The sequence below is a fragment of the Amblyomma mixtum genome, chromosome 10 (assembly GCF_055824585.1).
Source record: "Amblyomma mixtum isolate Tamu chromosome 10, ASM5582458v1, whole genome shotgun sequence".
NCBI lineage: Eukaryota > Metazoa > Arthropoda > Arachnida > Ixodida > Ixodidae > Amblyomma > Amblyomma mixtum.
In genome coordinates this window covers 69849512-70137869 of record NC_143021.1, presented here as the reverse complement: position 1 = coordinate 70137869, position 288358 = coordinate 69849512, and the positions used below count along the sequence as shown (strand labels likewise).

The window sequence follows — 288358 nt, the reverse complement described above, 5'->3', positions numbered from 1 at the left end:
GTAATATGCTTCGCATAAAAAGAAGCGTTCGCTGTGGTATGGGCATTAGATCAGGTGAGCACATGGGTACTGGGAGCGGAAGTGTATGTGAGGACGGATCACAACCCTCTACAGTATGTGGCCACTGCGGCATCGAGCAGTGCACGGCTCACGAGGTGGGCGTTGTCGCTACAGAAATACAACATCACGGTCCAGCATATAAAGGGGGGCCACAACGTGCTTGCGGACGCGCTTTCCCGCATTCAAACCTAACATGAGAAAAAAAGAAAGGAACCCCTGAGCACAGAGCATGAGAGCAGCGATGTTCGAGGCTCGCCTTGGTGGACTGTTGTGGTTGCTTTCCTTTTTATTTGTATGGTGTTTGTATAATTTACCTTCACTTGAAACATATAATCCTGTGGCTTATGGTGTGGTGTGTACAAGTGTACCTTGCTTTCATGTACTTGCATGCCTGTATTCTTTTTCGGAGTGTATCTAAGGGTGTGTCTCGACGGGAAGATTTAGTGCTTTCTCGCACTAGAGAGAGAGGCGGCGGCTTCAGGCAGCCTAAAGGAGAAGCATGCTTTGTTCGGAACTGGCGAAAAAAAAATAGGTCGGGGAAAGAATTGAGAACAAGGGGGGAGATGTCACGCCGCAGCTAGCGTGCGTCGTGGTAAAGTGTGAGGAGTGTCGCCGAAAGGGAGCAGGGGGATGCGCAGACAAAAGGAGAAGGACTGAAAACGGCGTAGCGTGCGAGGGTCGCGCTTCTCGGCCCCAGCGAGTGGGGAATGGTTTCTTCTAGGAAGTCGGTCCGAAACCCGAGACGACGACAGGACGGCTGGGGTGGACTGGCGCTGTTCTTGGTTTCGTTCTTGCTAGCTGGCCAGAGCGGCTAACAGTGGAGCGTGTGTTTTAAATTGTGTTTGTTACTTCTTGTTTTTATAGCTTCTAGTTAGCCATGGCTGCTTACAGCGGGGCGTGTGTTTTATATTGTTTACTTGTCTTTTGCCTTGTGACCTCTTACTTCTAAACGACGGCGGGAAAGTTGTCTATTGGCTAAAAAGTAAGTTTTGGCGGGAGGATTGTTTATTGGCGGAGGATGGAGTTTTTGGCGGGAATGTGACGAGATGGGTGCGCGCGAAGGAGAGCGCCGAGGTGGGGTGTGTGGCAGCCGGACAGATCGGTCGTGTGTGGCCGGTGGTGGTCCCGGGGCCGAGAGCGTAGAGTTTGAGACGCGAGTTAGTTGAGCGGCGGCCGGACGGGTTGGCGTGTGGTGGCCAGCGGTGGTCCGGAGTCGTGGAAGTTTTTAAAGTGGAGAGGCCGAAATCATTCGGCATATGTAAATAAGTTGTGTATACATTTGTAATAAATAATTTCTTGAAGAAAGCCTTCCAAGTGTCTCACCATCCGAAGACCTGTCTAAACCCAACAGTCGCGAAGTACGTCCCCCGGGTCACTCACGAGACCCGCCCTCTACCGCTCCACATCAACATCGAAGGAGAGCAACATCAACGAGAGAGAGAGGGAGAAAGTTCGTGACTCCAGGACTTTGTGACCACTCCATTATACTAAGCACATTTTCATTCAAAGTCCCAAGCCTGAAGAAAACAAAAAAAAAACACTTACATTATACGACAAAGGTAACTACGCTGCCATGAACACATAACTAGCCGATTTTGGGGCGTGGTTCGTCCATGACTTTTCAAGCCGGTCAGTAGAAACTAACTGGTCTCTTTTCATACACAAAATGCATCAACTAATAGATAAGCACATCCCTACTATCACGATCACAGAAAAATCATCGTCACCGTGGTTTAACAACGATCTGAAGCGCCTTAATAACAAGAAAAAAAGGCTTTTCCGTACAGCCAGACGTGTGAACACTGACTGCTCATGGAAAAAGTACCATTGTGCTGAAAAAAACATTCCAATCTCTGGTAAACCGAACTAAACGGTCATTTTTTTTCATCAGTATTACCTTCTATGCTTCGCGACTAATTCTAACAAGTTTTGGAAATCCATTAATCCCTCACACAACGTACCTATTACTTTACATGATGAGGACCATAATCTCATTCCGGAACATGATGTCTGTCGCGTTCTAAGTTCTTTTTTCTGTTCAGTTTTTACTAACGAACCGGACGGCGAATTACCGCACTTCCCTGTCTTCGATCATCCAGCTATGCCAGACATTTTGTTCGATAGCAATGGTATTAGGAAACTAATTGAATCATTGAAAGTGTCATCGTCATCTGGCATTGATGGCTTGAACTCTAAAGTGCTAAAAAATACTAAACACGTGGTTAGTATCATTTTGTGCCATCTTTTTCAACAGTCATTATCATCAGGCGTGCTTCCGCAAGACTGGAAAATCGGTAAGATCGTTCCAGTCCCCAAGAAAGGTTCATCGTTTTCTTCTAAAAACTACCGCCCTATTTCTCTTACGAGCATCTGTTCAAAACTAATGGAACATGTTATTTATTCTCACGTCGTTAAATTTTTAGTTTCGGTCAAGTTTTTTCATACTAACAAACACGGCTTCCTAAAAGGACTTTACTGTGACACCCAACTAGCCCTTTTTATTAATGATCTTAGTTCTCATCTTGACTTAAACATTCACGTTGACACGCTCTTCCGTGACTTTGAAAAAGCTCTCGATAAGGTACCCCACAAAAGATTACTACTAAAACTTTGACGTCTTAACCTTAGCCACTTGGTGTTAAAATGGCTACACAATTTTTTGACCAACAGAGAGCAATTTGTCTACGCTAACAAATCATCGTCACCTCTTTCCCCCGTTACTTCAGGTGTACCACAAGACACAGTGCTTGGACCCTTGCTTTTTCTAATCTACATTAACGATCTTCCCTCTAACGTCAACTCGAACATCCGATTATTTGCCGACGATTGTGTAATCTACCGCCCTATTACCAGTAGAACTGACTCTGACATCCTCCAAACTGATCTAATCCAAATCGAAACTTGGTGCAAGCATTGGCTAATGTCCCTTAATATTACTAAATCATGTATGATTTCTTTTCATCGCAGGTAATCCCATATTCCCTCAAAATATGTTCTTTTCGGTTCTGAAGTATCATCTGTTCTTTCCTGTAAGTATCTTGGCATCACCTTAACTCATACCCTAACATGGTCTTCGCATTTGACGAACATCGCTAACGACGCTAACCGCACCCTTGGCTTCCTACGACGAAATCTTCGTTTTGCTACCCCTTCTATCAAATTATTAGCTTATGAAACATTCGTCCGACCTAAACTATAGAATTCGCATCAGCAGTATGGGATCCTCATCAATCTAACCTTTCTATAATCCTTGAAAAAGTTCAAAACCGCGCTATCCGTTTTATTTATTGTGACTACTCTTACTATACTAGCGTGTCCTCTTTAAAATCCAGAGCATCCTTGCCTAACCTTGAAACTAGAAGAAAAATATCTCGACTATGCCTATTCCCCAAGTTCTATCATTCACCTTTAGATCATCTATCATATCAACAGCTCATCGTCCTTCTAGCCGCAACAACCACATCAAGACCGTATACCCACCCGCTGCAAGAACTACATCTCATTTCCGTTCTTTTTTTGTCATATCATCTCGGGACTGTAACGATCTGCCGCCGGAAGCCTACTCATCGTCAACTGCATCGACTTCAAGAAAAAGATTGAGGCCATCCTTATGTAATCAGTAATCTTTATGTATCCTGTAATCTCTATGTACTCTGTAATCTCTATATAATCTGCATGTAATCCGCCCATCCCTCATGTAATGCCCCACAACCGGGGCCTTTGAGGTAATAAATAAAATAAATAAATAAACAACATGAGAGATACACATTACAATCGCATTAAAGTAAAGAAAAAGAAACAACACTTTGACAGCAGATTTACACTGTAATACATACAAAAATTAATGAGAGAAGCCAACAGCCACAGAAACCAAGGGGCACAGGGGATTTTTAATTTATTTATTTTAATTTGTGCTGTTGTTCGATTTAGAATATTACTGAATATGTTATTGCTTAAACCTAATTGATTAGAAAAGCAGAAAAAAATACAAAAATTAAGACATTCAGCACTATGGCACGAAATATAAGAACAACCCATAAGGTAAAATAGAGAATACAAGTTACAATAGTACAGATAGATTAGCTGTTTGCATTTACATGTGCATAAAATGGGTCCTCGGCTCCTTGGGCCTAAAATCGGCTGTGTGCTTATATTAGCATAGGTCCTTCAAATCCTGCAGAAGGCTTGAATTTGGAACTGCTAATATCAAAGAAGATTTAGAAGAACTTCAGTTTGAGGTAGATGGTGCATAGTACTTGAGAAAACAAACAATAGCGCCTGCAATGACAAACACAGAAGAAGAACGATGCAAGACAAGCGCCATTACCCGCTAGAATTGTTCTTGTAAGCATGCGCAAGTGATTACAATGAGTACAAAGTTGTTTTTCGCATGAAATAAAATCAGTTGAAAGTAAGCGCTTTGTATGTCTTTCCTTTTCTGTCGCCCTTGTCTTTTTGAGCGCTTTCACTGTCAAGAAGCTATCCTGCGCTCTACAGTATGGAACTTTGTGGCTGTCAAAAATGAACCTTTACTTCAGTGCAATATGAGTCTTTAGGCTGCCTATATACAAAGCCTTATTCACAGAAAGAAAAAAAATATTAGTGAATGAATATTTTTGCGTGCGAAGCTTATTCTGTATTCGTTTATTTATTTACGTTACCCCTCAGGGCCAGTGGCATTACAGAGGGGGAATGGTAAATATACAAAAACTGAGAGAAAGATACATTGCAGAAGAACTTGCTTTGGGGCTAGTTGGTTCATGATTGAAGTTCAGAATGGCGCAAAAGACACACACACAGGAAAAATAGGGGATGGGGATATGCGCTCTTTGTGTCATCCCCTATTTTTCCTGTGTGTGTGTCTTTTGCGCCATTCTGAACTTCAGAAAGATACAGTTGATTACATGAATGTTAAACAGCGCCTGAATATACAATGTTAGCTAGTGCTACGCGGAACTGCTCATAATTTTTAGTGCCAGCAACTTCTGCGGGAAGGTGGTTCCGGTCGCATGAGGTTCGCGGCAGGAATGACGGCGAGAAGCATCTCGTGTTGCACGACACAATTCCGACTCTGTGATCATGATCAATGCGGCGGGATACAGAAATTGGCTGGGGGATGAGGTGATCACGAAGAGCGGGGTGATGGTACAGCTTGTGGAACAGGGTGATACGAAAAGCTTTTCTACGCGATGTCAGTGATGGGAGGCTGTCACAACTATCGCCCGTCAACCGGCTGCCTGCGCAAACCGTTGAGGCACAGGAGCCGCTTTACGCTTCCCTGTGGCCTAAAAGCGAGCGTTGTACAACATTTATTTGTTGAGGTCGGTCAGCCCGCGCGTGGTGCACGTGTGTCGGTGCGTCGGTCATCCAAAAGGAACACAAGGGGTTGAGCGGTTAAAACAAGCATTTATTTAAAGGCAGGGAAAAACACATAAAAGGTAAAAACGAACAGAGGAGTAGCAGAAACAACTACACGAAACGCGACAAGCAGGATAGACAATACGAAAACAACAAATCCAACTACAGAGAACAAGAAGGCGCACAGAACATTGAAGGAAGGAATGTACAAAACGTTACAGGTAGGAAAAAGGAGAAAGTGCGGCGGACAATTGACATACGGGGGCCACGGCGATGACACCGGTTCGGGTGGTTGTCGATGCGGCGATGGCTCGAAGGCGGCGGGCCTTGCCAGTCTTCTAGGTGGTGTTGGCAAGGCCCGCCCATTAAGGCTCCCTAGCACATTAAGGACATTAAAAAAGCGCATTAAGGCTCCCTACTGCTCAGCGTTTTTTCCGAGAAAGGCACCACAAAACGCCCCATCGTTCCCTTCGCTGGATATCGACAGCAGCGAGTGGAAGAATTTAACTCTTTCCCGAGGTGCTGCTGCAAGAATGCATAGACTTCTCTCGCGGGCAGTGACAAGTTCCCCTTGTCGACCTCGATAAACGACCAGTCTTCTATAGCAATACCGTAATTCATTAGAAAAGCTTCCCTGGACACCGGGAATCCACGACCTCGCGTGCGCCGTACGCAGCCCTGCCTCCGCTTCCCAGAATCTTCCATTCTTCTCACTCTTCCAACTGCAAGGCGCTCAAAACTTGTGGCTTTTCCCCAACATTAGTACTCGCTAGAATTGAAATATGCGTTTCGAGTCCCAACTAGCTTTTGTTTACTTTTTTCTTAGCGTTTGTTCTATCCTCCCGTCCTTGTACATTCCCTCCTGGATGGTCTAGACACAAAGCACTTTCTGCTGTGCATGCAGGACGCCCAGGGCACCAAGGCCATATTCGCACTTCCACATATGATACATGCTTTGCCCAGCTTAGAGCCCTGGGTGTTTGGTTCTGAGTAACACCATATGGGGCGTAATGCATTCCCATCAGGCAGAATTAAAATATGAGAAAATTCATCGCAAGATATATTTCCTTGTATTCTCCAAGTAAGTTTATTTATTTATTTACAGAAGACTGCTGGCTTTATTGCAAAGCCTTAAGCAGGAGTGGGTGTAAAATACACTTTGACAAAAAGAAAAACCTCCTTGAGGCACACGCAACTCAGCACACAATACCGAAAAAAATGAACGACGAAAAGAAACAACATTACACAATATTAGACGAATCTCGCGTCAAAATGAGCACTGCTATACTATACTTCTATACTAACACCTCTCTTCTGAAGTTGCCAAAAGATAAATCAACTCAGTGTGTAAAAATGGCGAATCCAAAAATACACTACTTAATTCACAGGAAGCTTAATTGGCACAAGTGCATGGCCAATTAGGGAAAAAAACAAGGGCAAAGGACGGAGACGCAGAACAGGAACACAGGACGACGCTGAGTTGTGTTCCTGCATTCTGTGTTTCCTGTTCTGTGTCCCCGTCCTTTGCGTTGGTTTTCTTTCTACAATCGTGCACCAATTAACTCGCCTCTCGACTCTACTGGACCAATTAAGGCATCAAGCTTCACAGTGCATTAGTGTTATATCTTACGCTACATATTTTCGAATTCTTTTTGCTGCAGAACAGGTGTGAGAGGTCAGCATATACGTCTTTCATTTACTTAGGAACAAAGCAGCGCCGTTAAGAAAGTTACTCCCTCTTGCCAGTGAAAATTAAAAAAATTCGGTGTTTTTTCAGCACCAGTATAAAATCCTTACATGCTGACGGCATGTTAACATTTTTGTTAATGCACCCTAATAATTATCTCATGAAGCCCTAGCTCTTGTGGCCCAGGACGAAGAGTATGATGATTTGTGGCAATATTTGAACTGCATTTATGAACCAAGTTCTTATTGCTCTAACGTTCTCCTAAGCAAATAAAACTGAAAATTATGATAATTTTGATAATGCCCTTATGGAGCTAACACCATCAGGAAGTGGTAAATCAGGAAGTGGCGCTTTGCTCAGGAAAGTGCTTTGCTGAAACGAATTGATGTGAAGAACAAAATGTTTTCTCGTTTCCCAACAACAAGAAACCAGGACGATTTAATTGAGTTCAAGAAGTTCCGAAACAGGCTAAATACAGACTTAAAAAAGGCCAAGTCTTTATTTTATACAAACAAGTTTTCGGCAGTCTCGCACAACCCTAAGTTGATTTGGCAAGGAATCAATGCAATCATAGGAAATAAAAAAAAAGATCTTCCTTGTGAACTACTCATTAATGGAGTAATTACACGGGGATTTCACTTGCCAATAAACTTAACGATCATTTCATAGTGGCTGGAGCTCATCACGGTGCTGTTCATTCGTATGCAACTAGAACGGTAGACTCATACATGCTATGGGGGTTATTCTTGTGATAACGCTCAAAGGGCTAGAAGCAGTTGTCGCTCTCTAGCACCAGCGTGCCAGCCCTAGCAGTCAAAGCTGTGACCCCCAACCCGCGGTGCGGTAGGTCGCAACCACGGCGGGTTCGGGCCAGAGGGGACAAACACGAGTATGCTACTCGGAGGAGCGTTTATTGCTCCCGAGCAATACAGTGCAGCAGCAACAATACAACCGCCGTAACGAGCGAGGATGTTCCGCTCGCGTACGGGGGTGGAAAACACAAAGGGCAGAACGCACGCAAAAATGTGGGGGAAGTAGGTTCCGCTCACCTCGCGTGGTTCCTCGCTCGCGGCCCGCGGCGGTCAAGTCACACACGGTGGCCGGGCGATAAGGACAGCGGTCTCCGTGGCAGATCTCCGATCCGTGCGTGTGCACGGCTCCCGCCAGAAGACGAGCGAGCCTCGGGAGAAACGCGCCTTCTTCCCGGGCTGTGGAGAGGAGGTCTCTCCGTTGTGAAAGGAGAAAGAGGGAAAGTCCCCGCTGCGGCGTCGCGGCGGGGCGAGAAAGGAAGCGGGGGCGGCGTGAGTGCCCACCCTCGCAACCTCCCGAACGGCGCGCGCATAGCATCGCGTGATAATTACGCGCGGCCGTTGCTATGGGGCAGGGGATTCATGTGTATCCCCACATCCCCCCCTCCTTAAAACTGCCCTACGGCCGAGAAGTGGCCGCGTTCACAAAAAGGGTATACCGAGTGGGGCCGGCGAAACGCCGTTTAACTTTAACAAAAAACCAGTTAACAAAAGTCGGCTCACAGCCACTGGCGCCGTCGTCGAAGGCCATGGTCACTGGCGCCGAGAGGGGCTCCCTAGTCCGCCATCAAATCTCCGAAATCCATTAAAGGGTCTGCCGACGACGCCGTCGGTGCCGAAGAAGGTGTCCAGGCCGGCGCAGTCGGGGACAGTTGGGACGGGCTTGGCCCCGAAGACGAGGGCTGAATGGGAACGCCGCAGCCGGTAGCCTCCTCCGTAACCCCGCCGCCGTCCAAATTAACGAGCAGCGACGCCGACGGCTCCGGACCGGCGCGCGCCACGGTCAGCAGCCACTGTGCATAGGCCGGGTCCTGGCCGACTCGCCGGATTACTTCCTTCACGGCCGCAGTCAATTGGGGCGCCGGTGCTGTTACCTGCGCAGCGGATTCCCTCTGGTGCCGGTCGATACGACCTCTGTGCAGCTTGGACTTGGAATGGGAGTCCGCCAGCAGCAGACCACCGCATACGCAAAACACGGAGCCGGGCGCCGGAGGCAGTGAGGCACCGTTGGCGCGAAGGTCCTCGTCATCCACGGTGCGTCCCTGAAAACGGGCCAGCAGACGATCAGTTTTCTTTCCCCTGTGGGTCCGCTCCTGCCGCTTCCATGGTGCCGCAGAAAAGTATGAAACCGGCGCCTCAGTGCCGCTGTGGTACGTCCACCGAACGCTTCTCCGGCGACACCTCCGCCGTGCTCGGTTGTGCCCGTAGATGTAGTGGCCCCGGGGCTTGAAATAATTGCCGTGGTCCGCTGGTATTAGGACTCGGACGCCGTGGGTGCGGCCGCCTCTTCTGGCCGGCGGAAAAGGTTCTCTGAGTCTGCATGACCTTTTTCCTTTCGATGATGCGGAACCAGGGAAATTGACTGCGAATAGTTCGGTGTTCCGATCCCGAGTGCAGATCCCCCAGGCTTGCAGGCCGCGCCCTTTCCCCTTGTCGGACCCGTACTCTCTTTCTTCTGACACTTGATTTACTAGAGCAGACTGTCGCGATGGCCCACTGGACCCTCTCACTTGGTCGAACCGCCTGCGGTAGGCTCACCTCCTTTCCATCCCTGCGACCTTCGGCCCAGAACTCCGGCGCAACAGAGGCCATGTTCCGCTGCCGCCTCCCCCTGTCCCCGGGACCCGCGATGGCCCGCGCAGCGGGGTGTCGGAGCGCTCTTGCGGGTGAAGCCGTAGCCGGGGAGTCCGGGGCTCTCAGGCGGCCTCTCCGCCGCCGTTTTCGCTGTGTTAGACAAAGGCGCCGGTTTCCCCGAATTCCCGCTCGCTCGTCCCGCGGCCGACCGGAAGCTGTTCTTCTTCTGCGCAACTTGGTGGCGACAGCGGGCTCTCGGCTCCGGAATGCGGCCGCCTTCCAAACGGCCTGGCTCTCGGTGTTAGAAGCAGCAACGGTCGTTGCGGCGTCCGCTGGCTCTCCTCCGGGCACGCTGTGAAGGCTGGCCTGCGGCTGCAAAGCTGTCTTTTCTCTTTAGTTACTTTTAGCGATTTACACACATTTTTTTTTTCTTTCAGTTAGTCTAACCCCGCTCGGTCTTTTCCGAAGAGAAAGCGTGTGCTTGCTCCGGAAGCCACGGTGCGAAATATGGAAGGGGTGTTCCGTCCATATTAAGCAGGAGAAATTACTCCCTGCGCGTTGGTCAGAGTTGTTTCTGCCGTGAGCGCAAGTTGTAACGAGGCGCCGGGCTCTGTTGTCGAGCCTTGCGTCTCGGTGCGGCTGCCTGCTGGCGGGGGAGGGTGTTCTCCACAGGCCACTCGTTCCCTCTGTCAAAGTAGGGTTTGAGATCGCAGACATGCACTGGCCCGCCGGTCGGTCTTAGCGTCAAGTCCGCCAGCCTGTAGACGAGAGAGGAAAGTTTCTCCCGAACTACATATTGTAGCGTGCAACGCCAAAAAGAACACCCGCGCAGAGACGAAAAACCTGCGGCGGACCCCTAGTGGTTCGAGCGCGCGCGAGAGAGCCAACTAACTTCTTCCTCTTCTAGCGCATGCGCTACTTCTGTCTCTTCTTCGAATGCATGTATCACTGCCCCCCTCTTCTGCAGCATCGACACGATGCGGCTGGGAGTGAAAAGTCAGCGAAAGGGTAGAACACAGCTCCCACGAAACACAAAAAGCGCTAATAGACGTCTAAAAAATGTCTCGGAAAAAAAAGCTTGACATCTAGAAGAAGTTTCACCTAAGCAGTTTTTTAGACTTAGACGTTTACTAGCCTTCTATTAGCTCTGCTAACGCTACGCTTGTATACGGCTAGAAAACTTCTGAGGTAGAACTTTTCTAGAATTTTTTTAGACGTTTCTTTTTTTTTTTCCGAAATGGGTGCCTGTATTATTTTACGCATTTCAAGACTCATTTTAGTGCTGCCTTTAAACCCTCTAAAGCTTTAAAAATGTTATAGTTCATTTTTCTGGTATACACCACTAAAAAATGAACTCAAAACTGATTTGCAATGACCCGAACAATGAGCCCACATTACAAGGGATGTATGGCTGTAGTAATGAGCCATAAATGCATGTGCTAGCACACTTTTCAGTCACTGTGTTACTCTTTATTGAATCCAGTGCATATACACCCACACACAAAAAAGAAAAGGATCAGGAAATTAATGTTAGAAGCCACGGAGGAGGTAGCTTCACTGGTTTGGCTGACTTTACAACGGTAAGCACTTGGATGGCGGGAAAGTGTCGAGCAGCAACCAATTGTTAAATCAAAAATTCATTCGACCCCGGGCCTTGTTCACAACGGATGCGTTGATGAGCAAGTTGCTGTGATGTGGATGGCACTGAAGAGCTCGCTAGGTGTTCCAAAAATCACTTTTCTTGCAAGGAGGATGCCAACTAGACGGTAACAAGGGGAAGTCAAATCCAGCTCTGTTCAGCAGCCTGCAGAAGGGAAAAATATTAGAGTAACCAAAAGCACAGTCAGTCAGGTGCATGTAGAATGGCCAATGAGGAGTCGGAAGCAAATAAGACCAGGAAATGGCAAGGAGTGACAGCACAGACAATAAAATAAGCTAATTAAAAACATAGATGCATATGGTGTCACTGCAAGTGGCATTTCAGCAGAGTGCTACGGCTCACCATAAACTCAAGAAGTCAATCACTGTGGAGGCCTTTAACAGAAGCAAAATCCAAACAGCGTGCATGGACACTGAAAGCCAAGCAGTCAATAGCAAGTGCACTGCCTTACTGTGATGCACACTGTACTCATAGAACCTCCTAAGCTGCATCTTGCAAACAGGCTTTCTCTTACCTGCAAGATGTGGCTGAATCAAAAGTGGTTGATGTTTTACATCCTGCACCGTCGCATGAAAACATAGCAGAGATGCTGCTGTCCTGGTAATGCCTGCATCACTTCAGTATACACCATAGATGTGTTAAATATTGGACCTTAACTTGACAGCCACACAGGGCACATCTGAAAGATAAGACAAATAAAAGTGCGTGTGTATAAGGTTCCTAACACTGCATTGCCAAAGAAGCCCTTTCTAATCTGTACGATGAAGCTCAAACAGTGGGCAAGAGATTACTTACACCACTGCAAGAAGCATTAGTCCAGATTCCCACCTCAGAACTGAAACAATCTCCAGGCCAAGTCATCTGAACAACCAAGTACAAGGTGCTGCTATTAATTTGCGTGAAACTAGACCAGGTCCTTGCTCCTCCGGCCAACAGTTGGAGTTCTAAAGGACAAACAAATAATGGGGCTTGTGGAATGAACATTAGCAAAGAGCCTAGACCTATATAAGAAATCATGAAGTGAAAGAAAAGGTGTCAGCTGCAAAGCGTGCTTATCAAAACTTGAGTTGAGCAGGCAAGGAGGTCCTCTGAAAACCGCTGTTGAACAGCCTGTACCCAAAACGAAATGCACACACTGAAGCAGGGACAACGCCAGCTGTGCACAGTGCAACGGTTTTCCAAAAAATAAAAGCTGCCATGCCTGCAAAGAGCCGTAGTACTTCACTGCACTGTCACACAGCCTGCACACATGCAGAGCAGCACCACTGAGTAAACTACCTTTGTGCCGGGGCTCTCAATCGCAATGAAATAAAAGCTTGACGCAGTTAAGATAACCAAAGCCTTTTTAACGCGAGTTTCACTGACGGCAATCACAGCAAGGAGAATTGGAGCACACAGGTGGCCAGATGAGAGTCCTTGGCAAGAATAAAACCCTGCCAGAATGCAATAGAGCACAGACTTTAATCAATGTGTAGGAAAAAAATCGCGCCTTATCAACGTACGCTTAAACAAAGCTGGTTGGTTTGAAGCTTTGTCAAGTTCACCTTGTCATCGCCTTGGTAAAGAAAGCAACTCGCATGCGATAGCAGCCTAGCTGTATCCACTTAACAAGAGCTCAAATAGGTTTGTGGTTTTGTGGGGTTTAACGTCCCAAAGCGACTAAGGCTATGAGAGACGCCGTAGTGAAGGGCTCCGGAAATTTCGACCACCTGGGGTTCTTTAACGTGCACTGACATCGCACAGTACACGGGCCTCTAGAATTTCTCCTCCAAAGAAATTCTAGCCGCCGCGGCCGGGATCGAACCCGCGTCTTTTGGGTCAGCAGCCGAGCACCATAGCCACTGAGCCACCGCGGCGGCAGAGCTCAAATACATGCAAATGCCCTGTTTTAAAACATTCAACGCTGCACTTTGGTATGTAAAACACTGGCTGATACTGTTTTGTGATTTGTAAACCAAAGGTTCAATCAGGCGCGTTAGTGGCAAAGCCGACACTTTCACCACAGAAGAGAAATGGAAGGTTACTTACTTTTGCAGAAAACGAGGCTCACACCTCAGTGCAACACTGGTAGTAAACGATACCGCAGAAAAAAGGGAAAATGCGAACTGCAGCGGCGTGAAGTGCCAACCAGCGCGGAAAAAAGTGCGCACCGAAACGTACTACAACGTGCGCAGCACCCGCTTCTCGCGCGTAGCTATCGCTAGCCTCTGCAACGCCAAATGACCAAATGAAGTACTAAATTTCTAAACGTAAAAAATAAACAAATCATTAAAGGACCAAAAAGCAAATTGAATCTAATACTTTCATGTAAAACTAAGCACTTGCAGCTTCCACTAAGATTTTTTTCTGCTTTAAACGGTTAAAACCACTTTGGCAAACTATCCTGCATCGCCACCGTGCGGAGCGACACCAAGCAGCAAGCTGCGGCGTGACTACAGTGTAGCGTGACTCAAGAAAGATTGCCTCCAAGATACGCCGCCACGAAAAGATAGCGCGCGGGTGATCTGCGCGATAAACCGCGCGAGCGAGCTCGGCGAAGGCAGCGTGCGCTGCGCTGCGCCTGTCAATCCTCATGCTGCCGCCAGCTAGCCGAGGCGTAACAGAGGCGTTCGCAACATGAAACAAATTTTTTCACTCGCGTAACTACCGTCGGCTTTCAGGGCCATTATATGTTACCTAAATCCAGCCTTACGAGTGGCGGGTTAGCTGCACTCGATGTGGAACGTGATTCGGGCTCCGTAGGATAAAACGCGCTTTCTGTGTTCGAATACAAAGAGCGGTCTTTGCACCGGCGCGCCTGCTCTTCGAAACGTCAAGCAGGAGAGCCATCTAATTTATGTGCCGTGATTTACAGCATGTTTAATCCACGGTGGCAACTCTGCTGATTACTGGCGCATCTCCTTGACGTGGTCTCAAGTTCCACGTGTTAGAAACAATTAAGTCTAGAAAACATCTGACTACAGAAGTTTCACAGAAGTTTCACAGCAAACGTCTGACTGCAGATGTTTAAGAGACGTCGCAGAGGAAACTTCTCCTTGTCGACATCTATGAGACGTTTGAACACAGCGCAAGACGTTTGTAGTCATTTGAAGCTGTTCCGAGACGTTCGTAAGACGTTTTGTGTTTCGTGGGCTGCAGTGGACCGCAGTTCAGTCAGGTAGCCGGTCGTGGTAAGGCTTCATGCGAACAACGTGTACGACTTCAGTTCGGTGCGACCGGCGCGATGAACAAGCTGTCGGGGCGGGAGCAACTGCATAAGTCACATCACTGATGCGGCGCACTACTTCGTAAGGGCCGAAGTATCGGCGCAGCAGCTTTTCAGAGAGCCCGCGGCGACGAACAGGTATCCAAATCCACACAAGGTCGCCGGGAGCATAACTGGCGAAACGGCGTCCACAGTTGTACTTAGTGGCGTCAGCCTCCTGTTGACGGTGGATGCGCAGGCGGGCCAGTTGACGCGCTTCCTCAGCACGCTGAACGAAGGTATCTACGTCGATGTCAGCGTCAGAGTCGCAGTAAGGGTCGACGGGCAACATAGCATCCAACGGAGTGGTCACCTGGCGACCGAAGACAAGCTGAAAGGGGGTCAGTCGGGTTGTTTCCTGCAGGGCGGTGTTGTACGCAAACGTTACGTACGGCAGAATGGCGTCCCAAGTTCGATGCTCGACGTCAACGTACATTGATAGCATGTCGGCTAGTGTGCGGTTGAGTCGCTCTACCAACCCGTTTGTCTGCGGGTGATACGCCGTAGCACGTCGGTGGCTCGTGTGCGTCAGAGTCATCACGGACTGGGTTAAGCGGGCCGTGAAAGCAGTTCCCCGGTCAGTAACAACAACGGCGGGTGCTCCATGACGCAAGACAATGTTGTGGACGAAGAACTGCGCCACTTCAGCAGCAGTGCCTTTGGCAAGAGACGTGGTCTCAGCGTACCGTGTGAGGTAGTCAGTCGCAACGACTATCCAACGCTTTCCAGACGAAGACTTCGGAAATGGGCCAAGGAGGTCCATGCCCACTTGATGGAAAGGGGTCTTCGGTGGATCGACGGGGTGAAGAAATCCGGCCGGTTTCAATGGAGGAGTCTTCCGACGTTGGCATTCAAGGCATGTTTTGACGTAGGCCCGCACCGATGGGAGTAACCTGGGCCAATAATACTTTTGTCTAATCCGCGCGAGTGTACGGCTGACTCCAAGGTGGCCGGCGGATGGTGCATCATGTGTGGGATATACAGATATCCCTCGCCTGCCCGCGCCGAGTCACGAGACGAGAGCGCCCGCCGCAGGGAATGGGGAGAGGAGGGCACCCGGCAACTCTCCTCACTCTCAGCTCGGACGTGACGTCACGCCTACGCTCTGGCGTCTTAGGAACGGGTGAACGACCCCTCTTGGTTGCAACCGGTTGCTCAAGGGGGTGCAATGTCGTAGGGGTTTTAAGGAGAGCTCACGCGGGAACAAAGGCTGTCTAGTCTCTCCTCTCGCCGTGGTGACTGCCCGATTGCCCCGCCGACCCCGTCTCCTGCCCGCGCCTCCCTGGATTATTCAACGCCGGTCGACGACGACCTGGTAAGCTGCTGAACCATCTATTATCGGATAGAACATTCTTCCGCAGTGTGTTTTGCCTTGCGCTAGGTTAATAAACGGTTTCCTAGCGTACTCTGTTCGTTGCCTACTTCGTCCGAACCCGCCGTGGCTGTGACTTTGCGCCACGGGTTGGGGACACGAGAACGCCCGCGCATAGCTGGCACGGAAGCGCGCCTTCCCGGCCGGCTGCTCGCGGGTGACCCCATACATGACAGGCACTCAAGATCTCAGACCGCAGCTGTGATGGTACGACGAGTAGGAACACTTCTTCGCTGTTGGCAAAGTTGCGCTTGTAGAGAACACCAGACCGTAAAGTGAAGGTGTGAAGCCCTCGAAGAAAAACACGCGGAATGGGAGCTTCACTGCCTTCGAGGTAATCGATGAGCGGCGCCAACTCCGTGTCCGCCCTCTGAAGCTGCGCCATTTGGGTGGTACTAACAGAGCCCAGGAAAGGAAAATCATCGGTGGTTTCTTCGGTATTGATTGGGATAGGCGCGCGCGACAGACAATCCGCATCCTGATGCTTGCGGCCAGACTTGTAAACTACTGTTGAGTCGTATTCTTGCAAGCGTAAGCTCCATCTAGCCAAGCGTCCTGAGGGGTCTTTGAGGCTCGCCAGCCAGCATAAGGAGTGGTGGTCGCTTACCACACGGAAGGGTCGTCCGTAGAGGTACGGTCGGAACTTGCAGATGGCCCATATCACTGCAAGACATTCTTTCTCCGTCGTAGAATAATTGGTCTCGGAGCGCGTAAGTGTCCGACTAGCATAACTGATGACCCGTTCTGCACCGTTTTGCCACTGGATCAGTACTGCACCAAGGCCAACATTGCTGGCGTCAGTGTGGATGTCCGTGGCAGCATGCTCGTCGAAATGGCCGAGTATCGGAGTGCTTTGCAGACGGCTGCGAAGCTCGACAAATGCAGCCTCTTCGTCGGTCCCCCAGAGGAAGGGCGTGTCGTCACGGGTCAGTGCGTTCAGCGGTTCCGCGATTTTCGAGAAATCTTGAATAAAGCGCCTATAATAGGAGCACAGGCCTAAAAACCGGCGAACGGCCTTCTTGTCAGTTGGGCGTGGAAAACCTGAGACGGCAGCAGTCTTGTCAGGGTCCGGGCGAACACCTTGTGCGCTGACAACGTGACCAAGAAAGCGAAGTTCCTCAAAGCCAAAATGGCATTTCTCGGCTTTGATGGTGAGTTGCGCGGATTGGAGCGCTTGTAGCACAATGCGCAACCGCTCCAAGTGTTGGTCAAAGGTGGGCGAAAATATAACGACATCGTCCAGGTACACCAGGCAGGACTGCCATTTCAAGCCGGAGAGGACAGTGTCCATCATGCGTTGGAAAGTAACCGGTGCTGAGCACAGACCAAATGGGAGCACTTTAAACTCATAGAGGCCGTCAGGCGCCACGAAAGCCGTCTTCTCCCGGTCTCTCTCGTCCACTTCGATTTGCCAGTACCCGCTTTTAAGATCCAATGACGAGAAGTATCTGGCGTTCCGCAATCGGTCGAGCGCGTCATCTATCCTGGGCAGCGGGTAAACGTCCTTTTTGGTCACGCTGTTAAGTTTCCTGTAGTCCACGCAGAAACGCAGAGTATTGTCCTTCTTTTTGACAAGAGCCACAGGCGATGCCCACGGACTGGTGGACGGCTGAATGACATCGTCTGCAAGCATCTCGGCAACCTGATTCTGAATGGCTTCTCTCTCCACCGGGGAAACACGATATGGGCGCTGGCAGACGGGTCGCGTAGTCTCGTCAGTGATGATACGATGCTTGGCGAGTGGAGTTCGGCCGACCTTCGAGCACGTAGCGAAACAGTCCGCAAATTCTGCCAAGAGGGCCGACAGAAGATCCCTCTGAACCGACGGCAAGGCAGGATTTATTCTGACTGACTGAAGAACGTGATGTGGGCCAGCATACTCCGGAGAGGGTCCTCCCACGGTGCACAAACCTGGAACCTCAGCAACGTCGTGGAGGAAGGCAATAGCCATGCCTTTGGCCAGGTGCTGATATTCGTTGGCAAAGTTAGTCAGGAGGACGTGGGTGCGGCCGTCACGTAGTTGGACGAGACCTCTTGCAACGGCAAGTCCCCGCTTAAGCAGCAGTGGACTATGGCTGTCCGCTAGGCCCTCGTAGTCATGAAAGAGGTCGTTCCGCACGAGCACCAGAACACTGCACCGCGGCGGCACCGTGACGTCGTTCTCGACAATGCGCAGAGCGTTGCTGCAGGGATCGCGGGAGTCAAAGCGCGCCACGGCCTGTTTGGTCGAGAACGTGACACGTGCCTCCTGAAAGTCAATCACAGCGCCGTTCGACTGCAGGAAGTCGATCCCCAGAATCAAGTCTCTGGAACACTCGGGGAGTACGACAAATTCACCAACGTACGTAAAACCACTAATCCCAACTCTAGCCGTGCACTTGCCCACAGGGGAAATTAGGTGGCCACCAGCGGTGCGAATGGGGGTCCCCGTCCACGGTGTCAGAACCTTCTTAAGTTCTCCAGCGAAGGCACGGCTCATAACAGAGTAATCAGCACCGGTATCGAGCAGCGCGGTAATGTCAGTGCCATCAACTGTCACACGCAAATCGGATGCAGCGTATCTGATACTGTCGCTGCCTCTCTCTGTCCGGGTATCGTCGGCTCGAGGGTTCCGCGATGGAGGATCTTGACACGTCCCGACGTCAGCGGCCTTGCCTCCAGAGGTCGCTGGTGTTAGTTTTCCCGACGCGGACTCGGCGAGCGACGGCCAGCAGAGCTACTCTGGCGGCCAGGGCTGGAAGAGCGATAACGGAGAGGCGAAGGGGAACGGGACTCGCGCCTTCCAGAGTAGGCAGGGTTCTGGCGTGCCCAGAGATGCTGCGCAATCTCATGCGGTCGTTCGCCGTTCTGAGGGCAGGGTGCGTCGGGATGGAAACCGCGAAGGCCCACTTGGCGGTACGGACAGGCGCGGTAGAGGTGACCAGGCTCCCCACAGTGGTAGCAGAGAGGCCTGCGGTCCGGTGTACGCCACAAATCCGACTTGCGAGGGCGTGGCCCAGCTGTAGCAGATGCGGTTGCAGAATACGTGGCGATGTTACTCACGGAGGTCGACGGGGTCACACCGTAGCCAGGCACGCTTGCGTGACATGTGCCGATGTTGCTCACGCCAGGCGTTGGGGTAATGGGACCGTAGCCTGTCGTACGACGTACAACAGATGCGTACGTGGGTCGGTCATCGAACCGGGATGGCGCTTCAGGGACAGGAGGTGCCTGCGCAGCCTGTCGCACCTCGTCCCTGACAACTTCGGACAGCGCTGCCAGCGGCGCAGGTGCAACCTGAGGCAGATGGATCCGTTGCAGTTCCTCCCGGACAACGGAGCGAATTAGTTCACGCAAGGTGTCTGCACTGCCGCCGAGACACGACGAAAAGCCTTCGGGCACCATGCAGTTGATGTCCCGGTTGTACTGGCGGGCCCGTTGTTGCAGCGTCGTCTCCATCGTGGTCGCCTCGGTTAGAAATTCCGCCACCGTGCGGGGTGGGCTGCGCACGAGGCCCGCGAACAGCTCCTGCTTAACCCCACGCATGAGATGGCGCAGCTTCTTCTCCTCTGTCATGTTGGGGTCGGCGCGCTTGAAAAGACGGGTCATGTCTTCGGTGTACATGCGCACGCTTTCGTTCGTGCGCTGATTTCGGGAGTGCAGCGCAGCTTCGGCCTTCTCCCGGCGGTCAGCGTTGGGGAACGTAGCCAGGAGACTCCGGCAAAACGTCTCCCAGGTGGGAAGTGTAGCCTCGTGGTTTTCAAACCACGTCCGAGCAGACTCTTCCAGGGCAAAGTAGACGTTATTCAGCTTGCGCTCGTCGCACCAGCCGTTGTAGCGTGCGACCCGCTCGAACGTCTCCAGCCAGTCCTCAGCGTCTTCGAACACGTCACCGTGAAAAGATGGCGGTGTTCGCGGTGGGTGGCAAAGGATCGGCGCCAGAGGCCTGGTGTCAGCGGCCATGGCAGTTGGACTCGACGGTAGAGGCTGGATCGGCGGCTGGGTCCTGGTGTCAGTGGCCATGTCAGTTGGACTCGGCGGTCGAGGCTGCGTCGTCCTTGTTGGCGGGGGAAGGGGCCAAAATTCAGGCGACTCTCCGCGGAGACGGCGGCTGGGTCGCTGGTGAACCGGTGTGAGGTCCGTAGTGACGCTGTACGGAGTTTGCAGGTCGGGAAGCGTACCCAGCACTGCTCCACCAAACTGTAGCGTGCAACGCCAAAAAGAACACCCGCGCAGAGACGAAAAAACCTGCGGCGGACCCCTAGTGGTTCGAGCGCGCGCGAGAGAGCCAACTAACTTCTTCCTCTTCTAGCGCATGCGCTACTTCTGTCTCTTCTTCGAATGCATGTATCAATATGGTCCCGTCCATTTCGGCGCCAGAGAAGCAGAAAACCGCTTACTGGCATCGCTCAGAACGTGACTGCGCCTCAACACCAGGTCACCTGGTTTGTAGTGAACTTCCCGGTGAGAGCGGTCATACTGCGCTTTCTGCTGGGCCCGAGCAGTGCTCAGATTCCGGCGTGCTTTGTCCAAAGCCTCCGTCATCCTCGCGAGCAGCCCGGTCGCATAGTCGGCGCGTGCCGACCAAGCAATCGGGTTGTCGCTGCGAACCTGTAGAGTAAGTTCTAACGGGTTCGGCAGCTCCCTGCCAAGGTTGAGAGCGGCAGGTGTGTACCCAGTCGAGCGGTTCACGGTCGACCTGAGAGCAAACCCAATCTCGGGGAGACAGGTGTCCCAGTCGATGTGCGTCTCCGCAAATGCAACGAGCATGTGCTTGATGTTGCGGTTCACGCGTTCCGTGGGATTCGCCTGGGCGTGGTACGTGGTTGTTCTCCTGTGCTTAATGCCAAGGGCCGCACAGGAGTCCACGAAAAGTTTGGCAGTGAAGTACGATGCATTGTCCGTTATCAACTGCCCGGGGTAGCCGAATCGTGTGAACACCTCGATCAGCTTCCCCATGATTACGCGTGCCGTCAGCTTTCGAAGTGGGAACAGTTCCACCCATTTGCTGAAATGGTCTGTGACAACGAGCAGATATTGGTTTCCACTCGGAGTCCTGGGGTAAGGTCCCATGACGTCACAAGCCGCAATTTGCCAAGGACCCTGGCTATTGATCGGCTGCATGAGCCCAGGTGGGCGTCCACCACGTGGCTTGACCCTTTGGCACACGTCGCACGAGCGGGCGTAGCGTATCGCATCCCGCTTCATGCCAGGCCAGGTAGCGAGGCGGCACAACTTGAGGTAAGTCTTAGGGCCACTCGCATGCCCAGCGATGCACGTGTCATGAAAGTAGCGTAAAAGTGCTCCTCTCAACGTGCGTGGAATCACCACCTTGAAGGACTCGTGTGTATCCTTCTCGGAGGGGATATATCTCAGCAGGATGCCATCGGAGTCGAGCAGATAGGAATCCATCGCGCTCACAGCATTACCAGCTGTGTTCGAGCGCCCCGCACGGACAACAATACCAGTTGCCTCCATGTGCGCCGCGGCCGCGCCGCCCGGCTCCCTGAGCCCGTCGAACACTTTTCGACAAAATGGATCCTCCCGCTGTGCCTCCAACAGCTCCCTTCTGCTGAAAACGCTCACCACTGAACTGATGCCTTCAAAGTGGTTTACGCTTTCGCCCTGGGAAGGCGGGGTGTCCCTTCCCTCGGGGCGTTGTGTGAGCTGCGCGGCAGTCGCGCTGCTCTGGCTGTCGGGCGCGGCGGAATGGGCAGTGTTGTTACTTCCCAAGCCGTCAACGGGCGCGCGCGAAAGTGCGTCCGCCACCACGTTGTTCTTGCCTCTCCTGTAGCGCACGGTAAAGTCGTAACGCTGGAGGAGCAGCGCCCATCGCGCTAGGCGTCCGGACGGCTCGCCTAGGCGTCTCAGCCAAGTGAGTGCCATGTGATCAGTCTCAATCACGAAAGCGACTCCATCGACATAGTAGTCGAACTTCCGCAGAGCGAAGATAATCGCGAGACATTCTTTTTCTGTCACGGAATAGTTTCTCTCTGCGGGAGTTAATGAGCGGCTGGCGAACGCCACCGGTCTCAGGCTACCTCCGTGCTCTTGAAGCAGGACTGCTCCTAAGCCCAGGTCACAAGCGTCCGTGTGGATCACAAATTCCCTGTTCAGGTCAGGCAGCCTTAGCTCTGTGGTTTCCGCGAGCGCGCAAGTGAGATGGCGTAGTGCCGCCTCTTGCTCGGGTCCCCAATGCCACTTCACACCTTTCCTTAACAGCGCTGTTAAGGGGGCTTGCAGAGCTGCGCAATCTGGGATAAACTGTCGATAAAAGTTCATCAGCCCCAGAAAGCGTCTTAGTCCGCCTATGTCTGCCGGCGACGGGAACTGCAAAATAGCCCGCAGCTTGTCTTCGCACGGCAGAAGGCGTCCTTTGTCTAGCGTAAACCCCAACAGTGTTATTCGGGTCTCCGCTATCTGGGTCTTGTTCGGGTTCAGAGTGATTCCCGCAGACCTCAGCCTTTCCAGTACATCCCTGAGATGGCGTAAGTGCTCATCAAAGGTTTCCGAATACACGACAATGTCATCCAGGTAAGCAAGAGCGTGGTGCCACCTTGCATCGCCTAGGACACGGTCCATCAGACGCTGGTACGTCGCGGGCGCGCCGACCAGGCCGAACGGCATTCGGGTAAACTGGAAAAGTCCCCTGTGACAAGTGAAGGCAGTTTTCTCTCGATCATTGGGGTTCATCTCCACCTGAAAGTATCCTCTGCTAGCATCGAGCGTAGTGAAGTACTTCGCTCCACCAACATTGGACACTATCGAGGGAATGCTCGGAAGTGGGTATGCGTCCTTCCGTGTCACCTCGTTCAGGCGTCGATAGTCCACACAAAGGCGGGTTGTTCCATCCTTTTTGGGCACCAGCACCACTGGAAACCCCCAGGGGCTGTTTGATCGTTCCACAACGCCTGTATCGAGAAGCTCGTCCAGTGCGTTATCGAGCGCTTTCCTCTTAGCCAAGCTGACTGGCCGAGGATTGCACTTCCATGGAACAGCGTCGCCTGTCTCAATTTTGTGCCTAACCAGCGTAGTGCAGCCAGGCCGCTCCGTGAATACGGCGTCGTACTCGTTTAGGAGCAGAGACAAACGCGCTTTTTCCTCCCCCGACAAGCTGTCTGAGTTGTCCAGCAGCGGGTGGGGAGGCCTGCATGCCGCCGCGGCACAGAGTGCAACCGCAGGGGGGACAGGGGGTCGCGCGGGAGGGGAGAGGTTCCCTTCCGCGCTTTTCCTCTCGACGCGGTCGACAGGCTGGTTGTTCAGCCGGGCCGAAGGCGTTTCGAGGCTCTTTTTCGGGCGATCGTTGCGTACGTCTGCGCGCGAAGCATCGGAAAGCGAATGTGCTTTCGACGCTTTTTGGGGTTGAACGAAAGGTTTCAGGGTGCCACATGCTCGCTCCCTATATCCTCCGTTGCAGACGTCAATAACAATGCCCGTCTTGGCGAGGAAGTCTCTACCAAGAATAATTGGAACCGATAGGCCGGGGAGGTGAGCGAAGCGCTGGCGCCTCACTCTTTTCTCCCACCGCACCACAAGCCGCGCGGCACCGCTCGCGTGCGCAGTGCCGCTGGCTAATCGGAACGTGAGGTTGCTCGCTCGCAGTCGGAGTCCGTTCCGACGGAGATGCTCACATACCTCGTCGCCAAACAGGGATGCGCTCGCTCCTGTGTCTAGCAATGCCATGAACTTACGTTGTGCCACTGTAAGCTCAATAAGCGGTACTGGCGTGTCGCTGGGTGGTTCCAAACGACAAGCCAGCGGGGCTAGGAGTTCGTGTGACTCACTGAGCACCGCTGTTGACGCCGCCGCCGGTTGCGAAGCGTTGCTCACCGGCGGCTGCGTTCGTTTCCCGAAAGCGCGTGCTCTCGGTTCACGGGGCGACTGCACTCCCGGGCGTAGTGCCCTCGTTGGTTGCACCGGTAGCAGAGGGTATTCGGCCGTTGCCGGGCGGGGCAGTTGTCGCCTCGCGCCGGCTGACCGTTCCTCCCTGCCGGGCGAACCGTCGCAGATGCCCTTTGGTCTAGCGTCCTCGGGTCGGTATGTCGGTCCCGATTCTGCATACCTTGGCCACGCGCAGCGTGTGCTGACCGCATAGCATACGTGTACGGGTCGAGAGCTCGGTCTGACAGTTCCCAACCGTTTCTCAGTTGCCCGTCACTGAATGCAACCAATTCGGCTCCCCGGGAACGGTTTCGAAAAGTGTCTCCGTTCCAGGCGCATCGCGGCTCAAGTGCCTGCGACGCTGGCGGGGGTGGCCGATACGCGCGGGAGGCGAGTATGTCCGCCTGTATGCGCTTGGCTGCCGAGGCGAGTTCGTCCAAGTCCCTGAACGGTACGCCTCGTAGGTAGGCTGCGAAGGTAGGGTGCGCTTGTCGCGTGACACGCTCTACCTTCTCGCCGTTCGAAGCTGAGGGGTCTGCAAAACGATAGAGTTCGTCCATCGCCCTCACGTACTCAAGCAACGATTCGTCCGGATGCTGAGTACGCAGCTCCAACTCGCGCCGCAGACGACGGTCGTAATCTGCGGGCAAGAACTCCTCGCGAAACCTCGCTCGGAACTCCTCCATCGTGCGAGACCGATAGCCAGTAAGGCGGAACCAGCGGGCAGCCTGATCAGTCAGTGAGATTGGCACGACACGCGCCAGAATCTCGCCATCGGAAAGCCCTGTCGCCTGCTGGTAGGTCAGCATGCGCTCAAGGTACTCGTTGGCACTGACAAGATCATGGTAGCCACCGTAGCTGGGAAGGTCCACCCTTAGCCTCGGACTCGCCGCTGGAGCGGGTGTTTGCAGGTTGTTCTGCACGATACCCGTGAGGCTCTCTATGAGGCGCAAGGCATTGCGCAACACAGCCTCTTGGGCCTGGCCAGGTAGTTCTGGCTGAGCGGCCCCGTGGGATGAGCAAGATTGCACATGTCGCGCCATGCTCTCCCTACTTGGCGGCATAGCGCTTGGCGAGAAGTGCCTAGCGTCGCCGCTCGTCTGAGCCGGTGTGTCGTGTGAAGCACCGCTCGGCTCAAACGATATAAGATCACAGGGGTTAGCGTCAGCCTCTGGGAACACACCTGCAGTAGTTGTTACTGCCGTGTCAAGATGTTGCTGCTGAGAAGCCGTATTGGACAACCACAGCAGGGACTGGATGTCAATCCCGCTCGCCGCCATGGCTAGTCTGTGTGTCGGCAGTCGCTCACACAGACACTCGGTTTGTCACACCTCTGGCCCCACGTTGGGCGCCAAGAATATGGGGGTTATTCTTGTGATAACGCTCAAAGGGCTAGAAGCAGTTGTCGCTCTCTAGCACCAGCGTGCCAGCCCTAGCAGTCAGAGCTGTGACCCCCAACCCGCGGTGCGGTAGGTCGCAACCACGGCGGGTTCGGGCCAGAGGGGACAAACACGAGTATGCTACTCGGAGGAGCGTTTATTGCTCCCGAGCAATACAGTGCAGCAGCAACAATACAACCGCCGTAACGAGCGAGGATGTTCCGCTCGCGTACGGGGGTGGAAAACACAAAGGGCAGAACGCACGCAAAAATGTGGGGGAAGTAGGTTCCGCTCACCTCGCGTGGTTCCTCGCTCGCGGCCCGCGGCGGTCAAGTCACACACGGTGGCCGGGCGATAAGGACAGCGGTCTCCGTGGCAGATCTCCGATCCGTGCGTGTGCACGGCTCCCGCCAGAAGACGAGCGAGCCTCGGGAGAAACGCGCCTTCTTCCCGGGCTGTGGAGAGGAGGTCTCTCCGTTGTGAAAGGAGAAAGAGGGAAAGTCCCCGCTGCGGCGTCGCGGCGGGGCGAGAAAGGAAGCGGGGGCGGCGTGAGTGCCCACCCTCGCAACCTCCCGAACGGCGCGCGCATAGCATCACGTGATAATTACGCGCGGCCGTTGCTATGGGGCAGGGGATTCATGTGTATCCCCACAATGCTTTCCAGATGTAATGATTCCATATTTTTGTCGCCTACTTCAATAGATGAAGTCGAATCCATCATAAACGATCTTAGGAACACTTGTTCACCTGGCGATGACGAAATAGCCGTTTTTCCGATCAAATGTGTCGTTAGTAGTATCGCTGGCCCTCTCGCACATATCTGTAATAGAATGACGCTCACAGGAATTTTTCCTGACAAACTAAAAGTTGCGCGTGTTACAGTGCTCTTCAAAGGGGGAAAGAAAAATGACCCGAATAATTACCGCCCCAGTTCAGTGCTGCCACTGTTTTCGAAAGTAGCTGAGCGTATACTTTTTAAGCGAGTAAATAGCTTCCTTCAAGCAAAAAATTTGATTTGCGAACAGCAGCAGTTTAGCAAGGTAAATCGACCCCAACTTCGCTATTAGACATAAAAAAATTGTTTAATTCAGAATTTTGAAAATAAGCATTACACTGTTGGAATATTTCTAGATTTTTGCAAGGCTTTTGATTCGGTTAAGCATTCAATATTACTTAAAAATTAGAGATATTCGGAATTAGTGGAATTGGCAATACACTATTTGAGAGTTATTTAAATGCACGGAGACAATACACAAAAATACATGATACAAAATATGAATTTGGTTTAGTAAGCTATGGCGTCCCCCAAAGTTCTATTCTTGGACCCCTTTTGTTCATTATATACATCAATGACATTGTTAACATTCCTCTAACTACTAATGTTGTGCTGTATGCCGATGACACAAATGTGTTTTTTTCAGGCACTAATCTACAAACACTTGAACAGCAATCGAATGTCTGGCTAAAAGAGTTAATCATGTGGCTCTCTGTTAATCAACTTGAATTGAATGTTAGCAAAACGAAATTTATGCTTTTCTACGTAAAAAATAAGCCAGTAGATCACCACATCTCACTTCAGTTCAATAACTTAAGAACTGAAGAAGTGCACAGCGTTCGGTTTCTTGGTGTGTATTTCAGCAGTGATCTTGGGTGGACAGATCACGTGGATAGCGTCAGACTGAAAATGGCCCGATCGTTATGTGTGATTTATCGAATTAGACACCTTCTGCTGCAACAGGTTAAAAACAATTATATTTTGCCCTGGTTCATTGCCACCTAGTATATTGAAATCTAGTATGGGGTACCTGCAGTAAAACTGATTCACATAAATTATTTTCTCTCCAAAAAAGAGCCTTACGAGCCTTACGTCCAAATACAACTAATGCAACAAATCTCTTCAAAACTTTTCATGCACGCAGTTTCCTTAACTCCTACAACTTTAGTTTAGCGATTCATATTTTTCATAAAATTAAAGAGGATTTCACTTCTTTCCGAAATATGTATCTTTCTAGAAACATTAAATACGAACTGCGCACGGTTTCTCTATCTACCATAAGATCCAGAGCAAATTACGGAACGCAAAGTGTAAATAATCAAATTGCAGCTTTATGTACTGCGCGCCCATCTTTAGTGGAAATAGCTCAGGAAGCTACGAGTTTAACAGTACCTTTTGCTGGGCTAGTTGGTGTGACATTGTGTTCAGGAAAGAAAAAACAGCGCTAAATTCTACACAAACCACACAGAAAGACGGACAGGACGGGCGCTGACGTCTTCACTTAAGCAAACCAAGTTTAACCAATCATGCAACAATCGCACCTGCCTCCATATTTCCGCCCTTAAAACTTTGCTGACTCGCCTTGCGTCTCCTAAAGAAGGTTTCACAAATCCAAAAAGGGCACTCACTTCCGCTGGTACAAGTCCTTTCTTGAGACTAAATGCGATGAATCTTGCTCTGCAGGTGGGAAAGGCGATGGCGCTCACGATCTTCAAAGGGTCGGGCTTAACAGATGGTGCACAAAAGAACCTGCAGAGCAAGATTCATCGCATTTAGTCTCAAGAAAGGACTTGTACCAGCGGAAGTGAGTGCACTTTTTGGATTTGTGAAACCTTCATTAGGACACGCAAGACGAGTGAGCAAAGTTTTAAGGGCGGAAATATGGAGGCAAGTGCATGATTGGTTAAACCTGGTTTGCTTAAGTGAAGACGTCAGCGCCCGTCCTGTCCATCTTTCTGTGTGTATTGTGTAGAATTTAGCGCTGTTTTTTCTTTCCTGAACACAAAGCTACGAGTTCTATTGCTTTTAAAAGAAAATAAAGTTGCTTTTTCCTATTTTGTAATTTTGTGTTTACTTGAGTTGGTTGGCACTGTTTTTTGCTGTTTTTTTGTTGTTTTTATCAGTGTTGTGGATTTCTCTCTTTCTTGCATATTTGTACTCCATTATCTGTTGTCAATTTTGCAAAAGATTTTCAATTTGCTAGTATTAGTTGTGTTGTGCTTTTCTGGTTAGTTAGTGCGGGCGTAACGGTGTCATGTTTTGTTTTTTAAGATATCATGAGTGTCTTCCTTTGTTTCTCTTCGAGATTAGGCATGTTACCTTAAAGTATGCTGTTCCTTTCTGGTAAAGTTGTTTTTTACGTTGTTTTTTTTTGCATGGGTGATTTGCCGTCTTGTCACATCTGTCCTGATGTGTTTGCCGTGGTGTTGGCCTCGTCAGGAAGCATGCTTTGTCTGCCTCCTTTTGCCTCTCCCGGGAGCATATTGTAAATATGGCCGAATAAACATTTCATTTCATTTCAAACAAAAAGTAAATTCTTTGATAATAGCCTGCACGATGCAATTGGACTGTTCATTTATTTCATGCTGTCCATTTTCTCAGCTGCAGTCTCTTCTTTGATAGGCATATTTCTGGCTCATTACATTCTTTGCTTCGGTTCACAATTCTTCTTTTCGCTACATTTCATCCACTTTCCTGCCATGATCTCAATTCAAAAGTAATTTGTGTTTTGACATTTTGCTTTGTCCGGGCTCCTGCATTGTCCTAGTATATACGAATGATGTGGAGACCTGTTTCAAGCTGTTATACTATATTTCAGTCTAACCTCCTCGATCACGATCACCTAAGCCTTGCCCTAGCTGTTGCCATACTTTTTTATGGAAACACTTAAAAAGAAAGCACCATGATCTACTTCAGTATTGTTTTATTTGCCGATTAAAATTTTTCGAACTCCCCTTTAATGTCCGCGTTCTCGTCTCAAAGTCGCGAATTTTTAGATGTGCGCTCAGTATTCTCGTTAGTGTATTTGTGCCCAATACGCTAGATTTAATCATGACAAATCGATCTGACATGGTCTGACCTATTACATACCTGCCAGGCATCAGCGACCACTTGCTAATCCACTTTGACATTAATCTAGCCGCTCCGAACACTAACAAAAAGAAAAAATAATACGAGACTACAACAGAGCAAATTTTCAGGCGATAAATAATGAACTATTTTCTTTTATGGATGCTTTCCCATAGCTTTGATGTCCGCAGCGTTCAAACCAACTGGAGCATGTTGACAGCTATAGTCACCCAACTCCCAGAACAATACACTCCTCAACGCACTGTTGCCACCCACTCAATAGCTCCCTGGTATAACAATCCCATTAAACGTTTATCTAACAAAAAGAAAGCCTCTACCGCATCGCAAAGTTCTCGCTAACTATTGAGCGATGGACTTCGTATTCAGCGGCTTCCAACATGTATGTTCAGGCGCTCAAAAGCGCTAAAGCACTTCCACTCACATGTAACCACCAATGTGAAAAATTCTGGCGTGTCATTAATCCTTCCACCGACGATAGCTTCACCTTATATGACCCATTAGGCGACCCCATTCCTTACGACATTTGCACCACGATTCTTAGCAGCGCATTCACTGACAACTTTAGAGCCACTTCACCTCACTCACTCACCACTTCAACTGTGTTTTCATGCCACCTATAACTGTTGCTACTGCTGGTGTCAATAAGCTTATTGATGGACTCACTGTTCATTCCGCTCCGGGTTATAACTGCGTTAACCCAGAGTTCTTAAAAAGCACTGCAGCTTATTCGCCAATTATATTAACCAAACTTCTCCAGCAATCACCTGACCAGTCAACAGTGCAAGATCGGAAATGTGGTTACAGTCTTTCAATCGGCAGCAAAGCATCCCCTAGTAATTATCGTCCCATATCCCTTGCCAGTACGTGCACCAAAATGCTCAAACATAATATTCACCCACCTTGTTAACTTCCTTTAATTGAATTCCTTTTTTACGTCAGCGCAACATGGTTTCGAAAACCTTACTCTTGCGAAACACAGTTAATATCATTTACACATGCATTGCATCGTATTCTAGACCTATCATCACTGGCTGACTGCATATTTCTAGATTTTTCGAAGGTTTTCGAGAATGTATGTCACAAACTTTTGCCTTACAAACTCTAACACCTGAATATTGACTGTAACTTTTGAAATGGATCGAATGTCTACTTAATCGCTCACAATTTGTTTTTGCTATGATACCAGTTTTACAGAGGTGTCTTCTGGAGTTCCACAAGGTTCAGTTCTTGGACCCATACTATTTCTAATTTACATCAATGATTCTCCCTCTCTTGTGGATTCTCATAATCGCGTATTTGCTGATGTTTGCGTCAATTTCAGAGAAATAATCAACGCTAACAACATTATTAAACCTGGAAAGCGCATAAAAACAACGGACAACAGAAAGAGACAGACACACGAGCGCTTACTTCCAACTGATTTTTATTTTCATGCGAGAGCAGAATATATGTACACTTCAGATCACCTGCGCATGCGAAGAAAACACATACAAGATAAAATATTATCTGGCTGCACATGCAAAAGAAGAAAGATATGCAATCTCTTTCTCAGACAGCAAAATCGACGCACCACTTACACATTCATCGCCAGATCGTGCTATCTCACTTGCCTCAACAATTTCACGCGTTGTTTTACACTTGCTTTTATACAGAACTTTACATTGATGAAAAAGAGGACGACAATTCTTGCTTTTGCACTTGAGGCAATGAATGCTCAAATGCCCACCTTTTCTGTTTTCGACAACGTAATTGTGTTCACCTAATCTCTCATTCAGGCATCTACCAGTTTGGCCTATGTAATATTTACCGCAAGTCAAAGGCAACTTGTACACAACCCCTTCTGTGCATTTTACAAATGGTTTTTGGTGCTTGATCATGCAACCTGACTTCAGCCTGTTTATTGACGTGCTCTGTTTGCTTAGCGCACTCAGCTTACTTGGGGCAGAGAACAACACATTTACATTCACTCGGTTACCAATTTTTCTTAGGTTGTGTGACAACCTGTGCTTATAGGGTATGACTGCAAACTTTCTTTTATCTTTTGTCTTATCCGGCTCTTGCTTTGAGTTAGCATTCCTTTTGTTTGTTTTTACAAGTCATTCTGCAACAGACACCAGCATGTGCAATGGGTAGCCAGCATCTTGCAACTTTCTTGACTGTAAAAAGATGCTTTCTTCAACAGAATGTGGGCATGACTTTTTCAAACAGTTTATGAAACCTAAACGAGCTATGTTACGTTTAATGAGTTTAGAATGCGCAAAAGGAATGCTAACTCAAAGCAAGAGCCGGATAAGACAAAAGATAAAAGAAAGTTTGCAGTCATACCCTATAAGCACAGGTTGTCACACAACCTAAGAAAAATTGGTAACCGAGTGAATGTAAATGTGTTGTTCTCTGCCCCAAGTAAGCTGAGTGCGCTAAGCAAACAGAGCACGTCAATAAACAGGCTGAAGTCAGGTTGCATGATCAAGCACCAAAAACCATTTGTAAAATGCACAGAAGGGGTTGTGTACAAGTTGCCTTTGACTTGCGGTAAATATTACATAGGCCAAACTGGTAGATGCCTGAATGAGAGATTAGGTGAACACAATTACGTTGTCGAAAACAGAAAAGGTGGGCATTTGAGCATTCATTGCCTCAAGTGCAAAAGCAAGAATTGTCGTCCTCTCTTTCATCAATGTAAAGTTCTGTATAAAAGCAAGTGTAAAACAACGCGTGAAATTGTTGAGGCAAGTGAGATAGCACGATCTGGCGATGAATGTGTAAGTGGTGCGTCGATTTTGCTGTCTGAGAAAGAGATTGCATATCTTTCTTCTTTTGCATGTGCAGCCAGATAATATTTTATCTTGTATGTGTTTTCTTCGCATGCGCAGGTGATCTGAAGTGTACATATATTCTGCTCTCGCATGAAAATAAAAATCAGTTGGAAGTAAGCGCTCGTGTGTCTGTCTCTTTCTGTTGTCCGTTGTTTTTATGCGCTTTCCAGGTTTAACATGTCTAACCAACTCGCCCAAACGCAGCCATTATTGAGCTAACAACATTACATTACTTCAGTCTGACCTCAACACAATAGGGGAACTGGTGCAAAGAATTGTGAATGCAGCTATACAGGGTCTGTTCTGGAAGTAGTAGGACTGGTTTTTTCCTGGGCGAACGGGCGGACAAGAGGCGGTCTGCGCGTGCAGGATCGCTGAAGGGGGATATTGGGAAGTAATGTAGAAGAACTTCTTGCTGGGCGAGTTGGTGCAACTTGCGCTCTTTCTGTCTTCTGCCTCTTCCTGTGTATGTTTATTCGTGTGCGCAATGCCATCCCAAGAAAGATATTGGGAATGCTGGGGAAAATCGGCAGTCGGCTCTCGGCCGTTGAAGAGAGCAGATCGCTTGTACTGTGAACCCCTGTCGAAACATCTCGTCACGCAAAGTCATAGATCGTTTACTGGATCAGCGATACGCGACCAAATTTTATGTAAATCTTGATAAAACGGGCAAAGAGACTCACGACATGATTAAGGAGGCCTACGGTGACGCTGCCATGGGTTGATCAGGGTTTTTTTCAGTGGTACAAGCTGTTCCGAGAAGGTCAGGAAAGAGTGGAAGACGACGACCGCTCCGGACGCTCTTCGACCAGCAAGACCAACGAAAGTGTGTAGCGAGTGAAACATTTACTGAACAGTGACCGTAGGATGAGTATCAGAATGATTGCTGATGTCTTGAGCATTCCTCAAACCCAAGTTTTTGAGATCGTGACAGAAAACTTAGCCATGAGGAAAGTGTGCGCGAAGTTGGTGCCAGGAGTGTTGTCAGAAGAGCAAAAGGCCAACCGGAAAGCGATCTGCCAGGATCTTCTTCATCATGTGAATGAGGACCCCGATTTTTTGCCCAGCACAAGGCGGCAACGCTGCCTCAGGCCCCCCACAGCCGCGACTTGGTCCCGCCAGACTTTTTTCTATTCCCGAGAGTGAAATCGACGCTCAAGGATGGGTAGAGGCGGTTCAATAGGCCGTGACGAGGGAGCTAAATAGCATTCCGGTCCAGGCGTTCCTGGAGGCGTACGAAAACTGGAAAATTCATTGGCAGTAGCGTGTAGGTGCGGAAGGGTGCTACTTTGAAAAATTCTAATCGTCTGTATTACTCTCTTGGATAAATTTAAAAAAAAATGAGTCCTACTACTTTCAGAACAGACCCTGTATATGAGCAAATGCAAAGACATGTGTGTATCTAGAAAAATTTCCGTCCCACCTCACTACATCGATAACATTTCGTTGGAATCAGCCTCGTCATATAAATGCATCGGCGTCCACATTACTTATTATCTTAACTGGTCTCTTCATACCGAGAATATAACTGAAAATGCTAATCGCATGCTTTGCTACTTACGTCGCAACCTTTTTAACGTTCCTTCTAATCTGAAAGTATTGCTTTATCAAACACTAATACGATAAAAACTCGAGTATGCAACACCTGTATGGCACCCTGCTCATGACAACTTCATTAATGATCTTGAGCTGGTGCAAAACAACTCTGTGCGTTTGATCCTTGTTAACTACAACCGCACAGCGAGTATAACTACTATGAAGTCTAATATCTGCCTCCCATCACTTACATCGCGTACAAAAGTGTTTCGTATCACCCTCTTCCACAAGCTGTACCATCATCCCGCTCTCCGCGATCACCTCATCCTCCAGCCAATTTCTGTACCCCGCCGCATTGATCATGATCACAAAGTCGGAAGTGTGTCATGCTACATGAAATGCTTCTCGCAGTCATTCCTGCCGCGAACCTCATGCGACCGGAACCACCTTCCCGCAGAAGCTGACGGCACTGAAAATTATGAGCAGTTCCGCGTAGCACTAGCTAACATTGTATATCCGGGCGCTGTTTAACATTCATGTAATCAACTGTATATTTCTCTCAGTTTTTGTATATTTACCATTCCCCCTCTGTAACGCCACTGGCCGTGAGGGGTAACGTAAATAAATAAATAAATGAATAGAGAATAATATGCAAGCTTCGCACACAAAAATATTCATTCACTAATATTTTTTTCTTTCTGTGAATAAGGCTGTTAAGCTAGAGGCCTACGGCGCCAGTAGCTGAATTCCCCCTGCCGTGTCCGTCGGAAGTCTGGAGGGGTTAGGAATGGTGACAGCGGGTCGCGCGCTTCGGACGCTGTCCAAGGCCGAGAGAAACGGGGACCAAGGGGCTGATGACCGTTTCCCTTTGAATCAAGGGGTGGGGGTCAGTGGGCTCGGCGACTTCTGAAACGAACAAGCGGTGGACTTTACTGGCGCCTCGTGAGAGTGCATATTCCCGGAAAAGTGCCGAGTCGGGCTCTGGCGAGCACTGGGCCCCGCCCACTTGTATGTACAGTGTCATTGCAGCAGTATTGGTTCAAAAGTGGGCGAAAGCAGATTTAATAAAGCTCCGGCCAATTATCAAAGGTATTAAAACCCGCTGCAAACAAAGAGCGGGGGCAGCGCGCCGAGTCCCAGTCTCGGCCGCTTTTAAGCAGCCTTTTCTTTTAATCGCCTTTTTCTCCCACTACTTGAACTTTCGGTCTCGTCTTGAATAAACTAGTTTTGCTACTCAAGAAGTTTGGATTTGCTGCCCCAACCGGCAACGTGTCGCCGGACGAAGGCGCGAAGAACTGCTCACCACGTACGACGAACCGGCCATTCCGACGACGATCCGGAGGAGAAACGTAACTGGTGCCGCGACGAGGATGACCAGTGCTTAACTAAGGCTTTGTAGGCTCATACTGCACTCAAGTGAAGGTTCATTTTTCACAGTCACAAAGTTCCATACCGTATAAGCGCAGGATCCTGCATCGTTCTTCTGCTGTGTTTGTCACTGTAGGCGCTATTGTTTGCTTTCCCAAGTACTATGCACCATCTACCTCAAACTGAAGTTCTTCTACATTTTCCTTGATTTTAGCAGTTCCGAATTCAAGCCTTCAGCAGGATTTGAAGGACCTGTGAAGCACACAGGCGATTTTAGGCCCAAGGAGCTGAGGCTATTTTATGCAAACAGCTAATATATCTGTACTACTGTAACTTGCATTCTCTATTTTACCTTATGTGTTGTCCTTATACTTCGTGCCATATAGTGCTCAATATCTTAATTTGTGTATGTATTATAGTGTAAATTGATACTGTGTATCTGCTGTCAAAGTGTTGTTTCTTTTTCTTTACTGTAATGCGATTGTAATGCGTATCTCTTACGTTGTTTGGTGTACTTTCCATGTTCTTTCTAAGTAGCAACTTGTTCTTCTTACGTTCACTACTGTCATCTAATGGTCCCCTGGGTCTTGTCAAGCTATGTGCACAGCTTTAAGCCCAGGGTGACCAGCCAGATTTTTCTGGTAAATAAAGTGCATTGACTGATTTATTAATTCACTGATATGCAACTTACAAATGATTGGAAATGAGGGGAACACTGAGGTGGCCCCGATAAGGGCCTTTAGTAAGGACGACATCCGTTTTGTGCCTCTTCACTAAGCAGCGACGACACAGCGTGTGCAGTCCCCTTGGTTCTGCCCGAGCTGTCGAAGCAATCCTTGGACGCGACCACGACATCTCATGGTTTTATATATAAAAAAAAAACAAGGGAATAAAGTCGTGCTGTATGCAGTGCGATCGCCTCGTGGTTTCATTCACGGCGAACAATCATCCGGCAAGTCCGGCTCTTTGGACGGATTCAGGAAACGATTGAAAAGAACGAAAGTAAGTAGCGAACAAAGGTGCACTACACAGGTTATAACACAAAGAAACAAAGCTAGGCGCTGCACTCGGTTAACCCATTCAACGAGGCGTAGCATGAGCTTTAAAGCCGATTTCGATAAAGCGCGAGCAGTCGCTAAAGAAACAAAGGTACACTGCACTAGGTGAATGCTGCAGCTAGGCCAAGCGCAAGTCATAACTCCTCTAAAGCCGCACTGCACTAGGTCAACCCTGCAACGAGGCCTAGCGCGGGTTCTGATGTCTGGCGCCGATTTCGACAAAGAGAAGGAACACGGCCGCGAGACGTGATGCCCGCAATCTGCCAGGAAGCAATGAGGTGGCCCTGAAAAGGGCTGTTTGGAGGAGCTCTAAAACGTCAACCTACAGCGGCGTAGCGGCGCGGCCCAGCAGTGGTCCGTCTTTTGTCCTTCTGCTCCACGCCGACGACACCGGTGCACGACGTAGACCTCTCCTAGTCTTGCCCGCGAAGCCGAAGCGATCCCTAGTCCGTGGATTTTGACGAGGGCCGCGACGCTAATCTTAGACACCTGATCGATGCCCCGATCTCTCGCTACGCGGTAGCGGTCCGCGGCGAACAATGACAACCTCGGCTTCCGAGAAGCATCCAGGAAACGATGCTGCAAAAAAAAAAGTTTCGTTACAAGCGCCGCAATTCGGTGAGTCCTCAATGCGCGAGAAAACTTGCGAGAATAATGCAGTTGAGCACTTACCTCGGGGTTGAGAATGCGCAAGCCCGACAAGCGCGTCAACGTGGCTGTCAGACGGCGGTTTTCAAAGCGCGCCTTATGCGGATCCTTGTAGTGCCGCGGCAAAACTTTAAATACGAGCACAACACTAGTCACGTGCTCGTGCAGCAGCAGAACGAGGTCCTGTAGAGCCGCAAGCAAAAACTGCAGAAAAATTTCAGCTGGCTGTCGCCGACGAGCGCATCCGGCACGAACGCCATAGCTGTACACGCCTCGAAACTGGCGCGCCGAGGTTCACGAAACGAATGCCCGGTCACCACGCACGCGCGGCGCGGCGGGCGCACCTAGCGATTCCCCAGGTGCTCTAGGGACCGTTAACACGTTTAAACGTAGGGACCGTTAACAAGGGACCGGCCTAGAGAGGCGTGGTGACGCCACGTCCGGTTGAGAATGAGGGCGAAGCCAAAAAACGTCACGGAGGAGCGCATCCCATCGACCAATCAGCGTTTCTAGCCTACCTACTCGCAAACGCTTCCGAGAAAGGCGTGGTGACGCCACGTCCGGTTGAGAACGACGGCGAAGCCAAAAAACGTCACGGAGGAGCGCATCCCATCGACCAATCAGCGTTTCTAGCCTACCTACTCGCAAACGCTTCCGAGAAAGGCGTGGTGACGCCACGTCCGGTTGAGAACGACGGCGAAGTCAAAAAACGTCACGGAGAAGCGCATCCCATCGACCAATCAGCGTTTCCAGCCTACCTACCCGCCAAGCTACCCGCAAACGCTTCTCTTACCACTCTGGTGGCACACGCGTGGAACGATTTCTTGCGGAAATTGAATATGCACATTGCAGTTTTGCAGATTGTTTCCCACTGAGCTGCTTTCATGACCGTTTCTTTCTAAAAGGAACAAGAGATGATACTTTATTATATTTTATTACTTTAACACCAAAACCTGCAAAATTACTGCATTGCAAAATTAGAAGTTCCTTTGACCTGTCTCATAACCTGTCTGCTTGCCCCGTGTCAAATCGACAAAAACAGTGTCGTATTAACAAAGTAGCAATTTTGTTTGTGATACTTTAGCAATATCGAACTAGTATAGGTGGTGTCCAATCTTTCGGCGAGATGCGCATCTACCTTGAGATGCGTGTGTACGGCGCTCTGCTTGAACTGCAGATTTCCCAAGCTTAAATTCGCTCTTAATAAGTTAATACGCGCGAATGAAGTCGTAAAAAAGGTCAGCATGCTCTACGTGCATTATTATGCCCACGCTCGACGTTTCGTATTGGAATTAAGGGCGGAAAAGCGTTGTAAATGCGAACGTTTCGGCATGCGTCGTCTGTTCGCGCTGAAGTTTAGGACGCTTCATTCACTCGCTGAAAAGTCCGCTTCTTGTTACCGGTTATCAAATGGCTGCTACATAGTTCTCTAATATATATTAGAGTACATATTTCCTAGAGGTTTCGCGCTTCCAGGCGCCGAATATATGGACTACCAGCAACCGTAGCCTAGCATTACGCACGAGCGCACTGGTGCGCACATTGTATAGCAGGGTGCTACGACGGCAAAGAGCTTGAACCGTGCAAATCCGCGGAGGACTTTCAGTACTTTTTCTATACACGCCGCGGTGGCCTAGCGGTTAGGGCGCTCGGCTACTAAGTCGGAGGACCATATATCCGGGACGCGACGGCCGGGTTTCCGATGGAGGCGAAGCGCGAAAGGCGCCCGTGCGCTGCGCGATGTCAGCGCACGTTAAAGAACTCCCGACCCTCTACTACGGCGTCCCTGATTGCCCACGTGTCGCTCCTCCTCACGAAAGTCTGTGAACTTATCAATGTTTTACAACCTTAGCAAGGGGCACAATCTGTTTTATTGTCGGTTCCTGTACTTGTCAGCTTAATTGCTTTCGTTGGATATTTGCTGTGCTTTATGGAATAATTACTGCAGAAGCTGGCATTCTTAACACCTCTGTCATGTGATTTAATTTTAGTTGAGCTGTAATGCAAAAATGCAACTGTATTACAAATGTATTGAATTTTCAGCACTGCTGTAGTCTTTCTGCATGTACGAATTATGCCCAGACAAGCATGCACCAAGACTTTGTGGCTGAAAACCTCCACTTATGTGCGCCAAGAGCCCAGATGGGAAGTTATTCCAGCAGTGAGAGGCGTCCACTTACTGCAGCTTTGGTGGATGCACAAGAACTTTTCTCACAAACAAAATTAACTATGCATATGCACTGCAACTGCACTGCAATGCATTTCACACCCTGCATGGTAGTGTGGGACATTACAAGCCATTTACATTTAACTTGCACCTCTGAATGTTAAGAATTTTTGTACTCGATTTCCCGATGCTGGTTGCTGCCATTAGGTAGATGAAAAAAATGTACTGTAATGTGGGGACTCGCACAGGTAGTGTGGACGGCCACAGTCCTTGTCCCAGCAGTGCTTCTCAGCAGGCCGGCGTTCGCAAGCGCGCACCCGAGCTTCGTCAGCTTCGTCTTCTATCTTCTTCGTCTCCTTCGTCGGCGCTAGCCGCTGGGGCAGCAAACCCCAACTCTCGTACTTACAATACCCCCGGGATGAAAAGGCGCCATCCTGGCGGCCTAAGGGCACGAGACGAGAGCTGGGTCGTAGTAAGGCTTCAGGCGGTCTAAGTGCACAATTTCACGGCCGCGGCGGCGATGGTCAGACGAAGGCGAGATGGGCTCCACGAGATAGTTAACCGGCGATGTCTGCTGAACAACGCGATAGGGGCCCTGGTATTTGCTCAGCAGTTTTGTAGACTGTCCTGGGTTGGAGGAGGGTACCCAAAGCCAAACCAAGGATTCAGGAAGATAGGGCGGCGGCAGACCGGAAGAAGCGGCGCGGGTGCTTTTCTGACGGTGCTGGTCGTGTGAAGTAAAAGAACGGGCGAGTTGGCGGCATTCTTCGGCATGCGCAGCGGCCTGAGAAACGGTTGTAAATTCGGACGAATCGGGGCGGTAAGGAAGTACGGTGTCCATGATGGAGGAAGGCTCGCGTCCGTACAGAAGAAAATACGGGGAAAAACCAGTAGTGGCTTGCGTTGCAGAGTTGTAGGCGTATGTAACGAAAGGTAGAATGCGGTCCCAGTCTGAGTGATCGGCAGAAATGTACTTGGCCATCATGTCGCCGAGGGTCCGGTTAAAGCGCTCGGTCATGCCGTTCGTCTGCGGATGGTACGAAGACGTCGTGCGGTGAACGATATGACACTCCCGAAGGAGGGCTTCCACGACGCCGGACAAGAAGACGCGACCCCGGTCGCTGAGCAATTCCTGAGGCGCACCGTGACGAAGAATGATGTGCTGAAGTATGAAACCGGCTACGTCAGAGGCAGTCGCAGCTGGCAACGGGGCAGTTTCGGCATAGCGCGTGAGATGATCAATGGCGACGATGATCCAGCGGTGCCCGGCGGCAGTGATGGGAAGAGGGCCATAGAGGTCAATTCCAACACGGTCGAATGGCCGGGCGGGACACGGTAAAGGTTGCAGAGGAGCAGGTGAGTGCGGTGGCGGGTTCTTGCGACGCTGGCATTCCAGGCAAGAGCGTACGTATTGGCGGACAAAACGGTACATGCCCCGCCAATAATACCGAAGGCGCAGGCGGGTAAAAGTTTTCAGCAGACCGGCATGAGCGCATTGCGGGTCGTCATGATAACTGGCACAAATGGCGGAGCGGAGATGCCTTGGAATCACGAGCAGCCATTTGCGACCATCGGGGAGGTAGTTCCGACGGTACAGCAGCTGGTCACGCACGACAAAGTGATGAGCCTGACGACGGAGTGCTCTAGAAGGGAGGTGCGCTGAGCGGTTGGCTAAGACATCCAGAAGAGAAGTAATGCAAGGATCCTTGCGCTGCTCAGAAGCCATATCAACGTTGTCAAGAGAAGGTGCGAGGCCGGAAATAGATGGCGGGTCAGGATCAGAGGTCAGAGGGGAGCGCGAGAGAGCGTCGGCATCGGAGTGTTTGCGACCGGAACGATAAATGACCCGAATGTCGTAATCTTGTAAACGCAGAGCCCAACGAGCGAGGCGGCCAGATGGATCTTTGAGTGAAGACAGCCAGCAAAGGGCGTGATGATCGGTAATAACATCGAACGGGCGCCCATATAGGTAAGGACGAAATTTTGTGATCGCCCAAATAATCGCCAAACATTCTTTCTCTGTGACAGAATAATTAGTCTCTGCTTTTGTGAGTGTACGGCTGGCGTAAGCAACGACGTACTCATTGAAACCAGGTTTTCGCTGGGCTAGAACGGCACCGAGACCAATGCCGCTGGCGTCCGTGTGGAGTTCTGTAGGCGCGGAAGGGTCGAAATGGCGCAAGATCGGAGGAGAAGTGAGAAGCTGGCGCAGCGTTGCAAAAGCTTCGTCGCATGCAGGGGACCAAGCCGACAAGTCGTGGCTACCAGCGAGAAGTTGCGTCAGCGGGGCGATAACGGCAGCAAAATTCTTGATGAACCGGCGAAAGTAGGAGCAAAGTCCAACAAAGCTTCTCAGTTCTTTCATGGACGCGGGCTTCGGGAAATCAGCAACTGCGCGGAGCTTGGCAGGGTCCGGGAGTACACCATCCTTGGAGACGACGTGGCCTAGAATAGTCAGCTGACGGGCGCCAAAACGACACTTTTTCAAGTTTAGCTGCAGGCCAGCGTCACTGAGACAGCGAAGAACACTCTCGAGGCGAAGAAGATGAGACGCAAAATTCTGAGAGAAGATGACAACGTCGTCCAAGTAGCAGAGGCATGTCTGCCATTTAAGGCCACGGAGGATGTTGTCCATCATACGCTCAAAAGTGGCAGGCGCGTTGCACAGACCGAAGGGCATCACATTAAATTCATACAGCCCATCAGGCGTGATGAAAGCTGTTTTCGGGCGATCGACGTCGGCCATCGGCACCTGCCAGTACCCAGAGCGCAGATCCAACGAAGAAAAGTATTCCGCTCCCTGCAGGCAATCCAGCGCGTCATCTATACGAGGCAGGGGGTAGACGTCCTTCCGAGTAATTTTGTTTAGCCGGCGGTAGTCGACGCAGAATCTAATGGAGCCGTCCTTTTTCTTGACGAGCACGACCGGAGAAGCCCACGCGCTGTGAGAGGGCTGGATCACGCCGCGATGTAGCATGTCGTTCACCTGGTCATCAATGATGCGGCGCTCGGCGGAGGAGACGCGGTAGGGGCGTTGGCGCAAGGGTCCATGGGTGCCAGTGTCGATATGGTGGCGAACCGCTGTTGCACGACCCAACGGTGCTTGAGGAGAGTCGAAGGATGCGCGGAAGCGCTGCAGCAAAGCGATGAGCTGGGCGCGTTGGTGAGATGGTAGAGCGGCATCGACAGAATGGGAAAACATATCCGTGGAGGACGGGTCGACGACGTCGGTGGGAGGAGTGAGGGCGTTGATGTCATGGGCGTCTGGGTCATCAAGGACAGGAGAAGCGTCGTCGAGATCGATCACATCAACCGTGCCAAGCGATTCTCCCCGAAGTAAAGTGGTGGAGAATGGCAACGGGTTTGCGACGTACTATCGCGCTCAATATGAGTTGCAACGCGCGGTCATCGACCAGGGCTCGCTCCGTGGTGTGCCTCCTCCAAACAGTCGCTCGGAATGCTGGGAGAAACTGCTGTTCTAGGAAACAACAGCACCCCCACTCAGGAAAAAGTTTCTCCCGGAATTCCGAGCGACTGTTTGGAGGAGGCACACCACGGAACGATCCCGGGTCGATGACCGCGCGTTGCAACTCATATTGAGCGCGATAGTACAGGGCGGCACAACCACCAGAAAGAGTGAGCACGGCATGAGGGAGCATGACAGATTTTCGGTGCGCACAAAGAGGAGAGGGTGAATAAAGGACAGTAGCGTCAGAGAGGGTAGCACAGGTCAGCGGCACGAAAACAGAAGAGAAAGCTGGTACGTCGACGTCGTCAGCGGCGAGAATAGGCGCGGCGGTAACAGGGGAGACGTCGACAAGAGCATCACACAGCGGCGACAAATCAATTTCAGCACGTGCACAGTCGATGATGGCGTGATGCGCGGACAGAAAGTCCCACCCGAGGATGATGTCATGCGAGGAGCGGGCGAGAACGAAGAACTCAATGGTGTATGAGAGGCCTTGGATGACGAGGCGGGCAGTGCACGCTGCGAGGGGGCGAATGGGGTCGGCACTGGCGGTGCGAAGCGAAAGGTCAGAAAGCGGCGTCATCACTTTTTTTAGTTTGCGGCACAAGTTGCGACTAATGATGGGCACGGCAGCACCAGTGTCAATAAGCGCGTCAACAGTAACACCTTCAACGATCACTTCAATAACATTCATGGGAGCGGTGATAGGGCTTGAGACAGTCGTTGACGGCGCAGTTCTTGCCTCCGGAACTGCGGCGCCTAGTTTTCCGTTTGGAGGGGTGGTGACCGGCGGCGCATCGGAGAGAGCGAACGGCGTCGAGGAGACGGCGACCGATGGCTTCGGGTGTAGGAGTCGGAGCGAGACGGAGAGGGATTCTGAGGAGGTAGAGGAGAAGTGACAGGGACGGAAGGCAACGGAACGTCGTACGTCGGTGGGCGCCCGTAGTCGTAAGGACGGGATCCGCGCGTGCGGCACCAGCGGGCCACATGACCAGCGAGACCGCAGGCATAGCAAATCGGGCGGTTATCTGGGGTGCGCCACGGATTCACAGGGCGGGGACCGGTGCGAGGCAGAGGATGGTGAGTTAGTGGCAGCGCAGGGGCGAGCTGCTGCTGAGGGTATACGTTGACAGGTGGCGCATAAGTAGGCATAACCGGCTGAGGTCGTGGCCGGGCGACTGCTTCAGCATATGTAAGCGGTGCAGTGACCAGAGGGGGTGGATTGGCAGGCGGCAGGACCTCAGCTACCTGCTCCTGGATGACACGCTGAATAGAAGGCGACAGCGATGGCGTTGGAGCGGGTTGGCAGGTAACCAGCGATAATTGACGAGCCACCTCCTCCCGCACAAACTGCTTGATGTGCTGAAGAAGTGACGGCTGATCGTGGGCAGGACTGCCTGCTGCCAAGCTCGAAATGCTGTCGTCCGAGCAAGTGGTACGGCGGGTGACATGTCGCTGTTTGCGGAGCTCGTCGTAGCTCTGACACAAAGACACCACGTCGGAGACGGTTTGGGGATCTTTAGACAACAACATTTGAAACGCATCGTCCTCAATCCCTTTCAGAATGTGTCGGATTTTGTCCGCCTCGCTCATAGATGGATTTAGCCGCTTACACAAATCAACGACGTCCTCCATATAGCTCGTGAAGTTCTCGCCGTTCTGCTGGGCACGACTGCGCAACCGTTGTTCAGCACGAAGTTTTCGGACAGCGGGGCGGCCGAACACGTCAGTCAGGCTGGTTTTTAGAGCCGCCCAGGTAGTAAAATCCGCTTCGTGGTTGCGGAACCACAAATTGGCGACATCGGTCAAGTAGAAGATGACATTCGTGAGCTTAACGACGTCATCCCATTTGTTGTAAGCACTCACGCGTTCGTAAGAGGCCAGCCAATCTTCTACATCGGTGTCGTCAGTACCGCTGAAGATCGCAGGGTCGCGCTGACGGACGGCACCGGAACAGATGACAGCGGTGGAGACAGGTTGGGCCGAAGTTTCAGATGTCGTGGTAGAGCTTGGTAGCCTGGGCATCGTGGCGTAGCTCCAGGAGAAGAGCAAGCAGCACCTCCACCAAGTGTAATGTGGGGACTCGCACAGGTAGTGTGGACGGCCACAGTCCTTGTCCCAGCAGTGCTTCTCAGCAGGCCGGCGTTCGCAAGCGCGCACCCGAGCTTCGTCAGCTTCGTCTTCTATCTTCTTCGTCTCCTTCGTCGGCGCTAGCCGCTGGGGCAGCAAACCCCAACTCTCGTGCTTACAGTACAAAAATAAATGCTTTGTTTTGTGTCATCTCTTGAACATTCACTAGCTTCAAGGATGCAAAATCAATGTTGCTTCCCACCAAGGCAGAGGAGAGCCTGTAGTCATTTTGCTGTAGTGTTAGCGGGCGCCATTTTGACGTGTTTTCTATTTGTTTCTGCGAGGACCGTCCGTCCCTTTTCTTTTTTTTTACGAGCGACGTGGTGCGTGTCTTACACCCCCGTGCGAGAGTCGGTGGGCGGCAGCTGCGGCGGTGCGCGCTGTGCCCCGAAGCAGCGTTCCCGTTTCGGAGGGGCGGTCGAGGCTCGGACGCTGGACCGCTCCCACTCCCCGGCGTTTCTTGGAAGAGAGGCTCTCGCACGTGTTCATCTTTTCTCTGTGTGTTTAAGTGTTTTCTGAGCGTATTTGTGTGTTTGTAACTGTGAGAGTGTCAACTTTGATACAGAGCAGATGCCCTTTGTGGGGCCCAGAAAGAGAGCGGGAAACGAGCGAGACGAGTTTTGTTCTTAGTGTGTGTCCGAGCGTGTGCGCGTGCGGTTCGTTGAGCGGAACGTTGTTCTTAGTGTGTGTATAAGTAGGCTTTGTACATTGTGTATATATTAAACTTGCATATTCTTAAGTGTAATTTATAGTCCATCTTTCTATCTACATATATAAATATTCCTTCATTGTATATTAGTTAGCCGAATAAGCTAACATACTTCAGAAGTGGGATTCTTCAACCTGCGCGGCATTATCCCCCTGCACGGCATTCTTCAACCTGCGCGGCATTATCCACCTGCACGACATTCTTCCACCTTCACGGGATCTTCAACCTTCAAGCCAACCTATGCAAGCGTGAAGAACGACGAGATCGACTACCCCCAAACTCGACGAGCGACGATGCTCCACGGAACAGCGGGACGTGAGTGTGCGAACTAAGCGAATTACCCCGAGCGGACTGATCACGTTCGTCGCCGAAATTGAACGATTTTAACTAGTGAACGAAATTTCTGTTTCAAGAATAACTGTGCAGACATTCCAATGTGTACCTAATTTTGTCGAACTGCCCAGTGTTTAAGTTGACGAGATACAATTGTGCGTAATCTTGCTTGTTACTTTGTGTTTCGCCTGTTTATGTTCGTTGTTGTTTTAAGATTAATTCTACTCGAGCTAGTGCCAATCGCCTCATTTTGTTGTGTGCTTAACGTGTGTTTTGAGAGTTTTCTGTTGTTTGAATCAGAGTGTGACGTATGTAAATTGCTGATTGTTGAACTGTAGTTAAAAGGAGAGGCATGGCTGAAGGAGAGAGTGCGCCTTCTATGGCAGATTTGTTAAAGATGGTGAATGAGAAGAATGACATTATCAATGAGCTTCTGCAGAAATTAAGCATACCACCTCAACCAACCGTCTCGACATTCCAGATAATGCCCGACATGAGCAAATCAATCAAAGACTTCTCCGCAGACAGAGACTCAGAATCTGCCAGCGATTGGCTCGAAATTCTAAATGGGACGGCGACTCTACACAACTGGCCTCCAGAATTTAAGCTCGAAACAGCTAAATCACATCTGTTTGGACCGGCATTAGACTGGTACCGAAGCCGTCGAGCGCGCATCAAGTCATGGAGGGAGTTCGAAGACCTATTCCGCCGGACCTTCATAAGCCAGTCGAGCGCGGCAGATCGATACCAGCGAATGAAGGAACGCGTGCAACAAAGAAATGAGAGCACGAGCGCGTATTTTCACGCTAAAGTACGTTTGTGCGCCGAGGCCCACCTGGACTTCAGTGAAACGCGTGAGCAGGTGTTGATTGGCCTGAGGTCGAGTCAGCTGTGCTCCATGCTCATGGGGCGCACACACGACGATGAGGACGACCTCATTCATGACATCCAAGATTATGAGAGAGTGGAAAAACAGAGACAGGAGCGACGCGTACATGAGATGGGGTTTGAGACGGGCGGCACACATCCCAAGCGTGTTGCAAGGCAAGGATACCCCGAAGTTCCAAAAGGGCCTACGATGAGGGACACGAGACCGCCCCTCCGAAATGACAAGGGAGAGCCCAAGTGTTACAACTGCAGCCGTTTTGGGCACATTTCCAGGGATTGTCCTGAGCCGAAGCGTGAGGTAACATGCTTACGCTGTGGGCAGACCGGGCACACCCAGAGGCACTGCGGGCAACAGATTACCGTAGTTGAGGAGCCCAGTACTGCACGGCGAGGGCTCCTGCTAAAACATGTGACCGTCAATGGGAAGGTGAAATTAATTGGGATGGTGGACACCGGCAGTTCAAGCTGCATAATGCGTGCTTCCGCTGCTGCCCGCTGTGGCGTCGAACTCAGGGCCGAGAAAAAACCGCTTTACGGGTTTGGAAACACAAACACCCCGGCTGCACGCACCATTGGGGCCTGCTGCCCCTGTTCTTGTCGTCGCGGACGAGGCGCTATCCATTGATGTGATTATAGGAAGGACCTTCACAGAACTTCCGCATATCACGTATGGGAGCGCGGATGGCTGCTTTCGTTTTTGGCACAGGAATCAATGCCCATTCACCCACCTCGAGCCAGCTCCAGCAGAGCGGCTGCGGCTCGTGACTTCGGAAGACGCCCAGCTTGAGGGTGAATCCGTCAACTGGGTTACCCTCACTTCACACAGCGACCTAACGGGACCAGTTGTTGTAAGTCGTTTGGGGCAGGACGTGCTTGTCGATATGGTAGGCGGTGAAGTCACGCTGCCACTTTGTCCGATCGATAGCGGAAGAACGGTTATCAAAAAAGGACACCTTTTTGGGCGCGCGGTGCCGGTTGACATAGCCGAAGCGGATCGAGGGTCCCCGAGCGATGTGGAATTAGAGGAAGGTAAGGAAAAGAGCGAGGAAGTGCGTTTGGTTTTAGAGAGACGACCAATTCTTGAGCACGAGGTTGACGTCGGAGAAAGCGTCACCGCCGAGCAGAAAGCAGAGCTGGTGAAGCTGCTCAACGACTATCGAGACTGTTTTGCGATGAGCCTCGAGGAGCTGGGATGCACAGACGTGCTCGAGATGGACATCCAGGAGGTCCCGGGAAGTTCGCCGGTGGCAGTGCGTCCCTACAAGACGAACTTGGAAGAGAGAGACACAATCAGAAAAATCGTCCAGGAATGGAAGCAGCAAGGCATAGTGAGTGAGACCCATTCTCCGTACGCGAGTCCGGCGATTCTGGTCAAGAAAAAGAACGGAGAAAAACGGCTCGTGGTCGACTACCGCAGGCTAAACGCACAGACGGTTAAGGAGAAATATCCCTTGCCAAGTATAGACGACCAGCTCGAGAGACTGTCGGGAGCCAAACTGTACGCCGTGTTGGACCTCGCACATGGCTATTTGCAAGTGCCACTGTCCGAGAGCGCAAAGGCGAAGACTGCCTTCATAACTCCTGACGAAACAGGGCAGTTTGAGCGCATGATATTCGGGCTCACCAACGCTCCGGCGGTTTTCCAGCGCCTCATGAACAGAGTTTTGGGCACACTCAAGGGAAACGTAGCAATGTGCTACCTCGACGACGTTCTGATTCCCGCCGAGAACTGGGAAGACCTGATCATCAGATTGAGGAGGGTGCTAGAGGCTCTTAGAGGCGCAAACCTGACCCTGCGTCTATCGAAGTGCGCATTTGGAAGGGAAAGCGTCGATTTCTTGGGATTTCGCCTGAAGGGAGGAGAAGTTCACCCCGGAGAAAACAAGGTGCGAGCGATTTCAGAGTTTCCCGTTCCGACAAATGTTCATGAAGTGAGAAGCTTCTTAGGGCTGACGGGCTTCTTTAGAAGATTTATTCACAGGTATGCGCTCATCGCTGAGCCCTTGACACGGCTAACAAAAAAGCACACAGAATTCGACTGGGGAGAAGAGCAAGATGAGTGTTTCTCAATGCTGAAGAGTTTACTTACAACTGACCCAGTTCTTGCCCTGTACGACCCGAATGCAGAAACAGAGCTTCACACGGATGCCAGCTCAAAGGGACTCGCAGCCATGCTTTTGCAGCGAAGGGAAGGTGAGGATAAATGGCGGCTTGTGTATTGCGTGAGTAAGAAGACGACCGAGGCTGAAAGCAATTACCACTCATCAAAACTGGAGCTGATGGTCATTGTGTGGGCTGTCGACAGACTGCGGTCCCTTCTATTGGGAATACATTTCACCGTCGTGACAGACTGCCAGGCTCTCGTGTACCTGAACGCGCAACGCACGCAGAAGCCACAAATAGCCCGCTGGTACGAACTAATTCAGGAATTTGATTTCTCTGTGAAACACCGACCGGGAACGCAGATGACGCATGTGGATTCCCTCAGCCGAAACCCTCTGGAACCTGCCGAAGACACCTTGGGTGCAATAATGGATGACAAGCTGGAGGTGTTTGCGGTTGGGACATTCGACGACCAGATACTGACTATCCAGAGAGGTGACAAGGAGCTGAGAGAAATAATCAAGATTTTAGAGAAACCGAAACAGGAACGCACGAAGGAAGAAACTACAAGGGTTGACGGCTACGCACTCGACAACGCTAAACTTGTGAGAATCGACCGTGGAAGCCTAGTTGGCAGGTTCGTCGTGCCAAAGTCGATGAGGAAGGCAGTCGTTGTGAGGTGCCACGACCTGCAGGGACATTTTTCAACTGACAGAACGGTTGCAAAAATCAAGGGAAAATTTTGGTTCCCTAGGATGCACCGATATGTGCGAAGGCATATCGCTCAGTGTTTTGAATGCATTTACAACAAAGTGCCAGGAGGAAAGAGACCAGGACTTCTTCACCCCATCCCGCCCGGAAGGCGGCCGTTCGAGGTCTTGCATATGGACCATATGGGGCCTTTCGTGAGGAGTAAGAGGAAAAATCAATTTTTGTTGGTTGTCGTCGACAACCTGACCAAGTTTGTGAAGATATTCGCCACACGAGACACGTCTGTGAAATATGTTCTTCGCGCTTTCGAAGAACTAATATATGAGAGAGGACTACCGGCGACGGTGATAACAGACCGTGGGAGTTGCTTCACATCAAAGGAGTTTGAGAAGTTTTGCAACGAGAGGACAATAAAACACGTTCTGAACTCCACTCGCCATCCCCAGGCAAACGGACAAGTGGAAAGGGTTAACCGCACTGTGTTGCCGGTCATCACAACATTGATTAGAGATGCTGACCATCGTGACTGGGATGAACGGATAACGCAAGCAGAGAGCTTCATGAACAATGCTGTAAACAAATCCACGAACAAAACGCCGTTCGAGCTACTGCATGGCTACAGGCCAGACTTCTACGCTGCAGCCTTGCAACAGTTAAACGCAACCACAGATCCGCGTGAAGACCCAAACGAACTTCGGGCTAACGCTAGAGCTCGGATTTTGAACGAGCAGCAGCAGAGCAAGCAAGCTTACGACCGCCGACACTTCCCCGCAAAGCTCTATGAAGTGGGAGAGGTGGTTTTTATGAAAAGAGCGCCTCAGCAAACAGGAAAACCGACGAAAACACAAGTGAGATACCGAGGACCGCTTGTTATAACTGAAGTCCTGCCGTCGGACACCTATCGAATTGCTGACTTGGAAAGACGAGGCAAGAAACAATTTGCGACGACTGCGCACGTGTCGCAGCTGAAGGGATGGCCGATGACAGACAGCGGCACCAGAGATGACGACGACAGTACTTCGGACGAGGAAGATGAAGATAACGCGTGCGATGACGCGGGAGAGACCTGCTTGAGTGCTCGACCGCAGAGAACGCGACGACCTCCGGAAAGGTTTCAGCCGAAGTAAGGAACTACAAAAAAAAACAAAAAAAAACTGCCTGAACGAGGCAGGCAGTCGCATTTAACCAGTGTTTCTCCTTATTCATCGTCTTTTTGTGCATCTAAATGAGTGTTGCTTTATACCGTGTCAGCAAAAAAGTGTTTGATGTATGTCCATATACGTGCACTGCAGTTTATGAAAATTGTACCCCCCTGTGCTTGTTTGAGTGCTTTTGAATTTCTTCTTCTTCTTTTGCGTGTGCTTCCGTTTAACGAGGGCGTCAAACAAGTCAGGATGCCCGAGTGTTAGCGGGCGCCATTTTGACGTGTTTTCTATTTGTTTCTGCGAGGACCGTCCGTCCCTTTTCTTTTTTTTACGAGCGACGTGGTGCGTGTCTTACACCCCCGTGCGAGAGTCGGTGGGCGGCAGCTGCGGCGGTGCGCGCTGTGCCCCGAAGCAGCGTTCCCGTTTCGGAGGGGCGGTCGAGGCTCGGACGCTGGACCGCTCCCACTCCCCGGCGTTTCTTGGAAGAGAGGCTCTCGCACGTGTTCATCTTTTCTCTGTGTGTTTAAGTGTTTTCTGAGCGTATTTGTGTGTTTGTAACTGTGAGAGTGTCAACTTTGATACAGAGCAGATGCCCTTTGTGGGGCCCAGAAAGAGAGCGGGAAACGAGCGAGACGAGTTTTGTTCTTAGTGTGTGTCCGAGCGTGTGCGCGTGCGGTTCGTTGAGCGGAACGTTGTTCTTAGTGTGTGTATAAGTAGGCTTTGTACATTGTAGTAGTAGTAGTAGTAGTAGGTTTATTTGGCCATATTATATACAATATGCCCTCGAGGTGAGGCTAAAGGAGGTAGACCAAGCATGCCTCCTGACAAGGCCTACACCCCGATCACACATCATGGAAACGGGGGCCGAATGGACAAAAGATAAAAAAACAATGAGCAAACATGATCACAATAGAAAATAGTTAATGATAGACAATAATAAATATCAATTAACAATAAACAAAACATTTCATAATATGCACATTAGAAAAAAAAAAGCAGAACACAAACACACACTAAAAAAAAACAACTAAGTATACAGAATTATCTGAAATTTAAACGGGGGGGGGGGGGGGGAAAGAATCGTCAGTTTTTTCTTGAATACAGACACACTATAACTTTCTAAAGCAATCTGAATAAGAGACTGGTAGGTATTACACAATGTTATAATTTGATAATCGGTTGTTTGTTTACCATAATTTGTTCTGGGTCTTGCAGTAGATAGGGCAACGGAACGTAGACCATACGCAACGTTTCTTGAATTATAAGTGTTAGAAAAAGAGCTAAAGTCATGCTTGACTTTATAAAAAATATGAAGAGCCAAACTAAAATTGTATGAATGAAAGAAATTGCGAACATGAAATGTTTCGAAAAGATTTGTTTCAACAGATGAACTTGAACTTAATAAACGTAGAGCTCTTTTCTGGAGAGAAAGCAATTTGTATGAATCAGTTTTGTTGCATGTACCCCACACTAGGTTGCAATACACCAGGTGAGAATGAACAAGGGCAAAATATAGCTGTTTTTTAACTTGTAGTGGGAGGAGATGTCTAACACGATAAATAACATAAATAGATCTGGCCATTTTTAGTCTAATGTAGTTTATATGATCAGTCCAACCCAAATCGCTACGAAAAAACACACCAAGGAACCGGCAACTATGAACTTGCTCGATGTTAAAGTCATTAAAAAATAGTTTGATGTGATGATCTAATGGTTTGTTTTTTGGATAGAAGAGCATAAACTTTGTTTTGTTTACGGTTAATTGAAGTTGATTAACATAGAGCCAAACCGCTAACTCCTCAAGCCAGGCATTACATTGGTGTTCAATTACTTGGAGACTGGAGCCGGAAAAAAAGACATTAGTATCGTGGGCATACATCATGATATTAGGAGTTAATGGAATGTTTACAATGTCATTAATATAGAGAATAAATAAAAGTGGTCCCAAAATTGAACCCTGAGGGACACCGAATTTTATCATACCAAAACTGGATTTTACATCATGAATCTGAGTGTACTGTATCCGCGCAGTTAGATAACTTTCCAAAAGTGAATTTGCCACTCCACGGATCCCGTAAGTCTTTAATTTATAGAGCAGTATTGTATGTTGCACAGAATCGAAAGCTTTGCGCAGATCAAGAAAAATTCCAACTGAAAAAAGCTTAGTTTCTAAATTGTTAATTATAGAGTTCTTAATATCTAACAGAGCAGATTCTGTTGATTTACCGGCCTGAAAGCCATACTGTTGGGGGCAGATAAGATGTTTAGCTTGTAAGAAATTGTTTAGTCGCCTATAGAGTACACGCTCAGCTAACTTCGAAAACAAAGGCAATACCGAAATAGGACGGTAATTATTTGGGTCATTTTTGTTGCCTCCTTTGAATAAAACGGTAACTCGTGCGACTTTTAATTTGCTAGGGAATACACCAGAAAGTAGCATTCTGTTACAAATATGCGTAAGAGGGCCAGCAATAATATTTACAGCACATTTGATAGGAAAAGCAGCAACTTCGTCATCTCCAGGTGAGCAGGTGTTCCTAAAAGAATTAATGATAGAAATAACTTCATCCTCTGAAGTAGGGGACAAAAATATAGATTCAGTACTGCAAGAGGGTAAGTATGAGTCTACAGTCCGAGTTGAATGACAGCTAGCAGAGGGTCGGTATGCTCCGGCAGCTAAAAAGTGTTCATTCAGCATATTGGCAAGTGAAACTCCAGCATAATTCACCCCATTGACTTTCAGCTCAGAGGGAAGACAATTCTTCCTGTTCCCTATAATAACGTTAATACCTTGCCAAAGTAATTTAGGATTGTGTAAGATTGACGAAAACTTATTAATATAGAAAAAAGATTTAGCTTTCTTTAGATCTGAGTTTAATTTATTTCGAAACTTCTTAAACTTAACTAAATCATCCGGGCATCGCGTTTCCAAAAAACGAGAGAACATTTTGTTCTTTTCTTTAATTTGTTTCAAAAGTGCTCCTGTCATCCATTCTTTTCTAGCCTTTCTATGTTTCTTTATAGTTTGAGTTGGGAACGCAGCGTAATAGCATTCAAGCAGCTTCTGAATAAATATATCATAAGCACGGGACGAGTCATTTTCACCATATACATCTACCCAATTAATTGTAAACAACAAGTGACAAAATCTGGAGATGCTCTTTTCATCATTAACTCTACGAGCGTGAACGGGTTTGTTCAATTTGGTCGTATCAGGAAAAAGTGAAAAGAAAGGCAAGTGATCACTAATCCCAGAAGAAAAAACACCGGATACGCAACTCTGAGGTGGGAAATTAGTGAAGCACAAATCAATTAATGTTTCAGAGTGCAAGGATATGCGAGTAGGCAATTCAATAGTATTGTCACAACCATTAGACAGCATTATTTCATTTAAATTAATCTTCAGAGCGTTATCCTCCAAAAAGTTGATATTGAAGTCACCTAGCACAATGATACGCCAGTTGTTTTGGTTTGCAAACTTCAGAAAACAATCAATGAAGCGAAAAAAATTGTCAGAATTTCCTTGTGTATATATTAAACTTGCATATCCTTAAGTGTAATTTATAGTCCATCTTTCTATCTACATATATAAATATTCCTTCATTGTATATTAGTTAGCCGAATAAGCTAACAGTAGCCACGAATTTTCTCCTCTCTGCTCTGTCGTTGTTGATGTTGTTCTCCTTGATGTTGATGCGGAGTCGTAGAGGGCGGGTCTCGTGAGGGACCCTGGGGACGTACTTCGCTACGGGTGAGATCAGACAGGCGTGCAGGTCTTCTGATGGTGAGGCACTTGGAAGGCTTCCATCAAGAAATTATTTAATACAAATATATACAAAACTGATTTACATATGCCGAAAAGATAACGGCCTCTCCGCTTCAACTAAAAGTACAAACTCAAACTTCCACGACTCCGGACCACCGCTGGCCACCACACGGCCAACCCGTCCGGCCGCCGCTCAACCAACTCGCGTCTCCAACTCTACGCTCTTGGCCCCGGGACCACCACCGGCCACACACGACCGATCTGTCCGGCTGCCACACATCCAACCTCCGGCGCTCTCCTTCGCGCGCACCCATCTCGTCACATTCCCGCCAAAAACTCCATCCTCTGCCAATAAACAATCCTCCCGCCAAAACTTACTTTTTAGCCAATAGACGACTTTCCCGCCGTCGTTTAGAAGTAAGAGGTCACAAGGCAAAAGACAAATAAACAATATAAAACACACACCTCGCTGTAAGCAGCCATGGCTAACTAGAAGCTATTACAACAAAAGGAAACAAACACAATTCAAAACACGCGCTCCACTGTTAGCCGCTCTGGCCAGCTAGCAAGAACGAAACCAAGAACAACGCCAGTCCCCCCCCCCCCCCCCCCCCCCCAGCCGTCCTGCCGTCGTCTCGGGTTTCGGACCGACTTCCTAGAAGACACCATTCCCCACTCGCTTGGGCCGAGAAGCGCGACCCTCGCACGCTACGCCGTTTCAAGTCCTTCTCCTTTTGTCTGCGCATTCCCTTGCTCCCTTTCGGCGACACTCCTCACACTTCACCACGACGCACGCTAGCTGCGGCGTGACAGCTGTCGTGTACTTCGTGCTCTGAGCCTAGTTGAAGGAGAACCACCAGCCTGTGTACAGCCAGATGTCGCCAATGATTGGCACCTCAGCTGTTGATGCCAAGCTATGTGTAGAAATGTGGAGATGTATAACTTACACACTGTATTAAAAGTGTTCAAGGTAAGGTAGGTAAGTAACAACACTAGCAGCTAGGCAAAAGATGAGCTTGCCTTCTGTTTTTCCTAATAAAAACCTAAAGCCAAAGCAAGGCATCAAAGCCTGCTACAGAGCTTCACTACAGGCACCACAACAGGCACTACAGCGCTTGTCTCTTCTCCTTTCTTTGTTTATGTTTGCATGCTTTGGTGCTGCTCCTTTTCTTAGATTCAAAATGCACCAACTAGCCCCAAAAGAAGTTTTATTGAACGTAAACAAAATCAGGCACAAAGACAAAACAGTAAGCAACGGGAGCCGAAAGCAGAACAAGCTCTTGACGTGGGCAGCTTTACTTTTGAACTGCAAGAGGAGCAAGTTTCTCAGCTATTAACGAGAAACTCTTCTTGTCCTGTAGGTATAACATCGTATCTTTGTCTTGCAAAACCTTTTGCAGCGCATTTTCTACAACATGTAATAAATGAGTTTAATACAGGAGATCTTTGTGACAAATAGTAAATTATAATAAATAGTATGGTCGAGCGTAAAATATAATATCATGCTTCAGCTTTTACAGCACACACAGAAGCTTGATACGAGTTGTTTTCAGAATCTTCTACAAGTTCCTGTTACAAAATCTTGTGCAATTTTGAACAAAAGGCATTTTCATTCAGTTTTAGCTTTGGCGTTAACAATGCGGCGCAGCTTGCACATTGATAAACCATCCCTAAGACACTAGTGATACCAAAAAGTCTGGAATGACTCAACACAATGCGTTCCTTGGCTTTTTAATAAAAAAACGTAATTTTATACCATGATTATTACTCTTGATCGTTATGGACTCAATGACCACTAGACCAGCCTCTGCCTTCCTTGTAGCATCTTGCACTTCTTGAAATCACCAATGTACCTCTCAATTAGTCAATCATTAAGTGCAATATTACTACATGCAAGCATGCAATGCATCACATATGCAAGCTATAGACATAGACATTTATTTACTTCATATGCATGTTCAGCACATAAACAGTGCGAATGACACTTTGCTGCACAGTGAAAGTTCAGTATTAGAGCATTTGTCTCAATTGTCAGTTCTACTAAGTTCTGTACAATGAAAGGTGAAAAACAGCTAGGCTATGTTGGCTGCCATTTTTTTTTTTTAAATTGTGTTATCCTGAAGTGACGCTTTTCCCAGCTTACTGACTCAGAGTATGAAAAGAAAGGCGGTTCACTTTCTAATGAGGTCACCCTGTCTGTCAGCCTCCCTTTCCGCACACAGGAAACGAAGAAACATTACTGCAACATGCGGGTGCACACAAACAGGGAACTTATGTGTAACAGGTTGCTTAATTATAATTTTCCACACTTGCTGCGTGCTCATGTCGACTAGTGCTCTGGTGAAAACGTGTTTCAGTTTGAGCATGAAATTAACGAAAATGGCCTCATAGAACTCTTAAAAGTGCTCGTAAACATGCCTTAAAGGGGCTGCGAAACACTGCCTGGGGGAATACCGGCTATACTTCAGGTGGGTTCTTTATGTCACACAGATGCTGACTTAAAAAGAATTACAGGAATCGATGCACAGGAACGGGAGTTATTCAGTGAAGAAATTTCAAAATACAAGCAAACAAAACGCTGCCCTCAACTCGATTTTGGCGGGGCTTCCCACTCCTATTTCGCTCTCCCAATGACGGCACGTGGCGCAACCAATCAAAACAGCCAGCCAGAGCACGTCGCGGAAGTTTGTACTCCATGGTTGCCTGCTCTCTGTGAGACTGGCAGCGTTGTTTCCATGCCAGAGCGCCCCTGGTGGTGTATTTTTATTTTACTTGCCTTGCAGGGCTTTTATCTAAGACAAACAAATTGTCTTTGTTGATATAATATAAAGCGCAGACAGGTGACAAAATGTTTCTCTATTTATTCACACAATTTGCAGTATATTTACTGTTTGTCCGGTCATCAAGCTCGCGCAAGGTGATGTCATATCCGCTGCTAAAAACCCGCCACTGTGTGGCGACACCATCAGAGCCATGAAGTTGTTTTTGGGGGGACATTAAAATATTAAAAAACGGAATATACGCGGTGTTACCGACGCTAATAGCACGATTATAACTCACTGTATGCAATCAACAGGCAAAACAGTTAACTAAGATTGTGTTTCTGGGCCCCTTTAAAGGGGCTGCGAAACACTGCCTGGGGGAATACCGGCTATACTTCAGGTGGGTTCTTTATGTCACACAGATGCTGACTTAAAAAGAATTACAGGAATCGATGCACAGGAACGGGAGTTATTCAGTGAAGAAATTTCAAAATACAAGCAAACAAAACGCTGCCCTCAACTCGATTTTGGCGGGGCTTCCCACTCCTATTTCGCTCTCCCAATGACGGCACCTGGCGCAACCAATCAAAACAGCCAGCCAGAGCACGTCGCGGAAGTTTGCACTCCATGGTTGCCTGCTCTCTGTGAGACTGGCAGCGTTGTTTCCATGCCAGAGCGCTCCTGGTGGTGTATTTTTATTTTACTTGCTTTGCAGGGCTTTTATCTAAAACAAACAAATTGTTTTTGTTGATCAAATATAAAACGCAGACAGGTGACAAAATGTGTCTCTATTTATTCACACAATTTGCAGTATATTTACTGTTTGTCCGGTCATCAAGCTCGCGCAAGGTGATGTCATATCCGCTGCTAAAAACCCGCCACTGTGTGGCGACACCATCAGAGCCATGAAGCTGTTTTTGGGAGGACATTAAAATATTAAAAAACGGAATGTACGCGGTATTACCGACGCTAATAGCACCATTATAACTCACTGTATGCAATCAACAGGCAAAACAGTTAACTAAGATTGTGTTTCTGGGCCCCTTTAACACTGCGACCAGAGCAGTGCCAGCGAACGAGAGGCCGCCGTACGTGGCCGCGGTCAGCTGACGGCAGTGACCACACACGCCTTAAGTATTAGCTATGGATTCGAGCTACCCGCATTCAGCGCAAATGTCTAAGGAATAATCGTCCTGTCCTTTAACATCTTAAGTTGTCACGCTGTACTTGGGGGCAACGCCAGCCGGACAGGTATGCATGCCGACTGTACTGGCCGCGAATAGGCAGTGTTTCAGTCGTGGCAGAGCAGTTGAGCCGAAATTCTGAGCTCCCAAGGCGGTCGGAAGCGTTCTAGAATTATGCAACGCCAGCCGGACACGGCCGTGAGTCGGGCGCGCCCATTACGTAGTCTACAACACGGTATATGAGGAGGAAGTGGGAGGTGGACGCCGCGCGGACGCACGCAGTCTGGCAACATTGGTACTGAACTGGCGGCCATCTTTAAGTTACGCTAGCCGGATCCATGCCCTGCCGCCGTCATGTGAGAACGGTTGTGGCACACAGCCGAAGTTGGGTACTCCTCAAGGAGATAAACAACCTACTCAACCGAATTCTTCAACTTCCACAACGCTCTCAAACTCTGCCGCCAACAAAATGCTCGAAGCATAGCATAGAGTTGACCGTCCGTCGCAGGCAGTCCGCCAGCGGATCGCAACGGCGGACTGTTTTTGCCGTTCCCTATACTTGATGGCACTCGGAACATGTTGCATCCCGTTGCAATGAAGTTTCTGCAGGTTGAGGCAGCGCACATCCTTTTTCCAGACCGAAACCGCACGTCTGCAAGCAATGACCACACAAACCAAACGACAGAAAAGACCCGGAAGTTCACGTGACAAAGCTGCAACGTTTCTAGATAAAGATAGTTGGGAAACTTCGCCGGCGAGCCATGGAGCAGAGCGGCCCCACGCGATCGCCGTCTAGGCGGTGGCGCTGCGGTCGCTTTAGGATGAGCGCGTCGTCTGCTACTCCCAGTTCAACGTTTTTAGATAATATAATCAACATAAACTACGAGGAGGCAATCGGTACGTCATATTTCTCTAAACCGCGGAAAGAAGGGCTTCCAATTTTTTCCGATATTTACAGCCAAAAGCTCAACCTCGAGCATCCTTACCTCACGTACCCCAGACGTAGAGCGCAATGGGCGCAATGCAATGAGCCAATGGGCGCCGCGGCGGTGAAGAGAAATCGTGGCCTCTGAGATTAAGCGCAATGTTAAAGTACCGATGCCTGAGGTGGTCACGGAGGCCATAGAAAACAAACGCGGTACTCCCACCACCCAAGAGATGGCGCTCGCATCTCTTTGAGATGAAATCGGCGACAGAAAGGGGCCGCATACCCGGACAGAGTTTTCCAACTGTCTTTATCTAGAAACGTTGCAAAGCTGCGCCGTGACGCAATGTCCGCAGAAAAAAATTACGTTGTTTTTGTGAGAAGCTGCGGCGGGTTTTTGTCACATGCTGGATAGATGATAATGGCTTTACCCTTTGTATCGGGCGGCAGCTTGCGCTACCTAGCCTGCCACATAGTGCCATAGTTGTCATACTTCGCACGTTGCGGGTGGCCATCGGGCGGCATCGTACGGCCTTGCATCAGCAAGGCTGGGAGCGAAGTTTTGGACGAGCATTTTTGCTAGGCACGAGCATTGTGCGTATTCAGGTGGTAGCCAGCGAGCGCTTATCTCGTCTTTCACAAGCTGACGTGTTCGTTAAAACCGTAGCGCAGTCGGCTAAAGGCGAACCATGCCGCAAGACGTGAACTCTGCTGACGACGGCGTCGGTCAGGCCGGCGAACCGGGGCAGAAAAGCGCCGTCCAGCTAAAGAAAGAGGCCAAGAAGAAGGAGAAGTTGGAGAAGTTCAAGCAAAAGCAGGAGAAGCTGCAGACCGCACAGCAGCCGAACACCGACGTGAGTGGGTTCCCATATGCGAGCTGGTTTCATTCATTCTCTCGCCGCGTGGCGACCTTAAAATCAAGGCTGCTCCCACTTCTTCCTTCGTTTGCGATCTGTTAATATTGGTGTGTCAACTGAACGACTTGTGTGTACTATATGGGTAAGGCAGCTTACACGTTAAAGAACCCCCAGGTGGTAAATTTCCTTCACACGGCGCCCCTCATAGCCTGAGTCGTTTTGGGACGTTAAGCTCCCATAAACCATTGACCAACATTTTGAATTGTCTTGCTGAGTCACCACTTGGTCACCCGAATACAGCAGACATAACCACACGTATGTTTGTATGATGTCATTTTTGCAAAGATACAGCAAAATTCTCTGTCTCGGATACGGCAGCGGTTTTCATTTCGGCTCCCGCGTGGCTGTACGCTCACGACCGGCCTACGAAATGGGTCACCAAGACCCGCCGCGTTCGGCTCTTATTATGTACCTCTGCTGTTTGCGTGCGAACGCACATAGCGTTTCACATGTGTTCTTTCTCGTGGCAGAAAAAGCCCAAGGAGAAGAAAGAAAAAGAAGTGATCACCTATGATAAGCCAACTGCACCAGGGGAAAAGAAAGGCAAGTAGGACACGAAGGAACGTGTGTATCACTGTTTGGGGGGATGCCAGCCAGGCACCCCGAAGGAGTGAGATGCATGTTGCTTGGATGGCCTTTGATATTCCCAGACGCTGTATCTGGTTCTGCAGTGTGTTAGTTGCATTCCTGTGGTGAGCAGTGTGGTGCATAAGTTGTGCGCCTGGGAGCACAAGTACTGCACTGCCAAACAGATGCGCCAAACCTCGGCTCTGTTGACAGCGGGAAAGTGGTGTAATTGTGCAGTTTACATGCCACATGTTACTAGGGCTAAAACACCCACAAAGGGCAGCGCGCAGGAACGCACAGGACAGGCGCTGGACTTCAACCGCCGTTCATTGCCCACGTATAAAATCACTAGGCGCATCTGCGCATGCTTGAGACTTATCTCTGATTAACACGATCGCAGGTTATCGCCCAAACACAGAGTACAATAAAGAAACGTAAATTTACAATAGGTGCGTGCTTTTTGCCAGGCATGCAATTTCTTTACTCATGAGGGCCATTGAAGGGGTGCTCACGCAGTTCTCTTTATGGACGCAAAAAGCCTCACATATTTCCCAATCGACCTGCTTGTCCAGCCGCTTCAGTGTTGCGGGGGTGCACTGCTCCTCCTCCTCTATTTCGCCATGTTTCTTTACACTAGCGGCCGCCAAGTGGCCCATCAGAGCTGTCGGTCAGTGCTTGCGCAATCTTTCATTCAGGAGGCACTGTCAGGCCCGTTGCTGAACACTCAAGTTCACCTTGTGTTGGCATGATTCCTGAAGGGCGCCTCTTAAGCAGTTCAAAAGCTATCCCTCTCTTCACAGTCTTTGAATGGGCCGAATAATAGCTTAGGGTTGGCCTTTTTTGACCGAGGACAATATGTCCACAAGACCGAATGATCATTAAAGCTGATGTTTAGATCAAGGTGCTGCAGGCAACCCTCATTGTCCTCGGTCAAAAAAGGCCAACCCTAAGCTATTATTCGGCCCATTCAAAGACTGTGAAGAGAGGGATAGCTTTTGAACTGCTTAAGAGGCGCCCTTCAGGAATCATGCCAACACAAGGTGAACTTGAGTGTTCAGCAACGGGCCTGACAGTGCCTCCTGAATGAAAGATTGCGCAAGCACTGACCGACAGCTCTGATGGGCCACTTGGCGGCCGCTAGTGTAAAGAAACATGGCGAAATAGAGGAGGAGGAGCAGTGCACCCCCGCAACACTGAAGCGGCTGGACAAGCAGGTCGATTGGGAAATATGTGAGGCTTTTTGCGTCCATAAAGAGAACTGCGTGAGCACCCCTTCAATGGCCCTCATGAGTAAAGAAATTGCATGCCTGGCAAAAAGCACGCACCTATTGTAAATTTACGTTTCTTTATTGTACTCTGTGTTTGGGCGATAACCTGCGATCGTGTTAATCAGAGATAAGTCTCAAGCATGCGCAGATGCGCCTAGTGATTTTATACGTGGGCAATGAACGGCGGTTGAAGTCCAGCGCCTGTCCTGTGCGTTCCTGCTCGCTGCCCTTTGTGGGTGTTTTAGCCCTAGTAACATGTGGCAGCCTGTGAACCAACTGGCCAGACTTTTGTGTCCAACTGTGCACAGGAAAGAGAGGTCATCCATCATTGCAAGGGTGAGATGTCCATCAGGAGTAGAAATGAGGATTGTGGCAGTTTTTTTGCCTTCCTGTTAAAGGGATACTGAAGCAAAATCTTAAAATTGTACAAAAACGCTCAAAATAGATTCTCAGAATGTGATTACACCGAAATCTAGCCGTCACTGTGCATATTTTTCAGCAGATGGTTTTATTTTCAATGTTTCATGAGTGCGCGCCAAGCCCTCCAGGCCAGCGCGAGGTAAAGAGCGTGGAAGTCATGGCACCCTCCCGCGGCGACAGATATGGCGGCACCCTTCAATGCATGGCGCCTCGCTTCGGACTGGTTTTTGTTATTGTTACTGCCTTTTTCAGCACATTCAATGGCCATAAATGGGCCACCGGTCTTTCGCTTCGTCTCATATCGGATCTAAGGAAACGTACGAGTAATAAATTTGCTTTATTTTTTTATTTAGAGTGACGATTCTGCCCCCTTTAGGTTAAGAGGTGCGTCGGTTTGTTGACAACAATGGTTCCCTTCTTAACCACCAGATGGCACCACTAGTCTGAACATGTCGCGCCTCTGTTTTAAAAGTGAGAATGTTAGAAATGGCGTAAGGTCTGGAAAAAATAGCTGCATTTAGCGTGTGTAAACGTGCATACGGTTATGGTATGTAGACAGCATCGATTAACCTCTTGCCACATCTGTGTACGCAGATGGTGATGAGCAGCCGAAGCAGAACTAAAAACTGGAAAACCCGCCAGCAATTCTGCTCCTGCGGGAACGGTGATGTCTAGTCGTAGCTTCCAGGGGCAACGATACGGCACTAAATCGTGGAAAAAAACATGTTAGCCACCTTTTTCGCTAAAATGCATGTCGCGTTTATCAGTTTCAGCAGTCAAGCTCTTGTTTACATGTGAAAGAGCAGCTCCAAAAGTTTGGTTCAGTATCCCTTTAATGGATGACGTTTTGCTTATTGGGTTGCAAAAGTTCACACTTTTGTCATTGCAGTAGGAAGGAGGGATTTTCTGACTGGAAAATTAAATCTTAGGTTCCAGGTTTACTTAGGAAAATTGCTTGCCCGTCTCCGTTTCATAAAATTTTCTTTTTTTCCCAAATGTCTTCTCAATTTGGCCAGTGGTGTAAGGTCACCAATCCCTGTTGCTGTACCAGTGTTGTGCTCAGCTCATTCATTTACCATCTTTCAAGTCAGCACTTACTGACTACCTTTTGTAATAGCACAGTCTTGTTAACCAATCTGCACTCTGTGTGCGTTTTTCTCCCTGCTTTGTACCCACCCCCCTCTGCCCTGAGGGATTAACAAGATCTCTGATGTTATGCCCTGCACAGACACGTCGGGTCCCATGCCAGATGCGTACAGCCCCCGGTATGTGGAGGCGGCCTGGTACGCCTGGTGGGAGAAAAGCCACTTCTTCAAGCCTGAGTACGGGGTGAGCCTTCTGTTTCTTCACCACATGTTGAGGCCAAGTGCACCTGGCTCTTGGCGCAGATTGGCTGAAAACACAATTCTGGGCTGCCCAGTCCACTCCCTGGTGCTGCCATTGGTGGCTCATAATGCCTTGCCTCCTGACCCACTCCGCCCGTTTCCGATCTCTTAACCTATCATTTTTCTTTCCACAGCTCGCTGCGTTGTCCTTAACCCCTTTCCTCTCGAGGGATATGGGTGTAAACCACCATTCATGATCTGAGAGAACTATATGCGCTCCACCCCATTCTTATTCTTCTACTTATTTCCCTCTCCAGATCTGCGGTCACTACCTGCCCTAAGTAGAGATGTCCTCTTCCAGCACCTCGCATACAATTGTAAACTACTGTTGCCTTCAGAGTCTGTTGAACATTACTTTAGTTTTCTGCATGTTAATTTTTAGATCCACCGTTCTGCTCTGCATTGATCATGTTTTGCAGTTCTTGTCCTGAGTGGCTTAGCAAGGCAATGTCATCAGCGAATCGCAAATTACTCAGCTATTCTCCATTAACTCTTATCCCCAACTCTTCCCATTCCAGTCCCCGGAATACCTTCTGTAAGCATGCGGTGAATAGCATTGGGGAGATTGTGTGTCCCTGCCTGACACCTTTCCGTATTGGAATTTTATTGCTGCCTTTATAGAGGACTATGGTAGCTGTGCAGTCATTGTAAATATGTTCCAATATTTTCACATAACACTTTTGTACACCCTGATTCCGCAATGCCTCCGTGACTGCTGAGGTTTCTACTGAGTCGAATGCTTTCTCGTAATCAATGAACACTAATATAAGGGTCTGTTATATTCTGCACATTTCTCGATCACCTGATTGATAGTGTGAATATGGTCTGTTGTCGAGTATCCTTTACGAAAGCCTGCCTGATCATTTGGTTGACTGAAGTCCAAGGTTGTCCTGACTCTATTAGTGATTACCTTAGTGAATACCTTGTAGGCAACGGACAGCAAGCTGATTGGTCTGTAATTCTTCAAGTCCCTGACGTCTCCTTTCTTATGAATTCAGATAATGTTAGCGTTCTTCCAAGCCTCGAGGTCACAAGGCAGTGCGTATGCAGGGGTGGCTAGTTTTTGTAGCACAATCTCCCCTCCGTCCTTCAACACATCTGCTGTTGCCTGATCCTCACCAGCTGCTTTCCCCTAAGGCTTTCATTACTGGCAGGATGTCCCATTGCTGTCTCATTATCGTCCTGATTGCACTGGTACACACTTGTGTAGAACTTAACTATCTTATCCACATTGCCCTGTTTGCCTAGCTATCTGGCTTGAGTGTATTGTGCAGGCCCTTTGGAAAATCTGAGGTGTTGCCCGGCTTCACAGTGCCCCTCAGTGTTCGTGCCGCACAGCAGGAATACACGTCGTGACCCGGGACGCAGGGAGCGTGCTAATCCCCTGAGAGAGCTTGCCAGTATCCTAACCATCCTGCCTGCTACTTCTATTGTGCACTCCGTAATGGTATCTGTGAGGTTATCGTTCAAACATTAACTCAGTTAAAGCCGAATATCTGTTCTGCAGCGAGATTCTGAATTCTTCTACTTTCCCTCTTGCTGCTAGCTCCTTAATGGGATTCTGCTTCACTAGTTTCTTTCGTTCCCTCTTCAAGTGTAAGGTAATTCAAGACGTTACACTATTCTGTGGTTGCTACAAGGGACCTTTCCGAGGACCTCCACATGCCCTACAATGCCAGGGTGAGTGCACAATGTGCAGTCCACTTCCTGTTCTTTCATTTGCAGGAGAAGGTATTCATGGTCTGTAAATTATTTCTGTCTGTGCACTCTACTAATCAGTTCCCCCCTGCTGTTCCTGGTGCCATAGTTGCCTACTGCCTGGTCTCCGGCCTGCTTCTTTCGTACTTTGGCATTGAAGTCGCCCATCAGTACAGTCTCAGGGGTGGAAGTGCTGCGCCATTTGCGCCATGCTGTGCCAATTTGATCTCCTGCGCCTAAATGGCAATTTACGCCCATTGCAGGTATACAGAGCCAAATTTAGCCGAGTGTTATTGTCGGCTGGGCGACACTGGGCGCTCACTATGAAATGGACGCAACCGCATTGGCATCGACAGTTGGGTTCCCTCTTGGAGGAAGGATAGAAAAATTAGCGAAGACACTATGGAAATTCCAAAGTGTGCTTGGCGAAAGCCTTGTGGCTTTCCTGCCACAACCGCCGCTTTCCCGAACAGCTTGGCGCGTGGCGAGCTTCCCGCATGTGCGGTTTTTATTTTCTTTGGTGGCTGCGGTCTCTATTTTGAATGCAGTGTTTTTGAGCGAGCTCTTTGGCACCCGTTTTGCGGTGTCGCTGTTGTCTGTTCGGTGTTCATTGGCGTTGACATTTTACAGTCTGATCATTTTAAGGAAAGGAAGCATTGCAGTGTTTCAGAGGGAGCTCTTTGGCGCCTGTTTTGTGGTTGTTGGTGTTCATTGGTGTTGGCGTAAGGAAAGGAAGCGCTCATAACTGCCTTCAGTGGATGCCCACTTTTGGGTGGTTGTGGCTGCAGGGGCCGTTGCCTAGCAGCAGGGAGGAGGGGCTGGAAATTCTGTTTGAGGAAAGGAAATTGCGAGCGGAGGAGAGATTCCACACACTGTGAGCAGATGCTGGGACCATGAAGGGGACAGCTAGCACCGGATGGGGATCGGATAGGCCCGGCTGACTGGCGGCAGACCGAACGGTTCGGGTGTTGAGGAGTCCTGGAAAGCCAGCTCGAGTGGGACGGGTAAACAGCACGCAAATATAATTTTATTTACCGGAGCTAATTTAACAAACAAATTACGAGCTTCTTACACATGGAGCTGCCAGGGGCTTACTACCCATTGTGCGAGATACCGTTGTGCTCGTACCTCGCACGCAGTGGACGTTGCTTTGGCTTGGCCTGGCCAGTTACGGGGTTACATCTTCACAGCGGCGTCCCCTCGCTACTCACGCCTTTCACAGCAACGCATTCGCGCCGATTTTCTACAGCCTGCCTTGAGTGCACCCGCGTGCATTTTTTTTTTTTTTCATATACGCTTGGGTAATAAATTCTTGGTGCACATTTACGCGAGGGCGCAAATTATGTGAGTGCCTTCTTGTTGGTTTGGCTGCGGCAATTTTCCCAATTTTCCCAATCCACCAGTTGGCGGGTATTCTTTTTTTTTTTTTTTCCGGTCCTGACATAGTACATTTGAGATTTTGCTGCACTCTTTTGACGGTTTTGACGAACTGTCGCCATGATGTTGTTCTCTTGTTTTTTTTTTTTCTGAACTGAAATTGATGACAGCTAATTTACTGCAAGTACTCCTTGTAGTAGCTGCCACATGTCTATTTTTTTATGAACTCTAGCAAATATCTTTATAACGATTGCAGTCCTTGTAAAGAATTCTGGCCTGTAGGATTTATGATCAATATTTGTGCAGTTTTTGGGTGAGTTGCAAACAAAATTGCTCTCAGTCGCATTTAAATGTCGCCAGTCTGCTCCTAAAGTGCTCCGAAATAGCCTAGAAATTGCTCCAAAGCTGCTCCAAAATGGGCCTTTTGCTGCTCCAAAGCTGCTCCAAAATAAGACTTTTGCTGCTCCCGTGCCTGCTCCAAAAAGGTGGAGCCTGCTTCCACCCCTGTACAGTAGCAGTGTATACTGTGTTTCTGCTTTGCTCATTTGCCGGTTCCATGTCTTCATAGAAGCTTTTGATGATTTGGTTGGTCATCATGGCTGGATGTAGGCGCTCAAGCATGTACCACATTCAGTTTGTACCTCTTATTGAACCCAATTACGATAACTGCCACCCTCTTGTTATTGTCGAATTCCTCTATGTTGCCAGCGCTGTGTCGCGATTGATCAGGAACTAATGAGGGTGGTGGCTATTTTGTGTCACACTGGCTGCTTTATGACCCTGTCTGGCGATGAAAATTTTCTATTGGCTACTTGCTGGCTACTTTGAAGTTCTATTTTGGCGCCATTATTTTCAACCCCTTATGATGACTTGAGCTCGTCTTGAGCAATTGCCACTTTTTTACTAATGACAATCTGAGGTAGTGTTCTGCAATGTTCCAAGTCAAATACTAGTGCGTTTCTATTTAGAACATAGATGGCAACACAGATTCCATTTTTTGCACTTGTATTGAATGAGAGTTTGCACAACAGATGGCAGAAGGCGTGCCTTGCGCTTTCAAACAAACATCCATTCTGGTATGGGAGGTCAGTCTCCGTCAGATGATAGTGCAAGTGATGAGGATGTCGTGTTTTATTCTGCTAGTGAAGAAGATGGTGATGAGTCCCAGTGGAAGAAAGCAGGGATGGCCAGCTCCCGCGAATGGTGCAACCACTTTGATGATCCTGCTGTTACTGTAGGGGAGACAAACCGGTGTTCTCAAAATGGTCTCATGAAAAGGACTCTTAGCCTCAAGTTGCTGCAGGGCAGAAACCAAATGGTACTGGCTGAGACCCATCATGTTGCCCTTACGTGGAAGGACAACCTGTGTTTGGCCATACACAAAGGCTGTGTGTACACAGGGGTGCCATTTCCCCTGACAAAATGGGCAGCCAAACAGGCGACAAGTGCACAGGTGCTGCTGTCAGCACTGAATGAGGCGGCACCTCACCTGGAGAGTGAAGGACCAGCTGCACATTCTGCCGCAAGGAGGTCTGGCCCAGGTGGGGTCTCATCCCAGGTATGGGATAAGGGGGCGAGGAATGACCAGTAAAACGTTTGTGCAAATATTTTTTTGTTTTAAGCATGCTACTGAAGCATTTCACGTCATAAAAAAAGTGGCAATTTTAGAATGTAATTTTTTGTTTTGTTTAATGAGCCCTTAACTCTCGCTACCGTGGAAAAAATGGACGACTTGGAGTGTACTGAAAGAAAAAAAATTTTTTTCACAAGAAACAACACACCCAGCGCATATTGCAATGCATGAAATTGTAGCTTAATAGTTACACTTCTGAATGAAACAAGCAGCAGAGTCATGAGTGCAAAAGTACATGAACACACATTTGTGAAATATGCCAAAAACACAAAAAAAGTATACGGCAAAAACAAGAATTACCAGCTGCACTGAGCCAGAACTTGATTAGAGGAAAACTGGAATATACAAACGGTTTCACATCTTTATAGCTGTCATTATTCCAAGTTTCAGCTATGAGAAAAAAAATCAGGGGGCACTTTGTTGACCTAAAGTGCGGTGAGGCGAAAGCCTTAAGCGTGGTGTTGCTGCTTGTGTCACTGATGTGTGGTTAAGGTGTTAAGCTTCGCCTCTAAGAGCGGAATGTGACAGCGTCTTGCAACGCTGCCAGGGAGTCCATTGAACGCCATCGCCCATTCGGTTCTACGCCTCGCTCGTCGGTAAATTGGTTTTTGAGGAAAGGAAATGTATCTGTCTCGCATATCTCGGTGGACACCTGAACCTCTTCGTAACGGGAAGGGAAGAAGATGGGAATGAATGTAGACACCGTATTCACAAGACGCGCCTTTGTTCATTCCAAACCATTGAGCTGGCATGGCGGAGTGGTAGCGTGCTCGTCTCGCACTCCGGAGACCGGGGTTCGATTCCCGAGCTCGGCCAATTTCCTACTCGGTTTTATTTATTTATCTGGTCTGACTAGAAAGGTTAATTAGGCTAATTGGTTAAGTAAGCAATTGACTAAACTCAGCCCCACTTACTTGGAGCATCACTATACGATCCCTTTAATCAATTGAATGGTTACTAGCCAAAGTACAATTGGCCCCGTTTGAAATTCGCGCACTGTGACGTCACGACCATTTCGACCAATTGAAAAGCGTGACATTTCTGTCGACAACCCCTGCTTACAACGATGAGGCATTAAAGGCTTAAAAAAATTACTGCACTTTCCATGGCCGGTCAAGTCAGGGGTCATGACTGTGGTGCCACTGTGAAGAGCAACCAGGGGTGAAGATGTGAAGCAGAGGTAGACTGACAGGTGCTTCACATAATGTTTGATCTTTGGTTGGTTGGTTTATGGGGTTTAACGTCCCAAAGCGACTGAGGCTATGAGAGACGCCGTAGTGGAGGGCTCCGGAAATTTCGACCACCTGGGGTTCTTTAACGTGCACTGACATCGCACAGTACACGGGCCTCGAATTTCTCCTCCAAAGAAATTCAACCGCCGCGGCCGGGATCGAACCCGCGTCTTTCGGGCCAGCAGCCGAGCACCATAGCCACTGAGCCACCGCGGCGGCATTGTTTGATCTTTGTTCCTCCCTTGTTCTCTGATAGCCGAGCTTGCAGTTTCTTCTTTTTTCCATTTTTTTTGGTTGGTGTTGAATGGATTCTATGGGAGGATCGGGGGCGTGGACTTCTTTTACCTCATCATGCCAGAAGGTTTCTTGAATGAGCTGCTCCCTGAAAGCCCGCCGATAAAATTTGGCATTTTAGGCAAGCTCTAGAACATCAGGATGGATGAAGTTTTATTGATGTGGTTCAAAAGCCAGGACACTTTCCGAGCCTTGCCAGTACAGTCGCCGACCAATTTTTCGCACTCAGTGGGACCTGGAAAATGGTCCAAATAATCGAACAGTCCGAAAAATCCGTGAACTTAAAAAAATAAACTTTTCTGCGAAAAACCAGCTTTCAAAATCGCGAAAACCGCCGCTCCCCATGTTCCGCCTGCAAGCGATAATATTACTCTGAGTCATAGCCGTGCTTTCCTCATGCCTGCATGCTGTCACATCGTGGTACCAGACAGTGCGACGTGGTCGCGGTCATGCCGCGAATGAATGCACTCGCTGCGCGAAGCAAGAACAGTCGGTTTGCATGGGGCAGTGACGTTTGCGGAGACCGAGAGGTAGCCCACGGGAAGACGCGAGCACCTCTGAATGCAGTCCCCCCTCCCCCTGTCTACCGCGTTTGCTGCCCCACACCGCGGGGTGTGTCGTCCAAGCCACGGCGGACGCTGCAGCTGTCCCGTTCTCAATGCGATCGCAGGCCCTTCGTAGGCCATCTCGATGGCAATGGAAAGCATCTCATTATCTCGAATGGCAACGATGGAGAACAAATAGCCAAGCCTATCCAAGCCCGTCCGATTGCGCCCGCCGAGCTCATTCCGTTTAAATCCAAGATGGCGCCTTTCACGGTGGTGGAAAACGGGTTGGTAGTGACAGTGATGCCCGCTCGCGTCTACATTAGGCCGAAATAACAACAAACTTTCGGTTGAAAAACGATCACCACAGTAATGTTGGTTTTAGTCCGAAAATCCAAACTTTCAGACTCTGCAAGTCCAAAATATCGGTCATGAAAATGTACACATTCCTATGAGGTGCGCGACGGTTCCTCAGCGAAGTCCGAAATATCGGTTGGCTACTGTAGATCCTCTGGGTCCGCGACATGCAAAAAGAAACAAAGCAAAAAACCAATTTCAGGAAATGATGGCAGAATAGACTATTCCTGTACTTCAATAGAGATGGTCAACAATTGCAATGAACTTGAGCATCTGCAAGGGATTCACCTCCTCCCATGAGCTGCCATTCATGATCCGAGAGAACCAGCTGTGCACAATTTCTAGTTCAATAATGCAGTTTGAAAACGGATGTCATCCTAGGTGTAATTGAAGGCTTCCACTTGGAAAGCTGCCATTTTGAGTTCAGTGTTCATGGTGAACATTTAATAATTAGTTTATTTATTTGCAGCCTGCCTATGGCTTGAAGGCCCTAGTCCAGAATTTTTATGCTATTATTTATTGTTCTTTATTAACAACTGTATTCACATTGTCAGTTCTGTTGTATTCGGTTACAAATTTGGCACAAAGATTAAATGGCATGGCTAGTTTTGGCTTCCTTTAGAACACCCCTGCTCCTCCTCCGAGTGGTAGCTCCACAGTGTTTGTTGAGATGTGCATAGTCCAAGCTGTGCAGCAAATTGAGATTACCCAAGGCATTCCGTCACTCGTCACCCCAGCGCAAGAATTTTTGAGCTAGCATCAATAGGAGCGGAGTTATAGACGATTGAAAATCACGCTCCTCCTCTCCCCCCTCAACGGGGCAGCAACAAGAAAAAAAATAGTCTGGGCCCTGCCCTGGTTGTCTACCAGCAGCAGCGTCTCTCCGGTCTTTCTTCGCCTTCCTGGATTATCGCGGGTGGCGCCCGAGGGGGCAGAGGTAAACTGAAACCATATGTGCTCATGCTTGCCCCAGGCGCAGCGGCACGAGCAGATGTGCCCGTGGCTGCCGTGGCTCCAGCAAATGACAGCGTGTGGTGGCCTGCCGACGTCTGTTTTCCCGATTTTAGTTTCAAAACTACAAAGATGCTACAAAGACACCAATCGGAATTAAAAAAAATGTGATATTTAAAAATTCATAATAAATTTGCCAGCTCTGTTCTGGAGATTGCTACTTGGCGTGAATGCTTCTTAGCATCATTTCTAAGCACTGAAAACATTTACAAGCGACTTTTAATTCATTGCACAGTCCCTTTAAAGGGAGCTTTTTTTATTATTTATTTATTTACAGAATACCTGCGTCGCCTCGAAGGCATTATCGCAGGGGAGGCAGTTTCAAAACAACGTATTCATTTTCACACAAAAAGCAACAAGAACATTAAGCGAAGTTAACATCAAAGTAAAAACAAAACAATAAGTGAACATTATTAAAGGTAACAGAAATCTTGAACAATAGTAGGAAAGGATTAGATTGTCAGGAATACAGTCGACAGTAAAAATCGCGATTATCAAAGACTGAAACACACTCTTCCGGCAGCAAGTTCCAGTCTTTCACAGTTTGTGGAAAGAATGATTTAGAAAAACTGTTTGTGTTAGTATTGTATTTGCGCACCTTCTTGGAGTGGTCGTGCCGAGTCGAGACGTAAGTTGGTTCCAAAAGGTAGTTACAGCTATCAATCCCTGTTTGATTGTAGAAGATGCGGTGCAAGAATTTAAGTCTCAAATTTTTTCTTCTGATGTTTAACGGTTCCCAGCCCAGCAGTGATTTTATCTCAGTGATACTCTGGAAGGGATTATAATTATTGGATACGAAGCGTGCAGCCTGATTTTGGAGTTTTTCTATTGCTTCAATCAAGTATGCCTGATATGGGTCCCAAATAATGGAGGCGTAATCGAGGATAGATCTGACGTGCAAGAAATAAAGTGTTTCTTTAACATCTTTTGATGCTGATTTGAAATTTCTATGAATTTGATGTGATTGGGGCCAAAGTGTCAGTTCTGTGTTGGAGCTAAACTGCTGCTCTGTCCAGTGCCTGGGATTCCCTGGCACCAGCAGCAGTTTTTCCGATGCGCCGTGCTCAAGAGTTTCCCCCGTGGGAGTGCAGCTTCCTGGTGATGTCTGAGTCCCTCTCCCCCCCTCTGCAGGGAAGGGATCCCCTGGCGGAGAACCCCAGGGGGCGCTTTGTGATGGTCATCCCGCCGCCCAATGTCACTGGCAGCCTGCACCTGGGGCATGCCCTCACCTCAGCTGTGGAAGATGCCATCACCCGCTGGTGAGTGCGCCTCCACTCCACACGCTGGAAGCTCGTTTGTTGGGTCAAGGGGCTCAACAGGCGATTATCCAGACATTCGTTTGTTTGTGCACAGGCATACATCAGAGGGGTGCAGATTTTTCTCCCAGATTCGAGGGCTAATTTTCAGGGTGCGCACCATCACGCAATGTGCAGAAAAAAAAAAAATAACTAAAACACACCAATCGGGGAATGAGTGGCATTTACTCTACATTCAGTCGTCCCGACTCTGAGCTGGTGCCGTGCTGCGGTGCATGCTCATCCCACAAGAAGCCGCACAGCCTTGTTCTGCACTTCCATCGCACAGCAGAGCAGCTCTCCTTCTTCCAGTCCGGGACACTCGCACGGCTTGCCTTGGAAAGCGCTCTTTTTGCAGCCTGTGTCCCTCAGTGCATCCTTTTGGTTGCCTCACTGTGCTAAAACTGTGAAGCTCGGTGGCAGCACATGAAAGCCACAACTACAGTGAACTAACATGCCACCACAACTCACAAAAGTCTGGAGCTGGTGATACCGATGTCGATATGGATAGCGGGAGCTCGTGGGGGAGGAAAAAGTTGACAGTGATGATGAGCCTTGGGCGCCATCCGTGGGCAGCACCGGGAAGCTCCTGTGTGGCCTCCGCGATCGGGCGCACCGTTGCTGACAGCAGAAGCCCTGCCTGGGTAGTTGTGCGGTTGTGATGTCTCCAGCTGAAGTGGATGCCTCTGCTCCCCACAGGCACCGGATGAAGGGGCGCACAACACTGTGGAACCCTGGCTGCGATCACGCCGGCATTGCAACCCAGGTGGTGGTGGAAAAAAAGCTGTGGCGTGAAACGTCCCAGACTCGTCATGACATTGGCCGGGAAGCATTTGTGCAACAGGTCTGGAAGTGGAAGGAGGAGTATGTTGTTTTTATTCTATGCATTTGGAGCATGGCTGATGCTGTACCAGAGTGATTGTGCTTCAAAGCTGGTTTTGTGTGTGACTTGAGGTCAGCCAGCTCCCTCCCTACCGCTCGTGCAGCAGGTGGATGCTTGTACAAACACTGGTGTTGCAGACCATGGGGAAGTCTTTTTTAGAAGGGAACACAAGAGGCAGTAGAGGGCACCAACTAGCCTAGCAAAAAGTTCTACTGGAAGGGAGGCTTTGCATGTTAGCATGTTCATAAGAGAGCAAACTAATGCTTTACGACTTTTCACGTGACAGCATCAAGGAGCTCATGTCGCGGCAAAGCCGGTGTCGGCATTGTTGGTTGTTTGTTGTTGTAACATGAAACACGAGATAAAAAAGTCTTGTGGAGATACAGGGAGAATCAGGGTCTTTCAGATTGCGAGCACGCTCAGACAAAGGCTCGCTGATTTGAACTGAAGGAAAAGTGGGCCTAATGAATGTGTTGTGGTCTTTTACTTTGTGAACTGTCTGTGTGGACGGATGCGTACATGAGTAATTATGCGTATGCGAATTTTGAAAATGAACCCAATAACAATCATGTTCTACTCTGTAAAGCATTTTATTTATTTATTTTTACAAAATACCCCTAAAGGCCCTCAAGAGGGTATTACATAGGGGGGGCGGGGCACAGGCAATAGATCAAAATAAAACAAAACCACACATGTAAAACAACAAAAGCACAAATAAAACACTTAGCATGACATAAATAAGCAAAAGAATCGAAAGTGCGGCAGCGTGGCAAACAGTGCAAATTACTACAGTATTAAAATTATACAAACAACACTAATGCAAGAATCATTTTAATAACATACCATGCAAAAAAAGGAAACCATGAACAAATAAAATGACAATGTACGCAAGGAGTTAAGCAGTAGGTATTGAAGATATAAGATTAAAATATTTATCAGGATCAGTGGTGGTAGCGATATGTGAAGGCAGGGTGTTCCAGTCAGATACTGTGCATAGTAAGAATAAATGCGCATAGTTGAATGTTCTGTACGTGAAATGCCTAAATTTAAAGGGATGATCGCGGCGGTCAAAAGTCAGAGGCAAAGAAAAAAGTTGCTATGAAGTGAGCGATGATGATACAGTTTATGAAAAAGTGATAGTCGTGCAACTTTGCAGCGGAGACATAAATTGTTGAGACCTGCGTGTTTCTTCAAGGCTGTGATGCTGGTATTGACATGAATAATCAGAATAAATAAAACGAACTGTGCGGTTCTGCAATGATTCAGTGTTATTTATTAGGTAAGATTGGTACGGGTCCCAAATAGCCGAGGCATAGTATTCAATTGTAGGTCGAATTAGAGTGGTATAGGCATGGGCACGGAGGTGAGGAGGAGCATGCTTTAGGTTATGTTTTAAGGGACTTAATGATGTCAATTGGCTGCCATGAGCTGTGGCAAAGCAGTGCCACCTATGTTGTGGAGATGAAAGTAAATGCGACGAACAGCTTGCGCTGAGGCACGACAGGTGGCATTATGACTGTGTTCGGTTTGTGGAGTTGTGCGTTCCACAGCCACTGGGGCCATGAGGGATGCCGTAGTGAAGCACTCTGGTAATTTCGGCCACCTGGGGTTCTTCGACATGCACTGACAGGGGTTGTGGATTTGAATTTGGAGGACCGGCAGACTGAAGTCGTCAACTGGTCTGAATGCGGAGCCCAGTGATAGCACACCTCTGTGGGCTTCAGACGGGGGCCACGTTCTGAGCCAGCCATGGCGATGTCAGAGAACCCTTGCTGTGGTGCACGTGTGCTGCTGGGGTCAACCTCCATTGCGGCCCCTCTTTCACTACAAGCTACCTCCTCGCCTTTCCACAAAGGCCAATTCAGGGAGCAGTGTCGCTGCGGCCTGTTCGTGATAGAGATGTGTCCAACGGGCTAGGCCGAACGGACTCCCTGGCAACATGCTCCCACTCTTACACGTGAAGCTTAAGTGTCCTCCGGTTTTTTTTTGGTTGTTCAAGAATTCTTTCATACTGGAGACTAGCACTGAGTGGAACCACCTTCCACCCCACTTATCTCCAAGCATATCATTGAACAAGCGTCTGCATCATGATTTTTGCCTGTACTTTTGTATTTTTTTTTTCACCCTCTATAACGCCCTGCAGGTATTGTAATAAATATTGTTTGCAGTCAGAGAAAGGAAATGCAGCCCCTCTTTTAGCTGACAGTTGCACTGCATTGTTTTTTCAGAAAAGGGGATAGAATCTACCAGCAGCTGCGCATGATGGGGTGTTCTGTGGACTTTGACCGTGCCACCTTTACCATGGAGCCTGTAAGTGGCAACCGTTGCAGTCAATCTGTGCTGTGCAACATCTTAATTACTGAATGGTCCCCCAAAAAGTTCCGGAATGCATCGTAGTAAAATACTGGACGATGGTTTTGAGATGTGGTGAAACAGTATTTTGCATGTCAAGAAGGACTCCTCACCACATGTGATGATAAAATGTGACAAAGTACCAGCCCAGCTGTCTGTTGTTCTTCCATTTTTTTGTGTTGGCAAAATCCATGAAAGGTGTGTGAGTGTCGAAATTTTCCAATATGAATGTGATATGGGGAAAAAATACCTTTGAACATTGAATCCAAGATGAAACATGTGTTCAGAATGAAAAAACTGAGAAAGATGTTTGTATGTACTTTGCACAGTAATGCAACCCAGACTAAGCAACACTGTGCTGCACTAAGGAGCGCTGTGTGCTGGTTCTCCTGTGCCCAGAAAATGAGCAAGGCGGTGACGGAGGCCTTTGTGCGGCTGCACGACCAGGGGCTCATCTATCGCTGCAACCGGCTCATCAACTGGTCCTGCACCCTGCGGTCGGCCATCTCCGACATTGAGGTCTCTGGACATTTTCTTGTGCTGGAGGGGCCATTTCTCTTTCTCTTGGAGGAATGTTGTCTTGTTTGTGTAAGGCATGTACTACCACGTGCTATCCTCCCACAACCACTGAACAATTTGTAATAGAGTTTCTTTCTCATGCTGTTTCGGTTTCAACAGCTAAACGAGGACAGTGATGTCAGAGTGTGCTTATGGGTCACGTGAGGCATGAAAAAAACTGCAGTACAATCGCTGCTTCCACGTTAGTTGCCAATCCAGTTATTGAGGAAGGCTGTAGTGAATTAAAACGATGGAGCAGCGATTATGTCGACGTTTTTCCATGCCTCACACGACCTATAAGCACACTTTGATGTCACAGCCGTTGGACGGCTGTTGAAACCAAACCTGAAACAGCATGACAGAAAAATTGGATTATAAATTATTTAGCGGTCGTAGGCAAATACCTCGTGGTGATTCATGCATAGTAGTGTCTTCCGCTTGTGCATGGAAAAAATATCAGTCTGCTGAAAAAACATTCCAATCTTTAGCGAGCCAAACCAAAAGTTTTTCATCAGTATTACCATTCATGCTATGCACCAATCCTTACAAATTTTGGAAAACTGTTAACCCTACATGCCACAGGCCTCTTAACATTACACATTCTCATTCTGGAATATGTCTGTCGCATTCTTTACTAAAGAACCTGACGGCGAATTACCACACTTTGATCACCCAGGCATTCCTAATGGAATTATGAAACTAAGGGATAGTGTCTTCATCTGGTGTTGATGGTCCTGCAAAATACTAAGAACATTGTTAGTGTGTGCTGCCTATTTCAACGGTCATCAGGTGTGCTCCCACAAGACTGGGAATCGGGAAGATCGTCCCATTTGCCAAAACAGGTTCATCTTTTTCATGTAAAAACTACCATCCTATTTTCCTTGTAAGCATCTGTTCAAAACTAATGGAACATGTTATTTATTCTCACATCATCAGATTTCTAGTCTCGGTCAACTTTTTTCACCCTAACCAACATGGTTTCTTAAAGGGGCCCAGAAACACAATCTTAGTCAACTGTTTTGCCTGTTGATTGCATACAGTGAGTTATAATGGTGCTATTAGCGTCGGTAATACCGTGTATATTCCGTTTTTTAATATTTTAATGTCCTCCCAAAAACAACATGGCTCTGATGCTGTCGCCACACAGTGGCGGGTTTTTAGCAGCGGATATGACATCACCTGGCGCGAGCTTGGTGATCGGACAAACAGTAAATATACTGCAAATTGTGTGAATAAATAGAGACACACTTTGTCACCTGTCTGCGTTTTATATTAGATCAACAAAAACAACTTGTTTGTCTTAGATAAAAGCCCTGCAAAGCAAGTAAAATAAAAATACACCACCAGGGGCGCTCTGGCATGGAAACGATGCTGCCAGTCTCAGCAAGAACGAGTTACAGAGAGCAGGCAACCATGGAGTACAAACTTCCGCGACGTGCTCTGGCTGGCTGTTTTGATTGGTTGCGCCAGGTGCCGTCATTGGGAGCGCGAAATAGGAGTGGGAAGCCCCGCCAAAATCGAGTTGAGGGCAGCATTTTGTTTGCTTGTATTTTGAAATTTCTCCACTGAATAACTCCCATACCTGTGCATCTATTCCTGTAATTCTTTTTAAGTCAGCATCTGTGTGACATAAAGAACCCACCTGAAGTATAGCCGGTATCCCCCCAAGCAGTGTTTCGCAGCCCCTTTAAGGGGGTACACTGGTCTTAGACCTGTTTTCCTTATTTTTAGTCCAATCCTAATGAAGCTGCACCACCTTGCTCAGTTTTTTATATTGATTTCAGCAATGAAATTACCTTTCTCATAAATAAGTCGGTTCCCAAGATAATTAATTTTAATTAGTCATTCATTAGTACTGACATTGGTGAAAACAGCGCGAAAGAAGAAGCCCGAAGGCGAAACGAGGAAGTGACAGGAAAGAGCGCTGACTGACAACTGAATTTATTGAGCGAAACTCGCGCAATATATAGGAAGGCAGTGGCAAAGATAGTCAGATGCAGTCAACGTCACATGGTGCAGAGCCATAAAAGCGATAAAAACAAAACGGGGTGATAAAGCTAACAGTGAACTGAATATCAAAAGGGATGGTAACAAAATGAAAACTACACTCAATGACTATACACAGTTAATGTCACATGGTGTAAAGAGCCATAAAAGCGATAAAAACATAACAGGGTGAAAAGGCTAAAAGTCAGCAGAATCTCAAGGGGATGGTAACAAAAAAAAAAAAAAAAATCATGATGACTTAAACAGTTAATGTCACAAGGTGTAAAGAGCCTTAAAAACCGAAAAACATCCATAGCAGGTAACAAGGGTAAAACCGATAAAAACTGACGAAATGGAATTGTGGAAAGAATAAAAACTAACTGAATGTAACAACGTATGGCTAAAAACATGCACAGACCTTAACAATAAAACGATGAAGCAGTGACACTCAACGCTTGAAACACGCGTGTCAACAATAAAAATTTAGCAATGTTGTTCCAAAAAGGCTAGTTCACTCCCGTACAATGATTTTGATGCGTCACTGACACATTCCAAGCCCTTCCTTTTATAAAGAAAGCCTCCTTCAACTCCCGGGCTACGCTGTCTCTACTCCTATCAAGAACAACAGTTCCGCGTAATCGAGGCATGCATTTACAATCTTTGCAATGAAGCGCTAGATTAGAGCCAGTGCCTTTTTCAAGTGAGTGCTCATGTTCCCTTAAACGTTCGTTCAGGCACCTTCCGGTTTGTCCAATATAAACTTTGTCGCATGTAAGCGGAATCTGGTAAATCACCCCTTCCCTACACCTGACGAACATGCTGGCATGCTTTACGCCACAGGTTTGCTGTCTTGGCTTTTCGTTATTTATCCTGTGACACAACGTAGCTAGTTTGCAAGGGGCAGAAAAGACTACGGGAATCTCATATTTATTTGCAACCTTTTTCAAATTATGTGCTACCCGGTGGGAATACGGGATAACGGCTGGCCTCACCCTCCTATTGCTTTCCTGAGTAACGTTTTTCTTCTTGCCTTCAACTTTCTGAAGCAGAGCTTCAGTCACTGCCGAGATCACAGTCTGGGGAAAACCTGCCTGTATTAACCGTGCGGTCTGCAGTTGGAAGCTCTCTTGCATGCAATGCTCGCATGATTTTGTTAGTGCAGATCCTAATCCTGATGTGGCTATGGCTCTTTTAACTGTTTTTGAGTGAGCTGACTCGTAGGACAACAGCTCTTTTTGACTTCGAGGCTTGTACATCCAACAGAATCTATCTCGTTCCAAGGAGAGTTCCAAGTCCAAAAACTGTAACTTGTTGTTTTGTGGAAATTCACAAGTGAATTCCAAACCATGGCTCAGTTCATTAAACGCATCTAGAATTTCATTTACAGTGGCTCTGTAAGCTGGTGCATCTTGCTTGGTTAACACAACTAAAGAATCGTCGACATACCTGAAAACCTTTAATACTTTGCTCTTGTCGAACCTATCGTCCAGATTTTTGTCAACTGCTGCGAGAAAAATATTACTCAACACTGGCGCTACACAGGACCCTATACAAATTCCTTTGTTCTGTATGTACACCTGATTGTCAAACTCGACCACAGTAGCACTAAGGTAGAATTCCAACAAAGAAAGAAAACTCTCCATTGAAATACCCGCTGAATTTTGAAACAACACACCTTTCTTTTCAATGCAAGACTGAACAGCAGAGAACAACTCTTTGTGTGGAATGGAATAGAAAAGGTCCTTGGCATCCACCGAAAACACACTTCCAATGAGGATTGAAAGAAAGCAATAATTTCCGCCGAGTTCTTCGTACAGAAGGGATCATCAACGACAAGCGAGTTTAAATGCCTTAACAGGTATTGGCTAATAACCCTTTGGTAAGTGTAGCGCTCACTAACAATACACCGGAACGGAACCTCCTCTTTGTGAGTCTTTGCAGTAAAAAACATGCTAAGAGTCTTTTCTTTGCACTTACTTATAGAATTTGCCAACTGCTCCAGTTCCAAGTTCTTGCAGAGGGCGACAGCTCGCGATTTCACTTTACTTGGCTTGAGGCTCGTCTGAGTGAAGTTCTTTTCCACCGCACAGCGGGTCTTTTCTCCGTAGATTCCGGGCGGCACCACGACAAACCCTCCTTCCTTGTCTGATTGCAGTAACCGGAGATGTCTATGTTTTGTTACCATCCCCTTGAGATTCTGCTGACTTTTAGCCTTTTCACCCTGTTATGTTTTTATCACTTTTTTGGCTCTTTACACCATGTGACATTAACTGTGTATAGTCATTGAGTGTAGTTTTCATTTTGTTACCATCGCTTTTGATATTCAGTTCACTGTTAGCTTTTTCACCTTCTTTTGTTTTTATCGCTTTTATGGCTCTTTGCACCATGTGACGTTGACTGCATCTGACTATCTTTGGCACTGCCTTCCTATATATTGCGCGAGTTTCGCTCAATAAATTCAGTTGTCAGTCAGCGCTCTTTCCTGTCACTTCCTCGTTTCGCCTTCGGGCTTCTTCTTTCGCGCTGTTTTCACCAATGTCAGAATGGACCAACTAGACCAGCAAAAAGTTCTGCTACATTCATTAGTACCTATGTGCAAAAAAAAAACTGCTCAATAAAAAATCATTTTCAATCCATGGCTATATAGTATGGTGAGTAACGAGTGCAATAATCAAAACCACTTTTCTATTTTACCCTCATTAGTACTTTTACAGCACTTGGAATATCAATGTTCAAGGTGTGAATGTAATGCATCGATAAACTTTGCGAAATTATAAATTTTTGAAGTGTGACTGAACAAATCTGCTTTGATTATTGCACTCACACTGTGCCTTCAGCTTCCCTGAGCGAACAGTATGACATCTCTGTCTGTCCTCGATGTTGGGATACCGACATACTAAGACAGCGAGAGGTCCAAAATTTCCATGCCATTAAATTGTCTGCTCCTGCATAAATTCAGCCCACACGATCTGAATTTAATATTATGGTCAAAATGTTGATTTCTTGAAGGAAAAAGCTGGTACATTTGGAAGATAACTGTGAATTGCACAAATATCACTTTTTGAAGATCGATTTTTTGGTCATTTTTCGGTCTCAAAGACCAGTGTCCCCCCTTAAAAGGACTTCTCTGTGATTCCCAACTAGCTGTTTTTATCAGTGACCTTAGTTCGCATCTTGACTTGAACATTCCTGTTGACATGCTCTTCCTTGACTTTGAAAAAGCTTTGTGTAAAGTACCGTACAAAAGGTTACTGGGAAAAATCTCGAGTTTAAACATTAGTCATTTGGCTATGAAGTGGCCTCAGAATTTTTTAACTAATAGAGAGCAATTCGTCTGCCAATTGTCGTCACCTCGTTCTCCGGCTACTTCAGGTGTCCCTCAAGGCACAGTGCTCGGATCCTTGCTTTTTCTCATTTACATTAACGGTCTTCCTTCTAACGTTGCCTCTGGCATCTGACTATTCGCCGACGATTGCGTAATTTATCGCCCGACTTCTACAAGGACTGATGCCGTCACCGTTGAACAAGGTCCAACTTGAAGCGAAGCTTGGTGCAAACATTGATTGATGTCCCTTTGTGTTGCTAAAACATGTGTGATTTCTTTTCACCGCAGGCAACCCCATATTCCCTCTGTTCAGTTCTGAAGTGTGTTACCTGCAAGCATTGAGGCATTGCTTATACCCCAACATGGTCTCTGCATACCACGAACATTGCTAATGATGCTAACCGCATCCTTGGCTTTCTACGATGCAATCTTCGTTTTGCTACTCCTTCCATCAAATTATTAGTGTACCAAACTTTTGTCCGCCCTAAATTTGAATTCGTTTCAGCAGTATGGGACCCTCATCAAACCTCTCCTTAACGCTTGAAAAAAATACAAAGTCACGCTTCATTTATTGTGATTACTCACATGTTACTAGTGTGTCCTTAGACAGGACACACTAAAGCCTCTTTGTCTAATGTTAAAACGGGAAGAAAAATATCTCGATTGTGCCTCAAAGTTTTGCCATTCATCTCAGGAAGCATGCATCATATCGGCAGCAGCCAACCCAGACAGATCGAGGTGCAGTCTGTCAGGCCCCTGGGGGGCCCCATGCCCGGGGTCCTTGAGGTGATAAATTATACTCCTCGAGCAGACATGCTTGTGGCACAACCATTTTTGGATGAAGCTTGACAGTGCTGTCTGGAAGAAAGTGGGCGTTGTTCCCCTGTCACAGGTGGACAAGAGGGAGCTCCCTGGCCGCACGCTGCTCCCAGTGCCCGGGTATGCAGACAAGGTGGAGTTTGGTGTGCTCATCTCGTTCGCCTACCAGGTGGAAGGCTCAGGTCAGTTCACTCTTGCTTTGCGCACTCTTGCTCGCAGTGCTGCAAAAGGATGCATTGCATTGGGGGCACAGCACTTTTGCATGCCACGGTGTGTAAGGGATCAGTAGTGTACGCGGGGTCATCGGAACGCGGCTGGGGCGCTCAAAGCAAAGCGTCTTTCTGGGAACGCGGCCGCTCGCGAATGCGCCGTGAAATACGGGTGTCCCCCCGCCCCGCGGTACCGATTCGCGTACGTGCTGGCACGAACGTGTATTTGTGTTTGTTTTTACTTTTATTTTGCAATGGAAAGGGCGTTTTGCCCTACGGAAGCTGGAGGGCTGGCCATGCTCTCGGTAAACCAATCATGTCAGCAGTGTAACATGATTGGAAGCTACCAAATGTGGGCCGGGCCTCTAGGGCTTTAAAACCGGGTCCCGGAGCCAGAAGCGGGGTTCTGCGCTAAGGTGAGATGCTACGCATCTTTGGCTACGCCGAGTAGGGGCCTCCCCTAGTATTAGCCAGTTCCACCTTTTGGTTGTTTGTCTTTTTGCCTTTGTATCTAACTTGTATATTCTGTAAATATTTGTACGATAAGAACGGTAATCGAGGTCCCATGACCATTTTTTGTTTTCAATGAAATTTTTATATAGGATGGGCAAATGTGTCCACACAAAGGAATGAACCTTAGTTTTGCAAGAAGCTTCGTAGTTTGCTCGGAAAAAAATCGCACGTCACAAGAGGTGGAGAATGTCGTTTTTGACACTTTGCAAAGTTGCAAGTTTGAAGCCTCATTCCATGCACAAAAAATTTTTTCCGCGCATCAGCATTTTTTCAGAACTTTTTTACAACTTGTACAATCCGAGAAAATAAAAATTGTTTTCTTGCTCTTTAAACTTTCCGAGTAAAAAAATTGCAAACTTCGCTTCTGGAGCTATGCGGTGCAAAAAAGGCACTTTTCAGGGCAACCTTAGGGCAAGATGCCTAAAGATCTTCCTACTGAATATTTTTCGCAGTATTTTTCAGCTGTTTTTACTCGCCTCAGGCAAGTTCTGTTGCTCTAGACTTGAGAGATAGCTTTCAGTACGGTCTCAAAATTGGCCGAAGTTCAAAAACGCCAAAAAAGCGACAACTTTGACTTGGGTTTAAAAAAAAACATCATCATCGAATTTTGTTAAAATTTGCCTGAATAATCCTCAATACATGATAATGTTAAGTCACTCGAAAAGTGTTGCATTATATTGTTTTAAAATACAAAAATAAACACAAAACTGAGTTCATGTTTTTGTTATGTAGAATTGCTTATTACTGCCTCTTGGAAATAGTAGCTGTCAGAAATTTGATTTAGCACTCATTGAACGTGGTTACATTTTATTTACCCCAATATCCGAACCATTCTCAATGCTTATAGAGCTTCTATTCGCTTGTTAGCGGCGCTCTTAATGCGTGAAAATGGGAATAAATTCGCTACTTTGCCTGATGTCATAAGAATTGGCTCGTGGCGGTCAAACGTTGTTTGTATTCTCTAATTTATTCGTCGTACGGTCTGTTATATATAATCGATTCATTAAAGATATTAGATCATTTCTCGGTTCTTAGAAAAAATTTTGTGTATAAAAGTTAATATTAATGCGTTTCTGAAGTCGGCGTTTTCGAGCCTGCGTCTATTTACCTGTGTGTTCAATGGTTCTACAAGGCACTGTCAGGAGACAAAACGTCGTCTCCTGAGGGGAACGATTTATCTGCAAGGTTTTTAATCATGGGGAGTTTTCATCGGGAGGCAATTTAAAAATGGAATGCCGCTTCATGTGCACATTGCAATTCAGAAAATCGTAACAAGAAACAAACGGCGGCAGTTGATTTCGGTTTTGCGCACAGTATAATGTCCAGCACGAAGCGCTAACCAGATCACAGTCTCTTCCATTCAGAAGCAGCGGTGGAGGCCACGTAGGATGCACTGCCTTCAGTGGAGTCAATGTACTTCCACAGGTGGAGCGTCTGAACTCCAGGCACCTTCTTTGCCAGTTTCCATTGTTCCTTCTTCACTTCGCGAAATTCTGCAAGCTCGCTCGGTGGCAGCTCCAGAGTGGTGATGTTCTTTAGTGTTTCTTGAATTGCGTCTACGAAGCCTCCGGCTCTGTGTATGGCCTCACTTACAGGCTTCTGCAAGTTGTGTTGTGATGCTCGATGGTGTGATGCTGCGTCACGTTTCCTCAGGAATTGTGCCACTATCCACATGATGGCATTTTCACTTTGGAAAGTTTTTAAATCAGCAGCGAGGATGAGGTGTTGATTGCTACATGGGAATACAGTGAGCTAGTTAAAGAAACTCTGACCGCTTCATCGTTTGTGAGAGAATTTCTAAGAGCGACCATGAAATGTATCCCCTACAACTACATTATATCTGTGCAAGCAAGAGCAATACATGAAAAAACACACGGCTGCAAGAGAGGTGCAATTGTTTTACATTTTGATTTCGCCAAAAAAGAACAGTTGTGCTTCCAGACTCAGTACAAGCATACCATTGGCAGAAAAAGCAGGTAACTGTGTTTACCTGCGTTGTCATGTCAAGAAAATCGACTCGTACCTACGCCGTTAATTTCAACGATATGTCTCATGATTCCGCTCATGCATGCTTGGCTCTGTCGAAAATCAAAGCACATCTCGAAGAAAACGCGCCAATCTACACCAAGATAATATATTTGAGCGACGGGGCTCCCGCTGACTTCAGGAATAAATACCTGTTTCATGAGCTGCAGCGCAGTGAATGTCAGCGGACGATATTGATGTTTTCGGCCTCTGCACACTGCAAAAATGCTTGCAACGGCGTTGGTGGGCTGGTGAAACATTGAGCATCACAACACAACTTGCGGAAGCCTGCAAGTGAGGCCATACACAGAGCCGGAGGCTTCGTAGACGCAATTCAAGAAACACTAAAGAACATCACCATTCTGGAGCTGCCACCGAGGGAGCTTGCAGAATTTTGCGAAGTGAAGAAGGAACAATGGAAACTGGCAAAGAAGGTGCCTGGAGTTGAGATGCTCCACCTGTGGAAGTACAGAGGGCAAAACACATGCCTAGAACAACCAAACTGTGCGTTCCGCCGCTCCAAAAGCCGCTGCGACTAGGAAGGCAAAAATTGACAATTGAATTCTATGAGTTTAACTGCACATGTTTACATCCAGACTATTTTTAACCAAATCTTATCACTAGTTATCGCGTGATCAGCCTGAAACAGGCTCAGAACGTGTTCTAGACATGTATTTTGCCCTATGTACGTTCACTCAACTGAAGGCAGTGCATCCTACGTGGCCTCCACCACTGCTTCTGAATGAAAGAGACTGTGATCTGGTTAGCGCTTCGTGCTGGACATTATACTGTGCGCAAAACCGAAATCAACTGCCGCCGTTTGTTTCTTGTTACGATTTTCTGAATTGCAATGTGCACATGAAGCGGCATTCCATTTTTAAATTGCCTCCCGATGAAAACTCCCCATGATTAAAAACCTTGCAGATAAATCGTTCCCCTCAGGAGACGACGTTTTGTCTCCTGACAGTGCCTTGTAGAACCATTGAACACACAGGTAAATAGACGCAGGCTCGAAAACGCCGACTTCAGAAACGCATTAATATTAACTTTTATACACAAAAATTTTTCTAAGAACCGAGAAATGACCTAATATCTTTAATGAATCGATTATATATAACAACAGACCGTACGACGAATAAATTAGAGAATACAAACAACGTTTGACCACCACGAGCCAATTCTTATGACATCAGGCAAAGTAGCGAATTTATTCCCATCTTTCACGCATTAAGAGCGCCGCTAACAAGCGAATAGAAGCTCTACAAGCATTGAGAATGGTTCGGATATTGGGGTAAATAAAATGTAACCACGTTCAATGAGTGCTAAATCAAATTTCTGACAGCTACTATTTCCAAGAGGCAGTAATAAGCAATTCTACATAACAAAAACATGAACTCAGTTTCGTGTTTATTTTTGTATTTTAGAACTATATAATGCAACACTATTCTAGTGGCTTAAAATTATCATGCATTGAGGATTATTCAGGCAAATTTTAACAAAATTCGATGATGATGTTTTTTTTTAAGCCCAAGTCAAAGTTGTCGCTTTTTTGGCGTTTTTGAACTTCGGCCAATTTTGAGACCGTACTGAAAGCTATCTGTCAAGTCTAGAGCAACAGAACTTGCCTGAGGCGAGTAAAAACAGCTGAAAAATACTGCGAAAAATATTCAGTAGGACGATCTTTAGGCATCTTGCCCTAAGGCTGCCCTGAAAAGTGCGTTTTTTGCACCGCATAGCTCCAGAAGCGAAGTTTGCAATTTTTTTACTCGGAAGGTTGAAAAAGCAAGAACACAATTTTTATTTTCTCGCATTGTACAAGTTGTAAAAAAGTTCTGAAAAAATGCTGATGCGCGGGAAAAATTTTTTGTGCATGGAATGAGGCTTCAAACTTGCAACTTTGCAAAGTGTCAAAAACGACATTCTCCACCTCTTGTGACGTGCGATTTTTTTCCGAGCAAACTACGAAGCTTCTTGCAAAACTAAGGTTCATTCCTTTGTGTGGACACATTTGCCCATCATATATAAAAATTTCATTGAAAACAAAAAATGGTCATGGGACCTCGATTACCGTTCTTATCTGAACACGCCCATATAAATCTTCAGTTATTCCTTTTTTTATCCCTGCGTGTCAACACATCTTGAGACCGTCTCTGACGGGGCACCCCTGGTGCGAAGATCCAGCTTCAGTCTTCAAGTTAGATACACCGTCTCTGGCGGGGCACCCCTGGTGCGAGGAAGAAAGATAGAGAACCTGTGAAACTTTACTCGGTGTGTACAGTGCCTGACCCAAAAGACAGGGGTTCAGTCACATTTCGATGGGGGTGAAATGTTCTCATGCACACACACGCTTTGGGGCTCTGTCCTTGCCATGACCGATGTTGAGTGTTTTGAAATAAAAATTATTTCTTCGCACTGTGCATTGCAATACATCAAACTGTAGCTTGTTGATTATGCTTCAGAATGAAAAAAAAAAAAAACCTCCAAAGTTGGCTAAGGGGGTCAAGAGGGTCTTGGAAGTAAATTTTTATTAATGAAGTCACAGTTATGAAATCTTCCGGGAGCATGTATCTGCATGCTGATTTCAAATATGTAATTTAATTTTATGTACAGCAAGTCCTTGTGAACTTATGCAATATGTTGGGTAACTTCTTGAAAGAAATTCTGCTGCAGGGAACTTGTTAGATTGCATGCCATTCGTTTCTCTTGACATCAAGCTATGCAGTAAGATAAAATTGTCATCGTGCCTGTTATAGAAGGTGAGTTATAGGATATTGAAATCATCACTTCATAAACAGGAATACAAATTTTTCTTCCCGTTTGTGAAGTGGCAAATTGAAAACCCTGTAACTCTACTTCCATGATAGGCAGAATAATAATTGTGCCCTTACTGCATAGTTTGATGTCAAGACACGCGAATGGCATGTGTTCTAGCAAGTTTCCTGCAGCAAAATTTATTGAAAGCTCTCAGCAAAAAGTTACATAACATATAAGTGTACAAGGACTTGTTTTGCTTAAAATTAAATTACGTATTTTTTTTTTTTAAGATCAGCTTCCCCCCAAATATGCTGGTGGCATAAAGAAAAAGTACAAGAAAAACATAAATAAGCCGCTGCGGTGAGCTAGAAGTTGATTACAAAAAAAATGTAATATATAAAACATTCACATGTTCTTAGCTGCCATTGTGATTTTCAGCTGTGGTACCTAATATACACTGCACTTTCTGTGGCCTTTCAAAGTGGGCCACTAGGGAAAGAAGTCACGTGAAGTGGTGGCAAATATTATCACACTTGTCTGAGTTCTGTTCTTGTTTTTTTTTTGTAGCAGAGCTTGCTGGCAGTGCCAACTTTTTTCATTTCTTTTTTTTTTCGGTTGGTAGTGTGGCCCTGCTTGACGTTATCCTAATCAGAAATGTGCATTTGGCGGATTGAGCACCAGATGAAACCACCACTCCTGTGTGATGGTCAGGGCTGTGCAGTCCAGCTGCTGCTCCAAGAAAGAGGAGCATGCAGTCAGTTTCATTTTTCACATGCATTGGGAAATGAAATTAAAGAGCAGACTCTCATTAATTCCAACTTCAGTGGAATGAGCACTGCACCTTCATGTGGCCCAAGACATCTGTGCATTTTGGAACTAGTATTTCACAATGAATGCTCTGGCACAACATAAAATATGGGTGGAAGGCACTGATGTCTTTACTCAACCAGCAGTCTCTGGCTGGTCGTTGGAAAGAAATGCCAGCACTGGTTTCCCAGTTGACTAAAGCCACATTATTTGGGACCATGCAAAGAATTAAAAGCCGCTTGTAAATGCTCAGAAGCATTGACACCAAGTCTTCGGAACTGAGCCGGCAATTTATTATGAATTTTTAAAAATCGTGTTTTTTAAAATTCGCGGGCCGTTTGGTGTCTTCGTAGGGAGCCATTTTGGAACCAAAATCGGGAAAACAGACGTCACTAGTCCCATGACGTCGGCAGGCCACCACACGCTGTCATTCGCTCGAGCCGCGGCAGGTACGACGTCACGGGCACACTTCCGGTAGCGGTGAAAATTGTCTGCTCGAGCCGCCGCGCGACCCCCTCGGGCAAGTGCGAGCCAGCTAGGCATTGCCTTCGCACATATGTTTTCAATTTACCTCTGCCGCCTCTTTCTGTCGCGAGTTCGGGAGCCAAGAAAGCGCAGAGACCGGAGAGACGCTGCCGACGCACGCTGCTCCTCGGGAGGGGGACAACCGGAAGTCGTAAACCGAACGTCAGCGAATGACGTATTCATGGGCGGCGCCCATTCGCGGAGCTGTTTTCTTTATTTTTTTATGGTGCCCCGTGCGTACGAGTTGAGGGGGAGAGGAGGAGCGTGTTTTTTAATCGTCTATAACTTCGTTGTTATTGATGCTAGCTCAGAAATTCTTGCGCTGGGGTGACGAGTGATGAATTGCCTATCTTTACGTAATCTCGATAAATTTATTTCGTAGTCCCTTAAGGCACTAGAAAAAAGGTCTGAGTTATGTCAAGTTCTAATTGTGAAATGGCTACAAAACCTCACAGAAAACAGTTTTGCACCACAGCAAATTTAACTATCTAAAAAATAAGCAATGGTTGTCTGCTTGTTACTGGAAACTGCACAGAAGTGACGATTTTTCGCAATTCTGTCGTGGTGCACAATGTCAGAAATATTAAAGCAGGGGTGCTCCAAATCAGCAACCTGTCCGCTCCTAATATAATGTCAATTGGGCCAAACCACCATCCAAGTGGCACTTTGCCAGGTGCCCTTTTGTCCCATGTTCAGCACTAGTCGTCAGTGGAGAAGAGCACAAGAATTCAGGAATAGCACGTTTTCTTTGTTTGGTTGCTGCATTGCTCACGCAGTTCCCAGTGCTGCCAGGGGGATTTCATGCACAACCTGCCAGACCTTTCCCTTGCCCCTGAATGCTGTTGCTTCTCTGCCACCACGACTGGGAAACCTGATTGTTGAGCCTGTCAGGTGGACACATGACCTTTGCAAAGCTTCTTTCCGACACATGTCAGTGGCGCTTTGCCGTCTCAGAATGGCTTCGTGGGCATCCAACACGTGTGGTCTGGTGTTAATGACTAAAAACTGCAATCTGTTATGCAGTCAGACCCACCCCGAGTCTCTTGCACGGAGTGTGTTAAACTGGGTTGCTCTTTAAGAAAAATCAAATAGTCATCCACTTGCCTAAAAACGACTGTTGTCTAAACCACACACCAGATCACGATCAGTGCTGGCAAGAAAATGTCAGCCAGAACAGGTACTACACAAGACACATGCCCTGACATTGAACATGAGCCTGGTTGTCAAAGTTACAAAGGTTGACTCGAGGTAACTTTCATGGAGCATCATGAAATTGTCCAGGGTGTTCTGATAATCAACAGCACTGTTGTTTTCGATGCAAGGCCCCGAAATAGGGAATCATGCGGTGTAGAAAAGAATATGCTTTCTATGTTAAACGAGACGGCCTAACGCAGAGCTGAGGAACACTGTAGGAATGAGACCACATCACCTGAGTTCTTTGCTACAGATGGGTCCTGTATAGCCAAAGTGGAGAAAAGTGCGAATTTCCTCTTGCTACGTATCCCTTTTGTTCACAGTGCGGTGAATTTCTCATCAGGTAACAGCAACACGTGCACATTGGTGTGATTCAGTTGCATAATACCACCTGAGTGAGCACCACTTGAGCAAACTCTTGCAAAATATTCCATCACTTGTGTCCAGTGCAGACGACTCTCAGTGGAACTCTGAGTTGAGCAAACGTCTCACACGAGTGCATCATGTTCATTTGGGAAAGGGACCAGCTGTGCCTGAGGCCTGAGCACTGGAAGAGAATTCACCGTTGGTCGTGACGTCACAGTGCGCAAATTTCAAACGGGGCCCATTGTACTTTGGCTATGGTATAGTGATGCCCCAAGTAAGTGGGACTGAGTTCAGTTAATTACGAAATTAACCAATCAGCCTAATTAACTTTTGCAGTCAGACCAGATAAATAAAACCGAGCAGGAAATTGCTCGAGTTCGGAATCAAACCCCAGTTTCCGGAGTGGGAGTCGAGCACGCTAACCACTCCGCCATGCCAGCAGGATGGTTTGGAATGAACAAAGGCGCGTCTAGTGAATACGGTGTCTTCGTTCACTCCCATCTTCCTCCCTTCCCTGTCGGCAAAATTAAAAAAAAAAACATTAAAAATTTGAAAAGAAAAATAAGAAAGAATGAAAAGAGAAAGAAGAAAAAATAAGAAATGAGAAAGCAGAAAAATATTTTAAAAAAAGCAAACAATGCAAACCAGTGCATAAAGAAAGGCTTTCTTCGCCTTGCAGCACTTCAGAGAGCCAAAGTGCCCCCTGAATTTTTTTACTTGTTTAGTTTGCGCACCCCTAATTTGTTACTCGGGTTTATTTGCCGCCAACTGCTGGCTTTGCGACTGTAACGTTGTGCATTGATTGCTCTGAGCTGCGGACGCTCTTACAGGGGGGAAGTGCACATGTGGGGTCTTACATTTGCAGTTGTAATTTTTTGGGGGGGGGGTTCAGCGAGGGTGGTCGTCATACCGTATATAATGCGTATTATGACCTCTGTAGAGTTTTTTTAGGACGTGTTTAGCATAATTTGTGCACTCTCTTTTTGAAGCCTTAATTTTAAGAAAAAAAGTGCCAATTACGCGAGTAAATGTGGTACTTGAGGAGTTGCAGTATTGGAAAAGCATAAAGAGGCAGTTTTGAATACCAAGGCTGAGCTCAAAGATACTGCATTTTGTAAGTGCGTTTACTTTGGTCAGTTCAAATAGGCCACCACATACTCATTTCAGCCGAGTGAGGTTTCAGTTTAGCAAACGTTTGCTTTAGATTCCTTGAAGTTCGTGCAAGCATCCCAATTCTTATCGCATCTCAACCACATACTCTCTTAATGACATAACAGTTGAGACAACTTCCACTTACAAGTATCTAGGAGTTTACCTTCAATCAGACTTAACCTGGAACTATCATATTAACTTCATTCTAGCAGCTGCTAACCATTCTCTTGGCCTTTTAAAACGTAACCTTCGACATGCTCCTGCGCACGTGCGTAAACTTGCTTATATTACACTAATTCGACCTAAAATTGAGTACGCTTCCGCCATATGGGACCCAGATCAAGCCTACATCAAAGATAACATAGAATTCCTGCAAAACCGTGCTGCTCGTTTCATTTATTCCGACTACTCACGTTTTACTAGCGTCACGGCGTTAAAAGCTCGTGCTGGTCTTGACAGCCTTTCCCATCGTCGTAAACTCTCCCGATTAACTCTCTTTCACAAAATTTACCATCATCCTTTGCTTCACGACGATTTCTTTCACTTACCCACAGCAGTGTTTCCACGCCGTGACCATCCTTTCAAGATCAAACGCATCACATGTCACACTTCAAGTTTTGCCAAATCATTCATACCCAAAACCGTTATTGATTGGAACCGTCTGCCTTACACAATCGCAACTGAAACTAACGCGACATCATTTCATGAACTTTTAAAAAATCAAAGCGATGTGTAGTTTTCTTCTAGTTCTGTTCTGTTCACCGTAATGTGTTTGAGTTTCGCTTTTCGCTATGTTTATTTCGATATTATTTTTGTTTTTTTGCGTCTTGTTGTTCCGCCACATTTCGATTGTTGCTGACTACCATGCAGTTATTGCTCTTTTCTTGCTTCTTTGTTTGCCTGTTACTCATGTTAAATGTTCCTTCTATGTATACAATTTGTAATTTTTACCACCCGCTACGTAATACCCTCGTGAAGAGGCCCTTTAGGGGTATCTTGAAATAAATAAATAAGTGGTATTTTGCTGTGTTCTCTAATCAGTTGCCATTTGGTGCAATTTGCAAATTTGATAAGGAGTTCTTGCGATCATGGTGGCAGCATCTTGTAATTTGGCTGGGTACAAATATTGACACCCAGCTAGTAGGGTCATGGGAATTTCGAATGTTTTGAATATCGAAGCGAATAATGTCTTCAAAGCAAGTAGCAGTATTTAGCGAATATTTTCCCAGTTGGAGAATCCAGGAAAATGCTGGCAGAAGTGAGCGTGCGCTCTCACTTCCTCAGTGTCTGGACACACATGATGGGGGGTACAAAGCTTAGATGCAAAGTCATGGCAGGAAGAGCGATGCATTCGCCGCTCGAGACTAAGATGACGATAAGAACTACCAACTTGGAAGCCTTAGATGGCGGAAATTAGATGAAAGGCCAGTTATACATATCTCGGTGAGGATCCCGGAACGTTTTGCCGGGGGTGCACTGCTGCTTTCTTGTGCTCGCATGCACACCTCCCCTGTGCTTCGCTGCTGTCTTTATTTAAACCTTGCACTGAGGTTGGGCTACAAAAGAACTCATCCCAGAGAGGTGCCTCACTCTCTGACTGGTGTGTCTGGCGGAGGATTTGGGCCACAGCTGCTTCTCGCACTGGTGACTGCACACCACGGGGTGACCGAAATTGTGGCTGGAGTTTCGATGCGATTTCAGCCGCGGTTATCCACTGAACCTGGGATGCCATGCGAGTCTGAAATTTCAGTGTGTGGAATTTTATATTTAAAATCTGCAGCATATCAAGAGTCAGACTCTGGTGCTTAGTGCACTTTGGCTTCTGCTGATGGAATGTTGGCTGACGCAAGTGTGAAAGCATTTAATGTCATTTTATTTTTTTTAGTAACTGTGGTGAATTCCACCAGCCTTCAGGTGCATGCTGTTGAGTTCTAATGCTGTTTGTGGTGGCAAGGTATTTCCTTGTGTTGAAGATGATTCCCTCCCTCCCTCGCAGAGGAGGAGGAGGAGGTGGTGGTGGCCACCACCCGCATTGAGACCATGCTGGGGGACACGGCCGTGGCAGTGCATCCCCAGGACCCCCGCTACTTCCACCTGCACGGCCGCTGCGTGGTGCACCCGTTCTGCGGCCGCCGGCTGCCCATTGTCTGCGACGAGTTCGTCGACAGGCAGTTTGGCACAGGTCAGGGTGGCCAGGGGGTGAGTGGGAACCCAGCGGAAAGGACGCCAAGGCACCCCTCTGTTCCATAATGTCATAATGGCAAAACGCAGATAGAACGAGAAATCTTAGAAGCCTTCAAAATCGAGCAGTTAGGAACTGAATGCGTCAGAGACAGCTGTGTTAGGTTCACGGCAAAAGAGTACACTTTCATGAATGGGACATAGGTTGCCACATGCAACCTTCGCTCGCTTAATCAATTTCGTGTTTGTTGTTTTGTTAACGTTTGTGGTTGCTCTCGCGCATGTGCGCCCTGTTCTGATGTTGGCGATTCACCAAGTAAAGAATTTTCAATTGTGTTTCCGGCGTTGTCCTGTCTTGTGAATGCGTCCTTTCCACTGGTTTTCTACTTACTTTCTCAACGAGTCGCACACAGTTCCAAGTTTTGGTTAATTGCAACTAGACGGCTTTGTCCACTCATACTCCATTGAAGACTGTTGATTTCAACTAGACATAGACTAGAATTTATTTACCATTTCTTTCTGTACACAAAAAAAAAATGAAAGGATTAGCAACAGAAACCTGCTTCACAAGCAGCTTGACCAAGGTTCTTGCCCCATTTTTTGGCAGTGGATAACTGAAGCGTACAATAAAACACAGCTAGGATTGAAACTGTTACACAGCCAAGTGCATATATTAGACATAGTACTTATATACAGTGGCCAACCAATTTTTCCAACTCCAAAAATTTGGGCCTGCACAATATTTTGGACTTGGCTGAGGAACTGCTGCGGACCTCGTAGGAATGTGTACATTTTCACGACCAATATTTCGGACTTTGCGGAGTCTGAAAGTTCGATCTTTCGGGCTAAAATAGACGCCAACAATATTGTGGTGATCATTTTTCAGCCGAAAGTTTGTTATTTTGGCCTAATGTAGATGTGAGCGGCCATCACTGTCACAACCAAACCATTCTTGGCCGCTATGAAAGACGCCATCTTGTATTTAAACGGAGTCGGAGTGAATAGAACACGGTGGCTCGGCTATGTGTTCTCCATCGTTTGAGATAATGGGAGGCTCTGCGTTGCCGCCATCGAGATGGCCTACGAAGGGTGCATTCAGCGGGAGTGTCTGTCGCCACCCGCAGTGTGGGTCAGCAAAGGATTTTGGAGGTGTCATTGCCCCATGCAAACTGACTGACTGTTCTTGCTTTGCGTGGCATTCTTTCAAGGCACACCTTATTGCCGCATCGCACGTGAGAGGGTGCGGACATGCCGAAAGCATGACTACAGCTCAGATACAGTCTAATATTATTGCTTGTAGGCACAACGTGGGGAGCGGGGATTTTTGTGATTTTGAAAGCCGGTTTTTCGATGGAAAGTGCTTTTTTTTGGAAGTTGACAGATTTTTCGGGCTGTTCGATTATTCGGACCATTTTCCGGTTCCCGTCGGGTCCGAAAAATTTGTTGACGACTGTAATACCAAATGCGAGACATTGAAAAGCAGTATTGATACAGATTGCATGGAACTAACAGACAGATATTTATTAAGACCAGTACTGTATTGTAATCACTAATAACATCATGCACATTCAAGGAAATCAACGGGTGGGTATACAGGACTTTTAAAAAATTATTTACTACATCGGCAGACATAGAAGCATGAGCTGCACTGTATTATAAGCCCACCAGACTGCAATAAGGATGAAACAAAACTAAATAACTTCTCTCGAAATTGTGACTGAATGAGGGGCTTCTTTGAGACTGTGTGAATGTCTATACGTATTTGAATTATATAGCAGTTGTTCAGTGAAGTGGGCATTGTAACCTGTTATGACCATGATTTGTGCAGGAAAATGGCACCAACCATGTTTCTCTTGTTCTTAATTATATTTCAAGGAGTATATTTGTATCTTGACGTGTGCGGCAGGGAGTACACCAATTAAAGGGAGCAGTTTACTGGTGTGAGCGCTGCAGAAGGATTTTTTTTTTTTTGTAGAAGAAACAGCTTGTTTTATTATTTATTTATTGATTACTGTGGACATGTCGCATGTCCAAGCAGGAGAGGAACAAATAGATAAATGATTATGGCATCATTAAAAAAAAAAAAACAGGAAGTGCACTTGTACAATTCGTACCACCGTACGGAACAGCATGGCAAATACACTACAATAATGGACAATACAATACAGTAAAACTTCATTAATTTGGAGTCACTGGAACCACAGAAAGTATTTGAACAAGCACAGCAAAAAAAAAAGGGACCCGCACAAAAATTTTGTTGCAGGAACGTGCTACCTGTATTGGACAAACTTTGCAATTACCATATACTGCTGTGTAAAAGTCTACCCTCCACCCCGTAGCCCCTGCTGGCAAAAGAAAGTTTCCTGTGGGATGGTGGTGCACCCAAGACTCGAAGCAGTGAACGGTGCGATCACAAGATCTGAGGCCAAAGGAGAGCCAAAGAACGGCACTCCATCCTGTCTTCCCCATGCTTGTGTGTGGCCTGGCTGACTTTAGCAACAAACCGAACTGCAAACACTCCTGTAGTTTCGGATTCAGAGATAGTCGAAAGGTTGCTCTTGCGCTACCGATCGCTCGTCTGAGGAAGCGACCGCCAGTGCGAGCAAACCAGGTAATTTTTGGAATTTGAATTTTCTTTAGTGGAACTGATTTGCATAAGAATTAATGGCTTTTTTTTTATTCCTGGAGCTCCATGCGATGTGTCATAAACAGATGCCGGCACGGGGCACCTACTACCCGTCGCTTGCCCAGAACCATCTTGGGCCTCGTGGAGGTTTTTCTGAGAAAGTTGGACTTACACGCAAGAGTACTAAATTAATCAAAGATGACGGTAACCTAATCCCGATGCATGAGAGAAGCGGTGTTCAGCCTGTCACAGCGCAAGAAGGGGGGCGAGCACAGCCGCCAATCACCCAGCCAGACTGGTTCTGGTGCTTCGCATACCAAGCATTGGTCTGTGGCACCACCTCATGGCTCCTAGGGGCTGTCGCTTCACCTCTTTACGGCAACATTGGGATTGGGGATTTCCACGTATTAACCAGGCTGTTGCAGGCCACCACTTGGAATTTTCCGGTCAAGTTTGCTGTAAAAATTGCGGGAACACAGAAATTCTTCAAATTATTCCGGATTTTGAGTTAACTGAGTTCAAATTATCGATTTTCTACTGTAATATCATTGGAAAGCACTGAGGCAACAGAATACCATCAGCAGTGAGCTAAAAAAAAATTGGGAGCCGGGACATTTAATCCGATTTAAATTAGGGAAATCGGTGGCACAGGATAATAATTTGAAGTTTCTAAGAATGCTCGGAACATGTAGATTGAGTTTCCGCAGTAGAAAGATGAGTTCAGATTACTCTTTAGTGTGGTACCTGTCTGTGTTGCAGTGATGACCTTGAATATATTAATTCTTCTCTAGCCTAGTGTGTCCCTCAAAAAGGAGGAAAAACACCAAAGCCCGAGTTGCCTTTCAGGTGCTGTGAAGATCACCCCGGCTCATGACCACAATGACTATGAGGTGGGCATGCGGCATGACCTTCCTTCCATCACCATAATTGATGACAATGGCAACATCTGCCCCGGCTGCGGAGAGTTCTCGGTGAGTGCTTGCTCTGCCCTGGACCATGCTCATTGCCCTCAGAGGAGTCTGGCCACTTATACACATTGCAGCCCACAGATGAGAGATGTTCCTTGCTGGCATTTGGTCAATGCCAGCACCACCTCCATTGGGGGCCACTCTCAGCACCAGCAAATGTGGCCGCAGCCAAGGCCACCTCTGAAAAAGGGCTCCTCAGTCAGGAAGGCCTGTTTGGGAAAAATGTGGAGATGAACTAACAGTTAATCTCATTTTATTATCATGTGCGAAGATGTATTTTACTCAGCTTTGTAATAAGCACATTCCTTTACACCCCATGTTACCCTTGGGAGAAGATGCAATTCTTGACATACCGTATTTACCCAATTCCAATGCGCGCCTTCCTTTGGGGAAAATAAGTCTCAAAATCGCATGCGCGTTGGATTTGAGTACAAACCAAAACTGCCCCATAGCTGCCCATCGTAATCACCATTATATGATGCGGGAGCTAACTGCTGGCAACCATGGGAGCACGTTTGCTCACCGTTTTCTGCGTTGCAGGAGCCATTTTTAAGCGGTGCGGTGCTTGTCATTTCTGTCAGCGAGTGCAGCTCAAAAGAATTCGCGGGACAAACCGCCTTGCCTCGGTTTTGCTGCGTTTACGACGTGAGTAGCAAGCTATAGCGTCGTCCGTAGCGTGACGGTGGTGTTCTCCGTGCGATATCGTTTTTGAGAGTGGATGCAGCGGCCGCCACGAGAATAGCTTTCACCCAAAGTTATTCTAGAAGCACGCAGAACAGAGCGGCAATAGGCATGCTGCCCATCATTTTGGTGTGCCAGAGACTTGTGTTCGCAACTGGCGAAGACTGAAAAACTCAATCTCTGAGTGCAAAATGTCAAGCAAAGGCCACCACGGTCCACAAGTGGGCAGGTTTCTCGACCTTGAAGATGAGCTGGCTGATTTCATGTGGACCACATGCCCGTCACCACCGAGGGGCTTTCAAGAAATGCGGAATTTCTGATGCCATGGACGGCACGAGATGTTGTGGTCGGAGAGTGAGAAGGAGCTCTCCGAGAGTGAATGAGGTTCGAGTGAATAAACAGCCTGTTCTCACCTGAAAATATAAAAACGGTTGCAAATTATTTTCGTTCACGGAAATCACATGCGCGTTAGAAGCGGAGCTTGTAGTCTTTTTTTTTTTTTTCATTTCCGAAATTGGACGTGCGTTAAAATCGGTGCTTGAAATTTTTTTTTTTTTTTTGGTGCCGTACATTGGGTGCACATTGGAATTGGGTAAATACAGTATCTTGTGCATTTAGCTTCTTAAGAGAAACAGGTTTCCTCGACAAACTAAATTTTTGCCCACTCTTTCGCTTCATGTTTTGGTACACCTCACTCATCCCTGGGAAGAAGGCTGAGGTTTTGTTTTACTCGTTGGGAGGCTCGGCATCCTTGCCCAGCCAAGGATGGCTGTTGAGGTTACCCGACCTTCTTTAAAGCTTTTAATATCAGCCATTGATGAAATTTCTTTCTTCCTTCATTACTAGGTAATAAAAAAGAAATGTACACCACCGATAATTACCTAATATTGCCACGCAGCCTCTGCGCTGAGTCTAAAACGACGACAAAGCGGCGGTGGGCTCTCGAGGCGCGCTGTTCGGTGTCCTGGGGCCTGGCTCTGCAATCAAAAGAAGGCTGCCAATCTTGGGCTCTTATCAATGCCTCCCTTCACGTTTCCTCTGGTCGTGGCAATATTTCTATAAAACTCTGCGGAAAATGATTTCTCTGTACTGTGAGTTTGGTGCATGATGGCCTGAGTTGCCTGTGTGACATAAAACTAAGCAAAACAAAACAAAACGAAAAATAAAGGACATCCTCATAGAAGCTTTCAACGATGTGGTCATCATGGCTGGATGTAGGTGCATAGGCCTGCACGACCTTCAGCTTATACCTCTTATTAAGCCTAATTACGATAGCTGCCACTTTCTTGTTAATGCTATAAAACTCCTTGATGTTGCCAGCTATATCCTGATTGATGAGGAATCCCATGCCTAGCTCTTGTCTGTCTGCTAATCCACGATAGTACAGTACATGCCCGCCCTTTAGTACTGTATACACCTCATCTGACCTCCTGACCTCACTAAGCCCTGTGACATCCCATTTATACCCGCTAATTCCTCCAATAGCACTGCTAAGCTAGCCTTACTGGATAAGGTTCTTGCGTTAAACGGTGCCAGGTTCAGTTTCCAATGGCGGCCTGTCCGGAGCCAGAGATTCTCAGCACCCTCCGCTGCGTCACAGATCTGGCCGCCGCCCCGGTCAGCTGCTCCGCAGCCGCTGGGGACTGAGGGCCGAGGGTCTATTGGTGTGTTCATAGAAGGTTGTGGCCAAGTACTGCTCTGGTGAGGAAGCCTGGCTGGACCCGAGGAGTTCCCAGAGGCATTCGCTGTGTGTTGCAGGGCATGAGGCGATTCGATGCCCGCAAGGCTGTCCTGGAGGCCCTGAAGCAGAGGGGACTCTACCGAGACACCAGGGACAACCCCATGGTGGTGCCCATCTGCAGGTGTGTGTTGAAAAGGAGGCCGCCTTTGCACTGTCTTTCCTGTTGTCATGCACAGTTTTAGCATGCTTACGTTCACACAGCGCGACAACAACAGGGCATATAACGAACACAATATAGCAACGCCTTACGACAGTTAGCAGACAAAAAGAAGCAGCTCTATCGTGCTGCCCAGCATATGAATTCAGTTGAAAAATTGGAAATGTATAGCAAGTGCCTACATGAATACATTAGCCTACTACAGCGTTCTAAAAAGAAATTTTTTTCACAAAGATCTTGGAAACATAGTGCACGTCAACCCCCCAAAATGCTGGAATCTGGTCACTCCAAGCAAAAGCCGTACTCAAAACATTTCGTTGATTAACCAAGATGGCTTACATGTCCCTGAGAATGAGCGCGCAGATGTCATGAATTCATATTTTTCCTCCGTATTCACGCATGAACCTGCACTCCATATTCCCCCAATACCTGCCACTAGTTTTTCCCAAATGCCACTAGCTTTTATAACCCATGAGGGTATCACTAAACTCATCGACACCCTTAAAGTGTCAAGTGCCCCTGGGCCAGACAACATAACTGCTAAAATATTGAAGGGAACTGTGAGCATTTCTAGCTGTATTTTGCAAATTATTTTTCAGCAGTCCGTTTCAAATGATGAAATACGAACTGATTCGAAAACTAGTAAAGTAACTCCAGTATCTAAGGCAGGCAATCGATCCGACCCTTCTAATTACCGCCCAGTTTCATTAAAATTCATTCCATGCAAGCTACTGGAGCCAGTGCTGCCAACCCTAGGAATTTTTCCCTATATCTAGGGAATTTAGATGTTGTTTAGGGGAAAAATGATTTTTTTGTATAATCTAGGGAAATTTCATTTGCTCGGAGAGTTCTTTTTTTTTTCTCTCTCAAATTGTAAAGACAGTACAAGCTTTTCGTAGTTTTTTCTCTGCAACTGATGGAGGCCTGTACAACACTGCCGCGCGCTTGAGTAAAGCTGACATGCAAGTGAAAACGCTTTGTTGCTGCGGCGCAAAAGCTGTTTAGAGCCAACGCAGCGGCTCCAGCAGTCAGAGCGGCGATGTTCCAACAAGTTACAAGTTTTTTGCCGCGTTGCGCTGCTCAATTTTCAGTCGCTTGCATGCATGTGAACCAGCCTGTACACGGACGTAGTCGGATGTGTATGACGTGCCAGTGGCATCCGCTGCTGTGATCTGGCGCGCCACCGTCTTCTCTCAACACGCGCGCCCTTTCCTCACGCTGTATTTGGAGCTCGCTGCACGACGTGAAATTCCTCTTTAGTAAGCACATCTGCATGTTTGTTTTGATAACTAGGAAAGAATAAGAGTACCATTGTTTTGATAAAGGAGCGCTGTGTTGAAAATCTTCCCAAAACAGTTCCAAGTTCACCCGCCGCAGTGGCTGAGTGGTTATGGCGCTCGGCTGCTGACCCGAAAGACGAGGCTTCGATCCCGGCCTTGGCGGCTGAATTTCTTTGGAGGAGAAATTCTAGAGGCCCGTGTGCTGTGCGATGTTAGTGCACGTTAAGGAACCCCAGATGGTTGAAATTTCCTTCACTACGGCGTCCCTCATAGCCTGAGTTGCTTTGGGACGTTAAACCCCAATAAACCACACCAATCAAACTGTTACGTCAGCCACCCTCTGAAAAAATCGCAGCAAATGAACAAGCAGCTATTATGCCGCAGTTTCTGTACACTCCTCAGGTGACCTCCAGGCATTTTGTACGTGGTAACCTTCGGCTGAAGTCTGAACCGACCCAACATAAGGGCGAAAAAATTCAGTCAATTCCACATGCCGATGCATGTTTACTAATATCTTGCGTACAGTGAAAAAAATACACAGACACGATATAGTGCCTTGCCTTTAATTTGTAATTTCCAAAGAGCGCTACGGTTTATCTGGTAGCTTCATTGAGAAGTTCATTTCAGATCCTTCATTTCAAATTTAGGGCTAATATGCTTACCAACGCCTGGTAATAGGGCAGCTGCATGTGTAAAACTTGCAAGTGAACTACGCATAAATATACATTTTTCACAATTGAACACCATTTTTCGTGTCTAGGGAAATCTAAGGAATTTTTGGTTGCAAATTGGGGGAGAAGCGGTTCTGGAGGTTGACAGCACTGACTGGAGCACATTTTATATTCGCAGATCGCATCGCACCTTGGCAGTAACACTTTCTTTTATGAAAAACAGCACAGTTTTACGTCAGGCCATTCTTGCGAGTCCCAGCTCTTCGAATTCACCACAGACCTTCACTTAAACTTAGTTCAAACTGACATCATTTACCTGGATTTTTCCAAAGCCTTCGATCGCGTTCCACATCGGCGTTTAATGACAAAACTCTCCTGCCTCCACATCAACCCTTTAATCCTGTCATGGATTGACTGCTTTCTCCGCGACCGCTCACAATATACAGTAATGGGCAACCATAGATCGTCAAATACTACAGTCATCTCTGGTGTCCCTCAGGGATCGGTGCTAGGACCACTCCTTTTTCTGATATTTATAAACGATCTTTCTAATGCCATATCCTCTTGTATCCGCCTCTTCGCAGACGATTGTGTCCTTTACCGCCGCATATCTACTCCCGATGATCAGACTTAAACCTCATAGAAACCTGGTGCACATCATGGCTCATGCAACTGAACATTTCCAAATGCAAGGTCATGCATGTATCGAGGAAGCGGAGTAACCTCTGCTATCCGTATGCATTAAGTTCCACACCACTCTCCGAAACGGAATCGTACAGGTATCTTGGAATCATCATAAACAACCAACTAACCTGGTCTGAGCACATTGCAAAAATTTGTACAGAAGCTTCCAAAATGCTTGGGTTTATCAGACGATCCCTTGCTTTTTCACCCCATTCTGTCCGACAACTCGCCTACGTAACATTCATCCGTTCCAAACTCGAATATGCCTCGGTGATCTGGAATCCCCATCAGAAATCGATCAGCTTGAAGCCATCCAAAATCGTGCGGCCCATTTTATCACATCGCAGTATGGCAGGCAACACAGTGTAACTCTTATCAAGGCATCCCTTTATCTGCAACCCCTGGCACTTCAGCGTAAAATTTCACAGCTTTGTTTATTTCACAAATTGTACTACACCTTCCCACAGCTAAGAAATTCTGTATTGCACCCACCACTACGCAGCTCACGTCTACTTTTTAACTCGTAATTTGCAGCGCATACACAGCTCCACAAACTCATTTAATAAATCTTTTTTATCTAGCTCCATATTACACTGTGGAATGATCTATCCGATTTCATAGTTACTGAAATAGAACGTAATAAATTCAGGCAGTTATTAGCAGCACATTTCAAGGGCTGAGTTATTCTGCCGTGTTTTTGAGTGTGTGCGTGTGTGCTTTCTTATCTCTCTGCAAGTTGTTCTTGAGGCTCGGTGTCTTTCTTGATGTTGATACTTTTGATAATGTTGACCATGAACCCTGCACTTTGTATTTCTTGTTGATGTTACTGACCACTGTATTATGTAATGCCCCAAGCCAAGGGGGCCCTCAAGGGTGAATAAATGAACACGGGATATTAGGAATTATTGGCTATATCGAACTGTATCGAATGCAGCTGACGGACAAGCTGTGCCCACTCGGAGAAGAAGGGCCAGCAGCGTTTGTGCCCCTCTTCGGCTCGCCCACAGGGCCCTTTCGGGGTGTCACAACCCCTGCTGATTGAGTCTTTTTGATGCCTGTGGCTGAACTGGATGATGGCAGGTGTGGGAATGAAGGGGGGGCACACTGCCGTGATTGCAAGCAGTGCAGGGAGGGAGCCCCTCTTGGGGAGAACCGATGCTGGTACGAGAAAAGAGTAAAGGGGCCCTTCCGAGGTGGGCAGCCAAATAATACTCTTCTACATGCACGTGAAAGTGACTTATTCCTCCGTCGCTCGCGTACTCAGATGGCCAGTAAGCTCCAGAGGGTCAGGAAGCTTCCCGGGTGTGGCCTTCCAGCGGGCAAAAAGTGATAAGAGGGAAGGAGACGCTACTCATAACTCGGCGTGTTAAGAAAAAATTCTTGCTGGAAAATATTCGTGAAGCTCCTTTAACTTCCCACAACTTTATTAGAGCCCCTTTAAGTGAAACAGAGCGTCTTTTCGTGGAGATTGCAGATGGACCAGGCAGTTTTCACTGCCTTCTTTTAGTATTGTTTTCCCTGTGCTCACTTGCAGGTTGCTGCCGCTATCAGAGGCCATCATGTGTGCTTTGTCAGGTCTCCCTGTTGTCCATGTTTGTTGTTGCGCTATGTAAGCCCAGCAGTTCAATTTTATTAACTGGCTCTGTAAGTCTTCCCAGATACTATACTGACTTATATCTAACATTCCTTTGAAAATCCTGCCTAAAAGTGTGCCACTACTGTTCGCATTTATTGAACTCGTGTCCAGTGGAACATGTGATGCATTGAATGGCTGGATGTGCCCCTGCAAGTGGAGCTTCTCCTAACGAAATTCCTTTTCGCGTGCGGTTATGGCGAGATCAACGTGGGGTGGGGTGAGAGTGGTCTCTTATACTCATTTTCCATTGCTGTCATGCAGTGCAGCCAACCTGACTGAAACGTGTGAAGCCTCAATGAAATTTTTCTGCCTGCAGTGTAGTCGTGATGGGACTGAAAACCTCATGATAGGCACTGGCTAGTTCCAAAGCATGGGCGGTATGTCGCTGCAAGAAGTGTGTCACTAGCATAGGTGCGATGTATCTCTGCTTCTAGGTTATAGATAAGCTTGTCTATTTCCATTTTTAGGGTATCGAATTACCAACATGTCGAAACTATTTCACAATCCCGTTTGAGTCGGATATATCCAAGTTGGACTGTAATGAATGCTATTAAATTTTATTTTAAGGGGTCATATGTTTTCTCATATGCTCAATAATTTGTACAGACTTGGCCAAAAGTAACCAGGCTGCGTGGTCTGCTTCTCATTCGCATAGTAGAGCCCTCATGCCTTCTATAAAGATCGAAAAGTTCTTTGAAGGTGAGGACAGGGGTTCTCCTTACCATACCGCCGCCGCGGTGGCCTAGCGGCTATGGTGCTCGGCTGCTGACCCGAAAGATGCGGGTTCGATCCCGGCCGCGGCGATCGAATTTCTTTGGAGGCGAAATTCTAGAGGCCCGTGTGCTGTGCGATGTCAGTGCACGTTAAAGAACCCCTGGTGGTAGAAATTTCCGGAGCCCTCCACTACGGCATCCCTCATAGCCTTAGTCGCTTTGGGACGTTAAAACCCCATAAACCAACCAACCATCTCCTTACCATACCGAGATTCATAGCTTGAGGGCTGGCATAATAGCTTTAATATGCGACTGAGGAGAAAAACGCACAGCCTTTTGGCAAAGGCTGTACATTGTTTCAGTTAAAAATTGATGCGCGAAACTGGAGCAGAGAGATGTCCTGAAGTTGGCCTTGGTGTGCAGCCGGTCCAAGGACATTGTGGAGCCCCTGCCCAAGGTGCAGTGGTTCGTCAACCTCACCGACATGGCTGCCCAGGCTGTCAAGGTGGGGGACTCCCTCATCTTTGTGCACAAAGGGAAGCAGCTGGTTTTTTTCTTTGTGCTAGGATGTGAAGGAAGGCAACCTCAAGCTGGTCCCGGAACACCATGTCAAGATTTGGAACTATTTTCTGGAGAACATTCGGTGAGCTTTGGCATGTTGTTCAACCTGACTTGGCAGTTTCATTCATTGCACTTTGTGTTTCAGACTGATGAAAAGAAATCGGCCAAATTTTAACATGTAGATTGAGAAATGCAGGCGCATTTTATTAATGCTGCACAAGTTAATTTGTCGTTTTTCTTAATTACGCCATATCCACAGGTTTTATGTGTTTTTCTAAACAGAAAAACTTGCTGTTTGAAAGTTACAACTTGAGAATCATCAGTGGGAAGATGGATCACAGGTGCTGCCCCCTGTGCCTAATACTGTATGCCTTGGTGCCTACCTATACTCTACCCTGAGCTTGGTGCATGATAGTCTTAGCCGCTTATGTGCCACTGCATTATGGGAATAGTTGAGGCTCTGAATTTTCTGTGGTGGAAAGTTTGAAATTGTTGTAAGGTGGATTTTTCTGTTGGTGCTCAGCACAGAGGAACAGGGGCCCTCCTCCTCCTCTCCATGACCACATGGCTGCAGGGAGAGAGTGCATTCGTGTTCTGTCTGTGCGCATTTGCAGGGACTGGTGCATTTCGAGACAGCTGTGGTGGGGCCATCGAATCCCAGCATACTTTGTCTCCATTGAAGGCAGAGAAACTCCATTTGGAGCTGTGAGTCATTTTCTTCTTTTCCACGGTTGACGAAGCACTACATTAAAAAAAAAATTAGGTGCGGTTCAACTGCTGCTGAGCCTGGTTATAGAGCGAAAGCTATGGCGTATCGGGCAACTATATGCGGCTTGGCGTCTATACCATTGAGTGCGTTCCGGACACTGGATAGGCAGCACTCCCACCCTGGCAGGTGGCAGTTAATGGTTGATCGCGAGAGTTGGCTCACCCTATGAACGCTGCAGCCTATTGCTGCTGTGCCGCGTGTCTGCCACAACGTTGTCAGTGCTGACGCATGCAGCACAGATCTGTCACTACTGCCACGTAGCTTAAAGCGTGACTGAGGGGTCCACTGTCCCAAAGGGGTAGTTATGCACCTTTCCTTTGCTCTCGAAGCTGCTGCTCTTCGTAGCTTAAAGCACGACTGAGGTGTCCGCTGTTCCAGGGGGCCAGTTATGCACCTTTCGTTTCCTTTGCTTTATCTGTTGGCAACGTGGCATGGGCTTTGGTTATGAAGGTCATTTGAGAGGTCAAACCTGGGGCCACCGCGAAACTCGCTTTACCTGGCGTATTGAAGCTATTTGAACAGCATCATGGATCTGTGAATGGGAAGTAGAGAGTGACCAGTGTCGCATATGTGGGCCCATTGACGCTATGGCGTACCTTTAAGGCAGACTTCAAATGTCTGCGCTCCACTTTTGATATTTTGACACTATTGCGACTGTTGGCACAGTAAGGCTTACAATAAGGATGTTTCTGCTTTGCTTAGGCTTGCAGATGCGTTGTTTTTTAATGTCAGCCTTGTGTAGAGCAATACACTGCCCTGCCATCAAAGCTGCAGCTCCTAGGCTCTCGATGCAACGCTTGTGTGAAAATGGAGCCAAATAGACATTGCAGTGAGTTGCTTAATGTCGCTGTGCTTGAGCGCTGTTCACAGGGGCTCTGCTTGTATGACATCTGTAGATGTGATGGGGCAACTTGTGAATGCAAGGCACTATGGAATTCCCTCATGCTGTTCCAATCCTGAGTGTTTCCAGGCCAGGGCGCCTGTGACTAGAGCATGCAAAGCCGCATCACATCAGCCTCTAGCAAGGACCCTACCCAAGCTGTCACTGGGCTCGGGAAGTAGCAGAGGAAAATAATGTCTCGGTTCTTTTCACTTTCCTGTGTTGGTAGTGTCTGGTAATGGAATTGCCAGTATCTGTTGAGAGCAGCCAGCTGCAATATTGGTGTGTTTGTGCATAGGAGAGTGACAATGACTACTGGGTCAGTGGACGCACCCAGGAAGAGGCTGCAGAGAAAGCGGCCAGAAAATATGGAGTGCCCATGGACAAGGTCAGGCTGAAGCAAGGTGGGCACATCTTCATCCTGTCTTCCATTGCCTTCCTGGCACTGAGGGTTCGTGTAGACAAGAACCCAGTTTCTCCTCGTGGGTGTTTCAGAGAAAGAACACGTCTACATCTGAGTGCACCCGCAGTGTCTGAAATGTATGCCTTGAGTGGCAGTTGTGCATTTCTGGTAGTATCACTGCTCCCCCTTGATGATCCTAATTTGTGCTTATAGGAAAGAGGAGCTGGAGATTGTCGAATTTGGCATGCTCATCCAGACCAAAAGGGGCCGAGTGTAGTGATCAGGCTTGCATGATGGCAAACAAGCTAACCAGTTGTAAGTCCAGAATCACATTCAGATCATGATCTGAGTCATGAGTCTCGGCTAACATTCAGATTATGGTCTGAGTCGTGAGTGAGACCAGACTCACGTTCAAATCACAATCGGACTCATGAGTCCGGGCTCACATTCAGATCATGATCTAAGTCGTGAGTCGGCTCACATTCAGATCATGATCTGAGTCATGAGTGAGACCAGACTCATGTTCAGATCACAATCTGAGTCATGAGTCCGGGCTCACATTCAGGTCATGATCTGAGTCGTGAGTGAGACCAGACTCACGTTCAGATCACAGTCTGAGTCATGAGTCTGGGCATACATTCAGATTATGGTCTGAGTCGTGGTGTATCTGAGCTCATATTCAGATTATGGTCTGAGTCGTGGTGAGTCCGGGCTCACATTGAGATTATGGTCTGAGTCGTGGTGAGTCCAGGCTCACATTGAGATTATGGTCCGAGTCGTGAGTGAGACCAGACTAACGTTCAAATCACAATCGGACTCATGAGTCCGGGCTCACATTCAGATCATGATCTGAGTCGTGAGTCTGGGCTCACATTCAGATCATGGTCTGAGTCATGAGTGAGACCAGACTCATGTTCAGATCACAATCTGAGTCATGAGTCCGGGCTCACATTCAGTTCATGATCTGAGTCGTGAGTTAGACCAGACTCACGTTCAGATCACAGTCTGAGTCATGAGTCTGGGCTCACATTCAGATTATGGTCTGAGTCGTGGTGAGTCTGGGCTTACATTCAGATTATGGTCTGAGTCATGGTGAGTCTGGGCATACATTCAGATTATGGTCTGAGTCGTGGTGTATCTGGGCTCATATTCAGATTATAGTGTGAGTCGTGGTGAGTCCGGGCTCACATTGAGATTATGGTCTGAGTCGTGGTGAGTCCAGGCTCACATTGAGATTATGGTCCGAGTCGTGAGTGAGACCAGACTAACGTTCAGATCACAATCTGAGTCGTGAGTCTGGGCTCACATTCAGATCATGATCCGAGTCATGAGTGAGACCAGACTCATGTTCAGATCACAATCTGAGTCATGAGTCCGGGCTCACATTCAGGTCATGATCTGAGTCGTGAGTGAGACCAGACTCACGTTCAGATCACAGTCTGAGTCATGAGTCTGGGCTCACATTCAGATTATGGTCTGAGTCGTGGTGTATCTGGGCTCATATTCAGATTATGGTGTGAGTCGTGGTGAGTCCGGGCTCACATTGAGGTTATGGTCTGAGTCGTGGTGAGTCCAGGCTCACATTGAGATTATGGTCCGAGTCGTGAGTGAGACCAGACTAACGTTCAGATCACAATCTGAGTCGTGAGTCTGGGCTCACATTCAGATCATGATCTCAGTCATGAGTGAGACCAGACTCATGTTCAGATCACAATCTTAGTCATGAGTCTGGGCTCACATTCAGATTATGGTCTGAGTCGTGGTGAGTCGGCTTACATTCAGTTTATGGTCTGAGTCATGGTGAGTCTGGGCATACATTCAGATTATGGTCTGAGTCGTGGTGTATCTGGGCTCATATTCAGATTATGGTGTGAGTCGTGGTGAGTCCGGGCTCACATTGAGATTATGGTCTGAGTCGTGGTGAGTCCAGGCTCACATTGAGATTATGGTCCGAGTCGTGAGTGAGACCAGACTAACGTTCAGATCACAATCTGAGTCATGAGTCCGCGCTCACATTCAGATCATGATCTTAGTCGTGAGTGAGACTAGACTCGCATTCAGATCACAATCTGAGTCATGAGTCCGGGCTAACATTCAGATTATGGTCTTATACCCCTGTCACACGGCCAGTTTCAATGGCCATCGAGTCGAGGGCCATCGAGATTTTTGATCGCCATCGAACTCGAGGGAGTTGTGGAGCTGCTACACGGCAAATCTCAATTGTGGAGCTGCTACACGGCAAATCTCAATGGCCATTGAAATGGTTCTCGCGCCTTACACCAAGCTCGTGTGGCGCCACAATCGCTACGTTCGGTTTTGCGCAAATAACAAAAATGTATTGACGAAACTTAACTAAATGTTGAAATACACTTTTTTGCAATCATAAGGCGCGTTCACACTTGTTCAAAAATCCGGCAAGTGAAGCGGATTCGCTCGCCGCAAAAACTGGGACCTGTTCTCATCTGTTGATGCCCGGGCGAGTTGGAACGGCCGCGCCGCTGCTGCTTCTCGCTGTGCGCACCACGTCGCCGCTCGCGGCGTGCACAGATACAGTGAGAAAAGAGCATAAATTTACTCTATGTACCACGAGCGTATGCTCGCTTACGTACGCTAAACGCAGGCGCATTCCCACATTTAGTTCAGCGTTTGTTAGCAGAGACGCAAAAATAAACTCAGCCTCTAGTGGCGCCATCTGGTTGTCAAAACGGGAACCATTACTGTCAACAAACCGACTCTCTTAGGCCTATCAGCGGCAGAATTGTCACTCTAAATAAAAAATAAAGCAAATTTTTCACTTATGCATTTTCTTGTAAGCAAGATGAGATGAAGCGAAAGACCGGTGCCCCATTTATGACCAGTGAACGGACAGAAAAAGGTAGCAACAACGAGAATAGACCTTATGCGAAATGCACTGCCATCTAGCGGTCGCCGCGCGCGATCCGCCATGTTGGAGGATAGCCGCCTGATTCACAGCACGTACTGGTACACGCTCGTCGCACGCGCTTTAGTTTCACCGTCCTCAGTATGCCCACATATTGCTTAGTGCCTTGCTGTACGCAGAAGAGTCACAAAGACGCCCAGGGAAAAAAAAGGCAAGAGGGCTTGATTTGAGCGCATTTCTATTTTTGAACTGCGATCCCCGACATCGGCGACACAACTGTTGCAGTACCGTCGCTACATGTCGAGACGTCGCGAAACACATTTTGTTATCGCCATGTAGCAAATGAAATTAGAAATAAGCTTTGTAGGCACGAAGAAAATATCACACAACAGTAGTTTTTCTCCTGCGATTGCCCTGAAGTGCTGCGATTATCGGCCTCGCAATAGAGTAATCGTGATCAGCTGTTCAGTGGTACCGGTCGCGCTTTGTGAGAACCGTCGCTCCTAGCGTTATCCGCCGCAGCGATTTCACATGTTAGTGTTTAGTGCGAATATTTGTTTCGACGGAAACACCAGCAAGGGTCAAGTGCCCGTGGCACGGAACGTCAGTCAGTCAATCGTTTCAGTTAGAGCAGGGAAAGGTGCCTATTTTGTGGAGCGACGGCTTGATTACATGTAGCGATTTCACTTAACCGACCGGTTTCCACGAAACCTTGTCTGGTGTAAAAAAAAAAAAAGAAAGGACCGTAAGGGAAGCCGCTCAAGCGGTACCATAGTTCCAACTAGTAGCGGGAATGCATAACGCATGTAGAATCCTCCAAAAATCTCAGTGCACAACGACTTGCTCGTCGTGGTAAAGCCATAGACACTGATGCATTCACGGGCTACGTGTTTTTAACGGCGATAGTCCAAGAATGGTAAACAGTTGTGTAGTGGGGTCGTGCGAGGACCTAGAGGTCTATATGCCCGGTAATAAAAATAACGTGTTTTCTTTCTCTTTCTAGGGCACTAGGGCAAACTAGGGGCTCTGGGCGCTAGAGCACTAGGGCAAACAAACAAATGCTGTATGAACTTTTCAAGGAAAATGAAAAGTGTCGCATGTTGACAGGCCACTTTTTTCGACACTGCCAACATGAGCGTGAAGTTTACTATCGTTCGCTTTTGGTGTCGACGCAACACACAGAAAACACTACCACAACAGCAGCAATTCAAGCGGCATGCCCGTTCGCAAAAAGTATCCAATCAAATAAAAACTGACTCAAACTAGACTGAAATGCGCACATTTTTAGCCGTAAACGAAAATTACACTTGCTTCGTACATTTCTTGGTGTTCAGCGCCGGCAAACTGACATAGGACTCCGTGAAAAACTTCTATCTCCCTACCCGGTGGCGTTCGGAAAGTGTTTTGGACGCGTAGTAAGTGTCTGCGAAGTCGCTTGGAAACTTGGGCAGCAGAAACAGGTCGACTGACCATTAAGTCATGTTTACAGGCTCAAGTGACAGGAAATAAGATTTTCGAGCCAGCACAGCAGTAAGGAAGCTAACGCAGGGCACGCCTAAATCCAGAGAGCAGAGGCGGAACGAGCTTCAGTCATCCTCCAACATGGCGGATTTCCGCTGGTTCTTCTTTTCTCCGATAGATGGCAGCAATTTTGCATAAGGTCTATTCAGTCCGAAGCGAGGGCTCCGGCTTTGAAGGGTGCCGCCATGTTTGTTGTCGTTCGAAGCAATGCTAGCAACCTTGGGCAACGCTCGAAGGCCCTCGAAATCTCGATAGAGTTCCGGGCTGCTCCGTCGACTCGATAGACTATTGACTCGATGGCCATTCAAACTGGCCGTGTAGCAGCGCTCGATCGCCTTCGAGTTGATAGACTATCGATTCGAGGGCCTTCGAAATGCCCGTGTGACAGGGGTATTAGTCTTGGTGAGTCCGGGCTCACATTCAGATTATGGTCGTGAGTCATGAGTCAGACCAGACTCGTGCCCCACCGCGGTGGCTCTGGTTACGGCGCTCGGCTGCTGCCCCAAAAGACGCGGGTTCTATCCCGGCCGCAGCGGCTGAATTTTGATGAAGGCGAAATTCTAGAGGCCCGTGTGCTGTGCGATGTCAGTGCACATTAAAGAACCCCAGGTGGTCGAAATTTCCGGAGCCCTTCACTGCGGCGTCTCTCATAGCCTGAGTTGCTTTGGGACGTTAAACCCCAATAACCAAACCAAACCAGACCAGACTCGCGTTCAGATCACAATCTGAGTCATGAATCTGGGCTCACATTCAGATTATGGTCTGAGTCGTGGTGAGTCCGGGCTGACATTCAGATCACGATCTGAGTTGTGAGTGAGACCAGACTCATGTTCAGATCACAGTCTGAGTCGTGAGTCCGGGCTCACATTCAGATTATGGTCTGACTCATGAGTCCGGGCTCACATTCAGTTCATGGTCTGAGTCATGAGTGAGACCAGACTCACGTTCAGATCACAATCTGACTCATGAGTCCGGGCTCACATTCAGATTATGGTCTGACTCATGAGTCTGGGCTCACATTCAGATTATGGTGTGAGTCGTGAGTGAGACCAGACTCATGTTCAGATCACAATCTGACTCATGAGTCCGGGCTCACATTCAGTTCATGGTCTGAGTCACGAGTGAGACCAGACTCACGTTCAGATCACAATCTGACTCATGAGTCCGGGCTCACATTCAGTTCATGGTCTGAGTCACGAGTGAGACCAGACTCACGTTCAGATCACAATCTGACTCATGAGTCCGGGCTCACATTCAGTTCATGGTCTGAGTCATGAGTGAGACCAGACTCACGTTCAGATCACAATCTGACTCATGAGTCCGGGCTCACATTCAGATTATGGTCTGACTCATGAGTCCGGGCTCACATTCAGTTCATGGTCTGAGTCACGAGTGAGACCAGACTCACGTTCAGATCACAATCTGACTCATGAGTCCGGGCTCACATTCAGTTCATGGTCTGAGTCATGAGTGAGACCGGACTCACGTTCAGATCACAATCTGACTCATGAGTCCGGGCTCACATTCAGATTATGGTCTGACTCATGAGTCTGGGCTCACATTCAGATTATGGTATGAGTCGTGAGTGAGACCAGACTCATGTTCAGATCACAGTCTGACTCATGAGTCCGGGCTCACATTCAGTTCATGGTCTGAGTCACGAGTGAGACCAGACTCACGTTCAGATCACAATCTGACTCATGAGTCCGGGCTCACATTCAGTTCATGGTCTGAGTCAAGAGTGAGACCAGACTCCAGTGGTGCTCCAGCTGCTCCATTTTGATACATTTACATTTTGCTGCACCAGTCTGCTCCAAAGGTGGCAAATTGATCAATATTGCGCCTTAGCTGCTCCAAAAAGAAGACACGGTCGCGGGAAAGCAACTATATTTAGAGCCATTCAGGATTTCGGTTGACAACCTACTAAAACGTTTTCGCAGTTGGCAACCTAGAGCGTTGGTGGGCTGCCTTGTGGTAAAATTTAGCAGCCAGTTTTTATGGAGGAAGGAAAGAACTCGGGAGAGGCTGTTACTTCACGTTTTTTGAAGCCAGCTCCTGTAGGGAAAAAAACTGAGCAGGGAGCGTCCGGTGAAGCCTAGTAATAAAGACCATCGCCGCCCCCATTGAAGCGCGTGTATTTCAGACCTTCATGTAGTAAAGGTGTTGCGGGAGTTGACCTTGATGTAATGAACTGGCTACGCCCTCTATCTGTTAGTGCTGAGCCACTCAAAATTTGTTAGAACCACGCGAAAGTTCTGTAACGATAAAGCATGAACTGACATGAGAGGAACGCCGATCGCATCGAGCCGCTGCAGTTGGCGCAACGCGCCGTGCTCCAGCGCCGTTGGCGCATCTCCGGCTCTTTCTCTTTTGGAACGTCATACCACGTGGCGCTACAACTGTTCATGCTCAAAAGCAGCGAAAAATGATAGGGCATAGCAAAAAAGAAAAGACACGAGCAGTGCGCGGCCATCACTGCCACGTGGTTGCTCGCGTGATTCCGGTGCTGATAACTTTGGCGTGTCAGGAGCGGGGACGGCGGAGATCGCCGACGACGCAAGGTGAGGAGTCCGTTTCCTGGGGCTACAGCGAGGGAGCAGCGGGGAAGAACCTCCGCGGTTGGTCTACGGCAGCGGCACGGCCGCACGCGTTCCTCTCCAGCTTGGTCGCGGCGCCCCCGCCTTGCGCGGGTCGCGGCGGAGGTGGCGGCAGCTGCTGCTGCAGTCACACTATCAGCGTGATCGCAAAAAGTTTCTCCACGTTTATGACTTTCGAGTAACACTGCTTTGTGTAAATGTTTTCAAGGTGATTGCACCTACTTTTATTTATTATTTCGGTTCCCGTCCTGCAGTGTCCTTTTGACTCACTTCGCGAAACCTACATGTAACGGAAACCTGGATGTAAAGAAAAATCTCAGACTTTAAAAATTTCGTTATGACCACGTTTAACTGTAGAGCCAACATGAAAAAAGAGTGATTCTAGTAAATTTGTTCTCTGGACTTATAGTCAAGCACGCTTGGCTGAACTTGCGTGCAAGGCAGTGTGAGCATTAATAAAATATTTTCTCTGTTTTTGTGATTGTTTTTTTCCTAGCTACGCATGGCTGAACCTTATCTCGTTAGGAACAAACTCTTTGTGACTGCTTTATTCCGTTCATGCTGTTCCCATGTTGCTCCAGGGTTATCGTTCTGATACAAATGTGCTCCAGAATGGATATTTTTCTGCTCCAAAAATTGCTCCAGAACTTGAAATGGCTGGAGCACCACTGAGACTCACGTTCAGATCACAATCTGAGTCATGAATCCGGGCTTACATTCAGATTATGGTCTGAGTCGTGAGTGAGACCAGACTCGCATTCAGATCACAATCTTGACTCATGAGTCCGGGCTCACATTCAGATTATGGTGTTAGTCGTGGGTGAGACCAGACTCATGTTCAGATCACAATCTGAGTCATGAGTCCGGGCTCCCATTCAGATTGTGGTCTCAGTCGTGGTGAGTCCGGGCTCACACTAGACGATCATCTGAGTCATGGTGAGTCTGGGCTTGCATTCAGATCATGATGTGAGTCGTGGTCACTCCTGTCCAGTTTCCTGTGCACTTGTAATACTTATTACACTTCTGGTCGAGGTGATGATGCAGAGCAGTTTCATTGTTTCCTGATATGTAATTTCTGTTGCACTCTAGGAGATTATTAAAATGCGAGAAAAGTTTATTGGTCGTCATGCGTGGTCTCATTGACCTGTGGCTGACTGTAATGCCAGCCTGAGTGGCACGGTTGTTTAATTGGTTGCAAAACACATGCAGTGAGTGAAAGCAACCTGTGCTCATTGCTTGTGCCATTGCTTTCACTCATTCATTCACTGCATGTGTTTTGCAACCGGCACAAGCTAATTGCTTCCCAGAAATGAGTTACAGATTCAGCAAAACTTTATGCTGAGCAGGTAGCATCTTCAAGGATAAGTCGAGTATTTTTTTGTGTTGGGTCTGAATACCTCTGTGGGGGTTGAAAATTTGCCGTCTCCTGTAGGTAGTCCCAGTTACGGGTGATTTAGCGTGAACTGAAATCATGAAGCATTGGTTTTAATGCAAAGGCGTTGCTAGTCGTGCTATCGCGAGAAAAGCTCGTGTGTGCATGTGCACTCACAGATGAAAATAGTGATGTCATCAAGTGATGCACACTGGAGACAATCCTATGCCAGCAGGGGGACTACATATTTCAATTGTATGCCTCTTCTATGGAGGCCTCATTTTATCCTCATGGAAATAAGTGAAGCCATGGGAGAAAGAGGTCTGGTCTGAGCTTTTGTCTTGCATTTGACTACATTTGTGCACCTCGATGGCCTCATATATTGTGACTTTTGCAGATGAAGATGTGCTGGACACGTGGTTCTCCTCTGGTCTGTTCCCCTTCTCCATCTTTGGATGGCCAGATCAGGTGAGGATTGTTTACTGGATATATCGAGCTCACAGCCCTTAATGTAAAAGAATGTCAGCAGGAGCCCCAGTTTGGCTGCTGATTCAGCCTTGGGCACCTGCTGGCACTGATGATGGTGGTGCTGTCATGCGGTGTTTGCAATCTATGGGCAGTTCCTACGCACAGCCTCAGTGTGCAGCAGGTAGCCTATTGAGCAGTATGCTGCCAGCAGGTGGTGCCAATGTGGCCAGGGCTCAGTACATTACAGCCGGAAATTGTCAACTTTGAATAGTTTGCAGGCACTTTATTTGGATCTTCGAAATACGTAGCGCGAAAAACAAGACACAGGCAAGGTGAAGACAGGACACGAGCGCTTCACCTTGCCTGTGTCTTGTTTTTCGCGCTACGTATTTCAAAGATGCAATTGCTCTGACTAGCCCAGTTTAGCTTACTTGTGCACTTTATTTGGCTCTTATTAATGTTTGGGAAGATTTAAGAAGTTTTGCGGGGATACGGTGGCCGCAGTGGCAAAGACTCGACCCAGACAGACGGCAAAGACTCGGCACAGATGAGTTCCGTGAACTCAGACTACGGTTCAAGTTCGTGTGGCGGAAGACATTCAAGAACAGTACGAATTTGAAAACACGCGAGCGCAATGTCCCGACTCGTGCAGAATTTCAGCGTCGCAAGTTAAGAGGGTCCCTTTAGTCTTGCATTTCGTTTTGTTTGATCAAGTTTTCAATCTCCCCTGCAGTTCAAATTAATGAGGTTCCACTGTACACATTGTATGGCGGCTTGGGTACTGGCGGCGAGTGCGAACAAGGTCCAAAAAATCGAGTGGTCAGTTGCGGTGCGTCCGAAATTTCAAGCGCTCTTACACATTGGCTCTATGGGCCATGTCACGATGCCGCGAAAAAGTCCAAATAATGAAGCATGTGAGTTGTTGACTGTATTGCAATCCAGGAAGCGTGCATTTCGACCTGCAGGAAGGGAAAACAAAAGTGGTGGCCTCTCTGCATCATGCAGCATGGTGGTTTAGTTTCATGCTTTCAGTCTGCGGTGTCACTGTGGCCCATCGTGCGGCTCTCAGTGCAGCCCATCAAGAACATTTCAGGGAGCGCTCTGTCTCCAGACCATCCCGAGGGAACGTGGAACAAATGGTTTTGCCCATGTTGTGATCGCAAGCTGCTGCACTTTAGTTTCTCCAGGCATCTTATGTGGCGCCACTCTCATAGCAGATCGGAACGTCAGTGAGGAAATATCTCAGCACCTTACAATGCTTCAAGATGGAACACGTAACAGGAGCTCGGCATTGCCTGAGCTCTGCCATGCAAGCAGTAATTGAAAAAGTGCACTCCCAGTTTCCTCCACTTTCCTGGGGGAAGGGTTGTCCTGTAGTTTCCACTGCCCTTTTTTGTGCAACATTCGCTACAGCCAATCAGGTTGACTGAGCATGTGTGTTTCAGGGTTGGTTTTCACAGTTGGATTGGGACGTGCTTTGACGTCTGTGGGTGTGTGTGGCTTGTGCAGACTGTGGACCTGCAGGCCTTCTACCCGGGCACGCTCCTGGAGACTGGCCACGACATCCTCTTCTTCTGGGTGGCCAAAATGGTCATGCTGGGCACCAAGCTCATGGGCCAGCTGCCTTTCACCGAGGTGATGAGCATGCTGCCCCCCCGTTTCCTCTGCTGAGGAGGGGGGGTGCATAAATTAAGCTCCGTTTTATGGAGAGCCCATTGGCCATGTGGGAAAGCACATGGCCTCTTATGGGGGTATGATCATGGAAGACAGTTGGGCTAGTTGGTGTGAATTCGTTAGTGAATGCGACATTGCAGCTAGCGCGGAAAGCACAAGGACAGCGACAAAAGGAACCGACGGGACAGCACGCTAGTTTACTTCAACTGACGTTTTAATGCACACATAACAGATTTTCACACTTCTATTCGGCGCATGCCCAGGAGACTGTACCCCCGCCCCCTTTCTCTTTATCACGAAGCAGGTTGTCATAACAAAGAGTAAACATTTAAACCAAACTGACGCGCAAGTTTTTTGACAGATAGATTATCTCTTTTTTTCGGGAGGGCTACTGAGGGTGTGCTCACGCACTTGTCCCCTGCCTTATCAATGCAGAATGCTTCAAATACCTCCCTATCACCCTGCCTATGAAGCCGCCTCAGCACTCTCGTGTGGCTAAAGAGTGGAACGCATTCTTCTTCATTACCGCCTGTTGTTTTTACTATGCATTTGCGGCAATGTGCGGCCAAATGGCCCCCCCGCCATCAGAGCTGCGACTGTAGTCCGGTGTTTTCGTAGCCTTTCGTTCAGGCACTGGCCTGTTTGTCCAATGTAACACTTACCACAGGTCAGTGGGATAAGATACACCACACCGATGGTGCAGTGCACAAACCGCGTGGCGTTTTGTTGCGCAGGTTTCTGCCTGGTAAGCATTGTTGACCATTCGGCACATCCTAGACAGCTTTTGTGGGGCTGTCAAAACGACAGGGATGCCGCACTTTCCCGCGGCCTTTTTGAGGCGATGGGACAAGTTGTGCATGTAGGGAACAGGCACCGGACGAAAACACCGGACTACAGTCGCAGCTCTGATGACGGGGGGCCATTTGGCCGCACATTGCCGCAAATGCATAGTAAAAACAACAGGCGGTGATGAAGAAGAATGCGTTCCACTCTTTAGCCACACGAGAGTGCTGAGGCGGCTTCATAGGCAGGGTGATAGGGAGGTATTTGAGGCATTCTGCATTGATAAGGCAGGGGACAAGTGCGTGAGCACACCCTCAGTAGCCCTCACGAGAAAAGAGACAATCTATCTGTCAAAAAACTTGCGCGTCAGTTTGGTTTAAATGTTTACTCTTTGTTATGACAACCTGCTTCGTGATAAAGAGAAGGGGGCGGGGGTACAGTCTCCTGGGCATGCGCTGAATACAGGTGTGAAAATCTGTTATGTGTGCATTAAAACGTCAGTTGAAGTCTAGCGTGCTGTCCCGTTGGTTCCTTTTGTCGCTGTCCTTGTGCTTTCCACGCTAGTTGCAATGTCGCACTCTTATGGGGGATTCCTTGTGCTGTATTGTCTTCTGGTGTGTAAGTTGCGTTTTTTTCCTACATTTTTCATCGGTGTGTCTTGTGCAACGGTGTGGCATATACATACAGATGACTGTGTGCCATCTTTTGCCATCCCCTGTAACTAGGTTTGAAAAGGAAATTGATGTGTAAAAGATTAAAAAATTGAGTTATTAGAGGGACTGAGCACAGCGTGATCCGTGTCTCGTTACTGCAGAGACCCAGCTGTGAACAGCATTGAATCAGCTTGGCCTGGGCACAGTCTGCCGAGATAAATCTGATCATGTCTTGCATCACAAACTGTACGGTAAAGCCACGTGCCAGCAGCTTCGAAGAAGGAACAAACATCAAAAAGAATGCGTGAGGAAATTGGACTATAAGAGGTAGGCAGCTGAGGTATTTAAATACTTCTAGAGAAAGAGCCTTGACTCCTCACAGGGGCGGAAAAGAACTGGCCAGTCAGTAGGCAGGACACAGGGATGGAAGGAGCATTAGGTTAAAAAACGCAGAAGTTAGAAATTGGATGGAAAAGAACCAGAGTGCAGAACTGTATCGATACAAGGCAGATCAGGAAGGAATTGTTCTACGATAACTCAAGATGGAGTGCCCTACTCTTTGAAGCTAGGTCAGGGTGTCTTAGAATGTGCAGCTGCAAAAATAAATTTAACGAAGAAGATGACACATGTGCCGTGTGTGGTAGATCTGTGGAAACACCTCATAATCGAATGTCGAATCCAGATGTCGATGCAGGCGCAGTCACTCTTCCTGAGGCCCTAGGGTTTAACGATAGCAATGGTCATGTAAATAGATCTGCAGTGGAAGTTAGCAAAAAGCAATTGGAGGATTGGTGGCAGAAGGTGCAGCATTTATTATCTTTCTTTTTTTGTGCAAACAGTGCAGGACACAGAAGGAAAGAAGGAGAGGCAAACACGGGAGCTGTCTGTCCTTGTCCTGTCATGTTTGCACTAAAAAGATGAATGCTTTCTCAGAAAACCAACTAGCCCAACATCTAATTCTTTTAGAAGTGTAGGACTGGAAATGTAAAAGAAAATGGCAAATTTTGAGACCAGTTGATAACAGAGTTAAATGAAATGTGAAAAAGCCGAGCAAAATGGCACTTCAAAGGGGACGCTCCTATCTTCCTCCTCTCGTCCGTCCGTTGCCGAAAAGTTTTCGCTCTCCTGCTGAGAGGTGCGTTATGGCCGTATGGCCCAGTAGCTGACTACAGCTGGGGAACATCACCTGGAGTGGCATCATTTTGAGGCCACATTTGAGTCCATATGGTTCTCTGACCTCTATGGGTCAACAGGCCTCGCAAGGCCGCCCTGTTGTGTTGACGACAGAAGCCTCTGATTGCTGTAGAGTTGAGGAAGTAGGACGTCATTAACCCGCATTTGTTCCCTCACCCACTCTGCCGCTTCCGATCTCTTAACGTTACACACCTATCATTTTCCTTTCCATAGCTCGCTGCGTTGTTCTTAACTTAAGCTGAACCCTCTTTGTTAGCCTCCACGTTTCTGCCCCACAGGTGGGCACCGGTAGGATACAGCTGTTGTATCCTTTTCTCTTTGGGGATACTAGTAGACTGCCACTCGTGACCTGAGAGAACCTGCCCTATGCGCTCCACCCCATTCTTGTGCTTCTAGTTTTCTTAATCCATAAGAAAGGGGATGTCAGGGACTTGAGAAATTACAGACCAGTCAGCTTGCTGTCTGTTGTCTACAAGAAGGTATTTACTAAGGTAATCGCTGATTTTATTGTCACCTAGCTTGGAAGGAACAGGTACATAGTGTGTATGAAAACTCTAACAAAAGCACAGCAGCACTATCCTTAGTTCACTGTACTTTTCATTGTCACTGCAGTGAATCATGGGGGAACAACAATTAGTATCACCACTGTTGAGACTTTGAAAAACATCTCACCTCCTTGGGATATGGTTCTTACAATAACATTTGTTACGCACTGCAAATCAACCTTGTGCAACTACAAAATATCTCGTATTTATAAATTACAACTACCCCCTACCTCTTTGTACATTCAGTATACCTGTTTGCCAATAGTGGTAATTTTAATACCGTAGAATCTCGGTGATATGAATTCCTTGGGCGCACGCAAAATATTCGCATCATCCTGAATTCGTGTGATCCAATAGAAGCCAACTTCAACACGAAAATGAACAAAAACTTTATTATGCTTAACTACTTCTGGCCGAAAAAGTCTGCAATGCACTTGCCCCGCTGACCAGCCCCGTCTGAAATGCATAAAACCGTGCAGCGGTTTGGTCACTCATGTTGCAGGACATCGAGAGTGTTTTGTCATGCTCCTCGAGTTCATCTCCGTCATGTCCACGGTTGAGAAGTTGCGAGGCTGTCCCTGCCTTCAGTCGTGAAATCCTCACCGGCTCTTGGTTATCTTCCGTCGGAGCCGCATCAGGTCCCATCCACATTTTCAAAAATGTGTCTGCAGTCACATTGTCCCAACACATGGCTAGGAAGTGCACTGCGTCTAACAGACTTATCTGCAAATTCACATCTTTGTGCTCAATTTTCGCCAGAAGAAGTGATGCTTAACGTTGCAAATGATTAGGGGCTGCAGATGGCTGGTAGTATTCGCTGGCAGGAACCTGACTGTGATGTTGTTGAGTCATTTGCTTTGGATGGGCAGAAAACAAAATCCTTCAGTTTTCGGATGGCGTTTTATGTTCCACGTTTATGAGGAAATCTCGAAATAAATCTGCAGTCATCCAGGCCCTTTGGTTCCCTCTGTACAAAAGAGGCAAATGTCCTGCCAATCAGCTACTTGGACTTGCTGATGACTGTAAGCTGCAGCAAAAAAGTTCCTTGCTTTTCTAGCCTGGCACAAAGTCCTCTCCGGTTGCAGAAGAGGCCCGCCTCGTCGGCAGTAATAAATATGCCACGTGGTGTGCACTCAGAGCCGGCAGTGTGTTCAGCCAAGTGTTGACAGCTGACTCATCACCACTTTCTTTTCTTCACCACTGTGCATAAGTTCGTGCCTCTCTTTAAATCGGTGCAGCCATCCTCCAGAAGCCTTTGATTCCAAGATAAAGTGTGACGTTGTCAGCTTTGTCTCGCAGTATCTTGCCATGTACGTTGACGCCGGCCACTGTGACTTTACGAAACGATGTGAGCAGGACCTTTTCCAGCTTAACATGCATCACCTGCTTCACATTGGCGCCCAAGTTGAGGGCACTCTTAAAATAACATCTTGCTGGCCCACCATGGTGACTCCTTTGCCGAGTCATTTCTTCACTGGGGGCTTTCATCTCGAGTATGTCAAGGTTCTCCTTGTTTGGCCAGACCGTGTTGCGACGAATGAGGCGCAGCCCTGCCTGCCGCTGAAAGGGAGGCAGAGAGGGTGGCAGCCGGTTCGTATTATCCACACCGGCCCGAAATGTTCGTACATTTCTGAATCGAAACGCATTCTGTGCAGTGTCCGAGACACTTTCGAAATTGGGATCAATCATAATCATATCATCGAAATTCTACTGTATTCCTATTTGTTGCAATGTGTACAAATGGAATTTGCGGGAGCGGAGAACTCGTTGCCAATTAAAGTAAAACAACCTGGGAATTTTAAACTTAGGTGCAAGCGACATTTCCTCAGCATTGAAGCATTAGTTTTCTACTAGGGATTTGTGAATAGAGTTGCAAATCTCAAATCAAGAAAAAAACCTGAATGTCGAATTGAATATTGAATAGTAACGAGCAGTAACAACCTGTGAGATATGGTGAAGTGCTTGAAGATTCTCATGCAAAAAAATCAGCTGCTGTGTCGTCTGGCTGTGACAGTGTTGCCAGCCATGGAAAAAAGTTTTTCTCTTGGCACTTGGGTTGCTTGTGTAGTCAAGTATTTCATAGCCGTGCTGCACAGAGTGGGAAAATTGTGCTTGCCTGCTTTTATCCAGTATCCAAAAGGGCCCTTGTGGCTTTTGAAGCATCAGTGTTGCCTTGATTGTGGTCTGTGTGCCGTGCTTGTCGGGGCTGAGCACAATCACTTGGGGTTTATGAGCTCATTCGATGCAAGCTGCCTTGTTTCTTCAGTGCTGTTCTCTTACCTCTGTACCTGGAAGTCTTGTCGTCCTGCTTTTTAGCAAGTCTTTGTGGATCATCAGCTGCAGCACAGCAACCCATGTGTTCCATAGAGTGTCAGGCAGCCAGTTGGAGGCCTCTTTCAGCATGCTCCACCGGGTGTGGCAGTCTGCACGGAGATGTCTCTGGTTGCCTTCCTTGTTCGCTTCTTCCCTTTAAAAACAGAGTGTGCAGAGCTTCTGGCCTGAGACAGAGGCAGACTCCACTGCCACGAGTGGGGGCGATGCGTATATCAGTTCACTGCGTTTCCAGGTGTGCGCTGTGTGACATCAAATGATGCATTCTTTCCTTCTTTAATGATGTGTTCTTTTGAAGTGAGATGTACATGGTGAAAGTTTTATGCTTGTAACTCTGCCTGCGAGCGGAGGTGTCATGTGTGCTTCTTTGTTGTACATTGCCCACCCCCCCCCCCCCCCCCCCCCACTGTAATGCCACGGCGCTGTGGGTTCCTTACTAAATAAATAAATAAATAAATGCCATCGGAGTGCAGGTACCAGGTGTAATTCACTCTGTCTACGAGTATTCGCACACCCCTATTGCCTGGTGTCAGGCTGATGTTATTGCCGCCAGTGTATGCGGAATTTCAGAAGCAATTCAATCGCACTGGGCTGTGACTTGCAGGCAGGGGGCCATGTTCACTGATTGGGAGGCAGCTGTGAAGTCACCAAGAATGAAGGGCTGATTTGGCCAAAGTGTGTCGATGGCAGAGGCTGCTTCAAGATGGCCTGTTTGCATCGACTGGTGGGGAGGCCCACCGATAGATGGGTACTGGGCAAATGACCCTGTGCTGCTTCTCTTACTGACCCTGCAGGTGCTGCTGCACTCCATAGTGCGTGATGCCCACGGTCGCAAGATGAGCAAGTCGCTGGGCAATGTCATTGACCCGGTTGATGTCATCCAGGGCATCTCGCTGCAGGTGCGTTCACTCCTCTGTTTGGTCCTTCTCCTCTGGGCAGACAGGCATCTAGCCATGAGTGCCCTCGTGACCAGAGAGGTGTGGCAGCCGAATTTCGTTGGAGGCCCCCGTGCTAACAGTTTCCCGAGTCGCTCTTGGACGTTAGACCCCCATGAGCAACATGTGCCAGATAGTGAGCAAAACTTGAAGCTGGGCTTGTGTTATCTGCGCTGCAGCACAACATAGCAGTCTGTGTGCATGAAAAGCAATCCATGTGAGAAGCTCCACTTGCCAACAGTGCAAAACCCCTTGGACGGCTTCTGTCGAGCCCAGCTTGTCAGGTTTCTTCTGGCACTCTTTCGTTACCATGTTTTTGATAGGTTTCAGATGCGATTTTTTTCTGCAAGGTATGTGGGGTGAGAAGAAAACACAGTATGCATGAAAGTGCTAACAATGAACGTCTTTTCTCAAAATGTTTATTTCAACACAAGTACTTTGCGTGAATATTGCAAGCAAAAAAAATCGGCCCACTCAAAAAAGTAGAAGATGAACAAAAAATAGTACAGTTGAACCTCGTTATAACCAAGTTGAAGAATCCCAACAATTCCTTTGTTATAGCCACAGTGCTTTTTCTGGTCATGAAACTGAGGCCAGAGTTTCCCGCACCTGTTGACGGGCCGAGGTGATGACCTCAAAGAAGTGGCCAGCAGGCACCTGTTGTCTGGTTAGGTTGGCCAAACTGTATCTGCGGGGGGGGAAGTTGAGCACAGCGGCAGGCCTTCGTCAACTGTGCCCTGGGCGTGGCCTGCATCATTGCCCTGTCCTGCGGAAAACGCTATACAAGGGCAGACGGGGAGCCATCTTAGTTTAAGGGAGCATGCTCTAAGCATAACAAGATAAGCTCGGGAATTTAGCTTCGCGTGTTCTGACGTGCAAGTGCAAGCCCCACTTTAAAGAAGCAAAGATTCTGGGCAAAAGTGCAAACACAAATTTCGCTGGAGGCTTTCCACATCTACAAAAAAGTGAATCATTGTATTAGCGACGTGCCAGAAAGTTTGTACTCCTCGGAGTGGGAGAGCTATCTGTAAGAAGAACACCGCCTCTTACGTGCGTGCCTGTTTTTTCGTTAGTTTTTCCTCAATGTCTGCTGGTTCTTGACGCTTTCTTTCACTGCTGATACATTTGATACCTGTTATTTCTGCCATTGTAGATATTTAATGAGATTTCTTTTTTCTTTTCCTGTTAAGAAAGTCGGTGACGCCCTAGTGTCGTGTGCACATACCATGTGTACGCCTATATATTGTCAACTGTTCCGGAAAATAAAGCCAGTGGTTAGGAGCGTTCATGGTTGTGGTGTCTTCCTCCTTTGCGCCACCTTTGTATTCAAGTATGTCTGGTTGCTAGCTGTGAATGAAACCATATTGTGCAGTGGTGTGTTGTGGAACATGAATGATTTAAAGGGCCACTTGCAGTGCTCATAATCATGTCCCAGGCCATGTACTGTTGGCTGCGGAAGTAACTGGGACACTCTTGCTTGAAACTTGAGCTGTGGAAATGAATTTTAATATTTGAAATTGTGTGTGAATCGAATCAAATATTTTTATAATACTTTTCAAATACTGCGGAGTAGAATTATGTTCTGTGAAACATCACCGGAAAAAAAAAAAAATTGTGTGCAGTCATCAGATTTTTTGGTGTCAAGCAAATATAAAAATTGGCCGTGTATCGAATCGAATAATTTTGATTATCAGTACAGGTTCTTCAAAATAAATAGGGGCACTTTTGCACAAAACAAATTGATGGCCGCCACGGTGGCTCAGTGGTTATGGTGCTCGGCTGCTGACCCGAAAGATGCGGGTTCATCTCGGCTGTGGCGGTTGAATTTCTTTGGAGGAGAAATTCTAGAGGCCCGTGTGCTGTGCGATGTCAGTGCACGTTGAAGAACACCCGGTGGTCGAAATTTCCGGAGCCCTCCACTGCGGCGTCTCTCATGGCCCAAGGCGCTTGGGACGTTAAACCCCATAAACCAACCAACCAACAAAACAAATTGATGAAAAGAAACAAATATATTTCAAACAATTGCAAGATACTGCAGTTTGGGAATGTTACAATGTTTCACTATCAGTTCCGATGAACAAGAAGTTCGTAATTTCTGAACTTTTAGGGGTTAAAATAGTTCGAACAGTGAAAGTGTAGCCCAAATCATATCAAATGGCAAATACTATTCGAAAATTACCGTATTCACTCTCATAATGATTGCACTTTAAAAAAAAAATTGACGCAAATTCACGGGTGGGATTATTACGCGGGGTAAATTTGCTCCAAAAAATTTTTGAGCACCGAAAATGCAAACAAATTGCAGGTCAGACCCTTGTTACACGGGCGCGCTTAAACTGGTTACTACTATCCACACAGCGGACCAAACTGCGGTTATCGCAAACTGAGCTTGGCGACCGTGGTTTACGTCGTTAACCGAGAAGGTGGTGTCGTCTAGTGACAGAACGTGCCCGACAGCGAAAGACAGCGAAAAGCGCACGAGCTGGCCCGCTTCAAGAACATACTTTTTTCGCACTAAATCATGTTTCAAGAGCAGTGCATAGGCGGTGTGTAGAGTGCCGTGCAACAGTGCATTTATGCAGCCTTCGGTCTCGTCCAAAGGCACAGCAACAGCGTACTGCAGCAAGCTACGCATTTTACCGCCTCCGGTCCCTGCCATAGCGTTAAAGTAGGTGACACGTTTGCAACGGTCGCTGCACCGGATTCTGTGAGCTTACTGCAATGGTGCCGCCTGCGAGCACAGCGGATGACGGCGTTCTGGTGTGCTACTCCCTAGTTGTCACGAGACCTAACTTGTTTTTTATCAAAGCCACAGCAGACGGTGCTTTTGAATTGACCAGAGCTATGGTCTACTTATGGCACTGCCTTACTGACAACCTCCTTGTTTCATAGTAAAAGAGAAGTATATGACCGATTTCAGCGACAGCCGCTATGCGGCTGCAAACACAAAACTAGCTTGTATCGCAGTTATTACTCCTACCAGCAATTTGGTACAAGTCAGCGATCCTCAAGGAGGATTCATTTTTGACATTCCCGTATCCCAGGGCTGATTATTTACGAGAACAAGAAAGTTTAGCACGGTTTTCTGGTGCTGGTGCCAGGGATCCGCCGTAGAGATGTTTGGGCGGCTTGGGCTGTGGAAGCAGTGCCGGACAGCGCCGTCGGACATTGCGCCAACTGCACTGCTAGATATTTGCAAATGTCGGTTCGCTCCAGACCATTGCGTCACTTCGTGCATTGCACCGCAACCCAGAAGAGTGGTGAGCCTTGTGACAGTGGCAAACCGTGATTCGAGATAACCGCAGTTAAGTTTGATATCTGCGGTTCAAGCATAACCACATTTAGACTGCCCGTGTGACTGCAGGCCAACCAACAGCAACATTTCAGCAACAGCAACATTTCAACCAACATCACAACAAAAATGGCGGCTGACAGATCAAGATGGTCATCTGCACGTGCCATCTGTGGAAAAGGATCATTGTCGGCTAGACTTGGCTCACAAATTGCAGCGGCAAGTTCGGGGTGCGATCATTACGCTGGGAATAAAAAAAAAATCGAATTTTGCCAACAAATGTCAGGGGTACGATCATCATGCGAGTGCGATCATTATGTGAGTAAATATGGTATTCGAAGTTTCAAATATTCTTACACCCCTACTTAAAGCCAAACGTCGCTGTCGAAGTGCGGGCAACCATATGTACCTTGCATGCCACTGTCCATCTGCAGTATTGGGTTGTTGTTCTGCGTTCTGCGTTCATGTTAAATTTTTTTTTGTGGCTGGTAGAACTTTTCACTGCATCTCATGTACACCCAAAAGTCGTGCTGATATTGGCTTGTTTCATTCATTGCAGCTTCTACATATTGGACTCTCTGTAAACTCTGTGTAAAAGGTGGCAGGAACATCATGTTTGTTAAAAATTTACTTTGCACCATTTTATTGCACAGGGGTGTGGCCATGGTTAAGCAGAGGGGTGTTCATATCTGTGCACGCATGTTTAGCTAACGTACCTCACACAGTAATTCTCACTGGCAGTTGAGTTGACCACCACTTGAACTGCACAGTTGGAGATGTTGCACGGCAACACTAGCTGCCACTGAAGTGCGACATGAGTGAAACAGCGCGAAAGAAGAAGCCCGAAGGCGAAACGAAGAAGGGACAGGAAAGAGCGCTGAATCCCTTCTTCGTTTCGCCTTCGTCAGAATGAACCAACTAGCCCGGCAAAAAGCTCTGCTTGATTGCCATTGAAATCTCAATGGCAGTTCACTTCGACTGAGGTCGGGGGCTGCAGTTGAATGGGTCAGCTGACAGGTCAACGACACGCTGCAGAGTCGGCAGCATCATTTTATCAGATCACACTAAAGGTCATTGCTAGTCCCAATCTGGCACTAATCAAATGAACATGCAAAGCAGCATGAGGAAAACAACAGCTGAGCAACGAAGTGCCTGTAGTAACAGGGGAGATGAAGGAATCCACATGGTGCGTGCAGGAGCTGAACCAGAAGCTGCACGACTCCAACCTGGACCCTGCGGAGATTGAGCGAGCCAAGGTGGGCCAGCAGGCCGACTACCCTCGAGGCATCCCTGAGTGCGGCACTGATGCCATGCGCTTTGCCCTGTGCGCCTACATGTCGCAGGGTGGGTGGTGCTCTGTGCAGGTCTGCGTAATCAAAAGCAGTGGCTGCACCTGATTGGTCGAAACGCTGGAAGCGGATGTGCTGGCTGGGATGCAGCGAAAAGGGTCAAAGAAACCAGACGGTAACGGTAACGTGCACTCCATAGCAGCAGTCGCTTAAGGACAGCCAACATGGTGGCACGCTCTCAAGTGGAGCCTCTTACTTTGAAGTGAACGCGTCGGTGTTACTGTGTTTTTTGGCTCATGAACAGGCTATAAAGTGGGTACAGGGCTTTCGCTTCATCTTGTCTTGCCTATAACAAATTGGAAGGACAATAAGTTTGGCCTGTTTTTTTATTTTCTTGGACTATTCAGTAGCTTTTAGGCCTAATGAGCACTGGTTTGTCGTAGAAATTGTTTTCTTCATCCAAACCGGATGGCACCACTATCACCGGAGTTATCTTGTCTGTGTACATAGAATGATGTAACATAAAGCATAATGTCCCTCAAAATGCTTGCGTTTACTGCGTGCAAACCTGCATTTGCTATCCTAGAACTCTCTATTGGCTGTTGAAGCATCCTGCATCATTGTCTGGTGTAATGTCTGGCAGCGTTAAACCGCTCATGTGCACAGGTGGTCAGTCGCCCGCCATGAGCTACTACACCGATGTGTTTGACGTGCCAGAGGTGGTTTTTTGGCGTCCCTTACGGTTCTCGTTAGCCACGGTTATGTGGCTGTACACTGAGCTTGCAAGTTAGTTTTCAGGCGTCAGTGTGGGTGTGCATGCACTTCGCACCATGGCGAACCTATGAAAATTTCATCTGTGAAGTCTTCCAACACATATATGAAGAGAAACACAGCAAGAAGGTGTTTTAGCTTATCCCTTTTATTTATTTGCTGCAGAAAAATGGGAAACCTCGCAGTTCTTGCAGTGCCTGCATAAAAGGAATGAAAAATGTAAATTACCATCTGTGCAACGGTCCAAGCACAGTAGCAACTCAGCGATGTTGCAGACGGCAAGTCGTCATTTCATTTCATTTTATTACCTTAAAGGCCCCTAAAAGGGGTGGCAAGAATAAAAGCACTAATTCACAATAACAGGAAACCTTCTACATTATCAGGGAAAAGACATGGGCAACAGATGATGGCAACGTTGTTTGGAAGGCCGTTGCAGTCTGTGGCTGCACGAGGAGCGAAGGAATTGGAAGAAGTGACGGTGCGTGAGCGTGGACGGGGGCAACTTGTAGGTGCAGTGAGATATGCGTGCTGGGGCAAGAATGTAAGGTGCGATGCGCTGTGGAAGAATTTGTGAAATAAAGACAGGCTGGCAATGCGACGGCGGAGGGTGATAATCCGGATGCTGTTTTTAAGGAGGAAACGGTGATGTCATAAGAGTAGGATGAATGAATGAAATGAGCAGCGCGATTCTGAAGATATTCGAGGGCATTGATGAGATATGCTTGATGAGGATTCCAGATGGGCGACACAAATTCTAGTTTGGACCTGACGAATGATTTGTAAGCTAATAACTTGATGAAGTTGGCGCTTTAGGAAACCTAACATCTTGTTTGCTGACAATATTATATTAGTGACATGCAGGCTTCAAGAAAGATCAGTAGAAATAGTTATGCCTAGATACTTGTATGACTGAACTAGTTGTACGGGAACTTCAGTTATTACGTAAGAGAAGGTTAGAGGATTACTGCGACGGCTGATGACAAAAGATTACACTTACGTGGGTTAAGTTCCATTAGCCATTTATTACACCACTCCTGAACAGCATTAAGATCATTTTGAAGAGAAGATTGGTCAGCGGTGGTGAGAATAGCACGGTAAAGTACACAGTCGTCAGCGAACATGCGTATGTTAGATGTTACGTTTGAAGGCAGATCATTAATGTATATAAGAAACAGTGGTGGGCCAAGCACAGATCCCTGTGGGACGCCCGACGTTACTAAGAGTGAGTTAGAGTTCTTATTGTTAACGGAGACAAACTGCGAACGATTAGTCAAAAATTCTTCAATCCACTTCAAAATATGGGGGTGCAAATTTAATCGAGAAAGTTTTATCAGCAGGCGTTTATGGGGTACTTTATCAAAGGCATATTCAAGAAAATTTTGCGCAGAATTTTGTTATTCTACGCAAAGTTTTCTTGAATATGTCGCTGCACCAACTGGCCCAATGTTCTGCTCTACTAAGTTTATCAAAGGCTTTGGCAAAATCTAGAAAGATGATGTCAGTCTCTGTAGATTACAATCAAGGTTAGCATGCAGATCATGAATGAATGTTGCTAGTTGGGTCTCGCAGGAGTAACCCCGGCGAAACTTGATGGAAAAAGGTTATTCGAATCAAGGAATGCCATGATGTGGGTATAGATGACGTGTTCCATGATTTTGCACGGAATACTAGTCAGAGAGATGGGGCGGTAATTAAGCGGCGAGTTCTTGTTACCTGACTTGTAGACTGGAACGACCTTCCCGTTTTTCCAGTCTATGGGCAGTTGACCTGTGAAGAGTGACTGAGCACAACAGAGATGAACATATATCTGTGGTATTAATCAGGATTTTAGTGTTGATGTTGTCAATTCCAGCAGAGGATGATATTTTAATGTTTTCTATTAGTGACAAAATTCCTGCAGAAGAAAATATAAGAGGAGGCGTAGTATCTTGAATAACTGGGGGGTTTGAAGGAAATGTCGGATCTGCCTTAGTAGTAAACACGGATAAAAAGGCTGTGTTGAACATGTTGGCGCATTCATTTCCACAGACAGTTGCACCCGAAGCATCGGTGCGGGGAAACAGTGCGTGTGTGCTGGGGTTAATGACTTGCCGAAACCTACAGGGGTTAGTTGACAACATTTTAGGCAGATCGGAGTTCAAAAAACTGCGTTTGGCTTCTCGAATACTTTATAAATAAGTTTTTTCGGCTACATAGTATTTGTTCCAAGCGTTCTGACTAGGAAGCAACTTGGCCGATCAGAAAAGACGCTTCTTTTTATTTTCAAGACGTTTGAGTGTATTTGTGAACCTTGGGTTTTGAGGGTTATTTTGTATTTTGTATGTTCGGAATAAACCTGTCGACCAAATCTTCGATTTTCTTCTTAAACAAGGACCAGTTATCATGGATGGATCTTTGATGAAAGCTGGATTGAAATGGTGGTAAAAATGTGCGAAGTTCATTATTTATTGCTGTGTAGTTTCCTTTATCGTACAGTCGGATAGTTCGTTTAGAAGTTACGCGTAAGGGCGGTTTAATCGTGAAGCCGGCATGTATGACGTGGTGATCGCTGACGCCTGGTAGATACGTGATCGAATGAATGCATTCAGGCTTATCCGTTAATATTAGGTCTAGGATTTAACGCAGTCTTCGGTTACACGGGTTGGTTCGGATGTAGTTTGAATGAGGTTAAAATAAGGCAGACGTCTAGAAATTCATTAGCATCCTTATTACCTGTAGCGGTTAGGTTATGCCAGTCAGTACTCGGAAAATAGAAATCTCCGAATAGGAGAGTGCAGGTGTTACGGTGCTTAGCTTTAATTTCATTTAATGTGTTATTAAAGGGCAACTCCGGGGATTTTTCGATGTTCATCGATCGAAATGAAATTTTAAGACTGTATTCTTTATGGTAGTCTGGTATCTCATGTAAAATTTCGCACCTGGAAGTGGCGTAGTTTTTTCGCAAGCGAATTTTTAAGACAAGTGCTCCTCGACGCGAGCGGTGCCCATTGATCGAGCAACTTCTACACGCCACCCTGCACTGTGACGTCACTGGCGGGGCGGCATGTCGGGCGCGCGCTGGCGCTGGCAGTGCAGGGGAAAACTGAAAATTGATTTTGAGGAAAGTAAATGACGCAGCAATGGACACCCGAACCGGGACATAAGGGAGGAGTGAAAGAAAAAAGGAAGAAAGAGGTGCTGTAGTGGAGGTCTCCGGAATTATTTCGACCACCTGTGCAATTTCGCGCCATCTCAACGTGCCAGATGCGATGGGTCACGGCAACTTCTGGTGTGCTGTGGGCTGCACAAATTCTTCATCTGTGACAACGGGCATGATCTACCATAGGTTTCCTAGCAATAAGAACCTTCGCAACAAGTGGGTGAGAGCTGTCCGGCGTGTCAACTGGTCTCCGAGGAAGCATTCCCGCTTGTGCTCGGAACATTTCACGCCAGACTGCTATGAGGACAGCGTGTACCTCAGAGGGAGCTTTGGACTCGCTAAGGCTTCGTTCAACCGGGGCTTGAAGGCAGATTCTGTGCCAAAGTTATTCGAGTACAACCGCCCATCGCAGCGGCCAGCTGAACGAAGCGCGGCCGTCAAGAGGAAGCGGACCACGGAGAGTGCGCTTAAAGTATGTTGGATTGTAGAACTGTAGCTGGCGTGAATTCGCTTCCAAAAGCTCGCCGTCGAGACAAAGCTTCGCAAAGAGAGGACTGTTGGTTATGCACTCCCCTGTAAGGATGTTGTGCACCGCGCAACGTTTCGGCAGCAGATTCTTTCATCAGGCTGGGTCGGCCGGCACTCGCCACAAAAACAGCTATCAGCGGAAGCATCACATTAACTTTTGTTCTGACGACTGTGTCACAAATGCATGCACGAGAAGTCACTCAAATACTTACTTCTCCGAGTTCAGACCGTCTCCATGCTGCAGGTGACGCGGCCTGTGGTGTGACTTGGCTAGCTCGCGCGGCGGTGGATCATACCTGAAAGGCGACTTGTCCAGTCTGAAGTTGTCGAATGAGTCGTCTTCTAAAGACTCGCTGGTCTAACAAAAGCTGTTCTCCGCGCTTCAGCCATGTTGACAGCGCGGCTCCCATGGAGTTTTTTTTCCTCCATGGCGGCTCCGAACTTCGCAGCACGGCGAACCTGCTAGTGACGTCACAGTCAATACCCCACGAAGGCACCTCTCCGGTTTCGGTTTTGCGGTTTCGGTTTCGAGTTTTGCGTTTTTTGCTGTTTAAAAATTATTTTGGGCTTGCTTTTGAAAACCTTGTATCGTACACATTACAGGAGGTTCTTAGGAACACAAAACAGCCATTAACTTAAAACGGCTGAAAAATCGCCGGAGTTTCCCTTTAAGTTTTCAAGGGAAGTCTGGGTAGCTAGGAGGCCTGTAGCAAACGCCAATCACAACTGATTTAGGTGAAGCATGGCATAAAACCCATAATACTTCTATATCTGATGAAAGGTGAACAGCTGAGCATGATAGATCCCGAGCGGTTGCAATGAGTACCCCCCCTCCCCTTCGATCTGGGCGATCTTTGCGAAAAACACTGAAATTAGGCAAGTCAGCAAGTACTTCACTATCAGGAATGTCACTGTTTAGCCACGTTTCCGTCAAGACTAGTATGTTGCTAGCAGATGAAGTGTCGCGCTTTGAAATGAAACTCCGCACGTTAGTAAAGATCGCTGAAAGTGCTTCTTGCTGTGCATGCTTCGAACGATCTGTCGATAGGTGCTGAGGTGGTTGCTATTTCACTTCTTTTACTGTTTGGGATGATTCGTCGAATATTGGGACCAATATGTAGTGTTTTGAAGCGCAAAGAGAACTTAGTGGATTTGGCAAAGGCTACAAGATGTTTGCGGGCGTTACAAACGGGAAGGGAGAAGTCTTCGCCAATACTGTAGTTGGTGCCTTTAAGGATGCTTTCTTTAGTTTTCGATGAGGTGAATTTCACGATGATTGGCCTGGTGCGATCAGTTGAGTACGCTCGATTAGATTGGACGTGATGGCAAAATCTAGCTGAGTGGAGCAGTGACGAATGACTGTTCCTTCCGAGTCTGCAAACGTTTCAGTGGAGTTAGTGTCAGGAATGTTCTAAAAATGAGATTATATTACGGCGAGAGCGATTTTCTGCATCGTCCATGCGTGCTTCAAGTTTGTCGATCTTGCAGGCAAGTCTGGTGTTTAAAGTTTTCAGGGAGTCTATCTCAGAATGGAGAGTGGAAAGTGTGGCGTAGTGTGATTCCAGGGTGTCCATGCGCTTGTTTAAGTCGGTCAAGGTTGTTTCGGTAGTTTTCAGTTGATGTTTAATGTCCTGCAGATCGGAAATTAATGTAGTTAGTTTCTGGAGCTCGGAAAGTATGCAATCGTAACGGTCGGGGCCTGGGTTAGATTCGACATCGCCTGACAATAGTAAAAGGAAACGGAGAACACGTGAACACTTGGCAACAATACTGCAGCAGCACTGAGGGCTCGGCAGCTGCATTAAAAAGTAGTTACTGGTTTTTTTAGCAAATAGGGAAAACTTGTTACTAACCTGCATTGCGAAAAGCAGAGGATTAGTAGTCCGTGCTGAATTATAGAATTGTAGAATAGAATTATAGATGTCCCTGGCGATGGGGCTGGTCACTGATGGTCCAGGATGGCGTTTGATGGGGCAGCAATGGTGATGGGGCAGGCGGATGAAAATAGCCTTTTTCATGACACTTCGGGGCGGCCGTAGACACTGATGAACAGGAGGCAGACGATAGAGGGGCGAAAAGCAGTTTCAGGGCGAGGGTAAACACCTGCATTGCGAAAAGCAGGCTGACACACAGCTACCGAGCCCACCTTATTTTTTTTCATGGATGATATGCTATGTGATGGCTGTCTTGACGGATGACGTGGTATCGTACATCTTGCCCTCTTTACTAGTGTGTTGAAACATGTCAGGGATTCTCTTGGTTGATCGAAATGCAGCCACTTCCGGTGGCTCCTGTCTCTGGAGGACTGCTCTACCATGCACGAGAACAAAGCTTCCTTTTAGCATCCCTTCCTGCACTTTCTCACAGCATTCTTTAAGAGTCGAGTGGGAGTAGTCATTTTAAATGACACCCTTTTGTGTATTGCTTTCTTTTCAGCGAAACAACTTTGGAGATGTTTTGTACCCAATAGACTTGACCTTCACATTAAGTCTATCATTTATCTAGCTTTTCTATTAATGACTGTTCCTCAGGGCTTTCAGCAGTACTGTAGGTGACTAGATTCGACTACGGTCCTCTAGATCTGTCAGTTTTCTAGTTTGAAAGGTCATGACTTTTTCAGTTGACCGCAGGCTGGTTTGAAATCGTTAAGTGGTGTCCGAAAATTGTATACTGTCGCCAAGCTGTTTTTCCAACCGAGTCAGCATCAGTTGGAAGCTACTGAATAATTTTTCCATGCTGTTTACTCATTCTTTTAAGTGGTTCATGTCGCATCGCGAGGCTGACTGACCCTCGAGTAACTGCTCGAACATGTCTTTCTGCATTGGACCAGGATTCGTTTCAATGTCCCCGCTACACATCAACAATAGTGCCGTTGTATTCCAGCAGTCAGCAGTAGAAACACAAATTGCCTGTGGGCTAGCAGAGCACGACAGTCATCTCGGACAGAAGCTACGAGACGCCTTTCACCAGCCTGGGCGAAGTTGTTCCCCAGTTTGGTCACTCATGACCACCCAGCAGCAGGCAGCGAAGGGAGGGTGTTGTTCCCACCCAGGTCGAGACATCAACCTGGACATCAACCGGGTGGAAGGCTACCGGCACTTCTGCAACAAGATCTGGAATGCCACACGCTTTGCCCTCCTGTCCCTGGGCGAGGCCTTCCAGCCGCAGGCGGAGTGTCCGGTCAGTGTCGGGGACGAGGTGGAGAGGGGGCTGAGCTCACGGGGTCTGTTGTCTGCCCAGCAGGCTCCCCGGGAAGGAGCCCTGATGGATCGGTGGATCCTGTCTCGGCTGTCCGCTGCCACAGAGCTCTGCAACTCAGGATTCGAATCCTACAACTTCCCCCAGATCACCACAGCCATCTACAACTTCTGGCTGTACGAGCTCTGTGATGTCTACCTGGTAAGGATTTTGGTTGCTTTTTTTTTCTTTGTGATGATAATGCCTCAGGGCCCTTAGCCCCTACATGTGCAAAAGCATCAGGGTAGCACTGGGTTCACATCAGGCGACAGCATCACAGTCACAAGGCGGAACAGCGCAGGCTGCACACGGACAAGAAAGCAGACGAGACACACACACAGCGCTCACTTACAACTGCAGGTTTATTTTTCCAGACACTTCGGTAAATATACAGCAGCATCAAGATGCTGCTGTATATTGCATCAAGATGCTGCTGTGTATTTACCGAAGTGTCTGCTGTGTATTTACCGAAGTGTCTGGAAAAATAAACCTGCAGTTGTAAGTGAGCGCTGTGTGTGTGTCTCGTCTGCTTTCTTGTCCGTGTGCAGCCTGCGCTGTTCCGCCTTGTGATGAACCAACTAGCCCGCGATGTGTTATTCAAGCATCACAGTAACACCAAAGATGGTTACGAAAACTTGTGATGCACACATTGCAGTAATAGAAAAAAAGAATGTGCAGTAAAAGCTCGTTAATTTGACACGACAGAAGCATCAAAAATTGTTGAAATATCAGAGTGTCAATATATTGAATGAACAAAAACAACAACAAAAAAATGAAATATGCCCCAGGATGACATACCTTTATTTGCCAAAGAAGTGTATAATCATCATCCATTCTTTTTTGGGCAGATTTGAGCTGTGACAATAGTGCTAATTGCTGCCAGATGCTCCGTGGCATGTGTACCATTAGGAATCTATTCACAGGAGCCCCCCCAGGGCTTCTCTTACGATGCGCTTTGGTGGTTGGGGCAGCCGTTTGCAATCTTCCGATGAGCCATCCCTGCCGGCACCTGTGGTCTCCTGAATCACTTGGTCCCCATCAGTCTGCACAGCAGTCTATCTCCTCCTCTGCACCACAGGCCCATTGCTCGAAGCACGCACTTCTTCCCAGCAGCTTCCATGCACACAACCATGAGAGAAGCACCAGCTTGATCTGCCCAATCATGGACCAGAGAAGAGGGAGGGAGGAAGGACGGACAGAGTCTTCACCCTTCCTCCTTCGGTGTGTCTGCTGGGGCCGTTGCGCTGTTATTCGGTCCCAACTGCAGTGCCAACAATTAAAACTTCTGATCCACAACTATGAGCACCTTGACTCCAAAACGCTGGTTAAAGCCAGGAGTGAAAAATGTGCAATGTCATCGTTACCTTGTTAACCAACAGGCCCCTCGTTCTTGAAGCACGTTCCCAATCAGTGTTAGTAGCTCTTTCCTTGCTGGGTCACTGTTGAATGTGATCATTTTGTCCTGGAGTGCTGCCTAGCGTCGTAGACAGCCAGAGCCCTATCGTCTGCCACTCCTCGACCACGTTTTCGTTGACAGACGCTCCTTCTTTTTTTTAAAGAAAGTAAAGAAAGTATTTATTTAGCATAAAACATGAATTACAAACAGACAATTTCAGGGACCCAACAAAATTTGTTTAAGGGTCCCGACCACTATGAGCTATTACATATGACGTAGACGACAGCAACAAATAACGCAACTATATGACAATAAGCATGTTACAGCAGTAGGCACTGGATACTAGTGACAATATCAAATAAACATGTTATAATTAGAAAAAAAAACACAAACCACAGCACTAAAGAATGTAGACTAGGTTGAATTTAGTAGAAAATGTTTTAATTGTTTCTGAAAGGCATGAAGTGTAGGTGAAATTTGAACGTTATATTCAAGACTATTCCACAGATAAGGACCCGTAAATTGCAACGTTTGTCGACCATAATTTGTATGTATTGTAGGAAGCAAGAGCCGATGTCTTGTAGTAGACGTGTTCGTGCGTAGTGAGTGACGAAGACATACTGTAGTTAAATTGAGTGTGTTGTGAATTATCTGATAAATTAAGGAAGCGGTATTATAAGTTACTAGGTCATATACATTTAGGATACCAAGAACGGCAAATAATTCATCCGGATGAGTATGCTGAATGTTTTGCGCGACAATTCGAAGAGCTCTTTTTTGAAAAGCATATAAGGGGGCAATGTGAGATGAATATGTGCATCCCCAAACAGACACACAGTAATTAATATGTGAATGGACAAAGGCGTAATAAAGGTTAACAAGCACATCAACGGGGAAAAAATTTCGGCATTTGGAAAGTGCATGCAGGCCGTATGAGGCTTTTTTAATTACTGAACGGATGTGTAAATCAAACTTGAGATAACTATCTATCACAATACCCAAAAATTTTGTGTTGGTAGCATGCTGAATAGGCCGGTTATTGTAAATTACATCTGTATGCTGAGACACAATTCTTCTGCCAGAGTGAAAAAGGATAAAAACGGTTTTATTAGGATTAAGGTTGACTGCATTCGCCATGCACCATTTATGTACATTTTGTAATTCTTTATTTACTTTTCTAATCAGGGCACTTTCATCACGATCTGATAATACTAGAGTCGTATCATCGGCATATAATACAGTTTGGGCATAAGTTAATTGGGAAGGCAAGTCATTGATATAAAGCAAAAAAAAAAACAAAGGTCCCAACACGGAGCCTTGGGGAACCCCGATATTAATCACCTTTGCAGTCGACTGTGAATTTCCGAAGAAAACAACTTGATGGCGGTCCTTTAGGTAACTTTAAATGAGTGTTAGGGGTGTGCCGTTGACGCCGTAACCAATTAACTTTTGTTTAAGAATGCTGTGGTTTAGAGAATCACAGGCTTTGGCGAAGTCGATAAATATGCCTGCTGCTAGGGAACCCGAATCAATAATCTTCCTAACTATGTCAACAAAGGTCGAAACGGCAGTTGTTGTGGAATATCCTTTTCTGAACCCAAATTGGTAGGGTGACAGAATACTGTGTTTTTCTAGGTAGCTGTTAATTCTTGCTGCTAACAGTTTTTCAGCGACCTTGCTGAAAAACGGTAATATTGATATCGGCCTGTAATTCTGGATGTTATCTTTTTCTTTTGACTTGTATAATGGAAGAACTTTTGCTACTTTCATTTTTGCCGGAAAAACGCCTGTCGAGAAAATTAAATTGACAATATGGGCTAGCACTGGAGATATTATTTCTATCACCAGTTTAGCACTTTGGGCTGAAATGTTATCAATGCCACAAGAAGCATTACGCATGCCGGTTATTGCTGACTTTACCTCATCACCATCTGTAGGAAAAAGATAAAATGAGCCAGTTGGTCGGACGAGGCATGTGGCGCAGGGTTCGGTTGGATTTATATTTTCTATTGACGAAAAGTAATCGCTAAAAGCTGCACAGATATCCTCTGGTGACGTATGTGTTGTGCCATTATATGCTACTTTATCAGGCAATTGTTGCTTTCTTTCTCTGCCAAAGTATTTGTTCACGATACTCCAGTTTTTCTTTGAATCCTTTCCATTAAAACGGACCTGATCACTGAAGTAGGCTTTTTTTGCAGCAAAGAGCACATTGTTTAAAATTCCTGAGTACTCTGAATACCGGCGTCTTAATGATGCATTAAAGGGTTGTTTTTTTAGTTTTCTATACATATTGTATTTCTTTTTCGCCGCACACATTACTGCGCTAGCTTCTGAAACGAGTCAGCCAACCTTCAGAAGCTTTAAAATATTCAACATTCATTTTTGTGGTGAACCTTTCAGCCTGGGCACAAATTAGTGGCCCACTCACTTGTGTTTGCGATCCATTATAGTACAGCTCCTTTGAGTTCCAGGTCGCAGTCATTTTCTTTTGGGATTGAAGGCTTCACCGTTGAATGCCTCCAAGATACTTTTTTTCATTTTAGATCTGCGTGGCCAAGGTTGTTCTTCATGTTTGTTCATCATGTCGTGGTGTGAAACGCCGTTCTTGAGCACACTCAGTGTTTCCCCTTTCGCCTGCTACTGTGGCCTGTTTGCCGGTGTCGCCATTGCACGCGATGCGGTGGCAAGACACGCAGGCACACCCACAAGCATGCTGGCGAAGCATGCAGGGAATGACCAAGAGTGGCGACTTGGGGTTTAGCAACCACGACTGCAGCGGCAAAAAGCGTGCTGCGACGAGATTAATACGACTATGCAAAGGTAGGGCTAGCTAAGACAACCAACGATTTGGCCTCTGCCGACCTGTCTTTCTTGCGATTGCTCCTCTACCCTCCCTCTCACTGCGGCTGATGATGGTGATGACCATATGGATGGCCTACGCTGCATTTTTTTTACAGAGCTGTGTCCAGTTGATTGGTGCACAATAAAATTTGTTTCAATTAACAAGAGTTTTGCCCTATAGACTCCTCTATATTTTTGTACGGACCTGGCTCACAGGTTGAATTATGTCAGTGCACGTTAAAGAATCCGAGGTGGTCGAAATTATCTAGAGCCCTGCACTACGGCGTCCCTCATAGCCTGAGTTGCTTTGGGACCTTAAACCAACAATAAACCAGAATTATTTGACTTTTCGAATTAACAGGGGTTGAATTAACGAACATTCACTGTACAAGCAGAATATTCATTGAAACGTAGGAAATACAGTGAAAACGGCATGAATCGGCATATTAATTGCATCACTATTTTTAAACTGTAGTGTATTTAGGTGTTGATCATTTGTAGTTCATAATTTGGTTTGTCCTGGGAGTTGTAATCTGCCATGGGGAGCGATAGGGATGTGCGAATATTCAACAATTTAGAAATAGTGGAACTGTTTTGGTTCAGCATTCTTCTGGTATGGCTCCTGGCAATACCCAGATGTGTCACTGCATGACCTTTGCAGAGTTTCTTGGGACGGGTTCGTGAAATCTGCACGTAATTTGTGCATCTTATTTTTGAACCATTACTTTTAGGGAAAAAAAGTGCGCAAATTATGGGAGTAAATTATGCTCTGTAACCCGTACTTCGGGTTGTGCATGCATTTGTGCACGCGTATCGCACTCAACATGAGCCGCAATGCACAAGCGGTGGAGTTGTTGAACCAGTGTGAGCCCAGTGGGGGTGGGAATTGGTGCAGTTGGCCATTGACGCAAAGTACCTCAAATGTTTGTGTGCAAAGTGGAAACCATGGGCACATGTGTGAAGTGTTTGCGTGGGATCCCCCCCCATGCAGGAATCCCTGAAGCCCGTCTTCCAAGGGGAGGATGCAGAGGCCAAACGGAGCTCGTCGGAGGTCCTGCTGACCTGCCTGCACGCGGCCCTGCGGCTGCTGCACCCCTTCATGCCTTTCCTGACGGAGGAGCTGTACCAGCGGCTGCCCCCAAGGCCCCGGCCACAGCTGCCGCCCAGCATCTGCGTGGACACTTACCCGGAAGTGGACGAGGCAAGTTGTCAGCCCCGGGTGAAAGAACATGCACAGAAGTCTATACTACTTGATTAGACAGCATAACAGTATGCAGCCAAAACGAAACAGCACTGCCTAACGGGACGAGTGAAGAGAGCTGTGTGGTGGAAATGTGGCTGCATTTACGTTGTGCCAGTGAGCTACAACACAAAATAATGAAATAGCATACTCACTCATTCCGCCGATTGCGAAGACTGTGAGGCGTGTTTGAGCCAAGCCGTCATCATGCCCAAATATAAAGATCAGAGTCTTTTCACATACATGAATTAAGGCCGACCCACGTGGAGCGAACAGACGCTGCTAATTTCATGTGGCGCGGTGGAATGCCAACGCGCTGTCGCCGTGCTGCACCACATACGACGAAAAACAAGCGACCGCCATCAGACCGCAGTCGTCTTGATTTCAGCGTTGCTACAATGGCATGGCCTTAATCTTAGTAAACTGCAACAAAAAAAGATTTTTAAACTTGCTCAAAAGCCCTTGTTTATTAGAGGGCGGCAAAGGAAACAAATTATTGTTTAGATTTGTTTCAATTTTATCAGTTTTGTCTTTATTCATCAGACCGTAGGCTAGAGTAGGCATTCACACTTGTTCAAAAATCCTGCGAGTGAAGCGGATCCACTCGCCGCAAAAACAAGTACAGAGGGCAAAGCGCTTGTCTAGAACATGTTATGAGCGTGTTTCGGGCTTAACACCCGATATCTAGCGATAGTATTTGGTTAAAAGTGGTTTTGATGTAAGCATGTGCATTTGAACTCGTACGATTTCATCGTGATTTTGTTCCTTCCTGGTCGTGGCAGCTTTGGGAGCTGTGGAGCACACAGTTCGGTCATTCTAGACAAGCGTTTTGCCCTCTGTACCTGTTCTCATCTGTTGACGCCTGGGCGAGGCGGAACCGCCGCGCCACTGCTGTTTCTCGCTTTTTTACACCATGTCGCCGCTTGCGGCGTACACAGGTGCAGTGAGAAAAGAGCATAAATTAACTCTGTCTACGTACCATAGGCGTATGCATGCTTACGTATGCTAGCAGAGACGCAAAAATAAACTCAGCCCATCTGGTTCTCAGGACGGGAACCATTACTGTAAAGAAACCGACTCTCCTCTTAAGCCTAGAAGTGGGAGAATTGTCACTGTAAATAAAAAAATGAAATTTCTCGCTCATACGTTTTCCTATAGGCAAGGTGAGACGAAGCGAAAGACTGGTGCTCCATTTATGGCCAGTGAAAAAGGCAGCAACAACGAGAATTCAGTCGGAAGCGAGGGGCGCTGCCATGTTTGTCAGCGGAAATCGGGTGGAAGAGCGCCCTCACGCTGAGTGGCTGGCCGCCAGGCGAACGTGCAGGTTTTTCGCGTCGCTCCATGGGGCTTCAGGCGACCAGAGCCTTTCGTAATCGGTGATAGCTTTGTTGTGCCACATTTGTTTCCCCTCTGTTGCTCCTACCATTGCCGCCTTTAGTCTTTTCTCTCGTCCCGTTGGTCAGGACTGTTCATTCAACATGAACCAACGAGCTTGACTTAGGATGGCGATACATGAGAGATAAAATCATGACTGGTATAATTCGGATTTCAAGGGACTGGTGGAGGAAAAAAACTGCGCTTTCTCGCTTTGGTTGTTCGAACCTGGTGTTTATTTATTTATGCATACTGCAGCTGTGGCAGGAGTGGGAAAACACAAAATGCAAAATGCACAACAAGGTAACAGAAATGCAGCAAAATGTACAAACTGAGCACTACAATAAAGTTCAAATCACAAGAGAAGTATCAAACAAGAAAGGAACTGTTAATGGCAGGGTAGGAATATATCCACCTATTATTGTGCGTCTTTGATGGCTGTAGCAAAACGTTGAAATGGACATGAACGAATGGAGCCAGCTAGAGAATCCCAGGCTTCTGCTGAATGGGGAAAAACACTGAATTTGAACAAATTAGTATGTGCAAACAGCGGTATCAAATTTAGCTTGTGATGACTTCTTGTAGATGATAATAATGGTGCAGAGTTAGTGTATTGGTTATCTGAGAGCCGTACCGAGGAATTGATGATACAGTGTAAGAATCTTAGTGATTCAGTGTGGCGACGGGCAAAGAGCATGGTTAAATTGAATGAAAGACGTGTAGAAGAGGGTGAGAATGCGCGATCATAATGATGACATATAAAATGCACAGCTATTTTCTGAACTGCTTCTAATATGTTAATTTAAAACTGCTTGTACGGGTTCCACACTACAGCCGCATAATCAAGAAAAGGCAGATTAGAGTTTTATACAACAGTACCTTTGTGTCTTTTGGTGAATTAGGTAGCGTAAGTCGTAGATAACCTAGTTTTTTAGTGCTCTATTACATACATAATTAATGTGATTAGACCATGACATGTTATGCGTGAATATGACACCAAGATATTTATACAGTCGAACCCGGATATATCGAATTCGAAGGGGATCGGAAAATAGTTCGATATAGCGAAAATTCGATATACAGATATAGGCTAAAACTGCACTCCCGATCATAACAAATTGTGGCTTACCGTTTGGAACAGCCGCGAATCACATAGTATGGGCGCGCAATGTGAAAACGCTTTATTTCGCGGAAAAAAGAATCACTAATTTTGGGCTGCTTTTTCCCCTGGGAAACGAAGTTCAAAACACTGGCCTCGATCTTCTCGAGACTGTCCAGGTGCGAGAGCACAGTGCCTTCCATTTCGCCGCAACAGCGCCGAATCAGGCTAACGCTGACGCCAGTTCAGTGGCTGCGCACGGACGCGTTTCTTCGACAACACAGTTGCCCTCGTCGTCGCTGGAGTCGGCGTCTTGAACGCCAGCTACCGCTTGAACTTCGCTGTACCGCTTGAACTTCGCTGTCAGCGTTAAAGTCCTCAACAGTCACTTCGGACGGAACGGCGCCGAGAAAATTGGACAAGTCGCAAAACGCGTCATCCAAGCACTCATCGTCATCTAAATCTTCCGGACATTCATCTCCGGCCACTTCAAGGCCTGCCTTGCCAAAACAGTTGGCTACTGGGGCCTGCTTCACGTCGCGCGTTGAAACACAGGCACACACACACAAAAAAAAAACACGCGAGGCGCAGATGGAGCGATAAGAGCGAAGCCTATGCGAGCGGCAATCAACGTAGCTGCGAAGGAACGACAGAGGGAAAAGAAAGAGCAGGGAGAAAGATCGGCGCTCTGGGCTTCGTTTCTTTTTTTTTTTTCTGCGCTCTCTTTTCCCCAGACCCACGATGTGCCCACGAGCGACCGTTTTCTCTCTCTCTCTTTCCCCAAGAAGCGTGGTCGCCGCGCGTCTCCATGCGGCGCTCTCTCTTCGCTGATCTCCAATGACCTTGACGGAGCACACGCCGGCGGTACAGGAGGAGAGGAGGAGGGGGAAAGCTCGCGCCGGTGGGGCGCAAAAACGGGGAACAAAAAAAAAAAAAGGGCCCTGCGCCTGCTGACTGCGGAAATGTTCTCCGCTGAGGCGGCTGAGGACCGGACAGGAATGTCTTTGGGGAAAGCGCACCTTCCAGGGGCGCGGCGCGGCGTTCGATATATCCAATGTCCGGCGAAAACGGAATTCGATATACAACGCAACTGTCCTATACTTTTACATAGTATTTTCAAGGGGGTAATCTGTGTGTTCGATATAGCCAATAATTCGAAATATGCGGGTTCGATATATCCGGGTTCGACTGTACTGAGAAACCCTATCTACCACATCGTCATTGAAAGAGTTACTATAAAGGGAAACGGAAGACTTGTTACAAAAAGACATGAGGTTTTGTTGAAATAATTCTCATTTACCTGGTGCTACACCAACTACAAATCATAGCAGATGACTGTTGGAGATGGCGATGATCATTAGGGCCATTAATTACTTTGTGTAAAACATAGTCATCATCGTAAAAATGAATTAGCGACATTGAAATTTGGGCTTGTTGGTTCAGTTGAGGCCTGCAGTATTGTGAAATGAATGACCAGCCTGTTCTCCATCACTGTGAAGAGCACCATCTTTTATTTAAATGGTGTCGGCATGCGCTGAGGAAGTGAATCGGATGAATAGGCTATTCATGGCTGCCATTCGAGATAATGGGATGCTCTCCTTTGTAAAGTTGCAAAGAGCACGCGATTGGGTTGAAAACGAGACGGCTGTGGTGCAGGGCCACAGATGTGGTAGAGGGAGGGTGCATGCGAGCATTGTTGCCCATGAAATTCACGTGGTATCGTGACGTGAGGTGGGGCTCAGCGACAGCTAGTTATTACGCCTGCAAGCAGAACATTTTGGAGGCTGGTCTTAAAATGATGGCGGTGTGTTGCAGCTTCCCGCGAGGGATGAGCCCCTGGAGAGGCAGGTGGCCTTCATGCAGGACCTGGTGCACAGGGTGCGCTCCCTGCGGGCCGACTACAACCTCCCCACCCGGGCCAGGGTCCCCCGTGAGTGCTGTGCTGCCCCTATCTGGTAACACCACAAGGAAGCGCGCATTGGCACCCTTGATGGCACTTGATTTTGTCTCGGGTATTTCTTCTTTCGTGCCGATGCTCACTGCACTGCTTTAGATCTGTGGTTGATGCGCGTGTAATCCGTTCCTGATTAAGATTCCTGGTGTGGCGTCATTGAACCCTAGTCTCCTGCTTATTTGCATTTTCGCCTCTTTGTGTACATACGGCAGTTTTTTCCCAGTTAGTGAGCGCTTGTGTCGTGCTCTTCTCTTCATCTTTTTGCGCTCGTTAACCATGAAATTTTTTGTAAATTTTTTTTAATCAGGCCTAGTTTTGCACTCTTCTGGGAAATTCAAAGGGGTGTCTCATGCTGAGAAATTTTTTTTTTTCTAGAAATATTGAGAAAAATTACTTTTGAGAGTCCGATAAAGAAGCATGATTTTTCTGGGGGAGTTGGGCGTAGTCTGGTGTGTTTGGCAATGGAAGGACTCAGTGATGAGGGTCGAATGCAGCCTTGCATCGCATTTGGCATGGGGTCTCTCAGTCTCTCTGCCACCCAGAGGGAAGGCCGGGAAGACAGAGGTGTCACACTTGGCTTGGCTGTCCCTAGAACAGAACTGCAACTGCAGAAGTACAAATTTTCACAAAACATGTACTGCATGGAACCATTGTTTTACAATCAGTATGTCCTGTAATAAAATACTGCACATGGCACTAAATGAGCTCTGAATTTGCATATCGTGAGAGAGGGCTTGTCTTCATGCTGCTGAATATAGCTAACCATTGAAAATAATTTTTTGCATTTAACAGGCACACTTTTCATATACTTGCAGTATTAAACAGTAATAATGCCTTAAACCCTGCTCAGCACGGCTTTAGGAAGGGATTCTCTACCACCACACAACTGATAATAGCCATTCATAATTTTAGTGCAGCTTTATACAAGTCAGGCCAAATTGATGTTTTATTTCTAGATTTCGCCAAAGCCTTTGACAAGGTGCCGCATAACAAGCTTCTTTTAAAACTGAAACTCATTGGTGTACCACCTCCGCCCATTGCTTGGATTGCAGCCTATGTCCACAAAACAGAACGCAGTTTGTGGAGATTGGCGGTAGTTGTTCTCCTCCACTGCCTGTAACCTCTGGGGTCCCTCAGGGAAGTGTGCTCGGTCCCCTGCTTTTTTTAATATATGTAAATGATTTAGTTTCAAGTGTTAATTCAGCTGTCAAGATTGCTCTGTTTGCCGATGATTGCATGATATATACTCCCGTATCTTCCGTTTCTGACCAGGAACATTTAGGTAATGCTCTGCTTAGTGTCGTTTCCTGGAGTGAGAAATGGGGCATGGAAATCAATACTCAAAAGACTGTGCTCTTGCGGATAACAAGGAAGAAAAATCCGTTTTCCTTCAACTATCACATTAATGGCGTTTCAGTTAAAGAAGTGCCAAGGTATAAGTACCTTGGCATTGTTCTAAACTCGCAACTACAGTCGACGACTGATTATTCGGACTCTCTAGGGACCGCAAAAACGACCGAAAAATCGGGCAGTCCGGAAAGTCAAATTTCACTGAAAAAATCATGAACTTATTACCAGTATGCCGGAGAAAGCGGCCAATTGTATTGCACACATTCTAAAGCTCCTCATGACTATATTTCGCCGCGCGATATACCATATAAACGCGTATAAGGGCCGCACTTTTTTTTCCCCAGAATAGAGGGCCAATTTTCGGGGTGCGGCCTATACACGCGATGTGCAAAAAAAAATTTTTTTTTTAAAGTAAAAACACACCAACCAGGGAATGAGCGACATTTATTCTACTTTCAATCGTCACTCGCGGAGTATTTCGACTCTTGAGCTGGTGCTGTGCTCTGGTGCATGCTCATCCCAAAAGAAGACGTGCGCATGTCTGCTGTCAACGCGTAGCCGTTGTTCCGAAATTCCATCACATGGAGGAGCAGCTCTTCTTCCAGTTCAGGATACTCGCATGGCTTGCCTTATAACGCGCTTTTTGCAGCTTGTGTTTCTCTTTTGGTTGAACCATCATCGGACGCACTTCTCAGCCACGTCGAATTTCCTGCCCGCTGCACGCTTACCATGTTCAAGAGCCAACTCCCAGCCGTGTAGCTTAGGGTGCTTGCCCATCGCGTTAAAACTGCGAAGCTCGGCGGCAGCGCGCGAAAGCCACGATCACAACTATCACGGCAAACGCACTTACACACATGCTAACACGCCACAATAGGCTGGAGCTGGTGATACTGATGCCGATGTGAATAGCGAAAAATTGCAGCGGAGAAAAAAGTTGATGATGATAATGATCACGGCCTCGGGCGCCATCCATAGATGGCACTTGGAAGCTCCTGTGCGCGCGCCGTGGCCGCCGCGATCTGCTCTGGCGGCGCGCCCAAAGTGCGCTTAGATCGCGGAGTCCACGGCATGCGCGTAGCCTCCGTGATCAAGCGCCCTGCAATCGTATTCGCGTTCCGTATTCGGGACTAAAGACCCAACGGCACAGATGAGTTCCGTGAACTCAGACTATGGTTCAAGTTCATGCGGTGGAAGACAGTCAAGAACAGTACGAATTCGAAAACACGTGAGCGCAATGTGCCGACTCGCGCAGAATTTCAGCGTCGCAAGTTAAGAGGATCCTTTTAAGCTCAGATTTCTTTTTGTTTGATCAAGTTCCTGCAGTTTGCAAGATCCTGCAAGTTCCTGCAAGATCCTGCAGTTTGAATTAATGAGGTTCCACTGTACACATTATATGGCGGCTTGGGTACTGGCGGCGAGTGCGAACAAGGTCCGAAAAATTGAGTGGTCAGTTGCGGTGCGTTGGAAATTTCAAACGCTCTTAAACATTGGCTCTATGAGCCATGTTGCGGTGCCGCGAAAAAGTCCGAATAATCAAGCATGTCCGAAAAATCAGGCGTCCGCATTTTCGGTCATCGACTGTAAAATGGAATGACCATAAAGACCACATTAAGTCCTCAGCTTTATTTAAACTTGGTTTTCTTCGCCATAAACTTAAGGACTCACCTAGCAACTGCAAACTATTAGCCTACAATACTCTTATAAGACCAAAACTCGAATATGCTGCCATCATTTGGGACCCACATGCAAAAAAAAGACATAAGAGAATTATAAAAAATACACAGGTGCGCAGTACGTTTTATATTTAATAAGTACAACAGAACTGATTCCCCATCCTCGTTAATGGCAGCAAATGATATTAAACCTCTCCACGTGAGACGCAAGATAGCCCGCCTATCCTTCCTTCACCAACTAATCCATGGAAACCTAGGCATCTCTCCAGCCCCCTATGTGTAGCTTTTTGAAATGTGTAGAGGTCATCGTTGTCACAATCACACTTTAGCACCATAGTTTGCACATACTGACGCTTTTAAATTTTCTTTTTTCCGGAGAACTATTGACAAATGGAACGCCCTGCCTCTACAGGTGATATTGGCTGCGGATTTTGACAACGCACTTTGTGAGCTATTTTAGATTGTATATGTGCTACAGTGTTGTGTGAATGTGTTTTTCTGCCCTCCCTGCCTGGATCCAAATGAGGGTCTGCAGTATTGGGAAAATAAATAAAATAAAATAAGTATGCTTTAAAAAAAAATAAACATGAATTAGGAAGCAGAAACCTGTCCTACCGTGTTCATGCTGGCAAGTGCAACATGCAGGTACTAGTACTTGCATTTTTTGCACCCAGGTAGTATTTGTACAGTCGAACCCGGATATATCGAACCCGCATATTTCGAATTATTGGCTATATCGAACACACAGATTACCCCCTTGAAAATACTATGTAAAAGTACAGGGCAGTTGTGTTGTATATCGAATTCCTTTTTCGCCGGACATTGGATATATCGAACACCGTGCCGCGCCTCTGGAAGGTGCACTTTCCCCAAAGACATTCCTGTCCGGTCCTCAGCCGCCTCAGCGGAGAACATTTCCGCAGACAGTCAGCAGGCGCAGGGCCTTCTTTTTTTTTTTTGTTCCCCCGTCTTTGCGCCCCACCGGCGCGAGCTTTCCCGCTCCTCCTGTACCGCCGGTGTGCGCTTGGTCAAGGTCATTGGAGCTCAGCGAAGGGAGTGCGCGGCAAGGAGACGCGCGGCAACGTTTCCAAGGGAAAGGAAGAGAGAGTAAACGGTCGCTCGTGGGTCTGGGGAGAAGAGAGAGCTCAGAAAAAAAAAAAAGAATGCTTAAAAAAAAAAAAGCGAAGCCCAGAGCGCCGATCTTTCTCCCTGCTCTTTCTTTTCCCTCTGTCGTTCCTTCGCAGCCGCATCGTTGACTGCCGCTCGCATAAGCTTCGCTCAGACCGCTCAGAACAAAAAAAAGAATTTCATGCTTAAAAAAAAAAAAGCGAAGCCCAGAGCGCCGATCTTTCTCCCTGCTCTTTCTTTTCCCTCTGTCGTTCCTTCGCAGCCGCGTTGTTGACTGCCGCTCGCGTAGGCTTCGTTCGGACCGCTCCGTCTGCGCCTCGCGTGTTTTTCTTGTGTGTGTCTGTGTTTCAATGCGCGACGTGAAGCAGGCCACAGTAGCCAGCTGTTTTGGCAAGGCAGGCCTTGAAGTGGCCGGAGATGAATGTCCGGAAGATTTAGATGACGATGAGTGCTTGGACGACGTGTTTCGCGACTTGTCCAATTTTCCTGGCGCCGTTCCGTCCGAAGTGACTGACAGCGAAGTTCAAGCGATAGCCGACCTCGCTGATGAGGACATTGTGGCCGGAATAGCTGGCGTTCAAGACGCCGATTCTAGCGACGACGAGGGCAACTGTGTTGTTGAAGAAACACGTCCGTGTGCAGCCACTGAACTGGTGTCAGCGTTCAGCCTGATTCGGTGCTGTTGCAGCGAAATGGAAGGCACTGGGCTCTCGCACCTGGACAGTCTCGAGAAGATCGAGACCAGTGTTTTGAACTTCGTTTCCCAGAGGAAAAAGCAGCCCAAAATTAGTGATTTTTTTTTCCGCGAAATAAAGCGCTTTCTCACTGCATGCCCATACTATGTGATTCGCGGCTGTTCCAAACGGTAAGCCACAATTTGTTATGATCGGGAATGCAGTTTTAGCCTGTATCTGTATATCGAATTTTCCCTATATCGAACTATTTTCCGATCCCCTTCGAATTCGATATATCCGGGTTCGACTGTATTTGTAGACCCAGCTTGTTGTGTTAATGGCTCCAAGTGATGGGGCAAATGGCCTAGCGCACTGTGCTCAGCTCGTGCGCGCTGCGTGTGCACGCATGGCTGGATGGTGCACAAGGCGCGCTGTCCATCATGGCCAATGATAGTGCTAGTAGGCACTGCTCTGAAGGGGCCCCCCCCTCCCCCTGGTGCAGTGTACGTGCGGTGCAGCAGCCCCTTCAGCCAGGAGGTGGTGTGCTCCCTGGCAGCGGTGATTGCGGCCCTCACGGCATCCTCACAGGTGGACCTGTTGGAGGCTGCCGCCATGCCTCCTCTCGGGTGTGCGGTCACCACAGTGTCGGACACCTGCCAGGCATACCTCATGCTCAAGGTAGGGTTGGCCCCAGAAATGCTGGTGCAGACATTCCTTGTTGCCTTGTACTTTTTTGAGAGCCTGATTCATTGCTTTGACATGCAGCAGAGCTTTGTACTAACTGCCAGTTCATAAATAAGGATGGTACACTAATGTGACCTAACTTTTTTCCCACAATAATATCTTTCACTGATGACCATAGACTTGCTGTCATAGACTCCAACATTGACTGCATATTTCTACATTTCTCCAGAGTAGGCCGCCACGGTGGCTCAGCGGTTATGGTGCTCGGCTGCTGTCCCGAAAGACACGGGTTCGATCCCGGCCGCGGCGGTTGAATTTCTTTGGAGGAGAAATTCTAGAGGCCCGTGTACTGTGCGATGTCAGTGCACGTTAAAGAACCCCAGGTGGTCGAAATTTCCGGAGCCCTCCACTACGGCGTTTCTCATAGCCTTAGTCGCTTTGGGACGTTAAACCCCATAAACCAAACCAAACCAAACATTTCTCCAGAGTGTTCCATCTTGTCAACCATCAATTACTTTGTTTGAAGCTTCTTAGCAGGCTTAACATTTATCCCAACCTTGTAGCATGGATCGAGTGTTTTCCTCTCAACACAACGCAGTTTGTATCTGGTTCTTCTCCTTGTCGTTCTGTGCTGGGACCATTACTTTTCCTTATCGACATTAATGACCACATTAACTCTTCTCTTAGATTGTTCGCCAATGGCTGCGTAATTTACACGACGATTCCTTCTATCTCTGCCCAACTTAAGTCTGACATTAACAGCATGTCCGACTGGTGTCTCTGAACATGCCCCCTGTTTCCACTGGCCTTTTTGACTACCCAGTCGAAGGCCTTTCCGTAGAACATGTAACATCATACAAATACCTAGGTGTTTATACGTAACCAACAATCTCTCCTGGCAAACTTCATTTGCAGCAATGCCAGTCACATGCTTACATGTGTAAGGCACAATCTCACTTTGTCCTCCTTAAAACTTTTACTCTGTAAATCACTCGTACGCCCAGGACTGGAACATGCATGCTTGGTGTGGGATCCTCGTCTTGAATGTCGCACTCAAACAAGTCTGTGCAAAATCACTGTGCAAGATTCATACTTCACAACTAGTCTCGCTTATCCAGTGTATCAGATATGAAAGCTACTTTGAGCCTTCTCTTTCTTTCCTTACCAAGAAGGGTGTCTTTCTTATCTCTCTTTCACAAAATTTCTCACCACAGTCGCCATATCAAAAAAGCACTTCTCTCTGAACCTGAATATATTTCATCCCCTAGAGACCACCCTCATGAAGTAGGCATCACCTTGGGTCGCATGAACGCATAATTTCACTCACGTATTCCCAAGACTAGCAATGAATGGCTCAATTGACACAATTACCGACTTTGTTTTGTTCAGGTCTGCTCTTGAAGAACATGTTTACTCCCAGTAATCTGCAGTGTGCTGTGTTATTTTTAGTGTTCCTATCTATTCTTTTTCTCTGTATTTTTCTGTATTACTATTACTGCAATTTTTTGTTATATATATATATATATATATATATATATATATATATATATATATATATATATATATATATATATATACATACATACATACATGGTCTGTTCTGAAAGTAGTAGGACTCATTTTTTTAAACAAAATTTATTCAAGAGAATAGTACAAACGATTACAATTTTTCAAGGTGGCAAGCACCCTTCCGCACCTACACACTGCTGCTAATGAGTTTTACAGTTTTCGTACGCCTCCAGGAACGCCTGGACCGGAATGCTGTTTAGCTCCCTCGTCACGGCCTGTTGAACCACCTCTACCGATCCGTGATGTTCCCCCTTGAGCGTCGGTTTTATTCTCGGGAATAGACAAAAGCCTGGCGGGGCCAAGTCGAGGCTGTAGGAGGGCTGAGGCAGCGTTGCTGCCTTGTGCTGGGCAAAAAATCGGGGTCCTCATTCACATGATGAAGAAGATCCTACCGGTTGGCCTTTTCCTCCTCTGACAACACTCCCGGCACCAACTTCGCGCACGCTTTCCTCATGGATAAGTTTTCTGTCACGATCTCAAAAACTTGGGTTTGAGGAATGCTCAAGTCATCAGCAATCATTCTGATACTTATTCTACGATCACTGTTAAGTAAATGTTTCACTCGCTACACATTTTCGTTGGTCTTGCTGGTCGAAGGGCGTCTGGAGCAGTCGTCTTCCTCCACTCTTTCCTTACCTTCTCGGAACAGCTTGTGCCACTCAAAAAACACCTGATCTACCCATGGAAGCGTCACCGTAGGCCTCCTTAATCATGTTGTGAGTCTCTTTGCTCGTTTTACCAAGATTTACTCAAAATTTGATCGCGTATCGCTGATCCAGGAAACGCTCAATGATTCTCCGTGACGAGACATTTCGACAGGGGTTCACAGTACAAGCGACCTCATCTCTTCAACGGCCGAGAGCCGACTGCCGATTTTCCCCAGCATTCCCAATATCCCTCTTCAACGATCCTGCACGTGCAGACCACCTCTCGTCCGCCCGTTCGCCCAGGAAAAAACCAGTCCTACTACTTTCAGAACAGACCCTGTATATATATATATATATACAGTCGAACCCGGATATATCGAACCCGCATATTTCGAATTATTGGCTATATCGAACACACAGATTACCCCCTTGAAAATACTACGTAAAAGTATAGGACAGCTGTGTTGTATATCGAATTCCATTTTCGCCGGACATTGGATATATCGAACGCCACGCCGCGTTGTGCCCCTGGAAGGTGCGCTTTCCCCAAAGACATTCCTGTCTGGTCCTCAGCCGCCTCAGCGGAGAACATTTCTGCAGTCATACAGCAGGCGCAGGGCCCCCCCCTCCCCGTTTTTGCAGCCCACCGGCGCGAGCTTTCCCGCTCCTCCTGTACCGTACCGCCGGCGTGTGCTTGGTCATTGGAGCTCGGCGAAGAGTGCGCGGCATGGAGGCGACGTTTCCAAGCCTCCTGGGGGAAGGAAGAGAGAGAAAACGGTCGCTCGTGGGAGAAGAGAGAGCTCCGAAAAAGCGAAGCCCAGAGCGTTGATCTTTCTCCCTCCTCTTTTTTTTGCCTCTGTCGCTCCTTCGTTGACTGCCGCTCGCGTAGGCTTCCCTCGGACCGCTCCATCTGCGCCTCTCCTGTGTTTCAACGCGCAACGTGAAGCAGGCCACAGTAGCCAACTGTTTTGGCAAGGCAGGCCTTGAAGTGGCCGGAGATGAATGTCCGGAAGATTTAGATGACGATGAGTGCTTGGACCTTTCGCGACTTGTCCAGTTTTCCCGGCACCGCTCCGCTGACAGCGAAGTTCAAGCGGTAGCCGACCTCGCTGATGAGGACATTGTGGCCGGAATAGCTGGCGTCCATGACGCCGATTCCAACGACGACGAGGGCAACTGTGTTCTCTAAGAAACACGTCCGTGTGCAGCCACTGAACCGGCGTCAGCGCTCAGCCTGATTCGGCGCTGTTGCAGCGAAATGGAAGGCACTGGGCTCTCACACCTGGACAGTCTCGAGAAGATCGAGACCAGTGTTTTGAACTTCGTTTCCCAGAGGAAAAAGCAGCCCAAAATTAGTGATTTTTTTCTTTCACATTGCGTGCCTATACTATGTGATTCGCGGCTGTTCCAAACGGTAAGCCACAAGTTGTTATGATCGGGAGTGCAGTTTTAGCCTATATCTGTATATCAAATTTTCGCTATATCGAAGCATTTTCCGATCCCCTTTGAATTCGATATATCCGGGTTCGACTGTGTATGTGTATATATATATAGTCTTTGAATTCGATATATCCAGGTTCGACTGTGTGTATATATATATATATATATATATATATTATATATATATATATCCACAGTCGAACCCGGATATATCGAATTCGAAGGAGGATTGGAAAATGGTTCGATATAGCGAAAATTCAATAGGCTAAAACTGCACTTGCGATCATAACAGATTGTGGCTTACCGTCTGGAACAGCCGCAAATCGTATAGTGTGGGCACACAGTGTGAAAGCGCTTTATTTCGCAGAAAAAAAATCACTAATTTTGGGCTGCTTTTTCCTCTGCGAAACGAAGTCCATAACACTGGTCTCGACCTTCTCGAGACTGTCCAGGTGCGAGAGCCCAGTGCCTTCCATTTCGCTGCAACAGCACCGAATCAGGCTGAACGCTGACACCAGTTCAGTGGCTGCACACGGACGTGTTTCTTCAACAACACAGTTGCCCTCGTCGTCGCTAGAATCGGCGTCTTGAACGCCAGCTATTCCGGCCACAATGTCCTCATCAGCGAGGTCGGCTATCGCTTGAACTTCGCTGTCAGTCACTTCGGACAGAACGGCGCCAGGAAAATTGGACAAGTCGCGAAACACGTCGTCCAAGCACTCATCGTCATCTAAATCTTCCGGACATTCATCTCCGGCCACTTCAAGGCCTGCCTTTCCAAAACAGTTGGCTACTGTGGCCTGCTTCACGTTGCGCGTTGAAACACAGGCACACACAAGAAAAACACGCGAGGCGCAGATGGAGCGGTCCGAGGGAAGCCTATGCGAGCGGCAGTCAACAACGCGGCTGCGAAGGAACGACAGAGGGAAGAGAAAGATCGGCGCTTTGGGCTTCGCTTTTTTTTTTCTGAGCTCTCTCTTCTCCCCAGACCCGCGAGCGACCGTTTTCTCTCTCTTCCTTTCCCCAGGAAGCGTGGCTTGGAAAGGTCGCCGCGCATCTCCATGCTGAGCTCTCTCTTCGCTGAGCTCCAATGATCCAAGCACACGGTACAGGAGGAGCGGGAAAGCTCGCGCCAGTGGGGCGCAAAAACGGGGGAACAAAAAAAAAAAAAAGGCCCTGCGCCTGCTGTATGACTGCGGAAATGTTCTCCGCTGAGGTGGCTGAGGACTGGACAGGAATGTCTAGGGGGAAAGCGCACCTTCCAGGGGCACAACGCGGCGTGGCGTTCGATATATCCAATGTCCGGTGAAAATGGAATTCGATATACAACACAGCTGTCCTATTATTTTACGTAGTATTTTCCAGGGGGTAATCTGTGTGTTCGTATGGCCAATAATTCGAAATATGCAGGTTCGATATATCCGGGTTCGACTGTATATACAGTCGAACCCGGATATATCGAATTCGAAGGGGTCCGGAAAATAGTTCGATATAGCGAAAATTCGATATACAGATATAGGCTAAAACTGCACTCCCGATCATAACAAATTGTGGCTTACCGTTTGGAACAGCCGCGAATAACATAGTATGGGCGCACAATGTGAAAGCGCTTTATTTCGCGGGAAAAAAAAAATCACTAATTTTGGGCTGCTTTTTCCCCTGGGAAACGAAGTTCAAAACACTGGCCTCGATCTTCTCGAGACTGTCCAGGTGCGAGAGCACAGTGCCTTCCATTTCGCCGCAACAGCGCCGAATCAGGCTAACGCTGACGCCAGTTCAGTGGCTGCGCACGGACGCGTTTCTTCGACAACACAGTTGCCCTCGTCGTCGTTGGAGTCGGCGTCTTGAACGCCAGCTACCGCATGAACTTCGCTGTCAGCGTTAAAGTCCTCAACAGTCACTTCGGACGGAACGGCGCCGAGAAAATTGGACAAGTCGTGAAACGCGTCGTCCAAGCACTCATCGTCATCTAAATCTTCCGGACATTCATCTCCGGCCACTTCAAGGCCTGCCTTGCCAAAACAGTTGGCTACTGGGGCCTGCTTCACGTCGCGCGTTGAACCACACGTTGAAACACAGGCACACACACACAAAAAAAAACACGCGAGGCGCAGATGGAGCGATAAGAGCGAAGCCTATGCGAGCGGCAGTCAACCCGGCTGCGAAGGAACGACAGAGGGAAAAGAAAGAGCAGGGAGAAAGATCGGCGCTCTGGGCTTCGTTTTTTTTTTTTTTCTGACCTCTCTCTTTTCCCCAGACCCACGATGTGCCCACGAGCGACCGTTTTTTCTCTCTCTCTTTCCCCAAGAAGCGTGGTCGCCGCGCGTCTCCATGCGGTGCTCTCTCTTCGCTGATAGACACTTTTAGTTGGCCGTACGGAACGGCGTTACGTACGCAGGAACGTTGCGGGTCGCGAGTGCGCATGCGCAGAACGTTCCGTACCGCTGGGCCGCTTGCGTACGTACGCACGCATCGTGTCGTTGCGTGCGTGCGCTACGGGCGCGTTACGGGTTGCGTTGACAAGATGGCGGCGCCCAGCTCGCCCGCTTCGAAATAAATGCATGTAACCGCTGCATTTTCCGACGGGATAGCTCGCTCAAATGGTAGCGGTTCGCTTTTATTTTGCACACTCTCGCCCACACGCAGAAGTATAAGCGATAACTAGCCCCTGTTTTTTAAATAATGTGGCGATTTTCAAGCTGTAGGCCTAACCGTGTTTGTTTACCTCGTAGCAACGACACCTGGCGGAGCACTTCTCTGGCTTTTAGTCAATTATTTCATTTTCTTCTGCTTGCATAGTTTTTCTTGGAACAAAAAAAAAAGACTCGCGATGCAGCCAGCTTCGTTACCAGTAATTAAATGCTTCTCGGCATTTCGATAGCTGCTGTGGTAGTCGCGCAACACACGAGAATCACAACCTAAAGCAAACAAAACAGCGAGAACGGCTGGAGGAGGATTGGCGAGAGGCTTGGCTTGGCTGATGTCAATAACTTTTCAAGCATCAGTTTTTATTTCTTGCGCCAGATGGCGCGGAGAAGCACAGCGGAGAATTTTAGGATGCGCTTGGTACGTCCACTTGGAAGAACGCTAACGTACGGCTAACTAAAAGTGTGATGGACGCGCCATTCGTACCGTACGCAACGTAGTGAGCGTTGCGTACGTAAGCCCGTTACGTACGGCCAACTAAAAGTGTCTGATCTCCAATGACCTTGACGGAGCACACGCCGGCGGTACAGGAGGAGAGGAGGAGCGGGAAAGCTCGCGCCGGTGGGGCGCAAAAACGGGGAACAAAAAAAAAAAAAAGGGCCCTGCGCCTGCTGACTGCGGAAATGCTCTCCGCTGAGGCGGCTGAGGACCAGACAGGAATGTCTTTGGGGAAAGTGCACCTTCCAGGGGCGCGGCGCGGCGCGGCGTTCGATATATCCAATGTCCGGCGAAAATGGAATTCGATATACAACGCAACTGTCCTATACTTTTACATAGTATTTTCAAGGGGGTAATCTGTGTGTTCGATATAGCCAATAATTCGAAATATGCGGGTTCGATATATCCGGGTTCGACTGTATATATATACCGGGTGTTTTTTTTTTAGAAGGTCCAAAATTTTTAAAAAAAGCTAAATTGCTTTAGATTTATTTTAGCACTGGGGCTATACTGGAGGCTACGGCGGGCACCAGGCAAGAGGAAAACTGTTTTAATTAGTTCGCTGATTAACTAAATATGTTAATTAACTTTTCTAATTTTTGTTTTAGGGGATATGTTGTATTCGCAGAATTGGAGATCGTCCTCTAAACAGTCCGACCAAGAAAAAACAATTTTAATTAAAAATTTTTCACGCACTTTACGAGGCACGAAAAAGTCACCCTGGAAGGCATCTTCACACCGTAATGCAGCGGCGGGAGCGCCTCTGACGTAGTGCACTCCGCCCTGCGCTTTGCGTCAAGCGTCCCGGACTGGCGGCCTGCGCTATCGCTGCTCATCTCGCTTCGCTCCGCGGCCTCACGGAATGCCGCGCTGGAACAAAAACGCATTGAAACAAAGTGCAGGGTGGAGCGAGCGCTCACAGACGCTGTGTTACAGTGTGAAGCTGCCTACCAGGGAGACTTTTTCTCGCTTCGTTACGCGCGCAAAAAATTTTTTCATGAAAATCTTTTTTCTTGGCTGGACTGTTTGGAAGACGATCTCCAATTCTGCTAATACAACATATCCCCTAAAATAACAATTATAAAAGTTAATTAACGTAATCAGTTAATTAGCGAACTAATTAAAGTAGTTTGCCTCTTACCTGGTGTCCGCCGTAGCCCTCAGTATAGCCCCAGGGTTAAAATAAATCTAAAGGAATTTACCTTTCTTTAAAAATTTTGGACCTTCTAAAAAAAAACACCCTGTATAGCGCCAGCCGTGACGCTTGGCTGCTGACCCGAGGGTTGCGGGTTCGATCCCGGCCGCGGTGGCTGAATTTCTTCGGACGAGAAATTCTAGAGGCCCGTGTACTGTGCGATGTCAGTGCACGTTAAAGAACCCCAGGTGGTCGAAATTTCCAGAGCCCTTCACTACAGTCTGCCTCATAGCTTGGGTCGCTTTGGGATATTATACCCCCACAAAGCAAATATATATTCATGCATTCTGCCCCTTGTCTAATGCCCCCAGGGGCCCTGAAGGTATTGAAATGATATCCTTCAGAATACACGTCATGTTATATATAGATCCAAAGTATGAATGTCGCTAACCGATTTTTCGGACTCGGTGGGACCCGAAAAATGGTCCGAATAATCGAACAGTCCGAAAAATCCGTGAACTTAAAAAAACGAACTTTTCAGCGAAAAACCGGCTTTCAAAGTTGCGAAAATCGCCGCTCCCCATGTTCCGCCTACAAGCAATAATATTAGACTATATCTGAGTCATAACCGTGCTTTCTTCATGTCCGCAGCCTATCTCATCATGATACCAGATAGTGGGGCGCAAATTTCCGGAGCCCTTCACTACCACTACGGCGTCCCTCATAGCCTGAGTTGCTTTGGGACGTTGAACTCCAATAAACCAAAACCAAGATAGTGCGGCGCAAAGGGCGCGCGATCGCATTGATAACGGTACAGCGGGACAGCTGCAGCGTCCACCGCGGCTTGGACGACGCACCCCGCGGTGCGTGAACTTAAAAAAAAAAAACTTTTTTGCGTAAAACCGGCTTTCAAAATCGCGAAAATCGCCGCTTCCCATGTTCCGCCTACAAGCGATAATATTAGACTATATCTGAGTCATAACCGTGCTTTCTTCATGTCCGCAGCCTATCTCATCATGATACCAGATAGTGGGGCGCAAATTTCTGGAGCCCTTCACTACCACTACGGCGTCCCTCATAGCCTGAGTTGCTTTGGGACGTTGAACTCCAATAAACCAAAACCAAGATAGTGCGGCGCAAAGGGCGCGCGATCGCATTGATAACGGTACAGCGGGACAGCTGCAGCGTCCACCGCGGCTTGGACGACGCACCCCGCGGTGCGTGAACTTAAAAAAAAAAAACTTTTTTGCGTAAAACCGGCTTTCAAAATCGCGAAAATCGCCGCTTCCCATGTTCCGCCTACAAGCGATAATATTAGACTATATCTGAGTCATAACCGTGCTTTCTTCATGTCCGCAGCCTATCTCATCATGATACCAGATAGTGGGGCGCAAATTTCTGGAGCCCTTCACTACCACTACGGCGTCCCTCATAGCCTGAGTTGCTTTGGGACGTTGAACTCCAATAAACCAAAACCAAGATAGTGCGGCGCAAAGGGCGCGCGATCGCATTGATAACGGTACAGCGGGACAGCTGCAGCGTCCACCGCGGCTTGGACGACGCACCCCGCGGTGCGTGAACTTAAAAAAAAAAAACTTTTTTGCGTAAAACCGGCTTTCAAAATCGCGAAAATCGCCGCTTCCCATGTTCCGCCTACAAGCGATAATATTAGACTATATCTGAGTCATAACCGTGCTTTCTTCATGTCCGCAGCCTATCTCATCATGATACCAGATAGTGGGGCGCAAATTTCTGGAGCCCTTCACTACCACTACGGCGTCCCTCATAGCCTGAGTTGCTTTGGGACGTTGAACTCCAATAAACCAAAACCAAGATAGTGCGGCGCAAAGGGCGCGCGATCGCATTGATAACGGTACAGCGGGACAGCTGCAGCGTCCACCGCGGCTTGGACGACGCACCCCGCGGTGCGTGAACTTAAAAAAAAAAAACTTTTTTGCGTAAAACCGGCTTTCAAAATCGCGAAAATCGCCGCTTCCCATGTTCCGCCTACAAGCGATAATATTAGACTATATCTGAGTCATAACCGTGCTTTCTTCATGTCCGCAGCCTATCTCATCATGATACCAGATAGTGGGGCGCAAATTTCTGGAGCCCTTCACTACCACTACGGCGTCCCTCATAGCCTGAGTTGCTTTGGGACGTTGAACTCCAATAAACCAAAACCAAGATAGTGCGGCGCAAAGGGCGCGCGATCGCATTGATAACGGTACAGCGGGACAGCTGCAGCGTCCACCGCGGCTTGGACGACGCACCCCGCGGTGCGTGAACTTAAAAAAAAAAAACTTTTTTGCGTAAAACCGGCTTTCAAAATCGCGAAAATCGCCGCTTCCCATGTTCCGCCTACAAGCGATAATATTAGACTATATCTGAGTCATAACCGTGCTTTCTTCATGTCCGCAGCCTATCTCATCATGATACCAGATAGTGGGGCGCAAATTTCTGGAGCCCTTCACTACCACTACGGCGTCCCTCATAGCCTGAGTTGCTTTGGGACGTTGAACTCCAATAAACCAAAACCAAGATAGTGCGGCGCAAAGGGCGCGCGATCGCATTGATAACGGTACAGCGGGACAGCTGCAGCGTCCACCGCGGCTTGGACGACGCACCCCGCGGTGCGTGAACTTAAAAAAAAAAAACTTTTTTGCGTAAAACCGGCTTTCAAAATCGCGAAAATCGCCGCTTCCCATGTTCCGCCTACAAGCGATAATATTAGACTATATCTGAGTCATAACCGTGCTTTCTTCATGTCCGCAGCCTATCTCATCATGATACCAGATAGTGGGGCGCAAATTTCTGGAGCCCTTCACTACCACTACGGCGTCCCTCATAGCCTGAGTTGCTTTGGGACGTTGAACTCCAATAAACCAAAACCAAGATAGTGCGGCGCAAAGGGCGCGCGATCGCATTGATAACGGTACAGCGGGACAGCTGCAGCGTCCACCGCGGCTTGGACGACGCACCCCGCGGTGCGTGAACTTAAAAAAAAAAACTTTTTTGCGTAAAACCGGCTTTCAAAATCGCGAAAATCGCCGCTTCCCATGTTCCGCCTACAAGCGATAATATTAGACTATATCTGAGTCATAACCGTGCTTTCTTCATGTCCGCAGCCTATCTCATCATGATACCAGATAGTGGGGCGCAAATTTCTGGAGCCCTTCACTACCACTACGGCGTCCCTCATAGCCTGAGTTGCTTTGGGACGTTGAACTCCAATAAACCAAAACCAAGATAGTGCGGCGCAAAGGGCGCGCGATCGCATTGATAACGGTACAGCGGGACAGCTGCAGCGTCCACCGCGGCTTGGACGACGCACCCCGCGGTGCGTGAACTTAAAAAAAAAAAACTTTTTTGCGTAAAACCGGCTTTCAAAATCGCGAAAATCGCCGCTTCCCATGTTCCGCCTACAAGCGATAATATTAGACTATATCTGAGTCATAACCGTGCTTTCTTCATGTCCGCAGCCTATCTCATCATGATACCAGATAGTGGGGCGCAAATTTCTGGAGCCCTTCACTACCACTACGGCGTCCCTCATAGCCTGAGTTGCTTTGGGACGTTGAACTCCAATAAACCAAAACCAAGATAGTGCGGCGCAAAGGGCGCGCGATCGCATTGATAACGGTACAGCGGGACAGCTGCAGCGTCCACCGCGGCTTGGACGACGCACCCCGCGGTGCGTGAACTTAAAAAAAAAAAACTTTTTTGCGTAAAACCGGCTTTCAAAATCGCGAAAATCGCCGCTTCCCATGTTCCGCCTACAAGCGATAATATTAGACTATATCTGAGTCATAACCGTGCTTTCTTCATGTCCGCAGCCTATCTCATCATGATACCAGATAGTGGGGCGCAAATTTCTGGAGCCCTTCACTACCACTACGGCGTCCCTCATAGCCTGAGTTGCTTTGGGACGTTGAACTCCAATAAACCAAAACCAAGATAGTGCGGCGCAAAGGGCGCGCGATCGCATTGATAACGGTACAGCGGGACAGCTGCAGCGTCCACCGCGGCTTGGACGACGCACCCCGCGGTGCGTGAACTTAAAAAAAAAAAACTTTTTTGCGTAAAACCGGCTTTCAAAATCGCGAAAATCGCCGCTTCCCATGTTCCGCCTACAAGCGATAATATTAGACTATATCTGAGTCATAACCGTGCTTTCTTCATGTCCGCAGCCTATCTCATCATGATACCAGATAGTGGGGCGCAAATTTCTGGAGCCCTTCACTACCACTACGGCGTCCCTCATAGCCTGAGTTGCTTTGGGACGTTGAACTCCAATAAACCAAAACCAAGATAGTGCGGCGCAAAGGGCGCGCGATCGCATTGATAACGGTACAGCGGGACAGCTGCAGCGTCCACCGCGGCTTGGACGACGCACCCCGCGGTGCGTGAACTTAAAAAAAAAAAACTTTTTTGCGTAAAACCGGCTTTCAAAATCGCGAAAATCGCCGCTTCCCATGTTCCGCCTACAAGCGATAATATTACACTCTATCTGAGTCATAGCCGTGCTTTCTTCATGCCCGCAGCCTATCTCATCATGATACCAGATAGTGGGGCGCGGCCGCGGTCATGCCGCGAATGAATGCACTCGCTGCGCGAAGCAAGAACAGTCGGTTTGCATGGGGCAATAACGTTCGCGAAGACCGCGAGGTAACCTATGTGTAACCCGCGGGAAGACGCGAGCGGGAGCGAGCGCCTCCGATTGCAGTCCCACTCTCGCTCCCGTCTACCGCGTTTGCTGTCCCGCTATACCGTTTTTAATGCAATTGCGCGCCCTTTGTAGGCCATCTCGATGGCAATGGAGAGCATCTCATATCTCGACGATAGAGAACAAATAGCCAGTCCGACTGCGCCTGCCGAGCCGATTCCGTTTAAATCCAAGATGGCGCCTTTCGCGGTGGCGGCAAACGGTTTGGTAGTGACAGCGATGCCCGCTCGTGTCTACATTAGGCCGAAATAACAAATTTTCGGTTGAAAAACGATCACTGCAATGTTGTTGGCATCTATTTTAGTCCGAAAATTTGAACATTTAGACTCCGCAAAGTCCGAAATATCGGTCGTGAAAATGTACACATTCCTATGAGGTGCGCGACGGTTCCTCAACGAAGTAAGACGATGCACTGCGATTGAGAAGCAATTGGAGAATGAGATTGCTCAAGTTTCAGAAAAGACTGCGGTTGTGATCTGCTTCCTTCCTGGTGGGTGTGTGTGCAGGGTGTCGTGGACCCAGCCAAGGAGACGGAGCGCCTGTCACTCAAGCAGGAGAAGCTGGAGGCGCAGGTCTCCAAGCTGAGGGCGGCCATGGCTGCCTCCGACTATGCAACCAGGGTGCCCACCGAGGTGCAGGCTGGGAACCTGGACAGGGTGAGTCCTCTCCTCCGGGCGCTTTTAAATGATTGTCCCTTCCCTGTCATAGACAGGAGGAGTGTGAAGGAGCGGGAAAAATAATGTCTCATTTTTTTGTTGTAGATGGGTCTTTCGCGATTCCATTGTAGCAACATGCCTTTTATGCCAGAGCTTCATCACTATTTTAAAGAACAAAAAAAAAACAACCATCTAGTGTTTACCCATTAATTTGTGGGGTCAGAGCCGTACTGAAAAAATAGCGAGAGGTAGTCACATGGGAGGCAGGCACCCTGGCAGCAAAGATTATATTATCCTAGCTGAAAAAGAAATCAGTGTTCCAACAATCTGGTCAAAAATAAACTCACAAGTATAAAACCATTCTACCCTAATCTGGCACACTTCCCGATGTGGTCCTCGTTTTACGTTGAACTCACTCCTTTGTCACTTAACCCTTTATGAGACACGAAGTTGTGAGCAATGAACACCGGCTGTTCAGGGCGGGATTCTTATTCTTATCAGCTTTTTATGAAATATGCAAATTTTGAGTTCTCTAGAGTTAGTGGTTTTCGAGATAAAAGTGGGACACAGGAGTCCCACCGCCCCATGAGTGCGTTTGAGAAAGTGGGACATATGTGTCCCGCTGACCTCTGAAGCACAGTCGCTCAAGAAAAAAAGTAATTTTATTTTGTACAGAAGGGTGCGCTTACCAACAACAAAGTATGGAGAATACAAAAGCCTACATTCTATGATAAAAAATCTAAAAAATGTCGATCTATGTCCAGCACTCAGTCACTTTCAGAGAATGAACATAGCACAAAAGGGCATAGCACAGGATAGCACAAAACGGCATTATTTGCAGATTTCGTCAGTAAAAAGAAAGGTTGAAACTTGCCCTTCATGACGAATACCAGTTGAAAAGCGCGCCAAAATCTACTGAAAACCGCACGCAACGCACGCAAGGGGTTCGGTTCACTTGAGGCACAGGTATGTGCTGCCGCTGCTCGGCGCTCTTGTAAAGAGCCATCAAAACAGCTTCCTTGAACATCCACGAGATGGCAGTAAAAGCAAAAACGAAATTGATTCGAGCGGTTTTAACCACAAAAGTCAGTGTAACCACGAAAAAAGTGGGACATATGAGTCGCTAACGATGGATTTGCATCATCCTGATGCTCCGCCCTGTCGGCATGTATTTCTTTACCACGTAAGTCATCCAGGAGTCTAAACACCAGCTCAACTACTTCCTGCATGGACAGACTTCCGCGCATGAATGAAACTCCAATCCACCGATGAGCGGCAGAAGAGCTTTAGACTGGATACGCTTCCCGAAATATATGGATGAGGAATGCTGAATTTGACTATGCAAAATTTTTTTTGCAAACAGTACACACAGGACAAACGAAAATGATGTATAAAGCACATTTAAGAACTAGTCAGTAAAAAGAAAACTTTTGAAACTTGTCGTTCATAGTCAACCAGCTGGACAGAGTGCCAAAATCTGCTCAAAACAGCATGCACCGCGCGCAAGTAGAACAGTTCACTTGAGACGCATGCCTGTGTGGTAAGTGCGCCGCTCAATACAGCATTTTTATTAAAACAGCTTCCTCGGACATCCAGGAGGTTGCAGTGGAAATTTAAGCGAAATTAATTCATTGGTTTTCAGCTCAAAAATCAAAACATTACTATGAAAAAAGTGGGAAGTATGAGTCCCGCTGTCCCACAAAGGGTTAAGCAAAAGATACTGCTCAGCCACCAAGCACTTGATCAGCCTGACTGCAGGCCCCCTTGCCAGCTGCGGCCACCCCATCTTGGGCTGGAAGCATAAATGCCTAGATGGATACTGCGAAAATAACGGGGCAAAACGAGATGGCAAGAGCACTGTCTGAGGGCACTCAGGTGCGTGCCTCACTCTGCATAGAAGTGTTCTGCTAGCATTTCAAAACTCCATCCCAAACTACCTTTTCAGTTATTTCTAGAATTGTGGGAAAAATGTTCACAACACTGCTCAAACATTCAAAGGACTGCAGTCGCCAACTGATTTTTCCCACTCGGCGGGACCCGAAAAATGGTCCAAATAATCCAACAGTCCGAAAAATCTGTGAACTTATCAAAAAAAAATTTTCTGAGAAAAACCGGCTTTCGAAATCAGGAAAATCACCGCTCCCCATGTTCCGCCTGCAAGCGATAATATGAGACTCTATCTGAGTCATAGTCGTGCCTTCTTCATGCCTGCACCCTATCACATCATGATACCAGATAGTGCGACACGGCTGCAGTTATGCTGTGAATGAATGCACTTGCTGCACGAAGCAAGAACAGTCAGTTTGCATGGGGCAGTGATGTTCGCGGAGACCGAGAGGTAGCCCACGGGCAGACGGAGGTGAGTGCCTCCGAACGCAGTTCCCCCCTCCCCCCGTCTACCATGTTTGCTGCCCCGCACCGTGGGGTGTGTCGTCCAAGCCGCGGCGAACACTGCAGCTGTCCCGTTCTCAATGCGATCGCAGGCCCTTCGTAGGAATGGAAAGCATCTCATTATCTCGAATGGCAACGATGGAGAACAAATAGCCAAGCCTATCCAAGCCCGTCCGATTGCGCCCGCTGAGCCGATTCCATTTAAATCCAAGATGGCACCTTTCACGGTGGCGGCAGACGGGTTGGTAGTGGCAGCGATGCCCGCTCGCATCTATATTAGGCCGAAATAACAACAAACTTTCGGTTGAAATTCGAACATTTAGACACCGCAAAGTCCAAAATATCGGTCATGAAAATGTACACGTTCCTATGAGGTGCGCGACGGTTCCTCAGCGAAGTCCGAAATGTCGTGCAAGTCCGAATTATTAGAGTCCGAAATATCGGTCGGCTACTGTACTTGGTGTCTTCCTTGGCCCTGATTGGACATTAGAGTTCTATCTTTCTCAGTGCTGTAAACAACTTCTGAGGTTAAGCATATGCCAATAGCACTGATTTTTTTCTGGCTCCGAATGTGCCCTTAGGCACAAAACCCCATTCAGACACCTCTCAGTGCTTCATGCAAGTGTTGTGGCGCCATCTGGGGGAGGAAGGTTTACAATTCTTCCTTCAGTGAATGCCTTCAGGTGTGCTGGGCGAGTGCAGTGAACTGCATCAGTGGATTCCAGTCCTTTGCTGTCTGGACGAAGAAAGATGCGCAGTGGTATATGCTGATGGTGGATAGACTGCTTTACTTTAAGGTGATGAGAAACGGTGTGAGCAGGCGGAAAGGCATGAACCCGAACCGAACACTCAAAATTCCGGTTCGGCACCCTGGCCGAAACTGCACGCTTGTCATGCGCTGTTCATAGTTAGCCCAGTGAAACCCTCTCAGATGCCGCTTCTGAGATGACTCCACTTCTGCTGCATCACACCGTGGAAGTATAGGCATCGAATTTTGGGTAGCATGTTTTTTTTTAAAGCTGCGTAAGGCATCAGGAGACATGGATCACCCTGTGGAATCGGCCTATGTGTGGCAAATAATTTACTATTGATTTTTTCGTGTTTTTTTCTTTGTTTCTATTTCAACAGGCAAGCAGCTGTGTGATGTGAGCGTATATTAAAAACCCCAGGTGATCGAAATTATTACTACAGCGTCTCTCATAGCCTCAGTCACTTTTGGACATAGGGAAAACAAATGATGTCAAAGTTAAATTTAGGTTACATGAGGCTTTAGCAAAAAACAGCTTTATTGTTCCCTCTTTGTTTTGATTCAATTCAGCCTTTACGCGAACTATGGCAAATGAAGAAGCGGTTGAAACATTTCTCCTTTTCTGTCTCACATGGTCTTCGACATAACAACCACTGTTTGGCTGCTGAAACGACAATGTTGCGGAAGAAAAATTCAATTATACATTATTTGCATAGCGATGGTGAATTTTATGTGGCATTATATAGAAAGAAAGAATACACAACCCAAATGTGATGTTCATAGGCTCTAGAGGCCTTTGCCATTCTGGACCAGTTCTGTTTTGACGCTCGTGATAGTATGCATGCATTAAAGCATTGATAGAACAGCAAACAGTTTCTGCAGTCGTGCACATTTCATCTCAGAAGCACACAACTGAGGTCCAGGTTTTCACCAAATAAATTTACCAGGAAGCAATTTTTTGGGGAGTCTGAACTAATAAGGTTTTACTGAAATATCCCTAGATTGCAAAATGTGTCATTTTTACTGAGAACATGTAAATGTTTGACCACACCAGTATTTAGTAACTGCGCCTGGTCCCGTGCATTCTTCACCAGCCACGATTGCTTTCATGTGCAACAGTGATGGGAAGTGCGAGAGTGAAAACTCTCTCTCGGCATGCCGCCCAGTGGGCCTGCAGCCACCAGGAGCTGCAGCTCTCTTGAGGAGGGTGTGGCCATTAGGTGGAAAGACATCGTACAAATGTGACGTCAACAGCAGCTTTTCGTGGAGTTGTAAATGTCAGTGACTTTTTCTCTTTTGAAGGCTCACCTACCACTTGTGGCTTCTTGTTGTTCACTGCAGGCACAATGGCAGGAGATCTTGAGCTGTTTATCGTGCAGCAAGTGATTGTTGCACAAAAGTGACAATACGCTCTCTGAAGATGAACTTCGTCTCTTTATGATGTGCCAGCATGGCTCCACATGGGTACGGCTGGACAAAGATATGACACCGCACATAGTACAGGGGCATGACTAAAAGAATGCAGGCATACAGACCAAGCAGGCCAATTTTTATAGACGGATGTCTGCTGTGGCATTCCTGCATTTGACATGCTTTTTTTTTTTGCTTATTTCAGGTGCACCAGATTGAAGGGGAGCTTGCGAGGATTGCTGAATCGATCTCTGCACTGAAGCTGATGAACTGATGGTTTTCATAGCTGGCTTGCTAAAATGAGGTAATTTCTAGCCTTAATGGCGTGGAAATTGCCTGTTTTACCAGTACTCTTACAAAACTGCATTTTTGGTACTATTTAAATAAAACTTGCTTTTCTGGCAATTAGTGCTCATTTTCTGCTTAATTTTTCCTGCTTTGTCCTTAGCTCTCTTTGTAGTCTCCACAGTCCGGTACTTAGGGCTGCACAAGTTCTTAAGGTTCTCACTACAAATCAGATTTTTTTTTCGTTGATAGCTTACCTCATCCCATCAAATTGCGCTCTGTGTGCTGACAATACCACGGTTTCATTGTGCGATGAAATCATTGCTTGCCTAACTGACAAACTCGGAAAAGTATTAGAATGGTGTCTCAATAATTCAATCATTACTCCTTCCAAAACTGAGCTCATGGTTTTTATGTCCAGTCTTCCAAAAAAATCTTACCTCTCACTCCTGTGTAGCTTCTCAATTCACACCTTATTTCCCTTGTGACCATGTATCTTTTCCAGCTCGACACGCACCTCAAGTTTAACTCGAGTAGTATTGCTCATCTGGAGAAAAAAAGCATTTGGCACAACAGCACTTCTGTTTTATCTCACATGTGGCATTCTTCCCTGTCACCTATCTTCTGTCCAGCATATACAGAATCACGCCATCCGCATCATGACAAGTGCCCCTTTGCACTCAACGTCAGTTTTCTTCTTTGTGAAAGTAACATCTGTTCATCATTTATTTCTTCATCATTCCAGTGATCCACTACCTTACAAATAAACTGATCACAACTTACTCAAGAATCAGAATACCACTAGGTTTGCGACAAATAACAATTTTTTACTATCGGAGGTTCATAGTAATTACAGACAAACAATGTGTTTCTTTGTCACCATTAAATTTTGAAAAACTTTGCCACTATCATTGAAATCATACGTGTCCTTATTTAAGTTCAAAAGGTTACTGAAACATTCTGTTTTTGAAATGTAAGTTTTTTAATATTGTTTGTTTTTTTGTGTATTCTTTATGAATTATTTAACGTACTAAAATCATTGTGAACATGCTGTTTTTATTGTATTTTTATGTATGTTACTTGTCTAGGGGACCCTGTCTGTATAGGAGGTATTCACAAGGGGCGCTAGCGGTCGGCGTGGCATTCGCCATGTTGGTGGTTGCACGCGTGGTCACCTTAGCATTTAACTCGCTGGCGATGTGTGAAGTGGGAGTGTATTTCGCACCTTGTCGCAGATAAATTTCTGCCCGACCCTTAAAACCTTGTGACTGAGTGGATACGCATGCGCAAAGCAGAAAAGAGCGGGCACGCTGAAAAGTTTCCACAGAGGCGCTGGCGTGATGTGCGACGTACAGGACTGCTGCAGCGCGTTGAATTCAGCGAGGGCTAAGTTTACCGGCAGGCCAAGGTATTAAAGCATACAGATCTGGAAAGGGTGCTATTGCTTGACAAGTGGGCGAGCCCAAGAGCCGTGCTGAGGGTGTTGAAACTCCGTTTTCTTTTCATGTCCTTTGTATATCATTCCCTTAAGCCCGCCTCCCGAGACGAAAACCAGACACCTCTCGCTTGTTTATGGCCGGCGAGTTATGATGCGGTTGGTATGCGTGGTTTATTTTATAGTATCGATTGTACTTTATATAACGAGTAGTATCAATAAGGCTATCGATAGCACTCTCAATGGAACTATCGAAAGTACTATCGATTGTGCAGAGATGTGGCATAAGGTTAGAATTGTAGGAAACCGTAGGTAAAGATGATAGTGAGTCTTATTGACAACACAGTAAAAAAATGAAAGAAAAGCTGAGCATTGTGGCAATTGCCACCATATTGTGTTGTCAGTTCTCATTAAGATTCGCCATCATCTTTACTTACGGTTTCCTACAATTCTAACCTTATGCCACATCTCTGCTTTTCAGCTACCAATCCTCCAATCGCTTTTTGCTAACTTCCACTGCAGATTTATTTCTATGACCATTGTTATCTTTAAACCCTAGAGCCTCACGAAGAGTGACTGTGCCTGCATTGACATCCGGATGGATACCACCACATTTGAGTATCAGGTGTTCAATTGTTCCCACAGATCTACCATACACTGCACATTTGTCATCTTCTTCGTTAGATTTCTTTTTGTAGCTTCGCGTTCTAAGACACCCTGACCTAGCTTCAAAAAGTAGGGCACTGCCTCTTGAGTTATCGTAGAAAAATTCTATCCTGATCTGCCTTTTCCAATATCGATATAGTTCTACACTATGTTTCTTTTCCATTCAATTAATCCAATTTTTAACTTCCGCGTTTTTAACTTGTCGTTTAATGCTCTTTCTTTCTCCGTCCTCATGACCGCCATACTTACTGCTTAGGTTTCTAGTTCTTTTCCGCCACTGTGACTCAACGCTCTATCTGTATAAATATTTAAATACCTTAGCTGCCCACCTGTTATCGTCCAATTTCCTCAGACGTTCTTCATATAGCATTTTACTCTTAGCTTCCCGTGCTTCGAACGATGCCCAGCCCATATCCCCTCCAAGCAACCACCGATATCCTTCGGACGGCCGACAGAGGTCTGTTTCGGATGTTCCGTACGTCTGCTGAACATCCGCAAACAGCCGGTAGACGTCCGTCGGCCGTCCGATAGGAGGCCAAAGGTATACGGTTCGTCCACCGACGGACGTCCAGTTGAGTATGTCCATTGGCGGATCTTTCTCGAATATTCGCATATACGGTGCATGCGTGCTTTTTTCGCTCCGTGTGATGCAATAAAACCAAAAACAATTTGATGCATAGCAGGCATATTTTATTGTGGTTGATGATACATCAGCAGAGCAATGGGTTATATTTGGAAAATTTCTTAAATGTGACTCTTCAAATGTGACAAGCTTGGGACACACATCCATAACCTGCCTACCCACAGGATTTCTGAAAAAAAAAAAGAACGCGGCAGACATCAGTCATGTGAAACAAATGGCACAATGCAGTAGCCCAAGCAGAAACATTGGCACACCTCAATAAGTATAAGACAATAACAGTTCTTACTTTTCCACACCATATTTGACAATGTATCTGTTCTTTATTTATTCTCATGGGCCTTGGGGCACTAACCTGCGCAGCACAGTACGCGACTGTGCACAGAAAGCCGCAAAGCTTCCGTTGCGAACCACTGCGAACTACACGTGCTCCCTATGGTCTGCCTTCTGTGCGTTGTCAGCAAGCCCAGCTTTCAAGGACAAGGCCGTTTAGTTCGGCAGACTGCCACCACGGGCTGCTTCACCCTGAACTCCTCCTCTCTCCTTTCTTTTCCCCTTTCCTGCCTCTCGTAGCCGCTCGCGGGCAGACGGGGGGGAACACCGCGGGGGGGGGTGAACCTTTGTTCGGAATACCTCCAACATTGTGGGAGGAGGAGGAGGAAGGGCTCTGCAGGCGAAAGAAAAGTACCAATGCGGCGTGAAGCCTTCTCTGCGCCTGACAAACGTATGCTCAGCAGTCGGATACTGAGAAGGGCGCCTTGTGGGACGAGAAAGATGGGACAGAAAAGGCAAGATGGTTGACGGGCTTGTTGCATCGCTTGAGGGGGCGAGGATGCTTTCCGCGATTTTTTCTGACGAGTTGTAAGGTCTCCAAAAGGTGCCTGCAGGATTTTGAGAAAAGAAAAAGCTACATCCCGGTAGAAGCATGACGCAGTGGTACACAGTGTGCCGTGTCTCTCCGGCGCCGTATTTTTCGCCACACACGCGCTATGCTACACATACGCACGCACGAACGCAAGCTGGAGCACCGAAAGCACACGTAGCGTGCGTCTGCATATCTGTGCCGTGTCATGTGGCCGATTGAGCAAATATCGCACTGGAAATATGCGCTGAATTTTGAGAAAACAACGATAAACGCAAAATCAAGAAACAAGTATGTCAGAGAAATGTTGTTAGCCTTCTTTATGGTGACAGCGACTAAGGGATAAGTGAGCACGCTGTCTGCCTCATCGACCAAGTAAAATTAGAGTAACAGAAATCAGAGAGTGAAGGAAAACGGGGAATTCATTTCCTACACTCCGGCCATGCGATGAGGTGATATATTTTGTTTTTGAGCAAAATGGTGGTTTGAGCTAGTTGGTACATCTTTAAAATTTCACCAGCAAATAAACTTTCAGTTGTTAGTAGCGCTTGTCCTTGTCTTCCTTCCCTGTTTCTTGTTCCTAGTCGCAGCGCTGGTGAAATTTTAAATTTTGTTTTTGTGCTATGCTGTTCACCTGTGGCCATGAATGTATTGTTCAAGCGTGTATCAATACAGGCATGCATTTCGAGGCTACACCTTCGACTTGACGCAAGAAGTCACCCGAAAAAAAAAGTACATCTGGAATAATTTCAAGTTTCAACGTGTTTCTAACCTCTTTTAAGTGCGCAACCATAAAAGTGTGTGGCTTTGTGAACAGCTCGACTATAACCATAAGTCACCAGTGCATGTCTCTAGTAGTTATTTATACTTGCAAGAATTAGCGCTCTACGCTGAGCGGCAGGAAGCGACTGCATCATGGCAGAAAAGCAACACGAAAAGTCTAGAAACGGAGCCAACAGACAGAAACACTAAATGGATGGCCTAGGCTCTACAGCAAAACAGAGTTGTCGACATGAATGGGAACAGAGGAGAAATTAGTGGTCCGAAGAGGCGCACTTTCGCCTGGCTCCGCAAACACCACGACAAAGCGACAGCGGGCCGGGGCATCTGTCGCGGTGAAGAGGCGCCGAGATCATCTTAGCAAACAGCGACCGAGAGCTGAGAAGCGACGTTCATTTTATGCAGTAGCGTTTCCAGCATGTAGTCTAGCCAAGCCATCACCACACGCCCTTGAACACTTGGTCATAGAAGCCAGAACACTAAATGAGGTTCCTCTTGAAGTTTCCCTCACGCGGAAGGCGTCCGGGGCGACAGCACGTAATGCAAGCGCAACGAAACAAATTCATAAAGGTTTCCGTAGTGACAACGCTCGATATATATACATTGCTACAAAACACGGCACACTACCCATGCATTAATGCCATGTGGTAGTCCAGGTGTAGCACGGATTGGAACAGTTTCTAATGCGAGAGCATTATACTCCTGCCATACTGGAGCGTTTAGTGCCACTTTCAACAAGTGACATTTGCTTAAAGTGTCATTTGCGCACTGTCACACGATGAGCTTTAGTGACACTCGCTGCAGAACGCACTTTCCTCGCAGTGAGTTTGGTGGGCTCCCTCAACTTGGTCCGGCAAGGCGAGAGTGTAGCCTCAACAGCAGTTCTCCGGCATTCAAAAATTTGCTCTGAGAATTAAAAATCTCCATCTTATTTTCATGATTGCGCTTTTTAATGAAAACTTGTTTTAATTCATATGCAAATAAAGATAATGCGCACACTTGAACAGCTACTCTCGCTTTGCTGACGGCGACCCCCTTCCGCGGTAGGCCTGATCAGTCCGCTGGGTGTGTGTACGCAATTTCGGTGATTGGGGAGAGCGAATTCTCAAGTTTCAGCGAACCCAAATGTACAGCGAGTGTAGTTTTGCCAGAGGTGGCCTGAAATTGACTGTCGCTTACATTACAGGGCGCGCATGCACTGAACGGGAAGCGCCGTTGGGACTCGGACTTCCGCTCAATGTTTTAGGCAGCCAGCAGCAGTCGGTGCCGTCGCTTGTGGATGACAAATAAGGCCGTTTCATTGAATGCGAACGGTCACCGAATATGCATCTGCGTAAACTGATCCAAAATGAGGTATTCGTCTCATCGAAGAAAGCAGGGACGATTACCGAGAAGCGCCAGTCCTGGCCGGTCCTACGCCGGTCCTACGCGATATGTCAGCAACCAGGCTACGAAGTGTTTCCCAGGCGTGCAGTCGCATCGGCGCTTCCTACAGAGTTGTCGCACTTTGTAAATAAGCAAGGGTAGAGCCGTTACAAAAATGAGATTAATTAAGATAACTAATGCGCAGGCCGCGTATTATGCCATGCAAACGAGCACTAGCAGTTTGCATACGGCGATGTAAACAAGAGTACTGGAATGCAGTCGTACTCATCGGTGCATCCCTGGGCAAATTTCGCGCTTATGCGGTAAATATTCAGTCATGTACTATGGTCTTCAAGCACTCATTTAGCGTGTACACAAAACTTTTGCTAAAAAAGAAGAAAAAAAAAGCGAACAACGCACATGAAAATATTACATCTCCGAATGATTGTCTTTGGCTTCGTCATTGACAAGCCGCAATTAAACTATACTTGTTTTTTTCGGGCCTGTTACTGCTTTTTTTTTTGTTCTAACCTACTTCCTTTCCGTTAAGTCCTTTCTCCTTGTGACCACGCTTGCTTTAGCCGTTTTAATTGTATAAGCACTGAAGTCGTTTCCATAGGGCGAGTGAACTTTTATTGGTTCAGTGAATTTTTGTTTTTTTTCTGCCTTACAACAAGCTAATTCCATGTGCTCTATCTACTCTCGAAGAGTGGAATTTCATTGATCAGGGCATATTATGTACTGTATTTTTTTTAAAGCAATGCCACTGTACTGCTTTCTAGTGCTCGGGGGCGTGCGGCTCTGTCAAGCTCTCATTTATGACAACTTTTACTGCCGGCCTCCACTGTTCTGTACCCTGTGAGACGCGAATAAAAGCACTATTGTTATTAAAATCAATGTCCACACAACCAAAGCAGTCCGGCATTGCTGTAGGTGGAGGGGGGGGGGGGGGCGAAGCGATGGCGACGGCTCTTGTTCAGTGCGGGTAGTGCAGGCTGTGTTCGAGCTTCGGAGTCATCCCTAAATCTCGAATGAATTCGCGCAGCTTCGTAGACTGGAATGTATCTCAGCCGAATGCTATTATAAATTTTGTCTAGCAGCATTATGCTAGTTTTATTTGTGTGCATCTTTTTTATAAGATAAATATTCCTCGTTCCACCAAAGAGGAAGAGATGAAGGCCCAATGAACGAAATATCTTGTGGGAAGTTCCTGACGACGTGGACTGGGGGAACGAAAAGCTGAAAAATAAAATCAGCGCAAGAACTACTTCGGAACTTCTTGAGGGAGTGCACAGAGCTACCAGTCATCCAGATTGCACCGACCACGAAGGTACCCTCTGCAGACACCACTCGCTGTCAGTGTAATGTGCCGTAGCCGTCGTGTACGCCACTTTGCGAAAATCGTCTGTCCACCTATCCGTAGTGATCGCACAGCGACCATCGATCATAGCTGTGGCAACATTCGGCATTAAACTGCCTCGAATTTGCGTTGATAGGTCGGCTACTTTTCTGGAGACAGTGGTGCGATGCGGAAGGACATCACCGACATCGACGTTTCCATGGCGAGCACCAATGCTGATTAACTCTTGTGCTACTTTTGCAAAACCACTGCCACTGACTACGTCAAATGGACGCATATCTTTAGCACAGAAGTGTGCTAAAGCTGCAGTCAACTTTTCCTTCGCCGATGCTGGAAGCTGTGAGCTTGACGGTTTCAGAAACGAAGTTAATGTACTTGCGTTGGCTGAGCTGCTTTTACACCGGTGCCTCTGCAGATGCGATGTTCCAGTTTTAGAAGACTCGTAGGCGAAGAACGTCTTGCACATCTTGCACTGTACATGGCCCACGGGAGAATTCGTTGCACACTCACTGACAACGAGAAACTTGTCCCATACAGCGCTCTTAGCATCAGGTTTGGGATTAAGCTTAAAGCGTCCGCTGGAAATTCCGCTTCTAAGGTTTTCGGCACTGAACTTTTTCATGGTACAGGCGTGAATGCTTCAAGATCATAAAGTCAATAGATGGAATGCAGACCAAAAGGTTGTTGTTTAATATGAAGACGAAGACGTTTCGGCTTCCATACGGAAGCCTTGATCACTGGGTGGAAAGCCCAAAGCACATCGCTTAAGTGCGCCGCAGTAATCGCCCCAGGCATCTTGCGTACGTAGGCGGGAGATTGCCTGCGTTGTGGTTGAGGGTTTTTTCTGTTGATTGAATTTTTAGGGATTCCAGATATCGACGTGACAGCCAATTCTTCTCTCTTGCGATGACTGAAGCTTCTTCCCAGGCTATTTTGTGCGTCGCGGCTTCCACGTGTTCCGCAAGTGCATTAGAAGCAATGCACTTGCCTACTTGCCCGTGCGTACGGGCGCTCGCGTACGCGTCGGAAGCCGGGTCCGATTTGCAACAATCGGAGGACCGCGGGAGTCTCGGTGACTTTTCTTCATGACTTGAGCCTCCTTCAGGTTCCCCGAACTTTTCTTCGCGGTTTAAATGGTCCTTTCAGCGCCCCCAACCTCTTTTCTTCACGGCTTGAAATTCTTTCCCTCGACTCGAGAGGGGTAACGAGCCAGCACCAGAAACATATGGAGATGCATGGCCCTTTTTGACGCCAGTTCCGGCGTACGCCAAGAGTGCCGACGCTGAGCGCGTGCGCCCAGGATGTGTCGTTGGGGCTTTACACTGTTGCAATCCACTTCTCAGCTTACCCAAACACAAACACTGGCCGAAATTTCGAGACCTGCCTCATGCTTCGCGGAAACGAAATAGGGACCAAGTGAGTGCATGGTATGACTCACAACAACACAAGGCGCCGCCACGCTCCTTCAAGAGCCCCTTCTCCTCCCTCCTGCAACCGGTTGCCCCCGCACCACGTAACTATCGTGGCATAGAATGCCCAACACCCGTTCTTTCCTTTCTCACGCGCATCTAGAGCCGCCTCTGTGTGCTGCGCATTTCCATAATGAAAAAAGGTTTTAGGCGCAAAAAACAGACAGACACATAGGTAGGTAACAGGACGAAGCGCCAGGACGATGGCACTTCGTCCTGTTACCTACCTATGTGTCTGTCTGTTTTTTGCGCCTAAAACCTTTGCAAATATGAACCAAAACCAACTAGCCCAGCACCAAGTGCTCTTAGACTGCATTTCCATAACTGCTGAGGTAGGAACCAAAAAAGAAAACGTCGATCCACTTCGAATAGACCTCTCCCGGCAGACGTCATCGGCGCATGTGTCTCTGGTGTGGCGGGCAAATCATGGGGCTTCTGACCGGGAAGGGCAGCAGGTGCTACTCATACCCTCTTCATACCAAGGCGTCTCTAATCGGGAGAAGAAAGGCGGGGGGAAAATGATCGACACATACGAAACCAGTTTAGAAGCAAAAGTGGGCGATTTTTCCCACAGGGACTTGTCCCTTTGACGTCATGCTCTTTGTCCAGGAGAGTTTCCTTTTTTTATTGCCCATCCTAACATATATTTCCAGTTTTCATTCTTTTAAGATTCTTAACCCTTTCAGGCGCTTTGTACACAATTGTGTAAGTGGCAAACTTGCAGCTTTTTCTGAGAAACTGGAGCACTTAAAGGGGTAGAGACACCAAATTTTTGTGTTGTACCTCTGGGTTGTAAATAATGCGTAGCGATTCTGTGAGCATGAAACACCATGTTAGAGGCATGAACTCGCATTATATAATTAATATTCGTATTATTTGTACCCAGCAGTTTCGGTTCGTAGTTGCCAGGTTATGCCAAGCTCTTGCATGACGTCAAAAACCAGACAATGCGTTGTCACGTGGGTCCGGAAAGCCGTGACCATGGAGGAAAAAAAACTAAGGAGGGAGCATGACGTCACGCGGCCAGCGTTCGCAAGCCGAGTGTTTTGAAGTCGTTTTCCCCCTCAGTTTTTCGCTCTCCGAGCCGGTCCTTTATGTTTTGATTCCGGTATGTTTTAGTGCGCGCGTATGCGCGACCCGCGGCGCGGGCGTCTACAGCAAGGAAGTTGATCTACAGTTAGTCTGCCGCGCTAATCGGCGCATGCGCGCGCGCAGCGGTGCTAGACTTTACCTCACGCTATCACGTGATGCGATCACGGGGGGGAGGGGGGGACACACTCTCTTTTTTTTGCTATATCTTTACTTGATAAGACTAGGCTTCAAGGTTGTCGCCGGACGCTCCCTCCTCAGTTTTTTTTCCTCCATGGCCGTGACGCCGTGTAGGCATGTCGTCTGCTTGACGCGCACGTGGAGCGCGTAAACACGGAGAGCCGGGCGGAGGGCAAGTCGCAATGCCGAATAGCTCCGAGTCGGAAAGAAGAGTTTTATTTCGGCGAAGACACCGATTATGAGGAATCGCGGGATGACGCAGACGAGGAAGGAGACGCAGCGGTTCGAACCCTGACAACCACTTCATTTTTGATCCGCTGGCCAGCGATTCCGAAGAGGAGGCAGGCGTCAGGCCCGACGTAGCTCAGATTGTGCCAGCGAACGCCGAGCGTGTAGGCAACGTCAAATGATAAAGGCGCGTTCACACTAGGCCGACGATCGGCCGATTTCAATCTGGCGATGGTCGGCGGCAGCGATTTTCGTGCCGTCGACGCGTCTGTCACACTGCGCAGACGCCTACCGAGCGCCGGTCGTCGCCCGACGAGCGCATCGCCGTCGGCCGACCCGTGTGTCACACTCTGCCGACAACAGCGCCGACCTCACGCCGACGTTGTCCTATCCCGACCCGACAGCTCGACGCTGCTGCTTCGTGCGCGCGCTGCTCGTCTGCTAGCTCCGTTGATGAAGGCGTCGTGGAAATCGAACTTATCTTCTGTTATGGGACGAGTTCGCACTAAAGCGATGTGAAGAGTAGGCCTTTTATTATAGCACAGTCGACTTCCAAAGCGCTGTCAACTGCGGCTTCGAAGCGAAATCACCTAGGCCTAGCGACGACTAGGGCAGCCTGGGACCAGCGCGCAGTTCAGGCGCGTTCACACTAGGCCGACGGGACCCCGATGCCGACGGTCGCGTCGGCCAACCTGGTCGTTCCCCGACTAGCCAGTCACACTGCACCGACGACGACGACGCCTCCAACGACCAAGCGTCGTCCTAGTGTGACAACGTCGCCGACCAAGATGCCGACGAGACCCGTCGGCCGACGTGTCTTGGGCAGATCGGTGGCCGAGCTACAGTGCACTGTAGCCGAGCGAAACATTCGCCGACCAAAAGCGAGTACCGAGTTCAGAGCGCAAAATGCAATCATTATGTAGACCGATCGCACCGATCGTCGCTTGCGAACTGCCGTCCCTGCCCGTCCCACTGCAAGCAGGCACACACGGAGCGGTGAGCATGCTGCGCCGCTGTACCCAAGCTCCGCCCACAATCGGTGTCGCACTTCGCCGCCGTGCAGCAGTGCCTGAGCGCTGCTTGGGATGGTGTACAAATGTCACAAGAAAAGACAAGACCGCCTTGTTATCAGAAAGACTGCTCGAGCAGCGATAAAGCATGCCTGCTTTGTTTCGAGCTTTCGGCAACGGCACCGCTCGCGGGCGCTCCGGGCGGCGAGCTCTGCTGCTGCTTGGCTTTACTTCTAGCCTCTGTAGCATGGAGGTAAAAAAAACTAGGAGAGAGTGCGCTCAGCCTCTGCAAGCCATCCTCCTCTGACGCCGCTGCCGAGGGCCCTTTTGCGCACTGACTCATGGGAAATAGGCCCTCCTCCACAGTTACCAGACTACCAACCAGCGGTGCTTTTTAGTGAACGTCCGTGCTCCGAAGTAGCGCAGAAGCGCAGCGCCTGTGTTGCTTTGGCGGAATGCGTACCGAGCTCGAGTCCGCGTCTCAACACTTCTGTTGATTACACTCTTGAGTTCTTGAGTGCTCTGTAGAAAACTGCAGGTAAACTTTTCATCAAAGGGTGCGGCCGCGACCTCGTCACTGTTCAACTGTGGTTCATAAAGAGAATGGAGAGGAATTCCTTTCGTCGTTATACGCACATACGGAGCGTTTATTTCAGCGCATGCTATAAGCGGAGAACTCGACAGTAGGCGAAGAAACGAGCCTCTAAAAAAGGGCGCAGCGGCTTCCAGAGCGCTCACGGCGGACGGACGTGTTGAACGAGCGCTCCGGCGCGCTGCGCAAGATTCTATTTCTCGGGCAGGCGGACTGCGGCCCGCTCATGGGCCCGCCGTTCTCCGCTATTCTCGAGGCACAAGTCGTGCCGAATACGCTCGCGCACATAGGCGGTTCCGACGTGAAATGCAGCAGTGAAGTATTTATCTCTCTCTCGCTGTCGAGAGAGAGTGCTGGCGGCTTTACGTCTGCCCCTGCGCGGGGTCTCCCGGCCACTGCGCACAATCACTTACAAAAAGAAGTAAACTGTATGTAGCCGCGCGCTCGTAGCGTCCTGTCTCGGACTAATCGCGCGCGCGGCACACTGCACTAGCGGCCGGGGTGGGGCGCCCGGCCGCGTATACCGTCCGAGGTAGCACCCACGGAGCGTTCGTGTCACGCGTGCACTACCTGGCGAAGAGCGAGCGGAAAGTCAAGCCCGCGCCTGCTCGATGAACGCACAGAGGCTCACCACTGTTCTGTCACGGGTATAGAGGCTAGAATATCACGGGTGCGCGCAGTGCCGCGCGGCCACAGGAGCGCTTCGAGACTGTCCGGGATGATTCCCACGCCCTGCAGGCCGCGAGAATCTCGCGACGCGGCACTGCAGAAGCGGCACAGCGAAGGAGCATGTGCTCCGATGTCTCCACTGCGCCGCAGTCAGCGCACGCGTCGCTCGGGGATGGTGGCCGCTGCGGCGAGCGAGTTGCGTTCACCACGGAGCCGTCAGTGAACGCCAGCAGATGGTCGCGCAGTTGCTCGTACAGCGAGAGAGCGAAACCGAAACCGAAATCCGGCTAAGAGCTACCACAGCCTTGTCACGTGAGGGCCTATTTCCCATGATGCTTTCCATTATATTTTTTATGACTAGGCTTCAAGATTGTGACGTCATGCTCCCTCCTAGTTTTTTCTTCCTCCATGCTCTGTAGCTTTACAGCGGCGTATCATGGGGGCTGCCATCTTTGATCACGTGATCACGCCGCCGTTACTCGCCTCCTGACCACTCGGCGCGCGCTTCGTCGCGACGGCTGCTGCGTCTGATTTTTCGGTTCCGACAGGCAGTGTTTCGGCTGATACGGTTGTAAAGGAGTGGGAAGACGACACTGTGGTTTGTCCGAAGCTTCGAAGGACGTATGAAAACCCAATTTGATCGCTTTAGGCGTGAAAACGTGATCGGGCTTCATATGTCGCAGAGAGCCGCTGAGCTCTCCGCCTGTTCGAGGCAACGGGTGGATCGCCTGAATGCCACTGAAGACTTTGCTTAATATTTTTTTATCGTTATTATCTAAGACAGCAAGGTTTAATGACCCTGCGGCTGCGCAGGTCGTTGTCGTATTGTGTACATGCATGCAGACTGCTGTAAAACGCTCACATGCACATCATACTCATTTCATTACAATCTGTTAAAGGTTCTTAGGAAGCCTAAAATATTTTATGTTGGTTTGCTAAACAAAGGAAGGCGACAAAAATAAATAAACAAACTAATGTTACCCAATCATGTAAGCAATACCATGCATCAAGCAGCCTTCACAAGCTTGCATGCAATCTTTTACAAGGATTCCGCGACATAATTGTTATAACGCGCGCATGGCAGAGCATTCACTACAATAGAAGTTCACAATTATGTCAGCCTCACATAGTATAAAATTGTGGTACGCTCCATGCTCGATATGCGGACATGAAAATGCTCGAGGTCTCGTTGGTTGTAAGCAATCAGCCGGAGTCACTTCTAGTGACTGTCTCGCATGGATCGCGAGGAAGTGACAACCGCAGAGCACAGCAGCCGTAACACAAATGCTTTATTCCGATTGTGGTCCACGAAAACCGCGCTACTCGGAGCGAAGTTCAACAGTTGCACCAAGACGGTGTGTAATACACGAACTGACGGTAAGCGTTGTCCGTTCGTACGGCTAGGCATTGCACAATATGCAGTAGCCAGAATTTTGAGCCTCTCCCGGGCGCGGCCATTTTGCACCGACTGGCGCGCCGCGGTGCGGGCGTTTCTTTGGGGACTGCGGGTCTGCGGCAGTTCCGCGGCCGCGCCTGCATATAGCCGCGCTTCGGGCGCTAAAAAAACATTGTCGAGCATACTTCCGCTGCGTGGCTGTGTTGCAGGAAGTATCTACGTTATCAAAGCGATAATATTGACGTGTTTTAATGACAGTTTGACATTCAGGTTAATTGTGCCGGCGCTTAGAACGCGCCCGTGCTTATATCGCTTCCGTCTTGGTGCTCCACCGCAAAGAAAACTTTTTTGTTCAATATCAAGCATTAGGTGTGCGGCTAGCATGCAGTTCCAATTCCCATGCACTCTTATTCCTTCCTGCCGGCCGGCCATAACCCCCCCCCCCCCCTTCCACAAACAGGGCTTTCTTGTCGCCGCGCCAGTTTATCAACAAAATACCGCTGTGAGCTCAACTGAGTCGCAGCGCCAACAGAAAACAAATTTTGTCATGGTTTATGCAACCTGGTGCATAAAAACGTACTTTCGCTTAATTTGTCTAAGCTTGAATAGATGTGAGCAGCTGATCTAGCTTTCACTAATTCTGAGGTCCGAAGTCAGGTTATTTTATTCAGGAGCTCTCGACGCGTGTGAGAGCGTTGCGTAGCCGTTTGGCTAAGTGTGGAAAATGTAATGAAATCGCGCATATTTTCCTATGAATAAGGTAGATACCGCACCGCCGCGGTGGCTCAGTGGTTACGGCTCTCGGCTCTGGCCCAAAAGACGCGGGTTCGATCCCGGCTGCGGCGACCGAATTTCGATGGAGGCGAAATTCTAGAGGCCCGTGTACTGTGCGATGTCAGTGCACGTAAAGAACCCCAGGTGGTCGAAATTTCCGGAGCCCTTCACTACGGCGTCCCTCATAGCCTGAGTCGCTTTGGGACGTAAAACCTTAATAAACCAAACCAAACTAAGGGAGATACCAACAGCAGAAAGATACTATAGATAAACCTTTACCCCCCAGATACCTTTGACATGCGTGCGGAAAAAGCAGCTGAAATCGGCAGCGGTCGTGCTTACAATCCTGTGCATGAAATGTGTTTAATGGGAACAAGAGCAAGCTCAGCGCAAGGATGCCGAACACATGCTGGTGATCGAAAACACGCGCTCCGTCGGGACAACCTTCAGTCTGCAGCTCGCCTATCCAGTTACTACTCCACTGAGTCAAATCAATAGATCTACATTCTGATGCGTAAAATTATCATAGATGATATCGCACGTAAATGGTGACAACAACAGACACGACAGCGCAGAAATCTGCTTAGAAGTGCCGGTTTCCAGTCCGTACACTACCTGGTCGACTACCCTCGGATGTCACGTTAACGAGTAACTGCGCGCAAGATAACCGCAGTACTGTCTGGAAGAGGGAAAATGTGAGTAGTGACGCACACCACACACCCTCATACGTTAGCTGATGGAGCACAACAACGGCAGAAGCGAACACGTAAGCATGCGTTCTACGCGCGGCGCCGGCGCGACCCGCAGTCCCTCGGGCCGCGCGCGCCGACAGATGACGACTGGTGTCGAGAGTAGGAGCGCGCCCGCAGCCTGCGTGCGAGGGTAAAAAAAAGCGTCAGGCCGTGACGTCAAAGCGAAGCGGTGGCGCTGGCGTCGGCACCGACTTTCGCTGTGTAGGCAGAAGGCCCGTTGCGAGCGCATTTGTTGTGCTGTGTCGGCTGTTCCTTCTTTGTTTTTTTAGCGTCATTTGCGACATGCCAACTAGTTGTGTGGCGGTTGGGTGTGCCGAAAGGCACAAGAAAGGAAGCGGGATAAGTTTCCACAAGTTTCCTGCGGATGAACAGCGCAGAAAGCAGTGGATAGCGGCTGTGAAGCGGGACAAGTGGACACCTTCGGCGACGGATCGGCTCTGCGGCCAGCATTTCATCTCAGGTAAAAATTGTCGCTTCTTGTTCGGTTCTTGATCTGCATGATTGCTGTCTAGTTGCGCGCAAAGCCGCAGGCGTCAATGCCTGCGACATTTTCGTGCTCCTTGGCGCACTGAACGCCCTACACAGCACAAGCAGTGCGTATCTGTGTATACCTCGTGTGCTGCGAAGTACTATCCGCCGTTGATGAACGCAGGGAGGCCGTCGTCAGATTCACACCACCCGGACTTCGTGCCAAGCATCTTTGCACACAGGAAGAAGGACAGAAAAGCTGTAGCGGGTCGTCTGCAGCGTGCAGCACAGCGAGCCGCCGAGCGGGATGTTGCTGAAGCAGCGCGGGGACTCTGCAAGCAGTACGATACGTTTCTCGTGTGTTGCGACCTTTGGAAGCTGCAGCAAATTGCGTTTTTCAGATGTGGTGTATGGAAATGCCTAGAAAGCGATAAAACATCGCTATCCAAATCGTGTAGCACCATTTTCCAAACTACATAATTTCTTCATTCCAGATTCGTCTCCAGATTCGTCTGCCGAAGTTTCTTTGGAGTCCGGTGACATCGACACGAGTGTGGTCTGCTCCACGCACGATGATAGTCCAGGTAGGGTGTGAAGTTGAACTTAGACAAGTAAAACTAGGTCCACACTGTACACGAACCTGCAGCCACAGTTACTATAGAAATTGCTGCTCGAGTTGCAACTGTCAGTTTTTTGTGCGATGCTGCACACAGCTGTTGCTTGAAGGCGAGTTTCACACAAGCAAGAGCTGATGAATGGTGCATGTGAAGGAAGCAGCTACAGCTCTTTCAGCAGACTTTTTTCATATGTTGACGCCAGTATGACTGCAGTGAATAGCAGTTGTGAGGAGTAGGCTTGGTTTCCTTGTAGCCATCATATATTAGTTTTTTGTGCTCAGGGAAGTGTTAGCAACATGCTGTGACATGCATAAAAAATCCAGTTTTCACAAGGCTTTCTTATTGCTTGTTACTATTTGTTGTAGGTGACCTCCCATCACGTGCCGTGCCAGTTGTTGCTGTGCCATGTTATATCTGCAGTGAGTAAATGACCGTTCGAGTTCTTTCATTGAAGTCTCTTGAGTAAACTAACAAATCTTTCTTTTATCAGAGGAACAGTATGCCATGTTGGAGGTGAAAATCAAGATGCTGGAAAAAGAAAATGACAGGCTGCAGAGAGACAACAAAGTCCTAAAAGCTGTGGTAAAGGGTGGACAAGACAATGGAACTTGTGACCAAGCAGCTCCGTTTTCGGCCCAGGCATTAACAGAGCAGTGTGTTCGGCTGTACACAGGCTTGCCGAATATTGCAACATTTCTGTTTATTGTTTCACTTGTGCAAACAGTTGGAATGTATGTACCAAGCAGGTGTAAGCTTGCCGATGTGGTGCTCATCATCCTGATGAAGCTGCGGCTGGCACTGCTCAATGCTGACCTTGGCTTTAGGTTTTGCCTGTCAGAAACAACAGTGGGCAGAGTGATGGCCAAGAACATCCCATTATTGTCAGCCGAGCTAAAGCGCTTTATTGTGTGGCCATCAAAGGAAGATGCGAAAAGAAATATGCCCATGGTGATGCAGAGAAAGTATCCAGACTGCATTGCAATAATTGATTGTACAGAGTGTAGAATCCAGAGACCTCTGGGCTTCTCGTCACGATCCCAAACATATTCCCACTACAAAGGAGCAAACACCATCAAATTTCTAGTGGCAATTACACCATGTGGCTCAATCAGCTTTCTTTCGAAGTGCTGGGCTGGACGATCCTCGGACAAAATCATTGTCACCAAATGCGGCTTCATCGAGCGCTTGGAGGCAGGTGACGTAGTCTTGGCTGACCGAGGCTTTTTAGCCAGGGAGGATGTAGCAAGGCAGGGGGCTCAGTTGGTTGTACCGCCATTCACAAGAGGGAAAAGGCAGCTGTCAGCTAAAGAAACTGAAGAGGCACGGCAGATTTCAAAAGTGCGGATACATGTGGAACGTGCAATTGGCCGCATGAAGGTGTTCCATATACTGAGAGACAGAATGCCAATCACACTTGTGAAGTATGCAACTGACGTAACAATAATTTGCGCAGCCATCACAAACATGAAGCCACGATTGGCATAAGTGAATATTTTCTTTGGACTCCCGACGTCAGGTTAGCTTCCCTAAATTGGCAAAAAAAATTCAGGGGGGCACTTTGTTGACCTAAAGTGTGGTGAGGCGAAAGCCTTTAGCGCAGTGTTGCTGCTTGTGTCACTGAAGTGTGGTTAAGATGTTAATTAAGTGCACAATTGTTTGTGAATCTTAAATGCTGGAGACACTGGAGGGCGTTTGGGAGGCATCCATCTGATTCAACGCCTTTCTGCAAACACTCTCCAGCGTCCTAGACAAGGAGAACTACATATGCGTTGGCAGGAAGTACTGTAGGCATTAGCATGCTTGGCTGCGGAACGGAAGGATGGTGGTTCGAATCCCATCGTGCACAAAGGTTTTTTTTTTCTGGTCTGACTAGAAGAAGAGTGACGCCTCTGCTGACAACCTTCTGTCGACAACGATGAGGCATTAAAGGCTTTCGCCTTAATATGCTGATCAAATTACTGTAGTGGTATGCTACGGTGAAGTGAAAAATTCCTGCAGAACAATAGTAGTGATGGTGGCGCGTCGTTTGTAGCATTATGAAGTGACAACTTTGCTGTGAGGGACATTTTGGAGGACATAAATGCGGCATATTAAAAATTCACAAGAAAGCGCACAATACACTGGGATAGATGCTGCCATTACATTCGTTTAACATGGCCTCTCTTGTGAATGCAATTTTTCGTGCCGAGAACTGTGAATTGTGGGGTTTAGCCTCCTGAAGTGCCAAAGAGCCATTAGGGACTCCATAGTGCATGGGTCCAGATTAAGTTAGACCATCTGGGGTTCTTTAATGCGAGTTTTAATGTGGTCAGCAAACGGATGTTTTTGTATAGTGCGGCCACAGCGATGATTGACTCACCAACCTTGGAATCTGTGGCCAGAGCCACTGTGCCAGGTCTTTTTATGCTGGAATTATGTCAGAGAATTCAAACTGACTAGCCCAAATACTTGTCTTGCAATGCGAAGAACTGTGATTGGTCTTGCCCTCTTGGCATCCTTTGGTGTCAATTAGATATATGGATACATGGGCCTTTGTACTAATTCCCCTCCGTAGAGATTTTGCCGCCTAAGCAGCTAATACTGAACTCGCATCCTTCAGGTCAGCAGCACATCTGACCCTCTGCACAGCCATGCTAGGTCCTGCAGAAGACTAAGTGCATGTGCACAGGTGCTGTAATGTGTGTTTTTTTGTCTACTTTTCTTTGTCTGCTGTTATTTTCATCTTGTGTATGTATGGCCGCTAGGGGTCCTGTGCTCCTAATTGCTTTTATAGAAATGTGAATTTGAGCTCCGTGTTTAACCTGTTGTAGTTTCTGGTGGAATCTTTTGTAGGCATGTTTTCCATTGTAGAAATATTGTTATTTATTTATTTATTCAATACTTTCAGCCTCCTTTTGGAGGCCCGGGCAGGAGTGGTACTTGTATATGTCATTGTACATTGCAATGCAACAAAGAAAGAAGCGAGCATGGAATGAGCAGACACAAACGCACTGCATTTCCTAAAAAAATAGCCGTAAAATAATGAACATACCCTATGCTTGTAAAAGAATGCATGACAGCAGACACAAACGCACTGCATTTCCTAAAAAAATAGCCGTAAAATAATGAACATACCCTATGCTTGTAAAAGAATGCATGACAGCAAACATGAACGAGAGAGAGAGATAACTTTTATTTTTCAGCTCAAGTCCGAGCCTTCTTAGTTGCCCGTTTGGTGGGCGCTATTTATCGGCGGTGGCAGAGTAGGGCCACGTGTCCCTTGGATGCGTCGGATGTGGGCGGCGAGGAGCGGCCAGAGGGTGGGCTGCAGAGAGGTTGGTGGAGCGGTCCATCGGGCCCACGTGAGGTGAAAGGGGGGAGGCAAGGTATGCGAGGAAGGTATGGTGGGAGAGTTAGTTGCGCGGGGGCATAACCAATATGTATGAATGTTGGAGGGATGCTCTCCGCACACGAGACAGGCGGGTTTGCCCGGTTTATGAAGGATATAGTGGGAATACAGTTCGCAGGGAAGGGAGTTAGTCTGTGCCTGTCGAATTAGAGAGGCGTCAGCACGGCAAAGGAAATGGGAGGGTGACGGAAGGGTTCGTCGCATGTGCCGCAAATTGCGAAGGTGTTCGCGGCGGTCCTGTCGGTGTGTAGCGCGGTCTGCCTTGGGATTATAATGGGCTGGCCAGGCAGTCGGAGGGCCCGGTGGTATTTTTTCACGGGCCAGAGCACGAGCAAGCTCATTCTCCGGTATACCTTGATGACCAGGAATCCATTCAAGGCGGACATGGAGCGTAGGGTGGGCTGTTAGGTATTGCAGCAAAGTGTCTAGGATATGGGGAGGGAGTTTTTGAGATTCGAATGAGCGTATGGCAGCCTGAGAGTCTGCACGTATGGTGATGGTGGAGGACAGGTGGTCGTGAAGCGTAATCGCCTCTGCTATGGCCAGAGTTTCTGCGTCGGTTGAGGAGGGCACTCCTGTGTGGAGATGTGTGGAGGTGCTTCGAGGGCCGACTACTGCAGTAACTACTTGGTGCTCGAGGATATGGGCATCGGTATAGTAAGTGTCGTGGCCCAGTACGGGTAAATGGTTCGCCAGTGCTTCACGCCTCCCGGGATTTATCGTTGGAGACATGTGGCGTGGAATGGGTTTTACAGTAAGACGCGGGAGGCTTTTCCACGGGGGAGCAGATGGTTGAAGCGGGGGTAGTTGGGAAATGGTGTGTCCGAAAAGGCTGAGGAGGTCTCTGCCTTGCTCGGAGGTAGAGAGACGGTGTATCTGGGCTCGGTGGTGTGCTGCTGCGCGTTCTTCGAGGGAGTTGAAAATGGCGGCGTCTGCGATCAGAGCATTTGCGGCGTAGATGGGAACTCCCATGGCTAATCGAGTGAAGCGACGCAGAGAGGCTTCCAGTTTGCTTACTTGAGAGGATGTGAGGCGTTGATAGGGGTAGGCGTACATGACCCTCGAATAAACGAGTGCTTCTATAACTCGACGGAGTTCGTGTTCTCTGAGTCCATGCTTTTGACGAGATATGCGGGACAGCATGTGGCGAATTTGGTTCAGTTGTTGCAGGAGTTGGCTAAGCCACACGTTGCACTTGCCATCTTGTTGAAAAGTGAAGCCAAGGATCTTGATGTGGCTCCGTCGGGGAATAGGGGTTTGCGCGAGAGAGAGTTGAATGAGTTCGCGGTAGGAAGAAGCGGTTTTTTGAGGAGCGTTAGAAACCACGATGTATTCCGACTTTTCGGCGGAACAACTCATACCTATGCGGCGTGCATGCTCCTGAACGACGTCGAGGCCTTGCTGCAAAGTGGATTCTAGTTCCCCGGCGTTTCCTGTGGTAGACCAGAGAGAGATATCATCCGCATATATAGCGTGGCGTAGGCCAGGAATTTCAGCGAGTTTTCGGGGCAGTTCTTTCATTGCCAAGTTGAAAAGCATAGGTGAAAGAATGGATCCCTGTGGTGTACCTGCGGTGAGGGGAAAGGGGGCGGAAGGTGTGCCGTCGGGGCCAATGATTCGGAGGGTCCTGTCTGTAAGAAAGTCTTTGATGTAGTTGAACATGCGGACCCCAGGGCGAGTGTCTGCCAGGTTGGTGAGAATTGCGGAGTGGGCGACATTATCAAAAGCCTTTTTGATATCCACGCCGGTCAAGACTCGAAGCTGTGCTCTGCTTGGGAAGGCGTACAAATCCTCATAGATTTGCCGCCCAATGTCTTGTGTGCATACGTGGGCGCGGAATCCGACCATAGTGGGAGCAAGACAGCGATTGGTATGCAGGTACCATTCGAGGCGGGTAAGGGCCATCTTCTCCATCAGCTTCCCTAGGCAAGAAGTCATGGATATAGGTCGGAGGTTAGTGATGAGCGCAGAGGATTTTCCTGGTTTCGGAATCATAATTACGTGTGCCTCTTTCCATGCAGCGGGAATTTTCCCGGAGCGCCAAACAGTATTAATAATCTGAATAAGTTCGTCTAGTTTTGAATCGGGGAGATTACGGAGTATACCATAGGTAACTTTATCTGGGCCGGGTGCTGTGTTTCGCTTAAGGGAGCGTAGAGCAGCCTGAAGTTCGGCGAATGTAAAGTCGGAATTCATTCCTTGTTCGTCTGCTTCTTCTTCGGTGTAAGGGTATGACGGGGAGCTGGCAGGAGAAGTAGAGGATGGGTAAAATTGATTTCGGATTTGCTCAACCAGCTCTTCTTGTGAGACGGAGAGGGCCAACTGTAGCTTTTGAAGTGTGTTACGAGGTTTACCCTGTCCAAGTAGGGTGCGCATAATGTGCCAGACTTTTGGAGTGTGGAGTCTCTCGACCATGTCATCACAGAGCTGAAGCCAGTTGTTCGTGGCTAGTTGGTCAGCGTATTCTTGGGCTGCTTGCGTTAGTTCAGCAACTTTTCTTTTCAATGCGTGGCTAGATCTACAGTTGCGCCAAGCTTTTATGGCCCGGCGACGTTGTTTCCATAGCCCAAGTAGGTGTGTGTCAATGTATGGATAGTCGGGAGATCGGTGGATATGTTTGGTGTGTTGGGAGACGGTCTCCATAATGGCGCTACACCATTTTTCGGGGTCCTCGAGTGAGACTGATAAGGAGTCGAGGGCCGGCCGAGCCTTTGGCCAGTCTACGAGCATAGTGGGAGGTAGGTGTGTTCCGGGTGGTCTGGAGGGTCGCTGGGACGTGAGCGTTATCTGAAGAATACAGTGATCACTCCCCATCGTGTCACCCGTATTACTCCAAGAAGCGCGGAGATCGCTGCGAATCCATGCGAGGTCGGGGTTTGTGTCGGATTGTGCTCCACATCCTAGACGTGTAGGCATGAACGTGTCATTCAGGAGGGTGAGGTGATGAATACTGGCGAAGCGGTCGAGTTTTCGTCCGGAGGCTGAAGTACGGTCGTATCCCCATGCAGGGTGTGGGCAGTTGAAGTCACCAAGAAGGACGAAAGTAGTAGGGACATTAGAGGCAGGAAGGGCCGTATGCAAAGGTGGGATGCTGGTTTTGGAGTCGGAGGGAGTCCAGTAGCAGTTTAAAATCGTGATACGGTGACCCTGATAGGTGGAGTGTGTCAGGACATGCTCTTTCGTCCCGGAGTTGAGGTGGGATGTATCTTCCTGAATGGTGGGTATCGTGCGCCGTATGTATGTAACCGTCAAAGTCGGCGGAGGAGGGGGCGTTTGATGTCCTTTTCTCTTCATGACTATACTTGGCTGAGTAAAATGGTCGTAACCTGGCAGAGAAAAGGCACCGTGCGTTTCCTGCAGTGCGATGACGTCTGGGTTAACGCCAGTAATCTGCATGTGTTGCAAGAGGGCATTTTTCTTGCGACGAAAACCGCGGCAGTTCCACTGCCAAATAATTAGAGGGTTTTGGGGTGGGGATGTGTGTCGCATGATATCACTCATCATGCCGGTCTTCCTCCATTGTGTCGAGGTTAGGCACTAGAGGGGCGCTTGCGCGCTTTCGAGGGGGAGCATTGGAGTCTGCGTCGGGAGAGGGTGGGGCAGAGGACGCGAGGGAGAGGAGATGGTGCTCTAGTTGCTCGACGCGAGCCGTCAGTTGTTGTAAGGCCAATAGGACGGGAGCAAGGGATTGCTGTATGAGAGCAATAGCGTTGTCGGTAGGGAGGGGTGAAAGTGGAGTAGTTGTGGAGGGGCGTGAGTAAAACCGGTTTTGGAAGGACGGGGGAGGGGGTGCGATGGATGTGGGAGATGGACCGCTCACCTGGTGACTTGGTGGAGTCTGTGACTGCATCACGGAAGCTTGCGGTTTAGTAGAGGAGGTGGAGGTGCTGGTTGCCGCACCTGAAGTGGTGGACGGTGGCCGCTTGGCAGAGGGCTTGGTTCGAGATTGACTTCTTTGCGCGGTCTCGTGCCCCGGGCTGTTGCTGCTGCTGCTGCAGGAGAGCTGAAGGGCCTCGTAGCGGTTCGAGGTAGGCAGGGGCGGCCAGATGGTCGCGTCGGCTTTAGGGGGTGGAGGGGCGGCGCGGGCGCGATGGCGTCGTTGGGCGCGGTGCCACTTTAGGACTGCAGCGTCGGCGTCTTTCCTTGCGGGGCATTCAGGATGAGACGGTGTGTGGTCGCCCTTGCAGTTCCAGCAGTGTGGTTCACATTCGTGTGGGATAGTCGTTGGGTCTTGGTCAGGAGGAAACGGTTGGCTGCAAATCGAGCACCGAACAAGGCTAGGCTTGTTAGGACAGACGTCGGCACGGTGTCCTATGGCGTGACAATGCGTGCATTGTTTGCTGTGCGGCTTTTGCGGGTAGACGCGGTACACTCCGCTGTAGAAGACGGCATAGCGTGGTAGACGGGGCCCTTCGACGGTGAGCAGAAGTGTGTTGGTACGTCCGAGACGGCGGGCGCTTAGGAGTCGGGTGCCGTCAACACGAAGATTAGCGGCAAAGTCGTCTTCGGTAAAGTCCATGGTGATGCCGTGTATAACACCACGGGCGTTAAGGGGGTCGTTAGCTACGTACGAGGTGACTTCGTACTGAATGTTGTTCAGTGAAACTTGCTTGAGTTGGAGCAGCTTGTCCGCAGCGGCTGGGCGGTGGGTATCGATGGCCAGGATGTTTTGCGAGGTGCGGAGTTTGATGTAGGTATTGTCACGTTCAGTCTTGGTTAGGCGGGCGGAATCCATGACGGACCGACAGAGCACAGGGAATAAAGTGTTGCCGAGGTTGAGGTGGTTCGCAAACTTCATGACGATCGTGGCTGCGGTGGCTTGCCGGGGCGCCGCGGGAGCACAGTGCTTGTGATTCAGCGCCTGGGCTGCTGACTGGCTAGGCGAGCTCCCCGCCGTTCCGGCTGCGAGCATGCTGGCGAGCGCGGGGGGCGTTGCCCCGGCGGTGCAGATGTAGGCTTGGCTTAGCGCGCCCGGCGTGGGCGGCCAGCCAGATGCTGATGTGCCAAAAAACGGCGCAGACCGCTTGGAATTTTGGTTACCAGGCGTACAGGCGATGAAGTAGCGCTCCTGTAGAACGGTTGGTGGCGATCCGAGGTCAGGAACCTGGACGTAGACGTGATTTTGCTGGAGCTCGGTGTGCGCACAGCCGATCACGGTGGCGCTGGTGGCGCCCTCTCCGCAAACATGAACGACTCGTGATTTGTCAAGCAGACCATGTCACGTGGAAGCCGTTTCATTCAGATATCGTCATTGGAAAAAGAAAACTGGAAAGCTTTCGTTCAACACTGTCGCGCCACAATTGTCAAGTTGTGTTTGCTGCATGTTGGGCGTGATGTGTCATATTGCATGTAGTCATCAAAGTGTGCATTTGCTGCAGGCCTTTGTTTGAATGAGCATCAGTCAGGCTGTTTTGAGTGCAGATATGCCAGCTAAAAGCTGAGGTTCTGAAGGAAGTAATGCATTAGATCTTGGTGGCGTTTTGTTTATTGGCATTGTAGACTGATGTACAGCTCCCGCCAAAAATATACAGCCCAAGAAGTTCTCTTCTAAGCTGTTTAGCGGGGCTCCCTAGAACATCTAGCAATCCAAAGCTTGGGAGGATTGAGGACTTGAAGCCATTTATCATTCGAGAGATTACGGTCACTGAGTATGCTAACCTGGCACGCTGAAAGCAAACCCCTTTGGCTCTATACTTTTGATGGGGGGTGTACATGCAGGTAGATTTGCACTGACCGCAGCAAAAAATTTCACCAAATGCTTTAACACACCATACTTAAATGAAAGAACCACTATGTTATCCCATTCTCTACTGTGAATGCTTTCTGCACAACAAGGGTATTGCCAAATGCAAGGTTAAAATGAGAATGACTTCATAGTTGAGATCGCCGATGCGCCGCAGGACTTGGTAGGGGCCGAAGTAACGACGTAAGAGCTTGTCGCTGAGTCCGCGGCGTCGGATTGGGGACCAAACCCAGACAAGGTCGCCTGGGAAATATTCGACCGCCCGTCTCCGCAGGTTGTACCGTCGGGCATCTTGGTCCTGCTGAGCGCGAATTCGCACCCGGGCTAGTTGACGAGCATCCTCGGCACGCTGTAAAAAGTGGGCAACGTCGGCATATGGGTGGTCGTCGACGTGGGGAAGCATAGCGTCGAGTGTTGTGGTCACCTGTCGTCCATAGATGAGACTGAACAGTGTCATGTTGGTTGTTTCCTGGACGGCAGTATTATAGGCGAACGTGACATAAGGCAGGACTTCATCCCACGTTTTGTGCTCCACGTCCACATACATCGAAAGCATATCCACGAGAGTCTTGTTCAGACGTTCGGTCAGGCCGTTCGTCTGGGGGTGGTATGAGGTCGACCTGCGGTGGCTCGTGTGGCTGAAAGCAAGGATATGCTGCATGAGCTCAGCAGTAAAGGCAGCTCCTCGGTCAGTAATGAGAACTCGGGGTGCGCTGTGGCGCAGGACGATCTGAAGCACAAAAAATTTGGCCACATCGATAGCGGTTCCACTCGAAAGAGCGGCTCTCTCCGCGTAACGCGTGAGATAGTCTGTGGCGACTATTATCCACCGCTTCCCGGAGTTTTATATGGGGAACGGGCCGAGCAAGTCCATCCCGATTTGTTGGAATGGTCGGGACGGCGGGTCAATCGGCTTGAGGAAGCCGGCGGGCTTGGCAGGAGGAACCTTGCGGCGCTGACAGTCACGGCAAGAGCGAACGTAATGCGTAACGTCATGTCCAAGGCGAGGCCAGTAGTATTTTTCGCGAATCTTGGCTTGCGTTCTAGTGACGCCAAGGTGGCCGGAAGCAGGTTCGTCGTGGCAGGCATTCAAAATTTCGACGCGTAGGTTCTCGGGCACAACGAGCAAGTACTCGCGACTGTTAGAAGAAAAGTTCTTTTTGTAGAGTACGCTGTCACGCAGGCAGAGGGAAGATAAAGCTCGCCGGAAGGCGGCAGGTACTCTGCCACTGGCACTTTCGAGATAATCAATGACGTCTCGAAGGTCCGGGTCGGCGCGTTGTTGGTCAGCAAAGTCGGTAGAGTTTAGGGCGGTCACAAAGGCGGCGGCGTCCGCATGTCGAGTGATTTCTCAATGGACATTGCTTCCTTACGAAGTCGTTTACTGTTGCGGGTGGACTCCGAACCAGGCCTGCGAAAAGCTGCTCCTTTACACCCTTCATCAGCAATCGCACCTTCTTCGCCTCCGGCATGCTTGGGTCTGCGCGACGGAAGAGGCGTGTCATCTCTTCCACGTACACCATTACACTTTCGTTCGGAAGTTGGATGCGATTCTGCAGAAGAAGCTCGGCCTTCTCCTTGCGAAACGTACTGGTGAACGCCTGGAGAAATTCTGCTTTGAATGTCTCCCATGTTTGGAGGCAAGATTCATGGTTTACGTACCATGTCCTTGCAGAGTCTTCCAGAGCAAAATAGACATGGTGCATCTTTGAGTCCCCGTCCCAAGAATTGAATGTGGCCACACGGTCGAACTGGTCCAGCCAGTCCTCGGCGTCCTCACGAGGCAGGCCGTGGAAACGCGGCGGATCCCGTTGGTGGTGGAGAAGGACTGGCACAGTTGATGCTGGAGGATTCATTGCAGCAGCGCCGGTACTCCTTGTTGACTTGTGGTCGGGAAGCAGCAGCCCGAACTCGGGAGATAGACCTTGTAGTCGGCGGCTGCCCTGGTGAACGGGCATGTCTACCGGGGGTGGTCGACCTCTGCTGGAATCGCGGCTTGATGGGGGCGTCCGGTACATGAAAGATGTACCCAGCAGCTCCACCAGATGTCACGTCGGTGTAAGACGCGCTAACGCTCTAGGCAGTTTGGAAGGCTCCCAAGAACGTCCGGGGCCGAGTCCGACGGTGGCGAACTTCGTCCTTTTCGCTTAATGTCCTCACGTCGTCGTCTTCAGTAGCGCTAGCGTCACTATTACTCCAGAAGAGCTGGTAGTACATAAGTTTCCCAAGCTGAACGTGCTTTCTGCAGCAGAGGCCTAAAAAACTCTGCATTATATTTCACCTCAGTTATTGAAATTTCATGTGGCAGCCAAACAATGAAGTGAGCATTGTCTTTCCTGCACACATGCAACTGAGTCTGCACCTGGGTATAATATGGATGCTTCTCAATTAGATGACCTTGGTTGTTGAGGTATGGAGCTTCGAGCACGCAGTGGTTAGGCTCCCTCAAAGACCACGGGCACTTAATTTCGACGAGTCCCACTCCATGGCAAGAACAGCTCCACAGCCCATCACGCGTTGCACCTAGGAAAGGCGCCTGCAGGCAAACAGTGTGTGGCAATGAAAAATGTTGAACAGAAGAACAGAAAATTTAAATCGAAACAACAATGGCTATTTTCTAGCACACTTCACAAAAGATGCTATAATTTGAAACAACAGATGCCTTTCGACGGAGGCCCTCAAATCAGTGGCACTGACTGAATATCATAGCGTGGTTGATCAGCCTCGCACCTGCTAGTGTGATGGATTGACTGTCATCATGATACTCAATGCCGCAGGCTGAAAGGCCTTCATTCAGGGCCATTACCGCTTCGTTCTTGATTTGTATCAATGTATCAAACTAATTCATAGTTAACTATGTGAAAAATAAGGACAGCAGATGCTGTTCATTTAAAGCTCCACATAGCTTGTGCTGCAGTAGCTATACAAACAGCCAACACAAGCAAACTTTTTCGTTTCACAACTGGCCCAAACTACGACAAACTTTACGCATGAAGCCTTGGATTTGTGCAATGAAATGCTTTAAACACATCGGCAACTTTACCTTGCAGATCATAAAACATTGGCTAACCTTCTAAATACTGATAAGACAAAATGCACATGCTTGATTTCATGCTTGATGTCATGCTCAATATATTGAAACCATACATCTGGGTCAATGACAAAGCCAATTTCGTGGAGTTCAAAATTGGTGTGACACGTCTTCATATGCTGAAAGTAGTGCTCCTTGGCAGTCCTTTCATTATCTTTGCCCCATCTGACAGATTCCACATTAAGACGTGGTCGCCGTTGCAGAACACTGTCAAGGAACCCGGTAACTGATTCTGGCTTCAGTGTTGAGACCTGGTGCAAAAAGAATGACACGGGAACTAACATAAAAACAAACTACTTGATGATCACATTTTAAGAAAGTTCGGGGAGAAAATGGGATGGAGGCAGAAGAGGAATTTGATAGTTCTGATGCAGCTTTTTTTCACGAGTTATTAAAGAGTGGAACTTGCTGCTTGACTCCATCATGAGAAGTTATTCCCTCAATGCTTTTATTGAAAGCCTTGAATCATTTATATATAATTGTGCACCTGAATGTTAGTAAAGATGTGCCTGAACTTATTTTTCCCCTTGTTGGTTCAACTCCGTCTGGTTTTTTGGTCCAGTGGAGTTGTTGCAGTGCAGTATTTTGTGTTGGGTTGTTTTGTTTGCTGCATTCCACTCTGTGAAAGTGCGGTTATCAAGTTTTTTCTACTCCTGCAGTAGTCTGTGAAGACTGTCATTATCAATAAATGATATTAAATCTCAGTGCTACCAGAAAGTGTTCATTCACTGGGAACAGCTGTAAGCTCACATGAGCAAAGTACAGCATTAGAACCAAATTGCACATCGTATGCAATTTCCTTGCCAAGCAGAGCAGCAGGTGGTTCACTCACACATTGTGCATCTCTTTTGAGGAGTGCGAGGACTTCCATAATTGCACACTTGTTCTTGTCCCAAAGTTGGAAATAGCTGAATGGGAAAAAGGAGTACCAAACACAGTCACTGAAGCATTATATTTTAGTTCTTGGTAAATTTGAATCCTTGGCTCTTTTTAGCTACTACGATGCGTGTCTGGCAGCAAAAGCCACATTTATTGCTGACGAATTGCACTAAAATTTTCCCGGCACTCGATTCAAACTCGTGACATCTGCACTGAAAAGGACTCTGTGGTCGAATTTCGATACAGGCGGCTCGTGTACTGTGCGTTGTCAGTGCACGTTAAAGAACCCCAGGTGGTCGAAATTATCCGGCGCTCTTGACTACGGCGTCTCTCATAGCCTGAGTCATTCTGGGATGTTAAACCCCCACAAACCAAACCAGTTCTGAAGTGAACAGTGGTGAAGCCTAGCCTCTCGAATCGGCACCCGGAAATCTAAGTGCTGCAGGTTACCTTCAAAATAGGCTGGTGATGGTGGCACTTGTATTAAAAAGCTCGCATTTACAGTCAAAGCAGCAACTTTGTCGTTACAATGCAGTAATCTGTGGATAAAAGCCAACTTCAATTTGTACACAGTGTCTCCGTCGCATCTAGTATTCAATACACTGGAATAGGTAGGTTAGCTCAAAATACTGTTTCTTACATGATGTTAAAACATCACACAGTGTGCATTTGCAGCATTCTGTGAATTATTTGGCATGCTTCACATAACCTTGTACAACCATCCATCTTCAACTGTTTTTCTGCACACAAGTCACTAATTATGATGGGAGCCAAGGAGCTTTCGCAACAGTTCGATGCCAAACTTCATTTGCCTCAAAAAGTGTGGAACAGCGGTATTATTGATGTCTCTGACTCCTCGAATGAGCCGTTTGACCAAATGCCTGCTGTCAAACTTTCAAGAAGATTCTCGGACAGTTTGCGTGAGTTACTCTTTCATTGCCTTTGTTTTCTAACGTCTTCTGGAATGACAACTGTCAACTTTAAAATTCACCAATCAGAAATTTTACAAGCAATTAAGATAGCCCTCTTCAACTCTTAATAGTATAAATGAGATCAACATACCCTGCTCATGGTAGTCCCAGTGATTCTTCCATAGCGTGCTCCATACCAGATTTGCGATTCCGAAGAAAGCCGAGTGCTTTTTTCAATTCTTTCAACTTCACTTAGTGGAAGGAACATGTCGTCTAGGAATGTCTCCCTTGTGCTGCGGCTTTTACGGGCATTTCTAGAAAGAGAAGTGTAGAACCCATATATTACACTGAATGCTGCTCGTGTCACAGCCAACATCCAGCATCACCGGTGTCGAACTTTGGAAAATAATACATTAGAGCTGCAATTCTGGTATAATTAACATTAGTAGGAATGGTTCCATGCACAGCAGTAAGCGACAGATCATTAGGCAGGCACAGCAATGCTAGATTCTCACAAAATAATGAACGTATATCCCAGCCAACTGTCCCCCACACTTTAGACAGCTCATTTCATGTTTCCTGAATCTACTTGTATTTAGAAAACTGTACCTAAGAAATGTGTACATCTCTTCATCTTCGGAGGCTGAATCTGTTTACTCGGGGTCAAGCTTGGGAATGCTCCGCAGAACAACTGCTTTAGGGTTCACACGTTTGAGAGCCTCAAATATCTCCCTTTCACTACTCTTGTATTTTTCAGATGTGTGGCAAGGTTGTGTTTTCAGCTTCTTGGACCTTTTTCCTGGCCTGCCAAGGTCAACTTGATCTATGGGCACCATTGTGTCCTGCATGCAAAGCAAACAGAATTTTGTCACTGTTATTTTCATGCTTACGTCCCTGCTAATAATGGTTTTTTAAAGAATTACTGAAGGTAACCTTTTTTGATGTTGCAGAGCTCCAGGCACATGGCCGAGATGTACATGATCTCTCTGCCTCCATACGAGCTGTTGCCTCAAGGGCAAACAAAACAGCAGCCACGTGGCTACAAACAGTCATGAGAACATTAATAGGTGCTTTGCTTCACTTACAATGGGCATATAAGCCATAAATTCAATATATTTCTTTCCAACTTACCCGGCTTTGCACTGACAATGAGCTGCCAAGACGTGTCCCGACAGATTGTCCACACAAACCCAGGCATCGTGGCCTTTTCCTGCTGTTGCCTGCGATGGCATCACTTCCGCTCGCACCAGGCACACTTTCCTCGTGCGTGGCGCCCAGTAGCGGCATTTCCGGACAAACCCTGAAATATTCAGTCATTCCCACAATGCCATCCATGAGTCTGATAAAATCTAGGTGTGGTAAACCAGAGGGATGAAAACTGCTTTTTCTTTGGATTTACTGCATGACACTAGGCATTACATCTAGCTTAAGCTGTAATGGATAACTGCAGTGTTAACTGCAACTGCGGCCTAACAGCAGACCGCTGAGGTCAAGTGCTCCCCGAAGAACAAACTGCAGGCCTGTTGTTATGTCTTCTTGGGCTGAGAGTTTCCCTAGAAGGTGGTGTGCACATTTCTGCAAGCTGTATGGTAACGTAAAGAATGCAAAATCTGCTAAGCAGCTGCTGGTCCAGCCGGCTATTGCAAGCAACACCAAAAAAACCTACACAGTGCATGAGACTCCGTAATACAAACAAGCTGCTGATCTGCTGCTGAAAAAAATATTGGAGATATATGGTTAAAAAGGGCTCAAAGTGCACAATGAATGAAGAGGCATAGTAACAACGTTGGTATGATAATTGATTATTTCGTATCTAGGCCCAAAGAATATTTGAAAACAGTTCATTCGTGTTGTTGCCATGCACAGTTCAAAGCACATGTGAAACCAAGGTGCACATGCAGATGCAGTACCTAAGCAATGGTTGTACTTAAGCAATGGTTATGAGAACCCAACAAAGCAGCCAATACCAGTGCATGAATGTGCATGAACAGCGCATGAATGAGTGTAATGCACCGAGGTAATATGTGCCATGCCACCAGTTCGTCCACATACAAAGCAAATACTGTCCCAAAAGGCACTCTGATCAAGCAAAACAAATGCCTTTAAATCATAATTCGGAAAGAACAAGCTGAGTGACCGTAAACATTCAAAGCAGCAGAGTGCACTTCTGTTTGACGCTCAGGCGAACGGCTACATGTTAATGCAGCTTTCCAAGCATCAAGTGAGTAATGAAAAGTGCATTTTTACGGACCTGAATACATTACAGGTGGAGCGAGACCTCCACTCGTTCCATAAGTATCTATTTCAGGAAGCAGAACAAAGCGAGCTCATATCCATAAAGTTCACTGCGCAGACGATAGTGACAAAAATATAGTAATCATACTTGCCTGATTCAAAGTAATTGTATGCCTCAAGTGCCTTATAATTTTCGACGTTCTCGGGGGTGAACTGGCTCGGAGAGTACAGAAGGCACACCACAAGATTTGTCATCTGGAAGTGTGGGCAAAGCCGCTTCGCGTCGTCGCCTTTCTTCCATTCGCCCTCCGGTATGCTGTACGGGTCCGGCAGTTGCGATCCGTGCACGACCAGTTTCTTCACATACCTTGCTCTTTCTTCTTGATTCAAGCCGTCGATATATTCGCCCATCGTAATTTCGTAACAGCGCCGTTGTTCGCTATCACGCGCTTGCTGCCGAGAACCGCTTACAGATGCACTGCTCCGCTTACTTTATATGAGCGCGTTGAAATTGCAACGGAACTGCCTTGCAGGCATAAACAATAATGCTCCTGCACTCAAGCAACACGCACGCATCGAAATGCTCGGAAAAATCTGCAGGAAAATGCCCGCACGCGACTTTCTTCCACGTGCAGAGTCACTTGTCGCTGGAAGGGCCTGTAGGCAGTCTGCTCTTTCTGCCTACACCCGTTCGCTGCCGACGGCAGCGCCACCTATGTTTACAAACGTCGTCTTTTTTTTTTTGTGACGCTTCGGTGGCGGGGCAGCTTGTTCATGCGGCTATGTTGCGCACTTACCCTCGCAGATTTTCCAAGATCGAGACCTTTCTTTCTATATTCGCTGTCTTGCGCTGGCGAACGTGTGTGTTGCGTTTGCCTGTTCGGAAAGGGCGGATGTCCAACGGGCGCGAACAGGGGCAGTACGTCCTTGTACAGTTCGGTTCCGTGAAGCTCGCAAACGATCGCATCCCGCCCCTTTAACTATTTGTCGCAATTCTTGCAATCCATAACAGAGCATGTATTTTCTCTTTCCACATTTCCACTGCTGCGTCGAGGCATACACGCCGGCGATTTACGAGGCAAGTAATGACGCCGTGTTCCGAGCGCACCTGTGGCGCCATCTGGTCTCAAACGGAAGAACTGCGCGCTGTAAACGGTCTATAGCCTCTTTCGCATCGAACTGACCGCAGCGGCCGGCGCTTCGGAAGTCGCCTTAGCTATAATAAATGGCCTACTCTACACATCGATTTACTGTCAACAGCATCATCTCACAATAAAATGATAGTATGGTAAATCTCCGCGACGCCTTCAGCAGCGAAGCGAGCGGGCGCCAGGCGAGTCGGACCCCAACGTCGGGCCAGCGCCAGCTGCGAGGCGGTCGTGGCAAGAAGTTTGCTCGTATCACAGTCGTTACCTTTGCCAGCAGCTCAGTATTGGTCAGCGATCCTCAAAAATGACACATTTTTCACACTTTTTATCGTAGGGTTTATTATTTACGTCAAGAACACACTTTAGCTCGTTGTTATGACGCCGGCAGACGGGATCCAGGCTGGCCGGCCGGCCGGCATGCTCGGCGTACTCACGTTCGCACAAGAAAATACATAACATCCATGATACCAGAGAGTGGTTCCTAGATTAGAGCACCGGCAATATTCCTCTGCGAATATTCCTCTGCGAAAGTGGATCTTTCGGCAACGACATCGCCTGCGGCAACGCCGGGCTAAAGCACCGTCGCACTCGCGAGCGTGCAGAAAAAGACTCGCGAGCACTCGTAACCAATTGAGGTTGCTAGGCCGCGAAACCGCAAAACTTGGTCCCGTACGTCAGAAAACTGTGCAATGACGTAGAAAATACTTGCTTGTGTTTTCTTCTCTGTTCCTACGTCATATTGATGCGCTAGCGATGGCTCAGACTTCAAGAGTGAGCATTTTCACAAACTTTAAAATGAAATTAAAATATGTTCTAGACATCCCTTAAATTTAATACTTCGCTCTTATGGTCCTCACATACAAAGGAAACGTATGGCAGTCTTTTGTACAACCTTGGAATTTGATGTCTCTACCCCTTTAACAGTGATTTCATTATTTCAGTCAAATTGAGCAGCCTTCTTGTTGCAAATAAGTTGCTTTTTTGCACCATGTAGCGAACGCAGTAAATAATATTTCACATAAGAATGAGCTAGGTAGCACTTTGTCCGCCGTTTTTGTGCAGACAGATTTTGCCGCGAGTGAAAACGTCGATTGTTTTTTGCTCAATTTCGAGCGTTATGTGAATCTTCGAAACACAGAGCGATTCCACGATCTCTAGGGAGTTTACCTGACACACGAGAACATTTCGATGTTATTATTTCTAACAAATATGACACTTTGGACGGAATTCTCCACATCGTTGTAAGAACTGACCTGCTGGTTTTTTCACATTCGAAAACTAACAAATTCCCTTTCTTGAGGCCTAAATATACTACTTAGGTGAAAAAATAATTGATTTCAGTGAAAACAAAGAATGGCGCCTGAAAGGATTAACATAGTATTTGTATTGGCTTGGGCAAGACTGTTTCGTTGTTCCTTTGCTTCCCCTTCGACATCCTTTGACCTGGCTTTTCGCGATCAATTTTTTGTTCGTTTTCATTGCATTTTGAGCAGGAAGATGAATCGTAAAAGAAAGCTGGAGCAATAACGCAACTAATCTCCTGCACTGGTAATATAGAATAATTTTTTTTTTAAAATGATTACACCCCAGCTTCAAATATACTAATATATTTTCGAGCAAACGTTCCTCAAAGGAGACCCTCAAGCCAATGGCGTCAGCCGATTGACATGACTTCTCGGCTAATCCTGTTCATCTGCGGTTAAGCCTTTTGCACCTTCCAGCCCCTGCATTGTAACTGCTGGAGGTGCGGTGGGATTAACCGCGGCACCATGACAATCGGTTGCTGCCATTCGCTAGAGGGTCTGCTTTGTCAGGCATTTGCCGCTTAATTCTTGAGCTCTATCCGACTGTATGCAATCTCCCGACAGGCAGCGTAGCGAAATCCTACACCCGCTATACATACCATTTATAGCTGCCATTTGTAAACTGCTTTCTTGCAGAGGCCCATATAAGAGCGCTTTTTCGAAGGACAGAAGTCGACAAATTAAAATCACCACTTTCTTCGCAGCAATTAAACAAAGTTGGTGGTATCTCGTGGTACAACAGAACTTTGGTGACTCAAAAGCGCAGCCTCATTTCTGCAGTGACACCCCACAGATAGGATCCTGGCTATACGTCATGCATGCATATGACAGAAGTTTGAATGAAAGAGCACCAAAAAGAAGTAGCCTATAGTTCTTTAAAAAAAATGTACGAATGGTTATAATGCGTGAAATTGTTCATTGATACTAATATATTTTCGAGGTCTTGAAACAAAAACTCTTTATTAAGATCGGTTGACAAAAAAATGTTCTGAACACAGGTTAGAACCCCAAGTTCCAACCCCAGTCACCTTATTCCGACAATGCTACAAATCACTAATTTGTAAGCAGATGGAAGCGACAGTTGACCTTCTAACCTGTATGCCATCTGCTTCTTGACTCATAATTCTCTATTATTTCCGACATGTAATAAGCTGAACAGGTACAGAACGTCTCCGAGTAAAGCTCCATCAAATTTCTTACACCAGCATTATGAGAATAAGCTCAAACACTTTCATCCGGCATTACTTTTTGATGCCTGCCGTTTGGTTGCCGCTACGCTCTTACAAAGTAACATGAATATCCAAATTCAAACTAGCTAGCTGTCATACCCTATTCTACCATAATCACAGACGCAAATAAACTTTTTGAATAATAGCACAGGGCTGACAATTCGCGAAACATTATGAACACCCACAAATACTTTTTGTAGCTGCGTTAATTTTCACCCTAGTAACTTTCTTTGTTTAAAACTCCGGTTCATACTCTAGGTTCGAACTCTCGCACGTGTTCTTTTCTATAAGGCATACGTCTCCTGACAAAAAGATAATCATCAAAATGGACGGAAATTCATCGCTTCGAACTATTTCTGCAGCGTAACTAGCAACCAGGCGCCACCTTTCATATGTTCGGCATTACCAGGTTTCAGATACAAATGCCTCGGGAAGCTTCTGGATTAAAGCTGTGAGAGGTCGACGCACACCATTTTAAACAGCATATGTTAGGGTACCTAAAACCCCCGTTTCATTTTCTATATCTATCTGTGTTACGGCGCTATACAGTTTTAAAGTTTGAAAAATGGGCAAAATATGGCCCTCTCCGATAGGCAGCATCGTATAATATTCAAACGCGCTGGGCAGCTTGTGTATTAACAGCACAGAACTGAAACTTCGGCACAATCCTCATCTAAGTCTACACTATACAAATCCCCGGGCCATTTTTTGTAGGTGCTTTTGTTCACGTTTTACGATTTTTTTTTGTGCCACTTCCCATTCAGTTAGGCGCCGTGTCGCCGGCACTGCCGACAGATGGCGCAAGTAGTATATGTTCCGGAACACTGGGCATGGTCTTTAAATAGGAACAGTGGACCTAGCGATGCCTTAAAAATTAACAAGATGCGAAAATACTCCGTCCCGCAACATTTAAGAGGAGTGGGAATTAGCCGTGAGGGCTTCCGCAGCTGTGTGATGTATGCTCCCGAAAGTGTGAGAACAGCACACACTTGTGGAAGCCATCTCCTCGCGCTTACTGCTCCCAGTGTCCTGTGAACGAATGTTATATGATCATGCTGTATTCTCCTAAAAGCAAGTTCCAAGAAGTGTACTGGATACATACCTTCGTAGGAATCACATGTGCACTAAGCCTTCTTTAAGCCAAGGTCGACGCTGTACGGCATTCCGGTGTTCCAAAAGAGCTTCAAGCGCTTCCCGTATCTTTCGAATTGCTTAAGTTACATACTACTTTCGTCCGCAGACCGAACAAAGCCACGCATTATAATAAAGAGCTATGAAGCAGCACAACACTACGCGACAAATTAACAACAGCGCTACGTAGCCGTACTGATGGATTGTATTGGACTGACGGCGAACTGACATCTATGATGATGGTGATAGCAGAATGCGCGGGAGTTTTGATATTTACGAATGGTTTCAATGGAAAGTTTAGCTAGCAAAACGGTGTACATGTCGCACAACTCCACTGATTTGTAGAAGTTTTAGAATTATAAATCTAGTCTTTGAGTTCCTGCAAAATTCTGCAACACCTGCTTCTCCTCTAAGATAAATTTAGCCCGTTGGCGGCTCTTGCACTGCACGTAGGAGTGGAATCGCACCAATTTACAAACATCTTCGCGTCAAACCCTCCAACTGATGGAAATAATTTCTTGAAAGAAGATTTGCGGAATAAGTATTTCGCGGTTAAAAAAGCGAAATGCATAGTATACACAGTATAAATACATGAAAGGCGGGATTTTTCTGCGAAAAAAAAACGTCCATACTCATGGCCTGGGAAAATACTTCCTTACATCCTTCGGACGTACACCTCGTCTCTCATATGGATATACAAAAGTGTACACAGTCCGTACCTTCGACGGACGTACGGAAAAGGATATCCGAAGCCGAATTGCGTTCGTATGTCCGACGGACGTCCGACCTCGACGCAGGACGTTAGGATCTAGCTCGGACGTACGACGGATATCTGTGGTTGCTTGGGCTTGTACTGCCTCGTTTGTGGTTTTGCCGTGGGCACCTAGTGCTAATCTTCCAACAGCTCTCTGATTCACGTCTAATCTCGACTGAACTTCTGCCCTTAAGCACAGAACCGCATTGCCGAAAGTAAGTCCCGGCACCATTATTCCTTTCCAAATACCTCTCAGCACTTCATATTTGTTGTACCCAATGGAGTGCATATTGCAACCGCGCAAAACGACGCAGGACGAAGAGAGGAAAGCACAGGACAAGACGCGGAACTTCAACTAAAGTTTACTACAGGAAAACCACATTTATACAGGAACCGTAATCACACCTGATAAACAGCCGAAACCATCAAATAATCTGAATAATGCTGCTGTAATCATTATGGGTGATTTTAATATTGATGTATCAAATAACAATTGTCCGTCATGCTATGAATATGTTTCTTGTTATACTAGTTACGGGTATACGTGTCTTGTTGACTTACCCACGAGAGTAACAGAACACAGTGCTGACCTGAACACATTGACCATTTGTTAACTAATGTTCCTGTTTGTAGTTCTTTCGTTATAGAGGCAGACATTACTGATCATTATCCCGTGCTGTTTACAATGTCAAACTATTTGAAAATTTCTAATAAGCATTATAATCGGAGATTTTTTAATCACTCGCGGTTTGTAAATAATGTATGTGCTATTGACTGGTCGTCTGTATATTCATCTAGCTGCGCCAATGACAGCTATAACCAGTTTGTTGAACTTTACACAGAAGCAATGACGTCTGCGACCACCTCTTACTCTGTTACTGCTAAGCACAAAACCCCACGAAATCCTTGGGTATCGAACTCGGTCTTACTTTGCATTAAAAAGAAATACAATATGTATAGGAAACTAAAAAAACAACCCTTTAATGCATCATTAAGACGTCGGTATTCTGAGTACTCAAGAATTTTAAACAATGTGCTCTTTGCTGCAAAAAAGCTTACTTCAGTGATCAGGTCCGTTTTAATGGAAAGGATTCAAAGAAAAACTGGAGCATCGTGAACAAATACCTTGGCAGAGAAAGAAAGCAACAACTGCCTGATAAAGTAGCATATAATGGCACAACGCATACGTCACCAGAGGATATCTGTGCAGCTTTTAGCGATTACTTTTCATCAATAGAAAATGTAAATCCCACGGAACCCCGTGCCACATGCCTCGTTCGACCAACTCGCTTATTTTATCTTTTTCCCACAGATCATGATGAGGTAAAGTCAGCCATAACCGGCATGCGTAATGCTTCTTGTGGCATTGATAACATTTCAGGCCAAAGTGCTAAACTGGTGATAGAAATAATATCTCCAGTGCTAGCCCATATTGTCAATTTAATTTTCTCGACAGGCGTTTTTCCGGCAAAAATGAAAGTAGCAAAAGTTCTTCCATTATACAAGTCAAAAGAAAAAGATAACATCCAGAATTACAGGCCGATATCAATATTACCGTTTTTCAGCAAGGTCGCTGAAAAACTTAGCAGCAAGACTTAACAGCTACCTACAAAAACACAGTATTCTGTCACCCTACCAATTTGGGTTCAGAAAAGGATATTCCACAACAACTGCCGTTTCGACCTTTGTTGACATAGTTAGGAAGTTTATTGATTCAGGTTCCCTAGCAGCAGGCATATTTATCGATTTCGCCAAAGCCTTTGATTCTCTAAATCACAGTATTCTTAAAGAAAAGTTAATTGGTTACGGCGTCAACGGCACACCCCTAACACTCATTGAAAGTTACCTAAAGGACCGTCATCAAGTTGTTTTTGTTAATGGTTGTGTTAGTTCGGGGCGCGGGAGCCCCGCATGCGAGGAACCTCTCAAGGCAGTTGCTGGGTGTAGACTGGGGGTTTATTACCGTAGAGGGAGAGAGAGAGAGAGAGAGCGAGCGAGTGCACAAGAAGCACTTCCGCTGCTGTGGAATGCGTCAGTCGACGGGCTGTGGGGATCCGATGTCGTCGGGGGAGACAGACGCATGCCTGCTTTTGTGGGAGCGGCCGGCCCGCGCTTGTTTCTTGGAAGCGGGCGGCGAGTCTGCGCGGAGGAGGCAAGGGCTGTTGGCGCGTCCTGGCGTCGCTTGGTCGACGAACACGACAGTTTTCTTCTTCGGAAATTCACAGTCGAGTGCAAAGGTGATTAATGTCGGGGTTCCCCAAGGCTCCGTGTTGGGACCTTTATTTTTTTTACTTTACATCAATGACTTGCCTTCCCAATTAACTTATGCCCAAACTGTATTATATGCTGATGACACGACTTTAGTATTAGCAGATCGCGATGAAAGTGCCCTGATTAGAAAAGTAAATAAAGAATTACAAAATGTACATAAATGGTGCATGGCGAATGCAATCAACCTTAATCCTAATAAAACCGTTTTTATCCTTTTTCACTCTGGCAGAAGAATTGTTTCTCAGCATACAGAAGTAATTTACAATAACCGGCCTATTCAGCATGCTAACAACACAAAATTTTTGGGTATTGTGATAGATAATTATCTCAAGTTTGATTTACACGTCCGTTCAGTGATTAAAAAAGCCTCATACGGCCTGCATGCACTTTCCAAATGCCGAAATTCTTTCCCCGTTGATGTACTTGTTAACCTTTATTACGCCTTTGTCCATTCACATATTAATTACTGTATATCTGTTTGGGGATGCACATATTCATCTCACATCGCCCCCTTATATGTTTTTCAAAAAAGAGCTCTTCGAATTGTCGCGCAAAACATTCAGCATACTCATCTAGATGAATTATTTGCCGTTCTTGGTATCCTAAGTGTATACGACCTAGTAACTTACAATACCGCTTCCTTAATTTATCAGATATTTCACAACACACTCAATTTAACTACAGTACGTCTTCATCGCTCACTACGCACCAACACGTCTACTACAAGACATCGGCTCTTGCTTCCTACCATACACACAAATTATGGCCGGCAAACGTTGCAAGTTACGGGTCCTCATTTGTGGAACAGTCTTGATTATAACATTCAAATTTCACCTACACTTCATGCCTTTCAAAAACAATTAAAACATTTTCTACTAAGCTCAACCTAGTGTACATTCTTTAGTGCTTTTTTGTATTTTTTTCTAATTATAATATGTTTATTTGATGTTTTCACTAGTATCCAGTGCCTACTGCTGTAACATGCTTATGGCTATATAGTTGCCTTATTTGTTATTTGTTGCTGTCGTCTACATCATATGTAACAGCTTATAGTGGTCGGGACCCTTAAACAAAATTTGTTGGGTCCCTGAAGTTCTGTGTTTGTATTTCATGTTTTATGCTAAATAAATACTTTTCTATTTATAAAAAAAAAACAGGACACAGAAAGATGAGGACAGGACGGGGCTACAACTTACAACTGAATGAAATCGACAAACGAAAGACACATCCCTTCTCGAGCAAAGACACGCATGCGCAAACTTGAAAGAATGACAAAACTGTGATAAACTAGAAAAAAACTGGTAAAAGAAAAAGAGATGAAAAGGCGTGGAATAGCCACCGGTCATGAAACTGTTTACAAACATTAAGTGCGTCTTAGAAAGTCTCTTTCTTTTTCCATTAGATAAATGCACGTGTCATTACCGCGTTGTGATATTTCATGAGCTTCCCTCGCCAATTGATCTTTACCCCTTCCTAAAATCTTCGTGCGGTTCAAAGAGGGAAAGCAACCTGGGCAGCTCTTGCAATGCTTTGGCAAGTTCTCCTCAGTTTGCTGACGAAGCGAAGAAGCGTGTTCACTCAGCCTCACGTTTAGACATCTGCCCGTCTGCCCAATGTACACACTTTCGCAGCGTAGAGGGATCTGATAAACAATATCCGTGGTGCATGAGACGTGTGGCTTCTTGTGTTTTGTGCTACACCCTGAATTCTTGGCGCTGTCATGATCTGCCAGAGCGCAAAGCTTTGCAAGCTTGAGGGGAGCTGAAAATACTACATCAATACCAAATTTTGCTGCCACTCTCTTCAAGTTGTGCGAGAGCCTGTGTACATAGGGCATAACTTCAAACTTCCTTTTCTGTTGTCCGGGTACATTTATCTTAGATAACTGTGTGTGTTCTCTTCTTTTGTGCAACTTTTTCTTTAGAGTTTCTGCGACAGCCACAAGAACATCGCCAGGAAAGCCTGCTTCTTTAAGTCTCCGAACCTGGTTGTCAAAACTACTACCAACTTTGTGCGGACATGACTTGAGGAGCGCCGACCTGAGACATGTGGCTGCTATGCCTCGCTTAATAAGCTTCGAATGAGAAGAGTCGTAAGGTAGAAGCGCTTTCTTGGACCGTGGCTCGTAAGCCCAGCAAAAATGACCAACAGAATTAAAATACAGGTGAATATCTAAAAACTGAATGGAATCGTGAGCCGGAAGTTCTATGGAAAAATTCAGTGACTTCATGATACCTTTGAATCGGGTTAAAATCGAGTCTGCAACTACACTCAAGTCATCTCTAGACGAAAGGTTGAGAAGAACAAGGAAATCATCTACATATCTAAAGACACGTACAACGCGCTCATCGTTCAACTGAGACTGAAGCAAACGTCCAAACTTGGCAAGAAAAATTTCACATAGCACAGGGGCGACACTTGAGCTAATGCATATCCCACGTTTCTGGACATAGAAATGTTCTTTGTAGCTTATGATTGTAGAATTGAGGTACAGGGCCAAGAGTTCCAGAAATGATTGAATACTAACACCACATGAATTCTGAAAAGACACCTCACCCGCCTCTTCAATACACTCTCTCACAGCAATGAACAGTTCATCGTGCGGCACCGAGTAAAAAAGTTCCTCTATATCCACTGAAAATGCAGAGTTTGCACCGCACACGTCACTCCGTAGAATGTCAACTAAGACGGCTGAGGAGGCGACTTTAAAAGGGTCCACAGTACAAAGGCTGTTCAGGTGACGCTGGAGGAACCTGCCCAGACGTGCCTGCCAGCTGTGTCACTGTGTGATAATGGCTCTGAAGGGACATTCGGGCTTGTGGGTTTTTGCGTTGAAGAAAACTTTCAGTGCATCTCCTTTGCAGTTGTTCACCTCCTTCCCCAGAGCTTGCACTCTTTTGCAAGGCGTTGCAGTTTCTAAAAGAGTGCAAGCTGGGCAGGCTGGGGAAGGAGGTGAGCAACTGCAAAAGAGATGCACTGAAAGTTTTCTTCAACGCAAAAACCCACAAGCCCGAATGTCCCTTCAGAGCCATTATCACAGAGCGACACAGCTGGCAGGCACGTCTGGGCAGGTTCCTCCAGCGTCACCTGAACAGCCTTTGTACTGTGGACCCTTTTAAAGTCGCCTCCTCAGCCGTCTTAGTTGACATTCTACGGAGTGACGTGTGCGGTGCAAACTCTGCATTTTCAGTGGATATAGAGGAACTTTTTTACTCGGTGCCGCACGATGAACTGTTCATTGCTGTGAGAGAGTGTATTGAAGAGGCGGGTGAGGTGTCTTTTCAGAATTCATGTGGTGTTAGTATTCAATCATTTCTGGAACTCTTGGCCCTGTACCTCAATTCTACAATCATAAGCTACAAAGAACATTTCTATGTCCAGAAACGTGGGATATGCATTTTCTCAAGTGTCGCCCCTGTGCTATGTGAAATTTTTCTTGCCAAGTTTGGACGTACGTTTGCTTCAGTCTCAGTTGAACGATGAGCGCGTTGTACGTGTCTTTAGATATGTAGATGATTTCTTTGTTCTTCTCAACCTTTCGTCTAGAGATGACTTGAGTGTAGTTGCAGACTCGATTTTAACCCGATTCAAAGGTATCATGAAGTCACTGAATTTTTCCATAGAACTTCCGGCTCACGATTCCATTCAGTTTTTAGATATTGTTAAGAGTGGACAACGTGGTCCTGGAAGCCGGGTGTGACTCATCGCAAAGCAAGGGATATGACGAGGCCTGGCGCCGGCGGCAGAAGCATTGACGACGACGGACGGGGTTGTTGCACTCCAAATCACCGAACCTCCGAACCGATCGAAGGGCGCTGTGTCCCACGGACCTGGGAGAAATTACTGTAGCCTCGTATACATGGAGCCCGACGTTGCGGGTCGGGTCGGGGTGCGCCAGATGTCGGGCTAACCAGCCCGACCCCACCGCGTTTACATGAACCGGTTTTCGGTCGGGCAGAGATCGTCGCTACCCCTAGCGTCAAGCAAGCAAACCACACGCATGCTAGAGGAGAAGGAACGCGCGGACGAAAACTTCCCTTTCCCGACTGCTGCTCTTTCCGGTCGGTTGGTTCGCCCGCACGCGTGCGCGCTCTCTTCGAGGCCGGCAGCGGCTGGCTTTGATTTCGAATGGGTGTCTCCGCTGCTGCGTTGAGCTTCATGTTATGTTTGAATCAGCTCTATTTCATGGAGATTTTAGGTTCATGGATGAATGTGCACAACATGGTACTTGCCGTGGCGATGTAACGTCAAAACGTTCGCTTCCGCCGCTTCCGAAGCCACACGTCAAAATGGCCTCGTTCAAGACTGAGCGACGACTGGTCCGATCCGAACAGCTCCTAAAATCCGCGAATAAATTAACCGGGAGGTCACACGAGGACGACTTTTTCAATATTTACAAGCGTAAACTTTTTCTTCATGTTCTTCCAGCAGGTGCGCAGCTGTTCCCATGTAAAATTATTACCCATACGTCCACCCGGAACACAACCGGGGAAGAAGAGTGGCCAGGGCCAGAGCTCTCCTGCACAGCCACGGAGACGATACGGGGACAAGGTTCGTTGACGCCGCGGAATACGCAGAACGCTCGCGATTCGCGGTTGCGGTCATCGATTCGTGCGGCAAAACGCGCATAACGTCAAGTGTAGCGTGCGAACGCGCAGAAGAGGCGGAGGAAGCGGCGGTGGCACTCGCCCTCACGGATCCGACGTGCACCGTGGTTCTCTGCGACTCGCGTCAGACGGTTAGAAACTTCGCCAAAGGATGGATCTCTCAGAGAGCGGCCCGAGTCCTGAGGAACCGACAAGTCCAGCAGGAGGTAGAATTCCAAACCAGAATTCAATGGTTCCCGGCGCACATGGGAGAAGTATCGAGGACGTATCGCAACCGCAACGAGACGGCACACGCCAAGGCGCGCGAGCTCGCGAACCGTGCCGGCGACCGTCGTTCGTGGAATAGCACCAAAGACTGCTTGACCAGCTACAACGAAATTACCAAGGCCCTCTGCCTGGCCCGCCGAACCTTCCCTCCGCCCAGCGACAAGCTGGACAGGGCGCACGCGGTGACCCTCAGACAACTGCAGACGCTCACGTACCCCAACCCGGAACTATACCACAGGCTTTACCCCGGTACATACCCGACAAATATATGCAAGGTCTGCAACGCCAATGTATCCACTTTAACTCACATGCTCTGGGACTGGAACAAAAACCTTCACGGTGCTAATTCCGGAATCCTCCCGCCGCGGTTGGCCGCTGCCTTGCGCAGCCCCAGCTTCGGGGACCAACTCTGGGCCGTCCAGCAGGCCCGCGAGGCGACGGCGAGGCAGCGCCTCGACGTCCCCACGTGGGAGACCTAAGGCCCCGTCGGCGAAAGCTCTGCAGGACTATGAATAAAGTTGTTACCAACCAACCAACCGCGCATCTCCCGCTCCAATTGTTTATATACGTCTTGATTTCGCTGTCGCTTGTTGCCGAGTGCTTCGCTCAGGTGCGCGCTCCATCTTTCGACAGCAGCGCCATCTTGCGTCTGGCCGATTTTTCCGCCATGTTGGCTTGGGTGGCCACCGCTGCAGTACAGGCAGCGAGTACTCACCGCGCTGTTCAGCCTTATCCGAGTGTTGATTTTTGCATGATTCTGAACTGCAAAGTGTTGCACTGTATGCACTCAGCAACTGTGAACAAAATGGCCCGTGCTTCGGCGAGCGGCAACGCGGATGTTTCCCTGCAAGTTGTGCCGAAAATCGACAATGGAGGTGCGCTTCTACGCAAGTGTGCGAAATTCATTTAACGGCTTTCTGGTATCTATAAAGGAGACATTTACCAATGCGAGCACGAAACTTGCTGAGCGCTTCTATGTTGTAGTTATAATTATGAAAGAAAAACCGCTCCGTTTCGGGCTAACAGCAGTGTTGCTGTCAAGCGCTCAAGCGGTCTGCCCTGCGTTGCGCCGGTGACACGAACAGATTGAAACTGCGTTCGACCGCGTCTTTCACTACATTTTCCCTCTGCACTGTACTAAAAACGGTACTTTCTGTAGTGCTACATGGAGAAGGCACCGCTGGAGCGCATAAGCGCACAGAATTCTGTTGCGGCTTTTGGCTTTGCATAAATTTCTTGATTACTTCGTACTAACGGTAAAATAACTGGTGAAGCTTGCAAATTTAGGGTGGTCCACTCTAGGCGTGAACATGCGAGTGTGTGGCAGCGCTCTTCGGAGCGCCAGTGCATCCGTCGGCGCCGCGCGTCGAAGCAAAGTGTCGCAGGAACAGAAGAAACTGGATGTGGAGCTTCGCGTCGTCTGACATTTCGCTAAACTCGGAAAAGGATGTAGTAGAGAGGCATCTGGCCTTCGAACGCAATGTAATTTATACACTCGAAACTGGTGCACATGTTGTGACAGTTCCTGAGGGGTGTATCTGTTTGGTCCGTCTCGGGTGCGGCCTCTGATTAATGCCGAAAGAACAAAAAAGTGCGTGCGTGTAGTCGGGTGGGCACTGCGTGCCTGTTGATTGCACATCCCTAATAGGCACATTTTTTTTTAAACAATCGGCACTTTGCATTATGGTGTCAGTTGAAAATAGTATTTGGTCGAAGCATGAGGTGTCACGATGCAAGGCGGACACGTCAAAGCTGTGGCATTGAGTTTTTTAAGTCCTGCTGGTTTATCGGATATTTACTGCAAGCAAACAGCTGTGGCATTTGCGCAATGCATCATGGCTTTCAAGTACTGTCAAATAGCTATATTTACAGTGCCGCTGTCGCTAATAATCAGTCGCCAGTGTCGGCAGTTATTTATTTATTCAGAATACCCTAAGGGCCCAGCAGGGTATTACATAAGGGGGGACTGATGAAAAACAAACAAGCGTGCACAAAAACTTTTACAGAAGAGCTATTTTACAGAAGAGCTATAACAGAAATGTTTCACGCAACCCGCAGTGCTGCTGCATCATTTCCCCGAATTATTACTTATGTTTTGATTTTGCAAAGTTCACAGACGACACATATCTTAGCGACATCAGTAGTAGGTGCTCGTGTGTAAGGTATGTGTATACCTGAAACAGCCCGCAAACGCACTGCCGCCGTGGCTCTCTGGGTTCTTCACACTGCTCCGCTTCAAGCCGCCTTCGCTTCCTGTAGTTGTTTGAACAGCAGACGACTTCGCTGTGGTTTGCTGAAGGCCTCGTTTCAGCTTAAATCGCGCATACACCCAAATCGGGCTACTACAGCTAAGCAACCGCATACAATAAACACGGAGAACCGCAGAGAACGCACGGGACGCACGGATACCGCCTTTCCGAACCAGCTAGAGAGGAGGAAAGCAACATGACGGTGTTCGGCGCACATCTGGAAAAAATATCTCCGAGTTCCTGATCAGCGCCAGCCAGACCAGAGAGGAGGAAAGAGAGGAGGCAGGAGAGGAGGCGCTAAGCCGATGCGGCAGCGTATACATGCTCCTTCCAGCCGGGTCGGGCAGAGTCAACCCACCCCCTGCAGTCGGGCTGGCCCAGCTCGACTCGACGGTCCCTTTGCTCGACCCCCTAGCGTATACATGAGCCCGACAACCGGTTCTCGGCCCGACAGCCCCATTAACCCGACTTTTGTCGGGCTCATGTAAACGCCCAGTGTCAGACGAGTGTCGTCGTTAGGCAAAGATGCGGCGACAGCTTGCGACAGCAGCGGCAACGGTGAAAGCAGAGATGCACAGCAGCACGGCGGAAGCAGCGGTATACGTTGGCCGAGTCGGCCTTCGGGTCACCGGACTGGATGATGCTACGCAAGGTCACGCTGAGCGAGGCTGCTAATTGAAAGACGCTGTGTCGAAGGAGTCTCGTGCTTCGGCCATCCGGCGGGGGAGTTTGAGAAGGTTCAACCACCTGCGAGAAGACTGCGGGATTCTGCTTTCCCACGGAGGCAACGCACAGAAAACTTGCGGCAGTGGTCAAGGTGACGCATCTGTGTTTGATGACTGTCTTTCCCTTCTCATCCCCCGAGCTGTGAGAGAGCGAGAGAGCTTCAGCACCGCCCCGGCCGTGGGTGGTACCGCCAGCGTCATCAATGGCCCATCCGATTGGACAACGTTATTCGAACCGAGTTCCCCAGTCAGGGATCTGGGGAACGCGAACCGTATTTAACGGGATGTTGTTGTGTGATCGGAGCATTGCACTGCATTCGATTCGATTCTCATCTGTAAATATGTAGAATAAACCCTTCTGTACAGTTTCCTCGATAACGCAGTCCGACATCGTCATTCGGAGCCGGTACCTGCGGGGCTAAACGAGTTAGTCATCTCCAGGACCCCTCCGTCTTCAACTCTGGTTCCAGCGGTGGGATAGAAGCCCCATCTTTAACACTGGTTCCAGCGGTGGGCTTGTGGGCCCGTTCTCAACACTGGTTGGCAGCAGCTGGGATGGACCGTGCGACACCGTACTTTCTCCACGGGTGAGCGTTTTGGCTTTTGCTAAGGGATTCACCAGGCTGTAAGATTCAGAGAATAATCTTGACTGGGAATCAGGGCTTTGTCGTTTGAGAGGGGTTATTCTCAAGGCATTGTTGTGTTAGCAGAGCCAAAGCGGAGAAAGCGTTGTCATGGACCTAATGAGGTTGTACAAGTCGGACTTGCTGTTGATATGCGAGGAACTGTCGGTTGAAGTGCCTAGCAAACTAACCAAAATTGAATTGGGCGAATTCATTCTTGAACAGGTCAAGAATAACGATCAACTGCTGGTAGATACGTGGAATTTGGTACAGGGGGAAAAAGCCCGCAAAGAAAAACACGACCAAGAGGCTAAAGAGAAAGCCGAGCGGGAGAAAATAGCAGCTGATCGGGAGTGGGAAAAAGAGAAGGAACGGCAACGGCAACAGTGGAAGGTTGAAATTGAAACAAGGAAACTAAAGATATTAGAACTTCAAAACCAAATACGAAGAAAGGGCGGTAGTGTGAGAGCCGGAAGTCCTGAAAGAGCAAGCGATGCTTATGAAATAGGTCCGCAGATAAGACCCGAAAAGTCTGTGACCGTAGCCGCGTTGGTAAATCGCGACACCACGAGGGAAGTGGCAGAGAACGCGTTCAACCGGTGCGGTAGTCCAAGGAAAGCCGCAGAATCCGAGACCGTGTCCAGTGTAGTTGGACGTAATGCTAAGAGAGAGCATTCCGAGATAGCGTCTCAACGACACGAGTGCGAGGATTCTCCTCCAAGTGAGGCAGGAGTGGCAACGGACAACTTTGTCGGGACTGTTACGAGCGCGACCCTTTCAGTAGAATCGATACAGGCGTCAAACCGGCAGGACCGCGAAAAGGGAGATTTTAATATCGGAAAAGGTTTCGAGGTAGAAACAGCGGAAACCCCTTTTGAGAGTAACAACCGCGGTAAGAGCGAGTTGGGATGTCACAGTGGCTTCAGTGACAAAGGCTCCGGAGAGGCTGCCTTGGCAATGCTGGCGCAGGCAGAAGGCGAGGCTGCCGAGCAAAAGGACAGCCAGGCGGGCTCAGTTGTAGCTGAACACTGCAGTGCAGATAATGGCGCGCAGAGCGACAGCCAGGCGGGCTCAGTTGTAGCTGAGCACTGCATTAGAGAGAATGGCGCGCAGAGCGACAGCCAGGCGGGCTCAGTTGTAGCTGAGCACTGCAGTAGAGAGAATGGCGCGCAGAGCGACAGCCAGGCGGGCTCAGTTGTAGCTGAGCACTGCAGTAGAGAGAATGGTGCGCTGCGCGACAGCCAGGCAGGCTCAATTGTAACTGAGCACTGCGATGCAGAGAATGGCGCGCAGAGCTACAGGCAAGCTGGAGAGGACAACCCCCAAAGGAATGAGCTAGGGATCTCAGGGGCAGTTTCATGTCCGTCTGTCAGCTGCGTGGAGCTGGCACTCTGCTGCGAAGGCACAGAGGCCAGTTTGGAATTTGAGGAAAATTTCCAAAGTGCGACTGAGAAACTAGAGGTAGCTAGGTATGATCAGGAGACGCACGCGGTGCAGTCTAGGCGCAGAAAAAGAAAAAGGGCAAGAACCAAGAGAAAACGAATCAAATTCAAGGCCCTAGATTCGGTTGCGCGCACAGGTGCGAAAGAAAGAAATGCGGTGGAAGGAAAGGCGAAGCCTTCCCGCGTTGCGCCTCGTAAACTTACGCTTGCAGTTACTGGTCAGGCGGCACGCGAGTCAAAGGCTGACCGTAGTAATGAAAAGGGGAGAGCACGTCTTCCGACCAGAACAAGCGCGAAGTGCTTCATGGGGCATCGGCCTGTAAGAAAGCCTAGACCGCGACGTCGGGACAAAAAGCCAGTTAGAAAAAAAGCAAAGCGGCCCAAGAGATCAGAAAGCGCAAGGTTGCGCGGCACTCAGCGCATGCGAACGCAGGCGTCGAACAACCGAGACGACACATGCAGGCGTGTTCGGCGGGCGCACTTGAAAAGGAATCGTCCTTCACATTTGGCACCGCATTCTAAGAAGCGCGCATGCCGAAAGGGTAGCCGAGCTTCCTGCTTGGGGCGAGAGAAAGAGGTACCTTCTCGCGCTGGTCACTGCTCCTCGTCCAGAGCCACAGTCGGTTATCGACATTGTAGGCACGACCAAGGTTTTCGGAGAGCCTCGAGGGGGCGCGGAAACGACAGTGAGAGTCGGGGATCGTTTTTTTCTGCAGCCTTTTGTCACGAGTTGACCGCAGTACAATCAGTCAAAGCGCGACCCCGGCGAGCGCGTCTGAAAGACTAATCCTTTCAACTCGGCGGCGGGGAGTCAGCTTTCCCCCCCGCGTGGCAATTCGAAGTACGTAGCTGTTTCTTTTTTGCATTCCTCTTGTTTTTGTGGGTTTATGAAATCAGGCAGGGAAAGGCTACTTTTTGAGTTAAAACGAGTTGATCGGAGGTTACTGTTTTTTTTCCTTACCTTAGACAAAGGCTATAACATCACTGAGTTAGAAAAGACAGATGTCGATTTCCCATGCTACCAAGAGGTAAGGGCACTCACAGGAGTGCAGCTCGAGTAGAACTACGCTTAAAGTCGCGTAGACGGAGCGTAGATCCCTTGATTGACTGACACCTTACGAAAGGGAGCCTCACTGACATACACTGAAATGACCGAAGAGAAAACTCGTCTGAAGGAAGCGCTCGTGTCCCAACCTTTGCTTCAGGCCTCTTATTTCAGTAAAGAAGTTCAGTGTGACGCCAGTGATAGAGGACTGGGTGCTATTTTAAGTCAAGTTGGCGACTGCCACGAAGAGCACCATGTTCAGTACATCAGCCGCAGGCTGACATGTAGAGAAGCGTTAAGCGCTTTAGACAAAGAGCGCGCGTTTGGTTTAGGCGGCACAGATGTTGTCGGGTTACCAGAGCTACTTGAACGGCGCAAAGTCCATATTTGAGACTGACCATCGTCTCAAACGTGCTTATGACAGTTTTGTCCCCCCAAAAATGGTGGCTTGCTTAGACGGAGTCCTGCTCTCCAAAAACAGAATTTCTCGATGCGTTTCAGGAACGGAAAACCGCACGGAAATGCTGATGGATTCAGCCGATTGTTGTAGACAGGAGTACTTAGTAGGACCACCTACTGTGTGTGGGTTTTTGTTTTTAACCTTGGTCCAAGCAGTCCGTCTTTGGCGATTTCAAAGGGGATATTTTGCGCTTTCTCGGCACCAAAATTACGCCAAAATTCAATCATGTTTTAGTAAACCTTTGTTGTCATTGTGGGAAGCCTGGTGGGTCTTTGGCAAATTCCGAGCGCTTGCTTGTGGGTCAGTGCCCTGTCTCGTGGAACAGTCCACTGATGCCATTCTTTGTTGAATGTTCGAGCTTGGATGCCATTTCTGGAAACCAGCCCTTCCACCCGACTCCGACCTCATCTCTTCCTGCCCAGCGGTCGTGAACGCTGGCCATTCGAGATTTTTCGGGCCGCGGACGAGCTGTTAAGAGTGGACAACGTGGTCCTGGAAGCCGGGTGTGACTCATCGCAAAGCAAGGGATATGACGAGGCCTGGCGCCGGCGGCAGAAGCATTGACGACGACGGACGGGGTTGTTGCACTCCAAATCACCGAACCTCCGAACCGATCGAAGGGCGCTGTGTCCCACGGACCTGGGAGAAATTACTGTCAGACGAGTGTCGTCGTTAGGCAAAGATGCGGCGACAGCTTGCGACAGCAGCGGCAACGGTGAAAGCAGAGATGCACAGCAGCACGGCGGAAGCAGCGGTATACGTTGGCCGAGTCGGCCTTCGGGTCACCGGACTGGATGATGCTACGCAAGGTCACGCTGAGCGAGGCTGCTAATTGAAAGACGCTGTGTCGAAGGAGTCTCGTGCTTCGGCCATCCGGCGGGGGAGTTTGAGAAGGTTCAACCACCTGCGAGAAGACTGCGGGATTCTGCTTTCCCACGGAGGCAACGCACAGAAAAGTTGCGGCAGTGGTCAAGGTGACGCATCTGTGTTTGATGACTGTCTTCCCCTTCTCATCCCCCGAGCTGTGAGAGAGCGAGAGAGCTTCAGCACCGCCCCTGCCGTGGGTGGTACCGCCAGCGTCATCAATGGCCCATCCGATTGGACAACGTTATTCGAACCGAGTTCCCCAGTCAGGGATCTGGGGAACGCGAATCGTATTTAACGGGATGTTGTTGTGTGATCGGAGCATTGCATTGCATTCGATTCGATTCTCATCTGTAAATATGTAGAATAAACCCTTCTGTACAGTTTCCTCGATAACGCAGTCCGACATCGTCATTCGGAGCCGGTACCTGCGGGGCTAAACGAGTTAGTCATCTCCAGGACCCCTCCGTCTTCAACTCTGGTTCCAGCGGTGGGATAGAAGCCCCATCTTTAACACTGGTTCCAGCGGTGGGCTTGTGGGCCCGTTCCTAACAATATTCACCTGTATTTTAATTCTGTTGGTCATTTTTGCTGGGCTTACGAGCCACGGTCCAAGAAAGCGCTTCTACCTTACGACTCTTCTCATTCGAAGCTTATTAAGCGAGGCATAGCAGCCACATGTCTCAGGTCGGCGCTCCTCAAGTCATGTCCGCACAAAGTTGGTAGTAGTTTTGACAACCAGGTTCGGAGACTTAAAGAAGCAGACTTTCCTGGCGATGTTCTTGTGGCTGTCGCAGAAACTCTAAAGAAAAAGTTGCACAAAAGAAGAGAACACACACAGTTATCTAAGATAAATGTACCCGGACAACAGAAAAGGAAGTTTGAAGTTATGCCCTATGTACACAGGCTCTCGCACAACTTGAAGAGAGTGGCAGCAAAATTTGGTATTGATGTAGTATTTTCAGCTCCCCTCAAGCTTGCAAAGCTTTGCGCTCTGGTAGATCATGACAGCGCCAAGAATTCAGGGTGTAGCACAAAACACAAGAAGCCACACGTCTCATGCACCACGGATATTGTTTATCAGATCCCTCTACGCTGCGAAAGTGTGTACATTGGGCAGACGGGCAGATGTCTAAACGTGAGTCTGAGTGAACACGCTTCTTCGCTTCGTCAGCAAACTGAGGAGCACTTGCCAAAGCATTGCAAGAGCTGCCCAGGTTGCTTTCCCTCTTTGAACCGCACGAAGATTTTAGGAAGGGGTAAAGATCAATTGGCGAGGGAAGCTCATGAAATATCACAACGCGGTAATGACACGTGCATTTATCTAATGGAAAAAGAAAGAGACTTTCTAAGACGCACTTAATGTTTGTAAACAGTTTCATGACCGGTGGCTATTCCACGCCTTTTCATCTCTTTTTCTTTTACCGGTTTTTTTCTAGTTTATCACAGTTTTGTCATTCTTTCAAGTTTGCGCATGCGTGTCTTTGCTCGAGAAGGGATGTGTCTTTCGTTTGTCGATTTCATTCAGTTGTAAGTTGTAGCCCCGTCCTGTCCTCATCTTTCTGTGTCCTGTTTTAAACGCTACTTTTTTTCGTTCAGATTATGTACGACCAACTGGCCCCACAGTGTACTCTGTTAAACCATCAAATAACACAGACACGGGGGCGCGTGTGGCACAAGTTAGCATCTAGATAGTTTAACTCTTTCTTAGATAAAGATACTGAAGTGGAGCTGATGCACCGGTCATTTTCTTTTTTTATGCAGTAGGCTTCGAAGATTTCCCTGCTAAGCTGGGTCGTCAATTTTTTGATGACAATTGTGTCGCGGAACCTGGGTGTGCAATTACTACAATGGCGACAATGTTTTGCCAGTTCCCCGCCCCCCGCCAATGATTCAACAGCGGCGCGATGCTCCTGAAGTCTGACATTCAGGCATCGTCCAGTTTGCCCTATGTAGCAATTCCCACATGTGAGGGGTATTTTGTACACCACCCCCATTTTGCAGGGAACGAACCTGTCTACGTGCTTATTGCGGCACTCGTTCTTTTTTTCCCTTCCCTGCACCATATTGCACATGCCCGAAAGCTTTTTGGGCGCCGTGAAGACCACCGGGACATCACATTTCATGGCCACTTTTTTGAGGCGATGGGAGATCTGGTGGAAGTACGGCATTGCCACGGGTCTCCGGCGTTGCGGTTCTTCACTTGGGCTGTGCTTCGGTGGGCAACGAGCTTCCTTGGCAAGGGCTTTTATCACCGAGGTGACCATATCTCGAGGAAAACCAGCACTACTCAGTCGTTGTAACTGAAATCGCACGCTATCCTGCATTTCATGTGGCCAAGACTTATCAAGAGCAAAAAACTGCCTGCGCGCTGCTCCACCGTGAGCAGTTTCGGCGCGAATTTCGCCGCAACTCTCTTCATGGCCAAATCTTCGGTGATAATGGCATGTGCAGAAAAACTACTGATGTTTACCTCTTCCGCAATTTCTCAGATAGTCACACGACGGTCCCGCATCACCAGGGCGTTCACTTCGGCAATGACCTGGCCATTTCGGCATGTTGATGGCCTACTGGAGCGTGGCTCGCTCTCCACCGATGTGCGGTCATCTTTAAACCAGTTGTACTATTGCTTAATTTGTGTGCTGCTCTAAGCATCATCACCGAAAACCGTCTGAATATTCCGAATGGTTTCCGCTTGGCTGTCGCCCCGTTTCTGGCAAAATTTGATGCATTAGCGCTGCTCCTGTCGCACCGCCATTTTGCTTGCACTAAAAAACCGACGAGAGCACTGCGCACTACCTCACTCAAGAGCTGCCTCCCAGCGACTGACGCTATCTGCAGGCGGGAAAAAATTCGTGCATGCGCACGACGGCTCAAGGTCTGCTGGTGCAAGCGCTTGTTTCATATCCCTCAGGTGTTCGCAAAAAAAATAAAGTCGGATACTTTTCTAACAGACCTCGTATTACAGTGACTGTGCAAAATGCTTGGGAAAGGCGGGAAGTGCAATTATTTTTTTCTCTGTCAGCAATGCAAAAACACTGCACTGTGCTATTTTGAATAACTGACTAAATTTTTTAAAGTATGTAATCTTAACTATATAGAAAAATGTGATTATACCAATTGTAGTTACGGACCGTTGTTAGCAGCCTATGCTGCAGCCTGACCCGATCGAGGATTCGCAGTAAGAATCGCGTCGTCGCTGTGAAATCGTCGGGGCAGCGTAACTTTCACAGCAGGTGGCATTCTGTTATTTTGGGGCAGAAATCACGGCCGTTTTGAGAACGTATCGTCGAACGAGGAGGTGTACTCGATTGCGATATGACGCGTTTTTCAGTCTCTTGGGTAGAAATGATACAAACACGTATCGCTTCCGACGGCATCGCTTCAGATGAGCAGGCTCGCCTACGATCTTGCGAAGTTTTGTCGCGAACTGTTTCGCGGCCGTCTGGGTCGTCTGAACCGAGATCCGTGCCGTCCCATCCCGAATCACAGCCGACCAAGAGTCTACCTTCGACGAAAATCCCGCAGCAAAAGAAACGTTGACGCAACGGATATTGTCTTGAATACACCGCAGTTAATACGAGTAATTTCTGCCGCAAGATATCTGCGTGTTTCGCTACAAATGTACCACCGCACGCGATTAGACGGGCGGCACTGCCGGGAACACCAATCGGAACGTTCGAACCATCCGTCTCGTCCGCCAGCAGCAAAGTGATCGTACAACACCATTCCGCCCCACGCCCGGGCGGAGGCTGAAAGCGAGCGGTCTGCTCGCTGGCGGATCCGCCCAAAAAACGATTGTACAACGGCCTTAAGCGGGTTCGCGCATGCGCAGTATCGCTCCCGCTTGCCGGATGAGCGGAGCGGGTGCGCGAAGTCGCTCAGCTAGAACTCTCTATAGTGCTGAATGTCGTAGTTTTTGTATGTATTACAGTGTAAATTGAGACTGTATGTCTGCTGTCAAAGTGTTTTCTTTTTCTTTACTGTAATGCGATTGTAATGTGTATCTCTTATGTTGTTTGGTGAACTTTCCATGTTCTTTTAAAGTAGCAACTTGTTTTTCTTACGTTCACTACTGTCATCTAATGGTCCCCTGGGCCTAGTCAAGCTGTGTGCACAGCTTTAAACCCAGGGTGACCAGCCAGATTTTTCTGGTAAATAAAGTGCATTGATTTATTAATTCATTGATATGCAACTTACACATGATTGGGAATGAGGGGAACACTGAGGTGGCCCCGAGAAGGGCCTTTAGTAAGGACGACATCCGTTTTGTGCCTCTTCACTAAGCAGCGACGACACGGCGTGTGCAGTCCCCTTGGAAAAAAGTCGTGCTGTATGCAATGCGATCGCCTTGTGGTTTCATTCACGGCGAACAATCATCTGGCAAGTCCGGCTCTTTGGACGGATTCAGGAAACGATTGAAAAGAACGAAAGTAAGGAGCGAACAGTGCACTACACAGGTTATAACACAAAGAAACAAAGCTAGGCGCTGCACTCGGTTAACCCGTTCAACGAGGCGTAGCGGGAGCTTTAGAGCCGATTTCGACAAAGTGTGAGAAGTCGCTAAAGAAGCAAAGGTACACTGCACCGGGTGAATGATGTAGCTAGGCCAAACGCAAGTCATAACTTCTGTAAAGCCGTACAGCACTTGGTTTTTTTTTTCATTTCATTTCATTTATTTTTCCCTTAAAGGCCCGAGGGCATTACATAAGGGGGGAGCAAACTCAAGATTCGTACCAACGAAGACAAGAACACTACAAAGAAAGAAAAAAGAAACAAAATATAACAGCAAAAAGGAATAAGAATGTACAGCTGGGAAGTGGCGTCGAAAAGGTTTATACAATATCTAAGAAGTAAAAAAAAAGATAAGGACTTGAAAAAAAGCAAGGATAATTGTCTGTGTAAAGTACAACATATAATTGAAAAGATTGCTCTCACGAAAAATGGTCCTTTAGAATTTCACGGAATGATTTGCGATTAGTGCATGATACAGTGGTGTTTGGCAGGGCATTCCATAATGCTATTGCGTGCGGGAAAAAAGAAGAACTGAGTGCTAACGTGCGACAGTTGATGCGAGCGATGCTATGATTAGGGTTCAAGCGGCTAGACGTCCTATGGGGTGTTCTAGTTTTGCGTGGCGTGAGCGCGGATGATAATAGAAATGGTGCAGAAGACAGAGGCGAGATATGATGCGGCGTGACACGACCGATGGAATGGAGATGGACTGTTTCAGTGCAGTGATGCTGGTTTTCCTTGAATAGGAAGATGTTATAAATCGGATAGCGCGGTTCTGTACGGCTTCGAGGTCGGCGGCGAGATAAGCTTGAGATGGATGCCAAATGGATGACGCATATTCTAATTTCGGGCGAATGAATGTTATGTATTCTAGTTTCTTTATTCAGGAGATGCGGCCTTCAAGTTACGTCGTAAGTCACCGAGTGTGCGTGAGGCTTCTGCGCAAATATTTTGAATGTGGGTTACCCATGATAGTGATGGTGTTAGGTGGAGGCCGAGATATTTGTAGGATAATGTGGGGTCGACAAGAAATGAGCCAATGCTGTACTGATGCGGATTCACAGTGCGTTTTCTCGTGAAATACATAGATTTACACTTGTTAATGTTTAAGGAAAGGAGGGACTTATTACACCATGAGGCGAGTGTGTTAAGATCAATTTGAAGTAAAGATGAATCGTTGGTCGCCTCAATAACTCTGTATATGACGCAATCACCTGCAAAAAGCCGTAAATTAGAGTTTATGTTACAAGTGAGATCATTAACGTAAATTAGGAATAGAAGCGGTGGCAGTCCGGCGCCTTGAGGGACCCCTGATGTTACGCTGGTGAAGGGTGAGTGGCTATCGTTTGCGGAAGTGAACTGCTTGCGTCCTGAAAGAAAATTTTCAATCCAGCGGAGTAGGTTGGCGGGAAATCCTAGCAATGAAAGCTGTCAAAGTAAGCGGTTATGGGGGACGCGATCAAATGCTTTCGAGTAATCGAGGAATATAGCATCTACTTGAAGGTTATTGTCCATGGATTCGAGTGTCATGTATGAACTCGGCAAGCTGTGTTTCACATGAAAGGTGTTTCCTAAACCCGTGCTGGTGAGGATAGAAGAAGTCGTTAGATTCTAGATGTGCCATTGGTTCGTGGATATAATGTGCTCGAGTAGTTTGGACGGGATACTGGCTAATGATATAGGACTGTAGTTAGAGGCTGATTTGCGGTCACCTGCTTTAAAGAGTGGAACGATTTGGGCAACTTTCCAATCATCCGGGACTTACTCCGATTGCAAAGACTGGGTGAAGATTAATTCTAATATCTGGGACGAGGTTGATGATGTGTTTTTTAATAATTTACTGTTGATGTGGTCACAGCGAGCCGATGAAGACAATTTAAGAGAATCAATGAGGTTGCTAATACCGTCGGCATTAATCAGTATATCACGCATCGTAACCGGTGAACCCTGCAACGAGGCCTAACGCTGGTTCCGATGTCTGGCGCCGATTTCGACAAAGAGAGGGCACACGGCCGCGAGACGTGATGCCCGCAATCTACCAGGAAGCAATGAAGTGGCCCTGAGAAGGGCCGTTTGGAGGAGCTGCTCAACGTCAACGTCGACCTACAGCGGCGCGGTGAGCAGTAGGCCCAGCAGTGGTCCCTCTTCTGCCTTTTTGCTCCACACCGATGCACGACGTATACCTCTCCTGGTATTGCCCGTGAAGTCGAAGCGATCCCTGGTCCGTGAATTTTGACGAGGGCCGCGACGATAATCTTAGACATGTGATCGATGCCCCGATCTACGTGGTAGCGACAACTTCGGCTTCCGAGAAGCATCCAGGAAACGATGCTGCAAAAAAAGGTTTCGTTACAAGCGCCGCAATCTGGTGAGTCCTCAATGTACGAGAAAACTTGCGACAATGTAGTTCAGCCCTTACCTCGGGGTTGAGAATGCGCACGCCCGACAAGCGCGTCAGCGTGGCTGTCAAACGGCGGTCCTCAAAGCGCGCCTGATGCGGATCCTTGTAGTGCCGCGGCAAAAACTGTAAATACGAGCACGGCACTAGCCACGTGCTCCTGGCGAAACGGCGAAAGCCGGAAGCAGGTTGTCGCCTACGAGCGCACCACGCACGAACGCCATAGCTGTACACGCCTTGAAACGGGCGCGCCAAGATTCACGAAACGAATGCACCAGGCACGCGCGGCGCGGCGGGTGCACCTAGCGATTCCCCAGGCGCTCTAGGGAGAGGCCGAGAAAGGCGCGGTGACGCCACGTCAGGTTGAGAAAGAGGGCGAAACCAAAAAATGGCCTGGCTTAGCTTATGGTTAAGCCTAGGATGCGAAGCATAGCCCGCCGGCGGAGGCTGCGCGTCCGCAAGCGAGCGCACGAGTTGAGCCCCAGCTTTCACATGGATGGATGGATGGATGGATGGATGGATGGATGGATGGATGGATGGATGGATGGATGGATGGATGGATGGATGGATGGATGGATGGATGGATGGATAGGAGCGCCCCTTTGAAACGGGGTGGTGGCAATTGCACCATGTGGAGAATCTTAATGAGAATTGCCAACACAGTAAACAAAAAAATAATAAAGAAAGAAAAGCTGAGCATGGTGGCAATTGCCACCATGCTCAGCTTTTCTTTCTTTATTATTTTTTTGTTTACTGTGTTGGCAATTCTCATTAAGATTCTCCATCACCTTTGCCTACGGCTTCCTACAATTCTAACCTTATGCCACATCTCTGCTTTTCAGCCACCAATCCTCCAATCGCTTTTTGCTGACTTCCACTGCAGATTTATTTACATGACCATTGTTTTCTTTAAACCCTAGGGCCTCAGAAAGAGTGACTGTGCCTGCATCGACATCCGGATAGATACCATCACATTTGATTATGAGGTGTTCAATTGTTTCCACAGATCTACCACATACTGCACACGTGTCATCTTCTTCGTTAAATTTCTTTTTGTAGCTGCGCGTTCTAAGACACCCTGATCTAGCTTCAAAAAGTGGGGCACTGCCTCTTGAGTTATCATAGAAAAATTTTTTCCTGATCTGCCTTTTCCAGAATCGATATAGTTCTACACTATGTTTCTTTTCCATTGAATTCATCCAATTTTTAACTTCCGCGTTTTTAACCTGTCGTTTAATGCTCTTTCTTTCTCCGTCCTCATGACCGGCATACTTACTGGTTAGTTTTCTAGTTCTTTTCCGCCACTGTGAGTTAACGTTCTTTCTGTATAAATATTTAAATACCTTAGCTGCCCATCTGTTATCGTCCAATTTCCTCAGGCGTTCTTCATATAGTATTTTACTCTTAGCTTCCCGTGCCTCGAACGATGCCCAGCCCATATCCCCTTGTACTGCCTCGTTTGTGGTTTTGCCGTGGGCACCTAGTGCTAATCTTCCAACAGCTCTCTGAGTTACGTCTAATCTCGACTGAACTTCTGCCCTTAAGCACAGAACCGCATTGCCGAAAGTAAGTCCCGGCACCATTATTCCTTTCCAAATACCTCTTAGTATTTCATATTTGTTGTACCCCCATAATGCCCTATGTTTCATTATCCCGGCGTCTCTTCGTCCTTTTGCCCTAAGAGCCTGTTCATGCTTTTCCGTGTATATCTGCCCTTCGTTTAGCCATATCCCGAGCTGTTGTGACGTCAGCGCCCCTAGCGGAAGGAGCGGGAGTTAGGCCGCCGGTGGAGGCTGCGCGTCCGCAAGCGAGCGCACGAGTTTAGCCCCAGCTTTCACAGCTGTTGTGACGTCATATCACGTGGTGCGCCGATGTAGGTCAAGTGGTAGCTACGCGGCCGCGCGCGGCGCAGCAAGGAAGAGCTCGGTTGTGCGGATAGTATGCTTCGCATAAAACGTCACGGAGAAGTGCATCCCATTGACCAATCAGGGTTTCCAGCCTACCTACCAGCAAACGCTTCTCTAGGGACAGGCCGAGAAAGACGCGGTGACGCCACGTCCGGTTGAGATTGAGGGCGACGCCAAAAAAACTTCACGGAGAAGTGCATACCATTGACCAATCAGGGTTTCCAGCCTACCTACCAGCAAACGCTTCTCTAGGGACAGGCCGAGAAAGACGCGGTGACGCCACGGCCGGTTGAGAACGAGGGCGAAACCAAAAAACGTCGCGGAGAAGTGCATCCCATTGACCAATCAGGGTTTCCATCCTACCTCAGGGTTTCAGCCAGGGTTTCAGGGTTTTCAGGGTTTCCAGCCTACCCGCAAACGCTTCTCTAGGGACAGGCCGAGAAAGACGCGGTGACGCCACGTCCGGTTGAGATTGAGGGCGACGCCGAAAAAACGTCACGGAGAAGTGCATCCCATTGACCAATCAGGGTTTCCAGCCTACCTACCCGCAAACGCTTCTCTAGGGACAGGCCGAGAAAGACGCGGCGACGCCACGTCCGGTTGAGATTGAGGGCGAAGCCAAAAAAACGTAACGGAGAAGTGCATCCCGTTGACCAATCAGGGTTTCCAGCCTACCTACCCGCAAACGCTTCTCTAGGGACAGGCCGAGAAAGACGCGGTGACGCCACGTCCGGTTGAGATTGAGGGTGAGGCCAAAAAAACCTCACGAAGAAGTGCATCCCGTTGACCAATCAGGGTTTCCAGCCTACCTACCCGCAAACGCTTCTCTAGGGACAGGCCGAGAAAGACGCGGTGACGCCACGTCCGGTTGAGATTGAGGGCGAAGCCAAAAAAACGTCAGGGAGAAGTGTAACCCATTGACCAATCAGGGTTTCCAGCCTACCTACCCGCAAACGCTTCTCTAGGGACAGGCCGAGAAAGACGCGGCGACGCCACGTCCGGTTGAGATTGAGGGCGAAGCCAAAAAAACGTCACGGAGAAGTGCATCCCATTGACCAATCAGGGTTTCCAGCCTACCTACCCGCAAACGCTTCTCTAGGGACAGGCCGAGAAAGACGCGGCGACGCCACGTCCGGTTGAGATTGAGGGCGAAGCCAAAAAAACGTAACGGAGAAGTGCATCCCGTTGACCAATCAGGGTTTCCAGCCTACCTACCCGCAAACGCTTCTCTAGGGACAGGCCGAGAAAGACGCGGTGACGCCACGTCCGGTTGAGATTGAGGGTGAGGCCAAAAAAACCTCACGAAGAAGTGCATCCCGTTGACCAATCAGGGTTTCCAGCCTACCTACCCGCAAACGCTTCTCTAGGGACAGGCCGAGAAAGACGCGGTGACGCCACGTCCGGTTGAGATTGAGGGCGAAGCCAAAAAAACGTCAGGGAGAAGTGTAACCCATTGACCAATCAGGGTTTCCAGTCTACCTACCCACAAACGCTTCTCCCGCAAACGCTTCCGTTTTCACAACAGATCCGACTAGCAACGTCACCAACATCAACGATTGTGGCTCCTCATCTTGGCTGGGCTAGCTGAGCGCTAAAGTGGCAGCGCTCCTTCGAGCTCCATCGTGCGCGCGCGCGACGTGTGGTGCCGGGCGTCGGGAGCGAGCAACAACGCCCGTTGGACTTTGCAGCCACAGCATATGGTGCACACATGTCCAGTACTGGTGAAAGAGATGGTATCCCGTTCATTTGGAATTGTTTATACAGCAGGTTGGTCACGTACGCACGCTTGAACGGTGCATCGATGTGTCAACTTGCTTCATTGATGACTGGCCTAGGGCTCGAAACAAGAGCGTAATGATGCATCCACATTTCCATGGGTCGTGCATCCGCCTTAGGTCGCGCACAACAGAGCGCGGCGTGCGAGCTGTCTGGACAAGTGTGTGGACTGTACGTTTTTTTTTTGCGCAGTGTGAGCCGAGCGCTGCCCGCACATGACTAAGAGTCCAGTTTCCGTTCAAAAATTTTTGCTCGCTCAAAGGCACGGCTTGCACAGGCCACAGATATGGGCGTGCACGTCTCGCATATAGTTAGCCCTTTCCGATAAATTTGTCCAATATAAAATTTAGATATCCAGGTGCCAGCATCTCTTTGAGGAGGATAATAAAACAAGATAAGAAAATTACAGCTCTGTCAGTTCTTGCATGATTCTAAATGGAATCACTGGTAATTACCGAAATTCGAGTAGGAGACGAGCACTGGTTCTTTTGAAAGGTGGCATGCAAGAAGCCGCGCCACTACGTTCCCAGTAACACTCGGGCTCCTAGCATCTTTCTACACCGACTACAAATTTGTACGGCAAATTTTCAGATTGAGTGGGTGCAGAAAGTTTTTAAATATTCATACGGTGCTCCTGGCAGTGGGTGTTTGTGTAATTGAAGTCTGCCTTGTTGAACAGTATCGTGCGGCATGCATTTTCCCATGATGACTTTTTGCATGCACAGCGCGTTTGTTGGCTTTTCGAAGATTGGCTTTTGGAAGTTTGTTGGCTTTCAACCTTCGGCATAGTTTTTATTTATTTATTTATTTTATTTACTGCAGACCCTTTTCAGGGTCCAAGCAGGACAGGCATATATTCTTAAAACTCAAAAGATACAGAACACAGTGAAAAGAAATATACATAAAAATGACAAGACAAATATTGCAAACTATTACGATGTCATAACATGGTTCCAATCGGATATTGTCCGCGGAAAAAACGAATATTTAAAACAGTCAGTTTTCGCAAAATACGGTGTCAATGAGTGAATGTGATGATGTCGGGTATAACGTGTGGTTAAAGGGGATATGTACTGTGAAGGATCCAAAGCAAACTTATGGTTAAGTAAAGAATAAAGAAACTCAAGGCGATATTTTCCTCTTCGCGTTTCAAGTGTTTCAATATTGTTAGCCGCCATGAGGTCAGTGGGGGAGTCGGTGATTTTAAATTTGGAATAGATAAACCTAACAGCTTTTCTTTGAACCCTTTCTAATTTATATATGTTAAGTTTAGTGAATGGGTCCCAAACAACCGAAGCATACTCAAGCTTTGGCCTGATGTAAGTGTTATACGTTAGCAGTTTTACGTGAGAAGGTGAATTTCTTAGTTTATGCCTCAGAAAACACAGCTTTTTAAATGCAGAGGAGCATATGTTATCTATATGTGAGTTCCAGGAAAGACTGCTTGTGATTGTTACACCTAGATATTTGCAGCTATTAACCTGCTTTAGTGTTGATGATCCGAGTGTATACACGTGGTTAATTGGGTTCTTTTTATGTGTTATTTGCATCGAAACTGTTTTTTCAGTGTTAAGAACCATGGAAAACTCGCTGCACCAATCAAGAACATTTCGAAGACACTGGTCAAGTTCGTTTTGATCGTTAGTACACGTAATTTGACGGAAAACGACACAATCATCAGCAAACAAGCGAATATGAGTTCCTGCAGTAACCACATTAACAATATCATTGATGTAAATCTGAAAAAGCAAGGGCCCCAAGACGCTTCCTTGGGGCACCCCAGAGGTGACTGGGAGACAACTGGAGCTGCACCCATCGACTGAAACAAATTGCACTCTATTCGTGAGGTAACCTTGAATCCACGATATTAAAATGTCTGGAAGATTAATGTTTTTTAGTTTTTGAATGAGTTTTCCGTGGTGAACTTTATCAAATGCTTTGCTGAAATCCATAAATATGGTGTCTATTTGACCATTCATATCCAGTGTTTTAGCAAAAGTGTGTACTATTGTAACTAATTGTGTTATTGTAGAATAGCCCTTTCTAAACCCATGCTGAAAGTCGCTTAATATGGAGTGGTCTTCAAGAAATTTGTTAATATGTTTAGCAATAATATGTTCGAGCATTTTACAGCATGCGGAAGTTAAAGAAATAGGACGGTAATTTTGTAGTAATGTGCAGTCACCTTTTTTAAAGATGGGAACAACTCGAGCAGTCTTCCATTCAACCGGAAGTTTTGATGACAGCAGAGATTTTTTAAACAACACAAAAAGAAACTTCGCAATTATTTCGGCATAGCATCGCAAAAATACATTTGGTAAATTATCAGGACCAGAAGAAGTTTTAGGTTTCAGTTCTAAAAGCAAAGCAAATACACCAGGGAGGCCAACAAAGTCAACCTCCGATACAGGAAAATATGATGCGCTTTGTACAGTTTGTACACCTGCTTCAGAGAATACGCTGTGAAAAAAAGAATTAAAATGGCGTGCAATGTCAATCGGATCAGTCAAAGTATCTCCCTCCGCTGTTATTTTTGAGATATGTTTCTTGCTGTCACTCAGGAAGTTCCAAAATTTACTTGGGTCATTTTTAACAAAACTGGGTAACGTTGTGTTAAAGTACAAGTCTTTTGACTCACGAACCGCACGTTCAAGATTATTTTTAAGCGTTTCAATCTGACTTAACTGGTGGTTTTTTTTCTTAGATCTTTTTAGTTTTCGCTTCAGTTGAATAATCTTTCGCGTCATCCAAGGTGTGCGTTTGTGAACTTTTTTGCGTTTATTCGGAACGAAGGCATTTAGACAATATTGACACATTTCGACGAATTGCTCCCACAGCTTGCAGACATCATCATTATCATCGAAGCTCGATAAACAAGTTTCCATATGTTCAATCACTGCGGCATCATCAGCCCTAGAATAATCCTTGAAACAACGTACATGACTGGCTTTTTTGTTGTGGTAAGGGGACTTAACTAAATCTATCGATACGCTTACGAGGTGATGGTCTGAAATGCCTCTTTCGACCGATACAGTATGCATAGAATATTGACGGCTAGCAAAACCTAAGTCTAGTATAGAGGAAGATGTACCTTGTACACGAGTAGGTTGATTTACAATTTGAGCTAAATCATGAGTAAGCATGACATCAAACAGAACGTCTGCACTGCTCCCAGACTTAGCACCGCCTTGTAAGCGGTCCCAGCACACATCTGGCAGATTGAAGTCACCTATTAACAGTATTTTCTTATTTTGGAAATGAGACAGGTGATGTTGTAGCTTAATAAGATAGTCGGGTGTGGCATCTGGTGGCCTGTAGCAACCATACAGGATGAAAGAATGACCCCAGCAAGAAATTTTTATGCAAAGGCATTCAAGGTCAGGAACATCATATACAAGGTCGCATTCTACAGAGTCTTTTAAGAGAATGGCTACGCCACCACCCCTTGAGGTCCTGTCCTTGCGAACGACTTTATAATGAGGAGGAAATACCAGGTCATCTGCTAAGTCGTCATGTAACCAAGTTTCCGTCAGGACTGATATGTGTGGGTCGAACTCCAGCAGTTTAAGTTCAAGCGAGTCTTTCTTGTTTGCAACGCTGCGTGCGTTAATGTTAACTATTCTCAAGCTTTTTATACTAGATTGGCCCGTGTTACTATGGCAAGACAAGCTATCTGTCTTAGTGAAGAAAGAAGCTGAGGTAAATGAACCACTCACTTTATCGGTGAGCGGTTTCGCAACTGCGTACAACTTCGCGTCACGGGCCGACTTGCGCCGATCCCGTCGTTTTTTTGAACCCTCATTTCATCATTTTTTTCGCAGTCCCAAACTTAAGGAATATTATTGATATATAACTTATCAAACACCAAGGAAACCCTTTCTTTTTTATCTCCGTTCGGCTTCGCGCTATCCCATAGTTTCTTTCTTAGTTCACGAACGTTCTTTGAAAAGTCTTCGCCAATTGAATAATCTTTTCCCTTTAGTTTCTTTCCGTTCTTGAGTATCACAGTTTTATGCCTACTGTCTAAACGCTTTAGGATTACAGGACGTGTTTTGTCAATTGCCGGTTTACCTAACCTATGTATCCGCTCAATAGGGATAGGATCGAGTCCTAAAATATCATGAAAAATATCTTTGTTTACGGTTTCTTCAAGCGATTCATTTGTTTCCTCTTCAGTTTCTGGGATGCCATATATGATCAAATTTGACCTCCTACTATAATTTTCAAGCTGCTCAAGCCTTGCTTCAAGCCTTTCAATCGTTGTACTCATACAACTAACCTGTTCTGGGCAGGACGTTACTCGGCTCTCAAGCCTGGACAGGGCATCTAATTTGTTCTCTATGTTCAGTAATCTGTTCTCTTTCATATCTTTTATGTCGACTGCAATATCATTAAGTTGTTGCAAAATTCGGGTCATGTCAGGGCCTGGGTTCGATTCAATGTCACCGGCTAACAATAATAATTTCCTCAGACACAATGTGAAAACCTGTAGCAAGCAACAAAGCCGAGGGCCCGGCAGCACCAACAGGAATAGGTCATTAGAACGAAAACATTTTTCATACTTTTTGCTCACCTGCACAAGGAAGACAAACGGATTAGTGCTCCGCATTCTGTCGATGCTGCCATGCCCAGTGGTTGCAAAACGAGCGTGAGTCCCATTTATAGCTTGAGTGCACTGTGATGCCCCCTGCAGTCCAGGTTCCTGGCAATCAGAACGTGTTGCCGAAGAATGATGATACGGATGCCAAGATTCCAATGCTGGTGGGCGTATTTCTTGATCGATGTCTTGATGCGTTGAAAGATGGACATGCGCAGAGAGGTTCAGCACGCTGATGTCCGGACAGCCAACGTTGAAACATCCAAGAAGGCCACATAGCTGCACAAGGAAGACAAACGGATTAGTGCTCCGCATTCTGTCGATGCTGCCATGCCCAGTTGCACTACCTCTCAGTTCTGCATCGTCCAGAAGTTTTCAAATTGCTGCCATGGGCGATATTCCGTAGAGGTTCAATGACTTCACGTTAAAGTATTCAGTTTGTGCCATGAATGCTGTATCGGTAGCTAAATCATCGTCCCGGAAGCCACGGGACATGCGCACACAGTCGGATTCTCTGGGAGAGGAGGTCGCCCTTCTTTACAGCGGGGGCTACAAAACTAGCGCACTAGGTTCCTTCCCCTGCACCCGTGCTGTCATGTTTTATCGGCTGCAGCAGCTGATGCAAGCGTCATTTCTTCATTGAATCAATAGACACCTCTACACGTGGTAGGCCGCTCTTGAACACCAACACCTCGAACACCAACACGGATCCAAACAGGGTGTATACTACGTTGACGTGGCAGGGCCGTCGCCCAATGGATTCTACACGGCCGCAGTAGTTCACCAGGATCATTGCGTTAACAGGCTCTCCTTTCGAGCTCGAAATTCAGCACAGGCCGAGGAAGTAGCCACTGCGCTTGCCGCCTCGGACTTGAATTCGAAGGTAATCGTGACAGATTCGCGTCGAGCCTGTCAACACTACCTGGCTGGCGAGATTTCACCTTTAGCCTACAGTATATTAAAGCGCGCAGTGAGGGAATCGGACCCTTCGCCCAAACGCATAGTTTGGACTCCGGGCCATCAGGGCGTTAGAGGTAATGAGGCTGCGGACGCGGCTGCCCGAGCGCTTACCTACCGGGCACCTCACCCAGGCTCTTCCGGCTCGGAGATTGTGCAACCGCTTCTGCGGTTCAGAGAAATTCTGGACGACTATTGCGAACGCCATCGGCTTTTCCCGGTCCCTGCTAAGGGCCTGAGTAAAGCTGATGAGCGAACTCTGAGGCGCTTGCAGACCAACACTCTGTTGTGTCCTGCAATAGTGAAACATTTCGACCCCAAAATTGATGGGCGCTGCCCTCACTGTGGGGAAGTTTCCGATACCTTCCACATGGTTTGGGCCTGTCAAAAGAATCCTTCCCTTCCCCCCAATCCTTCCCCTTCCCGAGAGGCATGGGAGGCAGCCCTGCTCAACTGCTCGGGGCTGGAGTCTCAAAGGGCTCTAGTCCAACGGGCGCGAGTAGCGGCCTCGTCCAGCGGGGTCCCGGACTAAGGACTCCACCTATGTAAAGGGCCATTTTTGGTCTGCAAACTCTCCTGTTGTTTATTAAAAAGTTTTCACCACCACCACCTCTTGACACTTGTTCCGTTTCACATGAAAAGTGTCATCTGCTGGTTGTAGAAATCTTTGGAAGAAAGATGTTCATTGTTACATATAGACAGCGCAAGAAGAGATAGTTACACTGTTACATTATTATATTTTCTTGTTGTAATTTGTAACGTCACCATTGTTGCTGATCCTAAGTACTTACTAACAAATGTATGTACCCTCGCCTGCTTGATTCGGTCTGCAGTATTCTGTAACTAAAATCAAAATAAAAAAAGTAGAAGCATTGACAGGTGACTCAAATACGACTGCGCTGCTTATCCTTCAGTAGGGCCTCCAGGTCCCAGCGATTCCCTTTGGAATCATTCATGAAATATTTCAGCGCTTCTTAATATGTTTCGCAGAAAGTTTATTTCAGAGCTGAGGCTTATTTGTACAATTCCATACGATTAGAGAAAAAAATGGCCTTCTGTATTCCACACAGTGCAAGAGAATAAGTGGTGCTAGCCAATGGTAACAGCAAAGCATACAAAGTTCAACTTACTAGCATGTGTCGGTCAGGTGAAAGGCTGCTAACATTTCAAGAAGTGCTAAATGTTAGAGCTTCTGCAAAAACAGTAGGACTTTCTTGCTCAGACTGGTGGCCTCTAAACTCGATGATTCCAATTGTAACCAGTGGGCCCGAAAGGGTCAAGAACATGTGTGTCTACGCTATGGAAAATCGTATATGCCCGTTAGCATGCAATCAATTTCCCTGGATATGTCCGCCGCGGTGGCTGAGTGGTTATGGTGCTTGGCTACTGACGCGAATGACGCGCGTACAATCCCGGCCGCGGCGGTCGAATTTCGACTGAGGCGAAATTCTAGCGATGTTAGTGCACGGTAAATAATCCCAGGTGGTCGAAATTTCCGGAGCCCTTCACTACGGCGTCTCTCATAGCCTGAGTTGCTTCGGGGTGTTAAACACCATAAACCAATTTCCCTGGATATTTTCTGTGTGTGCATCCTTGCTAGTACATCTGCAAGAGCGATGTCTCTTTTATTGCGGTAGTATTTTTTTTGTACAGCGACGGTTATTTCAATTACATGCATTACAGCCTTCTCAAGCACCTGAGGTTGTTAGAACAAATCTTGGAAAGTTTGGCTTAGTGACAAACCTACAGTTGGCGAAGCAAAAAAAGGCTAAGCATAACAAACAATTGGTGTTGGATTATTTAAGTACGACAGTGCTCGTACTTAAATAATTGACAGCGCTCGTGTCGTATTTTCTTCATTTTGTGCCTTGACTTCTGCGCTGTTGTATAATGGATCGTAACCAATTTGCCCAGCTTTCTGTCCTTATAATTATTTAAGTGCTGATGATGAAACGCCCTTGAACTCACTCTAGGCAGTCTAGGCAGTTCCTGTCGTGCGCTAGCCGACGGTGAGTATAGAGTGAATAATATAGGCCTCACGCCAACTTCTTTCCCTGCGTCGTTGCCAGCAAAGATTTTTCGTGCACCGCATACCTCACTGGCACCGGGCCAAAAACTTGGCAGAAACTGAGTGAGCAAAGCACAAGTGACACAGTAAGAAAACTTGATTTTTCATCTCACAAGAAAGAAAGCTTAACGTTAAGCCTGCAGGGAACGATACAATGTCGAGCAACAGATCCAGGGCAATGCACATTGCACTTGGAGCTGTAAATTTTACCGTCGCACAAAGATGCCACGTGCTTCACAAAAAAAGAATTGCCTCTTCAGGGTATCTAGCACGCATTAGGGAATAGCACATGAAGGCTAAAGTAACATTGACTCGTCAAGTGTAACACCATGTGTGTCACATCAATGTTAAAAATTGCCTGGAAACCATAGGATGACAGAGCTGCATACTTTCAAGAGACCACAAAGGTCCCCCTTCAAGCTAACATGCCCACGCTCAAATTTTTAATAGTTACAACTGACTGTGTGACAAGCAGTGCCAACACGATACAAGGCCAAGTCAGGCATCCTGTGGTTCAAAATTAGAAGTCCGCTGTCAGGGCTTGCATGTGTTGTTGCATACAGTCCATCCTCTGACTAAGACAATGCCATTGTGCGCCAACACGATCACCATCACTATCACAGTGTGCAGATACAGTGCAAATATACCGCTGTGGTTGAATTTCTTTGGAGGAGAAATTCTAGAGGCCCGTGCACTGTGCGATGTCAGGAGTGCACGTTAAAGAACCCCAGGTGGTCGAAATTTCCGGAGCCCTCCACTACGGCGTCTCTCATAGCCTTAGTCGCTTTGGGACGTTGAACCCCATAAACCAAACCAAACAGTTCATATATATATATATATATATATATATATATATATATATATATATATATATATATATGCTAGAAGTAACGGATTAATAAAAGACAAATTGAACTGCTGGATATGCTAGTGCTTGTAGGTAATCTCCACATCTCAGATCAAGACTCTCACCCAGAATTCCTCGACATCTGGAAACACTTTATTATCGACTTCGTCTGAATACTGCATATACAAACGGCTTGCGATACCGTTTTGGACAAATGAACAGTCCGCATTGTGACAACTGTGCCTCGATAGAAACTGTGGAACATATCTTGCTTGAGTGCCCTGCGTATGCTAACGAGCGTGCGTACTATGAACATTGCATGCAGAAGCTCTGCCCAGTGCCCCTAACAATGGAAAAAGTTTTAGGTCCCTTAGCCTGCTTTAGGCAACAGAGACTTGCAATGAACTTTCTATTTACATATTTAAAAGACATTGGACATCTCGATAAGCTTTAAATTCACTTGCACGTTACCTTCATGCATTCTTGATGCAATGAACTTCGTCAGCCCACATCGGACTATGCACTCCATCATTCCATAGGTTACATCAATACTCGCCATTGCATCCTTAGTACCCATTTCATGGCCGCATTTCAGCGTTTTTTTACCTCTTCCACACTGCTTCTGTCTTTATCTCCCAAATTCCCCTCCCTACGCAGAGTAGCATGCCAGCGATTTTTTAACGCCAGCTAAATTCTCTGTATTTAATTAAAGAGTCTCTCTCTCTCTCCTTGCTTGTGGCACACTTTGTGGAACTCAAACGGGCACTTCCTGAACGAGAGATTGAACTCTCCTTGTTCTTCTTAATGATGTGAATGCTTTTCAGCCGTGAGTCATCATCATCAGCCTGACTACACCCACTGCAGGGCAAAAGCCTCTCCCATGTCTCTTCAATTAACCCTGTCCTTTGTCAGTTGCCGCCACTGTATCCCCGCAAACTTCTTAATCTCATCCGCCCACCTAACTTTCTGCCGTCCCCTGCTACGTTTGCCTTCTCTTGGAATCCACTCCGTTACCCTTAAGGACCAGCGGTTATCTTGCCTTCGCATTACATGCCCTGCCCAAGCCCACTTCTTCCTCTTGATTTCAACTAAGATGTCATTAACCCGCGTTTGTTCCCTCACCTGCTCCGCCCTCTTCCGATCGCTTAACGTTACACCTATCATTTTTCTTTCCATAGCTCGCTGCGTTGTCCTTAACTTAAGCTGAACCCTATTTGTTAGCCTCCACGTTTCTGCCCCATAGGTGAGTACCGGTAAGATACAGCTGTTGTATACTTTTCTCCTGAGGGATATTGGCAAACTGCCATTCATGATCTGAGAGAACCTGCCGTACGCGCTCCACCCCATTCATATTCTTCTAGTTATTTACCTCTCATGATCAGAATGTGCGGTCACTACCTGTCCTAAGTGAGTGAGCAACGTGTATCAAAGACTATATTTTGCACAAATCTACGAGTGTGACATGCTTCCACATCACCACTTATTTTCCGAACTAACCAGGCATGCAATGACCATGATAAGTGATAAAACCAGAGGATAACTGAAAAGGAGCTATTAACTCTAGGCAAAAGCATGTAGGGCAGAAACACTATGCCATCCCTATTACTGAAGCATAACTTGGTTCAGTAGCAAAGTGCCGAATTTGTCAGAGATATATGCTTGGGAGACAATTTACAAAACTCATCCGAACATGCGGAATGCAACTGTGAAAGCTACTACAGCACACTGTGGTGCATCTAGTTCCTGGTAGAGAGAGGGTAGGAAGGCTGCTTCTTGACACTCACAAAGTGAACAAGGGAGGGGAAAGGGTGCTTGCCAGCGTTTCCACAAGAGGACTCATCTTCGTGTGGGCAAAGCGTTCATCACTGGGGGTGTCTAAATAGGGCCTTCAGTCCGAGGAGGAAGGCTCGGCGAGGGGGAGGAGGGGTGAAGATGGGGAGGGTGAATCTTGTCCAGGCATGGTGGCTGTTGAAGAGGATTAACCAGGTGACCTGCAAAACTGTGAAGAGAAAAAGGCCAGCTCAGCAGAAAGGAATCTGGGGGTATGAGAGATAGCGAACTTGGGCTGTATGTCCAGCTGCGACAGGTTGATCGGTATGACTGGCTGCATTGACCTGAAACACTCAGATTAAGGCATGGCAATATCGGGAGGGGGGAGGAGCGAAAAACTTGAAGGAAAAAGAGAAAATGGGGCAAGTTGAGAGAAAGTTTCTTCTCCCTACACAACTACAAGAACTAAGGCATTGTGGAACGAGCAACTTGCTGCCATGGCGGAATTCACGGTGGTTGCATGTCGCCTCTCAGTGCGGCCTCCACACTGATCAGCAGCGAACACAGCCACCTTTTTTGTGGCGCCTGCAATGCTTAGTTGCAGGGTATCGGAACTGCTGTGCATTGCACTTACTACAAAAAAAAACGTGAAAAGCAAGTATTAGATAAAAGTAAGAGCTCCCAAAAAGTGCCACTGAGGAGAACTCTATCAGATTTCAGTTTTAGTAAAGACTGATATTTGGACTTTTTATGGCTATACTGACGTCTGCTCAAAAGCAAACGACGTTTTATTTCTGAGAAATTTTGAGTTAAAATAGTTTTCCCATCACTCTAACTAAAACTCGATTACATCCCTTGACTGTGGGCAGGAAAATGTAGGCAATGAGTCACTCCAGGCTAAACTCGCGCTTGATGTGAGCACTGTTCACATGCGAAAAATGCACAGTCCGAAAAATAGGCTAACGAAGTTCACTGTGTGAAGAATGAGTGAGAGGAACATGAAAGGTGAAATTAGAGCTTTTCGAGATGCCCGATGTCATTTAGATATGAGAACAAAAAGTTCATTGTAAGTCTTTGTTGCCTAAGGCACTCTAAGGGACCTGAAACACTGTTCATTGTTGGAGGCACTGGGGAGAGCTCCTCCGTGCAATTTTCATAGTACGCACGCTGGTCACCACACGCAGAACACTCAAGCAGGATATGCTCCATAGTTTCGATCGAGCCGTAGTTGTCACAGAGCGGACTGTTCGTTAGTCCGAAACGGTATCGCAAGCCGTTTGTGAATGCTGCATTCAAGCGAAGTCGGTGATAAAGTGTTTCCAGATGGCAAGGAATTCTGGCTGGGACTCTTGATCCGAAATGTGGGTCGATGGAGTACAGAAATTGGTAGTGATGTGTCGGCAAGCTCAAGAGCCGACACATTTCTTCGGAAGCAAATCTTTTAGCTATCTGAGATGCATCAAATTTCGTGAAGAAAGTCCGAATGTATCTACGGTGTTCGTGGCCTTTACGGGCCGCTTCATCTGCTTTTTCGAAGGCAAGAATGTGTGCTGGTATCTATTGGAATGTTATGCAGTGGCCTGCGGCAACAGCCAAATGATGTAGATACCCGATGTCAAGGAAAACGGGCTGATGATTGGTTTTCTTCAGCAGGTTGGGCAGGATCTGTAGAGATGCTTCGGAGTCAGTAAAAATAACCCAGCTGCTGGGAGTTCGGCGCAGGATGCAAGAAACAGCTTCCTTAATGCCGTGGAGCTCAGCTGTCGTAGAGGATGTTTTCCGCTGCAACCGGTAAGAAAGAACATAGCTTGTTGAGGGCACAGAAAGGCCACAAGAAGAGGTTGTTTGCATAGTTGAACCATCGGTGAAAATGTGGGTATATGGGATTGCAACGCAGTTGTTGTTCAACATAGGCAAATAAGAATTTGTGCCCAGTGCAATTACAAATTAGGGCAAGCACATAAAAAAATGATTTCATTTATGGGTAGTACCAATGGAGGCAAAAAGGCTGAGAGAATGATGATGACAAAGAATTTTAATGGTGCAAAGGCAGCTTTGGCAAAGAGCACCATGGAACAAGGTATTTTTCGTCTGCACAAGTTAAGGTCAAAGGCCCGTTTTCTAAGCATTTCCTTTTCACTATGGACGTCATGAGTTTGAATACTGTGGTGAAGAAATTTCTAAATCCAATTTTCTCAGTGACAAATTAATTACGGGACAAATATCAACATTGCTAGTGAGAGCCATAGAATTCATTTTCACTCGGAACAAAAGTTGGATGGAGTTGGTTTAAGTGTCCCTTTTATGTCGAAACAAAACCAAAAAGCTGCATCTCATATGTGCTCTCCCGCGGTGTTCTCTTTTTCCCTACCCAAGGCAGTAAATCACCACCATGGCTGCGCATTTATGCCTAAACACTGGAGCCAATAGCGCTTGTAGACAGCAACTGGAGTGGTAAACAAAAACATGTTTTAAAGATTACATTTGTAATGACCTAACAAGAATATTAATTTGCAAGAAAGCTTTATGAAGAATGTATCCTTTGTATATATTGTCACGTAATGGGGACGGCAGTCAAGGCAGTGAGTAAGATAGCGAAGGAAGGCCTCCAAAAGAAACTGTTTATTGGGCTGACCAGTGCTTACAATGAGCTGAATGACTTGGCGGCAGCGAAAACAACAAGCATGCTTGCCAGTCGTCGAACAGAATGCCCGCTGCTCTTGTCCCCGCTCAATCTAAAGCTGACAACGAACTCTCGAGACACGGCAAGCAAAGTAACCACAAGGGAGAATCAGCTCCGCCTGGGTGCGATCAATCGAGATAAAATCTTGTCGCGCCTTGCATCACAAAGAAAGCGATAATGTCGCAGGCCAGCAGCTTTGAAGAATGAACAAACGTACATTACAAAGCTTTGCGTCAATATCAATGCCACATGTGATGAAAAACAGGAAAAGACAAAGCGGACCAAGGGATAAAAGTGTGCATGGTGAAATTAAAACTTACAAAGTTGTGTCCCCACTCGCCCAAAGTACAGCCCTCGGCGGTGCGGTACCGAGCTTTCAGTAGTAAACCTGAAAGAACATAATCACGGATTGAGCTCCCATCGAAACAGTCGAGAACATCAGTCATAGGCCTCTGCATTTCCAACAATGGCACTAACACCAATGCCATAAAAATTATCTGCAAATCTGTGCAGAACATTGCCAGCCTAATGAAATGCATCTCTAACTGCCACCGGGGCACGAGAGAGGTGGAGGCGAGCTGGCTCAGTCAAGCCTTCTGCCTTGTTGAACTACCTGTCCCTCCCCTACCTCTCCTCCTCAGGTTGGTTCGGTTTATTGGGGTTTAAAGTCCCAAAACAACTAAGGCTATGAGGGACGTCGTAGTGGAGGGCTCCGGATATTTCGATCACCTGGGGTTCAATTCAATTCAATTCAATTCAAAACTTTATTTCCGACGACTCGTTGGGGGTCATGAGGCAAAAAAACTGCCATTGGCAGCTTGAGGGTGCCTGATGCCCGTACAAGGCAGCAGCATATAGCCAACACGTTCTTTAACGTACACTGACATCGTACAGTACACGGGCCTCTAGAATTTCGCCTGCATCGAAATTCGGCCTCCGCGGCCAGTATCGAACCCGCGTCTTTCGGGTCAGCAGCCGAGCGCCGTAACCGCTGAGCCACCGCGGCGGGGCTTCCCCCTCAGAGACAGAGCAGTCTAATCTGAACTGCCTATAAAATGGCCCTTCTCCTTCCCGAAACTACAGCTACCGCCGAACTTCTCCAGCTGGCGGTACATAATACTCTGCAAGAGCTAGTCGAAACACACTTAATGGCAATACCACCGACTCTCTCCGACTATAACCGGCCAGCAACTCTTAAAGGAGTATAGACACCTAACTTTTGGGTGTGTGTTTTCTTCTTTGTAATGGTTGGTTGGTTGGTTTGGTTTCTGGGGTTTAACGTCCCAAAGCGACTCAGGCTATGAGAGACGCTCTTTGTAATGGTGTGTAAGGCATTATTATACATGAATTACCACATGGTATCCTCCTACATCTACTACATAATTTATAATTGAAATTCTTTCGCATGTTGTTTTGGTTTCGATTTCAACAGCCAAACGAACTACGGCTGTGGCGTCAAAGAGAGGTTATAGGTCACGTGAGGCGTGAAAAACTGCAATATAATTGGTGCTTTCACACTGGTTGTCATTCTGTCTCTTGAGGAAGGCTGGCTTCAGTACTGTAATGAATTAAAACGATGGAGCAGCGATTATATTGCAGTTTTTCATGACTCAAGTGGCCTATAACCTCTCTTTGATGTCACAACCATCGTTCAGCTGTTGAAACCGAAACCAAAACAGCATGAGAGGAACATTTTATTATAAATTATTTATTTGTTGGTTCGTAGGCGAATACCACATGGTGATTCATGCATAGTAGTCTTCCCCATCATTATAGACAAGAACACATGTCACAAAAATTAGGTGTCTATACTCGTTTAACTCGACTAAAAATTCACCTCCCTAGTAAAATCACCACTCTGTATTCTCTTCCCAAAACCATTAGCACAAATATTTACACCCTGTCACTCCCGAAAAACATTCACCCGGAGTACAATCACGAGCGACGCATTGCCAAGGCCCTTCACAAGCGTCACCCCCATCCATCAATGCCGTCTACGTGGACGTCGCTGAATATCCTCAGCAGTCTGCATTCGTGATTTCAGTGACGGACAGTGCTCATAAGTTCGGAGCCCGACCGTCCATCGAAGCCGAAGAGGCGGCAATAACCCTTGTGGTTGCCCACTCCTCCGCAGCATTTATTTCCTCCAGTTCAGTGACAACAGCCATCTACAATTTTTTACAAAGCGAAAAATCCACGCTGCAAACATCTGCTCCGCCTTCCAATCGCCACATGACCCTCCTCTAGGTTCCAACGCACTGCTGCGGACACTCGGGCATCACGGCCACCCACGAGCAAACCCATTGTCAACCGGGCAGTGGATGGTCTGCTCTCATTTTGCAGTGCAAGGGACCACCTCCTCACCCATCACAACTATGCATGGCAGAAACTTTCGCCACACCCTCCTCACCCTTCCTTGACCGAAACCGAGCAGGTGGTATGATGTCGACTACAAACTGCCACCATCCCCCTCTCCTACTCTTCCTCATACATATAATTTATGCCCAAGCACCAGAGCAGATTAGAAACACATCTATCAAACTTGCCCAGACAAACCGGAATCTCCCTTCCAAGGGATGAAATCACAGCAGCGATGGGAGCCTGCCCGGTGTTGCAGACGGAGGGGCCCTAGAGTTGGGGGGTGTCGTTCAGGGTCGCAGGTCCCGACTCGGAAGGACGATGGCGAACTCCATTGAGGAGGAAACTGTACAGAAGGTTTATTCACATATTTACAAGCGTAAGAGATCGGAAGTGAGAGACGATTCTGCCGCCTTCGTTGTCGACTTTTATACCCTTCTTGGTCCCCAAAATCCCTAGGTTGAGGACGCCCACGCCGGAGTGGGAGGGGCCTAGAACTTTCACCTCTGCGCACAAACACAACACCGCACTTAGGGTCACGCCCCTGTCACGTGTTGATTCCGAGGGAAAGAAGGTTGCCGTCGAGGCGTCGACTGCGGGAGGTGGTGGTTTCCGGCCAGCTAAAGGTTCCCGCGGGTCACTGACATCTGTTGTTCATCAAATGACGCCTGCCGCTCAGGCCCGGAACGCGAGGTCACGAGAAAGGCCGGAAAGTGGTCCTTTGTCCTTGGAGATGTTCGAAGGATGCCCGCCAGCTCGTCGCGGTGCTTGGCACGCCAAATAGCCACAGGAAACGAAGCCCTTTGTCCCCCTGCACGCTCGCAGCAATTGGGGAAGATAACGTCCGTCTCCCCGCGGCGGCGGCGGCGGCGGTGTTCGACACGTGCAGGCACTTAGGAAAAGGGGTCTTGTTTTGCTTAAACTTCAGCCCTTTCGTTTTGGTCGTGCGCTCCGACGGGACCAAGTACATAATTGGAATCAGCTGTCACTGGGTCCCCTGTGTGGTCCATGACGGCAGGCTTGGGGCAACGGTCGCCGAGTAGAAAGAAGGCACTCTCAGCCACCCAGGAGACATATGTGTGCTGGCTGCTTCCCCCGCTGCTTAGCCTTCGCCGTACCTTGCTTAACGACGACACACGTCTGGTAGTAATTTCTCCCAGACCCGTGTTCTCCGACCTTGACACCGCATCTTGCTTCACGATGCCACACGTCTGGAAGTAATCTTTCCAGGCCCGTGTACTACGATCTTAACACCGGTCATCTAGAGCGGCCCGTCAGTGTGTCACCGTCCTGTTCATACCTCTCCCCTTTACACAGCCTCACCTGATTCGCTGAAGTGTGTCCAGTAAAGTTGTTACCACCCAACCGAGTAGACGCTGTTAAAAATTTCAGTAGCTTGAAGTTGACCTTGTTGCCCTTTGATCCTGCCCCCCAACTGCATGCCACTGCACCCTGTCTGCCATCTAAGCAAAATGAGTTTAAAGCAGACAGCTCCTACTTGCATTCGAATGTACCTTTCTTCAGCTTTGCCATGAACACTTGCAAGTGACATTCCTCCAAAAAACCTGCGCCAGCAAACTAACTTTTATGTGTGTTTACCAATGCCTAAACACACCTCTGCAGAAAATGTACACCATCATCATCAGCCTGACTACATCCAATGCAGGGCAAAGGCCTCTCCCATGTCTCTCCAATTAACCCTGTCCTTTGCCAGTTGCGGCCACCGTATCCCCGCAAACTTGTTAATCTCATCCGCCCGCCTAACTTACTGCCGCCCCCCTGCTACGTTTGCTTTCTCTTGGTATCCACTCCGTTACCCTTAAGGACCAGCGGTTATCTTGCCTTCGCATTACATGTCCTGCCCAAGCCCATTTCTTCCTCTTGATTTCGACTAGGATGTCATCAACCCGCTTTTGTTTCCTCACCCACTCCGCCTATCATCTTTCTTTCCATAGGTCGCTGCGTTGTCATTTACCTATTAGCGCCCAGCGTACTTTTCGAACTACACTTAAATTTTTTATGATTTCAACACCAAAAATTGAAGTTTTCTTTTCAAGTCGGCCATGCTTTTGTCACCGGCCGACGCCCCTTAACTGAGTAGGCGCGTTTCCTCTCCTCAGTATGTCATCTATCCATGGTGGAACTTCAGGATGTATGTTTGCCACGAACTGCTCTGGTAGGCGATGGCTTACAATTTTCTCGCGGCTGCGTTTATGTACATATCATGATAGTTTAAAGTATAGAGCAGCACGAACACTTCGACCACTTTTACGCGTGAAGTTCCCAGACACCCTAGAGCGTGGGGGGGTAGCGGTCTCGGACTCAAAGGAGATGCCCTCGACTCAGCGTGGCAAACTCAGCAGAGACCAGCCACCAAGTGACAAGAGGTTTTTAGGCGTTTGGTGCCCAGCTTTCGCCGGTCGCAAGCCAGAGAATGGGTCGGAGCCAAAGGTTCACAAAACAAAACAAAGTTTATACAGCCAAGAGACGATACAGAGGATTACACAATCACTAGTACAAACACATACAAAGTGATTAACGAAACAATGCAACTCGTGCAATGTTAAACTCGAGGGAAAATACAATACTCAAAGGAAATATTGCACCTAAAGTGCACTAACACAAGAGAGAGGCAAACAAACAAAATACAATTTGTTCACCGGGCACTGCGGCAGTCCGACGACCAGAGTTCCACGACGATGCCGTCCCGCAGACTGGCGCACGTTGCCTCGTTGGTCCGATGCTGGCCGAGTGGTGCTTTCCCGGGAGTCGAACGGGCGCGCTTCGATGAAGCTTAAACGGCGGTCCGGACTAAGTTGACAGCGGTCAACGTCCTTCTTTTATAGGCTCGATCTTACGTCTGTTTGTTCTACGCGCCAAAGTAGGCGCGCACATACACGCAGCATCTCCCGTGTAGTTTCCCTTCCTTTCTCTCGCCGGCCGCGCCGGCGTGCACGCAAGGCTACGCCCTTTCCCCCCGGTCAGCAGTAGAAGCGACTCTGATGTTCGAGAGAAATCTTCGGCATGGATGACTCATTCCCTCGGCGCACGCCGTGTCGGTGAGCGGTGGTGGAGGGGAGAGAGAGACACGCGCTCAGGGGGGTTTCCTTCTCCCCCGTTCGGCTCGCGCGGCGGTGTTTTTCTTTGTTTCAAAAATGCGCCGAATTTTGTGACAAAGACGAACGTAAGCAATGGATGTTTTGAATGTCCCGCACCTTTGGCCTTTTTTGTGCTATGATGAATTGTATGCTGGTGTCTTTTCTACAATACGCTGGGTCTTCTTGTGTCCACGTGTGAAGGTGTACACAACGGCGCCTATCTATGCCCGGTCACAGATCTTATGGTTCCTCCCAATTTTTCAAAAAAAAAAAACACTTTGTTTGCTCAGCGAGGCTTCGGAGACTGCTGTACTTGTCGCTAGCTATCCTAAATATGAGGATGATGAGATTTTAATTGGTTATAATAAAGTTTTGGTTATAAGAACTGGATGTTCTCCAGAGCACACTGTTAATGTTATGCATTTCCCGCATACCGTGGAAAGTCCTTGAGTTCGGAAAACAAACTTTTGGAAGCCCGTGTTATCCTGTCATTGCCTGAGGTGATTTCAACGCTTGGTGATCATTTCATCGTTTTTGACAATTTTTTTTACCAGTCAAAGCATTCTTGCAATGCTCCGCCGGGAGGAATTTCGGGCTACAGGAACCGTTCGGCATAACGAGTTTAAGAAGTGTCCACTCGGTCCAAAGAAAGGAATGGAATAGAAGCAGCCAGAAAAAATTGGTTCTTGCTTCAATGGTGTTTTTTACGTGCTTTTATTGAAGTCTAAGGACAACAGTGTAGTCACTATGGCCTGCAACTATAACAGCATTGAGCCTACATGATTTGTAAAGCGGTGGTTGCCTCGAGCGCACGAAAAACAGGACTTTTGTAAGCCAAAAATTCAAGGGGGCACTTTGTCGACCTAAAGTGCGGTGAGGCGAAAGCCTTAAGCGCGGTGTTGCTGCTTGTGTCACTGATGCGTTAAGATATTAGGCTTCGCCTTTGAGAGTGAAACGCGACAGCGTCTTGCAACGCTGCCAGGGAGTCCATAGAACGCCATCGTCCGTTCGGTTGTACGCCTTGCTCGTCGGTAAATTGGTTTTTGAGGAAAGGAAATGTATCTGTCTCGCATATATAGGTGGACACCTAAACCTCGCCGCAACGGGAACGGAGGGAGATGGGAGCGAACGAAGACACCGTATTCACTAGACGCGCCTTTGTTCATTCCGAACCACCGAGCTGTCATGGCGGAGCAAGAACGGGTCTTTGACGTCGCGAAAAAACAAAAAACGGTTCACCAGCTGCCTTAAAAAGAGGTGCCCTAGCCCTAGCCCCCCGTCTTTTACCCGCCGGAACAGGTTCGTTCTGCTACAACGTTCCCATTCGGACGCCCATATGAAAACTGCAAAAATCCTGTGTAGCTTCTGAACGTTCACACGCGAGCAATGCAAAACCTGCATCACATACCAGAGTTTGCTAATAAAAAAAAGATTGCAGACTGTAGCTCTGGCAAAAATTGAAAGGCTGGTGCCTTTCCAAGTGAAGCTGCGGCGATTGCTGCCGGAGTTTGTGGTATCCACAGAAGAGCTCTCTGGTGGAACTTTTGGTTACTACAAAGAGATTGTAGCAAGCGTTCGGTTTCTTTCGGCACGTTTTTCCACCGATTATTTGTGGAAAAGTAAAAGGAAAAAGTTGTACAATGATCTTTGTGATATTGTTTTCCCAGAGCCCATGTACAGGGCCTTGTACAGTGGAGGCCCGGGAGGGGATGTTTTAAAAAGGGTGAAGAAAATGTATGTGCCACCAGGAGTAAAGACTTTCTTTTTTAAGTTACACACCGGAACGTTACCAGTTAAAAAGTTTCTAGAGGGAAAGGATTTATTTTTACCGTGGGGATCGAACTGCTTAATTTGTAAACAGCCTGAAACAATAGACCATGTTTTTTTGCATTGCTGGGAAGGGATTTATTTTTGGGACGTGTTACAAAGGACCATAAAGAAAGAGCTACCACTTGACGCGCACGGAATTCGCTATTTAAGCACTGATAATGAGGATGGGGCACCTTTTGATCTCATAATGCTCTTGGGCCTCCACTGTATATGGCGCTCCAGAATGGCAGGCTACCATTGTGACAAAGACGCACGACCGGCCCGAATTTATTTTCGGGAAAGAATGGACTGGTTTCTTGCCATCCAAAAAGCAGCTGCGGAGCCTCCCGAGTGGCTCTCCAGACTAGGGCCGTTGTGTATGTTGCGGGAATTTTAAGCTGACGAAGCCAGTCTCGTGCTGGCTGACCACGACAGTGTCGTATGTATATAGCGTTATGTGTATTTTTGTTGTGCAAAGTCATGAGCCAAAGCCAGGCAACAAAGAAAAAAAAAGAGCTGGCATGGCGGAGTGGTTAGAATGGTCGCTTCGCACTCCAGAGACCGGAGTTCGATTCCCGAACTCGACCAATTTCCTATTCGGTTTTATTTAATTATCTGGCCTGACTAGAAGGGTTAATTAGGCTAATTGGGTAATTAAGCAATTAACTAAACTCAGTCCCACTTACTTGGAGCATCACTATACTATCCCTTTAAGTGGTTGCATGGTTACTAGCCGAAGTACAATTAACCCCAGCCGAAGTACAATTAACCCCGTTTGAAATTCGCGCACTGTGACTTCACGACCGTTTCGACCAATTGAAAAGCGTGACATTTCTGTCGACAACTCTTGCTTACGACGATGAGGCATTAAAGGCTTCCGCCTTAAAACGTCTTCCCTTTCCCAGAAGTGGTATGGCAGGTGTCGACCTCTCGGATCAAGCCGTGAACTGCTGTCGGCATCAGGGACAAAAAGTGGGGGTGGCTGTTGACACCAAAGCTCAACTTTGCAATTGTGAACGCCTGAACAATCTACCAGATTGCTACAGACGAGCCTGCTGACTATTTTTGTTTTGGTGAGAACGTTACTCGTCATTACCTACGCCTTGACATGCATCAACCAGCGGTTCACAAACACTCTGGCTCAGTCGTGTCTGATGCTTCTTTGAAAAGGAGAAAGCTTCCCGAGCAAATTGGAACAACTACGGTGCCAGTATAGACAGAAAAGATTCATAAGGACATGCAAGAAGTGTTATATCACCCTGCGTAACTATCACGGACACATTAAAAAAACCAAATAGGAGTGGAGCGAAGTAGCCACATGTGCTATGGGGAGGACCCAGCGTACTATAAAGAGTACACCAGTGTAACTTCAGAACAAATGCAGCAATCGGGACGAAATTTCAGTAATCCGTCTTTCTTTATCATCGCGCATAATGTGCTAAAAATGAAGAAAATCCCTCCATTACATTTTTCTTGGGCCCTGATGGGTTAACGTATGTTTAAAGGGGCACTGCGACGTTTTTTAGCAGCTCATTTTTGCCTTCCACTAGGTTCTTTGTACCGTCCCGATGTCAGTTCAAAAAGAATTACAGAAATCAGTGCGCAGAAACGGGAGTTATTGAATTTACAAAATTCAAAATACAAGCAAACGAAAACACCCCGTTTGGGAGGGATTCCCTTGCCCATTTCACTCGCCCAGTGGACGAAATGAGCGCTTCCAATGGGAGCACGACCTGACACTGACGTAGCGGAAGCTTCGGCACAATAGTGGCCTGTCCAGGACAACCGACATCCGCGCTTTTTGACGGCGTCGTTTCCATAGCAACAACAGACACGTGGGTTTGTAGCAGACGCCCTCGTTCCCTACACCCTCGCACTGTTGTACGCCTGTCGCCTGCACTTGGAGACCTCAAAGGGAAATGAGCATTTCCGACCTATCACCCATCGAATGCGAGCTCCTGCGACGCAGCGATGCGCTGCGCATCGTACCATACTCGGATACACCGACCGAAGAGCCGACATCGCCTAGTCCGGTACACCACGAGGCTGGCGGCTTGGACGTTGAAGCAGGCCCAGCACCGCCGCCTCAAGACCCTTTGTTTGGCGATGGCACGGATTGGTGAGTATCAAATAACAGCTCATAAATTTCGTTCTTGGGGCCGGCCGGCATTCACACGATTTCTCCGTGACTGCAGGTGTCAATGCGGGCGGTGCCTACGGCGGCTGTGCTGCCGGGACAGTGCACAGCACGACGTGCGAATGTTTTTTTACTCTTTGTTTAGATGCAGAAGTACTGCGAGCTGATCGAGAGTAGGTTATCTTTTCTGTTGTCATATTTATTGCGGCCGCATCACGTGAGAGCATGCGGTCAGCGGGCGCATAGGTTTTCTTAACTGACCGCCCCATGCGAGTAACGCTTTTTTTTAAATAACTATAGCGCACGTCGATGGTGTGCATTTAAAGCTAGGGTTGCAGAAAGCTTGTCGACAGGATCTGGCTTGATGAAAACAAACATAACAGGTGTACAAACTGGCAATGATACGAGTAACTAAATTCGCAGGCAATTTCATCAGATAAAAATATGGCGGTAGCGCGGCAGTTATATGTACCGATCAATCACATGCACCACTGGCTGCACAAAAAAAACGTTCCTGGGCCAGTGGCGCATGTGAGTGCATTAATCGCTTGTGTGTGTTGCCGAAACGGCTGCTCACTTGTTTGCTCGAGCAATAACGAATGCCGCGTCCAAATTTTTTACGACCCCAGTGTACAGGTCCCTGCACAGCCACGCGTTTAGTTCACGGGTGCCCCGCGCCGAAAAGTTCAGCAACAGCTGACACTGATTAGTCAGACAGAACACCTTTATTTAAAGTGATCTGTCGACTCCAATTCTAGGTAGGCTGGCGGTTTCAGACATAAGTTTCTTTCGCTGAATATTTTCTCTGCCCTGCATAGGCAGCTGCAGTGATAAAGCATAGCCTTTCTGTTTTGCTGGCCTCAAACTGTACTTTAGGTCCTCACAACTGAAAAGGAAATCCAAAGAAAACATTGCACATGGTTGGAAAGTAGATGAAATTTTTTATTCATACATTTTAAGACACATAAAGCAACAGTGTACTTTCAAAGCAAGGTAGTTTCATGTTGTTAACAACAGACACTGTTATGCGCTGTCAATGCCTTGAAAAGTCACATGTGCCAAATGTATCCTTGAGCTGTAACCTAGCAAACAGGGCAATTGCATGATATATATTTAGACTAAAATACAGCACAATAATGGTTGCCACTGCCCTTATGCACGTTCTGACCTCCATGTTGCAGAGTGAAAGAAAGCACGTCATTTTATTCATTACAGGAAATATCGATACACGGCATACCGGCAATTCACAAGATGGATGTGGGGCCGGCTTGGCCAGGGAAATCGAAAAGTCATACCATCATGTGCTGTGTGGATGATCAGAAAAATGTTTCCATCGCCACAATACCAAGGATTCAAATATCCTGAATTGTGAGCGGAGTGCAGAAAATAAATTCTTTTCTTAATTTACGTACAGGGTCGTCCACTCTTAGTTAGAATGCGCTAGCGCATGGCCATGCTCTTTGGAGGGTCACTGCGTCCGAAACGACTGCGCATCGAAGCGAAGTGGCAGACGACGCGAAGCACCGCGTACAGGTACACCTTCTCCTGCGTCACTTTGCTGCGATGAGCGACTGTGTCGCACGCGGTGGCCCTCTGAAGAGTGCGGCCATGCGCTAGCGCATTCTAACTAAGAGTGGACAACCCTGTACAATGCAGAACTACCTTGATGTAGAAGTAAAATCCTTTCCAACAGCATTAACACACAAAAAAATGTTGTAGTTGTAAGAAAGAGAGTTGGGGTTTGCTGCCCCAGCGGCTAGCGCCGATGAAGGAGAGGAAGAAGACAAAGTTGACGAAGCTCCAACAAGCTCTGGTGCGCGCTTGCGAACGCCGGCCTGCTGAGAAGCACTGCTGGAACAAGGACTGTGGCCGTCCACACTACCTGTGCGAGTCGTCTCATTACACTTGGTGGAGGTGCTGCTTGCTCTTCTCCTGGAGCTACGCCACGATGCCCAGGCTACCAGGCTCTACCACGACAACCGAAACTTCGGCCCAACCTGTCCCCACCGCTGTCGTCTGTTCCGGTGCCGTCCGTCAGCGCGACCCTGCGATTTTCAGCGGCACTGACGACACCGATGTAGAAGATTGGCTGGCCTCCTACGAACGCGTGAGTGCTTACAACAAGTGGGATGACGTCGTAAAGCTCACGAATGTCATCTTCTACTTGACCGATGTCGCCAATTTGTGGTTCCGCAACCACGAAGCGGATTTTACTACCTGGGCGGCTCTAAAAACCAGCCTGACTGACGTCTTCGGCCGCCCCGCTGTCCGAAAACTTCGTGCTGAACAACGGTTGCGCAGTCGTGCCCAGCAGAACGGCGAGAACTTCACAAGTTATATCGAGGACGTCGTTGATTTGTGTAAGCGGCTCAATCCATCTATGAGCGAGGCTGATGAAATCCGACATATTCTGAAAGCGATTGAGGACGATGCATTTCAAATGTTGTTGTCTAAAGATTCCCGAACCGTCTCCGACGTGGTGTCTTTGTGTCAGAGCTACGATGAGCTCCGCAAGCAGCGACATGTCACCCGCCGTACCACTTGCTCGGACGACACCATTTCGAGCTTGGCAGCCGGCAGTCCTGCCCACGATCAGCCGACACTTCTTCAGCACATCAAGCAGTTTGTGCAGGAGGAGGTCGCTCGTCAATTATCGCTAGTTACCTGCCAACCCGCTCCAACGCCATCGCTGTCGCCCTCTATTCAGCGTGTCATCCAGGAGCAGGTAGCTGAGGTCCTGCCGCCTGCTAATCCACCCCCTCTGGTTACTGCACCGCTGACATATGCTGAAGCAGTCGCCCGGCCACGACCTCAGCCGGTTATGCCTGCTTATGCGCCACCTGTCAACGTATACCCTCAGCAGCAGCTCGCCCCTGCACTGCCACTCACTCACCATCCTCTGCCTCACACTGGTCCCCGCCCTGTGAATCCGTGGCGCACCCCAGATAACCGCCCGATTTGCTATGCCTGCGGCCTCGCTGGTCATGTGGCCTGCTGGTGTCGCACACGCGGATCCCGTCCTTACGACTACGGGCGCCCACCGACGTACGACGTTCCGTTGCCTTCCGTCCCTGTCACTTCTCCTCTGCCGCCTCAGAATCCCTCTCCGCCTCGCTCCGACTCCTACAACCGAAGCCATCGGTCACCGTCTCCTCGACGCCGTTCGCTCTCTCCTATGCGCCGCCGGTCCCCACCACTTCAAGCGGAAAACTAGGTGCCGCAGTTCCGGAGGCAAGAACTGCGCCGTCAACGACCGTCTCAAGCACTATCGCCGGTCCTATGAACGTTATTGAAGTGATCGTTGAAGGTGTTACTGTTGACGCGCTTATTGACACTGGTGCTGCCGTGTCCATCATTAGTCGCAACTTGTGCCGCAAATTAAAAGTGATGACGCCGCTTTCTGACCTCTCGCTTCGCACCACCAGCGCTGACCCCATTCGCCCTCTCGCAGCGTGCACTGCCCGCCTCGTCATCCAAGGTCTCGCCTACACCATTGAGTTCTTCGTTCTCGCCCGCTCCTCTCATGACATCATCCTCGGGTGGGACTTTCTGTCCGCGCATCGCGCCATCTTTGACTGTGCACGTGCTGAAATTGATTTGTCGCCGCTGTGTGATGCTCTTGTGGACGCCGCCCCTGTTACCGCCGCTGACGACGTCGACGTGCCAGCTTTCTCTTCTGTTCTTGTGCCGCTGACTTGTGCTGCCCTCTCTGACGCTACTGTTTTTTATTCACCCTCTCCTCTTTGTGCGCACTGCAAGTCTGTTTTGCTCCCTCATGCCGTGCTCACCCTTTCTGGTGGTTGTGGCGCTCTGTACGTCGCGAACCCGTTGCCTTTCCCCACAACTTTACTTCGGGGAGAATCGCTTGGCACGGTTGATGTCATCGATCTCGACGATGCTTCTCCTGTCCTTGATGACCCTGACGCCCATGACATCAACGCCCTCACCCCTCCCGCCGACGTCGCCGACCCGTCCTCCCCGGATATGTTTTCCCATTCTGTCGATGCCGCTCTACCACCTCACCACCGCGCCCAGCTCATCGCTTTGCTGCAGCGCTTCCGCGCATCCTTCGACTCTCCTCAAGCACCGTTGGGTCGTGCAACAGCGGTTCGCCACCATATCGACACTGGCACCCATGGACCCTTGCGCCGACGCCCCTATCGCGTCTCCTCCGCCGAGCGCCGCATCATTGATGAACAGGTGAACGATATGCTAAACCGCGGCGTGATCCAGCCCTCTCACAGCCCGTGGGCCTCTCCAGTCGTGCTCGTCAAGAAAAAGGACGGGTCCATTCGATTCTGCGTAGACTACCGCCGGCTAATGACCACAGCAGCAGTCAAAACCATAATATGCAAAGAAAGGGTTATTTGTATTGCTGGGTATAATTGCATACTGAGACCGAAAGCGAAGTGCTCTGTGAACACAAGACATCGAATATGGTCAGTAGTGCACTGAACTGTTCACACCGAGTACAGGTCGCCACTGATGAGTTATTTTTGCTCCACTGTGGAGATAAGTACCACAGCATACAATGATGCACACATCCTCATGTTCAAATGGGCCGCCATGGTGGCTCAGTGGCTATGGCATCAGCTGCTGACCCAAAAGATGCAGGTTCAATTCTGGCCGCGCCGGTCGAATTTCGATAGAGGGGAAATTCTAGAGGCCCGTGTACTGTGCGATGTCAGTGCAAGCTAAAGAACCCCAGTGGTCGCTATTTCCAGAGCCCTTCACTACGGCGTCCCTCATAGCCTGAGTCATTTAGGGACGATAAACCCCCGTAAACCATAAACCAGCATGTTCAAATGGATAAATTGAACTTGCAACTCATGCATCAAGTGAATTTTCTTGATGAGCCAGTGTGTGCCTTCCAAACCGGGACCGGTGCATAGTCACCAGCTCGGCCTTGGATCGTCTTGCTTGCTTCAGCTGCACCATTGGCAGCTTTGCAGCACAGCTCCTCCTTTGCTCACTGCAGGCCTTTTTGAAGGAAGCAGATGCTGCACAATGGTGCAGCATCTCTTCAATAAGCTTGTCAACGTAAGCTGTAAAAGGCTGCCGTTACTAACTGCACAGTGCACTTTGCTCTACATACCATAGGTTGTCTCTGTCTTCACAGGGCAAACAACTTCTTCACCCTTTTTTGCTCGTAGCATCTTTCGTTTCCATTTTGCCTCGCCCCTTGCTGTGAGTGCTTGTGCGCGGCCTGCATTTTCATTCTGGTGTAGAGCTGCCAGCTGTGTTCTGAAAATCACACAGCTCAATTAATGTTCTATTTCTAGACAGGACAAGCTCTGCTTGACCTTTGTGCATATTGAAATCTCATACTTTGAACATACCTTGCACACATCATCTCGGGTGTGAACGCTACGGACTTGGGGGCAAACCTGATGATAATGCTATGGTATGATTCCAAGCCAGATGTCTGGCCGAAAGAAGACAGCTGCTCGATGTCTCTGAGCAGCAACTTATCCATGGTTACTGCCACAAGACGTGCATAGGCTGGTGTACCTGAAAAGTTTTCTTTTTGCAGTAGACTGCATAATGACGTCACAAGTGTAACTTTACCTGGCAGTAACCACTTCCCATTTGGTATGTCACCATGCAGGCACCTCGGGTATGCATCACCATGACCGTTGTGCACATTGATGACATGATTGAGCATACGTAAAAAATTTTTAGGGATAAATTTCATCACAACACACTGGGTGTTGCAAGAGAACTTATGTTTACATTCCCCCACCCCCTCCCCCTCTTCCCGAAACCTGACAATTAAACCTTTTGAAAAAACGCATAAGCATTGCCATTTGGGCACTGGGCTGTGCTCGTAATGCAGGAAAAAGTTGGATTAAGCTCCCTCACTCTCTCCCCCGTACAAAAAAAATGAACAGGATAGGAGCTATAAAAAGGACAGCAGTCAGTGCAAGTGTAGGTGATCATCAAAACAGGCATGATATTCATAGGGAATCTAGAAAGCAGAAAAGCATTTTCAAGCACTTGTAAGAGCGCAACCAACCTATACATAAACGCACATTTCAGCAAACAGGGGCTTAATTTATCTGTACAGTGTGGAAATTTCATGATTTTCTACATCCTGGACCCGTATTATCACTTATATCTTAACTGTCTGAAGAAAATCACTGACACAGTTTACACTGCAAGCCTCACAAAGAAATTCAAAAGCTATGTAAAGCCTATAAAAACATACTGATCGCATTCATGCAGAAGCTGAATTAAAGCATGTTAAATGCTGCACATCAGAGCACTGCAGAACCGGAGCCTGAATGAGTTGGTGCATCATTGGAGAAATAAAAACTGTGAAGCAATGACGGACAAGAGAGAACGAGGACAAGCGCTTACTAACAACTGAAGGTTGATTGAAAAAACACAAATAATACAGTACAATCTCCAACCCAACCATGACGCTTGCAGCTCCCTAAACACATCATCTAATCGTGAGAATCAAGACATTCAACCTTGCAGACATGAAGGAGCACTGAAGCTGGGCTTATGCACGAGTCATGATTCACATGGATTTAAGAGGCCTCACATATTTCTCTTGTTATTTTGTCCCTATGCCTGCAAATAACTCTGATCTCTTTGAAAACAGCTGAGCGATAACCAAGCAAGGGCTTCTCTGAGCGCTGCTGAAAAGACCAGCAGACTTGATCATGGCTCAGAACCAATGTTCAATCAAAATTGGTTAAATGTGAAATAGCCTTCGCATGTTTGGGGTCGGCACTTTCAAAAACCTGTGTGCATGGAATGGAGAATAGTTTTCGCCAGCAGGTTCAAAGATTAAAATTGGCAGTTTTTCCGGAAGAGGTTGGTAGGTAACTTTATTGGTTCAAGAAGGAACCAAGTGAGGAGGGGATGGAAAAAGAGGAAGCAGGACGACAATGGGCCCTCGGGCCGCTCTAGTTGGCCAGGCACTGTTGAGTTTTGGCGACTGCTCGGGCACAGCCTATTGTCAGAAGCTGTACCTCCGGCAGCAAGCTGCGCAGATCAGCCTCCTATCGCTCCTGATGTCCTGATCCTTGCCACGATGGCTTGGGTTTATTTGGGCAGTTCAGAAATATGTCTGGTGCTAGGATACATGTGGCAGTGAGAGATTTCACCGCAGGTTACAACTGAGAGAAGAAAAGGGGCCGTGACTGCGATGGATATGGTGCAAAGCCGCCCCAGGGCAGCCCATACCTCCGCCTCTGTGATGGGAGCGAGTCTGAATTGGGAGTTCCTTTGTAGGTCGGTAATTGTTCCTGCTTTAGGTCGGGGAAGTACGCGGCTTTAAGAGCTGCTTCAAGGTCTTGCCCTTGTTTCTCCACCTCGTGCAGGAGTTTGGTGATTTGTTTATTATTTTCCGACCAAAAGGAACACTGGTTTAACATACGGTGGAGGAGGGACCACGAGTTCTTCATGCGGAGAGTGCCGTCTGGTCGGCTGCATAATTGATTCTATTGCTGTGAGGACAGCTCAGCTGCATGTTCGGCGATGATCTGGAGCGTTTGAGCCATTGTTTCTCCAAATTCTGACAGACCGCCACAGGTGGAGTAGCATGCTGTCTACTGGGTCGCCAATATGTTCTGCCGGGGCCACTTTTTTGCCAAGAGCTATGTCCCGTTGGAGCTTGGAAACCCAGTCCATGTAGTCCTGAATTTCTGGTTCCGGGTTTTGGTCTCTAATTCTGTGAAATTTGTCCCTGTCTACAATAGGTGTAAGGTGGAACTGTGGCCGTAAACTGGCACACGGCAGTGTAATTCATAGGACGTAATGATCGCTGCCAACGTTGATTCCCATGCAAGGCCAGTTAGCTTGACAGACGTTCGTAGTAAAAGTGAGATCTGGGCTGGTGTTTCTGCTCACACTGTTGCCACTGCGTGTGGGTAGTGTGCAGTCAGTGACTAGGGTGGGCCTGTTTTGCTGAGTGCATTGAAAGACGCTGGTGCCCTTGCGAGTGTTATTATATCCCCAGTCTACGTGTGGTGCATTAAAATCACCCGTTGCCACTATAAGAGCAGAGCCTGCTATTTGGATGGCCCCGTCAATTGCTTCAAACGCAGCAGTGAGGTTATCTCTAGGATGAGAATAGATATTTAAAATATGTGACTTGTCCTGTACAACACGGAAGGAGTTCGAGAAGAGTGCAGTCGGTGTAGAGGTCAGAGAGATCGTGAGCTACATACACAACATTTCTCTGGACATATGTGGTAACGCACCGGGAAGTAGAATGGGAGTGCACAGACTAATAGCCGAGAAGCTTGCATGCTTTTTGGAAGAGGTAACCTTGCTTGCATGCGACAGATATCTTAAAGGAACTGAAATCTTTCAAGAACTGCCATTCACAGAGTCATCTGGTACGAGGAGGCATGCAGTTATCCCCTACAGTCATCAGTTGTCCCATAGATTAAAAAATGTAGGCACCAGATATGGTACTCAAGTGCTGTTCTCAGCACCAAAAAAACTTGGGGAGATATGCGCCACCGTCGATAGGAGAGCAAAGGCTAAAAAACAAAAAAAACACACGGTGCCTGCAACATAATTCACCAGACTATGTTCGTGCCATGTGCTGAAAGGCTAGTGTATGATGCTGATTTTTTTTGTGGTAAGAGATGTATCGGGCAGACCGGAAATTGTGTAAACACCTGTCTGCGGCAGCATAATAAGTCGTTAAAATGTTCCCTGTTGTCTATCCCTTGTCCTACATTACAGGGATTGCCACTTGAATAATATCCCTGATTCCCCCGATAAGAAATTGTGCACACCTGTTTTCAAAGAAATCAAAGTTATGTGCAGGCATAGGGACATAATAACAAGAGAAATATGTGAGGCCTGTTAAATCCGTGTGAATGATGACACATCTGTAAGCACAGCTTCAGTGCTCCTTCATGATTGTGAGGTTGAATGTCTCGATTCTCATGATTAGATAATGTGTTTAGGGAGCCACACGTGTCCTGGTTGTGCTGGAGATTGTACTACATTATTTGCATTTCTTCAATGAACCTTCAGTCGTTAGTCAGTGCTTCTTCTCTCTAGTCTGTTGTCGCTACGCTGCTTTTAGCTGCTCAATCAGAACACTGCTTCCACAAATACTTCAGTCTTTAGCCATAAAGAATTTCACCAAAATTTGCTTACTTTTCCACATGGCTACCAACAACTGTCCATCCCCCGCACTGACAGCTGCACACCAGTACAGGTGGTTTACCACTGGCTGTATCCAGTCTTCAAGGCCAGCACAGGCAGCTTTCTTGCTTTCGGTTGTAAGCCGTTTTTTGATCACTGTGAATAAAATCACAAGAAATTATTGCAAAATATCTTCAAATTGTTTTCGATAAGCCACTGTGGTCTTTGGCCAAAAAGCACAAAACTGTTACAAGGATGGAGCAGCTACAATCCTCACTGCACAAGATATTCAGCAGGGAGGTTACTCTATTGCCACCGCACCATATGAACACAAAATAAAAACTATAAGCAATGCAGACATTCTTGCACAATGCAATTCTAAGGGTTAGGGGAAATTTTCGTGCAAGGGACTGAAAAAAACGATATCAGCTTCATTACTTACTCTTGGCTACATGCCATGTGTCAAATTTGTGGTCAATGCCAGGCTCATTGATGCGCATATATTTTTTAATTCCTGGGTGCCTGTCAGTAGTGAGGGTTGTCACCATTATGTCGTGTTTTTTCAGGTCCTCGAGCCCCTTCACCAGGCCATACTTTTCCATGCAACTGCTTGCTTTGACCTGGTCATTCTGGAAAGTATTTACAGCAGTTCAATGTTTAGCAAAGATAACATGAGTGAAATGTGCCAGTCAGAATGTTTTTGAAAATCACAAAAAACTGAGAACCAACCTCTCCAAGCTGCACCTGGACAAAGTGAACGACTTTGCTGGTCGAAATGTCCATGAAAGTATAAGTCAGGAATTTGGCGCAAAATCCAGGGGAGTCACAACGGCCATCTCCTGCCAACTCTACTTGGCCACTCAGGCTGCGCAGAACATTCTTTTGTTCAGCCTCCCACACCTGGAACATAATTAAATTGCCTGTGCATACCCGAAATCAAAAGTTCATTTCACTTAATGACCCGAGTTTCTGGAGACATACAACAAGCACCGCCTCATGTCTCATTAGTCGGCTTAATAATCAAGCTTATTTCATTTGGAATTACAGCAACATGCAGAGCATCACAAAAAACCTAGATGGACAACATGACTGGTGGTGTTGTAAGTTCTTCTGCAACTGGGGCGCTGCTACAATGTGCAGTCCAGCTTCACTGCACTAGTGAGCAGAAATTACATTCTCATGCCCTGTGGAGGTTTGGAATGCTCAGGGGCTTGTGAACTTTTATAAAAACAATATCCCACACAAAAATGCATTCCACAAGTCTTTTTTTACATCTTTGTTTACAAAGTGAACAAAAATTTGTAAGCCAAGGAAAGAAATGAATATTTTTTTCAGTACATACATGCTCGATGGCGGGCTGGAAGAGTACCCTCTGATATGTGTAGTACATTCGGGTTGATGACACCTGAATGTTAGCCTGCCTCAGCAGCCTCAATGTCTTCTCTGGACTTGCACCAGAGAAGCATATAGCAGCACAGAGGAGCAGGCTACCCACAGGCTTTCGTTTCAGCATTGGTTGGCTATGCCAGCTTATGCTGTGTTTGTATGGGCAGATGCCATCAACCCGAAGCACTGAACCAGAGACAGCAGTGGAAATTTTGCAGGGTGCCTGGCATACACCGCACACTTTGAAGAGCTGAAGAAGACAGCTTTCAAAAACAATGAATTTTCTTTCTGCTGCGGATGTTTCAGAAGCAGCCTGGTCTCTGTAAATGAACAGCAGTGTATTTACAGGCATAAGAAATATGCTGTGGAAGCACACAATTCACACAAGCTAGCAGTGCTCCCCAAATGGTACCATAACATCATCTTTGTCAAAAGATGAAGTCTTACATTCTTGATTCATAACGGCAGCAAAGAAGCACAAACATGAAGGAAAGGAACAAGCAAAAACATGGACAAACACTGCTCTTTGTATTTGTGCTTCTTCGCTGCCGGTATGAATCAAGAATGTTACCAAATTGCCCCAAAACTTGTGTTACTTACATGACTGATTCAGCCAATGAAGGCTCATAAGTCAAATCATTGTGGTCTCTTGAAGTTGACATTGATGGCTCAGAAGCAGGCTCAATTCTGTAATCGAAGTGTTGGATACAATTAGCATCACTGCTACATATTTACTTTGTTTGTTTATGGGGTTTAACGTCCCAAAGCGACTAAGCTACATATTTACATATTTACAGGTGCCAGAAATTCATTAAACAAGCACAGCTTAGTAATACGCCCATCACATGGGCAGTTTCAAAGCCCACCAAGTCAAGGGACATTAAACTCAGTGGGGATCGGCCGGTTCCACATGGCGATTTTCAATGACCATCGGAATCTCCAGGGCCATTGAGAACAGCCTCACGCTCGTCAGACTACACTAACCAATTCTGAAAAAAATTTTATTCTGTAGTCAAAATGACAGCTTCTTGTATTGTCCGGTGGTCGGATATAAAGAAACTGGCGGTGTTTTTGTCTTGCCTTCCACTCTGTTTTGCTCATTTTCACCTTCAGCATGCTTTGTGGCAACCCAGGCCAGGAAGCCCTACAAGTGCTGAAGTGATAGTTGCTTCGTATGTGATAAAGATGGTCACTGATGTGTAGTAGCTTCGAAGGCGAAAAATTAATGTGTATGAAATGAAGGTTGCATAATTGCCCTGTTATAGCTGTCTCTGGATTGTGCTCATCTCTGAAGTATTTTAAGTGTTTACGGATGAAACTTTCAATTAAATACAGCGCTTACTCCAATATTTCGCTCATTTTATTATGCGTGTTGCTAAACCCAGCACCATTTTCCTACTCAATGGTCATTGAAAATGGGCGTGTGAAAGTGATGCATCTGGATGATTATGAAAATTTCGATGGCCAGCGACTCAATAGACACTGAGACTGCCTGTGTGACAGGGGCTAACTTTTAACAAGTTGTACTGTTATATCAATAAGGTACAAATACCAAGCCTTACATGAAAGAACCGAAGGAGGGCTCATGAGTTTCGGCACCTTGAAGAAGACCAGCAGCATTTGGTGTAGAGCACCTAGGAGTCTCATGGGTGTCAGGCACACCAGAATCATCGTGTGTTCCCTCCTCCGTCTGTGTCGCCTTTGAAACCACCCTCTTTAAAGAGAGCCCAGCTTGCACACCTGCAAATAAATGAAGGCGGTACAATTTGTTTTTAAGGTAATGCAACTAAACCACATTAAAAGCTCCCTCTGATCTTTCCCTCAATACTTAACTTTGAGCGATGAGCTGCGGATCTTTTTTAGGAACACACAATAAAACGGGAAAGCAAAAACATTTCAGTTAGAAAGACTGAATGTCTTATAAAAGGAACAGTGGATGTTATTGGTTAGGCACCGTAATGCTTCACATTTCTCACAAATGAGACATGTGCAGCCTCGGTAAAGACAAATTATTTGCACCCGCCCAATCTACAAACAATCAAAGACTACCCTCTGGTTGCGATGCACTGAATTTGTGAACACAGACATCTCACTGAGTTTGTTAAGACTCGCAACTTTGAAGCATCTTTGCTACAAAATCTAAGTATGATGGACCAGACAAGATTATTTCTTTTAGCATATTGTGATTCGCTCTTACAGATGCTCCCTCAGTGCCAACTATTCCTGAATGTGCTCATACCCAAACTATAATCTCAACTCAGCATCTAATGCAAACCTCCAATCCACTTTCTAAAGCTGTAAAACACACACTGCATTCAAGAGATCTGGAGATGAAATGATGTCTCTGTGCAGTTTGTTCTCTGATGCTCGGTAATAACCGTACTCGTATACATGCACACTGTCAAAATTTACTTGTGTGTAGACCGTCTTGTTGTCCCTAAAACAATGACATCAGTACGACATGTGGTTTTATTTGATCCATTCAACATTTACTCGAAGGGTACTTGTATTGAGGCACTGAAAAGTTCTATAAAAAAATTAATTCCTAACAATGGCTAATTATAATCTGCCAATCCAATACCAAAGATTGAAATGAGTACCTACTTTTGCACTGCAGCTCTCGGGCAGGCACTTCATCAGTCTGTACACCTTTATCACTGTACATTTTATAATAAGTGTGGTCCCCTGTGGATATTTCTCCAAGCTGAAAGCAACATAAATCAGTGCAACAGAGGGTTAATATGATTCCTTCTTCTTTAAAGTTACTCTGCCACTGATCCTACGCACCTGGCTTGCATCAGGTGATTGTGAACATGCGTCACGGCTTGATATATGGTCCGCTGCAATTTCCACATTGGCAGCAATACCCTGGTCAAACGCCAAGGAAATCTCAAGGCCACTTTCCTGTTGGAAAAACAACATGATGCAAAATTGTATTGCTCTAGAAATACCCTCTCATAGGATAACTCACATCGTCAGCTGGTGACATAACAGCATCTTCATCTCCATGGAGTTCAGCTGCCAGGGTGTCCTGCAAGGTGACACCAAAGGTGTTGATCAACCACACCATCCAGAATAGCATGCGTAAATCTCGACACTTGAATCTTGAAACATGTGACCAGCACGTTTCATAATGGTAATAAAGTTCTCAAAGATTTATCATCCCTTAAAATTAGCCTAGAACAATGTTCTGTTCCTGAATTATGACTTTAATATTAAGTTATTCTTATTAGTACTTTTATTTTACACAGCTCATACTGTTAGTGAAATTTCTGGGCATGACTGAGGGTTTCAAGCAAACTACCGCAAATAAACAATAAAAACTACATGCTTAATCTACGTCGCGGTCTTTGCGACTTGTTGTGAGAATGAAGACTTCAACCTGCGCTCTTCCCTAAGGCGGCGCACAAGCGTATCTTTATAGCGCCACTGTAAATTACGTTGTTGCCTCTGCACCAAGCATTACGAAGAAATACAGACCCGCAGCTCGGCTACTGAGCCAGAGTTCCCGGGTTCGAATCTGGCCGTGGCGGAAACGCAAAGGCGCCCGCGCGGTGTGCGATGCCGGCGCACGTAAAGATCCCCATCTGGTACAAATGACACCTCTTCCTTTCTTCTCTCATTCCCTCCTTGCTCCCTTCCCTTACGGCGCGGTTCAAGTGTCAACCGAGATGTGAGACATTTCCTTTCCTCAAAAACCAATTCTCAATTTTTAACAATCATAACACATTGTCATCTTAATACAAGAGCTGAGTACTCACCTCGCGCGCTCCAGTAGGTTGCTCAGCAGCAACAGCATCAGGTGGGCCTTTCGTTGGAGCGGCGTCGCAACGAAGCCGTCGGCGTTTTGTTGCGGCATTTACGAGAGGACTGGGCGCACTTTTGAAGGCACTCTGGTCAAAGTGGAGGGAGCAGACCCTGCGCGCAGTTAGGCTGGGCGCACCAAGGGCCTCTAACCACAGTCTACGTTGCTCGCCGCAAGCCGGGAAGCGATGAATCGAAACTCCCTCCGAATTGTCGGTGCTCATAGAGCCCGGGGCTGCGCACCGCCTTTTAGACATCGCACGCACACGTAGAGAACCACGTATGCGCGATCGATGAAACAAGAAAACAACGACGATAACGAAGAGCGAACTGCGGAGGAGCGGGGATGGATGAAAAAAGAGAGCCGAGAGAGCTCAGAAGCGTCAGTGTATAGATCAACCACCTCAGGTACTTTCGAAATGCATAGAGAAATATGTGACCTCTACTGATTGAAGCGCTTGAAGCAAATAATAGATCAGCGCAGGTAAAGTCACGTGAATTTTATTGATTTTTAAATATGTCTGTGTCAGCAATAAACGAGCGCACACAACGATAAAACATCCTTTGTTTATTTTTCTTTCAACACCTTGCAGAAAGTTAACTTGTAAAGCACAGGGAGTAAGTTCAGCCAATCACTGAGCCAGCGCCCAAAAGAAAAAAAACGTCACATCCGTTTCCAAAGATTGCCGTTGGATGCCGCACGCGTCAGTGCAAAATGTCGACTTCTGGGTCTGAATAAAATATTAAGCGTCACAATTTCGCCTTTCTCACTGGTCGTTGCAGCATCAATATGAACCATCCACCGCAAATAAACAATAAAAACTACATGCTTAATCTACGTCGCGGTGCCCCTTTAACCTTAAAGCGCAAAAAGACGGGGACACAAGAGACACACAACCAACAGGACTGGCGCTGTCCTGTTGGTTGTGTGTCTCTTGTGTCCCCGTCTTTTTGCGCTGCTGTTACCTTCCTTAAGATGAACCACCGACTAGCCCATACAAAACTTTTGATCGTATGTTTAACCCTTCTCGTTAGCCTCCACGTTTCTGTCCCATATGTGAGTACCGGTAAGGTACAGCTGTTGTATACTTTTCTCTTGAATAAGCACTCTGAGAACCATGTGAGCTAAGATTTTGAAATCTACGGACTGTCTCTTATGTTTTGATAGTTCAGAAGTTTAGACTTGCTGCTATGCCGAGTCACATAAAAAGTAAGCATGCATAACGAACACTCCGCAATTTCGGTGGCATTAGAGTGATGACCTCAATTATATTCCTATGACAGATACTTCAACTGGAGTTTGAAATGCATATTAATCTAGCACTTAAGTGTTAGATAAATTTTTCCAAAACTGAGCAACCCAAGGGAATCATTCTCGCAGAGCCAGCCTCGCCACTGAGCTAACTGCAAGGTTAAGAGATGGCGCTCTGTTGACGTTGAAGTTGATTTTATTTGCTCAACAATGAGAGGGAACATTGCGAGAAAAAAGGTGCATTGAGCTTGACAGGCTCTCGAGCCCCAAAAAACAAATTAGGCGGCAGCCCTCGAAAGTAAAACGGTGATACACAAAAATGTGGGAGCATGAGATTTCCTATTTATCCTAGATTAAGTTAAAATGAAGTCACAAATTTAATGCATTGTGAAAATACAAAACAGAGTATCAAAAATATTAGCAACCGAAATATGAATGACGATTTGCAGAATATATTACAAGGTAAAAAAATAGACTCGCCAGGCTAAAGCAATTAATTCAACACTTTGAATGTCTAACATAAAGAGACAACCACACACTTATGAACACAAATAATGACACAAATTTCAATGACTGGAAGTGGAAATGTTCAGACCAGCATCTGTGATATCATTGAGAAGGGAGGGAAGACTATGTCTTAACATTTGTATACCATAGTTAGTCCTAGGTGTTCTAATGAGAAACCGCTGTGTGTGACGTAAAGGGTACGTGCTTTCATGATACGCAAGCTCAGCCATGTTGGATAGAATCATCAAGTTATTTTTTATTTCATGCTTGAAACGAAGGGCAAGTCGTAAGTTATACAGACGGAACGCCTTTGGAATGTCAGCAACATCAAAGAGCTTGGAGGTGGGATGGTCCCAGGGCAGATTGTAAATTATTCTAATTGCTTTATTTTGCAATAGGTAAAGCTTCTGAAGATTTGTTTTAGTAGTATTTCCCCACACTAAGTGACATTAATATAATTGGGACATAAATAATGTTTTAAACAGCAGGAGTTTTCCACCCCTTGGAAGCAGATGACTGTTAGGCCGGAGAAGACCTACAATACGGGCGACCTTTAAACTTAAGAAATTAATATGTTTGTCCCAGAGAACTTTTTCTGTAAACCTAACACCGAGGGTCTTGAAAGCTGGCACGACTTCAATTTCGTGAGAAGCACAGCTAATGATGGTATCAAGGCTCACAACTTTACCTTTAGAACAGAAAAACATTGCTTTTGTTTTTGAGAAATTGACTAATAAAGAATTATGATTAGACCAGTGCAGGAGGTTCGACAGTGTACGGTTAGCTTTTTTAATAAGTTCAGTGGGGCCGTTGCCAGCAAAAAATAAACTCGTGTCATCTGCATACATGACAAAAAATGCGGTCTTATTAACATTGATGACATCGTTAATGTATAAATTAAACAAAGACGGTCCGAGAATGCTACCTTCCGGCATGCCCCTTAGACGCTTGTAACCTTAGACGCTGCATTAAACTGGAAACCGCATATCGAAAAATTGCGCAGCAAACTATCTTATGCATGTTTCGTTCTGGCCAAAGCTCGGCGACATTTCGAAATACACACACTAAAAACAATATACTTTAGCTTTTCCAGTCCCAATTAACTTACTGTATACTGTATTAACTGTATTACTGTATTAACTGTATACTGTAATTACTGTAATTAACTTACATGGGGTTTCACTTACATCACTTACATTGAACCTGTTTTACGCCTGCAGAAGCGGGCACTGAGAATAATGACTTGCACAACACCGTATACGCCTTCTCGCCCTTTGTTTTTTAGACTCCAAATAATGCCGGCATTGCAGCTTCGAGATTTTCGCGTTGCACTACTCGTACTAAGAGTCCTCTCCGGCACCTCCCCCTTTCCTTTGAACACATTCCATAGAGCCCCAACTAACAGCCGTTCAGCAGCACAAGAAAGATTTCTGGTTCCTACATCTTGCAATGACTATGGCCAGCGCCGCTTCAAGTATCAAGGGGTAAAAACTTGGAATAAAATCCCCTGTGTAGTCTTTGCAACGTCTAATCCTTATATTTCACTGAAGACCTTTTTTCTGTCACAAATAATTACCTGATTTACAATGCAAATCGCTTAGTGATTGTCTCTTATTATTCTCTGTAGTGTCTATGTTGGGTTTGCCATTCATATGTCATTGAATAATCACTACTAAGGCAACTGCGTTTATTTTGTACAAAGAATGCTGTTCCTGCCTTCATGTTTTTTTGCACACTCTTCTATTTTTTTTTGTCGTGAGCCCTCATGTATTTCTGTAATTTGAACCATCTTGCTTGTACGCTTTGCATTTTTCCACCATTCTTATGTGTATTATTTTGGCATGCAGTAGAAAGCATTTGTCCTCACTAATGTCTTTGCTTTTATTGCATGGATCCATAACTAGCCTTTGGCTAAGGATCCAGACAGTGATGTTATCTACTGTGCTGAAGAAATGATAATAAAAAGAATTGAATTGAATTGAAGTACGTGATGTACATGAAAGCCAGCCATTCAAATCCACGTATTGGGTTTGATTAGGTTGGTTGGTTTATGGTGTTTAACGTCCCAAAGCGACTAAGGCTATGAGAGACGCCGTAGTGAAGGGCTCCGGAAATTTCGACCACCTGGGTTTGATTAGAAAGGTAGGATGCTATGAGCTTTTGCGCATGACCTCTAATACCATACCTAGAAATTTTTTCAAGCAGAATATCGTGATGCATGCAGTCAAATGCCTTCTTGAAGTCAATAAATAAAGCTAGTACTAAATTAATGGCCTCAAAATTACTTAAAATAAACTCCTTTTAGGCAAGAAAAGCCGTTTCAGTGGCAAAGTATTTTCTGAAACCATGCTGCGCATGTGTGATAATGTTATACTTTTCAGCAAAACGTGATAACCGCGTTAAAATTATTTTTTCGAATCCTTTAGAAAAAATTGGTAGCAGAGATATGGGCCTGTAGTTACCGATATCATTTTTATCGCCTTTTTTAAAAACCGGGAAAACTCTTGCTTTTTGCATTGAAATAGGGAAATTTGCCGACGTCAAACAGAGGTTAAATATATAGGCTAAAAGTGGGGCGATCACGTCAATGACAAACTGAATAGGTCCTACTTGAAAGCCACTGACATCACAAGACGTTGATGCTTGAGGGCGCGAAAGACAGAAACTGTTTCTTCAGAGGTTACAGGAAAATAGTAGAGCTGTAATGGGGCGACGTGCACAGTTAGTGTGGTGTTCCAGCGGTGCTGCTCAGCAGGCCAGCGTTTCGAAGCGCAAACCCGAACTCCGTCAGCTTCCTCCTTCTTTCTCTTCTTTGTCGGCGCTAGCCGCTGGGGACCCCAACTCTCAATACCCCCGGGGTGAAAAGGCGCCATCCTGGCGGCCTAAGGGCACGAGACGATAGCTGGGTAGTAGGAGGGCTTCGGGCGGTCTAAGGGCACAATCTCACGGCCGCGGCGGCCGTGATGGGCTCGAAGGCGTGATGGGCTCGACGAGATAATTAACTGGGGATGTCGGCTGAACAACGCGATAGGGACCTTGGTATTTGCTCAGCAGTTTTGTAGACTGTCCTGAGCTGGAGGAGGGCACCCAAAGCCAAACCAAAGATTCAGGAAGTGTCGTGTCCGGTCGCTGTGTTGAATGCAGCGAAAGACGCACACGGTACTTTAAGACTTCGTTTATTTTAAGCCGATGAGGGTGCGACCAGCGTTGACCGAGGCAGGAGCCGAACTGGCCGCCCGAAGAAAGGAGGGAGCGGAGAAGCGTCCACGGGAGGGAGTGGCTTCCCAAAACAGGAGGAGGATGCGGGGGCGCACCATGGGGGGGCATCTGGCGACAGCGTGCGACGAGGGGTAAGTGGTCGTTAGGAGGAGGATGCGAGTGGTCGTTAGGAGGAGGATGCGAGTGGTCGTTAGGAGGAGGACGCGGGGGCGCACACACACAAAAGCAATAAGGGGACACAACACTTCCTTCCCCCTTAGAAAGTTGCCTGGTATCGTGCAGGGGGTCGGCGCTCACGCGTGGAGGCGCGCTGGCTTTGTGCGCTCGGGGGAGAAACACTTGTAGGCTGGCTGTTGTTCGCTGTGTCTCCTAGGTCTGTCCTGGGCGAAGTCTCTTATTCCGGGAAGAGGTGCCAGGCTATGTGGGAAAATGGTGCACGTGTTCTCTCCGCTGGCGGACAGCTCTCAGACGGCGTCGTAAATCTACGCAGCTGGTTGAGATGTCGGCGTGCTACTGTGCCATGTATGTTGACGAGCCAAGAGCGCAGGCCTATGCGTCTGACAATTGTAGCTTCCTCCCAGCGTGGCTTTTTCAGAAACTGTCGGGCGAGGACGCGCTGCCCCTCATTAAGCGTGCCGCAGCGCGGAATTGCTTTTTCTTCCCGGAACGTCTCTGCCTTTGGCTCGGGGAGGATGGCTGGGAGCTGGGTTCGCATTTCACGCTCGAACATCATTTTCGAGGGGGTCTCGCCTGTTGTGCTCTGAACCGTCGTGTGCTGCTTGAAGAGAAAGCGCGCAAGGCGGCGCTGCAGCGAGCCTGTCTGATCTCTTTCAAGGGCGCGTTTTAGCTCGGCTACGTAGCGCTCGGCTTGTCCGTTTGTCGCTGGGTGGTAGGGGGCCGATGTAACTGATGAGATCCCGTTGTCGCGATAAAACTTGAGGATCTCCGCAGACACAAACGGTGTTCCGTTGTCCGACACTACCTTGCGCGGCAGGCCGAACGTTGCAAATAGTGATCGGAGGTTGTCAATGACTGCTGCCGAAGTCGTCTGTCCCATTTGCCTTATCTCAAGCCACTTTGTGTAGGCATCTACGACCACAAGGAAGGTGCAGCCCTCAATTGGTCCTGCAAAATCAATGTGCAGTGTGTGCCATGGTGTGTCTGGCTTTTCCCATTCTGGGACAGGAGCTTTCGGCGGGGCGCTCCGGCTGCTCTGGCAAGGCTTGCATTCTCGCACCACTGTTTCGATGTCGTTGTCAATGCCAGGCCACCACATGTAGCTTCTGGCACACTTTTTCATTGCAACGATGCCCCGATGTCCGGCGTGGATGAGAGACATAGCTTGTGCGCGTAGTTCTCTCGGCATCACAACTCGGGACCCAAATATGATGCAGCCGCGATGGGTGCTCAACTCTGTAGCTCGCCTGCGGTAAGCGTCGAAGTTGTCCCCTTTGAGTCTATGCACGTTGCCTTGTTGAACAGCTGTGTAAACTAGCCGGAGAGCTGCGCACTTCTGCGTAGATGCTGCAACTGTGCCTGCTGTAAGCGGAGGTTCTGGCAGTGCTTCGAACATCAGAACGTCTCCTGGTGGAAATGGTTCGTCAACAGTTGCGTCTAGTGGCAGACGGCTTAGCGCATCGGCGTTTTGATGTTTACTCCCATTGCGGTAGACCAGAGCGTAGTCGTACGCTGAGAGTTTGATGCACCAACGTGTCATTCGCGGAGACAAAGTTGGTGGCATAGGCCTTTGTGGTCCCAGAATGCCCAATAGCGGTCGGTGATCGGTTATAAAGGTCACCTTCCGGCCGGCAATGTACTGGTGAAAATGTGTCGCCGCGTAGACGATGGCTAGCCCTTCTTTGTCAAGTTGCGCGTAGTTGCGTTCTGCTTGCGACAACGTACGTGAGGCGAAGGCGATGGGAGCTTCCCTTCCTTGCTCGTCAGTTTGCGATAGAACCGCGCCGACTCCGTACGGTGATGCGTCGCAAGCCAAAAGCAGAGGCTTCCTTTCGTCGTAGTGGCGGAGGACTGTACATCTTCGAATCAGGTCTTTCAGGGCATCGAATGACTGCTGATGGCGTGGCGACCATGTCCATGTCACATCTTTCCGAAGGAGTTGGTATAAGTCGTTGGCCACGGTAGCTCTTTGTTCCAAGAACCGGTCGTAGAACGTCAAGAGTCCGAGAAAAGCCTGTAGCTCCTGCTTGTTTGTTGGAGCTCGTGCTTCTGTGATCGCTCGCACTTTGTCCTCGGTAGGGTGAATGCCTTCCGCATCAATTCGGTGTCCCAGAAATTGCACCTCTGGCACCGCAAAACAGCACTTCGATTTGCTTATGCACAAATTAGCGTTTGCTAGCCTTTCGAGAACGAGCTCTAGGCGCACTGCATGCTCTTCAGTGGAAGTGCCACTGATGATGACATCGTCAAGGTAGACACAAACTCCTGGGATGCCCTGAAGCACTGTCTCCATGAATTTTTGAAATATGGCCGGGGCTGCAGCTACGCCAAAAGGCAGTCGCTTAACTTTGTACAAGCCTTTCAGTGTGTTAATTGCCAATAATTCAGCAGTTGACTCGCTCACCTTCAGCTGCTGATACGCCTGGGTGAGGTCCAATGTGCTGAAGACTCTTGCGCCACGTAGTACACTGAATACTTCTTCAGGTGTCGGTAGCGGGTAAGAGGACGCTTTAGTCGCAAGATTGACGGTGCTCCGGTAGTCTCCGCAGAGGCGTATGGTTCCGTTCTTCTTGCGAACTACGACAAGTGGTGTGGCCCATTCTGAATGCTGCGTCGGCTCGATGACACCTTGCTGCTCCAGTTTGTCCAACTCTTTTTCAACTGAATCTCGGAGAGCAAACGGCACCGGCCTGGCCTTCAGAAATTTGGGTTGCGCGTTGTCCAACAACTCCAGTGTGACCGGGGGCCCTTCGTTTCCTGGAATCTCTTCCGAGAATACTCTTTCGTATTTCTCTTGCAGTTGCTCAACCATGTTCTGGCTCGGCGTCTGGTGTATGCCGCATATCATCACGCCTAGTGGAGAAAACCAGTTTCTCCCTAGAAGGCTTGATCCTGTGCCCTTCACAACAAGCAGAGGTAGCGTATGGGTCTGGCCGTTGTAGTTAACCTGCACGTTGGCAGAGCCCAATAGTGGCAGATTCTGTCCTGACCACGTTCGCAGGTGCGTGTCGTCTTGTTGCAGGGCGGGTGCGTCAGATGGCCATGAAGTTCGGAACGTGTCCTCACTGATCAGAGTACAGGCTGCGCCGGAGTCCACCTCGAACTTAATCAGCTGGTGATGTACGCTTACTTCTGTAAAAATCTTCGGTCGCGTGCCGAGATTCATGGTGTTCAGGTCGTACAACACAGATGGTGTTGCTGATGTTGTTCCATGGAGATCAGATAGCGGCGTATTCTCTGAGGCGTTGACGCTGTGATTAGGCTGGGAAGGTGACTTTATCTTGGCAAGTCTTCGTTTCGTAATGCATGCTCTTTCGATATGCCCTCGCTTGTGGCAAAAATTACACGTGGCTGACTGGAATCGACATCCCTGGGGGTTGTGTTGGTCGTCACACCGCCAGCAGCGTTGTGCCTTTTTGACCGATTTTACAACAACAGAAGGCCTGCGCACCTGGTTGCTTGTCTGGTGTACCGGCTCGGTGTTCCGGCGAATCCCTCTCTGCTGGTGACCGGCGCTCTCCGCTCGAACGGCGATGTCGTAAGCTTTGCTGAATGTGAGGTCCTTCTCAGCGAACAGGCGCTGCTGCAGTGACTCGTCACTCAGTCCGCACACAAATCTGTCGCGTAACATCACGTCCAAGGGAAGCATGGTGGTGTTAGCAGAAGAAGCTGCGTCTCCCTCCTGCCCGGTAGCTGTTGTCGACAGCGTTCCAAAATTGCAGTCGGCAGCGAGCTTCTTGAGCGCGGCTACGTAGGCGCTCACAGTTTCTCCTCCCAGTTGATCTCGTCGTTGGAAGCGAGCCCGGCTGTAGACCTCGGATGGCCTTGGGTCGTAGTGCTTTTGCAGCGCTTTTACGATGTCGTCGTAAGACACTGCCGCTGGTGTGCTTGGCTGAATAAGGGCGCAGACAGTATCGTAGGTCTGCTCCCCGCACAGCGTCAGCAGGTTGGCCCTCTTCAAGGCTGGGTCTGTGATGTTGTTAGCTTCAAAGTAGAACTGAAGGCGTCCAACCCACGATGACCACGATGAGCCGTTGAACTCTGGTATCTGATTGGGAAACCCTCGCGTAGCCATGGCTTGTCAATAGCGTTGCGTAGCGCGGGTCGAATCCACTTTCTCGTCGCCACTGTCGTGTCCGGTCGCTGTGTTGAATGCAGCGAAAGACGCACACGGTACTTTAAGACTTCGTTTATTTTAAGCCGATGAGGGTGCGACCAGCGTCGACCGAGGCAGGAGCCGAACTGGCCGCCCGAAGAAAGGAGGGAGCGGAGAAGCGTCCACGGGAGGGAGTGGCTTCCCAAAACAGGAGGAGGATGCGGGGGCGCACCATGGGGGGGCATCTGGCGACAGCGTGCGACGAGGGGCAAGTGGTCGTTAGGAGGAGGATGCGAGTGGTCGTTAGGAGGAGGATGCGAGTGGTCGTTAGGAGGAGGACGCGGGGGCGCACACACACAAAAGCAATAAGGGGACACAAGACTTCAAGTGTTGTGTCCCCTTATTGCTTTTGTGTGTGTGCGCCCCCGCGTCCTCCTCCTAACGACCACTCGCATCCTCCTCCTAACGACCACTCGCATCCTCCTCCTAACGACCACTTGCCCCTCGTCGCACGCTGTCGCCAGATGCCCCCCCATGGTGCGCCCCCGCATCCTCCTCCTGTTTTGGGAAGCCACTCCCTCCCGTGGACGCTTCTCCGCTCCCTCCTTTCTTCGGGCGGCCAGTTCGGCTCCTGCCTCGGTCGACGCTGGTCGCACCCTCATCGGCTTAAAATAAACGAAGTCTTAAAGTACCGTGTGCGTCTTTCGCTGCATTCAACACAGCGACCGGACACGACAGGAAGATAGGGCGGCGGCAAACCGGGAGAAGATGCTCATCCGATCATCTGTGCGCACCCCTGCCGATTTTGGACACTTTCCACGGTCGGGCCTGGCAACATGCTACATTATCAGCTGACGAGGACACCTACATAAAGCACTCGGATTTCACCGCCCCCTTGGGCCACGGCACTGCTCACGAAATGCCTCGCCACTCACCGTTCCTGCTGTTCCAGGTGCTGGTGCTCACCGGCTATCACCTGCCTGTTTCACCGACTTGCCGACCGGTTCCGCAATCTTGCGGCGCTAGCTGGTTTCTGGACGACTGCGGCTGCTCATCCGATCATCTGTGCGCACCCCTGCCGATTTTGGACACTTTCCACGGTCGGGCCTGGCAACATGCTACATTATCAGCTGACGAGGACACCTACATAAAGCACTCGGATTTCACCGCCCCCTTGGGCCACGGCACTGCTCACGAAATGCCTCGCCACTCACCGTTCCTGCTGTTCCAGGTTGGTTATTACGAGTGTTCTTGTTACCGTGATGATGATGTCTGTCTTGTAGCAGTGTCGTGGCCACCCCATATTCTGAAACGTTTCCGCTCGGCGGCAGTGTACATTTGGCGCATTTTGGTCCTGGGTGGGGACGTTGAAACAAACCCAGGCCCTATGACGAAGGGCCAAGAAGAAAAGCTCGAACTGGTATATGAAACTGTTCAAAGGCTTGAGATGAACCACACGAATATCCTCGAAAGTGTTAACAAGATTCTTACAATTCATATTGGCTTGCAAAATGAAATGAAGACTTTAAACGATCGTGTGCATGAACTTGAACTTAAAATCGAGTCTATTCCAGTTCTTCAAAGTGACTTACTGTCTTTAGCTACCCGTGTTCAGGAACTCGAACTTAAAAAACAGTCAGTGCCTACCACAGTATCTGCCACGAGTTGTACACACGATGTATCCAACATTCAAGTAAAACTTGACGACCTGGAAAATCGTTCCCGCCGGTCTAACATTCTTTTTTATGGTGTTCAGGACACTGATGAGTCTGAAACTTGGGAAGACTCTGAGCGTCTTGTGAACGAATTCTGTTCTAGCAAACTTGGTATCACGTTGTCTTCCTTAGCCCGTGCTCACCGCATAGGCCGTTTTTCTCAGGAAAAAAAGAGACCCATTATTGCAAAGCTGTTCAACGAAAAAGAAGTCGAAACACTTATGAGTAAGGGCTATAAACTCAAAAATACCGATTTCAGCATTTCGCGAGATTACTCGAAAACGGTTCGTGAGAAACGCAGCCAACTGTGGAAGTATGCCAAATCAGTAAAAAAAGAAGGGGACAAGGTCCGTTTGTCTTTTGATAAACTGCTTATCAATGGTGTCTCGTATTTCTGGGATGATCAAACCAGTAGCGCAGTGCGCGTGTCCCTTGCCTGACTCATCCCTTCCAGTTCTCGTAAAGTGGCTGGCAAACCACCCGGGCGGCCAAACGCGCAGCGTTGCTCCAATTACGATGTCAGTTTTCTGTACACTAACATAAGGAGTGTTCTTTCTAAAAACGTAGCTCTTTCTTCTTTAATTGATTCATGCTGCTCCTCGGTCATCGCGCTTACCGAGACTTGGTTAAATGACATGGTTCCTGATGATGTCATTTTCGCCTGTGACTCCGAATTCAACATATTTCGTTGTGACCGCACGGGCCGTAGAGGTGGCGGTGTCCTTCTGGCTGTCAGTAAAGTGCTCACTGCTGTGCCTATCGAGGTCACGTCGTACATAGAATCGGTATGGGTTCGGTTGAGTTGTGGTCCCACGGTCGCCATCATTGGCGTCATTTACCGCCCTCCGGACATGAATTCTTCATTCGCAAGTCAGTTTTCTAATTTACTAAGCGATCTTACTTGTCGTTTTCCGAATTCAAGCTTACTTTTACTTGGTGACTTTAACTTTCCGGCTATTAACTGGTCGTCTTTAACAGCTCCTGCCAATGATCCCGAAGCTCAGGCTTTCCTCCAGTCCTGTCTCGATTTCTCTTTGCAACAACTTATTTCTGAACCTACGCGTCGTTCCGCCACTACAGCCAATATTCTCGATCTTATCTTGACAAGTGATCCTTACCTTTGCTCCAACATTGCGCTCTTAGAAGGCCTTTCCGACCATTCCATAATCACGGGTAACCTGAATTTTGTGCCCCATAAAAAGGTAACTCGTACTAAACAAATAAGGTGCTACAACCGAGCAAACTTCGGCGAAATAAACGCTCAGTTGTCAGTCTTTGCTGATCATTTTCTTCACGATTTTTCGTCACGCTCCGTGGAAACAAACTGGAACCTGTTCAGCGTGAAACTTTCTACTCTCATTGACAGATTCATACCCGTCATCAGTATCCCCTGCACTAACACAGCACCTTGGTTTAATAGGCATCTACGTCGCCTTAATAACAAGAAAAAGCGTCTTTACAGACAAGCCGACAAGAACAGACACTCCGAATCTTGGCAACGGTACAAATTATGTGATAAGGAATACCAGTCTGAGTTGATATCTGCACGTAGGCACTTCTTCACTCACGATCTACCGGCAATGCTAACAAACAATCCACGGAAGTTCTGGCAGATAATAAACCCCGCTAATCATCCTGACATTACTCTTACTAACGCGGAAGGCAGCAGTGTTCCAGTGGCCGAATGCGCCGAACTTTTCAATAACGCATTCACATCCGTTTTTACCCGTGAAGATCTCCCTCTACCTCCTGTTTCTGTCAGCACTTCTAATACATCAATGTCCGAAATATTTATCAGTGAGACCGGTATCTTATCCTTACTAGAGAAGCTTAAAACAACATCAGCATCAGATCACCTTGGCTTTAATAACAAAATACTCAAAAATTCATCTGATGGTATTCATCGCATCTTGTCCGCTATTTTTTCACAATCTCTATCATCAGGCGTGATTCCGCTGGACTGGCGCCTAGCTAAAGTTGTGCCAATTTTCAAGTCTGGCGATCGTTCCTCACCACTAAATTACCGACCCATTTCATTAACTAGCACTGTTTGCAAACTTCTTGAACACGTAATTCACTCGCAGGTAATTAACTATCTTGAAGAACATAACATTATCTTTAAATATCAACATGGGTTCCGTAAAGGCTACTCTTGCGAAACGCAACTTGCCGGATTCATTCAAGACATACATTCATCGATTGATGCTGGCATTCAAGTAGACTCCATATTTCTTGATTTTTCTAAAGCTTTCGACAGAGTACCTCACAACCGGTTATTAATGAAACTAGCACTGCTTAATATTCACCCTCTTGTCATTGCATGGGTTAAAGATTTTCTGTTTTCCAGGTCTCAATTTACAACTGTCAATAACCACAATTCGTCTTTCAGCCAAGTACACTCTGGCGTCCCACAAGGAAGTGTGCTTGGCCCCTTACTTTTCCTAATATTTATCAACGATTTACCGGATTCCATTTCTTCCCATATCAGACTTTTTGCTGATGATTGTGTAATTTATCGCAAAATTTATTCTAACACCGATTGCCAATCCCTTCAATCTGACCTGGATTCAGTAACAGCATGGTGCTCAACCTGGCTTATGCAACTTAATCATTCAAAAACTAAATTGATGTCTTTTACTAACCGAATGTCTCGAATTCAAACAGCATACTCCTTAAATAATAGCTCACTCGAGCTAGTCACCACGTATAAGTACTTAGCACTTCACCTTCATTCAGACTTAGCATGGAACCACCATATTAACCTTATGCTTGCATCTGCTAATCGGTCATTAGGTCTTTTAAAACATAACCTAAAGCATGCTCCTCCTCACCTCCGTGCTCATGCCTATACCACTCTAATTCGACCTAAAATTGAATATGCCTCGGCTATTTGGGACCCTTACCAATCTTACCTAATAAATAACATTGAATCATTGCAGAACCGCGCCGTTCGTTTTATTTACTCCGATTATTCACGTAACACCAGCGTCACAGCCTTAAAGAAACGCGCAGGTCTCCAGGATTTATGTCTCCGCCGTAAAATTGCACGACTGTCACTTTTTCATAAACTTTATCATCATCCATCACTTCATAACGACTTTTTTTCTTTGCCTACTTCGATTTTTGACCGCCGCGATCATCCCTTTAAAGTTAGACGCTTCACGTGCAGGACATTTATCTATGCGCATTCATTCTTACCACGCACAATATCTGACTGGAACACTCTGCCTTCACATATCGCAACCACCACTGATCCTGATAAATATTTTAAACTTATATCTTCAATAACTACTGCTTAACTCTTCGCATACATTGTTATTTTCTTTGTTCATGGCTTCCTTTTTTGCAGGGTTTGTTACTAAAAAGATTCATTGTATTAGTGTTCTGTTTGTATAATTTTAATAATGCAGTAATCTTCGTTCTTTGCCGCGCTGCCATTCTTTTGATTCTTTTGCTTACTTATATGTCATGCAAAGTGTCTTATTTGTGCCTTTGATTGATTCTTTTGCTTACTTATTTCATACAGTGTGTCTTATTTGTGCTTTTGTTGTTTGTTTTATATTTGTGGTTTTTTTTTATTCTGTTCAATTGCCTGTGCCCCCCCCCCCCCCCCCCCCCCTATGTAATACCCTCTCGAGGGCCTTTAGGGGTATTCTGTATAAATAAATAAATAAAGTGGCGCGGGTGCTTTTCTGACGGTGCTGTTCGTGAGAAGTAAAGGAACGGGCGAGTTGACGGCATTCTTCGGCATGCGCAACGGCCTGAGAGACGGTTGCAAATTCGGACGAATCGGGGCGGTAAGGGAGTATGATGTCCATGATGGAGGAAGGCTCGCGTCCGTAGAGAAGAAAATACGGGGAAAAACCAGTAGTGGCTTGCGTTGCAGAGTTGTAAGCGTCGGTAACGAAAGGTAGGACGCGGTCCCAGTCGGAGTAATCGGCAGAAATTTACTTGGCCATCATATCGCCGAGGGTCCGGTTAAAGCGCTCGGTCATGCCGTTCGTCTGCGGATGGTACGAAGACGTCGTGCGATGAACGATATGACATTCCCGAAGGAGGGCTTCCACGACGCCGGACAAGAAGACGCGACCCCGATCGCTGAGCAATTCCTTAGGCGCACCGTGACGAAGAATGATGTTCTGAAGTATGAAACCGGCTACGTCAGAGGCCGTCGCAGCTGGTAACGGGGCAGTTTCCGAATAGCGTGTGAGATGATCAATGGCGACGGTGATTCGGCGGTGCCTTGCGGCAGTGCTGGGAAGAAGGCCATAAAGGTCAATTCCAACACGGTCGAATGGCCGGGCTAGACAGGGCAACGGTTGCAGAGGAGCAGGTGAGTGCGGTGGTGGGTTCTTGCGACGCTGACATTCCAGGGAAGAGCGTATGTACTGGCGGACAAAACGGTACATACCCCACATATTGACTAGCGAAATTCACACAGGACAGAGAAGACGACAGAACACACGCTAGACTTGCAACTGAGAATTTTACTGGACGAGTAACGTATATGCTTAATTAAACTTAATGAAACTGAATTTTTCCGAAAATATCGGCTGAAGGAACACAGCTACAACATCCAAGCAAACCACAAACCTCCCATAGATGTCCAGATGAAGTCTGAACGTCTATGTACCAAAGGAAAATCTCTCAGACGTCTTATCTACCAACCTTTTTCGTGGAAAAGCTGGAGACGTACCCAGGACATTATATCTGCCTTAACATAGACTCCTCGTAGATATTACTTGTCACGTCCTGGGTATGTAAGTGAGATATATAATTTAAGAATTCCATATTTTTCAATCGTTCGATATTTCGTGTTGCCTTACTGCATTTAAAGTTGGAAATCGCTGTTGACTACAAATTGCAGGCATGACCAGCGCTGCCTGTGTTTTTGTGTTTTGTCGTGCTCGCTTCACGGCAACATTATCGTACCTAGAAAGAAGAAAAATACGGGAAGTAGTAAAGACAAATCTGTATGCACACGCATCAGGTTTCTGACTCAACTGTACGCAGTTGGTTTGAAATGCCAGTCACTTTGGTCAGGATTCGCATTGTTATTTCATTACTATTCTTACATTCAGTTTATACCTTGTGCTACAGCCTGCAAGCTATCTCAACCACACTGAAAAGTGAGGACACACTAAAAAACGTTTTTGTTGTTTAGCAGCCAGGACTATATAATAACCATTTTTTCTGATTAAGCATGCTTTATTCAACTTATCCAACTATTTAAAGTACAAAAATTGGTTCAGTTCAATTTTTGGGGGTTATTTTTTCTCAAAAATGTGTTAAATCTGCTAATCGCGCTAGCAATGATAACTAACTATTGGAATGTTGAACTGAGGAAAGCTTAGGCATTTGTGTAGCTGAATGTGTGACCTCATATTTCTTGAGAATAAACTTCTTGAGTCCCGCTTTTTATCATCATGTCAACACTGTAATCATGTCCACTCCAGGCCAAAAATTTCTTAACCCAGCTACGCTTCACGCCATTGAGCCCGAGTCCTTTGCGGCAGTGTGCAAACTTTGTGGCCAGAAGGCAAACTTGTACCATATGGTATGGGCTTGTCAGAAAAATGACAGGATTAACATCATAAATCAGCCAACGTGGGAGGGCTGGGAGGCGGCCCTGTCCAGCTCGGGCTTCGAGGAACAACGAGCCCTCGTCGCCAGAGCACGGGCAGCGGCTTTCACCAACGGCATCCCGGACTAGGGACCCGATCAGCCTTCCCTTCAACCAACTATAAGGCATTGTGGCTTTAATAAACGTTTTCATCATCATCGTCCAGTTAACCCTGTGCCAGCGGCGGCCCCCTTATCCCAGCAAACTTCCGAACCTCATCTGCCCACCTGCCCTGATCCTCTCTGCTGTGCTTGCATTCTCTCTGAATCCAGCCCGTTACCCTAATGATAATTGGTTATCTTGACTTCATGCTACATGCACTGCCTATATGCCTGTTCTGTGCCGCGGACAGGCGGCGGCGGGGAAAGCGCGGTGAATTGCCTACGCCGCTATCGCGTTGTAGTTCGTATCGTATTTTATCAATAATAGCGCAAACTGCGCATGGCGATTGCAGCTCTGAAAAAAGTAATATGCTACAATTTAAAAATTATTAACTTATTTTTCATGCCACAGCAAGCCTGCTACTGAGTACAAAAAAGAGACGATACAAAATATGCGTCAGTTTCGCACAACCGCACGAGGCTAGCTTCAGCCATGGCGGCAGTGGTAGAGCGCACGGCGTGTGCGATTTCTCATCGCGTTCCATGGGGACGTTGTGTTTGAAGAACCTCGACACAGAATTAATTATTCCCTTATTATTGCTGGTGAGATTGTTCAACCGTTCTTTCCTTGATGGAGCGGAAGGAAGAGAGTTTGCTTGCTTTTACTACTCGGCGAAGTGGACCCGTCAGTACGAATTAGGACTACAGGTCGTTTTCAC

The 288358-nt window shown here is 47.6% G+C and overlaps 5 protein-coding genes, 1 long non-coding RNA gene and 2 pseudogenes across 13 annotated transcripts; 2 read left to right on the top strand and 6 right to left on the bottom strand.

Annotated features, from left to right (window-relative positions):
• Positions 1-8305: 8305 nt before the first annotated feature.
• On the bottom strand, positions 8306-9726 carry LOC149326070 (uncharacterized). Its single transcript, XM_089564464.1, has 2 exons — positions 9632-9726; positions 8306-9423 (listed from the first exon to the last, which is right to left on the bottom strand). Exons 1-2 carry the CDS (start codon positions 9724-9726, stop codon positions 8691-8693), a joined length of 828 nt encoding a protein of 275 aa, XP_089420590.1. The 3' UTR covers positions 8306-8690.
• Positions 9727-11139: 1413 nt separating this feature from the next.
• On the bottom strand, positions 11140-14404 carry LOC149326069 (uncharacterized). 3 transcript variants are annotated; one of them, XR_016286472.1, is made up of 4 exons: positions 13397-13815; positions 12164-12229; positions 11883-12047; positions 11140-11512 (listed from the first exon to the last, which is right to left on the bottom strand). It is a non-coding gene; the product is annotated as an uncharacterized LOC149326069 (long non-coding RNA). The 3 variants fall into 3 exon arrangements; XR_016286471.1 differs by having other exon boundaries at positions 11711-12047; positions 12164-14404; XR_016286470.1 differs by lacking the exon at positions 13397-13815 and having other exon boundaries at positions 12164-12944.
• Positions 14405-23777: 9373 nt separating this feature from the next.
• LOC149326068 (uncharacterized) lies at positions 23778-25567 on the bottom strand. The gene has a single exon (XM_089562792.1). It carries the CDS (start codon positions 25122-25124, stop codon positions 23790-23792), a length of 1335 nt encoding a protein of 444 aa, XP_089418918.1. The 5' UTR covers positions 25125-25567; the 3' UTR covers positions 23778-23789.
• Positions 25568-36027: 10460 nt separating this feature from the next.
• LOC149326067 (uncharacterized) lies at positions 36028-46265 on the bottom strand (annotated as a pseudogene).
• Positions 46266-59281: 13016 nt separating this feature from the next.
• Positions 59282-171121, top strand: ValRS (Valyl-tRNA synthetase). 6 transcript variants are annotated; one of them, XM_089563277.1, is made up of 26 exons: positions 59282-59660; positions 60194-60266; positions 63207-63307; positions 72642-72769; positions 73505-73669; positions 75917-75998; positions 76440-76559; positions 82802-82910; positions 94270-94455; positions 97927-98051; positions 100488-100591; positions 106035-106116; positions 106178-106254; positions 106787-106877; positions 108120-108225; positions 116993-117063; positions 118573-118698; positions 125038-125142; positions 129667-129814; positions 137250-137377; positions 137438-137596; positions 142666-142875; positions 147203-147342; positions 152669-152844; positions 166018-166167; positions 170648-170826. In XM_089563277.1, exons 1-26 carry the CDS (start codon positions 59496-59498, stop codon positions 170707-170709), a joined length of 3189 nt encoding a protein of 1062 aa, XP_089419403.1. In that variant the 5' UTR covers positions 59282-59495; the 3' UTR covers positions 170710-170826. The 6 variants fall into 6 exon arrangements, with proteins under 6 accessions (XP_089419403.1, XP_089419405.1, XP_089419408.1 ...); XM_089563279.1 differs by lacking the exon at positions 170648-170826 and adding an exon at positions 170922-171121 and having other exon boundaries at positions 59283-59660; positions 147203-147317; XM_089563282.1 differs by lacking the exon at positions 170648-170826 and adding an exon at positions 170922-171121 and having other exon boundaries at positions 59283-59660.
• A 15868-nt stretch (positions 171122-186989) lies between these two features.
• On the top strand, positions 186990-191662 carry LOC149326065 (uncharacterized). Its single transcript, XM_089563575.1, has 4 exons — positions 186990-187077; positions 187231-187320; positions 187719-187772; positions 187844-191662. The coding sequence occupies exons 1-4, from the start codon at positions 187044-187046 to the stop codon at positions 188836-188838; spliced, it is 1173 nt and encodes a 390-aa protein (XP_089419701.1). The 5' UTR covers positions 186990-187043; the 3' UTR covers positions 188839-191662.
• A 7013-nt stretch (positions 191663-198675) lies between these two features.
• Positions 198676-204011, bottom strand: LOC149326064 (uncharacterized; annotated as a pseudogene).
• A 54288-nt stretch (positions 204012-258299) lies between these two features.
• On the bottom strand, positions 258300-271004 carry LOC149326063 (uncharacterized). The gene is made up of 14 exons (XM_089564463.1): positions 270907-271004; positions 270117-270249; positions 269933-270049; positions 269750-269849; positions 268708-268885; positions 267746-267832; positions 267102-267465; positions 266489-266659; positions 266202-266388; positions 265758-265915; positions 262208-262343; positions 261979-262150; positions 261735-261883; positions 258300-261684 (listed from the first exon to the last, which is right to left on the bottom strand). The coding sequence occupies exons 1-14, from the start codon at positions 271002-271004 to the stop codon at positions 261467-261469; spliced, it is 2268 nt and encodes a 755-aa protein (XP_089420589.1). The 3' UTR covers positions 258300-261466.
• Between the last annotated feature and the right edge of the window lie 17354 nt (positions 271005-288358).

What these genes read in the sequence shown, in the direction of transcription:
- LOC149326070 (XM_089564464.1), bottom strand. Translation starts at nt 9,726, where the DNA reads ATGGCCTCTGTTGCGCCGGAGTTCTGGGCCGAAGGTCGCAGGGATGGA. An exon ending in CGACCAAGTGAGAGGGTCCA is followed by an intron (nt 9,424 to 9,631) that starts GTGGGCCATCGC and finishes TCCGCCGGCCAG; the next exon opens with AAGAGGCGGCCGCACCCACG.
- LOC149326068 (XM_089562792.1), bottom strand. Translation starts at nt 25,124, where the DNA reads ATGGCGGCGAGCGGGATTGACATCCAGTCCCTGCTGTGGTTGTCCAAT.
- ValRS (XM_089563277.1), top strand. Translation starts at nt 59,496, where the DNA reads ATGCCGCAAGACGTGAACTCTGCTGACGACGGCGTCGGTCAGGCCGGC. An exon ending in GAGAAACTCCATTTGGAGCT is followed by an intron (nt 106,878 to 108,119) that starts GTGAGTCATTTT and finishes GTTTGTGCATAG; the next exon opens with GAGAGTGACAATGACTACTG. An exon ending in TGCTGTGCTGCCCCTATCTG is followed by an intron (nt 147,343 to 152,668) that starts GTAACACCACAA and finishes CCCCTGGTGCAG; the next exon opens with TGTACGTGCGGTGCAGCAGC.
- LOC149326065 (XM_089563575.1), top strand. Translation starts at nt 187,044, where the DNA reads ATGTTGCTGAAGCAGCGCGGGGACTCTGCAAGCA. An exon ending in CACGCACGATGATAGTCCAG is followed by an intron (nt 187,321 to 187,718) that starts GTAGGGTGTGAA and finishes TATTTGTTGTAG; the next exon opens with GTGACCTCCCATCACGTGCC. An exon ending in TGTGCCATGTTATATCTGCA is followed by an intron (nt 187,773 to 187,843) that starts GTGAGTAAATGA and finishes TTCTTTTATCAG; the next exon opens with AGGAACAGTATGCCATGTTG.
- LOC149326063 (XM_089564463.1), bottom strand. Translation starts at nt 271,004, where the DNA reads ATGCCGCAACAAAACGCCGACGGCTTCGTTGCGACGCCGCTCCAACGA. An exon ending in CCCTCCTTCGGTTCTTTCAT is followed by an intron (nt 267,833 to 268,707) that starts GTAAGGCTTGGT and finishes CTTCGATTACAG; the next exon opens with AATTGAGCCTGCTTCTGAGC. An exon ending in CCCGAGATGATGTGTGCAAG is followed by an intron (nt 261,884 to 261,978) that starts GTATGTTCAAAG and finishes TGTGATTTTCAG; the next exon opens with AACACAGCTGGCAGCTCTAC.